The sequence below is a fragment of the Eulemur rufifrons genome, chromosome 18, assembly GCF_041146395.1.
Source record: "Eulemur rufifrons isolate Redbay chromosome 18, OSU_ERuf_1, whole genome shotgun sequence".
NCBI classification, from domain to species: Eukaryota; Metazoa; Chordata; class Mammalia; order Primates; family Lemuridae; genus Eulemur; species Eulemur rufifrons.
Genome location: NC_091000.1, coordinates 32510615 through 32798972, shown reverse-complemented (window position 1 = coordinate 32798972; position 288358 = coordinate 32510615). Strand labels below are relative to the sequence as shown.

Here is a 288358-nt window from a genome sequence, read left to right as displayed (position 1 = left end):
GGGAGAAAGACTAAAGAAAAAGAAAAAGAAAAAAAGAAAGAAGAGAGAGAGAGAGAAAGGATTCCTTAGGTGTGAACCAATTAAGTAAATGAAGTTTTACCACACATAAAAAAAGAGATTGATTCTAGCTGGTGATAGATGTTTAAGTGCAAGTTATAGTTTCCTTCCTTTTACGGGTGAAGTGTTATAAAATCTCTGGTGGTAAATTTATTTTAATTTTGCTCATATTCATTCTTCTGGCAACTTCAGTCTCTTGCCAAATAACTGTCCCTATCATTTTGCTGGGTTTTTCTGGCAACCGAAAAGAAAGAGGAAATCATTGGAGATGTTCTTTCTGAGACCAAACAGGTGGGTTGCAACAGTTGGCAGCTTTTGATTATTCTCCACTAACAAGAGTTTTCCAGGAGGTTTCAGAGGCAGCACATTTGTTCACTGAAGATTTCCCTATGAAGACATTTTCAGTAGGAAGACATCCAAATGCCTCTTTAATAAAAGAATTGCATGCATCCTCTGCCTTTTCTCATTCTCATCCCAACTGCTCTACACCCTTTTTCTTTTAGGGCCTTCCTGCTCCAGTCTCCTCAAAACTAGCTCTCAGGAAAGCTCTGACACATTCATTCATATTAAGGTATAATTGCCTTGCTGATGTATCAGGCAGGTATCAGGGGTCACCTTTTGTGATGGTTAATTTTATGTGTCAACTTGAATGGGCTAAGGGACGCCCAGACAGCTGGTACAACATTACTTCTGGGTGTGTCTGGGAGGGTGAAATTGGCACTTGAAAGGGGGGAAGTGAGTAAAGAAGATCATCTTCACCAAAGTGAGTGGGTATCATCCAATCTAGTTCGAAAATGTGGAGGAAGGATGAATTTTCCTTCTCTGTTGGAGCTGGGCACCCATTCTCTCCTACCTTTGGACAATGGGGCCCCTGGTTCTCCATCCTTGGCACTTGGACTGAAGTACACCAGTGGCTTTCCTGGTTCTCCAGCTTGCAGACAGCAGATCGTGGCACTTCTTGGCCTCCCGAATCATATGAGCTGGTTCATATTTTATATATATTCTGTTCCCCTGAATAGCCCTGGATAATACTCCTTTCCTGAGAAAGTTTCCATTTTAATAGACTTCCTCTAAGCAAATCTCTAGTTGTAGAATGTCCAGCATTGGTAGGGAAGACAATGATGAAGTGGCCCTGAAATCCTGCAATGCAAATTGCTGTTTATTCTACTACTGGTGAGGGTGCACATGACAAAGGCTACACTACTTAGGTTCACTTGGTAAAACAAAGGGAGGATTGACCTATTGTCAACTGAACTTTAACCATATGAACAGGTAGGCTTTAAAACTGAAGACAATTGTCTTCAATACTGCAACTTGCATACAAGTAAGTATCTACATGCATATAAGATTGGATGGGAGATAACGCATTTGCAAAAGGAAATATATATTTAATTCAGTCTGGTTTCTTATAATCTTAGTAGAAGCCATAATGGCTAACAAGCTAAAATTATTTGAAATTTTACTCATGTTGGCCTCATTACCTCATTGCATTGCTCTTTGCCATTTTTATAGCCCGAACAACATAGCTGAAGAAAAACATAGCTTTAAAATGGTGAAAAATATGAAGGATCCAGACGGAAATTCTTCCTTAAAGAAAGCTCTTTTTATACTTCAGCAATCTGAAATGGCAGCAATTAGTTTCGTAGCGGGACCTAATCATTTGCACAAAGAGAAAACATATCATTTTGGATATGAAATCAGCATTTGATTTGATCAGCAAATTCCTAATTTAAAGAAAGAAAAATAGCTTCAGGGCTTGGGTGGGCCAGAGGAGTGAACCCTGCATGTAAAACACTGGGCCTTTGATTAGAAATATAAATAATTATTAGCTTATACCACATGGAGTTTCTCCTTTTTTCTCTTTCATTCTCTGTATCTGCAGGGTATTTCATAAAATTTAACTGTGAGGAGGAGTGCAAGCTTGCCCAGGGGCCCCTGTCCTAGCTTACCCCTTGTTAATACAGAATTCTGAATGCCTTGGTTAAATGCAGATTCCAGTTGTCAGGGAGATAAGAAAAATTGCAGGTGGGAGCTATGGACAGCAGACCTAACATTTTAAAGACTCAAAGTCATTTGTGTCTGGTTCCTTTTTTTTTTTTTAAGAGACAGAGTCTTGCTCTGAGCCCACTCTGGAGTGCAGTGACATGATCCCACCTCACTGCAACCTTGAACTCCTGAGCTCAAGTGATCAATCCTCTTGCCTCAGCCTCCCAAGTAGCTAGGACTACAGGTGTGCACCAACAAGCCTGGCTAATTTTTAAAATTTTTTGTAGAGATGGATTCTCACTATGTTGCCCAGGCTAGTATCGAACTCCTGGCCTCAAGCAGTCCTCCTGCCTCAGCCTCTCAAAGTGCTGGGATTACAGATATGAGCCATCGTGTCCAGACCTGGTTCCTCTTTTCTAAAATGACAACTAATTGTATATTCGAAAACTAAATATAGGCAGGGCACAGTGGCTCACCTCTGTTTCCTTTCATGGGAGAGTTAGTCTAAATACCTCAGGTCCACAATTTACTGTGAGTGTCAATTTAAGGAATGAATCACCTAAACAGAAATCAAAGATTAGAAAGCCATTTTTCATTTGGGAGTCTCTTTCTTTCTGTTAAATACCCAAATGTCAGACCAAACCTCCCAGTTCACCTCATTAATAGCTAAAAGAATTGTGTTTATTCAGATCTTTATGGAGAGAACAAATAAATGAAATGAATGTAGCCCTATGGGTGAGCAGTTTATTTTCAGATAATCTAAATAAGAACTAAGCAATGATGAGCAGTGTTGATTTGTCATTTGCCTCCAAGGCCTCATCCTTAGGGTATGGTCATTTCTGAACCAGTGCTGGGGGACATCTTCTTGGCTCACTGTTCTAGCTCTGTGTCTCTGGCCCACCACTTATTCTTCACCTCACTCTGACCCACACTTGTCTGGCCACTTTCACATACTAATATTTATTTGGTAATTGCAGAGAACTTGAGTCACTTTGTCTACAACCATTCTCAGTTCTTTAGATTTATAGGCTTTCTGTTTCATGACTGGGTTCATTAATTATTGCTTTCTCTGTTTCTAATCTTATCATTGACTTCCATTGCTCAAATGTGTACAATGCAAGACACGCAAGAGGAAGATTCTCCTGGGTGACACCCTTTCTACATGAATTTTCACTCTTCTAGTATACTTCCTCAAACGTTGAGAGGTATTTTATAGTCTCCCATGGATATAGGCAGGAAAAAAAAACCTGGAGCTGTGTGGAAGACTTCCCATATTCAAAATTTTAGTTTCTTTGTATTCATTCTAAAGGTCTCTGCTGCTGAGGAGTATTTTCCATAATGGAGAAAATTTGGTGGGTATCTGGGTAGGAGTAATAATTAGTAACATGATCCATGTCTTTTACAAAAAAATGATTAATCTTATTTGGAATCTTTTATTTCAGAGGTAGAAAGCATAAATAGAAAGTTCAACTTTAGATGTGTGCTATAGAGGTTTTTGAAGTATAGGTGTGTTTAGAAATATTGAGAACAGATTTATGTTTTATAACATTTCCAGCTTGGCCTACACTAAAGGAAAATTGAAAAATGGAGGTTTAACATATTATATATTCTTCATACTAGTCAGTCAACAATACATGCTTTGTAAGACAAAAACTTTCAGTCATTCCCTCACTTGACAAAAATTTATTGAATACCCACCATGTTTCAGCATTTTAGTTGCTATGGAATCAACAGTGAAAAAGATAAACTCCAGAACTTATATTTTAGTGGGACAGGCAGATAATTAACAAATAGCAAAATAGATGTGTTAAATCAGTTTTAAAACACAATGAAAAAAAAAAAACAAAAGAAAATAAAAGAAGAAGAAAAAAAAGAACAATAAAAGTAAGAAAGAATACCAGGGTGCACTATTTTAGATAAGTGATTTTGGACGGCCTATCAAAGAAGGTGACATTTGAACCCTGCAGGAAGTAAGGAAGTCAGCCCTACAGCTTGATGGAGGAAATCAACATTCCAGGAGGATGGAAGAGTGAAGATGCAAGAGAGGATGTGATTCTTACAGAACAGCAAGGAACTAGTCTGACTAGAGCAGGGGACGGGGGCGGGGAACCTGCCGCCTTAAGGCCACATGTGGCCTTCCAGGTCCTTAAGTGTGGCCTTTGGACTGAATCCAAATTTTACAGAACAAATTCTTTTATTTTTATTAATACATTTTTGTTTGTCTTTTATATTTTTAAAATTAACGTATTTAAAATACCAAAGAATAAAACAAGTTTCAACAAAATAATTCTCCCAGATTGACCAGCACAATTAGAACATTAGCAAGCCATAAGGGCTAAATTGATGGCTACTATGCTCATGATTTAGTTCTAACTTCCCTGCCTGACTGGCACCACTATCCCGGGAGGCTGGTTGGTGAAAGTTTATGGGGGTTGAGTACACCAGTCTGTTATCAGCTTTTGACAAGTGGTGCACTATGTTTCTGTTTGAAGTGGAATTTGTGAATAGTTACACAGCTTGACAGTATTTTTTAATTCTGTCTGCTTAACAGCCCATCATGTCAGAGAAGACCAAGAGAACACTGAAGGAACAAAACAGATTTTTTAATGAGGAATGGGAATTGCAATATTATCTTGTTTCTGCTAAAGATAAGGTGATTTGCTTGCTTTGTGATTCTGCAATATCAACATTAAAGAAATTCAATGCACATCAGCATTATAACACTCATAAGGACCACAAATATTTTCAATTAGACAGAGAGGTGTGAAAGGTTGTATTGCAGAAATTAAAAGATGAAAAGCAAAGACAATTCTTTTGAGCAGCAATAAGGAAATAATGCCACTGAAGCAACTTATAAAGTAGCTTATATACTCTGGGTAAAGAGGGAAGCCATTCAGTGATGTAGTAATTGTGAAAGAATGCATTGTTGAAGCTGTAGGATACTTAGACTCCAATAACATTTCAAAGTACAAACTGCCTCTCTCAAGGAGAACCATAACTGATTGGCAGCATGAATTAGCCTTCAGCTTAACGGAACAACTTCATGCAATACTTCAAAAGAAAAATATATATTATTCAATTGCTTTGGATGAATCAACTGATACTATTGACTCAGTGTAGGTTTTATACTTCATTTGGATCATAACAGAAGATTTTCTTTGCTATGAAGAGTTATTCACTTTGTCCACTTTTGCAAACAGAATACAGGGAATAGATGTCTTCCACAACTTGTAAGATAAAGTTGGACTGAATTTGGTAAATTTAGTGAGTGTATGTACATACAGTGTACTTTCCACGACAGGAAACCATGAAGGATTTATTACATGGATTTAAGAAAGTATTAACAGATCCAGATGTTCTCATTTTTTTCATCATAACTTGCAAAATCTCTGTGCTAAAGCTACAATTTTAAGTGATATTTTGCAATAAGTTATAAATATTGTTAACAATATTCATGCAAATGCAATGCAGCATCATTGATTTCATAACATGCTAAAGTCGAACAATGAGGTATTCAGTGTGGATTTGCCATAGCATTCTAAAGTGTGTTGGCTTTCACAGGGACAAGTGTTTGCCAAAATTTTAGCTCTGAGAGAGTAGATAGTTAAATTTTATGAAGAACAGAATCAGCAATGTGAATTATTGAAAGAGGATTTCTACAGGAATGCAATATTTCTGTGTGATATCATGTCAAATCAAAATGACTTGAGTATTTCTTTGCAAGGTAAAACTAAGTCTATATATGATATGTGGCCAAGAAATCCAAGCATTTTGAAGAAAGCTATCTTTTTTCAAAACACTTATTTTTCAAAAGGAAATTTCAGATTAATATTTTCCTCAGTAAGCAAAGGTCATTGATGAGCACGATGATTTATGTGAATCATTTGAAGAATATGCAGCTGTTATAGACTTATTAATTGGAGAGGTTCACAATGAAAGGGTCACTGACTTTGAGAATCATGACATCATACTCAAATTAGCATTCCAGCCTCATCTAGTTCATATCACCAAGGCACCTAAAGAATTACAGATGGAATTGATTGAGCTCTCAGTAGATGACATTTTAAAGTTATTGTTTGATGCTAAAAAAGATCACTGAAATATGGAAAAATGCAGTACAATACCAATGCCTTCAGCAATATGCCAAAACAATGCTTTCTTGATTTTCAACTACTTATTGCTGCAAATCTGCATTCTCCTACCTAACCCAAATCAAGATGCCCTTAAGGTCACAAATGACTGATACCCACCTAGAGGATCAACTGAAATTGTAGACCTCCATGCTGCAATCAAACACTCAAATTGTTTCCCAACAAAAAGCAGACACAACAAAGTCATTAAAAGGTTAGTTAAGTTTAAAATTAATAAATAGTTTTCACTTTTGAAATTATTAAGTACATAGTAGTTAGATTTTTACAAAATAATGTACACTTTTTAAGTATATCTAACTGAAGTTTCTTGAATGTGGCCTTATTTGATTACAGCTAAATTAATGCCCCCTTCCAACGTGAAAAGGTTTCCCACCCCTGAACTAGAGCATAGGGGAAGGCTAGGAGGTGGAAGAGACACGTGTTGGGCATGAGCTCAGAGAGGTTGCCAAGGGATAGAATATGCAGAATCTTGCAAACCATGGTAATGAATGGATTTGATCCTAATGTGACAGGATGCCATTAGAGGAGTGACAGCAGGGAAGTGAAAGTGTTAAAGTTTTGGTTCTAAAAGATCAGTCTGGTCATTGTGTTGAGAATGGCCTATAGAAGATAGAGCTGGAAATAGGGAAACTATTTGAAAGTCTAACAGCTATATTCAAGACAAGAGATGAAGAAAGCTTGGATTAGGATATTATCAATGCAGGTAGTGAGAAATGGTCACTTTCAGCACATATTTAGAAAGTAGAAGCTCTAGGATTTGCTAATAGAAGAGAGGTCTAAATGATGACTGCATGATTTTGACCCAAGCAGTGGAATATATGAACATCCCGTTTATTGAAAGGGAAAACACCCCAAGGAGAAAGAAGCTTAGGGGACTAAATTAAAGGTTCAAATGCAAACAGTTTAAGTGAGAAAAATAATTAGAAATTAATCTTTATATGCTGCAATATGTCTCATTTTTTCATTACAAAGACATTTTATTATGAAATAAAACATTTACACAGTAAAGAACATGAACAAGAACATAAAATAATATCTGTATAAGTAACACCCAAGGTATTGGTATTTTAAAAAGTTTTTCAGGTGATTTTATATGTACCCAGAGTTCAGAATGACAATTTGAAAATCATTGTGAATTCAACAAGCAATTATGGTCTCTAAGATAACTTCAGAGCAAACTTTCTTGACACCAGAGGTTTGAACTACATGAATGCATATAATCCTTTTGAATCCGTGATCAAGTGCAACAAAAACTTAATTAATTAGGATATTCTATCATGGGATGTAGTAATTAATTGTTTTTTCTGGCCAAGATTTCTTTTGATTTTTACTGTTAAAGGTGCTTTTGGAAGATATCCCAACTTCTGGCGATTGTAATGAAGGCAGAGTAGCTCCACATGCCTCTTTTTTTCTAGTGTTGAAGACTGTCTCTATACTGCATTCTACTCAGTTATGGTGGTTTGCAGTCCTACCAGCAGTGTATGAGTACCGTCTGGGAGATGGACACGCTTGAAACTCTGACTTGGATGGGGCAAGGGCAATATATGTAACCTAAACATTTGTACCCCCGTAATATGCTGCAATAAAAAAAATTTAAAAATTTTTTTTAACAGAATTATTAATGTCCATAAATTTTGTTAAAATTTGACATCTAAAAGTAGCATAAACAGTATTAAGAATAAATTTTTGATTAATTGGGACTTACAATTGGTTAGGTTTAGGTAATTGATACTTACAAACAAAAAGTTCTTCACCACTCAGGTTAACTATTCCTTCTTTTCTTTCCCTGCTCTGGTCTTCTTCCTTTTTAAATGCCTCATATTTAATAATCATCTTAATAATGTAGACATATAGTTCACATGTATGAAACAAAAAGTCTAGAATACCTAACATCATTTGATCATGCGTTCCTTCCATATAAAAGTTTATGAGAAAGAAAAGACTATGCCTTGAAACTTCTTGGCTCTAAAAAGAAAAGCAAAAAAGAAAAAGACTATATATTCTAAAGTAACAAATGTCTTCAAATTCTAAAATAATCTGTTAAATTTTTCTCCAAAAGGAAAAATAAATCATCTTTTCAAAATAATCGCTTTACAAAAATAATGTTTTCTTTAAAATTAAAAAACTCATATGTTTAACATTTCAAGCAACAGAATTATCTTAAAAATATACCTTTTCAGCAGAAGTACCATGAACCATATCAGCATAATAATAATAAAGTGGGCTATACAAAAATTGTTTTTAAGGGTTATCCATAACCATTTCTGGCAATGTCTGGAAAAAAGAGAAAACCTATCAATCAAGAGATACTGCATCACATGCAATGCCAGAAGCACCTTCAGAAGGTGTTGGGAAAGTCCATAAATCATGTAAGATAATTCTCAGAGGATTAGAATGGAAAAGGTCTCCTGGCATTTGTAGCTCATCTTGGTGCACTAATTGTAGACTCAGTATAGTCCTTCTGAGTCCTGAAGTGTTTAGCTGCTGTAGCCATTTGATGTTGGCCTTGTAGCTGTCTCTTCTTGTAATTTTTAACTTCATGAGCAGCCAATGATAAAGGAGTCTTGTGTAGGAGAAGTTTAGACCGATTTTGGGATTCATACGTTAGTATGTGTTTATTAAATAAAGCTTTTTAATTGTGTTCTTCAAATCTTATTTATCTTTACTAACTACTCATCATTTTACCTATCAATCATTTAGAGAGAGATGTTGAAATCTCCCATTTTAATTGTGCAATTATTAGTGTCTCCTATAGCCACATATATTTTTCTTTATATGGGTTGAAGCAAATCTATTATTAGAGGTGTGTGATTTAAAAATTGTTAGATCTTCCTTTCATTTATTATGAAGCAACTCATTTCCATTATATAATGATATTCCTTATCTTTAATAATGATTTTTAGAATAAAGTCTACTTTTTTCCTGGTATTAATATAGGAACACAAGCTTTCTTTTGGTTAGTTTTTTTGACTTTTAAAAAATTGGTTTTAATGGTTTTTTTCTGTTTCTTTGTTTCCTCATTTCATTACTTACTTTGTTTCTATTCTTCTAAAGGTAATCCTTGAAATTTTATCATGGATACTCAGTAACTTAGAAAAGTTTAAAGTTCATATATTTACCCTTCTTCCAAAAAGTAGAAGCATCTTAGAGTAATTTTATTTCAATTGCCCCCTTCCAAAATTATATTATTTTTAACAGGATCACTTTGGCTTCTGTGTAGAGGATGAAGGGTAGGAAGGGCAAGGATGAGGAAGCCAGCAGGAGACATTGGCACTGGTCCAGGCAAGCACTGATAGTGGCTTAGATTGATGGAGTGGATGCAGTAAGACAATTAGGAACAATTGCTTCCCAGCATAGGGTGGAATCAAAGTACTATCTCATACAATGTAGCTAGTTCCAGTGTGTGTTACAATAAATAATACCTAATGTGTTTTGAGGGTGTCTATGGGCCAAGTACTGCAGTAGCACTTAAAATGTATTTCTCCTTTAATCCTCACAATAGTCCTGTAAAATAGATTTTTTGCTTCACCCAGTGATATGGTTTGGATGTTTGGCCCCTCTAAATCTCATGTTGAAATTTGAGCCCCAGTACTGGAGGTGGTGCCTGGTGGGAGGTGTTTGGGTCATAGGGGAAGATCCCTCATGAATGGCTTGATGATGAGTGAGTTCTCACTTTACCAGCTCAGAGAGCTGGTTGTTTAAAGGAGCCTGGCACCACCGCTCTCTCTTGCTCCTTCTCTTGTAACACGCCTGCTCCCCTTTGCCTTCTGCCTTGATTGGAAGCTCCCTGAAGTGCTCACCAGAAGCAGATGCTGGTGCCATGCTTGTATACCCTACAGAACCGTGAGCCAAATAAACCTCTTTTCTTTATAGATTACCCAGCCTCAAGTATTTCTTTATAATAATGCAAAGCAAACTAACACACCCGGAGAGAAACCCAAGGTTGCAGGCTAAGTGTGTGGCTACCCTAACGGCATAAGGAAGAAAGAAGCCAGGCCACAGCTTGGATGGGGGAGTTAAGGGGCTGAGTCAGCATAGGAAGAAAATCATCCCCTTGAGAACCAGCAGTTTAAAATCACCTTGCTGTGTTTGCTTGTGTTATATTTCAAAGTAAGGTTAAATACCCTTATTTTCCTATACTAGAAACTATAAAATATGTTACTGAATCAGAGTAATTGTGAAAATAGAGACTGTCTTTTTTTTTTTTTTTTTTTTTGCTATCTTAGGTCAGAGAAATAAATATTCAATTTCTCTGGGAATATTCTCCACTGTTGCATAATTATATGTATAGTATCTATTTTGCATTTTAAGATTATCTCTAAATTAATAGTCATTGAAAACTACCCTTTGTTTAAAAGGCTAAAAGATTTGAGAACTCTTTACTGTCCCACATTAAACAGCTTTTTGGTCAATAAATATTGTTTAAGAATATAAGAAAATTTTTAGTGAGGTACTGATTATGAATAGTCCTCAATTTATAAATAGGCAGTGTTTTCAAAATTTGAAATTTCATGTGTATTATATGTACTGTATATAATAATCATTATAGTCAGCATTTATAAAGTGCCTACTATGTATTGAATGCTTTAAAAATATGACTTTTTAGTCTCCCACAAAATACTATGAAAGTAGGTAAATCATTCTCATTTCACAGATAAGGCAACTAAAGCTCAAAGAGGATAGTTAACTTGCACGTCACGCAGCTTATAGATGGCAGAATTGGGATTTTAATCCATGTCAACTTCAAGTGTTGCCCTCATTCCCAGTGATCTCAAAAAAGTCTACTGAAGTCCTAAATGCAGCACCAATAATATTCCTCAAGAAATCAGAGGTTACCTACTCCCCTTGAGTTTTTCCAGACCCTGAGTGCTCACTGACCTTTGAATCTTTCTCAGCCCAGAACCCAATGCCCCATAAGTTTAAACAGCCCCCAAACTAGAATTTTTCTAAACCGTCCTCTAATGACTTACAGCCTTTGTTGAATAACAGGTGTTCAATAAACAAATGACGAAGAGCATTGAATTGAATTCTTGATGACTAATATAATAAAATCAGAAATACATTTTCCTAAACAAAAAAAAGAATACATCTTCTTAATAGATTGCATTGAAAATGTTTTAAAAAGACAGGATCACAAAGGTAGACAGTGTTGTAGCACATTAGCATGTATTACTACATCTGCTAGGTTTTTTAGTTTAAGCAAAATAGTTTTAACTACTTTTTAAAATTATTAATCATGTTACCATTTTTCTGAAGAAACATGGATCACCATTGCCTAAAGAATAAAGTCTAAACTGTTCATCATGGCCCACTGGGCTCACTAAAGTCTGGCCTGTTTGTGAATTAACTCTTCAATCTTCTGTCTCATTGTGATGGCTACACCAACCTTCAACAGACTTCCATGCCTGTATTCCTGCCCTTCCCTCAGCTGGGAAAAAGGCTTTCACTTGTCTTTCAAGATGGTTGAGGGCCATTTCCCTCAGGTTGAAATCCTGTGTTCCCTCGGTGCCTTCCTCCATCAACTTCAATAGCACATTTTACTGAACTTGTTTATAAGCTTTTTTCTCCGCCCTAGGTGAAGAACTTCTTAAGGACAAGGATCACATCTTATTGAGTTTTGTATTCTCAATACCCAGCATATACTAGGTTTTCAACAAATGTTTATTATTGAATTATATGTCAGCAGCATGTTAGGCAAAAGAGAAAATTATGTCAGCACTGGGAATTAAAAGAACCAGTTGTTTATTGTTATTGCTGTCTCAGAAGCAGGCTAGATGTGGAAAGGTTTAGTAATAAAAACTGAAACAGTTTGAATACTTTCTTAACATGATATAAAGTATTCTAAGGCAATCCAATGGCTGTATCATATCCCATTCATTCATTCAGAAAAAGGGGCTTTATGGAGCATCTGTGCTAGGTGTTAGTATCTTTGAATGAGAGAGACAAGATTCCTGCCCACATGGGCCTCACTATCTTGCAAAAGAAACAGGCATAAGAGAAATGATTACACGGATTATTATGTCGACAATTAGGTTGCATGTTAAGAAGTGGAGGATGTTCTGAAAACTTGTAACAGGAGGACCTAACCTAGTCTGGGGACCAGGCAAGACTTCTCTGAGGGATGCTTAAGAGGAGGCCTGAAAGTCCGGAGAAAATAGACATATCCTGGGCAGAAGGAAGAGCACATCTGAAGGCTACAAGGTCAAATGATCCAAGTGTATTCTATGACCAGAGAGAGGAGGCCAGTATGTCCTCTCAGCCTCACTAATAAAGAAAAGTTGCTCAAAAATTTTAAAAGACTGATAAACCACATTGGATAAAGTGTTGGGAAAGGGGGAAAACCCACAATGTTGGTAGAGGTGTACCAATTTCTCCAAGGGCAGCTTAGCAATATGTGTCAAAATTTCAGATGTATATCACTTTGACTCTGAAATGCCATGGTCAGGAATTGAACTAGACAGGAGCCAGTCAAATGCACATAGATCTATATTTCCAAGGCTGTTCACTGTAATGTTTTTTTTATCAGCAAATACTTAGAAACAATTTAAATATTCATCAATAGAAGTTGATTGAATTAAATTATGGAACTAAATGGGTTTTAGAAATAAAACCTGGGGAGCTATATGTAGCATTAAACAAAAACAGCAAGTTTTAACACTGCATTTATAAGATAGTAAAAAATATAGTTTGGATTTCCAGTCAAAAAATCCACAGAAACTGAAACTTCAGGCTTATTTGAAATAACTGCAAAAGGGAGTAATTCAGCAAGAAAAAAATAAGATCCAACAGTGAACACATAAATCAATAAAATTAATAATAAAAGCAATGTGTATTGATAAATTGAAATTATATTCCAGACAACAATAACATGAAAGATGCAGAAGGGTTTTCAGTGTGCAGTTAAAGCAGGCCAGGGTGTTTGTCTTGCTGAAGAGTACAGAGATAGTGAATGGCTGGATGACTGGAAAAACTTTTAGCTGAGTATGCATATTAAAACATTAAATGCAAGCACAACCCCACATAGCTACATAAGTAAGTCTAGGAAACTTAATATTGAGTAACAACCAAACAAGTTGTAGAATAATATAAAGAGAATACTATTAATCTAAAGCTTAAAAATTTACAAAACCACATTATATTGTTTATATATGTTTGTTTACTATATACAAACATATATAGTAAAAATATAAAAACATGGGGGAAAACAATAAGTATTAACTTCAGTTCATGAAACTTCCAGAAAGGAAGAAGGGTGGCAGGAGCAGGGATCATGGAAGGTTACAAAGGTCACTACCAAAAAAATGTCACTTGCCTGAGCTGTGGTTTATGCCTGTAATGCTAACACCTTGGGAGGCCTAGGCCAGAGGAGTGCTTGAAGTCAGGAGTTCAAGACCAGCCTAAGTAATCCCATAGTAGTAATAATCTCTTTGGTAGTAGTAATCTCTACCAAAAAAAAAGAAAGAAAGAAAGAAAAATTAACCAGGCATGGTGGCACATGCCTGTAGTCCCAGCTACCCAGGAGGCTGAGGCAGGAGGATCTCTTGAGCCCAGCAGTTTGAGGTTGCAGTGAGCTATGACCATGCCACTGCCCTCATGCCCCGTCAACAAAGTGAGACCATCTCAAAGAAAAAAAAAAAAAAAAAGTCGCTATAGCACACTTTATTTTGTAAAGGAAAAAAATTTATATCTGAACCAAATATAGTAAGATGTTAACATGTATTAAATCCTAAGGTGGGTACATGGATTTTTGCCAATGTGAATGGTGGCCTTCGACTTGAGCAATGGGGTGGCCTTGAGTTGAATGCTGTCCTTCATTGAGCAGTGCGTGTCTTCAACATTCTGCTTAAGTACTTGTAGTTAGAGTGAAATAAAAAAAGAAATGTGATTTAGGGCCCCTCAGGGTACTTATCTTGGTGGGGTCAGCGTACTTCAAGTCCTGTGCTTGCCTCTAAAGGCTCAGAAACATGATTTTTGTCAGCTTACCCCAAGGAAATAATCAGGTTTAGGGTCCTCGAATCACTCTAATCAAGCAGGGAAGAGCCAACACATTCATTTAAGAAATGTATAACTATCAGAAAGGCCAGAAAGTTCATGAGGGGGAGGGACTTCTCTCCCTCTGAGAATTATCCACATGGAAAACCAGATTATATCAAAAGGCTATGTAGTGAGTGTAAAGCCAGGACTGGTTAATGTTATTGATTTGTGATAGGCTAATGTTATCTATTTCAAATAGAATTAATTTAGTTTGACAATTGTCTGTTGAGCATCATCCAAAGCCCTGCCAAGAGGACCCAGCAACTGTGATGGTTGGTTTGTGCAGCCTCTTCCCCAACTGTCCTGGAGACAAAATAACAAACACTTAATCTCTGACTCTCTGCTCTCTGAGCTTCCCGCTGCCACACCCCAGATGGTAGCACCACCTTTGCTCAGACCAGCCAGGGTGCATTACGTGAGGTTTCCACTTTCCAGATGCTGTGGCTTTCCAGCCATGCCTTTGTGTGACTTCCACTCACATCACCCAAATTGGATTTGTATTCCCAAATCTCCTGAGCCACACTTTACAGACAGTTGCTTACATTACTACGACAGTTGGTAATTTTATTCATTATACTGGTGCTTAATGGATTTACTCCTTTAAAAATGGAATATTTTTTCTTTTTAGAAATTATGTTTTGTGTAGTAATACACACACATAGCATGAAATTAAACAATAGAAAAAAATGTACAGTAAAATCTCAGCTTCTCTTCCACCTCTGTCATCAACTTTTTTTATCTCTAGGCAACATTTTTTTTTATCTTTTTACTGTTTAAATTTTTTAATTTTTTTAAAATTTGTATTTATTTATTTTTTTGCTGCTGTTGCAATGAAAGCTACTGGCACCTGGGGAGGGTAACATGGAAAACATGTGCTGGGTTAGCTTCCTCTCACGTGTGTTCTCCCAGCACCCCATTCTTTCCCTATCCTTAGTGAAATTTTTTGCATACTTGCTTGTATCCATATACATTGTCAGCTTCTTGAGGGATAGGCTTGTCTCTGTCTTGTTATTCCCAGCATCTAGCACAACGAATGTACCATTGCACATAGTACAATAGACATTTGTTGAGTGAATAAATATGGTTGGTAACGAACATTTACTGTTTGCTATAGAATGAAATAAGATATATCGTACTAAGATCATTTATTGTAGCAGATGCTGTCAGTGACCCACCCGTCTCCCCCTTGCCTTTACAATTTTGGTGCACGCAAGACCAACTTCCAAATGCATTTCTTTGCCTGAGGGCTTTCCCTGACCACCTGAGCCCGAAATTCAAGGGAATTAATGACCTCACCACCGCCATGACCACCACCACCAGTAACACTCAGTCAATGACTGATGGAGTCAGGGTATAACTCCCCAGTTCCCTTGCCCTAAGGGTGGGATAACTCTGAGGCGAGCGTCCTACATTTGCTCCCAGGATTTCAAAGCTAGATTAAGCCCCAGTTACCTACAATGATAACTCATTTTAAAAAGGACTGGCTGACACCAATGTCCTGAAGCTAAAATCTCCTTGTCTCTAATTGGTCTTACATGGGTCATGTGCCTATCCTTGAACCAATCACTATCCCTACCGGGGGGCAGTGTTTTGATTGGCCAGACTTAGGTCACATGTCCACCCTTGGAGTCAGGAGTGGTATAAAATCCAGCAGAACCACAACAATGAGAATAAGAAAGAAAAGAAAATCAGAGGTCAGTTCCAGAAAGTGATTAGATGTGAAACAGCCAAAGAACAACTATATTCCATTACAGAGGACTGAGACTGAAAAAGAACGAAGTTTTTTTATCATTGAGATTTATAGCTGGTCTGAATTATTTATTCGAATTTCTAAGGAAAATAATATTTCTCTATTTTGAACTTTTCCAGAGAGCCTAAAATGAAAGATTCCTTTTCTAAGTAAGATGGATATTTTTCTTTGGTTGGACATGAGAACATCCACCTCCAGTGAGGCCATAGGCCGAGCATTTGGCTTTTATAAATGTATTGAAATATTATTCACCTCTGCAAATATACCTGAATGGACAGGATTTTTCAAAATAATACTTCAAGGAGTTTTCATAAAGAGATAAATATTTTGAGGCACTGGTCCCGGAAAGTTTGAGGTGTCAATAATTCAACACATTTGAAGTTTCTCACATTAAAAGGTATAAAACTTCTGATCTTTCCTCCCTAAAGTATCCCTTTTTGCTGTCAGTAAATTCCTCAAAATTCAAAGATGAACCTTCTCACTGAACATTCCTATTGTTGGTGGGTTTTTTTAGTTTTGTTTTTGTTTTTGTTTTTTGAGACAGGACCTCACTGTGTCCCCTGGGCTACAGTGTAGTGGCATCATCATAGCTCACTGCAACCTTAAACTCCTGGGCTCAAGCAACCCTTCTGCCTCAGCCTCCCAAGTAGCTGGACCTACAGGCCAGTGCCACCATGCCCAGCTAATTTTTCTATTTTTTTGTAGAGACGGGGTCTCACTTTTGCTCAGGCTTATCTCAAACTCCTGGCCTCAAGCAATCCTCTCACCTTAGCCTCCCAAAGTGCTAGGATTACAGGCGTGATCCACTGCGCCCACCAACATTCCTATTTTTTTTTACTCTCCAGCCTTCTACTGTGCTAGGGGCGTTACATTTCTTATCAATTCAGCATTTTCAAATATAATAATAATGGTAATATTAATATCCCCCATCTTCAATTGAGAGTTTAATTAGTTAGTGAATCTCTGGCTCTTTAGCATGGATGTAGCTCAATCTCATTTTGAAACTACATATTTGGTTAAGTCATCTCTTCAATAATGATGCCCCATGGAGGCTTATCCTCTGAACACGTATTCTTTCTTTCTCCTGAGTGGAACAAATTGGAAATGCATGTATACTTCCCCTAAAAAGTTCAGAGAGTAGAAAATCACTTACATTTTTACTGATCTATTTTTAGTAATAGTATCTCATGTAGTATGTAAAATATAGGTTAGGAAATTAGAGAATTGGTTGAGTGGCACTTTTCTGCCTTTAGAGAACAGATTCAAGGTAGGGCCAAGCAAATGATAATAACTTAAAGACTAAGTCTCCTTGAGTCTATGGAGATCAAGAGGATGATCAGAAAGAGATGACCAGAAAGAAAGGTCACAACATTCCTCCAAACTTGGTGTGACATAAGAAATAAACTGCAAAAACTCCAAAACCAAGGGGAATTGATAGGGGACCCTTTAGTGAAATATTTCAGGGCTTAGAAGACTAGGGTGGGAAAAGACTAGGAGAAAAGATAAAATTTATGTAAAAGTCAGTATGTGCAAAATAGCAACATTTTGCATTTTCCTTAGGTACACATAGACAGAAATCCTGCCTTTCCCCTCCAATGCTGGCTGGGACATTTGTGTCCCCGTGATAATCACTGGAGCACAATTGAGGCCTGCTTAACTTCAGTTATATCAATGTAAAGGAGAGTAGGCGAGAAAGCTTTTTAACAGAAATAAAAGACTTGGTGAAGATAGTAATTGCTGGAATGAAATTCCAGCTTGACATCTGTTCCAGATTCACCTGCAGCTGTTGCTTACCTACTTAGAGGCAGCTGGTGACATGGCAAAGCACAAGATGTGTAAGAGAAGGTGCTAAAAGAACTGAATCTCTCCATGCCATCTCCAGATCATAAATGTGAAGTCTGGAAAAAAATTAATGCTTAACCAAAGTTGCACTATTAAGTGCCAATGTCAATACTTCAACTCAGGTCTTCTGACTCTAAATGTGTGCACTTTTGCTACATTTGTTATGGATACCATACTTTCGTTAATGAATCTAAGATATCATTAGTTGATTTTTTCCAGTTTTTTAATAATAGTTTTATTGAGATAATTGACACACCATAAAATGTACATTTGTAAAGTGTACAATTCAGTGGGTTTTAGTATATTCACAGAGTTTTTCAACTGTCACAACAATCTATTTTTAGAACATTTTCATCACTCGATAAAGAAAACTCATATCCATTAGCAGTCAGCGGTCCCTCTCCCTTAGATCCTTTCTCCAGCCCCTGGAAAATGTGGTTTATCTGTACAATGGAATATTCCAGACTTAGAAAGGAAGGAAATTCTGACACATACAATGACATGAATGAATCTTGAAAACATCATGGTAAGCCAAAGAAGCCAGTCACCAAAGACTACATATTGTATAATTTCATTTATATAAAATGCCTAGAATAGCTAAATCCATAGAGCCATTAGCTGTTATTAAAAATTGTGGTAAAATAGACATAACAAAATTTGCCATCTTTAACCTTTTTAAATGTACATTCATATTGTTGTTCAACCATCACCACTCTCTCCAGACCTTTTTCATCGTCCCAAACTGAAATGCTATTCCCATGAAATACTAACTTCCCATTTCCCCTCCCCTCACCCTCCAGAAGCCACCATTCTACTTTCTATCTCTATGAATTTGGCTACTCTAGGTACCTCATATAAGTGGCATAATACAGTATTTGTTGTTTTGTGACTGGCTTATTTCAGTTAGCCTAACGTCATTAAAGTTGATCCATATTGTAGCACATGTCAGAATTTCATTCCTTTTTAAAGCTAAATAATATTTCATTATATGTATATACCACATTTTGCTTATCTATTCACTCGTTGATGGATACTTGGGTTGATTCCACCTTTTGACTATTGTGAATAGTACTTCTAGGAACATGGGTGTACAAATATCACAAATATCTCTGAGACCCTTCTTCCAATTCTCTCGAATATATACCCAGGAATGGAATTGCTGGATGTTATGGTAATTTTAGTTTTTTTGAGGAACTGTCATACCATTGCCAATGGCTTTTTAAAGCAATAATGAGAACTTACAGTGAACAAATGCCTCAATCCTGCCCATCAAGTGAATGCAGGCAGGAAAAATCTGCCTAAGAATAGTATAAGTCCTGGCTCCAGTACAATGAGGTTAGAAATAAGTGATCTACTCTCCACCACCAGCACGGCTTTTCATAAACTATCAAGTTAATGCAATGTCTCATTTTTTTAAAATTCAGTGACTAAAACTGATTTCAATTTTGGTTTATTACCTGTTAACTTAAGGAAAACTTTTAAAGTATTACTTTATTTTTTTTTTATTTTTTTTTATTTTTTATTTTTTTTTTCAATTTAATTTTACAGAATCAAAGAGTCTAACAGTATATCTTGTTAGATACAGTATGTCCTCATAATGTATACATTATTTCTTGTACAATGATATGAAATAATATGGGAAATATTCATGATAAATTATTAAGTGAACAGTGCAAGTTAAAAACAATAGATTCATATTTTTTTCCCCACCCCCCCCTTTCCCGAGTCAGCACCTTCAAGTGTAACCACTCCCCAAACGGTGCGCAATGCACTCATTGTGTAGGCATACCCCCATCCCCTCCCCCACCCCCCACCTCAGTCTGATGTCCAATTGGTGTCATTCCCAGATTTGTATTTAGGTGATGATCAGGGAAACCAATTTTCTGGTGAGTACATGTGATGCTTGTTTTTCCATTCTTGGGATACTTCACTTAATATAATGGGTTCCAACTCTCTCCAGGAGAACCATAGAGATGTCGTATCTTCATCATTCCTTATAGCTGAGTAATATTCCATGGTATACATATACCACAGTTTACTAATCCAATCATGTATTGATGGGCATTTGGGTTGTTTCCACATCTTTGCTATTGTGAATTGTGCTGCTATAAACATTTGGGTACACGTGCCTTTGTTACAGAATGACCTTTTTTCCTTTGGGTATATGCCCAGTAATGGGATTGCTGGGTCAAATGGCAGGTCTACTTGAATCTGTTTAAGATACCTCCATAATGCTTTCCACAGGGGTTGCACTAGTTTGCAGTCCCACCAGCAGTGTATTAGTGTTCCTGTCTCTCCACACCCACGCCAACATGTGTTGTTTTGGGTTTTTTTGATAAAGGCCATTCTCACTGGGGTTAAGTGATATCTCATTGTGGTTTTGATTTGCATTTCCCTGATGATTAGAGATGTTGAACACTTTTTCATATGTTTGTTAGCCATTTTTATATCTTCTTTTGAAAAATTTCTATTCATGTCCTTTGCCCACTTTTTGATAGGGTTGCTTGATTTTTTCTTGCTGATTTTCCTAAGTTCTAAATAGATTCTTGTTATCAGTCCTTTATCTGATGTGTAGTATGCAAAAATTTTTTCCCATTCTGTAGGTGGTCTGTTTATTCTCTGGACTGTTTCTTTGGCTGTGCAGAAGCTTTTTAATTTAATCATGTCCCATTCATTTATTTTTGTTGCTGCTGTGATTGCCTTGGGGGTCTTCTTCATAAATTCTTTGCCTAGGCCAATGTCTGTAAGAGTCTTTCCTACATTTTCTTCTAGAATTCTGATTGTATAGTACTTTATTTTTAATAGCCCTGGAAGTCAAACTTCCCTCCGTGCTTGAGCAGAGAGACTGCCCACCAACGTGCAGAGGAAAAGGCCCCTTGTGAATGGGTGGCTTTTGCATGTGGCCCGAACAGTGTGCTATACACTGAATTTTAGTCAGAGAGGATTCAATTTGCATCCCCTAATGGTTTAGTTGCAGTCATGCCTCAAGGCATAGGAATAGACTGGATTTTGTATCGCTTTATTTTTCTGAGTCATGAGGGAAAAGGAAGATTGAAGCAATTTCTGATTTGGAAAGAGGGAGAGAAGTACTACTCATTGTCCTTTTACCCTCAAATGCTTTCCTTTTCTTCTCCCCCTCCTAGATGTCACTCTCCCTGAGAAAAAGATGTTCACAGCCTTACATCCCTCAATTTATTGCTAACATTTTCTTTGCAGAAGCAATGGAAAGAAAACCACCAGATGATTCTATCAGCATCCATGCCCTGTGGGGAGGGCATTCAGCAACACAATCTCCCTGTGTTAGGAGACATACTTCAAGGCCAGCCCCTGGGAGGGACTCTATTTTAATAAGCCACGTGAACCAGCACGGTGGTGCACGTCTGTGGTCCCAGCTACTCAGGAGGCTGAGGTGGGAGTATTCCTTGAGGCCAGGAGTTCAAGGCTAGAGTGTGCTGTAATTGTGCCTGTGAATAGCCACTGCACTCCAGCCAGGGCAACATAGCAAGACCCTGTCTCTTAAAAAAATTTTTTTTCACTAAACCAGGTGAATGTTTTCCATGAAAAGCGATCTCCCTTGCAGTGAAACTGTTACTAAGCCACCTCAGAACTACTGGTCTCTCAGATTCCAAGCCAACACAACCAAGGATCTTAAGTATATTTTTAAAATTTAAAGTTAACCTTAATTACTGTGTGGGCCAGTCATTTTCTTATTAAAGAGAAATCAATCTGATCCTCCCTTCCAGTTATGTAGAGTGATAAGTGTGTTCTTGTGAGTGACGAATTAAAGAACACCAAAGAAAACATTTATCTTACCCTTTTAGATGAAGGAAACTAATTTTTCTGTGCTAGTGGAAAGCCATAAAGAACTTCCATCTGCCCATTACTACTGAGGTGCCATTGTATAAAGTGACTGTGTGATAGTCCCTCTGGGCTGGGACCCTGGTCCCACCACATTTGCACTAGGCTCAAAGCCACCATCAGAATGACTGAACCACGAGCCCACAGAGCTCTGCCTGCCATAGGCATGAGCCCTGACTTCCCTCTTCAGTGACTCACAGCCTCCTTGCCTCTGTCAGCCCCAGAATCCACCAGAAATAATCCCAGCATTTTCTCCATCCCTGTGTTCTTCAGTAACCTCAAGAAAGCTGACCATGCGTCCTTACCCCAATACTCATCTCCATGTGGCTCTGTTATTCCCATAATAACCTTCCCTGTTATTAGAGACCAGGGCCTCTTCCCTCTGTTCCCTCTGGACTCGCATCTGTAATCAACAAGATCTTCTATGTGCTCAATCTCTTCTTGCTGGAACTCTAACCTGGCTCTCCCCTGGAACACTGCTTCTCCTATAGTCCCCTCAGGGGGTGACTGCTGTTGGCTCCTACAATTGGGTTCGGAAGTGGTAGCTGTTCTCTGTGCCTGTCCTTGCCACTTCCAGGCCATGCTTCTTCTCTTCCCTAAAACTCCCAACTCCTTTGAAGCTCATGCCTTTATCAGTGCCACCCACTGTCCCTCCTTGTTGCAGTCCCCGTCAGCTTTCCAGATCACTCTCCGTCAGTCCTTGGAGGTGTTTGCTCTTGGCTCACTGTCAGCCTCTCCAGGCATCTCGATATCAGCACAATGTTCCTTCCATGAATGCGAGTCTTCAGTCCCCTGAATACTGCTTTGAGATCTTTTCAGATATGTTCTCCCTTATATTCACTCTCTGGAAACTTTCTCCAACCCCGTGGCTTTCAGTACTATCTATTGAGACCTCCCAAGTTTCTATCTTTGGCTCTAGTCTCTCCTCTGGACTCCAGATTCATGTAACCAACTACATACTGTAACTCTTCACTTGGACATATAACAGACTCTCAAACTTAACATCTAAAAAAAATAATAACTTCTTGATTTGAGCTATTCCCCTCCCACCAAAACCTGACCCTTCTTTACAAAGTGGCAACTCCAGTCTCCTGGCTAGTGAGGCCCCAAATACTAGAGTAGTCATTCTTTCTATCACATTCCACATCTAATCTCAAATTCTGTTGGTGCTACCTTCAAAATATTTCTAAAACCTGGCTGGGTGCTGTGGCTCACACCTGTAATCCCAGCACTGTGGGAGGCTGAAGCAGGAGGACTGATTGAGCTCAGCAGTGCGAGACCAGCCTGAGCAACATAGCAAGACCCCATCTCTACCAAAAATAGAAACATTTGCCAGGTATGGTGGCATGCACATGTAGTCTCAGCTTCTTGGGAGGCTGAGGCAGGAGGATCGCTTGGGCTCGGGAGTTTGAGGATACAGTGAGTTATGATGGTGTCACTGCACTCTAGCCCAGATAACAGAATGAGACCCTGTACCCCCCCATATACATATATATTCTCTTTCTATATAATATATATTTCTAAAATCTTACTACTTTTTACACTTCTTCTGATACCCTCAGCTCCTGCTTGATGACGGCCTTTGGCTTCCTAACTGGCCTCACTGCTGCTGCTGCCGGACTCCCCCAGCCTATTGTCTACCTAGAAGCATGCGTGATCCTTCTAAAATGCAAGTCAGACCATGACTCTCCCCTGCTCAGAGCCCTCCAGTGGCTCCCCAGCTCACTCCAAGTATACTCCGAAAGCTTTAGTCTATAAGAACTCAACTGACCTGAGCCCTGGATGCCTTTGGTCTCCCCTTGACTCCTCCCCCCTGCACCCCAGGCTCACTGCACCTTCCATCCTAGCCCCCCAGCCCTGTCATGGTTGTCCCCACACCCAGGCACAGCCTTGCCTCAAGGCCTTTGCACATGAGGTTTTCTCTGTCTGGAACATTTCCCCCTGCAAACATCCACTTGGCTCCTCTCACTCTGCTTAGGTCTCTCTGTTCAAATGTCACTTCCTCTGAGAGGCCTTCCCTGGTCTTCAATTTAAAATTGCGCATCCACACCATGACTGGTTTTTCCTTTATCCACTGTTTTCTTTTTCACAGCACTTACCCTCATGCGATGCATTATATTTTGTCTTTATTTACTTATCATTAGCTCTTCCAAACAGAACAAGATCCTCATGGATCTTCTAGAAGGGGAGACTGAATAAACACGCAAGTGAGTAAAATATATGGCATGTGAATAATGTTCAGGGCCAAAAAGAAAAAGTAAGCAAGGGAGATATAAAATATTAGGCATTGAAATTTTAAACAAAGTGGCAGGGATATTACAATTTTTGAAGGAAATGAAGGGCGCCAGCAAAGTGAGGAAACAAATGCAACAATTTTAACATAACATAAATTGTACGTTCCAGGACTAGTAAGGAAGCCATGAGGCTGGTGTAGAGAGAATAAGGGAGAGAGAAGAAGGTGATGAAGGTTGGAGAGGTGAAGACACCAGCTCATACATACTCTTAGAGGTAAGAGGAAGCAGCTGTCTTTTACTGTGCATGAGATGGGAAGCCAATGGAAGGTTTTGGGCAGATAAACGACATGACTTTCCTTAATTTTTTCAGGATAACTCTGGCTCCTGTGCTGAGAACAGACTGCAGAGGGTATAGGCAGAAGAGAGTGAGACTGTTAAAATAATCCAGATGAGAGCTGAGTGGCTTGGGCCAGAGAGGAGGTAAAGCAGGTGGTGAGAAGTGATCTTCTAGATATATTTCAAAGGCAGAGATACCAGGTTTTGCAAATTTCATGGATGTGGATTGTCAGAAAAATAAAAGAGTCAAGATGACACCAAAGTGATTGGCCTGAGCTACTGGAGAAAAGGGATGTCTGAAACTGAGGTGGTGAAGGCTGCATGAGCAGGTGACTTGCAAAGGAAGATCAGGAGCTTGATTTTGAATATTGTTAGACTGAGATTGCTTGAGTATGAAAGAGGAAAAGTCTTATTATAAAAAAATGCTGAAGATAATCTGTCCTCCCTTATTCTAGACTGAATCACCCTTAAGGAATAATAGTAGGTTAGGGCTCACTGTCTACCTAGTAGTTGAAAAAGTAGAGATTTCTGATCTTTTGTTGTCATTCTCAATGAGGAGAAGAAATAGCAATTCTCCCTAGAAAATTTCCCAGATTAAGCTCATATGAAATTTTAAATAATAGCCTGGTACTCAGATCCCTAGCCAGGGTGATGTATCCAAGAGAAAATTTAAAAACATTAATTTTTCCCAGGGCTAGTATTAACTTTCTACTATATTTGGCCAAATAGAAGATGTGGGCAGAAATAATTATGTGGTACTTTCAATGTTCAAATAAGTACCAAGCAAATCAACTTCATGTGATAGTTGTAGATTTTTTTTTCTTAATACAGCTGATTTCATTATAAAGGAGATATTTTTTCCCCTAGAGGATTGCTTAACCAAGGTGTAACTGTACTAACATTAAAGAAAAGTTTCAACCATTTAAATAAAACCAGTATGTTGGAATACGCTTGGTATATTTTCCTAAAAAATTAAAAATTTCTGCTTATTACTAGCAACTACTTAACAACCCATACCATTCAGCTCAATCAATTAAATTAATCCCATGAAATAAAGTGTGAGATAGAGATATCTGAAATCATTTTTATTCATGGCTAGAGACTATGCAGATTCTTTGGACAAGCTCTTAAAAATCTTGTGGGTGATGTTAAAAACTTCAATGTACAAGTGCTGATTCAATTTGGGGGTAGGAGTGGGGACCTCCTGATTTGATGCAGTCAACTCAGAACATGACAAGAGAAAACCCCCAAGCCATCCAGAGGCTGCTGGAGTTTTCACATGCTCATTACCTGAATTTTCTAATGCTGAACAACTAAGGGATATGAATATGCAAAACTCATAGACTCTGATCAGCATTTGCCTCTTTCAGCCTGTCTTCCTTCTGAAAAGGAAGTCACTGTGCCTCTGGCTTTCTAAGCTCTGTGTTCTGAATCCCCAAAGCAAGCAGGAGACGAGAAAAGAGAGAGAGTGGATTTTTATTTGTTCATTTGTTTGTTTTTTAGCAAGCACTGATTTTGCGCTTCCACAATACGTGCTTTCAGATAAATATCAGAATTTAGTTAGTGATTTCTCATGCATATATAATAATTGTACATTTTATGGGGTGCATGTTATATTTTGATACATGCATACAATGTAATGTGTAATGATCAATTTGGGGCAATTAAGATACCATCACCTCAAACGTATATCATCTCTTTATGTTGGGAACCTTCCAAATCTTTTCTTCTAGTTATTTTGAAATATGCAATAAATTATTGTTAACTATAATCACACTACTGTGCTATTGAAGACTAGAAATTAATCCTTCCAACTGCATTTTTGTACCCATTAACCAATGTCTCTTCATCTCCCCAACCCCCACCTTCCCTTCCCTATCTCTGGTGACCACTATTCTACTCTCTACCTACATGAGATCTACTTTCTAAGCTCCCACATATGAGTGAGAACCTGTGGTAGTGTCTTTCTGTACCTGGATTATTTCACTTAACATAATGTCCTCCAGGCTCATCCATGTTGCTGTAGATGACACGCTTTCATTCATTCTTTTTTATGGCTGAATAATATTCCATTGTGTATACATATCACAGTTTCTTTACCCATTCATCCATTATTTAGGTTCATTCCATATCTTGGCTATTATGAATAGCACTACAATAAGCATGGGGTACAGATTTCTCTTTGACATACTGATTTCTTTTCTTCTGGATATATCTGTGTGGGTTTTTTTTTTTAATCCAAAAGAAAAAAAAGTAAAAGCACCAGCATTTGTACTTTATGTATTTCCATAATGATCTCTATGCTCAAGATTTCAAAAAAGTCCCTGTTCTTTCTGAGAATTAGTGCTTGTTTTTCTATCCTACCAAACATTCATTTTGTATAATAATACCTGATTCAGAAAGGGACATCTCCTAAATCTACCAGCATCCTTTACATTTTACCAAGTGGAAGACACACTCCCTTTTCCTCATCATACCCCATCTGTGATAGCCTTCTCTTCCCTTCTCCACCCTGTACTTAATAGCAAACCGCAACTAAACTATCTTGAGCCAACACCACCACCTACTGATCACGGTGGTAAATTACTAAAACTACTTTAGCATATGCATGAGCCATGTTCTCCCATTTATTCTATGCTCAAAATTCAGTAAATTGCCTTGGAAATTTTTCATCAGTTGGAAACTACACCATGCTATCTTAGTTACCAAAAGAAGCCCCAGTCAATGCTCATCATTGTAAATCACGTCCTGATACAGCTCTGTCCTTCCCCTGGTATGACCCAATCTCATACCCTTCCCCACAATACAGACTCTTCCACTGTCCTCTGGAACTCACTGCCTGTCATCAGCAAAATGTCCTATATCCTCGAGGTCTGCTCTACGTTACCTTCACCTCTTTATTCTGTATGAAACCTGATCTTCCTGCCGCCATGAATACTCACTGCCAGTTCCAGATCATCCTCCCTTCCCTCTCCCTAAACATCCTTGCTTCCTCTGAAGGTCAGCCATGGGTCACCCCATGTCCCCTCCATGTATCAATCATCTACAGACTCCATAGTCATCTTTCATCATTTCTTGAAGATTCTCATGCCCAACCCACTGTCACTTTCTCCAACAGTACTGTTCTAAGACTTGGTGATTTCAATATCATTGAGAAGATTCTTACAATACTCTAACCTCTCAGTCTCTTGACATCTCTCCTTCCATGATCCTGTCCTCCATATCACTCCAGCTTCCTGTTCCTATGGCCACATGCAAAACCTTATTATTATCAACAACTGCACCCTCTTCATAATGTCAATTTTAGACACTACACCTCCTGTTTCCCCACCTCACTCTGATCATTTTCTAGCCCCAGGAGGAACACCTATCTACTGACCAAAGCATTTAGCCCTCACCTCCTCATGTCCTAATTTACCTCTTTCCCCAATTAAAACTTAACAGCTCAACATGATAATCATTACCTTGTGTATGTCCCAATTTCCTTTTCCTTTTCTTCTATCATCAAATTTACTTGTTTTAGTTAAATCCAAACTTCCACCTACTCCTTCCTGTCCCTGAACCGTTGAAGGTGGCTGGCAGAGTACACACTTACTGACAGACCTTACTGCAATTCCTGACTATCAACCTCAAGTGAGTCCTTACTGTTGCCAGAGAATTTTACTGCCTTTGACTAGTCACTTTCCTCTGTTATTCTCCTAGATGACCATTTTGCTTCTTTCTTTTTTCTTCAAACCTACAGCACTGGCTCCTTTATTTTTTCTCTCTCTCTCTCTCTCTCTCTCTTTATTTTCATTTTAATGACGTTGCTCTTTATTTTACGAAGAAAAGTGAGGCAATTAAAAGGAATTTCCTCATGCTTCCACCACCAAATACACAAATTTTCCTCCCTCTCTGCCCCCCATTCTGCCTTCCCTTCTGTTACACTGAATAGATCATCTCTGTCGCTATCTAAGGAGAATCCCACATATAAAATAGATCTCCTCTTCTACTCAAGAGCATCCTTCCTGGTGTGTCATCTCTGTATCATTGATATTTCCCTTTCTAACTGGATCAATTTTGTGTTTAAAAATAAGATCTTAACCTTGACCATGCATGGCCCTCTAGGTACTACCTGATTACTCCTTTTAAAGCAAAAAGCCTCAAAATAGTGGGCTGCAATTTCTGTATTTCTCCTCCTAATATTTCCTGAGTGAATTCCAGTTAGGCTTGTGTGCCCTCCCAGTCAAAGATTAACAGAGGTTTCCATGTTGCCGACTAATGGTTATTTCTCAGTTCTCACCTCCCTCCATTAGCAGCAGCATTCAGGTCAGTTGATCACTCCTGCCTTCTTAAAATGCTTTCTGTGCTTGGCTCTTTTCTGTCTTCCTATTTCCTGGTTGTTCCCTTGTCATACCCTTGCTGGTTCCTCTTCATAGCCCAGACTTCTACCCCTGAGAGTGCCAAAGTGTTCAATTCTCAGATCAGCCCTTCATTATTCACTTTTCAGGGGATCTCACTCAATCCTCTGACTTTAAATGCCACCTACATGCAGATAATTCCAAATTTCTATCTGTAGCCAAGGCCTCTTCTTTGAACTCCAAAATCATAATCAACTTCCTACTTGGTACCACCATATGGAGAACCGACAGGCATCTCAAATGTAACATATCCAAAACTGAATTCCTGGTCCCACCTCTCACATGTGTTCCTTTTCCTGTTTTTGCTCTTAATAAGTGGCACCATTCTCCCAATGTCTTGAGCACAACTCTTTTTATTTGCAGTCAGAGTCTTGCTCTGTCACCCTGGCTAGAGTGCAGTGGCATCATCATAGCTCACTGCAACCTCAAACTCCTGAGCTCAGGTGATTTTCCTGCCTCAGCCTCCAGAGTAGGAAGGACTATAGGTGCGTGCCACCATGTCCAGCTAATTTTTCTTTTTTTGTGTAGAGACAGGGTCTTGCTCTTGTTCAGGCAGGTCTTGAACGCCTGACCTCAAGCAATCCTCCTGCCTCAACCTCCCACAGTGCTGGGATAACAGGCATGAGCCACAGCGCCCAGCCTCCTGGTTCTCTTTCATTGCTTTTCTTAACATTTCTGAGTCCTGAAGGAAGTAGTATAATCCAGGGCCAAAAATAAACACCTTCAGGCCCAAATGGGCAAGAGATGTGTGAAGCAGCAAGGTATAAAGCCACAGTGTGAGGTGCAGTATGTCTGTCTTACTAGAAATTGTTCAAATTTTTGAAAGTTAAACAATACATCTCTACATCAGGCTTTGGTCTGCAGGCCATGGGTTTTCTGTCCTTGTCCTAATCATAGCAAAGAAGCCCAAGAATGGTGGTAAAACTACACAGTTCTTACATGGAGGAGAATTTCATAAATCTTTGAATTAAATTTGACAAACTGTAAATATACAGTAGTCATTTTCAGAATTTCCTCAAGTTTCCCTTCAATGATTCATCCATATTAAATTAAACCCACTTCCCTCAAGTTCTAGTATTTGAGGTGCTTTCTTTAAGTGTTCACTATTTTCTTTGCATTTTGACTAATATAAAATTACCTACTATTTTTCATAGTGAATTTTTCATTTTAGTATTTAATACATGTTATTTTATAGACCCTTTATAAGTCCTCAGACCCCCCCTAACACAATCATCTAGTGAGTCCTATTATAGGAAGCAAATGGGATTAATGAACAGCAAAAGTGTCTGTTTTTCCTGAGCAAGATGGGCCAAATCTGTGTGCTACTTTCTAAAAGATAGGCCACAAGGCAAAAAAAAAAACCATGTCTAAAAATCATCTGCTTAAAGCTCCTTTATTTCAAAACCTTACTTATTTCTTTCTATGTTTCTATAAAAGGATAAGGAAACAATTGCCCCTCAATTGTGGCCCCAGACAAGGTAAGAGGGTTGTGTCAGATGTTCACACAGGGCCACAATTTCTACCCTAATTAAGTACTAAAAGGAATCAGAACCCAATCCTGACTGCACCTTTTTACACCTCTTATCTGAATCAGCACCCAGTTATGCAAGCAAGTTATGAGCCACCTTTATCCTGCCAGGGGCTAAATCCTCTAAGGCCATGGACCATTCCAACAGGAAAAGAATTCCATCATCAGGCCAAAAGCAGATGCAGTGTGAGTACTGTCTTTTTATTTGCAGGCATTGCATTTGATAAGGAATAAAGATGAGGGCACTTGTCCAGTAATCTCTATTTCACTGCAATTTTAAAAAATCATGCATAATAGTACTTGCCAACTCCAAATATCTGTGCTTGCATTTGGCCTCTGATATTTAACAGTTTTCATTGGAAAATGAGTTCCAGGCAGCTAGCTAATGACTGTCTCTTTGAAATGTGATTGAAGTGTAAATGGGAATATCACTTCTTCACAAACAAGACCTAACTCAACAGTAGAATTTCCTGTTCAGCCTGGGTCACTACAAATGAAGGACAGGGGAGTTGAGCATCTGTCTGGATATTATCAGTGCAGGCAGCCCCCCCCCCCCCCCCCCCCCGAGATAACCAAGGCTTCTGAAACACATGGTTTTTTTTTCCTTCAATAGCATGATTTAATGTTGGGGACAAAAACATTTTACAGAATTACATAGATAATACTCAGACTGGGTCATGGAGAGAAATGCATAAGCAAGGCACTCCACAATGGACCCTAAAAAATAGAATTTAGATGCTAAGTCCTGCATAAGGAAAGTGGCCCAGTTGTGAAAGATGTCAGAAACAAAACTTCACTTCATATTGGCTCCGGCTCCTGAGCTCAGCTGTAAGACTTTCTACTTCTGAGCAGAGTTCTAATATGCAAACAGAAAAGTCACTCTATAAGGCTAACAGGAAATTGTATCTTCACAGAGGTCAAATTTGCTGAAACTTTTGAATAAGGTACAAAAGGGCAAGAGGACCAAAGACCCTGGTGAAATCAGGACCCTATCCCCTGAAGCCAATGACTGAGTGGGAAAATAATTTCATATCCTCATGCCTGGATTTTAAGTGCAGAAAGCAATATAGTGTGGCAAAAATATGGAACATAAATTTAATAAAATGAGTTTTATGAGATGGGGCACCGCAGAGCCTCCCTCCCTAATTAAACTTTATCCTCACGTTAGGGCAATTTTCTTCTTTTTGAGACCAGCCCATCCTTTATTTCTTAACTTCCTGTCACTCTTTTTATTGGTAAAGCAATTATTTTTGCTAAAACCAGAGGACAGAGCTCATAAAGTGACATTGTTTGCCCACACTCTGCATTGTTGAAGGATATAAAGCATCAATATATACTTTTGGAAGGGAAATAAACCAGCCAACTATTGACCGTCATAGTATATCGTGCCCATTGTTATAGCTTTAAACTAGGATTTCTGGATGAAGATTCAAAAAATGTCCTTTTTTAATGTAGGAAAACAATGTTCACTTTTGGAGACGTTATATATCAAATAGGTTTTAAATTAAACTATTAACTCATAGGACCAAGGGAAGATGTTCCTCAGAGGTCTTTAAATACATTCTCTTATGTCAGAGAACTGTACCTAAACCAGTCACAGTTGCTACAACTATCTCATGAAAGCATCTCAAAGTGATTTGCCAGCATTCACAGCTAATGTGAATGTCTGTAACTATGTCTGCAGAGAAAATAAACTTGCGATACCAGTTACTACAAACTTCTACTATAAAAAATCTATATCAAGTTTCATCATTAAATAACCTTTTCAACTATTGAAAAGTCAACCAGTTACATACTCAGCACTATACAATGGCTAAAGTACCAGTGCCAAATAGTGCTTTCATAATTTAGACAAAATCCACATGAAAAGATCTTAGTGATAAATGTTTATTCACAAATCACTTGCTTTATTAAATTGATTTAACTTTTGATAGATGATAGGTGATAGATAGATAGATAGATAGGAGAAAGTTAAGGATAATAAACTCTAGTCCCTCTTGTCATTTGTAGGCGGGGATGGGACAGATAATATCATTAGGTATAGTTTTGCTATTTCTTTAAGGTAAAAGACCCTAAACTATGAGTGTAGTGATACAGCATACTGCATTTTTGAAGTCGATATTTCTCAAGATATTGTTGTACTCTACCTGCTAAAGTTTTATGAAGAAATGCCTAACAGTGCTGACAGCATCCCCAGACCATTTTCTTTGAAAAAATAATGATTCTTATCTATGGCCCACTGGACACCAGGCTGTATACAATTGTTGCAGGGAGACCACAAGAACTTCAAAGATGCTTGTTCAGGACACATTGTGAAACAGACTCTATAACATTAATTTGCTTCCATTGATTATTTTCATGAAAATAAAATGCTTTCATGGATTCTATCATCCTGAAAGGTGTGGAGAGCTGGGTAGGAAGAGAGGGAAGGTAAAAGTGGGCAGTAAATTGAAAAAAAGAACCTGAAGAGAGAGACTCCATTCATTACCATTATGGTTTTTCTCCAAGAAATAAAAATTTTTGAATGCAAATATAAGTAGATTATTTGCTTAGGGCTAACTAGAACCTAAATAAAATGAGGCCAAGTCTTGATTCAATCAGTATCTTTTAGCCTCACAATATAGGCTTTCTTAATATCCAAAAGCAGAATAGGAAAATTTGAAAGGCGATCCAGTGTTCAGGAATATTTTACTTACTATTTTAATAAACCTTTGTTTATGCCTAGAGGTGCCATTAAATTTCAAGCCAGACATTAATATACAGCTCACTGGGGACTGGTGTATAGGCTGTGATTATTGCTGGGTGTTTCACTTGGGGCTCACTCACTACTCTGTTTATACACAGCTACTGGACAGAAGATTTAAAAAAAGTTAGTGCTTCATTTATATCCTGAGATTGTTCTTCTACCATACATGGAGATGAATAGCTTTTTCTGATGTGGATCAAATAACCACAATAGCAAGCTTTTAAAAATATTTAGTGCATCTTTAGAAAGACTTTCTGGATTATGGCAGAGAATAATTTAATTTTTTTTAATTTGAAGAAGTGACTGAAAATAGAATGATTAATGTTGAATAGTATGTTTTGCTCTATGACAGTCTGTGGCTCAGTGCTTGGCATACAGTCCAAGGGTAAGAGATTGGGTATACCTGAGAAGATAACCAAGGAGGCACCAATTTCTACCTGTGCAAATATATGCCAATTATTATGTACTTCAGAAGATCAATCCAAGCATTGCCATGAAACCAGAGCCTGAATGGGTTTGTTACATTAACTCTAATTATAATAATTAGATTATAAATAATTCATCCTGTATCAGTACGGTGGGTTAATGGCATTACATTTTTTTGATGGGTGATCTTGATTTTTTCTTCGGCATTTAAAAAATAAGAATGCTGCCAAGAAGCTGAGATTCGTAGCTCTAAATCTGTTTTTTAGGTTTATAACACAAATCAGAGCATGGAAATTCTACTCAATGATTTAAAATGCATTTTTATACTGCTCTCAGGTGCTGGAAGCAAATATCACAGCAGTATGATGAAAATCAGAAAGCAATGCTGGCAAAATGGGGCCATTTTTCTCTGCTAAATGGGATGCAGGGAGCATTCTTAACTCTAAGAACTGGTGGAACAAAGTGAGTAGCCTCCCACTGTGGCTTTCAGGAGCTACTGATGACAGTTCTAGCTATGTGGCTGCCTGGCATAGCTTTGGAAACATGGTTATCCAAGACCTGTTTCACTCACTTTTAAAATACAGGTGATGAGAGCAATGAGCCAGGTAAAACTTGAGTAATAACTGAATTTTTCAAGCATCACTAATAATATAATACATCTGTCGTAATTGTCCCCAATTATGTGTGTGGGTATAAACACTAACAATAAATATTGGATAAAATGCAAAGGAGACATGTAAACTGCTAACATCTTTTAAGAATGCAATTCTGGCCATATGAATTAATACTACAAGTACACACACCCCTTCCCCTAGCAATCCCATAAAAATGAAACTATCAGCACATAGCATGCATGTGCAAGGATGTTTACTGTAGCTTTGTTCTAGTGACAAAAACAAGACACTGAGGAAATGCTCCTCACTAGGGATATAGATAAGTCAACTGGGATTCATCCAATGTTTAGCATCCACTAAAAAGAATGTGTTACATCTCCATATGTTGATGTGGAGGGATTTTTACACTAGGTATTCAAGTGAGCAAAACAGTTTTCTAATATTTTTTTACAGTTGTGGTGAAGGGAAATGGATAAGAGAGGGAGAGGAAAGGGATAAACAATTTAATGAAATGGTTTAAAAAGTATTCTCAATAAAATGTATGTAAAACATGATTCCATTTATGAGAAATTTTATACATAAGTCTGCATATGTAAATCTGAAGAAATGTATTAAAGGATAGTTACCAAGGTGCTAGTAGTGGTTATCTTGGGTGATTTTTAGTTTCTTATACATTTTTTGTTTTGGTTGACTACTTTACAATAGCATATTTTATTTGTATAACGAGATAAGAGAAGTTTAAAGAATTATTAGTAAAACATCAGTTTCAATGATATAAACATTTAAGAAAAAACTTTAAAAAATCTGTAAAATACAGACTATATAACCAACTTTTGAAAGGTCAAAAAGTAATGTTATATTTTCAACTATAAGGCTTAGCATATACTCCAGACAACTAGTAAAAAATTTTTAATTTGGCAGATTCAAAAAATTGCATAAAGGATTTCATATATGCTGATATATAACGGCCCAAATTAAAAAAAATGGATACTTTGTGAACCCTAATCCTGTTCAAGGACCCTTAAAACCAACTAGAATGTCTGTCAGAATTGGACATTCAGGCTTTGAAATGTGGGACTTTAATAGAAAGTCACATAATGTCCAGCAGAACCTGTTACCTCCTAGGGCAGGAATTGGTATCTCCTGCTCCTTCCAAAGACTCCAAGCATGCAACCCTAAGATTTCCAATATGCCCAAGAAGGAATAGATGAGGGTACAACTAATTCTTTGTTTTGGCCATCTAAACATCTGTATGCATCACCATACTGTGGATTTGTCCCAGTTTTGAATATGGAGAAATGAATACCTTGGTTGCCATTTATAGAAGTGACAATAACATCTACCATTTACTAATTGTTGAGGGTGTGCCAGGCACTGAGGGAAGCACTTTCTATGCATCATCTAATTTAATGCTTTAACAAGTAGATAATATTATCTTTGCTTGGCTTGCTCTCTCACTTTATTCAGATTCCAAATGGGAGCTCTTCAGAGAGGCCTTCCCTAGTCACCCAGTCTAAATTAGAACACCTCACCCCAGGGCAGTATCAGGAGCTTGGAGGTTCTATTCCAGAGCCTCTAGAACTCTGTCTAGAATCTCTTAGGCACCCAAGAAATATTTGTTGAATAAATGAATTATTCTTACCTCTCAAACAGCTTAAAGTCATTGTGATGATTAATTTGACTGGGTTAAGGGATACCCAGATACTTGGTAAAACATTTTCTGGGTATGTCTGTGAGGGTGTTTCCAGGAGAGATTAGTATTTGAGTCAGTACACTGAGAAAAGAAGATCCAATATGCGGGCATCATCCAATATGTTGACAGGCTGGACAAGACAAAAAAGTGGAGGAAGAGGGAACTCGCTGTCTCTTCTTGAGCTGGGATACAGACACTGCAGCTCCTTGTTTTCAGGCCTTCAGGCTCAGACCAGATGACACCACAAGCTTCCTGGTTCTCCAGCTTGCAGATGGCGGACTGTGGGACTTCTCGGCCTCCATAATAATGTGAGCTGATTTCCATAATACATCCCCTCTCATATATGTATATGTATGTATGTATACATGTATACATGCTATGTATACATCCTTTTAGTTCTGTTTCTCTGAAGAACACTGACTAATGCAGGTATGAGCCTCAATTTCCTCATCTGTTTCCTTTATTCTTTCATTTACTCATTCAACAAATATTTATTAAGTACCAAGTATATTCCAGGCCTGTTCTAGCTTTCAGAATGTGCCAGTGAAGAAAGAGACAAAGTTCCTGTGTCCTTGGAGCTTACATTTTGGTCACTAAAATATTTTTTTCCACATAGTTTTCACTGGTTGTCAGGAAAGTAATGACAAATGTAAATACTGTCTTAATTTCCTTCTATGGTACTTAAAAATGTAGATATGCTCCTGTCAGAATTATAGAAATCAGGCAAATCCTTTACCTTTCATATGTGTAAATATTTAATTCTTTATTTGAGTAAACTTAGATAGCTGTAAAGGTGAAATAGACATTATAAACTAATGACAGAAATGACTAATAAAACCATTGTTCTCCTATAAAGTCATCCGAAAGAAATCAAGGCATCATTAATTTTGAACCTGTTTTTTTTTTTTCCTGTTCTTTACTGGTTATATCAGTAAATTTTGACACATGAAAAATGGTTTTACCAAGCTTAAAACAGTTTCCCTTCTTAGGAGAAAAGGAATTCTCCACGACTGCCTATGTATAAGCCCTCATTAGGAATTAGAAAACTTGATTTATTTGTTTGTTTGTTTTTTAACTCAGTGCTAACCCTGGCCAGAGTTCTCAAACCATCCTGAGTTTCCTTATCACTAAAATGGTGATAATAATACTTGCTCTGTCAAGAGTTCAAAACCAGCCTGAGTAACAGTGAGACCCCATCTCTACTGAAAATAGAAAAATTAGCCAGGCGTCGTGGTGTGCTTCTGTAGTCCCAGCTACTCGGGAGACTGAGGCAGTGGAATTGCTTGAGCCCACGAGTTTGAGGTTGTTACGAGCTAGACTGATGCCACAGCACTCTACTCAGGGCAATAGAGTGAGACTTTGTCTCAAAAAAAAAAAAAAAAAAAACCAAACAAAACTTGCTCTGTCTATATCATAGCATTACAAGAAGCAAATGAATCCATGTGAGTTTTTATAAGTAAAGTGCTACTTATACTCTATATAAAATATAATTTTTACTTGGTATAATTTTAAAAATAGAAAAACAAAGTCTCTTAACAATATCTGATATATATGTAAATAGTTTTAGAATGGGAAAATTTTAACAGTGATAATTCCCAAATATGCACCACCTTAATGAAATGAATGTGAAACTCTAAGAACAACCAATTTCAAGTCTATATTAATCTTAAAGATAGTGTGAGAATAAGGATAACTCAAGAATTTAATTCATTGCCAGATCAAATTTATACTTCTTATAAAAAGCCAAAAGGAAAGCTCAAACTTGGAAAATTATAATTCTTTTCGCATTTTCCCTTCATAATTTAATCAGGCAGATTAATATAAATATAAAAACTTAAGGTGTTATTCCATATAGATAAAGAGGAGATTTTGATACAACAGCACAAGATTAAAACTAAAGGTTGGTATTTATGGGATAGCTCCGTATAAAGAATAGCTCAGACAGGGAGGACTGACCCCACAACAAGGCTTCTGCCTATTTCCCATCCAAGGGCTCGCCTTAGAGTCCACAGCTGTCCTAGACACTGCTGCAGCACACCTGGGCCCCCGGGGGCACAGCAGCCTTTGGTCTTCTCCACTGAAGTGTTGGATTCTCCTTGACTTCTTGCTACCAAGTGTTTGGCTTTCCAAACACTAGGTGGTGCTGGGGCTGGAGACGTGACAGCAGGTGCAACCTCACCTACTTGCCTGGGGTGGCAGTGGGACTTCTGAGAGGAGGAGATGCCTAACCCTGAGTCCTAAAGAATGAGTAGAAATTGTCTAGAAGAGTAAAACTACTGGGGAAAGGGAAGATGAGCCACAAGGGGAAGAGGTCCAGGTTACAGAGGGCTTCATATTTTATGCCAAGGAATTGGATTCAGTCTGATAGGCCAAGAGAATCTTGACTGGTTTTAGGTAGAGCAGTTAGCAACTGAGATTTGGATTCTAGATAAATAAGCGAACTGAGCTGAAGATCTGCTACAGGAAAGGGTGGTAGTAGTGGTGGATGGTTAACGAAGGAGACCTATCGAGAGCCTGTGTAATAGTTCTAGGTTGTGCCACTGGCCTCAGTAGCCGCAGGCAGGACAGCAAATGAATTTCAACAACACATATCGGGAAGCATTTTAACTTTGAAAACGTCTCACTATCATATAGCATACATGACAGAGAGTGAGAGAGATGATCAGTCCTTTTTCTGACTCCATCAGAATCCCACAAAATAAAACGATGTTGTGCAGGGGCAGAGAGGTGGGCGAGTGCGGATTTGGTACCTGCTCGTCTGCTCAATCTCTCCCGTTCACCGAGATAAAGGGCACATATGGAAACAGAGGTGGAATTCAAGGGATTTGGAGATTGGATGTGGGGGAAGTGAGAGGGAGGAAGAGCCTTGAACAACTCTCTGGCCTGTGACTTTGGGTGACCAGGAAAGCAGCATGATTGTTGAGACTATTTAGTGGAGAAGGTTGGCCTTTCTTAAAATAAAGCTTTCATTAGGAAGTGAAGGCAAACAAAAACAACGGCACAAAAGCACAGAAACAGATCATTTATATAGTATGGGCTTCTAATTTAACATGAATTAAGATTTATCTATTAATTGACCAGTTTATTGGTTACTCAATTTTTATATTTATCTCAATTCTGTTTGAGAACCCATCCTTGGATATTTTCCCTTCCTATCATCTTCAGTTCTTCTCTTTGCTCAAAGGGAGAGTTAGGCTCATGTGTGAATTTATCTCAGATTGGTAGAAATATATGTTATATAATTAATCAGCTGATAGGATTCCCAGATTAGAGAACGAAAGCTTTATAGAAGATATCTTATTCAAAACTTTAATTCAGTTGGCTAGTTAACTGAAAAAAGCAATTAAAGCAGGAAAACATGTAAAATATCTTTTTTATAGTTTAAATTTATATATACCTTATATATATTCTCTCTATATTATATATGTATATGTGTGTATATATATTTTTATATATAATATATATATATTTTCAGTTGTCTGTTACCTTAAATTAACATCTAAATCGATAACATATCTTCTATAATTATAATATGGAAATGCCTATGAAAATAGATAAATTTTTTGGCAAATGACTAGGGAAGATGTATACATATGTATATACATATATACATATACCAAAATATCAATGTCTATTCTTTTTTTCAAATTTTGATGTAAGGCTAAGGCCTTTTTTTTTATTTTTGCATCATCTTTCTTAAATAAACACAGCCATATGCCTCATCTATCATTTTTAGTTTCCATTTCTTTAAGGTGCAATAAGAATTATGAAGCAATCTCAATGTAGAATCCTAGATTTTTATGAATTTACTCCAATAATTTTCAGGTGTGTCAGCCACATATATATGAAAGCAATTTATAAGCAGTATTTCAAAACATTCTAGTTAGTCCTCATCGAAACAATAGACTTTCTTCTGTATTCATATTTCATTAATCTGGGCAACATTTAACTAAATGATATAATCCAAATAACAAGCATAAAAGACATAAACTGGTTTGATAATAAATATAATTGACTTTTCCTCCCCTTTTATTTTTAGTTGACACATAATTGTACATATTTATGAGATACAGAGTGATATTTTGATACATTTATACAATGTGTAATGATCAAATCGGGGTAATTAGCATATCCAAACATGTATTGTTTCTTTGTATTGTGAACATTCAAAACCCTTTCTTCTAGCTTTTTGAAAATATACAATAAATTATAGTTAACCACATTCACCGTACAGTGCTGCAGAACACCAGAACTCCTTCCTCCTATCAAGCTGTAACAATTGACTCCTGGTAAGAGAATCTGCTGTATTCTTGAGTAGCTTCACATTAGCATATGAGAATAACCCCAAAGCAACTCTTAGCTGGAGTTAAGGAGAAAGGTCTGTGTTGAATCCAGACCCTTAGTTTACTGTGTGACCTTTGGTAAATTGTTTATTTTTTCTGAGTCTTGGTTTCTTGAAAGGGAGCATGAGAAGCATAATTCCCAAAATTCAGTGTTCGGTGAATTGCACAGATGAGGTCAGCTAGAAGAGCTCTTGGTCCACCGTATCAGGGGTTGATACTCCATAAATACTCATTTTCTTACTTCTTGATGAAAGAAAGAGATAAATTTCCATCCATCACTACCCCTCCCCAACTCTTTTTGCCATTATTATATACGGTTATCAAAGATACCACTGAAAAAAATAGTTGAATCAAATTGATTTAATCCTAGGAAATAAAGGTTCTTGGGATATGCTTAATGGATTACCTTAATCACTTGAAAGTGCTATACAATAAAAAATTCAGTTGGTTTCTGGTCTAGAACACAGGTAACTATTTCAAAAGCAAGTAACAGCATCAGCAATTCATGGGCTCACATGCCAGTTTGCTCCATGCCTCCCCTCCACGTCCTTTCTCAGTGATGGGAATAACCGATAACTAGAGAACTGGAGAAAGAAGAAGGCAGAGAGCAAGGGTCTTCAACACAATGGGCTCATCTAGGAGCGTTCTCTTCCCAAGCCCCATTCTTCCGCCCTTTGGGAAGTGTTATTCTCTTGGTGTATAGAACTATTCCCCCAACTCCTTGCTGGTGCCTCAACCTTCCTATGCAACCCTGACAGGCCTATTGGGCCCAGTGTGAGTTCTGGTCTGGTTCTCTAGAAACCCTCCGTGTTGGGCCTTTGTGCCTTTGTGTGCTTTTGTTTGAACACAGGGTATAGTGATGATGGGGGAGGCAGTATGGACTTCTTTCCCTCACGGAGATGTTATGAGGATAAATGAAATGATATTCATACAGCACTTTAGGATCTTCTTATAAAATGCACCTTTGTAAATAGGAAGTATTCTAAAAGGCCAGTGACTGCAACTTCTATTTAAAATGAAAATTGCTGACAACAAGTTCAACCCTGGAAAGTAAACACATCAGCTTGAAATTGAAGTGCACTTTGTCAGGTAGCAGCAGGCAGATGGCATATCTTGGTCCTTACCGCAAATAAGGCTAAATGTTAGCGAGGACCACTGTGCAGTTTCATTCGCCCATCTGTCTCTGATATTTAAAGACATCTAAAGGCAATGGCCTCTTCTGTGTTCTTTGTGACTGAGGAAAATCGAACAGTGTGGTTCAGTCTTAGAACCTCCAACAGCTTGCAGTCTCTTGAGAAAGCTAAGTTTAGACCATCTTAAGCCTCCTGAACTGCAGCAGAATCCAAAAAGCCTGCTCCTGTGATTGACTGTAGTCCCTTGGGATGCACCAAAACCATCCCAATAGGGCTAATGTGAAATCAGATCAAAGCGATTCTCTGGGAAATCTTCAACGAAGAGACAGGAGCAAAACTTTTATCCCCCAGTTCTGGGAATGAGGCCATATTAAACCTTCTCCTTGACTATTCTATTCTGTCAATGAAGAAACAGACCTGTAACTGTGGTTAGGTAATTTACTCAAATGGTAGAAGTGGAGCTTGAAGCCTCTAGGTTTTCACTCTCTCTTGCGTTCTTAAATGTTTTAAAGTAAGGCATTTCACATTGGTTTTAGAAGTGCATTTATCTGTAATCACCACTTAGCCTTCAAAATAAATCTTTAGGTAGATGACTAAAGTGATCATGAGAAAGTCATAAAGCATGAAAATGGAATCATTTAAAACATGTTTATTCTTTTCCTCCTTATTGCTTTTAGGAAATTCAACAAGTGGGAATAATATTATGACATGTGATAAACTCCAGCTGTTTGCAATGTGGTACCAAGTGAGGGATCATTATTTTAGGAAAAAGGGGGAGGGAAGCAGACTGCTTACAAAAGTACTTTCTTATTGCTTTTCCCTACGTTCTTTTAAAAAGCAATACAAAATAAACTGATCTTGTTTGGGAGTTAGTTATTAATATTTCTTAATGTCTGAATGTTTATACTTTGCTTTCTTAGATCAGATAGTTGGTGGGTGTAGGCGTGCTTCCTATAACATATACTACAAGTACAGAGACCCAAGTTGTGAAGAGATTAAAATATTTGTCAGCTATTTCCTGCTCTTCTTCAAGTCAACCCAATGACACATAACACATTCAGAGGAAATGAAGATCTTATTCTTTCAGAAAATCCCAGCCTTCTTACAAGTCCATCAAAGCAGAGAACCAGAAATAGCTTTTGAAAAAGATATTTCAGTTTAAAACACAGTAGATGGCAAATCCAGTCCTAACGCCCTCTGGGGATTTAGCTACCAAAAACCAATATATCGCAGAAACATTTATTTTGTAAGTAATGTTAATGATATTCTCAGTGCTCCGTGTTTATTGTTTTAACACTGCTATCATTTATTGATGACTAATGGCCAATAAACAGAGCCTCTTGCCTTTACTCTGGCTTCTAGTCAGTATTTATGGATTAGGTCCATTAGTCTCCTTTTGAAAACCATTGGAACAATGCAGCTGGTACCCAGCTGAAGAAGAGATGCAAAAATCATTATCTACCACTCAGGTAAACACAAAGAAGTGAACTTGTAAGGAAGATGTGCTACTGCAACCACAAGGAAGCACTAAAATATAAGTACTATAATGACCTAATTAATATTTCTGTAGTAGTATGGCTAACCTTTTTATTCTAGCTTCTAGGACACTAATCTCTAATAGATGCCATATTCTATATGGTGGTTCCATAACAGACTATGGGAGTACAGTGGTTGAGACCACTTTATGGAAAAAAAAAAAAAATGCTCCGGCATTGAAGAAAGTAGAAGACAGGTAGATGTCAAAAGAATCATAAAGTTTAATTACTGGAAATAGATGATAAAGGGAAGATGGTACACAATTTCTAGAGATTTCTCAAAGATATAATAACTAAAACACTCAAAAATGTTATTAATTTTCCACACAAAGAAGGAGAAAAATATTAGTGGAGTTCTTCCCTCTTTTAATTTTAATCTGAAAATATATTTGAGTTACCAAAGTACTGTTACATTTCATTCAGTTTGCAACTAGCATGTATACACTTTAGAATTGACTTCGTCTTTCAAATGAACTCCTAAAGGCTGATCTCCCAATTAAGAAACTAAATCATAAAGGCTTTACATTTTCTTTCCTAAAACTTAGTTTTGTGTCTAATAGTCTTCGCCATCGAAACAGGTTGCCTGGGAGGGCATGTCCCTGTGTATTGAACATGCAAGAAAGGACAGTGATTAGGAACTGTGACTGTCACAGCTATACCACTACACAGCTTATGATTTCTAGGAGGAGCACAACTGGTTCGGGTTGGTATAATGGATATTTGGACTAGAATTATTTTAAAATTTACCTCCAGTTTTGAATTTCTAAAATTTCAGGAAAATGGTGGCAAACTCAAATAGAATTGATTCTATAACAATTGTTTTGTTGTTATTAAGCACTCAGGAAAAACTTATGCATAATTTTCAATCAGAATAACTAACTCTTTACCTCATCTGGTTACTTCTGCCTACCTCAGTATACTTTGTTGCATTACTTTCCCTCAATGTTATCTTAAATTGTCCTAATTCTTCTTAACTTTACTTATTTCCCTTATCTGCTGAATCTTTCTTCTATGTTTGTGTCCTTGATCTTTTGCTGTTACCCTGCATTTTTTCTACATTCCAGAAAGGAACAAAAATTATGTCATGACATCCTCTGGCTACCCAAGGACATAACTTTCTAGATGCAGGCTCTAAGTTCCACTGATACATTTTTTTTAGCTTCGGATCTTCAGATTGCATTTTCAGGAAAGTGTTGCTTGTTTGGGTTGATGTGGGAAAATTCACCAGTGGGATTTTAATAATAAAGCTCCACCATGCCCTAGCAAGCCACGCAAGCTGCACCCAGGAGTAAACAGATTTGGTGGGGTATCTAGAGGTAGAAAGGACTGAAAAGCTAAAAATAAAGTTTAAGAACCTTAACTTTTTCTTACCTAAAATGGTATAGCATAGGAAGGGAGGGAGCAGCAAACTTCCTTTACAAAGGCTAACCTCTGTAATGGGCCAGATAGTAAATATTTTGACATTGCTGGATGACAAGGTCTCTGTTGCAACTACTCAACTCTACTGTTGTAACAAAACAGCCATAGATGATACTAAATAAATGGACATGGCTGTAGCTACATTTCAGTAAAACTTTATTTACAAAAATAGGATTTGGGCCGGGCGCAGTGGCTCACGCCTGTAATCCTAGCACTCTGGGAGGCCGAGGCGGGTGGATTGCTCAAGGTCAGGAGTTCGAGACCAGCCTGAGCGAGACCCCGTCTCTACTAAAAATAGAAAGACATTATATGGACAACTAAAAAAATCTATATAGAAAAAATTAGCCGGGCATAGTGGCACATGCCTGTAGTCCCAGCTACTCGGGAGGCTGAGGCAGTAGGATCGCTTAAGCCGAGGAGTCTGAGGTTGCTGTGAGCTAAGCTGACGCCACGGCACTCACTCTAGCCTGGGCAACAAAGTGAGACTCTGTCTCAACAAAAAAAAAAAAAAAAAAACAAAAAAAAAAAAAAAAAAAATAGGATTTGACTCATGGGCTCTAGTTTGTCCACCCCTGGCATAGGACAAAAAATACTACACTAGTAATTAGGAGATGTGAATTTAAGAGCTCTGCTTAAATAAGCTGTACAGATTGGGAAATGTTTCGGTCCAGTTATTCAAACCCTTGTTTCTAGGGAAGCACAACTGTGATAGTCCTTGAAGTCAGGGGAGAATAAAGTGATACTTCCCTTGGAGAATGATAGTGGCACTTGTTTTCTCCCTCATTGTTCATGAGTCTCAATCCCAGTACCCAGAGTCATTCTGAAGTCAAGATCCAGTCTCAGAATTGGTGCTAAGAGACCTAGTGTATTCAGAAACAATATTTAAAGATGTCTGGTCTGATATGACTCTAAGGTGTCTTCAGATACAGCTTCTGGAATTTTCTTCCTCCAAATATGCACAAATTTGATTTACCAAGATAGGTAGGCCAATCACAACAGCAAATTCTAGCCTTAGTTTTCTATTTAAATAATTAATCACCAATGATTCTGTTTCTACTGTGTAAGTTCAAAAGATTGTATGAGTTGAAAGTAATTAATTAGGCATTAGTCAGGGTTACAATTCACTGGTTTTTTTTTTTTTTTAGCATCCTTTAGATAAAGAGATAACTGCTTACTTTTCTACTTTTCAGAAATGCACAATTTGTTGTTTTAAGATTAGGCTTGTCTGCAAGTAACAGAAAACCAATGTAATGATAAGCAAGATAGAAGTTTGTTCCTCTCTTATATACATACAATCTGGAGGTAGACAGGCTAGAGCCAGTATGGCAACTCCAAGAAGTTCCCATCTTGCTGCTCTGTCAGTCTTGGGGATTTCAGCCTTTACATCTGTATTCCAGCCAACAAGAAGGAAGGAATAGTGGTGAATGTCCTTTTTCTTTAAGGAACTTCCCAGAAATCAGGCACTTCCGGTTACATTTTATTGCTAGAATTTAGTCACATGTCATTTACTAGCTTCAAAGGAAGCTATAATCTTTGTTTAGCATCCATGTGCCCAGCTAGAATCAGGGGGTCTAGCACCAAGGAAAAAGGAGAGAATATATAATGGGAGACTGCCAGCAACCTCTGCCACCCATTCTAATTAGACAGCCCTTATATCAGTCAATATCAGTCTATTCTTTGAAATGTGCAGCCTTTGGGAGCTCTGTGAACCTAGGATGTATACAGATCTCCAAATCACAGAGACATAAGTCTCTCCAAGTTTCTTTTATATCTTTATTAAATTGGACTTATAACTCCAGTTGATGTCCCACCTTAGAGGAGACTCAAAAATATAGTAACTGTATATAATTTTCCAGGAGGAGATAAAAATACCCTCTGGAGAATTTTAATATATTTGGCATTTCTCTCAGGAATATGAAGTGGGAAACCACTCTATAAATAACCTTGATCTGCCCTAAAGGAATGCAGGCAGCTATTTTTTTCCCTGAAAATCAATATTTAAAAAAAATTATACCAGTAATTATTATACATTAATTTTTTCCAATAATGTAAAATAAAGCTATATATTTATTTGAAACGATAAAACTTCTATTATTCCTGCTGTTTTCCACACAAACATGCTTTTGAATTTTTTCTTTTTATCCCAGTCATCCTTCATCAATGGTGCCAAGTTATGCCTTTGTTTTTAGCTTAGCTAGTTTTTCCAAGTGCTTCTGTGATATTGTTATGCACAGTGCTGGCTTTATTTCTTTTACTCTTTCTATCCTTCATCATTTATTAATGACACAGATTGTGTGATGAAGAGTTGTCAACATTATCATTTTTCTATATTTACAGGTATAATAACTGCATTGAGTGGATTTGTCATCTAATAGCCTTAAATGATCCCTCTCTTTCGAGCTGCATTTCCCTCCATTATTTACTGTGCCTCCCAATAGCTTATCATCCACGACTGTCTACTCTCCTCTTTCCCCTTAATTTCCCGAGATAGATTTCCACTTAGGAGATGGAGAAACTATTAGATGGAGAGTTTCTACAAACCACCAGAGCATAAGGTCTTCTGCAGAGAGACATATTCACCTACTATGGGTTAAAGAAAGAAAGTAGCATTACATCTTCCAGGCTGACAAACCCAGTCACTCTCAATGTGCAGAGGGCATAATCACATTTGAATTGAACAAATCTACATGCATAACTCTCATTAATACAAATACAATGGAAACTAAGTGCCTAAATTTCTGTGCAGAGAAAAGAAAAGTGGTTATTCTCCTTGTCTAATGTAAAACATGATTTCCTGTATTTGAGTTGGAATTTTCATAACTGTTTAATATTAGTCTGTCAGTTGTTCTAGGCAGAGGCAATATCAAAGAAGAAAATAATACTCTATCTCTGTAAAGCATTTTAGCAATGCTCAGAGAAGTGGACTACAAGACATTTATTTTGAAAATTATCTAGCTAGCTCCAATATGTTTTCAAATTATGTATGTATTGGTGGTATTCTGTTGTAATTGGCATGACCACTATATATCTTTATCTTTGCTATATTTGAAATACAGAAAAAGAAGTCAGCATTTCCTTTCATGGTCACATTTAGGAGCTAACACTATAAAATATAAAAAGCATTCCCTGACCAAAACACTTGTTCTTAAATATGTTTGCTTGAAGATTACGTATGTCCTTATGAATCTGTCACATAATTTTTAATTACTTCAAATGATTAAAAAAAATACCAATAACTTATATAATTTCTTAAAAGAAAAATATAAAACAATATAACAATGCATATATAATTTTCACAAATGATCTACCAATGATAAATAAATTACAGGGGTTAATTTTGAACCAAATACATCCATCTAAATTATGTTTCTATACATTGCCAGGTGACTGTGTATTTAACTTGTGTGAATGGAGCTCTACACTTCAGTGCCCTTATAAGCCTATACTGAGACTTTGAGAAATTCTTGATTGAGGGTGTGGCAGTGGCTTGAGTAAAAGAATCATGAGGGCATGAAAGTGTTGGTAAAGTCTTGGCAAATTATTACAGCATAGGCAGTTAACTTGAAACATATGGAAGCAACTAGGTGTTTGACTTTGAAACTAAGAATTAATAGAGACTAAATTTTAAACTTTTCACTTATTTTTATCACTCACTTTATCTTATTAGATATTTATTAGATTCACAGACACACTTGCCTGATATGTAATTTGTTACCTGAGCCCATACTTATCTCATTGCTATAGTCTGGATGTTTGTGTCCCAAAATCTAATCCCCAATGTGATAGTATTAAGAGGTGGGGTCTTTGGGAAGCGATTAGATCGTGAGGGCAGAATCCTCATGAATGGGATTAGTGACCCTATAAAAGAGGCTCAAGGGAGCTCATTGGCCCTTTCCACAAGTAAGGATGGCAGCAAGAAGGTGGCATCTATGAACTACAGAGAAAGCCCTCACCAGATGCTGAACCTCCTGGCCCCTTGACTGTGGACATCCAAACCTCTAGAACTGTAAGAAATAAATTTCTGTTGTTAGTAAGCTACCCAGTCTATGGTAATTTATTATAGCAGCCCAAATGAACTAAGACACTCACTCATCAAGGGAGACATTTACACTGTGTCTACATTACACGGTCATGCATATGTGACCCAAAACATGTGGTTTGGCTGTGTCTACACTAAACACTCAGGATATGTGCTACCAAACAAATGAATTGATAAGTCGATATAGAACTGAAACAAACAAATTTATCCAGGAAAATTTTAATTTCTGACACATGATATAATAACAACAAAAACAACTACACATATGTATCCAGAAATAATTCCCATTGCCACCACTCATTTTTATGCATGTATTCCTTGACAGGCTATATATTTCACATAAGTTTTTGGAAGCACAACACCATGAGGCACGTTTTTTATCAATGAAGAAACTGAGTTACAGAGATGTTAAGTTACTTGCCAAAAGTGAATGGCTGCTAAATGACACAGCCACATTTGAAAGCAGTTTCATTTATGCTGAATTACTTGAATAAATAAATAAATAAATGTAAAGCCCACATTTCTTCGCCACTCACATAACACCATAATTCTGAGTTTACCAATCAGGTCCTGATTAGGTAGAAAGGAGAAACCTGAATGAAAAAAAATACATTAGGTTTATTTATTTTATAAATCCTTTTTAATTGGTTAAAAAAAGTTAATTGGCTCCTTAGGATACTTTTTAAACATCTAGACCTTGGGAGCAGTTAAAGAATCAAAAAATACATCTTCTTTATCACCCACCAAAACCTAAGATAAATCTTGTGTTGGTTTTTTTTTTTTCTTTCTACATTGTACCCTCTGATTCTACCCCAATTGTTCAAGTCAGTCAGGTACTTACTATATCTCATAGTACTATGCTAGCTGGTATGGATGACTGTAGGATGAAAAAAAACACCCAATCCTTCTTCTTGAGAAGATTTTAATCTAGTTGTAGAAAGTATATACACAAAAAACTTTATGGTAACTGCAAGAAAGATGGAAACACACAAGAGGGAAAGATTACTTCTGGCATAAGAGAGCACGAAAGCTGTACCAGGTCTTCTTCGTAGTTCTGGTAAAATTCAGCTCTGAACCTACCTGGTCCACAGCTTTTTTGTTGTTGTTGGAAGATTTTTTATCATTGCTTCAATCTCGTTGCTTGTTATTGGCCCGTTCAGAAGTTCTGTTTCTTCCTGATTGAGTCTTGGGAGGTTGTGTGTTTCCAGGAATTTGTCCATTTCCTCTACATTGTTGAGTTCATGTGCATAGAGATTTTCATAGTATTCACAAATGATATTTTGTATTTCTGTGGTATCAATTGTAATATCTCCTTTTTCATTTCTGATTGAGTTTATTTGGGTCCTTTCTCTTCCATTTCTGGTTAACCTAGCAAGAAGTCTATCGACTTTGTTTATCTTTTCAAAGAACCAACCTTTTGTTTCATTGATCCTTTGTATTGTTTTTTGTTTTCAATTTCATTTAGTTCCACTCTGACCTTTGTGATTACTTTTCTTCTGCTGCCTTTGTGTTTCGTTTGCTGTTCCTTTTCTAGTTCCTTAAGATGTGTCATTAGATTGTTAATTTGTGATCTTTCTGTCTTTTTGATGTAGGCATTTAAGGGTATCAATTTTCCCTCTTAGAACTGCTTTTGCTGAATCCCATGAAAGTTGATAGATTGCGTCCCCTTTGCCATTCAGTTCAAGGAGTCTTTTGATTTCCATCTTATTGACCTAATAATTGTTCAGCAGCAGGTTGTTTAATTTCCATGACTTTGTGTAGAATTGAGTGTTTCTCTTGGAGTTGATTTCTAGTTTTATTCCTCTGTGGTCTGAGAAGATACATGTATGATTTCTATTTTTTTGAATTTGTTGAGACATATTTTGTGGCCTATAACATGCTCAATCTTGGAGAGTGTTCTATGTACTGATGAGAAAGTATATTCAGTAGTTTTGGGGTAAAATGTTCTGTAAATGTTGGTTAGGCCCATCTGTTCCAGAGTTTCATTTATGTCCAGTGTTTCTTTGTTTATTTTCTGCTTGGATGGTCTGTCCAGTTCTGCCAGTGGGGTGTTGAAATTCCTGGTAATTATGATGCTGCTGTTTATCCCTTTATAATCAACAGAACAAATAGCCTACAGAATGGGAGAAAATATTCACAAGGTATACATACAATAAAGGGCTAATGACCAGAATCTACAAAGAACTCAAGTAAATCAGCAAGAAGAAAACAAATAACCCTATTAAAAAGTGGGCAAAAGACATAAACAGATGATTCAAAAGAAGATAGACAAACAGCCAATAACATATGAAAAAATGCTCAATGTCATTAATCATCAGGGAAATGCAAATTAAAACCATAATGAGATATCACCTTACTCCAGTTAGAATGGATTTTATTAAAAAGTCTAAAAACAATAGATGATGGCATAGATGCAGAGAGAAAAGAAGGCTTATACACTGCTGGTGGGACTGCAAATTAGTCAACTTTTATGGAAAACAGTATGGAAATTCATCAAAGAACTAAAAGTAGACCTATCATTTGATCCAGCAATCCCACTACTGGGTATTTACCCAAAGGAAAAGAAGTCATTTTATCAAAAAGACACTGCACTCGAATGGTTATTGCAGCAAAATTCACAATTGCAAAGATGTGGAATCAACCAAAGTGCTCATAAATTCATGAGTGGATTAACAAAATATGATATATGTAAATCATGGAATACTACTCAGCCACAAAAAAGGATGAATTAAAGTCTTTTGCAACAATGTGCACAGAATGAAGTAAAACAGTGGAAAACAAGCAGGGGTGAGGTGAGAGGAGGGGATAGGCAAAAACCTACCTAATGGGTACAATGAACACTATCTGGGTGATGGGTACACTTATAGCCCTGACTCAAGTATTAGGAAAGTGCTCCTGGTAACCAAAAACATTTGTACCCCCATAATATTTTGAAATAAAAAAAAAATCACACAAACTAATTGTTTTTTCCTACCACACTCACAGTTAACAGCTATGATCAGCTATGTGGTTTATTTCCCCACACCAACCAGTTCTCTGACACCAGCAAGATATTCTATAATTCAATTTAATTTTAACACTATCTACTGGACTTAGAGTCAGATCCCACAGGTTAAAGGCAAATTCACAAAAGGCTGTCCCACAAGACTGTCCCACACTTCAGATGCCCCTCAAAAGTTTTCAGTCTACAGCGCTTCTGATCAACTGACCAGCTAAAAATCAGAGGTTCTCATGACTTCCTCATTGGGTTCAATTATTTGCTAGAATGGCTCAGGGAACTCAGGGAAACACTTTACTTACTATTTCTAATTGATCACAAGGGATATTTTAAAGAATACAGATGAACAGCCAGATCAAGAGATACATAGGGTGAGGTTCAGAAATGTCCTCTGTCCATGAAGGAGCTACTATCCTCATGGAGTTGGGGTGTAGCACCCTCCTGGCACATGAATGTATTCAGCAACCCAGAAGCTCTCTTCATGATTTTGGGCTTTTATGGAGGCTTTATTGCATAGGCATGATTGATTAAATCATTCACTGGCCATGAGTGATCAATTTAACCTTCAGTTCCTTCCCCCACCCCCAGGTTAGGGGGCTGGGACTGAAAGTTCCAATCCTCTAATCATGTAGTTGGTTCCCTTAGCAAGCAGCCTCATCCCTGAGCCTATCCCAGAGCCCCCAGCCCCCAGCCATCTCATTAGCATACAAGAAGATACTCATCATTTTAGACATTCGAGGGGTTTTAGGAGCTGTGTGCTAGAAAATGGGGCACAGACCAATATATATGTATACTTTATTATATCACAATATCACATAACCCCTATTCTTCCATCATTAAGGTTGCCCTTTCTAATTAACCATTTTCATCAGCATATGAAAATGCTCTATCACCCATCTTCAAAAGAAGAAAACCCTCTGATCCTCATCCCTCTACACTTACCATGTAATTCCCCTGCTCATCAGAATAGTGAAATTTCTTGACTAAGTTTATGCTCACTGCAGGCACTTTTCAACTCTTTCCAATTTGGCATAGGTCCCAGTTATCTATTGCTGTGTAATGAATTACCCCCAAATTTAGCAACTTATAGCAACAAACATGTATCATCTCACAGTTTCTGTGGGTAGGAAATCTTGGCTTGGCTTAGTTGGATGCCTCTGGCTACAATCAAGGTGTAGGATGGAGCTGCAGACGTCTTAAGATTTCACTGAGGGAGGACTTATTCCAAGCCTCAGGTCCTGGCTGGCTGTTGCAGGGAGATATCATTTTCTTGCCACATGGGCTTCTGTGTAGAGCAGCTCATATCATGGCAGCTGGCTTCCTTTAGCAAAGGAGCAAGGCTACAGATAAAAACCAGACAGAACTCATAGTCTTTTTGTAGCCTAATGGAAGTGACATCTGATCACTTCTGTCATATTCATTATTATAAGCAAGTCAGGAAGCTCATCTACACTCAAAGGGATACACAAGGGTGTGGAGGTAGAAACCCCTTAGAAGCTGCCAACCACAGCCTCTATGCCCACCTTTCAAACTAAAATTGCTCTTGCTGAGGACACTTACAACCTGTATGTAATCAAATCCTCTCAGTAGCATTCACCCCAGATGGTTGCCCCCTCCTTCATGAAACTCTCTCCCTCTTCTCTTCTGTGATTCCACACTCTCCTGATTTTCTTCTACCTTTCTGGCTGTTTCTTTTTCATCTTCTTAACAGCATCCTGATCCTGTATCCAATTTCTTTCCTTTTTTATCAACATTCACTGCTTAGATCATTCAATCCCACGGCTTTAAGTACTATCTATATGCTGATGGCTACTAATGTATGCCTCTAGCCTAAACTCCTCATCTGATCTCTGCACTCACACATTAGCTGCCTTCTTGATGTTCCCAGGCAGATGTAGAATAGGTATCTCAAACTATGCAAGTACAAAACAGAGCTCATGGTTTTCCTCAAAACCTGGTGTTCTGATTTTTAAAAAATTCCAGTTTGATGATGTTAGAACAACAATACAACACAAGCCCCAAAACCAAAATAAGCAACCAACCAACCAAACAAACAAACTAAAATCCCAAGGAATCAAGAGAGTTTAAACATATCTTTTAAAACACAGTGTATAAATGTGAAAAGATTTATTCAGTGGTATCATAACTTATGTAATAAGGATTTTTTTTAACAACAGAATCATTTGAGGCATATTGAAAATTTTGCATACATGAGATCTATGCTTAAAGAAAAGCTAAGCCATGTTATATGTTCAAGTAGTTTTTTTATTTCATGGGTTCTTTTTTCTTTTTTTTCTTTTGCTGTGGATATATGGAGTATCACAGTGGGATCAAAAGATGAATCAGATGTGGAGCCTTCCTTTAATGAGTTTACACTGTCCAGAAGGGATAGAGATAAACTGCTAGGGAGTTAGAGAACAGAATGATTCTTTCATAACTGGGAATGATCAGGAAAAGCTTCATGGTGAAGAAGACATTTGTGCAGGGGCTTAAAGGCCTGGTGCAATTAGATTTGGACTTATAGAAATAGCACGAGCATTCCTGGGGAATCACACATCACTTAGAAAAATTACAGAAGCAGGAAATCTCACTTTAGATTGCTAGAAGCGGGTAACCGAAGATCAAATTGGATATGTAGATCAGGATATGTTAGAATACAGAGTCAAAGCCTATGGTTTTCATAATCCGTTGTTGAAGAATCCCAGAGCTACAGCTTGAGTTAACTCCATTCTTATGAGATCAAACCCCTATTTTACCTGCATTCTGAACAGCTCTATTTACATGTTCCAGTGGCCCTTGAACTCAAGATGTATAAAACTGAATTTAAGATTTCTTCCCCAAATCTTCTTTGTAAAGATTTGCTGGTGAAGGGAATGGCACCAGCATCTGTCAAACAAATTCTTGGGAGTTATCTGCAACTTTCTCTCTGTTCCCCTATGATAACTGATAGTTTACTTTTGATTCTTTCTGTTTAACAGTTCTTATACTAATTGCCTTTTCCAGCTCCATTGGCTTAGTCACTTCTTCCTGAACAATTTTTTCCAGAGACTGCTTCTAAAATAATCCCTTCAGCAAAACTGAAGACACCACTTGCTAGCTTAAAATCCTTCAGTGGCTTTTTTACACTATTTAATAAAATCTAAATCCTTTACCACAACATGAGTGTTCTCATGTGATTTGAACTCTACCCAGCTCTCCACCTTTGTAACAGCACTGGGCCCTCACTGACTGGTGTTGTCACACTGGTCTTTCAATTGTATGAAGTGTCAAATTCTTCCTTGCCTGAGCAATAGTTTCTCTCACATGTCTATTCATCCTTCAGATCTCAGAGATGCCTGTCTTCCCCAATCTAGATTATTCTAACATCCTGTTTTTTTCCTTCCACAAATCACAAGTTGTTTGTATCTGTTTTCTCCACTAGACTATAAGCTATTTATTTTCTAGGTTTAGATAGACAAATACCATTTTGTTACAACTGCCTACAGTATTCAGTACAGTAACATGCTGTACAGGTTTGTAGCCTGGGAGCAATAGTCTATGCCAAAGAGCCTAGGTGTGTAGCAGGCTATCGCATCTAGGTTTGTGTAAGCACACTCTATGATGTTTGGACAATGATGAAATTGCCTAACAAAGCATTTCTCAGAACATATCCCAGTCATTAAGTGGCACCTGACTGTATTTGTTGTTGTTGATCTCTTACTATGCCTAATATATAAATTGAAATTTATCATAGGTAGGTATATACAGGAAAAACCATAGTATATATAGGGTTCAGTACAATTGGCAGTTTCAGGCATTCACTGGAGGTCTTGGAAGGTATCCCCTGAGGATAAGGGGGACTGCTGGAATTAAGTTAAGGATCTTGAGAGATCATTTAGGATTATCAGGTTGGGCCCTAAATCCAAAGACAAGTGACTTTATAAAAGATACAGAGGAGGATGGATGCAGAGAATGGAGTGATGTGTGTCTAGAAAGACACAGAGAAGAGAATGTGATATGAAGACAGAGGCAGAGATTGGAGCACTGTAGCCACAAGCCAAGGAATGTACCACCGGAAACTGTCAGAGGTAGGAAAGAGTCTCCCCTAGAGCCTCCAGAGGGAGTATGGCCCTGCCAACATCTTGATTTTGGACTTCTGTCCTCCAGAACTATGAAAGAATAAGTTTCTGTTGTTTGAAGGAATCCAGTTTTGGGTTATTTGTTACAGTAGCCACAGTATTAATAAACTAACATAGGCCTTAACAGAATAGAATTCAGAGTGCCTTATATTCTTTTTCTTTAAGTACTATTAAAAACAAAACAAAAAATCTTTCTATGGGTTGGATTCTGCTCTAAACATATCAAAGAGTTCTTAGTAAAGAAGAATTTTTGAAGTTTTAACTTTATAAGTTAAACCAGCTCAGTTTCAGTAAATATGTTTAATAATCTTTTAATACAAAAGTATCCCTTCAATGACTCTTTAACTTACTAGGAACTATCATAAGAAAATAATTGTGTTGTAAACTCTCTTTCATGTATCTCCACTTATCCTGTGACTGCCTGATAATTAACATCAAATTTTATCACACCTCATTTGCTTCTCTCTTTTCAGGATAAATTGTTTAATGTCATCTGTGTCTCCCTATCAAGTTCTTTTTATCTTGAGATTAACTTTTCTTTAAGGTGCTGGATGAATAATTAGATGACACTTGGTACTGTGTAACTTACAACTGGTAGCACAACTGCTTAAAGTGCCTTGGTTTTTGGATAGCAAGTCACGTCATCAAGATAAAGTTAAATTACACAGAGGAAATTACATGACAAGTCTCTTCAAGCTTTGAATAAATTCAGAATTAAAGTCTGGTATCGCTAAATAATCCCTTCCAAACCTTAAGTTCCACATTTAACCATTTAAATGGCAGATACGAGGCTACTTCAGAATGTCACATACTATTTTATTTCTTTCCTTATTTTGTGCATAATAAGGAGAAGTTGATGCTACTTCAGGGTCTACCGGTAAGAAGTCCATTTATGAAACTTATCAATGTCACTGGTCGACACAAAACATTTCAAGGGGGAAACTGGAGGACGGATAAAATTTAGCACGTGGGGCAAGGAAAGGCAGGACTCCCCTACATGTCAGACTCGGTCCCTCACCACTTTTGCTTTGGAACCCCTGACGCCCTTCGCAGAGCTTTCCTGTCGAATTGGGTGGGTCAGCTCTGGGGGTCAAGCGAGACTGGGCGCCCGCGCGCTCTCGGGACTCGCCAGCACAGACCTCACTCCGACCACGGGTAGCTCCGTTGGTGGGAAGGGGACTTGAGCACTCACTCACTGCCCCCAAAGGAAGACCTGCCCCCACGCTAGCAGTTCCCCCAACTCCCAGCGGCAAGTGTTGACCCGGGAGCGGAGGGGATCTGGGCAGAGCGCTCATCTCAGGTCACCGACCTGGCGAGGTCCGGCCCGCCCTCCTAGGGGTCAGAGGACGCTGGAAAGCGGCGGTCCTGCAAACTTGGGCGTCTGCCCGGGACCGATTTTGCAACCCATTCCCGGGCTAAAGCTACCCCGAAGAGGCAGCCGCTTTCCCGCGCCGACGGCCGAGCGCGTCTAACTCCGGCCGCTGGGGCTGGGAACCCGGAGACTGAGAGCGGCCTCCCCTTCCCCCTGCGCACACGTCAACGGCGTCGTCGGGGAAACGCCGTAATGGCCCGAAGAAGCGCGCCTCAATAAAAACCTGCGCCGCGCCGCTGCAGCTCCAACAGAGAAATCCCTGCCCCAGGCGCTCGCCAGCCCTTCCCGCGGGCTCAGGGAAGAGCAAAAGAGAGGCTCTCCTTGGTGATATACTCCAGAGGCTCTGGCGGCTGTGCTATAAAGGTTCGGTGGGGCAGGAGCCTGGATGAAGCCCAGTGGCTGGGTCGTCTTATGACTCTTTCCCGCACTTGTCATTCAGAAGGTTCTGCAAGTCTCGGCGGCGGTGGCTCTACCAGCCCCAGCCAGCGGCTTCCCTTCCCCGATCGCCTGCGCTTGCCAGCCTGGTCTAAGTCTCTGTTTCAGAGTATCTGCCCTTGCGAGCCCGCGGCCAGAGGTGCTGGGGGCGTTGGTGCGCGTCTATTAGGAGTCGCGTGGTAGTGATGGCGGCGCTCAGTGAGACTTTCCTGTCACTGGATACTACTACTCCCAGCCCTTCTCAAAGCCGCCGGAGCAACCCCCAGGTCTGTAGTTTACTAGTGGCAATTTGACTTGCTCCGCTGCATGTCTGGAGGGACTGAGGAAAGTGTGGAGACGCCCCGGGGATTGCGCGATCGCAGTTTGAAAAGAAAAAAAGCCAAACAAATAAACAAAACCCACCCACCCTAACAAACATGAGGCTGCTGGAGAGAATGAGGAAAGAATGGTTCATGGTCGGAATAGTGCTGGCGATCGCCGGAGCTAAGCTGGAGCCGTCCATAGGGGTGAACGGGGGTAAGTGTTGCACCTCTCCGGCTCCACCGCGGTTCCCACTTCAGAACTAGCATGTGAATCTTGGAAAGGAGGGGCAACCGTAATTGCCAAGCGCTTGCCGATCTCAGGGGCACTGACCAGCCTTTGGCCCTTTTGCTGATTTTCTAATTTGCCAACCCCAGAGGGAACTTGTAATGAGGAAAGGGGCAAAGGGATTTAAGCGCAGGTAGCCTTTTCCGCGAACAATGACTCTTGTCAGTGTCAAGGAGTGAGGTTACAGAGAATGAAACTTATTCCTCTTGCCTTCAAAGTAGCATCCTATCCCAAGGGACTCTAGCTTGCCAGGAGTTCCTTATCTATCTTGGAGTGGACTTCATTATCTAGTCTACTTCCGACTCCTCCTCACCCCTACATTAAAAAAACGTGGCGGAAAAAAAGAAACAACGGCACCCCCGCCCCCAACTCAGATTTTGTGGCCCACATGTTGGAGAGTGATGATTTGCTGCAGTTGCTGGCACTCCAGAAACTCCCAAGCCGACTGACAAACTCCCAAGCCGACTGACACGTTGCACTTTTTCATTACAGGACACTACTTCCGTGTGCTGCCGGGATTCAGTTGCTACACTGGCAGTCTAACAGATACAGCCTGTGTTAGACTGCGTGGTGTGTATTTTGGCAAGGAAACGTAGATGGGCTAAAAACATACTAAAATTTCTGAATAGCAGGAGCTTTGTATTGGAGTGATGGGCACTGGTAGGAACACTAAGAAATAGTAGCTTTTTATTCTCCCCCCACACCTTTGGACATTGTTGTCCTACTTTTCAAAAACATTAATTGAATTTCTTCAATTCATTCGTCTTTTGACCTTGTTTGTCAGTTTTCAAGCTTATTGACAGGTTTAATACATGTCATACAGTGGGGCAAATAAGGACAGAGGTGAACACACAGTCTTTTTACGGTAGAAAGTGCTCATGAGGATACTAGAAGTTATTTGTACCTTTTTGTTAAAACATGATGGAAGTGAATGATCTCTCAGGAGAATGGTAATGGTTCCTTCTCTTGACTGCCACCCTGTTCCTCTATTTAGAAGTAGCTTTTGGGAACATTTTAAAAGGAATTACTTAAACAAAGATTGTGGAGATTAAAGCTTTTTTGTTTTAAAATTTTGTTCTTCTGTATACAACTTACTACACAATGTGTTGAGTATATGCTCTGTGGGAAGAAAGATTGTTGAATGCTGAATCATTTCTCTAGGGCTTTCCTGCTGAGGCATGTATGAGATAGATTCTGCAATCTTACTTGTTCCCTTGGACTCTGCTTATTGAAGTTTTGGTACATTATTGTATCTTAGAAATATTGTTTCCTATTTCACTAGTCCTTATGTCATTAATATAGGATAATTCATTCCTTTCTTTAATTATAAAAGAGTAGAATGTTATGAGCTGGAAGGGACTTTGAAAGTATTTGAAGCTAATATGCGTCTTTTACAGCTGACAATCCTGAGTGAAGCCCGAGGCCAGGTGAGTTAGGTTAAGTTAGCTAGCTTATGGAAGAGGAACCACTGGAGACCAGGACTCCCCCTTATTTCCTGCCAGTTGCAAAATCTATATTAATGGTTCTGGCAAAAAAAAATTATTACAAATGAATAACCATTATCAGAAAGGGCTCTATGTAATAAAGATATTTTCCACACCCTGATTTTTAGCCCAAAGGAGCAGAGCAAAATCAGCTAGTATTAGACACAATGTACTCATACGATTTCTTTGATAGTTGTCTATGTGTAAAAGTTAGATTTTCTGAAACCTAAAGTTAAATGAGCAATTGTTTGTATTTCCTTTATAGGCTATGAGGCTAAGTTACTGATACTTTGTTGCACTTTGAGTTGACCGTCCCACCTGTAAAACCTCTTAATAAAAACAAACCTCCAAATAGTACCAAATCACACTTTCACTTGTGAACAAGAGTTCTCTGACAAGGAATTTGGAGACGAGAGACTTTATTCCAGTGAACAATTTACAAACCAGGGAGACACACCCTTTGGTATCAAAGAAGGTGTTCTATAAAACAAGGAGAAGGGCCAGGTTTTATAGCAAAAGTTCTCACCCAAGGTACCCAATCAGATCTGTTTATGAAAATACAGGATTGAAACTTGCTTAGTTCTGATTGATCAATATAGCTAAGTCCTGATTAGTTGAGGTGGGTGAACAGCTCTGAAAGTCCCAAAGATAAAAAGGTGTGAGTTTTTAGGGAACTCATGGTATGTGTGTGGTCCTTAGTCAGCAAATGGCCGCTTGGCTCTGTTTTAAATTTAGGCCCAGTTAGCCCTTAGGATCCATCTTGAAGGATTGGCTCTTTCAGGTTCACATTTGTTCACACTCCACCTTAAAACAACAAAAATCTAGGAACAAGGAGAGGCTGTTGAAAGTATTACTGTCATATCCTGCTCTTAGGAGTAGTCTAAAGCGCCTGTTTGGCTTGTAACTTTTAGTCAAAAGGTTCCATTTATGGGCTTTGTACACTGGTAATGTGATTTGTAATGCATTCACATTGACTGGACAATTTTCAATTGAACAATTTTTTAAACATTCTTTTAAATAGGAAAAGTTTTGGTAGTTTTCAGTTTGTTGTTAAGATGCTCCCTTCACCTTTACCTGGATTAATACCTTAATGACTACACTATTTTTAAGTATAAGACTTGTATGTTTAAAGTATCACACATACATGTGGTCTGACCTCCCTTTTAAAAAAATCGTTACAGCCAATTGGTGAGTTAATATGGCCGGAAGTTTATAGATAAGGGAACTCTAAATTAGAGATGTTGAATGACTGTCCAAATGGGCAAAAGTATAACAGCTTAGATAATTTAATTCTTAGTTCACTGTTCTTTTTAATAAATTAAATTTCATTGTTAAAATATATAAAAGAAGGTTGAAATTAAAAAGCTATAGTAGATGTAAATATGATAGTCTGTTCCAATGTGACCTACGGAAGCCCTGAGCTATTGTACACTTTAGAGTTTAAGAGAACTGAATACCGTGCTATTCTTTCTTGGGAAGAGAAAGGTTTACTTCTTTGGAAGTAGAGAGTAAGTTTTTCATTTCCACCTGCATCTTAACTTAAATTATTGTTGTTAATAAAACATTAATCCTAAAAAGAAAACTGCTTTGTTTTTCCATTAAAAAAACATAACCAGAAACATGCTGTAACCTTAAGTATATTAGCATGAATATCTTAGAATACCTTAGATTAGGTTTGGAAGTGAAATTTGCTTTGGTGATGAGTGGCTTTTGTGAAATGGTAATAGTTCCTTGCATTCTTAAGTATTCCAAAAACGTTTTCGTTTTTTCCTCCCATTAAAAAGCATGGGTTTTGGAGCGCAAAAATTGTTTCATTTTTTATGGCCAATTTTTCTTTTGATTGTGCTAGCCCATTCCATTTTGTTGATAAACCTTTTTTTCTTTTATGTTTAATGGAAAAGTAAAAACATATTTCCAGTTTGAGTTTTATAGCCACCTTAAAATCTGAATCTGGTTATTTTAGTGACTTGGTGGATATAGTTATTAGCTTGGGGAGGGGACACATCATTTTTATATCTTATAATAGTTTCAATGCTCACTGCTGTGCAAATATTTACCAGGTTTTTATTTTAGCCCTAGGTGACTTCTTATCTACATTTCCAACTTGGGGTGATCTGTTAGCCTTTCAGTTGATTATGTCTCAGAGGGGACTTGGGTTTCTCTAAATCAAAATTAATTACTCTTTCCTCCTAAAAGGTGCATTGTAGGTAGCCCTGGAATATCCTTACCCATCTCCTTTCATGGATTAGAGTTATTTTGATGTGCATCTAATACAGAAGATGGTATTCTCTCAAGAATTTAATACATTAAAAGTCATGAATTCTTCCATTGAATTAATGCCAATTAGTTAATAGTTATGCATATTTATGTATGTGTGTGTGGAGTGTGGGTGGAGTTAGCTTCTTAAAAAGGCAAGTTGGCCAAATAAGGTAGATGCATTAGCTACCTCAAAGAAACATGCAATCCAAGTACGTGCCATATGTTTGCTGTGGAGAAGCATCTTTGGATATGTCCCTGAGCTCTCATTTGCTACCATATTGCTAACTCTAACCCCTCATATTGCACCCTTGTGGGTGGAACTACAATGAACAAGAATAAGGTCTCATAAAAAGCAAGGGATTGGAGGAAAATACAAAATGATATGAGTTTTAAAAAACAGGTCTTTTAAAATTCCTGGGAAATATCTTCTTCCCAAAGGAGCTAGATGCCTTGACTTTAAAATCTGCTCCTGAATCACTCTTGTCAGCTGTTGAAGAAATACTTCTAAGTGTGAGCTGCTGAGACAGATTCACTCATGAGTATAATGTATCTCTTTATAACAGCTTTTGAATACCTTCACTGCTCCCAAATGTAATGCCTTTTGCACTTGCCTTCTCCCTTTTGCTCCCTTTTTTCAGACCTCAGCAAAATGATTTGCGTAAATGCCATGCATATTAAAGAATTTATTACAGTGTTTGAGGACATCTTTGTTTCTTTTAGTCACTGTTGTACCTCAAATGCCTAAGACATAGTAGGTCCTCAATAAATACTTGTTGAATGAATAAATGGTGATTTTTCTTGAGCTTGGTCTTCTGTCCATTTACTGGGTAAGTGGAGGGTTTTGGGTTGTGTGGGAGTTGTGATTGTGGTCTTGTTGTTTTGCTTAGAGGATGTATTAGTTTCTTAGGGCTGCTGCATTAAATTACCACAAACCAAGTGGCTTAATGCGACAGAAATTTATTCTCTCACAGTTCTGGAAGAAGTCTGAAGTCAAGATGTCTTGCAAAGGCTCTGGGGAAGACTTCTCCCTTGCCTCTTCTAGCTTGTGGTGGTTGCCAGGTACCCTTGGCATTCCATGGCTTGTGGCAGTGTAACTCCAGTCTCTGCCTGTCTTCATGTGGTCATCTTCCCTGTGTGTGTGTCTGTGTCCAAATTCCCTCCTTCTTGTAAAAGTACCGGGATCATTGAGTTAGCAACCATCCTAATTCTAGAAGATGTTATCTTAACTTGATTACATCTGTAAAGACCCTATTTCCAAATAAGGTAACATTCACAGGTTCTGGGTGGACATTAATTTTGGAGGAAGACACTACTCAATCTAGTATAAGAGGGCTGAATAGAATGTCAGGGATGAGTCTCTTCTTTGGGTTCAGGGGTATTTTGATTGTTATATAAGCACTGATACCATGATAGATACAATTAGGACCTGTGTTGAAGGATGTTACCTGCATGCTCTCCTGTGTGCTGCTTCTTCTGGTCTGAGGATACTGTGCTAAACCAGACAGCTATGATCCTTGCCCTTTGGAAAGTCCTCTCTCGAGTTAGGCTGCATCACACGAAAGCTTACCTCTGTCAGGAGAGTAGAACACTAGGGGCAACCCTAAAACATAAAGGACCATTTGTTGTCTTGCCATAGATTCTTCTTTTATACCAACGTATCTACTGGAATTTTTTTTCTAACAGAAACTCATTTTTCTCTTTTTAGGACCACTGAAGCCAGAAATAACTGTATCCTACATTGCTGTTGCAACAATATTCTTTAACAGTGGACTATCATTAAAAACGGAGGTACTATCACCTATGGGGCACATGAAAAGCAGGGAGAAAAATTTAATTGATACTTACTTGAAATTTCAGGGTCCTTTTGTAAAGCCATTTATAGCTATAATTTGAAGGCTTCACTATAACAGAAGATAACTTGGACTTCAAGTTATCTTAAAGAACGTGTGTCCTTGTGTGCAAAGTACTTGTGTTTCGTTTCTACATATGCATATTATGAAAACTTTATAGTTGAGCAGTATGGACCCTAAGGATGTGGTTATAATGAGTATGTTTTTAATACGGCAATGGAACATGAAGCATCTTCATGTCTTCTTCAACTTATGGTGGTAACTACAGTGGTGCCTGCTATGCTTGGGCACAGTTGAGCTGTTGATGTTTAGTTTTGGTTTCTGTAACTTCTGCGGATCATCCTTTTTTCCCAGGACTCATGCTGTTCAGTATTGCTTATTTTGTTATAACTTTTAACTAATTTTTATTTTTAAAAAACATATTCTTCCTTAATATATCTATTAAATATTAATAATTAATAATATTAACTAATAGAATATTGGTATTTTTCATGCAAATAACAATTTTATACAGACAATATGAATAATGCTATTTACTGATGCAGGTTTCACTAAACATGGGATTCTCTTTGAAGTAAAGAAATCCAGACATTTTTACAGGGGGGGGAGGAATAAGTAGGACTTATGATTCTCTTTTGACTTACAATGGAAGAAAAAAAGAGGAAAAATACCCATTTACTTTTGAAGAAATTACGTAAAGTTATTCTAACATGCTCATTCTTATGTAGACAGGAAACTCTTACTATAAGAAGGATTTTTTTTTTTTGGAAATGGCTTTAAAAGTTAAAATTCTGGTTCAGTGTTATTTCTTGCCTTTATTTATTTTACTTTCATTTTCTTTTAAGTGTGATTTGAACGAAGACCAAATTTAGTTGACTCTTTCTTAGCTCACCCTCGTAGCAACATGGAAAAATATTATTTTACTAAATTTATGTCTTCTGTAGCTATCAGGTTGGTATAAATGTTTTTGTGGGTATTTTTTGATGCATGTAGGATTAGTATGTAGTGTCTACAATAAATTGTATCTCAAGAATTCTAAATATTCTTGCTAATTACCTGCTCTTCTGGAAAAAACTGGCATAGGATAGGATTTCCTAAATATGTCAAATTCCAGTTTTTGTAAACAATATTGATATGAAAGGACCATGATTAGTGCTTACAGGGCACAGGCTTTTACTGTCAACCCCTGAGTTCTAATATTGGTTCTTAAATGTGGGACAGAGTAATACAGAAAGATAGTTACCTGTAGGTCTTCCTGCTGGCCTTGGCTAATGCTCTTTGTGGAGCAGCTGCCTTACTCAAGTCCTCTACTTGGGACATTGCTCTAACTACGTCCCCTGGTGGCTGCTTAATGGCTACAGCTGTTACTTATGACATGGGAAAGCTGGCAAGAGACTTGCTTTCTCTCACTCCTTAGCTTCTTACTTAATGCTATTCTGTAAAGCGGCCAACTTTGTGGGATGCAGGAATTAAAGAAGGAAGAATGTCACAGCTATCAGCATTTCTCTAAGGACCAACTTCTTTTGTAAGCACCTAAGAAACATTCAGAGTCATTCAGCTAATTTGGATGTAATGATGAAGTGCCTTGATCTCATGGTTTATCATGGTATCTAAGTAACCATTAAAGCCATTTCCTCCATCAAAGGCCCTTTTCAAACTAATACATTAAGTCATTTTCAAAAGCCATTTAACTTAAGATGTTCTAGATTGCATCATTGTGTACTATTAAATCATCTCTAAGCCCTGCTAGTTTCCTGGGTAACCTAACTTACTAATTAGGAAGTAGCAGTCTTGTTATTTGTTTTCTAGTTAATAATCCTAAATTAATTTCAGCTGGGACTATGATTTATATATCTTACGGGTCCTAGGATAGTGCATTTTTGCACACAGAAGACAGTAAGTTATTGAATTGAGTTTATTTGGAAGCATTTGTGTTGATCCCATTCAAGTTTGATTTATATGGAACATTTCTTATGGTATTACGATACATTGATTTAATGATGTGTATTCTAAAATTTGTTTTACTAATTTATAGAAATTATAAAGGACACTGTGCTAATGCAATGCCACGTCTTCAGTTTTATGACATTTGATAACTCATTTTTGAAATACCTGTTGAAATTATGTTATATTGAAGTGAAATATGGTCACATTTAAAATTTATTTTATATTTAGCTAACTTCAAACCTACAGTTTCAGAGTATTTGTCACTTAACAGACTGTGGCAGGGTCAATTCACTTAAACAAATACCAATTAAGTGCCATGGCTACAAGGCACTGTACTTGGCCTGGGGTTGGAAACAAAGATGAGCAGGAGACTCAAGGCCTGAAAAAGGGTCCTGAGTAGGGCAGAATATACAGATTTTTCTTTATTTTTCTAAACAGTTTATTGTTTTTTAATCTCATTAGCTGAAAAGTAAATATAGCACATTCTTAACTTTAGGCATATGCTGCTTGTTTCAAGCCCAGAGCTATGAGACTGACTCTCAGAAAGTGAATCAGATAAAGGTCAAATAAGGGTTAGAAGGGAAATTGGTATGTAATGAAAATATTTCTACGTCCCAGTCAGAGCCCTGGCTTTAAGCAATTCTTGATGCTGTCAGTGAGACTCTGGTATAATCAGTACATTATGTGGAGTGTCTCCTTAAGTTTATTTTAATGGAATTTGACCTGTATTACATGTGAATAAACAAAATGTTATGCAGAGGCAACTTTTCAATTATTCATGATGGCATTTATTTGAATATGTGGCCCTAAATTCTACACAGGTATATATAGAATAATACTATTTTGGATTTTATAGGGTTTACTTGCTTCTTTTCTATTGTTAATTTATTTCATCTTTATGGTTGTATGAAGAAGATGTGGAAAATAGATGACCCTGGGTTTTTTGTGACAATCTTGAGAAATCTTTATTAGAAACACTTCCCCTTTGTTAAGGAGCCCCTCATGGCCCAACATGGTAGGTTGTTGTGACTCATTTTGCTGGGTTCTTACTGTACCACATTCTGATGCAATGTCAATTTCTAATTATCATTTATTAAGTCAGCTAGCATTTTCTATCTACATCTTAGTTTTTATAATTTTGTCTGATTATAAAAATGGTATTTACTCATTATAGAAAGATTAGAAAGAATAAAAACAACTTATTAACATTCATGTGTTTTTAGTCCTTTTTTAAAACATATTTTATATATAGAATATTTTAAAAACAAAATATTTATTTTTAAAAATAAAATTGTATATGTATGTATTTGTAAACACTACTTGCAGACATACACACATAACATATATAATCTTACGCTATTTTTCCATGTAACATTGGATAATAATTTTTCATGTAATTTAATATTCAATTTTTTCTTTACTTATATTTTATAATAAAAATAAATTGTTTACTTTTATGAACATATGATTTATTTACATAGTTCAGAATCAAAAGGTACAAAAGTATATGTATGATAAGTCTTCCTTTTACCCCTCCACCAGATATCTCGTTCTCTTCTCTGGAGATAACCCATGTTAGCAGTTTCTGTGTACCTTTCCAGAGATACTGTATGCAAAACATACAGATGTGTATCCCATCCCTCTACAAAGTGTAGTATTTTATAATGTTTGGACCCTTGCCTTATTTTATTGAAAAAACATCTTGTAGATTGTTTCATATCAACACATAAAGAACCCTGTTTCTTTTTGTACACCAAATAGTATTCTATTGTATAGATGTGTTGTGATGTGTTTTACTTGTCCTTTATTGATGGACATTCAGGTAATTTACAAGGTTTTGCTATTACAAACATGTTGCAAAGGATAACCTAAAAGTATGGCATTTCCCACATTTGGGAACATATGTGAGGGATAAATTCCTGGAAGTGGAATTGTTAGGTCAAATGATATATGTAGTTTAAGTTGTGATAGATATTCCAAGTACCTAGAATGGTGCCAGGTGCTCAGTAAGTATTTTTTGAATGAAGGAATGAGTTTCCAGATTGCTCTCCGTAGGTTATGCCAATTACACTCCTATGGATAAAGTAGAGCAGAGATCCTGTACTCCCACAGCCTCATCAACATAGTTTTTCATAGCTCATAACATTCTGGTTATACTTATCTAATTCTCCCTTATTTGGACATTTAAGTTGTTTCCAGATTTTGCTTTAATAGATAATGCTGTGACTGTGATGATCAATTCTGTGTCTAAATGTTTGTAACCACCTTTTATATCCTTGGGATAAATGCCTAGACATAAAATTTGGGGGTCCAAGAATGTGAATTATATTATAGTCCTTGTCATACATTCCCAAATTGTTTTTCAAAAAAATTATGCTGTTTTCTATTCCTATCAGAATTATATGCAAATGGCTTAGTTACAGCATTCTGGCTAATCATTTTATTATGATTTTTTTTTAAACTAAAAAATACTAATATTTATTTGGTATTTATCAAAACCTTTGAGTATATATAAATGAGATTTGGTTTCAAGACTGTCAAAAATGCTCTGAATTTCTGTTGCTCAAGTTTTATCTGGGGTGGAACTTTAAGAATTCTGATTCATTGTAAGGATGGCTTGTTTTTTTCTTAGGTCTAATCCAAGGGCCTAATGTGGCTTCTGGTCGACCCAGTGTCTCCCAGGAGTCTTAAATTAGACCCAGATTGCCAGAAATTCTTTAGGTATCATTAGGGATATCTTGTGACCAAAAAAAAAAAATAACTGGTATGTCTCCACACAGAGATAGTGGGACCCAGTGAGGCAGATCTCAGAACGTTGCCATTAGCAAATGAATCTGGGTTAACCTGCTGTCTATTAAACTGAAAAACTTTGGCTAATGTCTTTGAGGCTGAGGATCTCTTGAACCTCTTACTTGAACTAGGGGGGCCGTTACAGTCCAATGTTTATAATCAGAGAATCTCTGGCATCTTTGAATATGTTTTAATGATTACTTGCCTTTTTTAAAGGACTATACTTTTTTCTACTGCTCTCTGAATTTGTTTTATTTCAACTGAATAACCACATAACACAGATTCAAATACAAATGTTTTAAAATTTATATATAGTTGAACCCCGGAGGTTAACTAATTATCCTTTTTTAGCTGTAAGATTCATAACATGTGCCTGGTTTGTCATGTTTAATGTACATTTTTTCCCCTCTTGGGGCAGCAGTGTCATACAGTGGGAAGAAGCAGGCATGGGTTTGCTAGCATGCTGGAAATGAGTTTAATTCTGATGCGCACAGTATAGTAGCTCTTAACTTCAATTTCCTCATCAGTAAAATGGGGACAATATTATCTACCTAATGGGTTTATTATGAGAATTAGATGAGATACCAATTTCCTCATCAGTAAAATGGGGACAATATTATCTACTTAATGGGGTCATTATGGGGATTAGATGAGATAACACATGTAAAACGACAAGCTCAGATCATGGCATATAGCTGGTATTCAGCTAATGTTAACAAAGAATCTAGTGAATAGATTGTAGGTGAAGAAGCCATTTTGAAGTAGAGACTATCATGGAAGAAAACATTTTAAAAATTATTATTTGTAAATTCAGTAATATCTTGTGACACTGAGGCCTTATAGGTTTGATATAATGAATAGTGATTATTTAATTAAAATGTGATAGGTACTGTTAAAATTTTTTTAAAAGATTTTTTTTTTATGTAGGTAAACATACATGTGTGCTTATAGTGTCAACAATCCTCAAATCTATACCATTGTAAAGGTTAGTCATGGTCCATAATCTTATAAATCTGAATTGTTAGGGCATATTATGTATTTGAAAGAAATTAGAATATTTCATCAAAAATTTTATGTGAAAATATAATCATCATGACATTCTGTCTCATATGCATATATAAAAAGTTCAGCTATGAAAAAGAACCTCAAAATTAAAAGCTAACTCATGTGATGTTTATTTTAGCAGCGATCTCTTTTCCAAAATAGCTTTCTTACCTTTGTTTATTTTGTGTCCTTCATTTTTCTAGGAGCTGACCAGTGCTTTGGTGCATATAAAACTGCATCTGTTTATTCAGATCTTTACACTTGCGTTCTTCCCGACAGCAATATGGCTTTTTCTTCAGCTTTTATCAATCACACCCATCAATGAATGGCTTTTAAAAGGGTATGTTTAAATCTTTTGAAGTGTCTACTTTTAATGGGGTGTCTCTAGTGATATTATTGCTTCTATGGCAACTATATACAAAAGTATGCTTTGGCATACTACCTGATAAAGAAATAAAAACACTTCTAACATTATTATTTTCCTTTAAAATAATAGTGTTTCGTCAAGGAGGTTCTTCAAACAATTAACAGAATCTTAAAATACACCTTCATGTTTCATCTTAAAGTTCTGGGATGGATACTTTTCTGGAAATTTAAAAGAGTTGTTTTGGGAGAAATATAAAAAGGACTAGAGGATGTAAGATCTGTATGCATGTGTATAATATAGGCTGTTATTAGATGCTTTGCCTTTGCATTTTAAATCTTACCAAATGTAAACATGTGATGGCTGAGTATAATATGTATTTTTAAAATGTATAAGAAAGAAAAAATATTTACTTTTTCACTTGTTCTAAGTTTGATATAATAGTTGAATTAACAGTAGATTTTTATTAGAGTTTTTTCATTAAAATGTTGTCATGTATATTAAAAGGATTTAACAATTTAAAAAAATTATTTGAAGTGGTTTAAAACTAACCACATTTTAGCATTATAGTATAATAGTTAAAACACTGAACTTAGAGCCTGAAGAGTGAATTCTGACCCCATCCCTCACATACTATGTAACTTTGAGCAAAATTATTTAATAGTTTTGAACCTCAGTTTCTCCATCTATAAAATGGATAATCATGTTTTTACTGCCTACTTACTAATGATGTTGGGGATATCAATTGAGTTCACTTATTCGTTTATTCAAGTCATTTATTTATATCCTACTATGTGCCAAGAATTATTATAGGAATTGGAGAAAAATAGTGAAATGCCAGTTAGTTCTGCATGTTGGGGAGACTCAGGGCGTGTGATTATCGATAGACAAGTAAATAGATGAGCAAGATAGAGAAAAGTGATGTGAACAAAGAAGTACGGTGTGATATGGTTGAAAGTGTTTGGGTGGGCAGGCTGGTGATTAATTTAGATTGCAGAGTTCTGGAGACAGAATGTTCTAGGCAAAGGAAACAGAATGTACAAAGGCTCTAAGGCAGAATCAAGCCTGGTGTTTTGCCAGGTCAGCAAAGCAACCACAATGGCCAGGCCTGGTGATATAGAGGAAGAATAATATGACTTGGAGGTGGACAGGTAGGCAGGAGCCTGGTATGCAGAGATAGGCCATTCAGATTTTATTCTGAGTGCTACAGGAAAACTGTGGGAGGAATTGAAAGGAGGGAGTGATGTGGTCTGATTTATATTTGCAGATAATTCCCCTGGCTGCTGTGTGGAGAGTAGGTGGTAGAGAATAGAGAGGAAGCTAGGAAATCAATGTGGGACTAGCACGGTCAGGTAGCAGGGCAAGGGAGAGAAATGAACGTGTGCCAGATAGATCTCAGAGTTAGAGCTTCCAGAACCCATGGGTGGGGGATGTAGAATGAGAAGGACAGAGAGGAACCAAGGGTGACTTTTGGGTTTAGATATGAACGACTGGGTAATTGGTGGCATCATTATTTAATAGGGGAGAAATAGGAAGAGGGGGGAAAGGGTGCTGTTTTGGCCAGATTGAGTTTGAGAGAATAAACATCAAATTTCACCAAAAAGCATAAAAATGCCACATAAATATAACATCATTTTACTTCAACTATGTATTATGCTTATCAAGAACCAATAGTTACTGTGTATCTGCCATGTGTAGGGCACTCAAGGATTAGGAAGATAGCTACTCATTTTTGTGTCTCCCGGGAACTTCAACCTAGTTGGGTATGCAGGATATATATGGAAGATAGTAATTAACCAAGATGGAGAAGCATATGATTTGTCAGCTGAGTGGTGTAATCAGTTAAAGAATAAGCAGTTCAGCAAAGGCTGGGTACCCCTACAGTGGAGAGTGCAAAAATGAGGCATTAGTGGGAGTTAGAGATAAAACATTTCCTTAGAACCAACTTTCAGAAGACCTGAACCACTGGGTTGAGCAGTTTGCATTTGAAGATATAGGTGATGGAGAGAGACCTCCTAAAATTACTAAACAAGAGAACAACATGTTAAAAAATGGTCGTTAAGGAAGACTAATCTGATAGCATTATCCTGGGTTTATCATTAGAGGAGTAATACTTGGAATCTCAGTATGCTACATAAAACAAGCATACAATTCTCATCTTAAGATTTTAAACCTAAAGGAGTATACACTTGCCCAAACTCACTGAGAGAAAGCTCTTCCTGGCTGTTTTTTCTCCCTCCTCCTCCCCGATTTGAAAGTACCCACTTAGTATGTTAACTTGAGGGAGATGCGTGCTCCTGGCTCAGAATCATGTTTAAGCCATTGAAATAAAGATATTCTGAGCACATGCTCGTTCCTTGCCTTGCTATGTTCGGGGGACAGAGTGGAGGTAGAGCGAACATTTGTAGGCATTTGTAGGTGTCCAGACTTGGGTGAAAAGCATCTAAACAGGGATGGTGGCAACAGTTACAGGGAAGAATGGATAATTGGTTGTGCTGTTGTGTTGATTTTTGAAGAGCAAGTGGAGTCACATGTAACTTCAAAGTTTCAAACTGGATCATTAGGAAAAAAACTGATCCATTGACAGAAATAGGTAAAGTCAGAGGGAAAACTGATTTTTTAGAAATTATATAATTTCATTCTGGAGATCTATTGTACAGCATGGTGACTACATCTAATAGTAGTGTATTGTATACTTGAAAATTGCAAAGAGAGCAGATCTTATATGTTCTCACCACAAAAAGAAAACAAAGCAAAACACCTGTGAGGTGATGGGTATATTCATTAGCTTGACTGTGGTAGTCATTTCACAATGTATACATATATCAAAACATCATTGTGGTATACCATAAATATATACAATATTTATGTGTCAATCATACCTCAATAAAGCTGGAAAAAAATATATGCAATATTAGACATGCTTAGTTTGAGGTGGCAGTCATAGGCAGTTACAAATTTGGGAATGGTAGTCAGGGCTAAAAATGTAAATTTGAAAGTATTCCTACATATATTGAAAATAAGATTTGAAAGAAAGCAGGAGAGCCAGCAAAAAAAAAAAAAAAACAACCCAGAATGGGCTGGTTGAAAAGATAGAAGATAAATTGGAACGAGGAAGTATGAAGGAAACCAAGAAAATAGAGTGCTCTGAGAAGCAAGAATGTATACAAAATGAATATGGGAAAAGGGTTTTAGATTTGGTGATTTGGAGATCACTGTTTATGTTACCGGTGCAGGCCCTCGGGCTCGCTGTGTAATAGAAATTATTAATAGTAAGAGGCCAAATGGGAATCACAGGCAAGGCTTTATCGAGGCTCATGTTCCAACACAAGGAAGACAGCACAAAGGAAAAATCCCCAGTCTGGCTCCTGGAGGGGAGAGTTTTAAAGAGGCTTAGGCGGGAAAAGGGTGCCGTGTAAGCACGTGGAGGTTGAGTAGTCTTGTGCCTGCGTAGTCCTGTTACCTGCTTCTTCATGTGTTCTGTGTCTCATTAGCATGTTAAATCTCTCCCCCAGGCGTGATTTTTAGCATTAAAATGAGATTATAATGAGGGAAAAGTCAGGATAAGGTCAGCGTGGGGGTCCTTGTTGGCATGAGGTGGTTAGACCCATACAGGTCTGGTTTCTTTGCAGCCAGGTTCCTTATCAGCTAGTGTCAGCATCTTGCTTCAGCGGTCTTGGAAAACATTACTCAAGAGACGGATGGCTTGGCCCTGTCCTTTTATGGGTATGGGCTGAATTCCAGTGGGTAGGAGGTAATTTTCTTTTCTTTTTTTTTTTCTACTTTTAAAGTTAATTAGGCTGGGTCATGCTGTCCAATGTTGCCTCCCTTGGTCAGAAGTAAGGACGGAGTCCTGTCCCTGTACTGTCTCAGTTACTTTTAAGGTTACAGTTTTTACTAGTAGAGGGGGCACAAGGCCCATTTTAGAGTAGTAAAGGGAGAATGATCTGTGGGGTCATGCGGGTAGAGCACTCTTCAAAAAAGGTCAACAGTGAGTCACAATGAAAAAAAGCAGGATTGTATCCTCAGGAGACAATAGTAATAATTTTGTTGTTAGTTATCTATATTCGTGCATTGAATCTTGTGCCTCCTTGAAGGCAGGAATGATGTCTTATGCTGGTTTTTTTTTTTTTTTTTTTATACCCTGGTATAGGATCCTACCCATGGAAGGCATATGTATTCAATATATAGTTTAGGGATGTTTTTAAAGATAGGAAGAATTCTCTTTTTTGTACATAGAAGGGAAGTGGTCAGAAGTGAGAGAAAGATTGGAGAAGCTAGAAATATCAAAAGTACTGAGAATACCTGTCCCCCGTGTTGGTGGTAGGGGGACTAGAAGGCACAGAGGCTGCAGAGGGAGATCTAGGTAAGTCTTTGACCCTGGATGCCAGAATAAAAGTTTAACCCTCGGTAGCTGGCTTTGTGAGCTTGGGAAAGTTACTTAACTCCTCTCTTCACTTCAGTTTTCAGTAAAATAAGAATAATAATGGTATTTATCTTAAATAATTTTGAGGACTAAATGAGATAGTGCATGTAAAAGATCTAGAATAGTATCTACTACAAATGGTAAAACTTAGTAAGTATTAGCGTTGATAATAGTGGACCACAAAGAAGGCTCAGAGATTATGAATTCATGATAGCACAGACTACTTTAGCATCACTTGGGAAAATAGACCTTAAAAGAAGATCATATCATATTGAACTGAATTGAGATGGAAATTTCATAAAGCATATTTTCTTATGTTTCAATCAAAATGCATTAAGCCATTTTTATTTTTTTCTTATTTCAGAGTTCATGTAAATTCCTTGCATAAAGTTTAGATAATACATTCTCACAAAAATGAATAAAAATACAATTTACCCTTCAACAACTCGGGGGTTAGGGCTGCTGGCCCCTGTGCAGTTGAAAATTCACATATAAGTTTTGATTCTGCCAAAGCTTAACTTCTAATAGCCTACTGTTGACCAGAAGCCTTACCTATAACATAAACAGTTGGTTAACACAGATTTTATGTACTACATGTATTGCATACTGTATTCTTATAATAAAGGGAGCTAGAGAATAGAAAATGTTTTTAAGAAAATCATAAGGAAGAGAAAATATATTTACTATTCATTAAGTGGAAGTGGATCATTATATAGGTCTTCATTCTCATCATCTTCATGTTGAATAGGCTGAGGAGGAGGAGGAAGAGGAGGGATTGGTCTTGCTGTTTTGGGGATGGCAGAGGAGGAAGAAAGCCCATGTATAACTGTGCCCTCGCAGTTCAATTCTGTGTTGCTAAAGGGTCCACTGTAATCTGTACTCATACCCATTCAAAATCTAAATCAGATACTCTGTGTCCTCTATGCCCCGTGGGAACTTTCCTCTTAGGTCAGCTCCTCGCTCTCCCCAGCAGGTAGGTATATTCTGTATGCATTCTGAGTAATGTTTTATTTTTTATTTTTAGCACTTATATTTACTACTCATAGTTTCATTTGCTTGTCATGAAGTTTATTTTCTGTCTTAAACTGAGAGAATAGACCTGTGATCTTGGGAGTGTGCACATAATTTAATAAAAACCAAATTGAGAATAGATACTAGAATTTACTACAGAGTCTGAATGCGAGAAGTATAGGATTGTGTCATGCCTTTTTCTATAATGATATTATAGCATGAAAATGTCTTTTATGAGATGAAAGTTTGAGAACTGCTGTTTTATAGAAAGAAATCAGAAAATGTAAGGTTGTGTTTTATTATATATTTTTGAACTTTGGAAGTGGTTTTAAAGCTTTAATTTTACCAAAAGAGTTCTATAAAAAGTATAAGGAAAAGATTTTTCCTTTTCTTGAAAATAACGTAAGCTTATATACACTTACCAAATGATTAAACATTTTGGTTATCTTTTAATGACTGTACTCAGAATAACTCAACTGCTTTTCCAGTTGTGTAATAAGAGCTTAAGTAACTTAAAAAATAAAACCACCCAAGACTGTGGCATAGAATGAGAGCTTAGAACTCATACATTTGCAGCATCTTCCAAGCCATGTTGCCTCACATAGAATTGTCTAAATCCAACAGGGCATGTACATCAATAAATACTTTCCTATTTTCATTTGTTCAGCTCTGCTATTTTGAAATAAATGTAGTGAAATCTATTTATAATTGAAAACTATTTATACTTGGATTTTATTTTATTTTCCAGTTTACAGACAGTAGGTTGCATGCCTCCTCCTGTGTCTTCTGCAGTGATTTTAACCAAGGCAGTTGGTGGAAATGAGGTGAGTCATGAAGACTAACTTTACTTAAACATAAGTGCATGCTGAGCTTTTATTTTGTTCAAAACTATGTTTTGAACATGAAGGAATCATGTCACAAAAAACTCATAACCACAGCAGCTTATGAAAGAAGCAGGTGTATTCACTTAGGAGGATGTTGTTAAAATTGATCATGATGAGTGGAATTTAGGATTTCAAAGAGAAGAGCAAGGGAGATGAATGAAATAGAGATGGTGACTTTTTTCCACCTCAGTAGGAAAGTGGAAGACAAAGAATATAGGCGTCCTAGGAAAGGGACTTTTCATCTAAGACTCACAGACTGAGGATACCCACTATTGGCCAGTCCTTAGTTGCTAAAAAATTTGTAATAAACTAAATTAGTGGGAAAAGGGTCAGTATGTTTAACGGCAAGTGAAAAATGATATAGAAAGGAGAAATTAGGGCAGGTTTCTAAGATGAGATCAAAGAAATCATTCAACTGCTAGGGGACTGGCAAAAGAATTGTATTTGTTTATTGAGGTAGCAGTTGTCCATTTCAGAAGCTGTTTATAGGTGGTTCTTCCTTGGTTCAAAGGCCCTACAACTTCATACTGAGGGACTTTTTGTGATAGCTTATTTCTTCTTTTCTACCTATATTCTCTCATTCAGAAAAGGATACTATTGAATGAGGGAAGACATAATGGGTTCCCATTTCAGTGCATGCTTAGGATTTTGTGTTCTTAACCTCTATTTTCATTTTCATCCACTTTATGCTTTCCAAAAGTATTTCCTGAGTACCTGCTATATTCTTTTTTAAACAGGTTTATTGAAGTATCATTGACATATAATAAACTGTATGAATTTAAACAGTTTAATGTTTTGACATATGTGTACACTTGTGAAATCATCACCACAATCAAGACAGTGAACATACCTGTCTACCTTAGTGATTTTGCATTGCTATAGAAGAATACGTGAAGCTGGGTAATTTATAAAGACAGGTTTATTTGGCTCACAGTTCTGGAGGCTGTACAAGATGCATGCTGCCAGCATCTGCTTCTGGTGGGGACTTCAGGAAGCTTCCAATCATGGTGGAGGGCAAAGGGGGAGCACGAATGTCACATGGCAAGAGAGCAAGCAAGAGATAAAGGAGGGGGCAAGAGAGAGGGAAGGAGGTGCCAGGCTCTTTTTAACATCCTGGTCTCATGGGAACTAATAGAATGAGAACTCACTCAATACTGGGAGGAGGGCACCAAGCCTTTCATGAGGGATCCACTCCCATGACTCAAACACCTCCTGTCAGGCCCCACCTCCAAAATTAGAGATCAAATTTCAACACGAGATTTAGAGGACACAAAGATCCCAACTATATTACCATCACCCTCAAAAGCTTCTTGTGTCCCTTTGGCATCTCATCATCTGCCCTTCTTAGCACTCCTCTTCCCCAGGCAACCACTGACCTGCTTTTTGTCACTATAGATTAGTTTGTGTTTTCTAGAGTTTTATATAATGGAGTCATACAGTATATGTTCCTTCAGGATTTTGTGTTATTAACTTTTTTTACATTTCATTTGTGCTCTTGTATATTTACATATACTTTATATAATATATACATGTTTAGTATATGCTGTCATGTATTAAAGAAAATGTGTGGTTGTGTACTGTGTATTTGTTTTTAAAGATTTGCGAATGTATACAGATATAATAGTGTCATTTGAAATGATTCTTTTATTTTTAGTTTACAAAGTTATTATGTAACTTGGGAGGACTTTCTTTGTTACTTATATACCTTTCATTTTAAATGATTTTTAGTAAAATTATTGGTTACTAAATAATTCCATTTTATCATGGAATGAAAGAGTTATTGCATGCCTTTAAACTCACAGCCTGTACTTTGGCAAGAAGTAACTTTATTACTTTTTGTTAAAGTTAAACAATGATTTCTGTTTTTTGTAACTTAGGTTATTTTTGTTCCAGTGAGCCCACTAGAATTCATAATGATTTTTAGCAGCAGAAGGAACTCAATGTATGTGCATAACAATGTATATAGACTGGAATGCCAGTATATACTTTAGGTATTTAAATGAGACTGTTTAGGGATATAGCTGACTGACAGCCTTATTTTGTGGCTTTTAAATTTTAAACTATTTTTATTTAAATACTGGAAACATGGTTAGGTTCTCTTCTGTGGTTGTTATTTATTCATTCCAGTATTTTAAACACAATTTTTCAAAACTGCAAAATTACAGGGTGTGCTGCTGATGTGGTCCAACTGGTGGTGATGGTGTGTGTGTGTGTGTGTGCACACGCGTGTGTGTGCACATGTGCTTGTAGTTCCTTTTTTTAAATAATAGAAAAAGTAATAAGACTTGGAGAATCCTAGTTTCATTGCCAAATATAAGAAGATACATCAGAATGTTTTATATTTTATTCTGACATGAGAGGCACAGAATAAACACTTTTTCGTTGTTTAAAACCATGTACATTAATTTAGTTGAAGTTTCTGTTTGAAATACAAAGTTCTGTGGTAAAAAATTTGGTTTTTTCCCTCCAAAATGCTGCAAAGGTTTTAAACCTTATGAGACTTGCTAAGAGAATCATTCTATTTAAAGTCAAGTTACATCTGCCTTACAGCACCTACCACAGGGATTCCTGTTATAAAAGAACTTTTTTTTTAAGATACTAGAAAATTATTCCCCCATGTTTGGAGAGATTATGTGATTTTCATATTGTTGTTATAGAGATACTTTATTTGTCTACCATTTATGCTGGTGTTTAGTGAAAAAGCAAGAAAGGTAGGGTTTAGGAAAAGATGCACTCTCTTCTTTTACCTCAGTATTTCTTCTTGTAAGGATTCAGCTAAAAGCCAATATCTAAAATCTGAAGTGAATATGAGGCTTTAACGTGCAAGTAAAGTTACAAAGCTATAGAACTTTGAAGAATTTTGGGAGCCTATGTGTTAAGACAAGTAGAAGAGAAATATAATTAAGGGTTTCTGCCATCAGATCTCCAAAGGAAAAAAGAAAAATACAAGAAAAGCATTAAGAATCATTAAAGTCAGGGCAAGTTAGGAAGGAGTTTCCAATCAGATCTGGGAGTAATAAGTTTCCAATCAGATCTGGGAGTAATATTTATGCTAAACTCCAGGTTATCTGTGTTTAAGGCTAAGCTTGATCATTTGAACCAAGATAATAGGCACCTTTACCCTAATAGCAGTGTACTGATTATAGACATGTTATTTATATTTACTTGTTTATTTTTTTGTTTCCCAAAATGAATTTCACAGACCACTTACACTGGTATTACCTGGGTGATCAGAAAAATAAACTTTTCTTTATATCCACCTTAGGCCTGTTGAATTAGAATGTCTGGTAAATGGACCTCAGGAATCTCCTTCTTTTTAAAATTACAAAATAGATTATAGCTACAAAAGGTGTGTAAAACACATATATATAGTTTAAAGCATAATAAACACCTCTATGTCCACCATCCAGCTTTAAAAATAGAATGCAGTAGTCAACCCGTAGTTAAGCATCCACTTAACTTGTCTTAAGTACTGTTTTCCACCGTAAAGAATAATAACGACAGTAAGATTTTGCAGGGAGAAAAAGTAATCTTTTGCTTACCCATCGCAAGGGTCATAGCTGATACCCCTATAACAAAAGACAGATAAGACAAAAGCGTAACAAATTTATATAACCCAAGTTTTATGTGACCCAGGAGGCTTCAGAAATGAAGACCCAAAGACCCAGGGAAAATAGTTTTTATGCTAAGTCTGATGAAAGAAGTGGATAGTTGTGGAAAAACATGATTGGACAAAAAGGTATATGATCTAATGATAATGAACTAGAGGCAATTTAGCCAGGCCTGTTTTTTCAGATTCTTTTCTGTGTCTCTATAAGACATGCCTCTCCCCTAACCCTGGGTATGGGGTGGAACATCTGACACATGAGGGTCTTTCCCATCTCCTCTTTCAGGAGAGAAGGGAAGAAGTCAGAGGGTGGCCTTTCTAGTTTCTATAACTTTCCTTGGGGGAGAGTAATTCTAGTTTCTATGATCCTCTCAGATGCAAGAGAAAGGACAAAGGACAGGTGGATAAAGGTCAGAGAGTTTCTAGCTTTTGAGGCCCTCCTGTTTCCTTTAGCTTAAAAATACTCAGCATGCCAAGCACCATACCTTAGGGTATTGTGTTCTGAGCCCTGACAATCTGGTGTCTGCCTTTTAGAAGCTTACATTTAGTGTGATATTACAGTATTCAAAAAATCTCTATTTCTGTAAACCTCACAGAAATAGGCAAAACAGAGTGGGATAGTTTTAGATTGACCCTTATCATTGAATTATTGTTTTCCTAGTTCAGTGTAGAAAAACCTAAAATCACCCCAAGTGAGTCTGTCCCCACCTGGCTGTATATGACAGCCAGAACTTCAGTTTCGGGATCTGGACCTCATTTGCTGCTTGTAGACATTAGACCTTTGTCTTGCTTAGTCTAATGTTAAGATAATGTACCTCTTTTAATGTAAACATATTTAGCTGGCATTTTCATTATATTGTATTTAGCAGGTTGAAGGATTTTAGAACCCTTTCATAGTCATGTTAAATTCCAAATACACTTTAAAGAAACATTTTGATTTTGGATGTAGAAGCAAGGCAATAAGTGAAAATAGGTGAGTGCATGTGTGTGCATGCGTGTGTGTGTGTGTGTGTGTGTGTGTGGTTTCATCAATGGAGTCAGTGCTCAAATCTCTTCAAAGAAAATTTGAGAATGTCTCCTGAGCAAAGAAAATTATTACATGTGGTGAACCCTTTAAGTCATAGACGAAGGTCATGGCCATCTAAGTGTATTTAAAATAGGGTTTCTATCTGCTTGGAAAGCAAATGAAGCACTCATTACTAACTTTAAAAGTATAGCTATGAGATTTTTGCTAGAGGTGAAAGATCAAGATCATCACAGTCCAAATGGAGACTGAAAGTTCAATTTCAGTGAGGCATGAAACATTTCAGGGTTATTTTGCATTATCAATGGGGAGTTGGTCTTGCTAATCCAATGCATGAAGATAAGATTCATTGAAACATTTATAAAGGCAGTTAGGGTAGATCTTGTCAGCAGAGAGGGAGGACTTGGAGTGAGAAAGAAATCTGATCTGTCAGTCACTGTTGCTGCTTCAGCAATCACTTGGCCTTTCTCTTCCTTGCCTTTCTCCTCTGCTAAATGGGGTTTCTATTCTGGCTTGTAGTGGAAGGCTAACGGCATCCTGGAGGAATCTATGTCTGAAAAAGGCTGTCAGTGTTAAGCCTTCTTGCAAGCTGGCTGATGTATTAATATATTTTTTATCCCCCAGCCTGGGAAATGGTAACACTTTTCCCTCTTTGACAAATGAAAGAAGTAACAGCAGCAGCAACAAGACCCTACTCTTCTACCATACCTATCCTTTAGCTTCCGTCTTATCTTCTGGGTGGGGTGAGAATTCTCAGGAGGTAGAAAGAGTTGTCTGTGTTTTAAGCTGCTGTAAAACTTGTTGAAATGTACCTAGATTTTCCCGAATTTTTTTGTATAACTTAGAATTTTCTCATCTTGCTTCTCAAATTGTCTTCTATTTCTACTACTCTAACCAGAAGGGTGCTCTTAATGGCTAGCAGTGATATCTAATCACCAAATTCAGTGGCCAATTCTCAGTTCTCATCTTCTATGACTTAACTGTAGCCCTTGACACCAGGGTCACTCACATCCAGCTTCCTTCTGCTTTCCTCACACTAATCTCTCCTAATTTTCTTCCTGCATCTCTCATCACTTCTTTTTTTCTTGTCTGGTTCCTTTCCCATCCTAATGGGAGTATCTTTAAGAAAATTGGTTTTAAAACACTTTGTTTAGCCTTGCCAGATTCCTGTTTCTGAGTTCCTGTCTCTATAACTAAAGCCATATGCCTTTTGCATCACATATCTGACTCTGCCTGAGACATTGGTACCAGTCCTAAGCTTGGGTGAGAAGTATTTAAACAACTGCAGCTTAACGTGCTATGGGTCAGCATCACCTCCGTTGCTGCTAGGCCACCTGACCTTGAGCAAAGGAACACCCCTGCCTTCTACTCAAAACAGGTGCTTGATTCCTGTTTTTACCATTACTCACCTAGTGGCCTCAGTACGCTCTGCACCTCTCTGAGCTTTGGCTTCCTCATCTGAGGAGCTATAATATTTACCTACTTATTTCATAGGATTGCTTACAAGGATATCATGAATTTGTATGTGGACATACTTGTAAATTGTGAGGGAACACGTCAAGCAAGCATCAGCATTGTCATCGTTGCAGAGGTTTGTCACTGATCACATCACTTGGTTTTCTGAGTCATTACCATTGCTATCTCAAGAATTTGATCTTTCAAGTTCACTTATTCACTCCCTTCATTCATTTATTCAGAACTATATGTTGAGCTGGGTGTGGTGATGAACACCTGTAGTCCTAGCTATTTGGGAGGCTGAGGCAGGAGGATCGCTTGAGCCCAGGAGTTCAAGGCTGCAGTGAGTTATGAGCAAGCTACTGCACTCCAGCCTGGGTGACAGAGCGAGACCTTATCTCTTAAAAAAAAATAATGTGTGTGTGTGTGTGTATAAATACATATTATAGAGAGAGAGTACGCACTTGCTATAGCTTCCTGTATACACATAGTACATTTATAGAATTTTCAGTTTAGTAAATGACATAAAACAGATGCAGTATAAGATAGTTAGTATTTAAATAAATTTGATAAATTGGGTAATTCACATTTATTAATTTGCATTATAAGTCCTCAATATTTTTATATAAATATTTCCTGTCATAATCTGGAATGCTCATGTCAGATAGCCAAGATAACCCTTTTGGGAATTAAAGGGCATAGGAAGCCAAATGAGTAATTGAAAGATTGCTCTGAGAATTCAGAACTAGATAAAAGGAATTGAGTATATTTACAGGATATTTCCTCTAAACTGTAAAGCTTGGAAAACCATCCCAGCTCCACTCTAACAAATAAGAAAACAAGCCACAAAAGCAATCAGGTACCATGTCTCTCTTAAACAGTTCTACAGAGACATTGAAAATTTGTTATTAATCTCATTCTTCTTTGTCAGTATTAGAAGGTCTGCATATATTATGACTAGGAAAAATTTTTTGATAATTTGGCTTATTTCAATTAGTTACATTTTAAATATCAGACTTCCTTTTTAGGGAGGCACTAATCTAAACAATATACTTATAACTTCTTGTAGCTAATCTTATCTGATTAATGTTCACATTTTTTATATCTTATAGAAAATTTGATTATTTTTATCTTTATTTCCAAATTCTGGGGATATGCCTTTTTTTGGTTCTGTAGCTTATCTGTGCACTGACTGCATGACAGTTGTATGTGTACTTGTGTATATTTATGGAGTTGTTACTCTTGCAAATAGGAGACTTATTCTCAGTAATCTACTAAAGTATGGAATTATGGATATGTCAATAAATTAAATCTCAGAAGACTTAGCTTCTTCTCTTGGCCCCATCCTTACCTAGTTCTGAGATCTTTGGTATTCTCTTTTTCACCTTTTTAATCAATTGAGTGTAGGCAGGGTTGTTTTTAGATGAAAATATTTGTGGAAAAAAAATAACGACCTATGTATTATAAATCTGTCATTTTAAACTATTTGCTTCTTGGTGAAATATGATCTACTTTATTACATTAATTGTAGATCTTCATGCTTTCTCAATTTATTCTCTTTTTGATATTATATGTTTCCTAAATGAATGTTACATTATACATGTATGTTTCATAAGAGAGTGTTTGGCATTTATCAGACTATGTATTAAGAACATGGAAATTGTGGAGATAGGCTAAAGGAGTTGGCTTAATCTTTACTGCGTTGCTGCAAACTTTGGAAATGACCCCTTTAAACATCACTTGCTTTGTGAAGACATCAGACTGTCTTCTAAGCATCTAATGAGAACATCCTGCTTAGTGCAGTAAGATTTTCAAGCAGATTATGCATGTCCAAGAACATTTGGATCCAAACTAATGGTCTGAATATACTGGTGGACTGAGCTGCTTTCTAATCAAGTGCTGAGATATTAGACTTATGGGACCTCTAAATGACTGATTTTCTTTTTTTAAAAAAAATACAACTGATAAGTAGAAACTGAAATGTTTTCCAAAGCTACTCATGTGTAATTCACCTTCTTCTCTCCTTTCTTCCATTCTCCCTTTCTCCCCTCCTTATCCATGTTCTTTTCTTCTCTACCTTTTATTTCCCTCCCTTCCATTTTGAAAAAAAAAATGCCAATCAGTATTCAAATTAATTTAGTGAACATAGCTTGAAAAACAGTACTCTAAACTCTAGTGGAAACCTGCCATGCATATTTCCTCCTGAGTCAGCTCCTTTGTTCATCTGGACAAGCTTCTTGGCTTTCAGCCTATACTTGGGAATTCATGGCCTCCTATTACAACAGTTCTTTTAGTTTTGGCTCTCAAGCCACTTTGAGAACATTGTTTTCCTAGTGAATACTTCTGCTGCTTGTAGTCAGTGCAACTGAGCTGTCTGCACCTATAATAGCTCCTCATGCACTCATATCTACACATTTTGTGGCCTAAAATATGATCAGTCTTGGAGACTGTCCTATGTACTGATGAGAAGAATGTATATTCAGTAGTTTTGGGGTAAAATTTTTTGTAAATGTCTCTTAGGTCTATTTGTCCTAGTGTCCTGTTTAAGTCTAGTGTTTCTTTATTGATTTTTTGCTTTGATGATCTGTCCAGCTCTTTCAGTGGGGTATTGAAGTCCCTGGCAATCATGATATTACTGTTTATTCTTTGCTTGTAGGATTTGCTTTATATATCTTGTAGAATTTGCTTTATGTATCTGGGAGCTCCTATGTTAGGTGCATATGTATTTGAGATTGTTATGTCTTCTTTTTGAACTGCTTTCTTTACCATTTCATAATGACCATCTTTGTCTTTTTTTAACCATTGTTGATTTAAAGTCTATTTTACATGATATAAGAATAGCTACACCTATTTGATTTTGGTTTCTGTTTGTAAGGAATATTTTTTCCATCCCTTTACCTTGAATCTGTATAAGTCCTTGCAAGTTAGATCTGTTTCTTGGAGACAGCATATACTTGGGATGTGTTCTTTCATCTATTCAGCCAGTCTATGTCTTTTAAGTCATACTTTAAGACTGTTCACGTTCAGTATTATTATGAATATATTAATATGTGGTATACTGTTCTGTTCACCATGTTGGATGTTACCTTGTTGTGTGTTCCTCTTGTGCTATTGCTTTATAAGATCTGTGAGCTTTAACTTTCCAGTGTTTTTAAACTAGTAGTTACCAATTGTACTGTTCCATGTATAATGCAGTTTTGAGTATTTCCTATAGGACAGGCTATGCTCCCAGGAAAAACTGGGTCCCTTTGGCAGGGGTCGTTGCAAAGGATAAGGAAATAATAGAAATAGAAAATAGAGAATATAGAAATAAAAGAAGACACAGAGATGAAAGTACAGTTTTTATAAAGATGGGGAGCCAGGGGACCTCCAGTGTTCCTGTGAGCTGTGAGGCCATGAGTGAAGTCCCGCATCACTATTTATTGGTACAGCGATCGGTTGCCAGGGGTACCAGATTTACATAATAACAGGTAGTTCATTTAGGTTAAAAGTTTCCCAAAGAGCTTCTAGAGATCTCTTAATTTATCTACGTGAGCAAACAGTTACAAAATCTTTCTAAGACAAACTTCTAAGTCCTAAGATAAAATTATCATTTAGCAGAAAGGCTAAACAGAAATGTAGTGGCTCTATATTTCTTTATCTAGTTTTTTTGTTGATTGAGACAGGTAGTCAGGAGTGAAGCAGGAACTGTCCCTCAGGCTAATTGCTTTTAGCTGCAGGTGTCTGTCTGGCGGGCGGGCACTCTGATCAGTTCTCATTCTGTGGTCCCATACTTCAGCTTTGTCGTACAGAAGCTTCAGGCACAAACTAACAGGTCTGAGATAGCATTGCCATGGAAAGTGCTACTGATCAGTGAGATGCCCTCCTGAGGTGAGGCAGCTTTTGATATGTGAACTAACATGTTCACATATTCCTTCAGGGCAAAGCCCTGCAAAACTCCTGAAATCTTATGTCTCTTATGATAGGGCAACATCTCTATAGGGCAACAAATTCCCTTAGTGTTTGCTTGTCTGGAAAAGTCTTTATTATGCCATCAGTTATGAAACTTAGTTTTGCAGGATATAAAATTCTTGGCTGACAGTTGTTTGTTTAAGAAGACTAGAAATGGGGTCCTAATCTTTTCTGGTTTGTAAGGTCTCCACTGAGAAGTTTGCTGTTGGCCTGATAGCGTTTCCTTTGTAGGTTAATTGTTGCTTTTATCTTGCAGCTTGTACAATTTTCTTCCTCATTTTGACTTTGGCCAAGTTGATTACTATGTATTTTGAAGATATCCTTTTTGCTATGAATCTGCCTGGTGTTTGATGACCATCTTGTATCTGGATATTTGAATTTCTTGGTGATATTAGGGAAGTTTTCTCAGTAATTCCCTTGAATAGGTTTTCTACGCTTTTTGCTTTTTCTTCTTCTCTGTCAGGGATATCTGTAGTTTGTATATTGGTTCACTTCACATAGTCCCTTATTTTTCTGAGTGATTATTCACTCTTCTTTATTCTATTTTCTGCATCTTTGACAATGTTAGTTCGAGAGCCTTGTCTTCAAGCTCTGAGATTCTTCTGCTTGGATTAGCCTGTTATTGAACCTTTCTGCTACATTTTGAAATTCCCTAACTGACTCTTTCATTTCTTTAAGTTCTATTATATCTTTTCTTATATTGTCTAGCTCTTCAGCAATACTTTCATTTTTTTCGATGATGTCCTGAAATATTTTTTTGGCTTCTTTGTGTTGGTTTTTAATTTTCTCTTCAATCCTATTCATCTTAATTGCCATCCATATTCTGTGTTCCACTTCTGACATTTTGACAGTTTCCTTTTGCTTTGGATCCACTGTTATAGACCCATTGTGATTTCTTGAGGGTGTTGAACTAGCTTGTTTTTTTATGTTGCCAAGGTTCTTTTGCTGGTTTATTCTCATCTGAAACCTCTCAGCTTAGGGCAGATAGGTTTGCAGTGTACCTGTTCTCCTTTGCTGGGAACTCTCTTATTTAGTGAGAAGAAGATGAAATCCCTAGATGGTGCTTTTGTGTACTACTCTGGAAGATTGACCCAGCAGGGAAGGGGTGGATGTACTGAGAGCCTGTAATGCAGCTGTTCTCTGTTGTCCTGTTCCCCTGTGATTGTCACAGTCCAGGCCAGTGCTGGATGATCTTCATGTGGAGTGGTAGTTTATTCCCCCGGCTGCTGTTGGAAGCTCAGGTTGGGGGCTGGGCAAGACCCTCTCCCTAGAGGCTGGCATTGTGGGAGATCCCTTTGCCTGGATCTTCCCACAGAAGTGATAGTGGCAGCTGGGCAAGGCTGTGTAGGTAGTGGTCATGGGTGTCCAGTTTGTGGGTGTTTGCTACAACTGTGTCCAGGTGCAATGGCAGCTCAAGGCTAGGGGGTTCTTGGTGGAGCATTGTACCAGGGGGCCAGTTCCTGCTAGGGATCCAGTGGGAGCCTGGAAGATGGGAGTATGGGGTTCAATGAAGAGCCTCAGAGCAGGGTCCATGGGACCTGTTGGCAGTGATGAAGCCTCAGGGGTAGAGCCATTGAACCCTGCAGCAGTGGTGGAGCCTTGTGGCAGAGCCATAGAGCCCTGCCATTGTGCTGGAGCCTCAAAGGCGCAGCTGTGGGCCTTGCAGTAGTGGTGGAATTTCAGGCATGGAGCTGAGGCAGCAGAGTAGCTGCATGGGCAGGGCTACCGTGTCAGACAGCAGTGTGGGAACCTTGGAGATGGAGCTACAGTCCGAGGGCAGTACAGGAACCTTGGGAGCAGTGCTCTGAGGCCAGGTAGCAGCATGGATGTCACAGGGCCGTGGGGCTAGGTTGCCTTTGCCTACAGAGGCAGTCACCACCGGACTTCTCAGGCAGTGTCTGTGGCCCCTGTTCTGCTCAAATTCCCTGTGGGGAGAGGAGTGCTCAACTCCCAGTCATGGGCATGCAAGAGCATCTGCTCTGTCTGCTCCCTCCCCAGCCCAGTAGGGTTGATGCAGGGGTGGCTGCTACAAAGCTGAGCACCATGTATACCTGGCACTTTGGACCTCAAAGCTCAGAATGGCATCAGTTGCAGCAACCCAGAACAGAAGCCACCAGGTCTCTGCTGTGCCTATTCTCTGGTGCAGTATCACTGCACAGACTCTAAGCAGCACCCTGATCAGTCCAGAGGTTGTGGTGTCATTGGGGGCCACCTCATAGCTTGGGCCACAGTACTCACTGGGCAGTGGGTGGGGAGGTTTGGAGCCCCAGGTTTCCCTCCTCCTGTTCTTCCCCATGTATGGATGCCTCCCCCAGGTACCTTCTGATCTTGCCAAGTGGATCAACCCATTACCTCCTCCTTCACTCGGAATGTCCCCTATCCTTTTCCGGTGATTCACAATGCTCTTTTCAAAAAGGCCCATCTATAGGTGGGCATCCACCTGCAGCTTTTGATCCTCTCGTTGAGAGCGGTGCATGCGGGTTGCTTCTCATCTGCCATCTTGCCCCTCCCCTTTGATACTCACTCTTAAGCAGATATTCTTGCATTTATTTGGCTCTCCAACCAGTTTTTGAATTATTTTTGCAGAAACTACTTTTCTTTGTATCCTTTTCATGCAATACAGGAATATTCATAATAATGATAGCTAAGGAGGGTTTGGGAAGCTGATGATCTAGTTTCCTTCTAGTCGTATCATAGTTGAAGTAAGTTCCAAAACTATATGCTCTCCACCTCTCTTTCAGGATCTTTTTGCATATTTATTGTGCCAGGATAAAGTGGAGATAAAATTGAACAATGTCCTCGATTATACATATCTTCTCCTTGTTGCAAGTTCATTTTAGTTCCTGTTAAGAGAGCCTATTGTTGGAATTGTTCAGAATTTACGCTCAATAGTGTTTCTCATTTAGTGATCCTTCAGATACAGATCCAGAGACAATGTTATCACAACCTTCAGTCAAATTACAGTTATATTAAGTTCACACCTGTTTGAAAATGGTATACTTTCTCAAATAGTCAGACCATGAGTTTGAGTCAGGCCCACGGGTCCTGGTTGAAGAATTGATTCTTAGAAGTAATAGGTTTTCAGGTTCTCTCCCATGGTGAGGTTGATTTTTGAAAGGCCTCCCCTGTGGAGTTAAGATAACAAACTGGCTTTAAGATTCAAGAGAAGAGGTCTGGCAGAGGGGTTGCTGCTCACAAATCCTGTCCCAGGGCCTGGTCAATGGAACAGACTTACCTGCTGTGGGATCAGGAGATCAGGCTGGCTGATGAAGCAATTGCAGTTTGGCTGACAATTTGGCTGGAAAGTTGCTTCCTCATGGTGACTTGGTAGGAGAGTTTTTGCTTTCTAGTGCCCACCCCTATAGATAGAAAATATAAATGAATAACCAAACGCTTGGGTGGTATAAGTGAGCCAGGATCACAGACCAAGCCTGGGTGTCCTGCATCATGGCAGTTGTAGAGTTCAAAGAAAAGACTGTTACTTAGACACAGGGACATTTTCCATGTCCACTTCTGGCACTTCCATTCCTTGTAGGATGAGAAGGTGAAAGCAAAGCTAAGGTTTCCTTCTACATCTCAAACGTGAGAGGACCTTTGTCCTGAATTTGTTGTGATGTCACTAATTCAATCTCTACCAGGAAGCCACTCCCACCCATGAAAACAGCCATAGCTATATCCCATTCTAACAAATGTTATAAGTGGTATCTGAAACTGTAAGATACCAGGCACACATTTTTTTCTTTAAAAGTTATTTGTTCAAATAAAGGGAAAGAATTAACTGTAATGCTAGAAGACTTATTAGTATATACCCACTCCCCCACCCCATAATCCACCATTGATTAGGTTATATAAAATATTTCCTGGCCATAGATATCTGTTGCTTAGTGTTAGCTTGTTAAATGATTAAATTAATGAGTGTGAACCAGCTCTATATATTACAAAACATTATACAATTATGCTATTGCTATTACAAGACTGGCTTCTTAAAAATTTGTAATTGGAAAGTCTATTGGATGTAGTTAATTGGTGATAAATTAATCATTGTTCTCTCAATAGTTTATTTGAATGAACTACAGTTTCTAGATGAGTATTGAATTGTCTTATTGAATGTTGTGTTATTACTTTTGGGGTTAGGAGTTAAATGTCGTATTTTCCACCTTGGTTTAGGAAACCATAGTTTTATTATGATACCTGAAGAAAGATTTACTATTTTCTCTCTTTCATGCTTAAGTTGCTTCACCTTCTCAAAATTTTTATGTTTTGGTTATTATAACAGACATTAACAGAGTAGGTAGTGTTATGATAAAATAGGGTAATAGAAATGTTAACCTATGAAATATATTACAAAGTAGAAGTCATTATATAGTTATATTATTCCAAAGACAATTGAAACATAAAATGAGTAATCTCTCTTAACGGTAGACCTGGGATGAGTGCATTGGGTATTTTAGCAATCTGTGAGTTTTCCATCACCCTGTAGAACAATATAAATATCATATTGCAATGTAACATTTGATTTTATATATTACTTAAATTTATAATCATGCATTAGAAATAGGTAAAAATGAGATTTTAGGATAAAATATCAAAGTTTGCAAATTTAGCAGTTTTCCCATTTGGCTTATATTCTATTTGTGTAAATGGTAAATTATATTTTCTTTCTCAGACTCTATAGATTTTTGAGATCGAACAATAGTACCTAAAAAGGTATTAAGATGTCGATGATTATTCATTCCCCTGGGGAAAACATTTATGATATTTTCACTACAAAACTAACATTTTGTCCTTGACCTTAACTATTTTTTTTTAAAAAGCTTGTATCATTTCTTGTTGCTTTTTCTTGGTTTCCTCAGAGGCACTTTGCAGAAGCTCACTTTAATAAAACCTTTCTGGTAGATTGGTAGCTAAGGTTCTTTCAAAAAATCCCAGTTATAAGAAACAGGATAGGGAGTTGGCATAATGGGAGGCATGTGACTGTATTTGCAAATCTTAGACATTGTCCCACAATTTTGGTGTAACCCTTCAGCTGACAATTAAAATCTTTGTTTTATCAGTCATCACCCAACCCTAACAGATGGGTGAAGAATTAATCTGATTTGTATTTTTCCCCACAACTTTCTCCTACATATTGTAATATTCTATGATTAATATTCAGTGAATTCTTAAAGATGATTGATGGGACTTAAAGATATAATATACACATCCTATTTAAATTATGCCAGAGTAAAACCACAGAATAGAAGAGCTCCTAAGACCTCTGTAGAAATTTGAAGACAATTTTGATACTTCCATCTACTCAAAAAGAAATCTGCTAATACTGTAATGTTTTTTCCCTTGCCAGGACCCTCCTTGCCTGGTGTCATTTCTTTAGCTCTCCTGGGAGGAGATTAGTCTAAAACAACAAAGTAGCCAGATGTCTGGTTTTGAGAGAGTCCCAGAGGCCAGGCTACGGTAGGCAACAGAAACCGCGTGGGGCTGAAGATCAAAGATACCTGAGAATTACTTATGGGCACATAGTATGTGTCATTCCCATTATTAACAGTCTGAGAAAATTTGTTTCCCTAATTAACCCTTTTGTTGGAGTAACCTTAAATTTTAGTGAGTATATTTCTGTTTTGATATGTTTTCTTTTGTATATTTTAAGAAGTGCACACACCAAAATAGAGCAATGAAAAGGAACTCACGTGCTTGATTGAAATCTCTAAGCCGTTATTCTTATCCCAAATAGATATGCTATCAAGTGTGTTATCATTTGTCATGCATTATGGTTGTAAGTTAAAATTATAAATCAATAGCTAGGATCTACAAGGTTTACATGTACTGAGAGCTGTTCATAGATTCCTAATCCTTCCTTTTTTAGCACTATGATTTCAACTTCTAACTGTTTTAGAGATTTTTAGATCACAGCTTCCTGGTCTTAAAATGAATTCAGAATAAATCCCAGTGGTGGGAAATCTGTCCCTTATTAATAGTTGACTTCTTTCTTTTCACATTGATGTTACTAATGAAATGCTAATTAAAAATTCTCATTATGCTTTACCTGTTTGCTTCATAGGTACAATTTTACATAGTTTAGACATACTTATGTGGAAAATATGAATACATTGGTTATTTTAGGTTATTCTTAATTCTAGAGCCTCTAAAAGCTTTTAGCTGAATTTATTCCAAGGGATGGGTAAAAATCCAATTATAACTTTTGATTTCTTGGCCTCTAGATGAGAGTAGCACAGAAGAAAAAGCAAAAGATTTTTGGTTGGCCTTGCTACTTGTTTTTGTTTCTGTTCAATATTATCATGTAACAACAAAAGCGTGTAAAAGCCTCATTCCTTCTTTTCCTGAGGTATAATCATAAAGCATTGTTATCAACAGCATGATTAGTCAGCTTTAGTGCTTTTAAGTGCTACAACACATTCTTTAGCATCTAGTAATAGAAACTTGGCATAAAAGCTATAAAAATGTCTTTAAATCTAATTGGAGATATGTGTTAGCAATTTAGTGCAGAGATTTCATATTCTTTGTGTAGTGGTCAAGGTTTCTTTTAACTCCTTGAGGAAAAGAAGCTCCTAGAAACAGTTTATAAGGATTAATTGATTTATCTCTTTGTTTCTAGATTTAAGTATTGAAGCAAGAATAAAATCAGCTTCTTGCACAAAGAAGTGGAAAAGCAACCGTGTGTGTGTGTTTTTTTTTTAGAGCAGAATTTGTTGTTACTTCATTGACAAAGGCGGAGCTGTGTTTTTACTCTTTACACCTGTGTTCTGTTGCTGCTGTCCCCATTGTCAACATTATTTGCTATCGCTAAATGTGTCTGGTTATGTTTTCCTGTTTTGAATGCAAGTTGAGTCAGTGATAGCCACTGTCCTGTAAATATTCCTGAGCCCCAGTTAATGGATTATTTTGAGCAAGTAGTATTCGTGGTGTCAATTCCTTGGAGTTGATTAAAGCAAGATTTGATCTGAGGGAATGAGAGTCATAGGTCTAGGACTATGGTTGGAAAGTTGATGCCGCATCCAACTCTATTGTGGTTCAGTGAGCTGTTCTTGTTTCTTCTCTTCTGGGAATTCCACACGTGCCTCCCCTTTAGTCCGTACCCCCAATACACGGTGCACGTGCACGCACATATGGGCACGCGCACGCACACTTTCAGTGGGCATTTGCTAAGGAGGAGACTAGAAGGTACCTCCTCTTTTTGTCTTCCAGAAGTTGCCACTATTAGTGGCCACTTACCTCTTAATGTATTTATCGTGACTTGCTTCATTGTCCATTGGCACTTTCTTGCTCCCTCATTCCCCACCCTACTTACTTTACCCACCACCATTGCTGCTGCTGGGTCTGTTGTCTCCCTGTGTGGCATATCGACACCCTGTACAGAGAAGTGCTTAACTGTGCTCTAAATGCAGATATTATCAAATTTAAGGAGGTGGAATGTTAGTTTCCTAGTTCCTGCTCTATTTACTCCTCTACCTTCCTCATTCATAGATTTCTTTTTACATCGCCTCCTCCTCTACCCTCTCATTTTTTTTTTCTCCTTTTCTTCATCTTTCAGTTCTTAATTCTGTTTCTTCATTCTATGTGTAGTTTTTCAGGAAGGATTCTGATGTGAAATGAGAGCTAAATTGTAAGAGCAGGCAATTGAGAGTTCTTTCTAAAACTCTTTTAGTGACTTAAGCATGATTTATTACTTGAGTGGATATTGAGGTAGTGATATAAACTTTTTGTGATAGAATTATGTCCTAAATAAAAACACTTACTATAGAAATCCAATTTGCTTTATTAGAATGTGATGATTTAATATGCATTTTAATTTCTCTTAATTTTAAAAGCTTCCAGGTTAAGTGTACAATCTTAAAATTTTCTTTTTAATCTGTGACAGTCTGAAAGGTTTATTTATTTACTTTTTTACTCGTTTGATGAATTTCTCTAGTTTTAATTTGAAGTTATATTTATCTTCACCTGATAAATACAGGTTTGGAGTAATAGCTTTGGAACATCTGTTACTGTTTGGAATGGTGGTCTTTGACACTTAAGTTGCCTGAAAGGCTGAAGTTGCAAAGTGATAGGATTAGATTTTGACAGATGGGAGGGTCCTTTCCTCGGTGCCAAATGTGTGGTAGCATGCTGCTGCAGAGGGCAGCCCTGGAAGGAAAGTTATGTTTTGGGGACAAAAATGATCAGTTCTCGAATCCTTATGACTTCTAACTCTGTTTCTAAAATAAGGATCACATTTTAAAAAGAAATAATATAAAATTAAGTAATGTCATCGATTATATCCAATATAAGCAGTTGACAGATAAATGTTTTAAGTGGATTACTTTTTTTTGAATAAGATTTACATGATTAAATATGAAATGAAACTACAGCTGATAGATAAGCAGATACCTAAGAATAATGTTTGGGAAGCTGGGTTTCCTGACGATGTGAGGCTCAGTTATTTTAGCCTGGGGATTTTGCCTGGGGAAAAATGTATGTGCCTCAACAGCTGAAGGGCTATTCAGGAAGCAACAAAGTAAAATAGCATCTATTTTAACGTGTAATTTCGATATTTCATTCTTAATCTTATCCTTGGCAGAAATGTCAAAATATACTAGCTGCAAACCCTCTCTGAAGCCATATCTACACTACCAAATTAACTTGGGTAAAGTCCTTAGGAATCAAATGGTTTTCACTGGGGAGAGGAGGGTCCTTTCTAGGTAATTCTCCAGAGGGAAGGGAATGCTCTAGTAGAATCAAAATGAAGACATGGCTTGTTTCAAATATAGGAATGTACAGCTTAAAGAAACTGCTGGCAGGAGAGGTGGGGGCAGATTTTAAAATTAGTATATCACACTTAAAGATAAATATGATTTCTTTCACATGACTTTCTGTTTATATTTACTCCCACTTAAAATTTTAAATAACACCTTCATTTATCTTCATTTTTTGTGTTTTTAAACTTTTGAGCGCATTCCAAGTTGAATTGCTAATGTTGGAAATAATACAATTCTTTCCTTATTGCCTTTTCTACCCTCCTTTAGAGACCAAATTATTCTAGCTGCATAAGTTGCTATTTAAATTAAAATCAAGTTCTTACGAATGGGATAGCTGGATTTCTATTTCGTACACATGATTTTCTTTGTTTACCGTAGAGTGGAAGCATACCCCTTTAAGGAATTAAAATGGTAAAGTCTGGCCACTATTTATCCTGTCACCACATGGCTGTTGTTTATTGTTTTTTAATCAGAAATCAAGTTTCTGTATTTAATGACTCGGAAGATGCATTACATTTTGTCAAAATTTGAGAATTTTTGAAGAATAAAGAACTCCTAGAATCCCCAAAAGATCAAGAAGGGTATGTGTATAATTTTTGTTTAACACATATATAAGCATTAATATTTATAATGGGGTTCAGTATTTTGTCTTTATACTTCGATCAACATATAGTATATTAAATAGCCCGGGATTTACTCACAGAAGAAAAAATTCTTTTTTTTCTCCTCTTGTATTTGAATTTTCCCCAGGTTGTTTGGTAAAGAGCAAACAAATTTCTTCATGATGAGAGTATTTACCTTCTATAAAATCCTGTCTAGTATGTAAGGAAGTAATCCAAAGAACTGACAAGTTGCTGAATTGTCACCGTCATCCGTTAATGTATTGCAAAAACTGTAAATGCTAAGGTAACAGATAATTGTGCTGGTAAAAATCAGTGCCATGTGTAAATATGGCCCTTGATACTTAATTTTTGCTTAATTATTAGAAAGTACATAAAATATATCATGTTGGTTGCCTTAAATAATAGTATTAGTTCCCTAACATTTAAAATTCATAGAAATGTTCGATAAATGTACTTTTGTTTGACTGGAAGATTCATTTTTTATTAAGATACCCATAAAAAACTAAATGTAACATTTCTAGAAAGTCATGTTTTTTTAGAAATACTTGAATAGTGGAAAATGTTTCCCTAGCCAAATTGGTAGTCTTATGCTCTTTTAAATAGCATTATTTAGAATACTCCTAAAAGCACATCATTTTCCCACATTAACTGTCAAATTATGCACCTTCTTTGTAACCTTTTTAAGGGAAAATTTCAAGGTAGGAAACTACTGTGTTTAATTCACTGAAGTGAATTATGATTTCAAACATCTATTAAGGTGTTTTAAAGATGATATTATGTAATGTGTAGTAAATATACCTTTTTAGTGGAATATACCCCTTAGCTTTTCCTTATTTGATACGTATTGCAGCATGGAAAGCAAATCACACATAGATCAGAGATTCCAGGAACTGAGCAGCAATGAAATAAAACATGCATGTCATACATGCAAACAGTAAAAAGCATGCCAATGGGCCAGCTTTTTTTTTTTTTTTAAGGAGTCTCCAATAATAATTTGAGATTTAAAGAATAATTTTGTAATATCTTTTGTGATTCTTTGTATTTTCGGCCGATTGTAGTGATCCATCCATACTCTTTCCACATCAGGATCAGTGTGCACAAAGGCTTATGCTTTAAGGATATGCTTGGATTAGAATAAATAAGTACATTTAAGGAAGACGTTGATGTAGGATTCCTCTTAGTTTTGTCCCCATGAGGAAACAGTGATGGCTGCCCTTCAGGTCTTCCTCACACCTCTGGTCCCCTGTATTGATTGAAGAATCTGTAGACAGTTGGTGACCAAGCGATCAGTTTTTTAACCATCTTGGGCTTTTGTATTTGAAATTCACATTTCTGTCTCATTCCTGCCTACTGCAGCAGAATGGCCTTTAGACAACTAGACTTTAAAAAGTTAAAAGGCAATAAGTCACTCCCCTGGAAACGATGCAGAAACGTAGATTCAAATCATAAATAAGGAAATGCATTGAGTACATTAAACAGACATAGAAAAATGGATTTCTGCCTTTTGTAGTAAGGTAATTGGGCACCACTGCTTGGCAGGAGCTGGTGCTATTGAGCCCGCTATAGCTGCCACAGGTTGATAGGCAGGTGATAAGGCAGCTTCCACCAGGGTCTGCACAGGAGGCCTACCTAATATGCTGTCTGCCCTTAGGGCCTATGGGAACACAGTTGGATTATTATGTTAATGCATGAGCCCGCTGCCCTCTTCCTATCCCAGCTGGGTTCCCTGTTGTTAGGAACTGCTTTGCACTGACAGTGGAGTAATATGCTTCATGATTGAAAGGGCAAAGGGGCTTGAAAGAAAAAAAAAAAAAAAGAATAGGCCTGCACAGATATGTAAATGAGGGAAGGAAATCTGTAGGAAGATTTCCCTCTAAGTATAGAGAGAAAGTTTATTAGAAAGTTCTTCTCATAGCTCTCTGTAAAACTACTCATTTCTTAATTAATTTCTGGGCTTGCTTTCCGTCCTAACACTGGTGTGTATACAAGACACGGAAGTGTTTTCCAAAACAGGCACTTACGTTGATTTGTTTTAAACTAAGATGCTCTAACAATTGGTACCCAGGTATCATACTGACAGCTGTGCATTTTTTTTGCACCATCATTATTCTTTAATATTTGTACCTCAGTCTTTATTCCACCATATTTTATAGAAAAGTTATTTTTTTAAGATGATGAAGAATGCATATTTTGTGTTGACATCACTTTTATTTCCCTTTATTTTGCTATAAGCTTAGAAAACTGCATGAACCTGCCTTTTGGGGGTAGGTGGGGATGGAGGACAGGAAAGGGTTGCATGAGTCAGAGGGATATTTTCTTGGGTTTATTAATTTGTTATAAGTGGTGGTTCGAACATTTTGTGTTTAGTTGGGGTTTTTAATATTGACACCTTAACATAGTGCAAAGTGTGGGCAGACCTGTTCAAATCCTGGCTCTACTAATTTAATTACTATCTGATTTTTAGATAAATTGTTTTACTTCTCATTTATTTCCACTGTAAAATGGGTATAATATAAATTTTAAATGGTAGGATATTGAATATAAATCAGTTATTCTGACATAGAATGAGTGCTCATTAAATGCTAGCTATAGTGATATTTTATTTCATTGTTGTGAGATAGGGTCTCACTCTGTCATCTGGATCCTTACTTTATAATAAAGCCTAACAGTGATTGATAAGATGGCCAACTAAGCCTGGCTTTCAGCAAGGTCTTGGTCTTTGCAGAAAAGTCTCGAGAGCCTCCAGAATGAAACGTGTAGAAGCGTTCTGTCCAAGCTTACCACAAGAGATGAAGATGTCTTCTGGGGCCACCAAAATCCCAACAGTCTGTTTGAGAGGATTAGAGTTAAACTGAAAATTGAAAATAGGTGCTCGGTCATAGGCTTTCCTCCTACGGTCCCACCTTTGCAGAAATGATATTATCCTTTTACCCGACAAGAGCATGGGTTTAGGAGTCAAGTCATTTAATTTATTTCTCTCAACCACTTAACTTCTCTGAGTCCTATTTTTTTTACATCTATAAAATGGAATAATCCTTACCTTATAGGGTTATTTTGAGGATTACGTAAAATAACACTTATTGTCTGTCACATAGAAGATACTCAATACGTGTCAGCTTTCTTCTTCTGCTTATGAAATGCTATTTTGAAGGAAAAGTCAAGTAAGTTAATTATTCCATTATAAATTCCTGGGTCAGAAAAACAGATTTTGTCTTCTGCCCTTACAGAATTTTATGCATCATCTCTCATTTAGGACTCTGTGAGCTACTGATCTAGGGGGAAAAGAATGAAATTCAGTTTGGTTAATAAAACATCTTGGAAGGCAGTTTTTAAACTATGATGAAGCTAGGTTAAATGGGAGCCAAGTGGGGCCATTTCCAGGGGTTTTGGAGGTGAAGCAATTTGTTTTTATACTTGTATCAGTGCTTTTACTCGTTTAAATCTCATGGCTAGTCCCTTAGGTTCCATAATAAAGTCTTCAATACTATACATTTTTATTAAACATCTTTTTTTTGGACTCCAATTTGCATTTCAGATAATATAACAAAATGTATGTGTTTCAGATATTCACTGCATAATTGTGATTAGAACATGTAATCCCTCAAAAGATGTTAATTGCAATTTAAATTCACACTGAATTTAATTAAGTGAGTTGGGGATTAGAAAATAGATGTAAGGAGTAGTTAAGGGAATACGTATTAAAAAAGCATCCACTTTTTTTTTTCTAAAAAATGTAAACCTCTTTCAACTTTAAGATTAGAAAGATGAAGGAAATATAGAAGACAAGAGGAGGAAGCAGGTTTAAAGGATATCTTAGAAAAATCTCAAACTATGTTCACAATTTTGATCTTGAACTTAAGCTAATTGTCGTTAGGAAGGAGGGCTGGTTTAAGTAACCTTCTCATTTGTATTCTTGAAGAGTCTTTCAGTACATGTTAACTCAGTTGGTGTCTGATAAAGACTTCAGTGAAACTGAGATCTTTAAGAACTGCAGAGAATGATTGGGTGGGAAGTGGCAACAGAGATCTTTTGGTTCAACTGTTATCTGATGCTTCAATCTTCCTTACAATCTCCTTGCCAAGGGGATGTTTTCTGAATAATTCGATGTAATATGAACTATGTGCATGGACAATTTATATTTAAGCAGTGCTTTTCCAGGAGGGCATCACTGTTTTAATGGAAATAAAGAGTAGGCTTGCAAGAAACACTTATGTCTTATTTTTTCCTAATATAATAGTTAAGAATACTAAAACTTGAGATTTAAGGTTTTAAAAAGTGTTAGGCAGTCATATCTTCCAGTGACTGTGAAAATGAAGTGTTTAAATTAATAATTTGGTGTTGAGTCAAAATGCAATTATTCAAAAGCCTTCCAAAATAGATTGTACCTATAAGCCTCATTTTATTTATAAGTTTTCCTAAGAATGAGTTTTAATCAGGAATCAGTTTTAAATAGTCTAAATATAATTTTAAAAGCAAAAGTGTTGCTTTTACTTTTAAGTCATTTCTTTATTTTTCATGTGTGTCTAGAAGAGGAAAATATTAATTAACTTCATAAACCTGTTTTGAATGAGTCATACCCTAAATGTGCTACACAAATTTCTTGCAGGAAAAAAAAAAAGAGAGAGAGAGAGAGGGAAAGAGAGAGGGAGAGAGAGAGAGAGAATATGTGTTAGTTACATACACTAGCTGCCTAATACTTTGTTGGACTCCATAGAACAGATAACTTTTTAAGAAACAAATTTCAAAGTCTTTTAAAATGTTGCTCTTAGTGGAAATATTTCATGTGAAAATTTGTGCAGGAAGCTCTTTGTTTCATAAGAAATTGAGTATCCTTAAAAAAAGAATCATGAATCTGAGCTTTATATATGAAACATAGTTCTTTGATTTTATTTTTTCTGTTGTGGGGAGTAAGGAAATACATTTTTAATATTAGTAAATAATAATCTATTTAAAAGGTTATAAAAACTCTATATTTCTCTAAGATACTATCTACAGCTTTAAGTATTTAAACCCTCATCTATCTTGTTTGCAACCTAAAATTATTCCACATAAATGTCCTTATTTTTTTGCAATTTATTTTCCCCAGAAATGACTACTTTGATAATGACTGTCATGGATTCTGTTTTCTAATAACATAAAATTACTGTTATTCCCAATGAAATGACTTTTTTTTCTTTTGGGTTAGGTTCACATATCACATGAATGTAATTTTTGACCAATGGTGTTATCAAGGGAAAGGCTTACCATTCATTCCCTGGCTTGAAGCACACTGCAATGTGACTTCTTCTAGTCACATACAAAATTCCACACTCACTCTGTAATAAAATTTTATGTTCTTATATGGTTTAAAAATTTTTAATAACTTTGTTATCTTATTACAAAAGCATTATGTATTCCTAGTGGATAGTCTAGAAAATATAGATAAATAAAACACAGAAATACCATAACCTTATTGATATTTTTATATATATCTTTCCAAACCTTTTTATCTGCAGATATGTTTAATATAATGAAATCATACGTTGCATACTGTTTTGTAGTCCTATTTGTCCACTTAACAACATATTGTGAACATCTCGCCGTGGTGCTTTACAAACACTCTTTTTGTAGCCTGTTTGTTATTCTCAGGTATGGATGTGCAAGGATTCATTTTAGCCCTGGATATTTCTAACTCTTTTTGCTATTAAAAAATAATGGGGTGATGAAATTCCTTTTAGCTAAATCTTTTCTTAGGTCTGTATTATTTTCACAGATAAATTGTTAGAAGTGAAATTGCTGGGTCAAGGGGCATATATGAACATTTTTAAAGTGTTGATGCTTACCACACTTCCAGCAAGCTTATCAGGAGTGTAAAGTTACCTTTTCCTTGAATTCTCATTGATCATATGCATTATTATTTTAAAAAATCTTTGTTCATTTGATATTTTTCTCCTCATGCTACTTTTGTTTTCTCCTCTCAAAGCAAGTTGATCCATGTTGTAAAGATGAGGAATCCACGTGATATTTTTTAGAAATGTGTATTAAATAAATATTTTCATCTTACATCCTGTCCCCAATATTTATCACTCCTATTTTAGAGTAAAATTTAGAGGGAAACATTTAAGAAGTTATTCTATTTATTTATTTTACTTCAACCAAAAAAAATACACGTTGTAGTTGCTGAATGTGTTGTTTAACTAGATCTCTAACCATGTTATGGATGGTGCCTGTGGAAGGATCAGGGGACAAGACCTTTAAGCTTTTTTTCTTCTTAATCACATCTTAAGATCTTGGAGAATCTGAACTTATATAAGAATGTTTGGGCTACTGTTATTACAGTGAAACCTTCTGAGAATATCTTCTCGGGTAATTTTTTTTTAGAGACAGTCACTTACAGATATAAAACGTTTGACCAGAAGAAAGCCTCAGGTTGTCAGAGTTACTTATACACTGTTGTTCAGCTGGGCCTCTTTATTAAATCATCTCTTGGCAGTCCATTAGTTGTGGTGCTACAGCTATTGCATGGCCCACTAAGCTAATATACCTTCAATCACTAACAGAAAGATAACCTTAATAAAAATTTGAAGTCGATTTAGTGCTTCACTGCTTGCTGACTAGTGTTTTACTTTTTAGCGTGTCTATACAATTTCCATGCCGTGTATTTTTGATATTCATGTTTATCTTATCTACATAGTATATTAGAGTCAAATAAAGATTAATGGCCTAGAGGAGGTAGACTGTTTGGGAGCTCCTCCTTGTTGTCCTGACTCAGCCACTGTCAGACATTGTGTGATCTTAAGCAAGTCACTTCCCACACACCGGGCTGCTGTCCAACCCTTATATGTGAAATTAAGAAATTGGGAAAAGGTTTTCTAATATTTATTTCTGTATTTATTGTAGAAAATTTAAATTATGTTCTGTTGAATGTAACACTTGGAAGCTTTGTTTAAACCTCAGCTATTCCTAGTTCTATTTTATAGAACATAAAAAGAATTTCCATATTTTAACCCCTACAAAAATGTGAGTAAATAGAATGAAAAAAAAAGGACATGATTATTCAATGGTAAATGATATAGGAGAAAGCTCACTTAAAATCACCTAACTTTTTTAAAAAAATCAACATTTTTTAGTAATTACTGAAAAGTATAGTCTTTATTTTAAAAAGTAAAACTGCAAATTGTGAAAATAAGTTTATTTTATCATTCACTTAACAAAATTCAGATTATAACTATTCACTAATTCTCTTTAGAGAATGAATGAAGAAAAAAATCAAGTGTTGCTTTTGGGGAGCAGGCCCTGATGTAATTTTCCAAAGAAATTGTATGATGAATTGATGACATGTCTTTTGCTCCTGTTTATTTTTGCAACACAGTCATAAAGATATGAATTTGCAAAATGAATTGAGTCTTCATCAGTTTTCATAGGTGCTCCCATTTAAAAAAAATTCTGATTGCTCTTCTTTTAAGCACTTAGCATGTCTTTTTTCCCCTCATTTCTTATTGACTTTGTTCTGATTACATTGACTTAATTAAATTCTACATCTTCTGTAGGACTGGCAGTTCTGTTTAGCAACCTATTTGCATTTTATTTGTGATGTATTACAAGGTGTTTAAAATACTTTACAATTATTGAGAGTAAGCCAACCAAATGTAAAGTGCAGAGATAGGTATTATTGTGAAGGAGTTGGGGTGTGGGCACAGGAAAGGAAAAGGTTTTCTTGGGGATCATTTTAGAGTTGGTCAGTTCATTAGTGAACCCTTTCCCACTGTGATATCTCTTGTTTCCTTGTACAACCTAAGTTCCTCAGGGATTTGGAGAATGAATTCTTATATAATGAAGGCTTGCTGGGCCTTACTTTACATGATATTTTGTAGAATACCCAATGGTTTTACTTTTTTTTTTTTTTTTTTTTGAGACACAGTCTCATTAGGTTGCCCCAAGCAGAGTACAGTGGCAACCTCAAACTCCTGGGCTCCAGGGATCCTTCTACCTCAGCCTCCTGAGTAGCTGGGACTATGTGCCACCATGCCTGGCCAATTTTTCTATTTTTAGTAGAGATGAGGTCTTGCTCTTGCTCAGGCTGGTCTTGAACTCCTGAGTTCAAGCAGTCCTCCGACCTTGGCCTCCCAGAGTGCTAGGATTACAGGTGTGAACCACTGGGCGCAGCCCCCAGTCGTTTTACATTTGCCCTCTCATTTAATCCTCACAAAAATTTTATGAAGTTGATGTTGTTATTCCCATTAATGAAATGAATAAAATGAGATGTAATGAGTTTTCATATTAAGTATGCGACCAAGTTGTTTTGAAATCAAGTCTTCTGACTCCATCATCAGTGCTTGTTCTAGTATTTCATGAATGTCTCTGTGATGATTTTAAATCAAAACAGTTTATTTTACATGAAGTCCTTATCTTTAAATAAGTGAAAAACAGGGTATCTTTCTGAATGTCAGATAAAGTCATAGAGTCTTTAAGTATTCACATTATGTTACTGTTGAAAGTAATGACTTGAAAAGACGTTTTTTCAAATCACAGGCTAAGTCCTGAGGCTTAATATTTCTAAGATAGGAAGTAGTAACTGCATATAATTCTGCAGTTTTGATTCATTTCTATTTTTATTAATTGGTATTATTTATTGAAATTTTCTGTGTAAACCTCAAAACCAAGTAAATATGAAAAAGGTAAACCTTAATGTCAGTTATGTTTTTCTACTTTTTGTTGACTTTTAAAATTTTTTGTGGATTTCAAAAATCTTATTTTTAAATGTATAATTTACAGATAGTAAAATTCAACTTTTAAAAGTATATGGTACAATATCTTGGAAAAGTTAAAGTTGTGTAAAGACTGACACAGTGAAGATTTAGGTCATTGCTCTCTTGACAAAAAATTGTTTTATGCCTCTTTCCCCTTCTCCTACATGTAGTCCCTGACAGTCAGTGATCTGGTTTCTGTCTGTACGGTTTTACCTTTTCCAGAATATTCTATCAATAGAATCATATGCTACATAGCCTTTTGTGTTTGGCTGCTTTTAGTTACCATAATGCTTTTGAGATTCATCCATGTTGTTGCATGAATCAGTAGTTCATTTTTTTTTATTGCTGAGAATATTCCTTTGTGTAGATGTATCACAATTTCTTTATCCATCCATTCACCAGTTGATGAACATTTGGGCAGTTTCTGGTTTTGAGCTATTACAAAGTAAGCTGAACATTTGAATGTAAGTCTTTGTGTGAACATATGGATATCTATCTCTTTGGTAAACACCTAGTGGTAGGATGACCAAGTTATATAGTAAGTATATGTGTAATTTTAAAAGAAACTGCCAAACTATTTTCCATAGTGGCTGTATCATTTTGAATCAAAGCAAATGAGGGTTCTAGTTGGTCCACATCCTCACCAACACTGAAGTGTCAGTGTCTGAGTTTTAGCCCTTCAAGTAGATACACAGTAGTATCTCACTGTGATTTTAATTTACATTTCTCTAATATCTAATGATGTTTAGCATTTTTTCATGTGTTGATTTGCCATCCATAGCTGTTCTTTAGTGAAATATCTGTTCAAATCTTTTGCCCCTTTTGTTCCCATTGGGTCTTCTTATTTAGTTGAAGATTTTATTTTTAAATACATTCTGCATACAAGTCCTTTATCAGATATGTATTTTATTAATATTAAATACAAACACATTCTCCCAGCTTGTGGCTTGTGTTTTCATTTTCTCTACACTGTCTATGAAGGCAATTAGAAATATCTTAATACAAAGTCACGAAGATTTTCTGTGTGTGTTCTTCTAAAACTTTTATAGATTTAGCTCTTATGTTGAGGTCTATAAGCCATTCTGACTTACTTTTTGTATATAGTGAGGTGAGCATCAAGGATTTTTTTTTTAATTTATGTTTTGTGGGATTTTTTGAATATGTATGTCCAATTACCACATATTGAAAAGATGTCCTTTCCCCATTGAATGACTCCAGCATTCTTGTCAAAAATCAATTTACTCTTTCTGTGCTGGTCTGTTTCTGAACTTTCTATTCTGTTCCTTTCATTGATCTTGTATCTGTCTTTAAGCCAATACCACACTGTCTTGATTAGTATAGTTTTTATTAAGACTTGAAATCAAGTACTGTGAGTCTTCCCACTTTTTTCCCCCAATAAAAAATTTCTTGAATAATAAGTAAACAAACAAATGAAATTTATTTCAAAAATAAATTTTAGTCTTCTTTTCAATTTCTACTAAAAAGCCTGTGGAGGATTTGATTAAGATTACATTGAGTCTACAAATCAATATGGAGAGATTTGACATCTTAATATAGAGGATTCTAATCCATCTCTATTTAGGACTTTGAAAATTTCTCTCATCAATGTTTCATAGCTTTTAGCACATATTCTGTACATATTTTGTTAGCTTTATTCTGTGTTTCATATTTATGATACTATTTGTAAATGGTATTTTTATTTTAATTTTAAAGTATTCCTCACTAGTGTATAGAAATGTATTGATTTTTATATATAGACCTTGTATTCTGCAACCTTGATAAACTCACTCATTGTTTTTGTAGTTTTTTGTTTGGGAGGAGGGGGATTTTCTAGGATGATATAATTTGCAAATAAAGATAAGACTTATCTCTTATAATCTGTATGCCTTTTATTTCTTGCATTATGGGTAGGACTTTCAGGCTGTCAAAATAAAAGTTAAATCAGATTAGTAAAGCAAATTTTAGTTTATTGTCAAATAAAAGAGTAAATACAGATTGCCCGATCCAGGAGACTTCAAAATCGAAAGTAGTTAGAAGCTCAAAGGGGGATTGTTACAGATTGGGTTATATAGCAAAAATGGGAGAGTTGTTTAACCTTTGCAATGATTGACTACAGCATTGAGGATTTCCAGATAGCAGGGGATTGTCCAATAACAGTTATTTTTACCATTTTTGGAGATGACTTAGTTTCATTGCTGATTATCAGAGGCATGTACAAGAAATAGCACAAGTCAAGTTTTGCTTACATTTGCAAATCAAGTAAGGTTAAGGTCTCTTTCTTGGTGTGTCTGGGGAATTTTCAGTCCTGGTCTTCATTTTATTTTACTTCGACAAGGCAAAGGTTGGATAGAAATAGCAGTGAGAGTAGATATCTTCATTTTGTTCCTGATTTTAGGAACATTCTCTTTTTTTTTCGCCATTAAGTATAACGTTAGCTGTTTAGTTTTTGATAAAGATGCTCTTTATCAGGGGAAGGAAATTTTTATCAATTCTAGTTTTCTGAGTTTTTATCATGAATATCTGTTGCATTTTGTCAAATACTTTTTTTGTATCTATTGGAATGATTATATGTTTTTTCTTTTAAAATCTGTTGATAAGGTGAATTGCTTTGATTGATTTTCCAATCTTAAGCCAACTTTATATTCCTGGAATAAATCCCACTTGGTCATGATGTATCATCCTTTTCATACATTACTAGGTTCAATTAGTTCAAATTTTGTAAGGAGTGTTATGTATATCTATGTGCATGATGATTATTGCTTTGCAGTTTTCTTATGATGTTTTAATCTAGTTTTGGTATCAGGCTAGTGCTTATCTCATGAAATGATTTGACAGATTTTGATTTTATTGATTTTGTGTATTGTTTTTCTGTTTTTTTTTTCATTATTTTCTGGTCATATCTTCATTATTTCTTTCCTGTGCTTATTTTGTGTATAATTTGCCCTTCTTTTTCTCATTTAGTATGCTTTGGGAATTATGCCATTTTCCCCATCTTCCTGTTCAGCGCCATCATGTTTGCAACTTGGAATTGACCATGGTGGGAGTATTTACAGCATAAAAATCAGCAAATATTACAAATTGGCATTCCTCCCCTTATCCTTAGAGTCAGTTGTTAAGCATTTGCCAGACCACTACTTGTAATGACAAAAACAGCTCTTTTAAAATCTTCTCAGGGGATCTAACATGAAAAAATGATCTCCAATAAAAACAGAGTTCAGAAACAGAAAGCATTTGCTAATAAAAATGTGGTTTAATGCATAGATTTTAAATCTAAAACTCAAAAAGAGATTGTGCTTTGATCCTGAAGACGTGAAGAATAGCATAGGTAGGCACCGTTTGTTAGTGATTTCAGTGGAGTCCTTTTTGAGGAAAAGTGCCTTGATTAGATGATGTACAGAAGTCCATTGCAGTTCTGTGAATCTATGGTAAGTTATTTCCCAGAAGGTGGTAGGAAAGCTATTTTATTGCTAATGAAAAGCTGATGAGAGAGTTATTGCTGAGGGATTGATCCATTGCCCTCTTAAGAAGCTCTGAGATTCCCAGACCTAATGGATGGAAAAGAGCAGAAATAACAGAGTTAAGTTAGCTAGAGTCTAAAATTTGTAAGAAGCATGAGATGCTTTGACATAGGCTGTCACTTATGTTTTGTGGATGCCCTTCTAAACAAAGTGTTAGGGGAATTCTTGGCTAATTCCTCTCTTGGTGTGCTGAGAGCTTAGTTCATGTTTTGGCATTAAATAGAGCTTCCATTAATTGATCAGAAAAGTGCCTGTTGTGTATCACTAGGAGATATTGAAAAAGCCCATTTTTAAAGTTAATTTCTGTGCTACCATAACTCCTTAATACCATTGATCTTCTTGTATTGTAGCTATTATGATGTCCATCTTCTAGTACTAGACTGTGAGTTCATACTCTCTGGTATTTATTTTTGTGTTCTGAGTGCCTAGCTTAATAAATTGCTTAATAAATTGCTTAATAAATTTGTGTTGAATGAATGAATAATTAGAGGAGCATTTGTTTTGTTCCTTTTTGGCAGATAGGAAACCCAAATGCTTAAGAACAATTAAACTTTCAGGAATGTTGAGAAATTGGCTTTTTAAAAAGATGTCATGTCAGACAGTATGTAACATTTTAAGTAAGCTTCATTCAGCTCAATCTTAGATATTTGGAAGTACTTAATAAGTATGAATAGATAAATAGGATCCATTTTCAATTCAAGAGTTGGTCTTCTGGCTTACACCCACAGTTTGTTCCTCTTAATATTCAGTGTTACTATAGCAAAGAAGACTATTTCAGTAGTTTCTTCTTAATATTATTCTCAATTCCTTCAATTTTTAGTCAGACATTGATTGAGCACCTAATATGTATGTGCACAGCATTGTTCAAGGTTTGCCTGAAGATTAAAGAGAGAGCCTCTAAAATTCTAATTGTACTTAATATATAACTTTTATTATATGATTGTTTTTCTAATAAATACCTAATCTGTACACAAACCTTGAAAGTCAAGGAAAAGTATAAAGGAAAAAATATCCATAATCTCATTACCTCAGCATAACCACTATTAGTGTTTTGGCATATGTCCTTTTTCTATCATATAGCTACAATGTCTGTTTAAAATATTGTATAAAATAGGCAGTATGGGTGTAATAGACAGGGTACAGGGAATGTCTGCAGATGAGTTCTATTCTGGCTTTGCTACTGTCCAGTGTGACCTTGGGAGAGATCCTTTGCCTCTGGAGTTCTGTTTCTTGTTTTATAAAAGGATTGCCATAGTATTTAAGAGCCCTTCCCACTTGAAAATGCTGACTTCATTGAAAGTGAGCACCTTCGAAGACTGATATTTCAGGAGGATGCAATCAAAAGTGTTGGATTAAGTCTGTATTCATCTCAGTTAATTATAAGGCAATTTAAAAATCTTGAATTAGTATAAATATTTCCTGCTAATATTAGGTTTTGTTGTCGTGAACCAGTTACATTTAAAGTAACAAACTCCTTCCAGAACCAGAACCAAAAAGTGAATTGATGAGTTTATTTGAGCTTATAAATATATTTTTAGGAAAATGTTAAAACAATTGTTTTAAGCTTTTTAAAATTATGCTACTTGGAATAAGAAATACAGAATCACTACTATTTTAAGTACATGGTGTTTTATCAAAAACCATACCAAAGAGAAAATCAAAGCAGCTGTGTTTCTTGATTCTTTTTGCACCTCAAGAAAATTGATTTTGCCCTCTCTCTCCTGCTCTATGCATATTGTGAAAATGTAGATTGGCACGTAAGAACTATTGCATATTTTGCACCAAGGCTTTAAAAGTGTTAAAAGGTGTCTGGTTTGTCTTAGAAGAGTCAGTTTGCACTTTAAATGATTTTTGTTGAACAGTTAAGATATCCTTTTACCATTTTGTACTAGGCTTTTTGTATGCATTTTAACGGTTATTTAAGAGTCCCCATGTGCTTAGAAAGGAATCTGAATATATGTGCCTTTTTGTTTTTTAAAGCCTCAGCACAATGTAGGTTATTCCATCAATACCATGAAATGACTGGGAGCTGTAGTTGGAACAATATGTAAAAATACAGCTTGTGAAAGATTTCCTTTATTAACTGTCATCATCCGCAGAATATATGTTCAAATAAACGTTGTGTAATAACTAAATTTGAGATTAATAGGCCCCTTAAGAAACAGCGAAGTCATTCAGAATAGTCAGTGAAAAATAGGCTGTAAGACTGTAACATGCACATATTGTCCTGCTTACGTGCTCTCTCTGGTGTCATTCCAATTTATCACTGTCGGCCGGCTCTGTTCTCATTAAAACACTCTTGCACAAAAGCAACTTAATTTTCTTAAGAGGAGAGGACACCTGATTCAATTTAGCACCCAGAAACAGTAACTTGAATATATTTTTTTCCTTGCCTGATTTGAGATGAATAGTTACAAACAAGAATAGCAATCCCCCATTCACCTCAAGATTTAGAATATTAAATGATTTTTTTCCACCAGTATCAAGAAATGGACCTGTAGAAACAGGCAAGAAATGTAGCTTACTCTTGGAAAAGCAGCTGGATGTCAAACATTTACCATTAACGTCTGTGTGTGTGTGTGTGTGTGTGTGTGTCTGTGTATAAACTTCTGTTTTCTTTAAATTGGTGAATGCCTTGTAGCAGTACTGTAGTCTCCATTGAGATTTCTTTGTGGAGAAGAACTATTAAGTAATGCTTTCAAAATGATATTCTCCGTTTTAGCCAGGACTGCTTAAAAAATACAATGATACATACATACGGAACCCAATGAAAAGTGCCCCTTTAATGTTGAGCATGAACTGTAAATTCACATTTTAATTGATATCCTATATATGTTTATTTGTGGTATGGTTTAATAATAATTATGATATAGAAATGTATAAATCAAATTTTACTTGTTATGACATTTATACAGTGAAAATAGTGGTAATAATAGTAAAAGTAGCAACTAAGTTGCATACGAGCAAGCCAATTATTAATATACAAATAATTGGCTTTGAAAACAGAATAACTTTTCTTAATTTTTTTTGCTTTTGTATAGCACTTTACAAAATGTATTACAAGTACAAAGAAAGTATTTTGTGTTTCCATATTTAATCAAAGGCCAAGGATTGGAATTCAGCATTTGATATCTTAGTCTTCATATGTTTTTCAAACTGAACCTGTGTTTAGAAAGGAAATAAATATGAAGCCCAGTTTTCCTTCCAGTGAATCAGAGGCTGGTGTGATACAAATTCACATAGTTGAGAGACTTTCCCAGGGTAAAGCAATTCAGCTTTGATCTCCAACAATTGTGAGCAATAGTCAATTTTCCTTATTTTTGATGATGCCATATGCAATGGAGACAAGAGATTGTTTTAAGTAAAACTTAATATGCCCACTCAAATTCATATCTTAGAGGAAGTACTTTTTGATTTATCCAACCTGCCTGACTAGCCCTTTATTATTTTCTCCCTTGTTTAGGAACATGATTGTGCCAGCTAGGCTTCTAGTAATAAAAAATCAGACTAAAAGTGGCTTAAACAAGCCAGGACTTATTTTTTCTCATATACCAAGATGCATGGAGGTAGGAGCTGCTGGCATTTATCCTGAGGCTCAATGGTATTAGAGTGGCTGCCTCTGCAATACGCTTATGAATGCAAGAGAGCTTTCACTGCTCTGGACAGGAAGAAGGGGCAGTGCCAGAAACCTCCCTAAGCCCCCACAATCAAGTGTGTATCAGTTTTTATCTCATCAGCCAGAACTTTGTTGCATGGCAACCCCTAGCTTTTCCTTTTTCTTGTGCTGAGGTATGTACCTGTATACCTAATTTGTTGAGAGTTTTTGTCATGAAGAATATTGAATTTTATTGAATGCTTTTTGTCTATCCATTGAGGTGATCATATGGTTTTTGTCTTTCATTCTGTTGATGTGGTGTATCACTTTTATTGATTTGCATATGTTGAACCATCCTTGCATCTCTAGGATAAATGCCACTTGATTATTGTACATTATCATTTTGATGTACTGTTGGATTTAGTTTGCTGGTATTTTGTTGAGGATTTTTGCATCAGCGTTCATCAGGGATATTGCTCTGTAGTTTTTTTGTTTTTTTTTTCTATAGTGTCCTTATCTGGTTTTGGTATCAGGGTAATGGCTGACCTCTTAGAATTAATTAGGAAGAATTCTCTCCTCCTTGATTTTTTGGAATAGTTTGAGAAAAATTGGTGTTAGTTCTTCTTTATAAGTTTGGTAGAATTCAGCAGTGAAGCCATCCAGTCCTGACTTTTCCTTATTGGGAGACTTTTTATTAGTGATTCAATCTTATTTGTTATTTGTCTGTTGAGGTTTTCTATTTTAGCTTTTCCTTTTTCATGTGTAATTTTTGTATCTTGTTTAAAAAACTCTTTCCTTTTCTGAAGGCATAAAGATAGTTTCATATTTCTTCTAAAAGTTTTAAAGTTTTTCCTTCCACATCTAGGTCTTTATCTACTATTTTTTTCTTTAGTATATTGTGAAAAAGAAGCCAGTTGCTTCTCCCTTCCTCACTCTTTTGTGATGGTATACTCTTCTTATACAGCTTTCTCACGTTGCTTATAGTTTTTATTGTTTCTTCAGTAGGGGTTGTTTTATGTAACCTCAAAGAAAAGTTTGCATTTGTTTCTTTCAGGGCCTCAGGAGTTCCACTGTCCCTTAATCAATTCTATCTTTTGTTGTTGTTTAAATTAATCCTTAGTTTGAAATTGTTGAATCACATGGGTAATGTAAATTCTGTCCCTACACCCATCCTTGATGTGGGCCTTCTGTTACTTTCTTGAATTTGTAAGTAGAGTTTTCTAGTTGCTCTTAATACAGTGGGACAGTCCTTCCAGACTTCCACTCTACTTTATACAGGTATTCCAGTTCCAGTTCTCCACCTTTTGCAGGCAAAAGCCTATACATCTTATTTCTTCGTGGACACGAGTGTAGCATCAACTCTTGTGCTTTACCCCTCTGGCTTTGACTAACTTCTATATATTTAGTGCAGTTGTCTTTCAGTATCCTGGGGGATTGGTTCCAGGAAGGCCCGTGGATACCAAAATCTGAGAGTGATCAAGTCCCTTATATAAAATGGCCTCATATTTGCATAGAACCTATGCACATCCTCCCTTATGCTTTAAATCATCTCTAGATTACTTATAATAACCTACTGTGATGTAAACGCTATGTAAATAGTCATTTTACTATATTGTTTAGGGAATATTGAAAAAGAAAAAAAATCTGTACATGTTCAGTAAAGATGCAACCATTCCTTATTTTTTTCTTGAATATAGCATTTTCAATCTGTGGGTATTTGAATCCACAGATGTGGAACCCACAGATACTGAGGGCCAGCTCTACCTGTTTTTTTGTTTTGTTTTGTGTTAGCCCCGCTGTATATTTACAATGTTGTGTTGTTATTAGAATCCTTTTACTGAGTGATGTGAATTTAAGGATTATATACCTGAAATGCTTTTTCACATATTCTTCTCCCCTACCCTCACCAGTCATTTGACAACATCTCTGTCAGATCTCATGGTTTTCTAGTCACTCTGTTACAAAAATAGTTGTATATTTTGTAATTAGAATTAAATTTGAGCTATTAAAAATCCAGGACAGTCTAGCTTAAAGCTTCAAATGTCCCTCTTTTCCAATTTAGGCCTAACTTATGTTTACAAAACGTAGAAAATTATGCCTTTTAATTAGTGAATATATATATATATATGAGATAAAAATTTTTAAATGAGACCATTGGAGAAGAGGGGATGATCTGTTTCACTATTTTTTTTAAACCTTCTCACCTTTCCTACTTTTGGCCTCTTCAGAGTCAGGGTGGAGGCCGAACAAGTGCATCAGAGGGAGTGGGACATGGTATTATCTTATTTATGGTGCTGTGGTAATGTGGCCCTCAATGCCCTCAGTCAGAGCAGGCCTCCATATGCTGTCTTTTTGCTGGACAGGTTAGAGGAGGGGGCTCCTCAGAGTACACCTCCAGCCCCTGCTGCTTGTCATATCCCTGCAGCTCTTATTGCTGGAGTCTCTTCTTGGGTGTGGTCTGTCAAAATGAATCAAGTTAGAAGGCAATCCTCTGAAGCATCTGCTTGGATCCTATGGAATTGGAGAACCTTGCCCCATCATAGAATTGAAGTATACTTTGTCCAGTTGTTTGCCCTTCTCTCCTTGCCCTACACCTTTGCTACTTCTAGTCGGGAAGCAAGTACCTGTTTCTGGTTCACTTATACATTCTCCCCATCCCTTCCATCCAATAGGGCATGCACCATGATTCCCCAGAATTCTCACAGAGCATACCCTCTGCTCCTGTGGCAGCCCAGCATGGAATTTATCCCCTCGGGAAACATCTAGCATCGGACAGCAATGCTATTCTGGCTTCTTTGCAATTTCTTCTATTTCCACCATTGGTTCTTTTGTAGATGTCACCCCAACTTAGGAGGTGTGGTGAAAATATCAGCTTTCTCTCCTAGAGGAGGAGACAAAGGCAAAACACTCACTCTTCCTGGGAGTGTCTTTTTATCAATCTCCCCTGGAATTTCTAGCTTTCACCTATACAGCTTACCTGTGAATTGGTCCCTGACCTACTTTTGGTTTCTTTTTATAAGTACTGAGGTATATGTCTGATATCTTACTTTTGAATATTAGGGCACTTGCCACACATTATCCTAAGCTTGGAACATTATTAGAAATTCTGAAATCACCATAAATGTCCCATTTTAATATTTCCATAAACATTTCTGTGTACTTTGACTGGGAATCAGGGTATTTATTCAAAAGCAAAAGCCAGAAGTTTCATACATTAACTTGCCATAAATCATTCATACTCAATGTAAATAATGGATTTTATTTTTTAATCATGAGGGCAGGAAGAAGAGGGGTGTTGGACGAGAATTATGAAAATTTTTGATATAATGTCATAAGAGAAGACTTGGGAAGGGCCCAGCAGTGTTCACATGTTTGAAATGCATTTTAAAAAGGGACTAGACATACTTATGTAACTGTCATGCATGGAACATGGTCAGTGCACGGAGTTACAGGTGGTTATAGGTTTCAGGCTTACTGTAAGGTAGAACTTCATGATGTTTAGAGCCATTCAGCAATAAAAGAGCTTGCTTTTATGAATTAGAGAACTCTTTTCCCCATTTCCTTTAGTTTTTTAAAATTTACCTTTATTTTAAATAATTCCAAGTAGGTTATGAAGAAATTAATTCATTATTGAACTTGCTCAGTTTTCCAAATAATTTAATAAAGACATGGTGTACAATATATGATGAAACATTAGTAAAATACCTTATATTGGATAAAATCGGGTTGATACCAAAAGCAATATATTATGTACAAATATATAATATAGAGGAAGCCAATCTATTCCATATTAAAAACCTACCTCAATATGAACTTTTTTCAGTTAGCATTGATGTAATTATTCATCAAATATGATTACTCCAAGGTATACACTGTGCAGATGGAATTCATGAGTTAATAATAAACACACGAGTGTACAGGGCATTCGGTGAGCACAAGAAGTATTTGTTCATTCATTCATTCATTTGACAAATAAGGCAAAATTCTTGTTGTGATGAAGTATTCTAGAAGGGGAATGGGTTTTGAAATTGTTTCTAGCCAAGGAATATTAACAAGAGAAGTGCTGTATTTAAAAATCAGTGGACTATCCCAGGTGTGGCTTTCAGAAGGCAGAGAAGAGAAAACTCAAATCCCAAGAGTGTCTGTTAGTATAACCCGAAGGGTCCTATTTTCACAACAAATTATCTTTGGTGGCTCATATTTGATCTCAGTTCATGAAGACTGTGTTCTCTATAGCCATGTTTGTGCTAATGTAAAAATAATAGTTGATTTTTTGTTTGTTTTTAAAATCAAATATTCACATGCTGTAGATGCTCCCAAAAGATGTCTTCTCTTCATCCTGTGGCTTCTTATGCCCCCCAGCACAATGATGTGTGCTCCAGAGTGTGCTCAGCCTCCAGCCTGTGAGCAACCAGCAAGACAGATCACTGACATCCTCTTTGTACTACAGTGGGGCTGCTAATGTCCATGATGATTAATTTAATTCTGCCCTGGATCTGCAGGAGATGTAAATAGATTTCCTCTACTCCTTTTACTATTTTTTTTCCTCTTATTTTCTTTCATCAAACAGGACATTATGCAAGTTTTTCTCCTTTTTGGAGAAAACATGCAACTAGCATGCATAGTAGGAATTGAAATCTTAATTTATTTTTAAATAAAATATTATATTTTTAATACAAAGGGGGTTCAAAAAGCAAACAATAAATGGCATAACATTTCACTACCCTCATAATCCTTATTGAAATTAAAAAAGTAATGTGTTAAAAAAATTAAAAAGCCAAACATGACAAACAGAACAAAATGAAAAATAAAAATGACCCCCTTTTAATCCCGTTCAACAAATTTTACCATAGTTAGGAATTTTTTTGGTGATCCCTTTCAGAAAAAATGGTGTGTTTTTATACTTTATCTGTGTTTGTGTGTGTATGTGTGTGTGTGTGTATGTACACAATAGGAATTATACATACTTTTAAAACTTGCTTTTTCGTTTAAAATATCTGAGCTGGCTTTCATTTATATCAGTGTATGTAGATCATCCTTTTTTAATGGTTGCAAGGTTTTCCTTGATAATTCTAGATTTTACTTAACTATTGCTGTATTGCGGTGGTAAGTTTTAAAACATTATTTATGTTAAATATAATTTATATAACTATCATAATAGGAAAGTTCAAACACTTTAAAGGAAGTAAAACAAGATGCTGTGGAAGAGGTTCTTAAATTAGATGAGAGTCAGAAATCTAGATCGCCTGTCATTGCTAGTGCTTGGTTGTGGTACCAGGTGTCAGATCGAGTCTTCTGTGTCTGCCAATCCTTGGATTCTGCCAAACACACACATAGAATAACTTTGTCCGAATGAAAGACTTCGGACATTTCAGGGAATCCTACTTAATTCATCAGTTCAGTTAATGAGGTGGTTAGGATGAGTTTTATTAGATTCCTTCCTTAGAAGACCTTAAACTATAGGTCATTTCAATACAGTGTGACAAGTGCCATGGCAGAAAGAGATAGGCTCGGGATGTTCTGGCAGCAGGCATGGGGACATTCAGTCTACCTGTAAGTGTAGATGTGTGTGTTTGCTAAGTTGTGTGTGTGTGTGTGTGTGTGTGTGTGGAGAGAACATCTTGGAAGGATGATGCCCACGCTGAATCAATAACTTAAGTGAAAGTCACACAGGTAGAGGAGGAAGGAAGAGTATTTCTGGCCAGGGAGCAAAGAGGTAAGAAGTGGCATGATGAATTTGGGAAATTGCAAGTAGTTTAATGTTGTCAGAATACTAAATTTGAGGCAGGGAATGAGATGGACAGAGACCTGTGCATGGAGGGCCTTGTACATCATTCTAAGGAGCTGGCGATTCCTCCTTAAATCAAAAGACATGTATGTTTTTTATGTATCAATAAAATACTCTCTAAATATTTATCATTACTCTTCGGAACTCTGGAAATTATGATTTCCAGAGTTGTATGCTGCAACTGCAGAATTAAGCCAACTATTAGCTTAGTTATCTGTTGCTGTTGGGCCCAAGATCCTTGGTTCGGTGTCTGATTTCACATGGTCTTCAAAATACCCGGAACCTTACTTATTCAACCGCTTCACAGAAGATTGCCAGAGCTCACTGCATGGGAGAACATTGTAGGTGAGTGAGTTCAAATCAATCACCACTGTCAGGGAAACAACTAAGAATGAGTTGGCCTGTGGCATCTTCAAGTACCTAAAATATCCCATCACTAGTGTCACTGTTATTTTACAAAATGCAAGAACACAGCCAATTCACATTAAATATATTGCTTGTGTTTGGGTTAGAAAAGAGAACAGGTGGGAATGGGAGTATGGCAGTTTGATCTGATGAGTAGTAGTTGGTACTTATTTTACTTTGACTTTGGAGTCTTTCCATGTTTCGTTAACTGCTAGGCAAAACTGCTAGTTACCTAGTATAAGGTTAGTGAAAGGCAGTGGAAAAAAATGAATTTGGAAGAGAGGAGCTCAAAGGGGAAGACCTCATTCCTTTACTAAAAAGAGAGATAAATCCATTTTAGGTACAAAGTAGGGTCTAGATGTAAAAATGGTTTGTGGGCAGTGTTCCCTGTTGATCTCACCACAACTTGTTTATTTATACTCTTTTACTTACTTTTCTCCATATATAAAACTTGTTCCTGGAATCATCCATAATGTAATTCCAGGAAGATGTGTTAAATATGTTGCTATAGTTTACAGTTGTCATCTGTAATGTTTTATTTAGCTAACTTTTTTTTTTGCACTGCTCCCTGTACAACACAAAACACCATATGCCATTGTCCCTGTCAGGAAGCAAAGGTTTCCCTAGTCTGTGCCTGTGCCTATGTTTATGCCACAGAGGAGCTGTGGTCCAGTGCCATCTTTTATTGATAGGGCCAGCAAAGGAGAAATCTAATGAAATTATCAAAGCTTTGAATTAATTATGAACTGGAATAGGAGAGCTAAGCTCTCTGGAGCCAGGGATCTCATTACCCATTCACTCTCATTGCATCCTCTTCTGGAGCAGAAGGCATTTTCAGCTACGGCTCTTAGCCTGGCTTTGGACTTTATTCAAACTTACTTAACTGACATCCTCTTTTTACTACAGTGTGGCTGCTAATGTCCATGATGATTAATTTAATTCTGCTCTGGATCTGCAGGAGATGTAAATAGGTTTCCTCTACTCCTTTTACTATTTTTTTTCCCTCTTATTTTCTTTCATCAAATTGGATGTTATACAAGTTTTTCTCCTTTTTGGATAATGTGGAAAGGTTTCAGGACTCTTGGTGTAGCTTCATTGAATATAGTGATTAATTTAAAGTTAAGAGCTATATTAACATCTGCTGTGTATCCATGGATATTTAGGTAAGCACAAAGTCAAATATTTCTTCTTTGAATTTTGAACACCAGCTTGAAGTTTTTCTTGCTTGTTTTTACCTTAGAATTAATGGTAGAGCAATGACTTTCCTGGTCTTAACAGCATTATTCGTGTTCCTAGTGTGTGTTGTGTGGGAAGAACAGATCTCACCTTGTGGTTGTAGTTCACAAGACTGTGCTCACTGACAGGGAGCAGTTAATGTTTGCCTTACAATTCTGTTTTTCCTTCTCCCCGTAATATGAATTTTTTGGTGAATAAATCAACCTCTGATTGTTTTAAATCCTAGTAGCAAAATCAATAACAACAAGGTTTCGATTTAGTATTGGTGATGATTCTTTTGGTGCTGTCATAGAGGTTCAAGGCATGACAAGTCTTTTCTGCCTGCTTTTGAGACCCATTATTTACGAATTCCTAAGCTGCAGCTCATCTATCTTAGTAAACTACAGGCCACTGGCAATTTTTGTAAGCAGTGACTAACTTTGCTTTATAGAATCAATGTTTTAAGGTTTTGAATAGTGGGGGAAGGGAGAATGATCATCTGTGCTTTTCCTATTTTCTATTTATTTTCAATGAGTTTTTCCCCCCATTTATTTTCTCTAGGCAGCTGCGATATTTAATTCAGCCTTTGGAAGTTTTTTGGTAAGTAAATGTGGTTTAATTTGTCTATTATAACTTTTGCTGTGATATCATTTGTATGAAAGATTTAGCGAAAACTGGACTTCTTTTAATCTTTGGCTAAATATAAGAGTTCTTGAATCTTTTCATCTGCCATTATCCATACTCTGAAGAAAATTAGTTAATAAATAAAGCAAATATTCTTTTACAATATATTTTGGAGGCTTGGGTTTTAATATTCCAGTTAATGGATTCAAGGAATCAATTAAAATACTATGTGTCTCCTTATAGAGGTTATGTCAATATATTGATCATTTAATGAGGTCTTTTAGATTATTATTATTTTGTATCATGGGACTGAGGATTTTGAAAAGGAAACATGACCCAGCTGGTCAGAAAGGGAATGCTAATTTACTTGTTGACATGTCATTTGTTTTGTACATTTCACTGTCAAAGAAGCTACTGTCTTGGATACTTCTGAGAAATCTATATAAAAAAATTTTGAAAGGAAAATATGAATAATAAGTAATTTGCAAGAAAATGTGATTTTTTTTGAGATTAGAACTATTAATATATGTAAAAAGAGTCAAAAGTGGTTCAACTTTCATAAGTAGAACAAATATAAGGATGTTATTTTAGCATTTTAATCATTATTTTTAAAAAACATGATATAACAAAGACAATTTGTGTTATGAAAGAATGAGAAGGAAATTAAGTTTTCTGTTAACTTAATATTTTTATTTATACCCTGAAACTTTGCTACATTCATAAAAATAAATTAGAATATTATGTTTTTAGGTGCCTAACTCATTAGCAGATAGGTAATACAGTGATTTACAAATAATTGAGAATAAAATCAGAGGGGTACAAACTGGCTCTTGAGTCTAGGTAAAATATCAATTACCTCTGTTTAAAATACTCTGTATGTCAATTATTATTACATGTATTTAAATGTAGTTAAAGCTTTTAAACATTGTTACATAGTATTAATTCTACATACATAGTGCTGCACAGTTTTTAACATCCCATAGCCTCACAGAACTTTTATGATGTAGTTTTTACAAAATATATATTTAGAATATATACTGTTTTTAAAGAGGTAGTAACATTTTTTTGTGATGCTGTATTATTACTGGGTTTTAGAAGAGAGATAATAAAGTCTATTTAACAAAAATGATCTCTTGGGCTACTTAGTTTAGACTCAGTAATATTTTGTTAAGTCATTATTTCACTTGTCCAAGTATTATTCAGTATGTTGTCACAAGTGTTTGACAGAATAATATCTATACAACATGATTTTGCTTGAAGCCAGTTTTTGTATATGTTTTGGAATCCTATGCATTCACTACCAAAATATGGATTCTTAAATTGGGTTTCTTTCTCTTTACAATGTCCAGGCTATCTGAGAAAATAAACTTGACACAATTGTCTGAATAACTGAAGCAAAATACACTGTTTGCTTGCTGGGGAGCAAGCTTACTAAGTATGGTTTTGAGCTTTGCACTGACTATATGAACCTACCATATTTGTTCTACCAGGTGCAATTGTTTGATAAGGTCCTTTGAAATAAAACTTGGTCTGGTGGTTTTTTGGGATTTTTATTATGTTCTTTCTCTTCTAAGAAGTTGTGCATTCTCACTCCATAGTCTTCCGCTCTTTTTCCTTTATTCACTTTTTTCCTTACCTTAATTCAGTTAATCAATCAAAGGTTTATTGATCTCCTGCCACACGGAGGCAGTTTTCCAGTATCTGTAGAAGGTGCAAAGAAATATGAGGTGGGTCCCACTAGATTGTGGAGATGACACATAGAAAAAGAAATACAATGTAAAAGTTAACAAGCTGAACAAAAGATGTTACTGGAGATATGACTGTCAAATAAATGGCATGGGTGATGTGCAGTCTGAATTCAAAGATCTGACAGAAGTGATTTCTTTGAGCTGGGCCTTGAAGCATGAGTAGGACTTAGCTGGTAGAGAAGAAAGAAGAGGAAATAGCATGAACAATGGCAGAGACAAGTGCGTTTTCCATTTTTCCCTCCTCTTGTTTTCTCTCCTTTTTCCTAAAGTTGAAAATTATCACAGAGAGTTTGAGAATGAAAATTATGATTGGGCACGTTTTATATTAGTGTTATAAGAGAAACAATTTTTTTTCTCTTTTTTCCCCCGTCTCTTCACCATAGTTACAACAAAATTTAGCTTATTACACATGGATCTGAACTGCATCAGTTAGAATTAGGTTCAACTTATTTAACAGAAAAAAATAATAATGGTGACTTAGATAAAGGTTTACTTCTTTATTACATAAAACCTGAAAAGAGGCTGTCTAAGCATGGTGTAGTGGCGTCATAGTCTCATGATGGGTCAAGACGTCATCTGTCTTTCTCTTCCACCATCCACAGCATGCGGTTTCCTTCCTCAAGGTTGCCTCATCGTCCAAAATAGCTGCTCCACAAACATAGCTCCAGCCCAAACAAGATTTTGGATAGCAAGGTAAAATAGTGAGAAAGGACAAAAGCTAAAGTCTGCTTTCTTTAAACAGCATTCCTGGAATTCCAACACCATACTTATTGCAGAACTGAGTCACAGGATCATACCTAGCTACTGGAGAGATTGGGGAAATATGGCAATTTGTCAAGAGCTAAAAATTAGATTTCTGTTACTAAGGAAGAAGAGGAGGATAGATATTAAGAGACAGCTAACACTTTCTGCATATAAGTAATATACAGCAGTTGTTAAAGTTTTGAGGAAAGAAATTAATCTCAGTTGAATGATAGGAGAAAGTTTCAGGAAGAAGTTGTTGCTTGAGTTGGGATTGGGAAGAGAACTTATTTTAGAGGAGGGAAATTCTAAATTAGAACCTTTATATTTTATTTTATTATTCTTAAAGGGTGGCATTTATTACAGTTATCTGGAAATTTTCTTTATAAATGGAAACTATCCACCTATCCTTAAAATCTAGGATTATGGTCAGCAGTATGGTTTCTGGAGTCAGACTCTCTGGGTTTGAATCCTTACTGACAGAATACTAACTCAACCATATATAACCTTCCCTACATATAAAATGGGGCAATGATAGTACCTAAACTGTAGAGTTGTGGCAAGGACTAATTGGAATAATCTATATAAAATGCTTGTATGATATGATAGAAATCCCTCTGAGCAAAAATTTACGTCTAAGTTTTTGTCCAGGCTCTGCCATGAATTTTTTTGTACATGACTATGGACATACATAAAATGAAGAAATTTATTATCTCTGACTAAGCCATATGAGCTCCAAAATATACCGATTCAATGATTATTCTCTGATTATGAGTGGTCATTCCTTTTGTATGTAGGTAATGGACTCTGAAAAGGGTATATATTTCTTAAAACTTTGAATGGAAAGCCTTTATTAGAAGAATTTTTGAAGAATGAACTCTCAGGGCATTCTTGTTGATTTTCAGACATCTGGGTATACCAAATAAAATACTGTACATATTTATAGCTAGTTTAATAATGTCCCTGGTCTAATTTAAACACAGTGTTTTTAAGAACTAATTGTTACAGAAAACTGTTGTTGTGTTTTAATGTAGCTAGACTGGTAATAACTAATGATAGATGAATTCAATTTACATAAATTTCAGACCAAGAGAATATTTTAAAATCATGCCACAGAGGATTGCTTTAAGTTAAGAAGTTAATGTCATTATCTCCTCCTCTCATTTAAATTGTTCCATTTACAATAATTGTGGAGCATAATAAGTGATTTGAGATTTCCCTCTTAATGAGGTTTTAATAAAATTTGATAGTCAAGCACCCTGAATAACTAAAATGCTATCAAAATTTATACACATATATATTTTTTTCTATGTAAAACCATGTATTTCAAGTTCAAGCATCTCACATGTTGCTTCTTCATCAGAAGAAGGTTTATTTTGGCTTTTTTTTTTTTAAATAGATATTGGCAACTTTTAGAAAAAATTCCATTTGCAAAATTCTCTCTTTAATTTCAAAAGATTCAATTGTGTTGAAAAAAAATTCTGAAACTAAATTTAGATCACATGATTTGTTAGAACTTTAGCATTTTTGGTTTAGAGGCTGAATTCAATGTTTCCATATCTCCAAGAATTACAGGTCAAAGTTTAAAAGGAAAAGATAGAACTTTTATTAGTTTTGGTAACTCCTGATCTTGAAAGGAAACCCTAGTGAATGACAAAGGTGATCATGCCAAATTGAGTTTTTAGTAACTATGTTATCCCAATGTTAGAGCAATTCATAGCAACATAAACGTCAGAATTTCAGAAACCATATCAAGGAGTTACAAATTTAAATTATCTTTGTGAATCTAAAAATCTAGTCTAAAAAAAATCTATGAGTCACTGTTTGCTTTCTAAATCTCTTCATTTAAAGTGTCAAGAAGTGGGTTTCTGTCACATAGTTCTTCTTTAAAATACTCATTACTGGAACTAGCAGAAGATATTCTAAGATGAACAGTTTTCTTTTCATGCCAGATCATAGGTTAAAAGGAACTTCTTGCCCTGGGCTCAAGAACTAGCCAGCACATATTTTTCTTCTCTTACCCAATTGCTCTGTCTTCCCTCCTTGCTTTGGCTGTCCCTGCCCCTTACTGCCTTACTTTGTAGAAAGATTTGAATAGTTAACTAATGTTATTGTAGTTGCTAAAAGAAAAGAAATCCCAAACACAAATGCCATGTTTTATTTAATAGCTTGTGGTATATATTTATCACCTTCTTTAATTCTTCTTTCTTCTGCAAAACTACAAGGCTACTTTATTATTTTTGGTAACTGCTGAGCTTGACGGGAAATCCTAGTGAATGAAAAAGATGATCATGCCAAACTGAGTTTCTAATAACTATGTTACACAGCATTAGAACAATGCATGGCAACACAGACATAAGAATTTCCGAAACATTTAGAATGATCAGAGAGGAAGCACATTAACTTTGTTGCGCGTTGATTGGTGTGGGACACTGCTTTTTAAAAATTAGGGCAAGAATCTCAAATGTTAACAAAGAAGCTTAAGAGTGGTACTAGACAAGACTCCATTGTTAATTTTGTTTTGCTTTACCTAAGTCTAGGATGTACTCTAGGATGGAGTATCTCATTTTGTACCAAATTGAAGATTATGCTGATTTTTTTTTTTTTTTGCACTTAATTTTCTTAAAATCTCAACAAACCCAAATTATTCACTCAGGATCTTGGTCTTTCCCCCAAAAGTTCATGACTTCTTTATAATACAGATTTTTTATTAAACTTAAATGTCAGAACAAACAACTTAATTTTTAAGCAGTATTCAGTACCATCTTATAGGATGCTATTTCAAGTTCATCCTTTTACTGCTAAGAACTTGATAAAACCAGCTTTCTACATGGCCCATCCTGGGCTTTAAAACTTGTCTTATAAACTGTGTTCAGATAAATGGAAACTGGTTTCCACCTTTACAAAATGGAACCTATCATCATGCTATATATTTCATCTGATCAACTCTTTGGGCAAATGAACATTGTAAAAGCTGGATTTCTGAGAACAGACTACTTTCCCTTTAAAAAATACCATTAGTTCAATTAGCAGTGTTGCATAAAATATGAAAATAGGATAGAAAATTAACACACATATATTCTGAGTCCATTAGATTCAAGGCACTTTTCTAGATACTGAAGCAAATACACAAAACATAAATATGTGAAAACATAAGTAACAATACAAGATTTAAGAAAGAGGGAAGACAAAAAGTGCCTTCAATGCAGTGCTTTCTGGCATTCAGGCACCGTTGTGGTTTTTACCGTATCAGCATACTGTTTATTAAATAAGACTAAAGTTAAATAAGGCTCACTTTTTAAATCAAAAAATTTTTTCAAGCCAAAACTTTACGTAAATAAAAAATTATTTTGTCATGAATAGAAGGTAACAAATTAAATCAAATGGAAAAAAGCTACTAGTAATTTGTAGCTAACCTCTGCTTCCTACATAAGGCTCTGTGTTTGATGACTGCCTTTCTTTTGATAAAAGGTGAAATTAACACCAGTACTAAACCAAGAACTTTCCCTTTCTGCAATCCAAAGGACTGAAAAAGCTTTGAAAAGAGACCAAGTTTAATCACTAATTCTCTGTCCATGCCTCCTTCAAGCCATCTTGATTTGAATTACACTCTGGGAAATGCTGTTCTCTGAAGTCATTTCTCAATCACTTTATCAAAGAGGTCAATTAAAACTGTTTGGGGAGGTCAAATGAGGAAACCTGCAGAATCAGGGACTCTGACAAGCTGAACATGTTTGTGTTGCTTTCACTAGATAGAGTATTTTCTACATAACACCTGTCCAGAAAAGCAGTATGCATGTGTATACCAAAGAGCCAAACATGTTTATAGAGATAAAAATATGCTGTAATGCTATAAATAGCTGTATTCGGATTTGTTTTTAAAACAAGCTCTTATCTGAAGTGTGATCATTGTAAATAAAAAATGGTCTTTGTTACTTAATAAAAATGTATAGAATCTTTACCTACTCCATTTTAGTAGTGTAATGCTCTGTGCTGTCTGACAGGACTTGTGTAGCAAGTAAATGCATTAGTCACAGTGACCATTTTTCTTGCAAATTTGTGACACAGATTTAATTATAGGAATGACCAGCAACTTACAAATCTAATTTTGGCAGAGGCTGAGGCAACTTTTTTTTTATTTTAATAATGATGGATTTTTTTAAAGCAATGATTTCATTACTATTTAAAGAAATCTACTGGTGTAGAACTAGCCAATTGACTGGAGTTATTTTATTACCCTTTAACAAATGCCATGTACTTTCATTTTTATTTTTATTAATTTTTAAAATGTCATCATTCCCAAACTGGAAAAGTATTTGCTTCTATACCCATTTGGATAAAAATAAATAAATATAAATTATTCTGGGCCAGGATGTTTCTAAAGGAGCTCCTAAGAAGCACGATCCTAGCAGTTGGTTAAAACCAAAATTAAATTTTCTTAATTTGAATCTAGCCTGCTACGGAACTGCTTAATTTATAGCCTTTAGTATGAGATGCCTACTAATTACTAATTGATAATATTATAATTTGGCAAACAGTTCCCATTTATCTGTTTCTGTTTCTCCGAACTAAAAACTTAGTGTGATTAATCTATTTATTGAGCTAATATTTTGAGGTTTGGTGTATTAGTATGATGAGCCAAACAGTTAAGGCTCCTGTCTTCATCTGCATTACAGATTGTTAAAGTGAGAATATCATCTCCTAACTGGATGTGTGTGGTGGTAGTGGTGGTGATTAGTGTTAAATATTTTCTTACAATTTCTTGAAAGCTTTTTCCATTATTAGTATACCTCATTGACTCAGATCCCACTGCCATTCCAAAATAAATCCAGGCATGTGGAGCAAAGCAGGAATATATGCATAAACCATATAAACTTGTAGGTTCTACAAGCTAAAGAGAACCTTGCCTTTAATTGTTGGTTCTTGTAATGAAAGCAGTGTCAGACATCCAAACTCCATCATGGACTCAAGATTTCAAGTAAACATTTGGCATTTCTCGAAAAACCACAGTCTGTGTTATTGAAAACAGCAGATTGTAGTTTAAAATAAAAAATAAAATCATTTTCTTTAGCTTGGACTTACTGCATATTGCTGTTTGATCTTATAATAATTTTTTTTTAATGAAAGATTTGTGGACTTCCTACTATGTGATAGGCTCTTGGATACCTTCTAGAACTGAAAAAATAATAAAAAAACATGATTCTTGCCCTTAAGGATCTTAAAATTCCTAGATTTAAATGATATTTTTTATAGTGTGATTTCCATAGACATCCTAATTCTGAATTGCCCCCAGGTGATTTGGAACCACAGAGTTTGAGGACCACTTACTTTAACTATAAAACTTCAAGTAAAGTAGGTGATTTTCATGTCAGTTATTTTAAAAAACTGGTATTTTTGTTGCAACTTTGAAGAAAACCGGATTGGCAGGTTTGTGTGCCTGCCAATTTAGATGTTTCCAAAAAGCAGTTTATCAGGCACCAGATTCAGTTTTTAAGTATATCAAAAGCTGACTTAGAAAGGTGCCTTACCATATATAACCTACTCTGTGGGAACAATGTGTTAAAAATTAACATTTTAAAAAATATTCTAATTGTAATGTGGGTTTATTATATTAATAAGACTTTTAAAAAATTTTTGATAGAATCACCTAGCTATAACTACTATTAGCATTTTGGTCTGTGTCCTGTATATTATATAGATATAGTTACAAAAGTGGTAATACATGATATAGACAATTTTATTTTCTTCTTTTTCCCTTTAACTATATATGAGCATTTCCCTATGTTCTTGTTTCTACCTTGACAGTTTGATTTTGTTTTATATAATCATGATATAATATGTAATTTTTTTGGATGGAATGTTTTTCACTATTATAAAAAAAGCTGCCACAACATTTTTGTACATAAATATTTGTGTTTCTCCCTTTTAATTATCCTCTTTAGGATAAAGTAAATGGGTAAAATGCTATATACTTTTAAAAAATTTTTGATATTGCTAAATTACTCCCAGAAATATTGAACCAATTTATCATTTTACCAAGAGTGTACAGAAATATTTATTTTCTTTTACCTTCACTAACTCTGGTTATTGGTTTTTTTCTAAAAAAGTTTTAACAACCTTATATTTTATCTTAATTGTAATTTTTTTGAGTTGATCTTTTATCTGTTTATTATTTAAAATTCTTCTATTATAAATTATTTGCTCATATCCTTTGCTCATTTTTCTTATTGAGATGCTTATTATTTGACCTCAAAAGCTCTTTGTATATTGAGGATTTGAATACTCTATTGTATACTTTACAAATATTTTTCTCTGTCTTTAGCCTTCTAATTTTTCTTTTGTAGGTGAGGGGGGTAATATTTGATTGACAGAAGTTTAAAACTTATTTAAGTCAGATTTACTGAGGTAGAATTTTTATACAGAAAAATTTACCCATTTCAGGTGTACAGTTCTATGAGTTTTGACAAATGTGCGTAGTCATGTAGTGAACACCTCAATCAAGACGAAGAGTATTCCCATCACCTCAGAAAGTTCCTTCTTGCCGTTTTGTAGTCAATCCCCTCCACTATCTGTAGCCCCTGGCAGCCAGTGAATTTTTTCCCTGTCCCTATACTTTTACTTTTCCAGAAAGTCATATTAAGTGGAATCACACAGTATATACCTTTTGGGTGGTTTTTTTTTTCACTTAGCATATATACTGTTGTGGTTCATCTATGTTGTTACATACATGTGTATTAATAGCTCATTCCTTTTTATTGCTAAGTACTATCACACTGTTTATCAATTTAACAGTTGATGAACTTTGGGTTCTTTACTATATTTGGTGATTATGACTAAAGTTGCTATGCATATTTGTATACAGGTTCTTGTGTAGACATATGTTTCCATTTCTCTTAGGGAAATACCTATGCTGAATTATATGGTGAGTATATGTTTAACATTATAAGAAATCACCAAACTGTTTTCCAAAGTGGTTGTACCATTTCACATTCCCAGCAGGAATGTATAAGGACACCAGTTGCTCCACATCCTCGCCAGCCCTTGGTATTAGCAATATTTTTTATTTTAGTCATTCTGATAAGTGTGTAGTGGTATGTCGTCATAGCTTTAAATTTGTATTTCTCTAATAACTAATGATTATTAGAGTCTGACTTTTTAATGTGCTTATTTGCCATCTATATATCTTCTTTGGTGGAATGTCTGTTCAAATCTCTTACCCATTTTTTATTGCATTGTTTGTTTTCGTATAATTGGGTGTGAGTTTTTAAATGTGTTTTTGGACACTGGTCATTTATCAGGTATGTATTTTGAATGTAGTTTTTCCCAATCTGTAGCTTGTCTTTTCATTTTCTTAACAGTGACTTTCAAAAAGCAGAAGTTTTAAATTATTAAATCCAATTTATCTATTTTTTCCTTGTATGGCTCATGCTTTTTATATCCCTTCTAAGAAGTCCTTGCTTAACTCAAAGTCATAAAGATTTTTCTCCTATGTTTTCTTCTATAAGCTTTAGTTTTTGTTTTTACATTTAGGTTTATGATCCATTTTGAATTAATGTCTGTATATGGTGCCATATATGGGTTGGGGTTCATTAATTTGCTTATGGTTGTAGAATTTTAAAGTTCTTACATCTGGTAAATTTATCCATTTTTTCCTTTATGGAAAGGTTTTTCCTATCACAATGTCAGATAAAAATTCTTAACATGTAATTTCCTTTAGTTTTATAGTGAAAATGCAGATTTAATACTGTATACGTTGAAAAGCAAGCCCATCATATAGGGGTTCAATAAATACAAATAGTAGTTTGAAAGCGCTTCACATGGTTATGACATCATTGGTTAAAGAAGTCAATTTCTGTTTGTTGCTGCCTCTACTCTTTTTTTTTTTCCCCTGTGTAAGTCTAGTCTCGTAGTTTTATTTTCACATCTGCATAGTAATATATATGCTTTACTCTGAAAATAATTGGGTCAGTTTTCATGACTGTTAAAAATTATTTCTCTATCTTTGGATATCACACATGACATTAATACAATTACTTAAGATAAATTTTTTTGTTCAAAGTGTAAAATGGAGATGAACTTAGAAGATTTTCTAACATTTGGATTTCACTATTCAATAAAATTTCAAAAGAAATTTTGGGAAGAGCCTAATGTTTTCAATTCTCTATTTTGCTAAATAGAACTACTATCTGTTATTATTATCATTTCATTGAAGAATGGACATTTAATCCAAAAGGATGTATTTCAGAATAACTCAAATAAATTTAGCTTTATGACAGCTTTACTACATTTTGTCTTATTTTCCCAATTATTCCTTTAGGGCTACTGACTAGTCCCAAAGCTGAGCTCTTCACTGTTGAAATTACCAACCTTTGTTACTTGGATTTCTTTTTCTTCATTGATCTTTTTACCACCTCTGTTTTGTGTTTTGGATTATGATTTTGATTTAGATTTTATGCTATTAGTTAGGCAAAGACTGTCTGGATTCAAGGAAATCCTATAATATAATTGGGGAACATTTGACAAGTGATGGTGATTTATCAAAAAGTTATTCAACAGTTTTAACCATGCAGACTATTATCCTTGTTTTTATTTGTCTAACTATTCATACTCTGGGTTAAATTTATTCAAGTTATACTCTGTACAGGCTAAGTAGTAATTAGTATATACAGAAGTATTTAATACATGTAAAATATTAGCTAAAGTATGGGCAATTTGGAATACCTCCCAGAAGAGATGGCATGAGAAGAAGCTTTGTAGAATGGGTAGAATTTGGGAAAATAATGACATTGATTCCAGACTAAGAGGATCTTAGTATTACTGATTCTCTATGCAAAAATCTATCTAACAGACTTATCTTATGATGAGTTGTAATGTTAGTGCCTTGTAGACAAAGTGTAGTATAATCCAAAATAATCAAAAGAAACAATTAATACATACAAGGAAACCGGTCTAATATTTGTCATAGCCAAATTTCTGCAAGAAAGGTAGGTTTCACATGGAAAGCCTGCAAATTCATTTATTAGAATTTTTAGTTACAGTTTACACATGGTTAAACTATAGTTATGTCCTTTTTAGGTAAATGTAATGCACATACAGAATATTAATCTTTGCTTCTGTTGAAAATAGTTTTTCTTCTAAATAAGTAAAGACTTAATTTGCTCCTATCAATATTATTGACATCACAGCAGAGCCCTAATAAATTTGGCGTATGGTGTAGCCTCTAAATTATGTTCTACAAAATGTAAGAATTAAAGAAAAAGACTGATGTTTCATAGAACTTGTAAAATATTATACATTATTGGAGACGGTTATACCATACATGAGACATTTCTTTTTGTACCTTTCCTTTTTCCATTTGCATACCTATACCTTGCCTAGAGTAATTTTGTATCTCTTTTTTCAAAGATAAATTAGATTCTGGTCTGTAAGTATTTTGACTTAACTTTGTTAGTATTTTTAACTGTTTTCAATACCCAAAGCTATTTATTAACCACATGCTGTGTACCTATTGTCGAATTCTGTTGAGTTACATTTAGTTGGGTGATGAAGAAGAATATAAGATACAATTTCTGTTTAAGAGAGTGTAATTGAAGAAAGGAGACATGCATAAGTAAAACACTTGGAGAAAAAAGACACAGGACAAAATATAATGAAACACTCAAATGTGTGGTATTGTCAATCAAGAAAGGGAAAACACAACAGGGTAAAGTGATCCAGAAAGGATTCCTGGTGGGTGTTAAGTGTAAGTGCTTGAAAACCAAGAATAGCCCAAGTGGAGAAGGTCAGCCTGAGGGTGGATCATCCCTTAAGGGCAGGGACCACGTCTGTTATGCTTGGTGTTATATCTCCCTATACACAGATGTAATGGCAAATACAGTGCCTGATACATAGTAGACGCTCAATGTGTAATGAATAAATGAATGCATAGTCAGTAACAGGCAAGATTGGAAGAGGGACGTTTACTGGAATAAGCTCATTCTTGTTGGTGACCAGTGGAAATTAGGTGAGATAGTATTAGGGAGAACCTTGAATGGAAGCTCAACTTAGACTCGATACCATGTAAGACATTGCTGAGGAGTTTCCAAGGAGTATATCATGCCCAACTGGTATTAGGAGAAAAAGCCTGGCAGCAATGTGTTGGCAAGTTGGTAAGTGAAAGACTGATGTGTTAGAGTATTTTGAGCCCAGACAAACAATGAAGAACACCCCAGCCAGAGCCTTTGAATTGTCTTACAAAGGAAGAACCCCAAACAGACGCACAAAAGGAAGAAACTTTCTTAGTCATTTATTCAATTATTTAGACAGTTAATATTAACTTAGTACCTACTGTATGCAAGGCCCTGACACAAGAGGAGAAGTCTCTCTACTGAGTGTTGAACTAGGGATACCTACCTGCTAGTACTATTAAAGAAATTCAATAAAATCAAGTCTTTGAAATGCTTAGCAGAGTGTCTGGCTATTAGTGAGCATTCATACATGGTAGCTGGTGTTATTAGTATCCAGCTTATTTTAGAAATAGTGCTACCCTGCCCCTCTCCACCTTTATGGCCAAAACCTCAATAAACCTACGTGGAGACTTCTTATCTGGCTTCTGGATATGTTACAGCCCAACCAGAGTGTACTGCCTGCTGCACACAGAAGAGCCAATACACCGAGACAGTCAGGATTGCAGTGGAGAAAGATATCACAGAGCACCAAGTGAGGAGATGGGAGGAATTTCTCAATTCCGTCTCACTGAGAATTTGGGAGAAAGGGTTTTTAAAGATAGTTTAGTGAGCAAAGGGTTAGGCAATTGGGTCTGCTGGGTTTGGGGCAAAATCATAGGGGTGTAGAAATCATCTTCTCATGTTAAGTCAGTTTCTGGGTTGGGGTCGCAATACCAGTTGAGCCAGTTCCTTGGTATGGGCCACTGTTTGGGCGGGTTAGCCAGTCCACTGGAATGAAGCGCCTGGAAGAGATCTCAAAAACTAGCCGTGGGTTTCATGAGGGTGATGTTATCTATGGGGAAAGTTAAGAATGTTTATGACCATCAGCTGTGTACTCCTGAGTAGCAATAATAGGAAAGCAAACTAGGGGACAATGGCTGGTTATTATTTTTAAATATGCCTGTGTCTTTGCAGAGTTTCGACCCTTACCATAGTTCTCGCCTTGCACCCCTTTATTAATTTGTAAAGGGTGGTTTCAGATACAGTATTTTTGTAAATTTCTGGCTCCTTAAATAAACAACAGCAACATTTTTTAAATTAGAAGCTTTAAACATATGCAAAGTAGACCAAATAATATAAATGAGCCTTGTGTACCCATCCCTCAACTTCAACAGATGTGAACTCCACCCAGTCTCTTTTCCTCTACACTCCCATCCACTTTCTTCCTCTTGGGTATTACTTTGAAGCAAACATCAATCATCATATCATTTCAACATGAATCTCTAATAGGTATGGGCTCTCTCTATCTTTTTAAATGTCACCATAATGGTGTTTGCGTACTTCAATACTTATACTGGCCAAGTTTTTCATGAAAGTATCTATAATATTATATGGTAGGACAGGGGAGAAGGAAAACTTCCTCTTCACCCCTGGAAGGTTTGTTGAAAGATCAACTTACAATAAAGCAGATTAATGTGAAATTAAGAGAAACAGATTATGAATTTATTTACCTGGTACTTGGGGAGAATCACAGAGTGATTACCCAATATCCCAATGGGGTCCAGAAGTTTATGTACCCTCATTTTAGAGGGGAGAAGGAGAGGTGGAATATAGGTGATTCTGTTTAGGGGCAACAAGTGGTTACTAGGGAGGATGAATAGATACTTGGGAGAATGAATAGATGAAGGGAAACAGATTGACTTGTAAATGATTCTCTTTGGAAATTAAATTAACCTCAGAGACTGTTATTATCTTTAAAATGGGTTGGGCCAGGTCTGGTTGCATTCTTGATCTTCTTTTCTGCAACAGATTTCGATAACTGGGAGGGGAAGGGAAGACAATTATTCTTTTTGATGGGGTCAGTTTGGTTGTATGAAGATAGAGGGAAAGCCCCTTCCAATGCCTGTTGCTCTCCAAGGGACTTTAATTCAAAATACTGGTTATACCAAGGAGTTATATTTTGGGATAAATTTCCCTGAGTTCCTTCAGTAGAAAGGCCAGGAAATGCAAGGAACATAAAGAGACTAGGGACTCAAAGATTTTAGGATTAATTATTCTGGTGTCTTGAACAAAAACAGGGAATCTAGGTGACAAAATAATTTTGAGTGAGATAACTAAGCGTTTCATTTGATACCTTTTAGTTATGTGTGTCCGGGGTGGACATGGTTGATACCTGTTTTTTCTCCATGAATAAAGTACACATAAATATTAAACCCTTATAGTCTTTGTTAGGTTGATCATTAATTCCCCTACTCCCCTTTTTTCCTTAACTTCTGATCTCATCCTTTCTGTGTCCCAGCCTCTAGCTCCGTACTTGCACTCCCCTTCATTCCCATACATTTTTTTGGTATACTTTGTAACCTTATTTTTCTATTAATTATGTTTGTTGGAGTTCATTGTGTTAAAAAACTTATTTTCTTCCTGAAAATAATTTTGGCCCTTCTGACAGTACTTAGAAACAGTGATGATTAGGCAGTGATGAACATTGAAATACAATGGATAATAGCTTCAATTGTAATTTTATAGTGATTTTTAGCGTAAGATATTTTTCCAAGTAAAAGTATAAAATAGTATTATAGATAGAATTCCATTAATCAAAGGCACACGTAGATAAATGCCACTGATTCCTGAAATTAAATTATGTTAACTGTGATATTGTGAAATATATATTTCCTGGCAAACAGCTCCTAAAATCCTTGGAATCTCTATAATAATAAGTGTCCTTTGTATACTAATGTGGCCCCTAGGTAGTTTTAAGATGGGGGCTGATCACTAGATAGACCAAGGCATGATTAGAGGGTAGGGACTTTCAGTCCCATCCCCCAGCCTCCTGGGCTAAAGGTTGAGTTGATTACCAATGGCCAGTGATGCAATCAATCATACCTACATCATGAAGCCTCCGTAAAAACCCAGACAGGGTTTGGAGAGCTTTCTGATAGCTGAATGCATCGAGGTTCTTAGAGGGTGGTGTGCCCTGAGAGGGCATGGAAGCTCTGTGCCCCTTCCTACATGCCTTGCCCTATGCATCTATTATTCTATCTGGCTATTCGTCTGTATTCTTCATAATATAATTTATAATAATCTAGTAAGCATAAGTGTTTTTCCTGTGTTCTGTGAACTACTCTAGCAGATTAATTGAACCTGAGGAGAGGCTTGTGGGAACCCTGATTTATAGCCAGTTAATCAGAAGCACAGGCTACAACGGGGGCTTGCAGTTGGCATCTGAAGTGGGGGACAGTCTTGGGGACAGGGTCCTCAACGTTGGGATCTGATACTATCTCCAGGTAGGTAGTGTTAGAACTGAATTGAATTAGAGGACACCCAGTTGGTGTCTGCTGAAGAACTGGTTAGTGTGTGTGTGAAATATCCCTACACATCTGGTGTTGGAATTGTTGAATTGAGTGATGAGAGAGTAGGAAAAGCACTTTGCTTTGGTTTTTCCTGTCTTACAGATAAATTAAAAATTCTCACATATGCATAGCTTTAATATTTTTTAAAATCCTCAGCTTTCAAAATATATTTTCCTATTTCACTTTTGAAAATGGTATGAGCAATTTAGCTTTTAGGCTAAAACAGAGATTCTGTTATTCTTTTTGATGTATGGGTGTCATCATGATAATGCTAATTTCGGTTATATGTATTCATGAAGAGTAAAAATCAGGCTCATTTTACTGCCTGATTTAAGCCTGCAGCAGACTTTCACATCAGAATTGTAAACCCTCAAAATTAGAGGTTTATATAGACAGTGGAGCTGCATATGCCTAGGACTTCAGCTGTAGAACATGCTAGTAATTATTAGCAGTGGAATCCATGCTGTTAACATGAGACAATGTTGAATGTTTTGTGATAATTTATAGGGTTGATTACTCTGGCCTCAAGTGGAAGCTTAGGAAGAAGAGCCGCAAATGCTAAATCTTTGTGACAGTCCCTGGAGCAACGTTTAGGTTGGAGACTCTGAGTTATGTGGGTCTCAACCTCTTTTCCTCCCCTGTTCCTTTCTGTGGTTCATCATCATCATCATCATCATCATCTGTTCAGATAACGTCTGTTCAGAACTCACAGGTCCCTCGGGAGGAGAGAGAGAGGGAGAGTCCTGTTATAAGCACACTCGCTGCAAACCTTTCACCTTGCTGTCAAGGTGACAAATGTTTGTCCTTAAGGGAACACTGGAGGTTAAATCACCAGTGTTTTTCTCACTTATCTTCTTTCCCGTATTATCCAAGCTCTTAGCCAGATTTGCAGCTAAAAGAATCTCAGAAAATTAAGCTACTCTTAACCTTTATGGACCTTGTTCAGAGATAGTTTTTGTGCAATTCAAAATATTAACTATATTAATTGTTTTCTAAGTAATTAGAATTTGCTAAAAGGCATTTTATCAGTACATTTTCATTTCAGGGCTTTTTCAGAAGGAAAAGATTTGGGAAAAACGCACTTAAATTTTGAGAGACAGTATTGGGAATTTTGCAAATACACTTGTGATAAGGTTGCAGCAATAACTTATATTTACATGAGCATGTGTTAAGGCTGTGTACATCCTCACTTAGAGGCACCAACACTGAGATAACCCTGGAGATGAGGGTTGCTCTGGATTTTTCCTTCTCTTTTGGGGCCCATCGCATTCTATTCTTCATATGATAGTTGAAATTATTAATATTTTGGAAGATATAAATTGATTGTGTCATTTTTCTACTTAAAATCCTTCAATGGCTTTCTTGAGCTAAAGACCAAAATCCCTTATGTGGCTCACAAGGTTCCGCATGGTCTATCCCTTGCCTCCCTCTCCAGCTTCATCCCAAGCCACCTTCTTCTTCACCCACAAGGCATCTGACCTAAGGGCATCCTTATAGTTCCTCAGTCAACAAATACTTCTTTGAGCTCCTATTCTGTATTGAGGCTATGGAAATGTACAAAAACAATGAAAACTCATGGAGCTTACATTCTAGTGAGGGAATTTAACAACTAAAATATATAGTTTTACCAATAAAAATACATACATGTCATATGGAGAAAATAGAGAAAAATGAAGCATGAAAGGGAGAAAGCTAGAGGGGTTGCGATTCTTTAAAAGGTGGTAGGTGACAGCCTCACTTATAAAAGAACATTTGAGCAGAGACTTGAAGGAGATGAGGGAGCAAGCCACGGGGTTGTTTGCGTCAACCTTGTGGATTGTTATGTAGATCAAATGAAATATTTGGTGTTAAATGTAATAGAGGGTGTGGCACCTAAGTAAATAATAAATATTGGCTGTCGTTATTTTTGCCATTTAATAGATAATGAAATTGAGATTCAGAAAGGTCAAGTGGTTTGTCCAAGCTCATCCAGCTACTGATGAGAAGAACCAGAGCTAGAATCCAGTTCCTACGATTTTTTGACAGTCTATTTTCTATATTGTCAGGTAGCTGAAGGAGTTCCATTTTAAACCAGAGGTTAGTTCAAGTTACAGAATGTTGTACACGTTTCTTTCTCTTAAAATATTCTATATTTTGAACTTTTCAGAATATTTTCAGTATTCCATCCTGACTGACATTCTTTTTTTTTTCTGATGTTAATCCATATAAATGAGATTTTCCCATGTGTCTATATCTATTCATAAAGTTTAGCCTTTTATTTCCTTGAAGTAGTCTAAAAATTTGAATCTCCATTGAATTATTAAGCTAATCCTCCTCTTTGGAAATTGGTTAATTTCTTTCTAGTGTTTTCTCAATCATTCACTGTGTCCTATTTTCATTAGGAATGAGAGTACTGATTCTGAGACTATTACATTAAGATTATTAATGAGGTTTTTACTCCCACACCTGACTTTTGCATCTGTTTTGCCCAACCTCTGTCAGCTATTTTATTGATGAGTAATGTATGGGTTCCTGTAGAAGTCATAGCCAGATATCTACGTAGGCTCTTAGGCAGTTTTCTCAATGAGTTCTGAACACTAATAAACTTAATGTCAGCCCCTGGCAGAATCTTAGAATAGGCAAGAAGGGTTGTGAAAAAGCCTTATGATTGGTTCCGGGTTGCCATATTTTTCGAGTGTCCACTTGGTGTCTTCTTGCTGGGGCATGCAGACATGTTTGGATCACCCGCATAGGAGCTATATTTAATGTTTATTTAGTTAGAAACCTCTTTCGCCAGCATGATGCTATCATTTTCTAGTCATGTTGCGTAAGGCCCAATGTGAAAGGCATTTGCAGCTTCCCCAAGGCCATACCTGAGCAAACTGTTGCTTAGCCCCAGGGTTCTAAGTTCTGGGTATTTCTACTTTAACCATCCCTTTCAAGCAAGGACCATAGTATCTGACCGCTCCACCCTCCTCTTCCTTCATGTCTTTCTGAATTTCCCTTCCTGCAGTTCAGAAGCATAGTCTGCTTGCTCTGTGGGCCATTAAGAGTTCCCTTGCATCATACCCTCAGTTTTCTGTTTATGGAAAGATTGATATTCAACTTCACTGGATTTGACCTTTAATCTGTAAATAGGAATTTAAGGACTTTATAAAATCCTTTTTTTTTTTCCTCTCAAGAATACTGAGAATCTTTTTCAAGACTCTTTTCCCTCTAGAAACTAAAATACATCTCATTTGACTGTCAAAACTGAATAATTACCTTGATGCTATAGACCATGGTCACCCTACTCTGGGTGATATAAGCCTAATGGCTCATCTTGAATGGAAAGGCTGCAAGGGATAGTATTTACATTTGAACAAAAAAGGAAAAAAATACTGTAATATTTTCATGAAACTATATATTCTGTTCTAAATTACTGATTATATGACTAAGATTGCTTTAGCAACATTTAATTCATTTCGAGTAATAAGTTAGAACTTATTAGGTGAAGGGTAGAGGAACCTTTGAAGCAACAGCTAGAAGGTGAAATACTGAAAACTGAAAACAGGGGAGGAGACAACAAAATCATTAAATATAAGTCTATATTGATAGGTCCCTTTGGTTTAGGGACACATGGCCTTACCTATTTCACCAACATCTGAGGGGACCACAATATTGTACGGCAGAATATAAGAGAGTTTTTTTTATATAATTTTGGTTATAGGCCATCAGTAAATAATTAAATTATATGAAACCTTTTTAAAAATAAGGTGAAGAATGATTCATTTAAAAAACTTGGAATTAAAATGTCGTAGTATGTTAAAGCGGTCATCTTTGGCTGCCTGAGAAAATCAGTTTGTGTAGAAAATCAGCTTATATATTACTCTACAATGATCCTAGATGAATGAGGATTCTCCCTACGTGTGTGTGTGTGTGTGTGTGTGTGTGTGTGTATGTGTGTGTGTGTGTGTATAAAGGACTAAAGGAAGCTTTAAAGGAATAGAGAAGTTTAAATAGCCTTTCAGGATCCCTTCCAACATAGTTTGGATATTTGTCCTCTCCAAACCTCATGTTGAAATTTGATCCTCAGTGTTGAAGCCTCATGGGAGGTGTTTGGGTCATGGAGGCAGATCCCTCATGAATAGCTTGGTGCCCTCTTGATGGTAATGACTGAGTTCTCCATTAGTTCATGGGAGGGCTGGTTGTTTAAAAGAGCCTGGCACCACCTCCTTCCCCTCTTCCTCCTTCTCTCACCATGTGACACGCCTGCCTCCCCCTTCTGCTTTGATTGGAAGCTCCCTGAAGCCCTCAGCAGAAGCAGATGCTGGTGCCATGCTTGTACAGTCTGCAGAACTGTGAGCCAAATAAACCTCTTCTTTAGAAATTGCCCAGCTTAAGGTATTTCCTTTATAGCAATGAAAAACAAACTAACACACCTTTCAATCTGGTTGAAATTTTAAAAATTTGTTTGTATTAATATAAGAAATATTTAATGATTATTTACTGTGTGCCTGGAACTAAGCTACACATTGAGATGGAGTAATGAATAGCTAGATATGAGCCTTGCCCAGATGGAGGTTACATTCAAGCAGGGCAACAGATAACAAGTAAAATAATTACATTATAATTAGTGCTATAAAGAAAAGAAGCAGAGAGATGATAAGCCAACAATTGTTCAATTTTGTTCTAGTTCTTTCTCTACATACTTCCTTTTTTTTTTCGTTTTCTCCTAAGATAATTTTGGTATCACCACCTCAGCCTTTAAATGTTTTGCTTAGATCCTCCATATAAAGTTATGTAATACAGGTCAAATAATGTGAGTCTTCAACAATAGGCTGACTTACAGCCAACATCTGGCTGATGTTAATGTCGAGATACATGAAATTTTAACTTAGGTCACGTTAGGTAGGCTCAGCTAAAGAGCATCATTTTAATAAAAACAGTATAATAATAATGAGCTTAGAGACATTTGTGTGCTTTATAAGGTATCAGTCATTATGTTAATTTTTTTCTTCCCTTTGCACTTAAAACAGATACATTGCAGAGGAAGTATATGCTGTTATTTTTGCTATAAACAATTAATATTAATGTTTGAAGGAGAGTATATTATAAAGAATGACAGCATTAATTAGCAACTTGTTTTAAAATTACCTTTTGATAAGATAAAGGAAAATACTTTTCAGAAGAGCATGTGAATTACTCCCTATCTCTTTTAGGCCAAGTAATTATATTCTATAATGTAATTTTTTTTCGTTAGATGGACAGAGTGAAGATAAAAGAGGACTATAGAGATACCAGGGTACTTCACAGCCTGCTGAAGCAGGTGTTAGAAATGCAGATGAAGTGTACTGACTAAAGACTGTACAAATTTGAAGTGAAAATGCCACTGGTCGGCAGGCGGTGTTCTGCACATACGAAGTTTCGGTGGCTAAATTATTCATTTTATTGTGTGAACTAGTTCAGGAGTTAGGGAAAAGGTGCCTTTTACATTTAAACTGTTATTTCTCTTCTTCCTTTTATCTGTACTTGACAAGCAAAACGAACTTCATTATGTAAGTTTTATTCCCGCAAGTGAATGACTTACATCTCTATATTTAAAAAAGTATGCCTAGAAACAGATAACCCATAGGCTTAAGTGGCAATATAAAACAGTAGAAACCAATACTTATTTTTCTCCCTCACTTTTGTTATAAAGAAAGCCATAAAGGCAAATAAATGTGAAAGTAGCTATCTAATCATCATTACCATCACCCTCCCCATGAAATATTTCTCAAGCATCCGTATGTATGTTATTCTGTGCTGGGTCAGAAGATTTATCCTTCTATCTTATAATTCTAAAGTCTTCAAGTTTTTTTTAAGACAAAACAGATACTTAAAAATATTTACTATGTAATTTTAAAGCCGAGTTATATTTTAAGGGAAATGTCACAATTCTTGGAATTATTTCTTATCTCATTTTGCTCATTTTGGTTCTCAGTCTCATGGGCTGGCTGACCATGCTAAAATGCACCAAACTAGTATATAGAGGTTGATACCTGTGTCAAAATACCTGCTTTTGGTGAACTCAGATAATTTCAAGACATCCAAAGAAGCTTGACACATGTCTGAGAGGAAAACATCAACACTTAATCCTCATTTTAAAGGTGAAAAAGCTATGCACAAGATATGACTTTAAAAAAATTTATTTAATCTCCTTTGAAATTTTAAGTTATGGAAATACTGAAATTTTGACTCAATCTGTACAAATGTGTAGGTTTGAAATATCTTTCTCTTGGCTCGTAAGACAAAGGGCTTCAGAGTGCAGCTGACCGGGCTTGGAATCCCATTTCCATCCTTGATAAAATGTGTAACTTTAGGCAACCTGGTTACTATCTCTTGATCCAAATTTTGCCAAATGTAAAATGAGGATAATAGTAATAGCTGCTCCTGGAGGTTGTTGTGAAACTAAATACAAAACAGTGGGCCTGGCACACTGTACAAACTCCATGTGTGTCTACTTTCCTTTTTATTAGAGCAGTAGCTTCCCTTGCAGAAAATGCTGCCTGTGCTATATTCTCATTTTATTTTTATAGAGCCATTTAAGAAGCTGAAGGGCTGCATTTGAGGGTTGACATAGCCTTTTTTCAGTTTTATTTGGCTTTGTAGTTAGAGATTTGGAGAAGAGTTTTAAGGTATATTGCCTTTAATTGGCAGCCTGATAACCTGAAGGAAAGCATTAGATTTGCAGTCAGAATATATGGGTTCATTTCCTGACTCTCTGTGTACTAATTTTAAAACTGTAGACAAGTCGTCTAACTTATTGGTCCTCTATTTTCTCATCTGTATAGTTGGAGAATAATAATTATTAATACTTTACCTATCTAACTTTGCTGGATTACTATGAGAATCACATGAGATAATATGTGTGAGATACTTTGTAACTATTAAATATTCTTAAAAGTTAAGTAAACTATTATCATCTGCAATTTATCATTATCAGATATATCATGCCTTCCCTCCTTCCCACTGGAGGGCACAATTATTCTATGAAACATTAAGATTAATTGCTTATTTCCACAGCAAAGGACATCACTTTCTGTGATCCCTTACTAGTAAATTAAGTCTAATAATATGATATCGAACTCAGATATGAAATTGACACCATTAAGAAGTCTTGAACACATATAACAGTATCCTGTAACACAGCACTATTTCTGCCATAGACATTTGTAGATTAAATATTTACATAACATGTGGGGCAATGGCCCTATTTCTCACATTCTTGACTAGTTTCCGCAGCATGGATTAATCTAGCATGGAATAGCTCTGGTTTCTTATTACTTCACAAATGCACTAAATGGCCCATTTTTAAATTAAGGTATAATTTACATTTAATAAAATTTACCCTTTTTTAGTATACAGTTCTGTAAGTTTTAATAGTTGCTTATTATATAACCACCACCGTAATCAAGATGTAGAACATTCCATCACCCTCCGAGTTTCCCTGTGCCCCCTTGTAGGCAATGCCTCTACTCCCCTCCCTCGCAGCACCTGGCACCCACTGATCTCTTTTCTGTCTCTTTAGTTTTGCCTTTTCCTGAACATTGTGTAAATTGAATCATATATTAACATGGTATTTTGAGTTTGACAAATGCAGCTTTTTTTTTTTTTTTTTTACTGTGCCGTTTTAAATACCATTTTTTTTCCTCTTTGGAAGCAAAAATGTTATTGCACTTATTTTTTTTCCAAAGTTGCCTTTTTTGGAGTGTGCTTTTTATTTACTGAGAAACACTGCTTGATGTTCTTGACTCCTATATTTATAAATAGCTTGATAGTACTCAAGCTTTTGCCTGCACATACCCATTTAAAAATTCCTCTCTCTGTGTGTCCTATATATTGAATGTTAAATTATCTTTCAGAATATGTGAAAATGTATTTGCTCCCTCCCACATTTTTAGTTCACAGTTTTTGTTTAATAACCAAGCCCTTGAATGTAAAAATTTACTATGGCTCTAGGAATTTCCATTTAGCTGCAGAATTAACACTCAGTACTACCATAACATATTCAAATTCTTAGGAAACTGAAGTTCTGAGCTATGAAGTATGCAATAGAAATGAATTGCATTAAATAGGAAAGGAGAGAAATTGAGCATCCATCAAAGGGAAAAGAATTTGGCTTAGTTTGCTTTCTGACCTTTTACCCTTTGTGGCACATGTAGGAAATGATAACACTGGTTGTGTATCCTGAGGGTAAACAAAGCCTGCTCCAAGCCCAGTCATTCTGCCCAGAGAGTAAGGGTAATCAGTATCTTGGCTATCTGTTGTGTATTTGAGGCACACCTTGCTCAGAAATGTGATTGGTTTAGAATAATGGTGAGTCATATCCTAGATTGTTGCTCCAAGGAAAATGAGGTTCTGTTAGCATATGAGAAGGTGGGAATGGCTATTAGGTAGGCAGTTATTAGAGTCTGGCATAGTAGCTGTTTGCTTAAAAAATTGTATTTGATTTTAGAATGTGCTATATTTGGATTTGAATAAATGGTCTGTTACTCTCAGAAGTCATTTTTTCTCCTTTAATAATGAAACTACTATAATGTGGGGGGATGGGGCATTAAATTTTAGTTATCTAGATGAGTAAGTTCTAGAGATCTGCTGTATAAAATAATGCCTATAGCTGACAATATAGTATTGTGCACCTCACAATTTGTAAAGAGAGTAGATCTCATGTTAAGTGTTCTTACCACAAAAACAAAGAGCAAAAAAAGAACACAAGGAAACATTGAGAGGTGTTGTATATGTGTATCACCTTGATTATAGTGATGGTATCACTGGTATTTTCATGTGTTCAAACTCATCAGTCTGCACACATTGATATATGCAGTTCTTTGTATATCAATTATACCTCAATAAAGCTGTTTAAAAATTAGTGAAACTATACTATGAAAGAGGATTGGAGCTGGGAAGTTGGCTTCTTTTCCCAGGTATACTTTTAGTCTCACTTGTCATAGTCTGTTCCCTACATACATTGAGGTATCCTGATGTTCTGAAAAGGGAACGCAAGAGGTAGGAAAGGCCCCATCACCAAAGTGGATTAGTAAACTCATAAGGAATGATCCTAGGAATCAGGCATTGAGCAGATAGCTGGTAGTTAGCTTCTTATGTCAAATTGCTGAGAGTGCCCTGGCAAATCATTATGTTTCCAGTGTAGTCAAACAGGACGCTCCAAGTGAGTTGTTCATGGCAGAGATTGCAGATCAGGTTTTGGGGCTTGATAAGGCTTTAACCCTGCAAAGTACCAATGAAGAACTCATGGATGAGGACACGGAACTTTAAGTCTTCTACGCTCTAAAATAGACAGGGTGTCTAAAGTAGAGACAGGAGATTAGTTCATAAAGCATTTAGTGATAGTCTTAAAAACAAAACAAACAAAAAACCCCAAAATTTTCTCTAAAGCAAGAGTTCCTTAGCCTAGAGTCCTGAAATCCTAGTAACTTCTGAAATTTTGTATTCAAAATTTACTCTATAATTGTATATGGATTTTTCTAGAGAGATAGGCTAGAATTTTTATCTAATTTTCAAAGAATAAGAAGTGAGAATGTACTGAATGCTTAATCCAGACTTGAAGCAATTTTCCAGGTCTTATAAGAGCTATTTTATAATAAATTAAAGTTATTTTAAGAGAACTGTAGTTCCCAGTTGTTCCATGACCTGAAAATCTGTTTTAACAGTAATCTTCCTTTGTTGTGCCAGGTGCTTTGCAATATGTACAGTACATATCACAAATGCCATTAGGGAAAAGATATGTTTTTTTCCAAAATATCTATCAGTCCTGAGTCCACAAATTCAGACTCTATCTTGATAAAATATGTTATATGAGATGTAAGTGGTATTGCAGTGGAGCCAAAAATCTCTTCTTTCTGCCTCCAAGATTGTGTATCACTAGGAGTAAGTTAGTTAAGATAATCAAATGCTTAATTATTTACTAGTCCTTCCAGAATTTGAATATCGAGGGTATTTGGATATCTGTCTGGTTAGGCTTTTAATCATAGCAAAATAGAGATGATAGTTAGAAAGACAGAGGAAAAAAAGAACTATTTTTTCTCTATTATAAAGCAATCTTCAGCTTTTCATTGCCTTCAAGTTACTCCTGTCCTTTAGATATGTGTGTTTAAATAATTCTTTCCTTCTAGATGAAACTGACAGCATTTTCCAAATTGATTTTCTATCTGTAATACTCCAACCATATTTCAAACCTCATTAAAGGTCTTTTCATCATTTCTCTGACTCCATTAGTTATGGCAGCATCTCAAAATCTGGTTTTCTCAGTAAATTTCATTATTGTGGTTGCCAATTCATTATAAAATGATCAGAGGAGTAGCAGGGAGGGAGGAGGAATTGACAGATGAGAACAAAGTGAAAGATTAGGACTGTTTGGCCTAGAGAGTGGAAATCTATCAAATCATGAACGGCATGGATAAAGTGAACATGGACCAACATGGTAGATCAGAAATAGAAAGTCGAAGGGACATTCTTGAAACTTTCTTACAAAATAAGTACAGCTACTAAACAGAGGCAGAAAACTAATTTTTAAAAGCTTTGGGTGAATTTATTTCAAAAGCAATGAGAAACTAAAATATAACAAGTCTTCCTGTAAACTCTGAATGAATCCTACTTAGTCGGAAGTATTATTATGCTAAATATGATTTCTTAATTTTTTTTTTTTTTTACCATATTCTCTGGGACATCCTTTAGTAATAGAATTTTGCACTGGTTAGGCAAGATAGGTTCTGACCTAGAAAGATAATCCCTATGCTGTTTTCACATGAAGTGGGCAAACAAGACGGGTAGTAACCCAAGCCACTTCAGTATACATCATTAAAGACTACATCTTCAGCTTATTCTTACACTGGGATGTCAGTGGATTCATCCTCTGTGAAAGAAGTGCTTTTATATCCAAAGTTCATGTAACAAAAAAAGCAACATATAGATGAGGATGTTTTTATCTTTAATATATAAACAAGTCTTACAGATCAAGAAGAAACATTTTATAAACCTGTAGAAAAATGAAGAGATCATAAACTGGCCATTCACGGAAAAACAACCAAGAATGAGGAGCAAACATATGAAAAGATGTACAATTACACCAATAATCATATCAGTGCAAACAAAAATAGTTTCCGTCTATAAAATTAACAAAGTTTAACAAGATTCGCAAGACCTATTGTCAGTGGAAAAGGAAAGACAGAAATACATACTATTGGTATATATGTAAATAGGTGTAGTCATTCTAATTAGTAGTTTAGCAATATGAATTAAAATTGAACATTTAGAATAATAACAGCAATAATAACATCTATGAAAGCTATCATGGATTTGGTGCTGGGCTAAAACATTTTGCATGTATTATATTTTTTCCTCACAATAGCTATTATTCTACATTGGAATTGAGAAAAGCAAGACTTTAGTTTTTTTTCCCCAGGGTGATATAGCCATTGGGTGGTAAATTCAAGATTTGAACTTACACCTTTCTAACTCCAGATATCATGATAACCGCTTTGCTGTTCAGCTTGCTCTTGGTGAATTATTTTTACTTCTAGAAATTTATGTCAAAAAGATAATTATCAAATGCTCGAGTTGTACTCGTAAGAATGTGATAGACTTTCATAGGTGCTAAGTATACATGCAGATATGTGAAATGCAGCCTTGGGCATGTTCAACGTAGTTAGCTGCAACTGAGACCACTGAATAAACCTGGGAACCTGAAAGGTACCCTCTCAGTAAAAGTCATTCTAGAAAACTTCTGCTCATTGGTCAAGGTAAGTGATGGTGTCATCTTAGTTTGGGACTTAGAATGGGACAAAATAAGTCTCTTGGGGGAAAATGGAAGCACCACACCTGTGCCACAGGTGTTTGTGAAGTATGAATTTATACTATTTTCATGCTACTGGAAACTCCAAGCCTAGAAATTAATGTTAAAACTAGTTCCAAACAGGAGTTCCAGAAAGAGTGGCTGAAAGTCTTTCAGAATTACTAAGACATGAATCCTTAGATTGAAGAAGTTCACAGATTCCAAGCAGGATACATTTAAAACCACACCTATATATATCTCATAATAAAACTTCAATACAACAAAGATTACTACTAAAACAACTACTGTTACTACTACTATTAATAATAATAGCAAGCACTTAGTGGTTACTTTGTGCCAGGTAATCTTCTAAAGCACTTTATAAATACTAAATCATTTATTTATGGACACTAACTCATTATAATGCCCATGATAAAGATAAAAATAAGATACAGAAAAGTTACAAAATTTTCCCAAGATCACACAGCTGGGCTGTGGCCAGCCTGGGATTTGAACCCAGACACTCTAGCATCTAAGCCTGTGTTCCTAACCACTACATACACTGTTCAAAGAGAAAAATCTTCAAAACAACCAGAGAAAAAAGACAACTTTTTAAAGATAGCAACAAAAAAAACCAACAATTAGTTTGGTAGCTGGCTTCTCTAAAGCAGTAATAGAAGCCAAAATAAAATGGAATCTCTAAGAGGGGGAATGAAATTGGAAAATGACTGCTAGCCTATAAGATTATTACCAAATAGATAATCATTCCAGAGTGGATGTGAGCTCTTCCTCTTCTTCTTCCTATTCTCTTGCCCCCTTTCTTTCCTTTCCTCTTCTTTTATTTTAAAAAATATTTTCGGTTCCTTGCTCTACCCTTGAGACAGCCAGGGCTGGGGTGGCCCCTGGGGTTAGGGCTGGGTTGGTGACTGGGACTACGTTTTGGGAGGTAGGTAAGACTGGCGAAGCAGTCGGGGCTGACAGGGCCATAGCATTGGTAACATACAAGGTATATGGAAATAAATAAATTAAGAGTAATGGGATCCTGGCCTCTGTTGCAGAAGGGAGTTACAAATATAGAAAAGGTGAAGACTAGAATAAGTCCTCTGGTGTTGGACTGAAATTGGATGTATCAGTATGGTCTCATGTTTTAAAAATACACATAGGTAGATATAAAACAAATAACATAGCTATCAGTGTGTGTGTATACATATATATATGTCTCTTTCTTACCTGTGTCCACTGAAAGGCCTAAAATCAGTTTCGCCCCAGTAGTAAGAAGCATACCTAGCCCACCAGATGTTGGTTTCTAGACGCTATTTTCCACCAATGGGATATCATGTCTACAACTCACTCCCGATTAGGTCTGAAGATAATTTTGTGTGTGTGTGTTTGTGTGTGTGTGTATACCTCTTAAGGTGGGTGTGTAGATGTAAATTTTTATTCCATTCTAAACAGATCTACATAATACCTAATTATCATCCTTTTACCTGGTTTTTAAAAAGTGTATCATAAAGTTTACTTTATCCAATTTTTAGCTTAGTTGACCTTTGTAAACTGAACAAAAAATGCTAATTCAAAGCACCCCAAATAATAAGTTACACTTGTATATTATATGATTTATTCTCACGTAATTTCTTCTCAATTTAATATATTTTAAGCATATGTAATCCGCAGTGTTTTATAATGGGAAGAAAATGGTAGTTAGAGGCACACAGGGTTGGCTTTACACTCCAGTTCTGTTTCTATGCAGTTGTGTGAATTTGGACAAAATTTTTAACTCTTTTTGGTCACAGTTTCCTCATCCAGAGGCAACTCAGGATTGTTCAGGAATAAATGTGGAAAAATATGAAAAACCTAAGCAGAATTATTGCCATGTAAGAGGCATGTGATAAACATAGCCTTCCCTAATTTTGTTCTTTCTTCATTCCGTCACCAAAAGTAGCCATGTAGGTCTCTTGGGCATAGGGAAATGCAAAACTTATTAATAAGGGACCATAGTAAGAGGGCCTTTCTTTGCCCTTTTGTTCATATTTGGCTTCTCTCCTTGTATCTCGTTCTTACCTTTGTTTCTATAATTAAGTCATCCATCATCATCCAGAAGATGAATCAAGCCACACAGTGACCATAATTTGAGGGGGTAAAATGGGGGTAGAGGGGATGGGGGGGGGATTGTGGAGCACTGAGGGTTACTAAGGGAACAGTGGCCAGTGTAAGTGAGGAGATTAGAACAGAGAGGGTATTTCCACCTGGAAGACTATTATCATCTGCTGTCAGAGTAGCTTATGATCTCTAAGGAAAATATTGATTGATCGTAGCCAAATGGCTCCGGCTGATTCTCCTCTCTGTTTCCTCACTCATCAAGCAAATTTTAGTTGTTCTGAGTCTTGGGACCATTCAATGTTTGCAAGTTTTTTTCTTTCATCAATACTTTCAGTGTTTTCTTTTGGGGGGGAGAGGGTGTGGGGAGTATTTTTCTTATTGCTAACTTTCTTTACACTTTTAATATATAAGTAGATATTCTAAATGTCAGCATACATTTTATGCAATTTTTTATTGTATGGTAGCTCATTTCTATTTCTTTTTTTCTTCTTCTTTTCATATCTGCAAGACCAGACAATTTGTGCTTTAAATAAACATTATGTGTGTGTGGAGGTAGGAGCCCTCATTGACAACCTGTCCTTTCATGTCTGTCATCAGATGTGAAGTACAGTAAGTACAGTGGGACCTGGGGCCTAGCTTACTTTTTTGGTTCCTTGAAACCAAAAACTTGTGGGAAAATTCCACCGGTCTAGGATTAGGGTTCTGCTCCCTAGTAAGAGCTCAAGTGCTGAAATTCTGAGCCCATATATCCTTAGTTCTAGTCTAATTCCTACCACAGGGCCTCATATCTAGTAGATCTTCAAAAAATGTTTCAGTAAGTATTTATTGTATCAGAGACTCAATAAATAACTCAAGAGCCTGCTTTCCATCCCAGATATTTGTACTAAAATCTAGAAACCAGAATAGCATTGACTGTGAACCTCTACTGGATCACGCTCTTGTAATACCTCCCAAGTTCGGCTCCAGCCACTATTCTATTTCACTCTTCTTCCAAGCAAAATTTGAAACTGCTGTCCAATCTCTACTTTTTTTTTTTTTTTTTTTTTTTAAAGAAACAGGGTTTTTTTCTGTCCTCCAGGCTGCAGTGCAGTGATGCCATCATAGCTCACTATAATCTTGAACTCCTGGGCTCAAGGGATCCTCCTGCCTCAAGCCTCCCAAGTAGCTGGGACTACAGGCGTGTACCACCATGCCTGACTAATTTTTATTTTTTATTTTTCATAGAGACAGAGTCTTGCTGTGTTGCCCAGGTTGGTCCCAAACTCCTGGCCTTAAGGGATCCTCCTGCCTCGGGCCTCCCAAAGTGCTGGGATTGCAGACATGAGCCACCATTCCTGGCCCCAATCTCCATTTCTAATGGTAGTGCGCCCTCCCCCACCCACCTCCACCTCCTGCTAATTTACTCTAATTGAGTCTCCCTAGCATTCTACTCAGCACTTGAGTCTGTTCTTGTCAAGGTCACTAGTGACTTCCATCTGCCAAATGCAGTGGTAGTTTCTCTGTCCACGTCTTACTCAAAACTATCAGCAGTATTAGACACAACTGATTACTCACTCCTTGTAACATGTCTTCTTTTCATTAACATGATACCTCCTTCTCCTGGGGTGTCTATCTACTTCACTGATTACTCCTTCTCAGTTTCCAACATGGGTTCTCTGCTCTGCATAACATCTAAATATTAGAGCATCGCAGTGCTTGGTTTTGGGTCCTGGCCTTTTCTTTGTTTACAGTATCTCCATAGGAAAATCCATCCATTCCCATGGTTTTATATAATGTCAAAATGTTTGTGCTACCAAGTTGATAATCTTTGGCTCTAACTTCTCTCCCAAATGCCTGAGTTATATATCAGAATGCCTAGTTGATGTTTCCTCTTGGATATCTAATAGGCATTTCAAGTTCGCCATGTGCAAAATGGAAGTCTTTATGTCCCCATCCTTAAACTGCTTCTCCCACGATATTTCTTATTTCAGAAAATGCCTCTACTCATTACTTGGATTTAAGAATGTTCCATCATCTCCCGCTCCCCATATCTAATTCATCAGAAAGCCCTATTGGATCTACCTTCAATATATATCTTGAGTTTATTAATTTCTCTTCATCTTCACTGTCACTATTCAAATCCAAGATGCCATTAACTCTTGCCTGTTGTGCTGCAATTTTTCCCTAACTGGTCCCCTGGCTTCTACTCTAATCCCCCTGAAGTTCTGAACTCACACATTGGCTAAAGTAGTCTTTTTAGAATATAAGCCTTATACTGTGTCATCATACTCTCTCCCAACTCTCTCCTGGTTTTAAAACCTCTGTTGTCTTCCTGTTGCCCTTAGGATAAAATGTAGACTCCTTATCCCAACCAGGAAGGCCCTATTGTCTAACCTGTTCTACCTCTGTGGCCCCATCTTATACCACATCTGTCCACTTAACACAGGGCAGCAACAAAGACTTTCTTTCTCTCCTGGAACGCTCCATGCCTGTTTTCTCCTCAGGACATTTGCACCAGCCATCACCTCTGTCTGGAACATTCTGTCCTCAGATCTTCACAAGATTGGCTCCTCTTGTCTCTCAGGTGTCAGCTCAAGTGGGCTTCCCTGAGTACTTTCCCAGTCCTTTCTGTCACATTCACCTGTTTTGTGTTCTTCACAGCCAAGTTACCGTTATCGAAAGTTAATCTTGCTCCTCTCTCTGTTGTGTGTCAGTCCCCACTAGAGTGTAAGCTCTGAGCGAGCAGGGACCTCGGCTGCCTTTTCCACTGCAGTCTCCCTGCTGCCTGCACAGTGCCGGGCACCTCGTATGTGCTCAGTAGCTGCAGAATAAAAAAACCGTTTTCCAGGACTCAGCTAGAACAAAACCCCTTCGACTTTGGGAGTCTTGCCAGTCACTGGTCTGTGATACCAAGTCACGTGCAAGGTTTTACTTTTCTTACTGTGGCTATTTTTTCCCTCCCTCCTTTTATCCTTCTTCAGGATGGACTGGTCTTTTGTTTCTGTCTCTAAACAACCTTTACAAAACATTTTATTCTTCTTGTCTTTTGACATCACCCAGAGATTCTTTTCCAGCATATTGTGATCCATAAGACCTTTTCTTATTATATCAAATTAAAGGACTTCCTGGTCACTAGTCCAAGGCTTTTCTGTTTTTTGTTTGTTGTTTGTTTGTTTTAATAACAAATGTTCCACTCTTGCTAAGATGTAGATCTAGCATAGATTCTCTTTTGGTGTTTCTGGTTTTCTTGATTTTAATTTTTCTTCTCTGACTTCTATTGTGATGAAGAATCTTTTTGATGCTACTTCTTTATGCCTTTAACCAGAAAGATAACTAAATGTTTAAGCCACAATGGACGGCACACATTCATTCTGTGTGTGTGCGTGCACACGTGTAAATGTATATAATTACTACCTTTTTCACATGGCTTTTCCTTATATCCTAATTGACATTGTATTGCTAAAAGAAATGTCACATTGTAGGGCACTGATTTATATAAAGAGATTTATCTATTTTTTTTAGTACAGAATAAAATCTTTTTTCTTCTAATTCACAGTCATTTCTTCATGCACATACATATCCACATATTTTCAGAAATCTCAAGATGCTCCTAAGGGTTATTGTGTTCTGATGACATGACGTTGCAGAAAATACCAATGCTCCATCAATAACACTTTGAACACTTAGGACATTATATACATCCAGGCTGCCTGAACAGCTAACTGTGCCTTACAACTCCATTTCTTAAACTTCTGGTCCCCAGAGTCTCTGCTCAAAATGAACAACTTCTTTTGTTATTGCTTTATCCAGTTTTTCTTTCAGCTTTAGTTTCCACTCTTGTTTTGTATTGTTAAATCATACTCCAGAGAATTCTTAAAGGTGTTTCTTCTGCTCTCCTGTTTTGAAGCCGCATCAGATTTATTCGTTGTAAAATGACTGCTTGGACATCCTGTTGTAATCTTTTATTTGCTCTTGAACAACCCACGGACTTACTGTTTCAACACTGCTTCAGCATGCATGGACTAGCCACAAAGAAGAACTTGTGTGTGGATGATCTCACTCTGTGACTTGAAGTTCAGGAGTGATATTAACGAGAAGCCCCATTAAGCAAGGTGGAAAGCTTCAAGCTCTCCAACTGCTGAAAATCCTGTGCAAACTCTCCCTAGTGCAGACTGGAACATAATTATGGTTTCTTCAAGCTAAAGGATTTGGTCCCCACAGCAAAGACTAGAAAAGTTACCTGAAATTAATTGTATATACTGTCGGGGGTATGTTTCTAAAGCAGACCTATCTTACCCTGAAATTTCTGGATAACTTTGGTATTGATAAGTTGTTCAGTTGAAAGGAATTCCTAGATGCCTGAAAATTTTTCTGACATTATATTAGTCGACAAATAGTGTGCAAGTGGCATTGCTTTAGAATGAGTATTATTTGATCCATAGTAAACCACCTTTTAGTCCTTACATCAGTCTTAACTTCATTAAAGTCAAAAGTAATGTTTAGGGAGGGTAAAATCATAAATATGATTCATAAATACTTCAAGAAACAACAACAGAGCTCCTAGTTGAATAGAAATCCCACTTAGAATTGTAGTTTATCTTTGAAAGAAAAACTTCTGGGATTGAGGGTAAACTGGTTTTAGAAAAGAAATCAAATGTTATGGAATTTGAAAATCTAATTTGGCATATATTAGATTAATCCCAAAGTCTGAATTCAGTTAACAGAGTGTTTGACTTAATTCTCATGTTTCTTTTCTCCTTTCCTTTTGTTATTTATGTTTAAATCTTGGTGACTTTTCCTTTTATGGGTTTAAACATTTAGTACTGAATTTCTAAAGGGACCAGTCCCTCCCTTCTTTTTTTTCAGTACACTTTTGAGGAAGTGGTGGTCCGGAATTTTTGTGTGTGTGAAATTACTCTTTTTATGAATATATACATAATTCCACAATTTTACTGATGTACATATTTTTTGCTTGCAAATAAGCAGGGATTTAAAAATCTGGTACATAAAGAGTATGGTTGAGGAAGGCCTTCTCATATATTTGTATCCTAATGTCTTTTTGTTTTTTTAAAATCTCCTGCAACTGATTGAACTAAATTTGATTTTGACTTGTGCCACACAACTGTAATTCCTTCAAAAACATGTCAATATGCAATAATATTTAAGGTGATGTCAGCAACAATTCCTTCTTTATTTACAGTAATGTAATCTAAAACTATCAACCTTTTCTACTTTCATGAGCCTTTGACTTTCGTACCATAATGCACAAAATAATTCATTTTATTTAGAGCTTTTGGTAAAATGTCTATCACTGGAGGCAGAATTTTTATTTAAATATCCTCCTTCCACTGAAATAGGCTTTTCTACCAGTATCTGTGTTTCTTTGCGTGTTCTGAGCCCTTTGAATTACTTTGGTTTAATTAGTTATCCATTTATGTAAAAATTAACGTAATGGGCCCTTTTTGTGGTCAAAGAGTTGGACTAAACAGAGTGATTCAGTTGGGGAACAAAATGTCAGATGATACCAGAATTTAGTTACCTTATTAATCCTCCTCAGATAGACATGATTGAGCAGTCTTTCAAAAAGTATGTCTGAGCCACAGAGAAGAAGGAATAACTAATGTTGGAAGGATGAGGGGGTGTATATATGGGAACCTTGTAAATTGTCTTATAATGAGAACAATGCATGATGCATACCTAACAAAAAGAAGAATGATCAGTGTCTCAAATTCGAAGGCTAGCTTTGCTCACTTTTATGAGGACATGTTATTGATTTTTATGAATGTTAAGTTCTATAAAGTCCAATTGAGCAAAGAAAAACAAATGATGTATATGTTTATCTGCAAGTGCAGGGCCGGGCCCGGTAGCTCACACCTGTAATCCTAGCATTCTGGGAGGCCGAGGTGGGAGGATTGCTTGAGCTCAGGAGTTAAGAGACCATCTGAGGCTCTGGCTGGTCTCTAAAGGGACTTTTGGGGGAAAATATTGGTGGATATTTTTGTTAATGTCACCTTCATGGGTGATGGTCCCTGAGACAACAGTGAGTGACATAAGTGGCATTGCTAATTTCTAATTTTTCAGTAAATCTGAGGGTAATAGGCATGTGAGTGTGTGTGTATATACATACACATCTGTATACATAAACATATATAAACATGAATATACATACACCTACACATATATGTACTCACGTACACATTTATAGACCCACACACATACACATACAGGGAGAGAGCCAAAGTGTTTTTCTTTCTTCTTTTCTGCCTCTGACCATTTAATCTCAGTGTTTTTTGAGTTACAGCATATATGTTTAAGAGATGAGGGAGATAAAATATATTTGCCAGTCCCCTTTATCTATAAGGTATAATGACATATCATGATGGGAGCATAGTAATGTGAGAATGGGAACATATTGTATTATGCATAATGACTTTATAATATAGATTCACCAATTGCAGAAATTGTAGAGATACAACAGAGTCCTGTGTTCTTCCGCATGTCATGATGAATGCAGCAGTTGCGCATGTATACAAGAATAGATCATACTGAGCATCCCCTGAACTCCGTTTGCAGACAAGTCGTATCTCCACCATGACAAAATTCCCACAAGATTTTGAATTATTAATGTCTTGGAATCTGTGGGATTCAGCAGATATGTTCAGTATTATTGATGGCAAACTTTATCTCTTTTATTTCTGAGACACATAATGAAATAGGCAGTCCCTCAAAAAGCCACAGTTGGTGTTTAGGCTAATTTTGTAGGGGCCAGTGGGCTTTTGCCTTAATGTGTATGAATATCATTCTTCTCCCTCACAGCAGATTGCATGGTAGGTAGAGGGCGAGGGAATTGGCACTAATTTATGAACCCTTCCCACCTTCTCGGTATGGTACACCCTGTGAGGGCAAGATGCTCTAATTGCACTTACTTCTCATAATGAGAGCTTTTAATGACAATTACTGATTAGAGTAAGGGATGTTTGGGGACCTTAGAGAAGACGTATCGATCCTGAGAAGACAAGACTTCATATGCCTTTTGTACGAACGAATCAGTCCCTAACAGTGGACCGGCCACTCAATGAAATACAGCTCTACAGACTTGCCCCCAATATTTGAGAGGACTGTGAATGAGGGGCTGAGGTACACTTTATTTCTCAACTCAAATTAGGTCAAAGAGTTCAAGAATTCTCTTTGCTTTTAGCAGGGTTTTTACTTTATTCTGTTTTTTTCTTTGGTGATAATAACAAAGACTTTTTTTGCTTGGTGCCAAGAATAATCCATAGTCTGGGCTGCTCTTTTTAGAGACATTGATTCGCAACATCATAAATGGATACCTAACATTGTTTTCCTCTTAACACGTTTGCAGTGTTCAAATTTAGGGAGCCAACATTTAAAAGCTTTGGTATACTTTATATGTGTAATGAAAATTATTATAAAGATTAACAAATTAGAGATAATTGCTAATTGTTGTACTAAGAACATGAGTTTATATAGTTTACTTTTTTTTTTTTTTTTGAGAGCCTCAGGTCTCTCAGCTGTAAAATGGGACACTAAGGGAACCTATCTCATAGGGAGTTGAGAGGAGTAAGTTTTATATGCAAAGCACTGCCTTGATCAAAACAAACATTATATAAGTATTTACTGTTATTATTATGGATCTGCTCCGTCTCTAAAATTCAGTTTGAACCACCTAATCTTGTCTAGTTGCTTCCAAATCCTTTAGATTGCAAGCACAATCTAAAGTAGTCACTGAAACAATAAACACGCTCACTTAGATTGTATGATGAGGCTGCAGAGCACAATAAATAAGGAGACAAATTGAGCTCCCAATGGTTTCAGAGGCCTACGTGCAAAAAGAAAATGTGGGAGCCACGCATGGGGAGGTGGTGCCAAGAGGAGGTTCCAGGTACTAAGGAAAGTTTCACCAATCTTGATTCTATTAACCCCCTCCTCCTGCCAATACTGATATAATTCTATCGCAAGGTATCCTGGGCTCATAATAGAGAAAAGTGTCATGAGTGAAGATTGAGTGTTGCATTTATCTCGTGTACAAAACTACAGATAGTATGAAGAGGAATGTCAGTACAAAAGGTAGTAATTTTATAAGAAATCTGAAATAAATAATTTGCTTTTAAATGCATTTGGAATATTTTTAATCTCTGGGTTCTGAAATGTTTTTCTAGAAGGGGACATTACTAAATATTAAAAATCACTCTATATTTAGGACTGCTTGGTCCATCCCAAGCATCTTCTGTGCCAGCTCTTCATAAAGGAGCTCCATTATTTGGTTTTCAATCTCCCGTGGTAACTCCTCAGATATTGGGCTTCTTGCCATTCCCATTTAAGTTGAAGGACACAATTCAAAGTTGGTTTTTAAAATACTTAGATCTCACCATTTAATATTATTCAGTAAATTCACTCAGCACTCTCCTCATCACTAAGGATACAAAAATGAAAACAGCCCCAGTGCAACCCCCTCCCCACAGCCCCTGGGAGTCTCTAGTCTATTGAGTGAAACAGTTACGAGAACCAGTCATGGCAGCATGATGTTAGTGCTGTGATGGTGTAAATCCACTGGTGGCACAAATGAAAAAATGACTTGATCACAAGTAGACCACTTTGCACAGGTTTTTTTTTTTTTTTTTTTTTTTTTTTTTTTTTTTTTAGCAAATTTAGTCCTTCTATGGGAGAAGAAACAATTACTAAAAATGTCAACATAACTAGAAATCTCTTTGCATTCATAGGTATTATTTTATACTATTGCTATAATTGCCCAACATGTATAATCTCCATATGATGATAACAGAACCCAGACTACTTAGAGTCTTTGCAAAGGTAAAAACACAAGCTTTGCAGCAAAGGCCTTTGTTGGATTAGAATTTTTCTTATCCCATGAATTGATAGAGCTTGAATGCCTTCTGTAAGGATGGGAGGCATTTCTCTTCCTAGGTTTAGAAATCATTATTTTCTGCATAGTCTTCTGTAAACTATTGACACCGCAAATGCTTCTTAAAAAGAGTCATTGAAATGTCTGCTTTTGTAGATTTTAGACTGTAGGGCTAAGCAATCTTCTTATGACAAGTAGAGAGCAGGCATAAAAAAAGGTATAAATGCTGTCTAGGTGATTGATAATGTGGCTGTCTGTCTCAGGGGCTAGCTTCTGGAAAGGGCCTTCCAAGGGTAGTTTTAAGAACAATTGCCTAGGGCTGTCTTGGGCTGAATGTGTGGTAGAAACAGAACTTGCTCCTTTGGGGGAAGGGAAGAGGAGGCCTTGCCTCCCTGAAGACTGATGGCTTCTCTTTGTCTGATGAAAGAGTGGCATTGACAGAGTGCAGAGTGGATGAGAGCAAATCTTGCTTGTCTCCAGTGAAGATTTTTCTTTGGCGGGGTGGAGGGATTCAAATTGTGAAGTCTATTTGGGATGAGTTATCTGCAGTCTCTCCCTATCCCTGGAGAGAACGAGAATGACTAATTGAAGCATCCCATAACAGTAATTGAGACAGATTGAAAGGGGAAATGAGTGATTAACCTTGAGCCTCCTCCTGACGCTGTGCCTGGTAACTTTAGAGTAGGTTTCTTAGGGGGAGAGGGTCTTTAGTAGTTCAATTTCACAAAAGTTCACATAGCTCCTATAATTAACTTTCAGAGAAATATGTTTCCGCCTCAACTTAAATTTCACATACTTGCTCTGTTTTACATCATTCCATTAACTAAAGTTTGTTATTGATGACTGACAACCAGAGACAGCTTTACTCAGAAGCTAATGAATTTTAAACTTTACAGCTGGCCCCTCATTTGCATGGGCCACTTCTGAGGCCCTGGAACTAATTTTGTGTTCCTTTCTTAAAGAAGAGCCCCCAATTATATAGGCTTCAGGTCTCACAAAACCTGGATCTGTCCCTGCTGATAAAATTCCAATCATAAATGAGCGATCTGGCATAAATCGAAAAGTTCTATAAAATGATGGCCAACATTTCTTCATTCTTTAGCAATTTTGGAACTGTTTAAATTTATATAAATGCTTAGGTCTGTATCTGTTTATCTAATTTTTTTTAAATTCTGGGAATGAAGATAAACATTATACTAGCTAATTACATGTTTTTGTAAGTATAATGATTACCCCTCGATATAGTGTGAGTAAAGATAAAAAGGAAAAGCAGAAGAAAAAACCCTATGACATAATAATATAAAGATGCCAGTTTATATATTTCTGTGTACTTGTACAATTATAAATAGAGATCAAATGGATTAATTTCCAAAGGTCGCAATGGATTTTCTGTATTTTGAATTGCGACGTGGTTCATTTTTGTGTCCTTTAGCAACACCTGATTCAGTGACCCATACGTAGTAGGTCCTCAAAAAGTATTTGTTGAATTGAAACTAAGCGTATGTGGTAAACTGAACTGTTTTTAAACCTAAAAAGAAATGTTGGCCAAATCTCTCTGGTTTGAAAAAAATAAAACACAAACGAAATATAGTGGTTTGTACATTAATGGCAACTAACTTTTTTACAGAGCAGTACTCTCTGCTTTTCCAGAAATTACATAATTATGTTTTGGCAAGTACAATTAATATAATATCACAAGTCTACTACCACGTTATTAGTTGATTAGTGAATGCATGGTTAATTCAGGCGGCCTACGTGCGTTGTCTGAAAATTCACATATGCTCAAAAGATGGTTTTTTTACCTTATTTTTTGTTGTTGTTGAGTTTGTCTTCCTGCTTTTGAGAAGATTGTAGATTGACCTGGAGAAATTAAAACTAATATATATCTGGTGTTAAACAAAATTTTATTTGACCAATAGTACTTGTTTTATACTTGCATTTGAAACCTCCTTTGGATAGTTTTCAGCTCCCTCTTGCTTGTTCACTCATATTCTTCCATGCATGTGCACACACACAAACACACACACACAGTTATTTGGCAAGCAGATATTTGTGTAGTATGAATGACTGAATGAACTCTGAACTGCAGAATTTGACAAGACCTGGGGCCATTCTTCAAGCTATCAGGAATTTTACGTCCCTCAGCTGGGAGTGCTATATTTGATTTAACATCAGTGGTGGGATGGTCTAGAAATACTCATTGAAAGAGTGCTTAATGTCATGCTCTTTGAGGAGAATACAAAGTATAGGAAGGAATACATTGATTTAGAACAAAATAATTAATTGCTAATTTCGACATTGCTCATTTAACATTTTTTCTTTCCATCTGAATAGCTCTCAAGATTAGAGCTTTTATCTTTGGAGAAACTTATTTCTCACTTTTCTGATCTTCTCAGTTATTCAGTCAGCTTGATAGGCAAATAAATGAGACAAAATATTTGTTTCATTTTAGATCAGCTGTCCTAGTTTTGAATGTTTGTCCTACCAGCAACAGCAATTACAATGTTAAGATAATTGGTAACTTTTTTATTGGAGGTCTTGTTTCTCAAAAACCTACTTATACTGATGATCTTACTGAAGCTTCTGATAAATATGCCTCAATAAAAGATGTTGTATTCATCAATTAAGTATAGCACAGAGGCTGCAAATACACGTATGTATGTGTTAAAGATTGTCACTTATGAGAGAAGTGAGGGATAAGTAATTGTTGACCACAACCTAGCCGTCAGTGAAACAGACTAATGTGAACTGTTTAAAGCTGTTGGACCAGCATATATATATGAACAAATAGAATCCTAATAGTTTTGTGAGCTGGAAGGTAGAATGAAAGTAATTTGGGCAGCATTCCTAAGTCTGCAATTCTGTTAGGCCAGCTCAGATACTCTCCACAGGAAGCGAACATTGAGGTCAGAAGTTGGGTCAAAGCCTTTTAATTGTGAGCTTCCATGATGCCTCTGGGCTTGGGTCAATAGCCTAAAAGGCTCTGTCTGTGAGCCTGGAAACGGTATATTACAGGGGCTCAGGTGGTCTACTGGACTGTTCTAATACTCAATTGTGAAAAGCAGATTATATGCTTTGCAGATTATCTGATCTTCTATCATCAGCCTTCCCATTGGGCTTTGAGTTGCCAACGAAGGGGCTAAAATGTGAAGTGCAGGAAGTTAGGCACAGCGGACTCTGTGTGCGATACCATACAACACCAAATATAAATCACTCAAGCACTGCTTTGTTAAATGACGTTAGTCTTATTTGGTTTGGCATTTTCTCCACGTTAATCTATATACTCTAGAGTCACCTAAACCTCCTTCATTTTATTTGTATCTCCTAAAAATCTTTAGACTAGGAAACAGACATATTATGAAATCTATGTAAAATGGAATGACTCAACACCTTTCCTTCTTTCATGCTTTCTGTAATGTAAGCATAGCATTATGATGTGATTTAATTTCTTCTCTGGAAATTCATGAAGTCATTCCAGCCTAGGCTGTCCTTGGTGCCCTGGTAATCTTGGTTGATTGTGCCCCTTCACACTGTGGTTTGGTCAAAAGAAAGATTTGTTATTTCTGTGAGTCACCGTTTCTATGGATTAGGAAATCAGGGCTGTATTATGGATTATGTTTTTTATTAAAGACCGGAACATAGGCCGGGCGTGGTGGCTCACGCCTGTAATCCTAGCACTCTAGGAGGCCGAGGTGGGCGGATCGTTTGAGCTCAGGAGTTCGAGACCAGCCTGAGCAAGAGCGAGACCCCACCTCTACTAAAAAATAGAAAGAAATTATATGGACAGCTAAAAATATATATAGAAAAAAAAAAAAATTAGCCGGGCATGGTGGCGCATGCCTGTAGTCCCAGCTACTCGGGAGGCTGAGACAGGAGGATCGCTTGAGCTCAGGAGTTTGAGGTTGCTGTGAGCTAGGCTAACGCCACGGCACTCACTCTAGCCTGGGCAACAGAGTGAGACTCTGTCTCAAAAAAAAAAAAAAAAAAAAAAAGACCGGAACATTATCATCATTCTCCTATGTTTTCTGAAACAAGGAGGGAGGGTGATAGAGGGGAGGTGAGAGAGATTATATAATCTTCTCTATCGCCAGGCAGGTGGTATCCCCAATACATTGTTGATGAGGAAGTGAATTCGTGCCCTTTTTGGGCATAAGAAAGCATCCCTATACACTTAAAAGCAAAACAGCAGATTCTTCAGTGCTGATCTTTGCTCTCATCACTGGATCATGCCTCCCTCCTAAAGTACTGCTTCCAAAGCCAGTCTTTACACTAAAACACATACTCTCTCCTGTGGCCCTGGCGTGGATGCCCTAAGAGTAAAGAAAGCATTGATTCGTACCAGTGAACAAGAATTTTTGGCTTCAGCAACCCATTCACCTATCTTTTTTTTTTTTTTTTCCTTCAGTAAATCAGTTTTGATGACTTGGTTCTTATTAGTAGAGTCCTTACTGAAATATAACCCTATAAATTTTGTTGGCAGTGTTACTTCCCCAACAGAGGTGTTCATTCACGTAGCAGATGTCAAGTCTATAGACATAGCCAAGTTGGTTATAGCAAGGGAGCTCTTGTTACTTAGCACAAGTGAGGAGCACACTGGGAATAGTTCCCAAAGCAGTGTGTCCCTGAATAAGAGGGCTGGGATGATTTTACAAGCATAGGTTAACGAGGTGTGGTCCGATTGGATCTTGTAATGAGGTGATGCTGGAGGCATGATCTGGCTGGATCCTGCCACGTGGTGTCCACTTCATTCAGTCCTCATTCCTCAGTCCAAACACTTAGGTTTTGTCCATAGAGGCACACTTGGTTCATCTGGGTTTGCTTAGGTTACATGGCCTTCAACCCGGGGGTCCAGGCAAAGGAAACAGCAAATGCAAAATTAAAACATGACGTTCTAACAAATTAGAACCACAAAGCTTTTCCTAAAATCAGTCTTCTTAATGTCCTGCATCTTCTGAAACATCTTTTTAAATGTCTTCCATCTTCTGAGATGTATAAATCATAGTGTTTGCTAAATACTGTGTTAAAATAATTTCATACGTTGAAACAAATTAAGTTCCTTTAGGAATCTGAATGAGTATATCTTACTTTTCATAGTGGCTGCATCTGGAGTAGCTTTGTTATAAGATGGAAGGGAAAAATATTTATCGAGCATTTATTATATAATAGCTATGGTGCTAGGTGCTTTATATATGTTATCTCATGTAATTTCTAAAATATCTCTGTAAGGTGAAGTGATATTGTCTCCATTTTGTATAGGGTTCAAAGAGATTAAATAATTACCCAAAGCCTCTAAATAGAAAAAGGAGAAGCCAGATCCAAACCCAGGTCCATTAGAATCCAAGGCTGATGAATAGTAAGCAGTTTGCCCATTTTCCTAGGAGGAACCTTGTGGTCATTTTTGCTTCATGTATTTTCCTACTGTCCACAGGTAACCAATCAGTAACATCCTGTTGATTTTAGCACCTGAATACCTGTCAACTTTATCCACATTTCTCCATCTCCGACACCAGAATTCTGTGTCAGCCATCATCTCTCATGGCCTTTGCTGAGCTCCTCATTTCCAGTCTGAGCAGTGGTTGTCAACCTTGGTTGTGTATTAAAATAACTTGGGTGGATTTTAAAAAAATTGCTGATGTGTGGGCCCCATTCCAGACCAATTAAATTAGGATCCTGGTGGAGGGGAGCTTGGACATTGATATTTTTAAAAACCTGCCTGATTGAATCTAATGTGTACTTAAGGTTGAGAACTACTGTATTAGACCCATTTACAATGTAAATTTCACTATTAAAACCCTTCATTAGCTTCCCATTCTCGCAGAATAAAGTCCAAACTTTTCCTACAGCATGTCTTGATCTGGTCCTTGTGCTTACCTTGTATCTTATATCTTATACCTTGTATCTTGTCCTGCCCTTGTATTTATTTGTAAATCACATAAAATAGTTTTTATATTATGACTTCAGAGATGTTTATTTGTATTTCTAATCAGTCTTTTGCTTAAAATGTTCTTCCTTTAGGCCTTTCTGTCAAACAATGATCAATAAACTCTTAGGTGCACTAAGACGCTATAAGATTTTAATGAAATAAATCGTTAAATTTTGTGAAGCAAATAGAGCTCTCTGATATGACTGATAGATACTTTTTAAGACAGATCTACAGCAAGAACAAATGGATGCTGGCCAATCAAAATTTAGATCTTCCTAGTAATAATGTTGAAACCTGGATGAATTACTTGGATTTCTCATTTCTTAATTTACTTTGCTAAATGTAACTGAGAAGAAGTAATGGCTAAACAACTTATTTTGGCAGTGTTGCGATATTTAATCCAAAAAATGGTATTTTCTTTTTTAATGTTTGATGAAACATTATATTAACTTGCCTCTCTGCCATTCCCTGCTGTTATGCCATCTTGCTTGCAAAATATTTCAGTAACTAATTAAGAAAGAAGACATAATCTTATTAATGCCTTCTGTAAATGAATCAGTTTTTTTAAGATTAAAAATAAGGAGGCTAGTGATTTTATGAATCTGTTATTAGATAAGCTAGATATTATTTTATTCAGTGGGCAATAAGGGTAAGACATTGATTCCTGAGTAGACTAGAATGAAGGCCTCCAAATTTGGCTGTTCATTAGAATCACCTGTTTTTAAAAAAAAAACAACAACACAGGTTTCTCAGCTCCACCTTAAATTTATTGACTAAGAGTCTCTGGGTTTAGGCCCAAGAGGCCCAGTTTTTTTATCAGATTCCCCAGGAGATTCAGATGCTCAGCCAAGTTTAGGTAACCACTGTACCAAAAGATATTTAGCAATAGGAGGAAACAAAGAATATACTGATAGAAGTAATCCATTCACCCATTTGAGATAAAATATTGCTTCCTGGGTACTACATTATAAGATGCCTCGGAGTCAAATAGCAGAAAGAGAAACACTGCTCTGATAACCCCCACTTACTCCATTTTCCTTATGCCCCCGCCCCCAACCATTTGGACTTCTCTAATAATAATAATAGGTCTCTATTACTAATAGCTCTGATAATAGTAGCAATAACATTTATTATGTGTGAGACCCTGTGTGTGTATACATATATATATATATCTCAACCACTTTGCTCTGCCACCTGTAAACACATCATGTACTCTTTTTTTTCATAGTTCCAATTCTTTTCTCATGATGCTCCCTTTGCTAAGAATCCCTTATTTCTCATTCTTCTCTGCTAAAATCCTACTTGTTCTATTTTACAATGCCCAGCATGAGCTCTAGCCTTTCTTTGGCTCCTTCTTCTATCATCTTCACTGCCTATAGACCAGATAAATTCTTGACTTTGTGCACAAGGAGGAAAGCAAACTAATAGTTACTAACCATCTACCAAGGGCACCCTATAAGGTAAATAATATTGTCTATGTTATATGTGAGTGAAATGAAGTACAAGAAGGTGGTGGTTTTTCCTAGAGTCCCCAAATATATGGTGAAAGCAGATTTGAACCCTACTCTAACTCCCAGTTTTTTTAATCCACGACACATTGTTCTGTCCTGTGACATGTTATTCATGTCATAGCACAGCCCCATATCACTTTGTAAGATAATGAATTGTGAATTCCCTGAGGACAAGAAGCGTATCCATCATTGAAACCCTAGTTCCAGAAAAAGTGCTGTGCCTGTAAAACGTGCTCTGAAAAGTATTCGATGAACGAATTCTGAGGTTTTTCCATAAACCAGAACTGCGGAACTTTTATGGTGCTGCTAATCACACAGTTAGCAAATGTGGTTAACTTTACTTTCTCCTTCTTCGGAGTGTACAGATTACTTCTCAAATCATCAGGAAAATGCCAAATTAACTTCTGAGAGTAGTTGCTAGATCCTCTTTCTCTAGCCATGATGTGCTTTAGTGACTTTATTTGCCTTATGATTTCTCTTTTTTCGGAGTAAACATTTCGGAAAGATAAGTAAGAGACAACAGAGAGTTTTTTTATTTGTTTTTTTTTTATTTTCGGAGCCAAGTTTTCTTCCATGAAAAGTACCTCTGAGCTCCATGGGGGAAGATAAAAACAAAAAAGGTTGAATGCTGGTATTCGTTTTGCATGCTTGAGAATTCTGCATTCTTCTCTTTGTGTCCTGCAGTTTAACGTAGAAACACAGACAATTCTGATTTGACCTTAAGTGCTCACCAATCTGCTCAGGGGACTCCCTTTAGGAGTATAAGCTGACACCACCTTGCCTGGGCTTCTTTCAATCAATAACCTGGCAGAGTACACATGATACGAATAGGCAGACCGATAAGAAAGAAAAGCATAGCTGTTGATACAAATGGAGCGATAAATGGACTGGTTTCTATCCAAGGACTTTGAAGGAGAAATCAAGGAGGGAAACAATGGCCAAATGAGAATGTGTAGCAAATTAATTTTTTTCTGAGAGATGATTTCTTTTTCATTACTTTTGTTCAGAAGAGAACGGTCAAGTTTATTCAATGCCTGAAAGGCATTTGTTACTCTCATTCTTGGAGCAGCCTCTTGGGAGCATGCATTTTGTGACTGTAAATCTACAGTGGCAAAATCGTGTTAATTTGACTGACTAGAAATATTAACCATATTATATCAAATAACTGCCAGAAATAATTCTCTATCATACCCTGTGACTTTATTTTAATTGATTTTTTTTTACTTTCAGCTTCTGTGATTTTTGTTTATTCTGACACATATTTATTAAATGCATGAAGAAAATTGTTTTGCAAATTATTTTTAGTGTTTTTATCTTGTTTAAATTGGTGGATTAACTCTTTTTCTTCAGAATTCAACCTTTTTTATTTTCACACTCGATAGTGCTGATTTAGCTTTTTGGGCCTGCTAATGGCATCACTGTCCACATCAGCAGTCTATACAATTAAGTTGTATGCTTAGCAGTATCATTTGATATTTCACAAAGATTTGAAAGTCAAAATTGAATATGATTGATTGCTACAAGATATGTTAATATTAGGATTCCTGAGCTATGTTATGGAATAAATCATTCACTGCACTTACAAAGATAATACCCCTAACATTACTCTTTTTATGTTCTATCAGCAATCAGGCCTTAGGAGTAAGCCTCATTTGTCTGCTGTAGAGCTCTCATATTATGGGAATCACAAGGTGAAAGTTCATGGAAACATCATTTACGATAGTAGAATTTACCTGTCAATATTACCAGTGAAGATATATATTGAAAGGAAGAAAACCCTATTTCTTTTGTCAACCTATTTTCTTCCTATTATTTACCTTTATCTCTGATGTTTAAATATATTTGTGCAAAAAGATTAATAATAACAATGTTAACCAACATTTCTTGAATGTTTACTATGTGTCAGATACAGTACTATGCAATTAGCACATATAAATTTATTTAATCCTCACAATAACACTAAAATGTGGAGGTACTGTTGTTATCCCCATTTCACTGAGGACACTGAGGCCCAGAGAGGCTAGATAACTTGCCTAGGGTCACCAGACAGTAAGTGGTAGAGCCAGATTTGAACCCAGGATGCCCAGGGCCCTATCTTCTTATATGGCATACCTGCTGGAGGAATATGTGAAATGTGTGGTCCCCGTCCTCAGTGGCTTGTTTTCTCATTTTGGTGATGCTAATCGTGAATAGTTAAGTTATAATAGAAGACAGACTAACAAGTAGCAGAATAAGTGCCCCCTGATAGGTGCTGCTGCAGGTATTCTAGAGAAAACAAGCTTAGGCCGGGTAGCTCCCAAAATAACTTGTCATTATTTACTTAAAACTGAGATGCCTAAGAAAAGCTTTAAAATTCAAAACCACTGAATGTTAATAAATAATACTGGATGTGCTTTTGTAGACTGCAGTATCTGTATTTTTACATGTGACTCTAGATGCTGGTAGAACTTATCTCTTAATGATTCTAATTTACCCCAAAAGTTATTTTGAATATTTTACCTTTGGGGAAACTTTCTATTTGTAGAACTTTCACCTGTGACATAAATTGAATATACACTTGATAAAAAATATGTTACACAATGCGGATTTAGCATATAGTTGTATATCGTTTATGGTCTTTAAGTCTTACTTCTTCAAAGTTTTAGGCTGGACAAAATGATGCTTTGTTTTCTTCACTTAAGTCAGTGTAGGGTTACTACCTATGTAAAAATAATAACTTGCTAATTTAATGTCAAAGCCTAGAGTGAATTAATTTCAAGCGATTAGTTGTCAACAGCTTTGGAGGTTTTTGGCAGTTCTGGTTAAGCAAAGCTCTGTTAACAGTACCATTGACAGAACATTTGTACGGTTAAGCCTTCAAACTCTTACTCAGCTGTCAACACTGGGGCACTTTCTGGAGCCAGATACTCTCACGCTGTGCACTGCCTGCAGCTTGCCGGAAGCTCAACCTTGACTAAAAGGGTTGATTTCTCTGCTTTTACCCTTGTTCTCATTTAGTATTAAAACCTGCTTAGAGTCCCCCTTTTATTCTGTAAAGTACACACACGGTTGTGTCATCTCTTAAATCATTCTGATGTTTAGGTAAGGGGCTCCAAAGAAATGCTAAACATCTTAGCGAATAATTGATTACAAAGGAGTCTGGCAGTGTTAATTGCAAGCTGCAGGATAACAAACGCCAAAACAGAGCTTTCTGGGTTCTTCCAAAAATTCAGTAAAGTTTTTAGTTCTGAGCAAGAGAGTCAGTGTCCTGACGTGGAATTTAAAGGGTTTTTTTTTTTTTTTTTTTTTTGACTGATAGGTTTTTAAATTGCTTTTCTCACTTGCTGTGGTTCTTTGATTGAAGGCTTATTTGTTATTGACTATACATTGTTGTTTCTTTTGTTTTATTTTTAATGTTGTCAGCCTGAAGCCACTTTGTGGATATTTACTTATTAGACATAATTGATATGGTAGGATGTATAGAAGAGACTAAAGAACTGCTGAATAAAGGGAAGCACAAATGTTGGATAAAGCGATTAATTCTATAGTCAACTGCCCCAACAGACCAAAATAAAGCAGAAACTTTCATTTGTGATGGTTCTGACAATTTGCATTTTAAATGATCCTTTTCAAATAAAATTGTAGAAAGGAGCTCTCAAATTTTATTACATGGAAAACATTACAAATAGTTTTAAAATAGAACTGGCATTCAATGTCTCCATTGAAAAGGACTGCATAAGCACAGTTGGGGTTTTGTGGACCTGCACTATCGAATCTATTAGTATGTAGCCTCATGTGTCTAATTAAATTTAAATTTAAATTTATTAAAAGATTAAATAAAATTTAAAATTTAGTTACTTAGTTGCATTAGCCACCTTTCAAGTGCTTAATAGTTACTTGTGTCTAGTGGCTACTGTATTGAACACTGCAGAGTATAGAACATTTTCATTCGGGAAAGTTCTGTTGTCAGCACTGTTCTGGACAATAATAGGGAAGCCAACAGAAATTTTTCTTTGTCTTTTGTCATGTTCTGTTGTTTTTGGTTTGGGGTTTAGTTATAATATTAAAAACATTCCTTTATGGAAGCATAGACTATATAATTGATAGAAGAATGAATATGAGAATGTTTGTATTCATCTTGATATCTTACTGTTATGATTATCTCACAGTTCCCAGGTCTGTAAATGCATTGTCCCAGTAACCCAATAACTGAAGAAATGCCTTGTAGTTGAGCTAAACCATGTATGAGTAACAAAAAAAAAAAAAAAAAACCTTGTTTATACATTGGGCAGAAGAGAAAAAAAAAATCTGAAATGGAATTAAAATTTTCTTTGCCCCTAATGAATTTATAACCCAAGAACACTTTCAACACAGGAAACTCAGAAGAATTTTTGTTTCAGTGATAAAGGAAAAGGCAAAACCAAGAAAATCTGGAAATAAATTTTAAAAAGGCTTAAAGTAAATCCTTTCAAATGAAGGGAAAATAAATACTCTCTTAAGCATATGATAATCAAACTCTCGAAGATCAAGGATGAAACAAGGATCCTAAAACAGGAAGAGAAAAGAAGCAACTAACTTATAAAGGAGCCCCCGTATGTCTGGCCGTGGAATTCTCAGTGGAAACCTTACAGGCCAGGAGGGAGTGGGATGACATATTCAAAGTGCTAAAGGAAAAAAACTCCCAACATAGAATATTGCATCCAGCAAAATTATCCTTCAAACATTGTGAAAGAACTAAGCTTCAGTCACTCGACTATCAGAAAAATTATAAAGGATAAAGTGAGAGTCATGGAACATGTGAAAAGTAGTACTCCAGTGAAAACATCTATCATTACTAAGCAGCATAGTGGATTAATTATGGAAATGGAAAGGTTAGAAGATAAAAATAAGCATAACACTTCTATTAGCCTAGGGTTGATGCTACATTAGATGAGTGTTAACCTTTAATATTCTTTTTTGAAATTATTCCTATCTTCTATCTAAACTTTTTATATGAGTTTGTTTTTATGTTCTCTTTGTTTGAATTAAAAGAAAGAGCACAGTAATTTCTGTAACTTATTATTATAGTATTATGATTATTGCTACAGTGTTACACTGTATTATTATTACCATATGAGCCATTATAGTATTATTATTATTATTATTATTACTGCTACTACCATATATACACTGTTCATCAGGGCTACATACAAATCCGACCTAAACGTATTCTTAGGAACATATCTCATCCCTAACCTGGGGATCACTAGTAGTATTACTCGTGTTAGATTTGCTTGATGTTCTTTGACCTTATTGCACCTGGATAGTCACATCTTTCTCTAGGTTTGGAAAGTTCTCTGTTACTATTTCTTTAAATGAATTTTCTACCCTGATTTCTTTCTCTTGTACCCTCTTTTAGACCAATAACATTTAAATTCATCCTTTTGAGGTTATTTTCTAGATCTTGTAGGGGTAATTCATTCTTTTTCATCCTTTTTTCTTATTTCTGGTCTGACTGTATTTTCATGTAGCCTGTTTTCTTTGAGCTCACTAAGTCTTTCTTCTTTCTGCTTGATCAATTCTTCTATTGAGAGATTCCAATGCATTTTTCAGTTTGTCAATTGAATTTTTCAACTTTAGAATTTGTTTGATTTTTTAAAATTATTTCAATCTCTTATTGAATTTCTCTGATAGAATTCTCACTTTCTTCTCTGTCTTATTTTGAAGTTTGTTGAACTTCCTCAAGACAGCTATTTTGAATTCCCTATACGAGAAGTCACATATCTCTGTTACCCCAGGATGGGTCACTAGTGCCTTATTTAGTCTATTTGGTGAGGTGATGTTTTCCTGAATGTTCTTGATTCTTGTGAATGTTTGTCAATGTCTGGGCATTGAAGAGTGAGGTATTTATTCCAGTCTTCACAATCTGGGCTTGTTTGTACCTATCCTTAAGAGGGTTTGCCAAGAATTCAAAGGGGATTGAGTGTTGTGACCTAAGCCTGTGGTCACTGCAGCCATTTCAGCACTAGGGGGCACCCTAAGCCCAGGAAAACTGCAATTCTTGCAGGCTCCTAGATACACAGATTTGGTGGACTTGGAGAAGGTAAGGGAGAATTCCCTGGTTACCCAGCAAAGTCTTTCACTATCTTCCCTATCTTTTCCCCAATCAGAAGGAGTCTCTGTCCATGCTGGCCTGCCTGGAGTTGGGGGGATGGGTGGCATGGGCACTTCTGTGGATATCACAGCTGGCACTGCGCTGGGTCACACCTGAAGCCCACAGCCTTCCAGACCAGCACAGTAGTGGGGCTCTCCCAGGGCCCGTGGCCACTATTGCCTGGCTGCGTCTGTGTTTATTCAAGGCCCACGGCCACTTTGGTCAGCTGGTGGTGAATCCTGCTGTGACTAGGTCCATCCCACCAGGGCAGCAGATTCCCTTCTCCATCAAGGAGCACAGGCCTAGAATCTGGTGCTTCAGGAATCCGCCTGGTGCTTTATTTTGCTGTGGCTGATCTGGTACCCAGGTTGTAAGACAAAGTTCTCTGCACTCTTCCCTTTCCTTCTTCCAAGTGGAACAAGTCTCTCCCCAAGCTGCACTGCCCAGAGCTGAGGGAGGGGTGATGTAGGCACTCCCCTGTCTACCAAAGCTGATTTCACATTGGGTTGTACCCCAAGCCCAGTGCCTCTGAGACCAGTGTAGCACCAGGGCTTACATAAGAAGTGCAGTCACTGTGCCCTGTCAATCAAATTTTTCTGGGTCCCCAGTCCACTTTAGTCAGCTGATGGTGAAGCCAGCTTGGACTTGAGTTCTTCCCACTGATACAGAGGATTCCCCTCTGGCCTGGGATTGGTTTAAACGCTTTCTCCTTGGGCACTGATGGAATTTTGCCCAGTGCTGTGTTCCACTGTGACAGGGCTGCACGGAGTTTCAATGGAAAGTCCCCAACTCAGTTCACGCTCTCTCCCCCAAGCACACAGATTCTTCTCCACACGGTACTGCCTGGAGTTGGGGAAAGGGTGGTGTAGGCAATTCAAGACTGTCCTCCTTTCTTTCATGCTTCTTTCCTTGTTATTCTGTTAAAACCAGGTACTGTGACCACTCACCTCATTTTTTTCATTCTTATGAAGGTGCTTCCTTGCATGGATAATTGTTCAGTTTGGTGTTCTTGCCAGGAGATGATCGCTAGAGGGTTCTGTTTGGCCCTCTTGCTCCCTATCATATTGGCTCTTTTCTCCACTTAAGCTGTGCACTTGTTGAAATCTTAGAAAAACAAGCAAGAATCAGCAACCTAATTCTCTTTGGGTTTTTGCTTTGGCAACCACATTTTAATTGGTTCCATCAAAATAATTCTTCTAAAGCCTTCCAAATTTGTTCTTTCAACTTATCTACAAAACACAATTTGGCTTAGCTTGAATTAAATGGCGAGGCTTTCACTCACTTAAAAAATATCTTTGACTGTGTTACTCATTGACTCATTTCAGAAATGTAACCATCCCTCAATCTGCCCAATTAGTACTTATTATAGACCAACAATGTGTGGGTCATTATTGTACCTGACAATGTGGAGGAATATAAAAGGATAAGTAGCGCATTTGCTTTCAAGAATTTCAGAGAAGTGTTAGTTTCAGTGGCAGTAATAGTAGTAATAGCAGTAACAGCAGAAGCAACAGTATCATATTGTTTTCTTTGTGTCTAGTACTATTCTTATACTTTATATTAACTCATTTAATTAATTCTTGCATCAATCTTATGAGGTAGGTATGATTATCTCCATTTTACAGGTGAGGATAGTGAGGTACGTGAGGATTTAATCATTTGCCAGGGTCATGATTGGCAAATAAGTGATGGAGCTAGAATTTGGGCACAGGTACTATGGCTCCAAAATCCATACTAGTCTATATTTTTAAATGAAGGGAGCTATGAGCTATACCTTGAATGATAGATAAGGAAGATTATCCAAAGAGATGCATCATTGTAAGCAACTCTGCTCAAAAATCAGCTTAATAAATGCCTATAATGTGGTAGACAACTACACATTACTACAGAAATGAGTAGGATACAGACATTGCCCTCAAGAAACTTATAGCAGGTCTTTACAACCTTCTTAATGATCTATTTAGGTGCTATTTGATAAAAGAATATAATTTCTCTTTGATAGTTTATTTTGTCATTTGTTGATCTATTGTATTTCTCGTTGAACAATCAACAAATTGTAAAATATTTTATCAACATTTTTTCCTTTAATTAATACTTGTTGAGTGCCTGTTACAAGTCAAGCATTATATGGGTTCCACAGAACAATAATAAGCAACATAGATCACCCTGCTCCTTCGTGGAGTTTTCATGTAGTGGAGAAAACAGTTAAACAAGTATTAAAATAAAATGTGATAAATGCTATGATTGGAGATAATAGGGAACCATGGGAGTATATATTAGAGACTATAACCCATTCTGGGGTCCTCAGGAGAGCTGATGCCTGAAAGATGAGGAAGTACTTAGGAAAAGGGGGTGTAGGGAGTAGAGAGTAAAAAAGACATATTCCAGGCAGAGGGAACCACATGCACAAAGGCCCAGCACAGAGACTAAGTTTGATGAACTCAAGGGTAAAGCATGTGGGCGGCCTGATCAGATTTGTATAGTCGTAAGTCCTGAGCTCTGAAGACTGTCTACCAGGCTTTGAATCCTATTTTACTCCTTTCTTACTAAATGAACTTGGGAAAGTTACTCTTCCTCTTCAAGCTTTAGTGACTCCATTTAAAAAGAAAGAGTAATACAGTGCTTCCTTCTTAGGGTTGTGTGAATATTAAATGTGATCATGCTTATAAAGTATTAAGAACAGAGTAAGTTCTGTAGAAAACTTAGTGATTATTAATTTAGAGGGGCCACCCTGACTGCATGTGGAAAATGGATTGGAGCAGGGCTAGGCTGAAGGCATGGAGACTAATTGGGAAGCTGGTACAGTGATTTGAGGGGAAATGATTAATGGCTTAGTGTGAGGTAGTAGCAGTGGGAAGGAAGAGAAGCAAATGTATAGTGGAAAGTTATGTAAGAGGTAGAGAGTCCTTGGTGAGTGATTAGATGTAGCCGGTGAGAGGGAGAGGAGTTAAGGATGACTGCTAGGTTTCTAGTTTTAGACCGTTAGCTGGGTACAGAAAAACAGATTAGAACTCCAGATCCGACACTATAATGTATAATTGTGAAAAATCAGCTCTGTGAATATGGATGAGCCATTGCCAGGTAGTCGGTGACAGGATGGGACTGGAAACACTTCTAACTTCCTGACCAGCATCTTTTTACTAAGACACAAAAGTCCAATAGCAAATACCGTGTCTAAGAAAATCAAATTATAAGAGAAATACATCTTTGTGTGGATTGCCCTGTGGCTCTCAATGTCTATTCAATACTGGAAAGTCTCCTGATTTTATATAACTATGTCATATCTATAATAAATTTAGCTAATAAATCAGGAGTATCTCACGTATTCACTTAGGAGGACTACTCATTTTAAAAAAAGATTATTCTTTTCGAATGAATCTTCATAGTCAAGCCAAGTATAACTGATTTATTGAATGAGCTAGACTATTGGGCATGAGCAGAAAGCAATATTATTGCCACTCATTAGCACTACTGTACACTTGCTCTGTAAATTCATTTCTTCCTCTTTTTGGATAAAATTTTCAAATAAACTCACAGATTTTCCAGTCATTTTCAGGTATTAAAAAAATCCAGTCCACTAGAAAAAAACATAGTTGGACATCTTAAGTCACAAAAACATAGCCATATATGAAAAGATTGACCAACTGGATTTCATTAAAATCAAAAACATCTAGTTATCGAAAGCCACCATTAGGAGAATAAAAGGCAAGCCACAGAGTCTGAGAAGATATTTATAAGACACACATCCTTTGTAAGGTATCCAGCAAAAGACTTGTACCCAAACTATATAAACAACTCATACAAATAAATAAAAAAGTAAATAACTCATACAATAAAAATTTGGCAAAGATTTGAATGGACATTTCATAATAGATGATATCCAAATCTCCAATAAGCATATGAAAAAGGGTTCAGCATAAGTCATCAGGAAAATTCAAATTAAAGCCACAATGAGATACCACTGCACATTAATCAGAGTGACTAAAATTTTAAAAGAGTGTCAATAAAAAATATAGATGCAGATGTCTAGTAACTGGAATTCTAATACATTGCTGGTAAGAACGAGTGGAAAATGGTTCAAGTACTTTGGGAAACTGGCTGTATCTACTAATGTTAAACATATGCCTACCCTTAGCAATTCTACTCTGATGTGTATACCCAACAGAATGAATGCATATGCCCACCAAAAGACATGTTCAGGAACATTTATAGCAACTTTGTTTCATAAACCAAAATGGAAAAAAAATTCAAATGCCCATAATCAGGAGAATGGATAAATAAATTGTGGTATATTCATACAATAGGGCAAAAAATATGAATGAAAAAGATGAACTATTGCCCCCCACAAAGAGCGTGATTGGCTCTGACAAGCATAATACTAAGCCACAGAAGGGAGACATAAAAAGAGTTCATATGTATGATTTCATGTACATGAAGGTCAAGAAAAATTAACCTGTACTGATAAAAGTCTGAATGGAGGTAACTTTAGCAGAATGGGTATTGACTAGGAGGAGTTTTTCTGGAGTAGTACATAAAAAAATCAAACAACCCCATCAACAAATGGGCAAAGGAAATGAACAGAAACTTTTCAAAAGAAGACAGAATAATGGCCAGCAAACATATAAAAAAATGCTCAATATCTCTAATCATTAGAGAAATGCAAATCAAAACCACAATGAGATATCGCTTAACCCCAGTGAGATTGGCCTCTATCAAAAAAATCTCAAAACAACAAATGCTGGTGAGGATGTGGGGAGATGGGACACTCTTACACTGCTGGAGGGACTGCAAATTAGTGCAACCTCTGTGGAAAATCATTTGGAGATACCTCGAATAGCTAAAACTAGAAATACCATTCGATCCAGCAATAGCACTATTAGGCATCTACCCAAAAGAACAAAAGACATTCTATAATAAAAACATCTGCACCTGAATGTTTATGGCAGCACAATTCACTATTGCAAGGATGTGGAAACAACCCAAGTGCCCGTCGATTCATGAGTGGATTATTAAAATTTGGTATATGTATACAATGGAATATTACTCAATTATAAGAAACAACAGTGACCTAGCACCTCTTATATTTTCCTGGATAGAGCTTGAGCACATTATCCGAAGTGAGGTATCACAAGATCGGAAGAATAGGTTCCACATGTTCTCGCCATCAGATTGGCACTGACTGATCAACACTGTGGTGCTCACACGGTAGTAATATTCTTCAGGGATTAGGGAGTTGGGGGGGGTAAACTCACAACTAACGGACACAGTGAGCATTGTAGAGGGGAAGGGCATGCCTCTAATCCTTGCTTGGGTGAGGCAAAGGCATAAAATGTAACCAGAATGTTTGTACCCTCATAATATCCTGAAATTAAAAAAAAATGTCTTATATTTGGATCTGGGTGGTGGTTACCCAGGTATGTGTATATATGTATGAGATATATATGTCAAATTTCATACTATGTTCATTATACTTCAATAACCAAAAACCTAGTCTAGTCCAATGCCAAAAACTTCAGTTTCTTACCCAACTGAAAGCTTTTCCTCTTTCTTCCCCTCCCACATCAACTCACAATCAATAATCTGCAGTAGGGAAAGGAGAATTGTGGTAAGTGTGTTCTCTCCTCATTGGTCCGCCTCCTCCCCGGTCCGCCTCCTCCCCCAGTCTTGAACCACTGTGTTGTTCTCCCTGGGATTGGGCACATGGGGGGAGGATGGATCAGAGAACAGGCAAAATCACACGTGTCTTGAGTTGTAATCTGGCTTTGATGCCCTCTGAATGTGGCACATCTCCGAAGCCTAGCTCTGTTTCTTGTGGGATTCTTCTGTGGGTTTTTCAGTGACCCTGCTTCACGAGGAGCGTCCTAATATAGCATCAGGTGTGGGCTATGATCCTCTTAGAACTCCAGCCACAGCTCTTGGTTCCTAGTGATCTCCTCTCTAGGTGGAGTCCTGATCAGGGTGACTCAAGCCCAGTTCTCTTTTTTGGGTTACCTGACCCGTAGGAAAACTGACACATCTTTGCCTGGCCAATGGAGAACTCACAGCTTGCTACCATGTTCTAGCCTAGAACTAGCCTTTTTCCACTTCCAGCCTCTGAGCTTCAAACTTCTCCAGGAGGACACCATGCCTCACTTGCTGGTGTCCTCTTCTCTTCCCCAAAGTCCAGGGGACATGTCCTTCAAGCTCCCCTCATTTACCTTGGGTGGAAACCTCCTGGGCAAGGAGATTGAATTTCCATGGTCCAATGATAGCTCTCATCAAAGAAGTTGCTTCTATCAGTCTTACTTCTATCTTTTGTGTGTAGCTTGAAAGTGGATAATGGACTTAGGGTAGGGCACCGTTATTGTTTTACGCTAGATGACAAAAGTGGTTCCTGCCTAGAAAGAGAAGTGATCATTTTACCTGTTTCACCCTCTTTGCCAGTTACTTGAGGCTTTTCTAAATGAAAAGCAGCTTTCTGGAGTATTAGTACTATACAGTTGGTTTTGTTTTTTAAGTGTTCCACTTCAAAAATATTTCAGGAAGAAAACGAAGATAGGGAAATATAGGTTCTACCAGTACTCATATACACACACATTCCCATGCATAAAGATTATTGGGATTTCCTGGGTGACTGCAAGTAAGTCTGAGTTTCCATTTCCATATCTGAAAATAAGAAATAAATATTACCTGCTTTATATCATTGCCATGAGGACAAAATAGAAATGAATTATGCACATACAGAAATATACACATGTATACGTATGGTACGTATCTTACTCGGAACAAAGAAAATGTGCCATGAGTATTCTCTTCTTTTTTCTTCCTGGATAATGTGACCTGTCATTCCCTTTCTTTGAACAAAGCAGTTTTCTTTAGTTATAGGCTCTGCATAGGTGGAGAGGGAAGGACTATAGGATTTGCTGTGTAGATGTATTGTTTCCTTGCAAGTTTGCTATTTGGAAACTTCAATAAAAATGTGCTATAATTGAAATTAAACCAGGTGTGGTAAGCAAAGCTCAGGGCTAGGGTTAGAAAGATCTGGATTCAAACCCTAGCTCCACAACTTTAGCCATTTGTTCATTCAACAAATTTATTGAAGGTTTATTTTGTGCCAAGCACTGTTACAGACACTGAGAATGCAGGGGAAAGAGACAATCAAGATCCCTTTTGGAGCAGAGTTGAGGGCGTAGGGGTCGGGGGACAGTGGCGGAAATGGACAATATAAGCACATAACTAAATAGAATGTCAAGTGGTGCTAAGTTTTGTGAACAAAAATAAAGCAAGATAAGGCAATAGAAAGTGTTAGGGGAGAGAAGATAGGGGAGTTGGGCAGGGGGGTGCTGCTGTAGATTGGTGGTCAGAGGAGCCCTTACGAGAGACTTGAATAAAGTGAGAGAGGACTGTCTAGGGAAAAAGGTAAAAGAGGAAAGGGCAATATTCCAGAAGCCCAATGAACAAAGTGTTAAAGACGGAAGAAGTCAAATGCTATTGAGTGAAGAGTAACGTGAGGATCTCTCAGTAGCCGTACGACCCCTGGGCACGTTGTTTACCTTTTGGAGCAATAGTAAATAATATATTGGATTAAGTGAGATAATTTATGTAAAGCACCTTTCACCTGGCAGACAGGTAAGTGAAGATTTTTTTCCACATTTCATGTGTGTAATAAAATATGAATTTATAAATTTATAGTAACAGATTTTTAAAATGGTCTCAAGTCAGTTTCTCACTGAATTTTGCCAAATGTTTAATTAACCATGTATATTAGCCAAAATGAAAGTCAATAAATTAAACTGTAACAGTTGTAGAATTGTAGCTTTTGTCTTTTTTGATGTTCTGTATTAGTAACAAGTGGTTAATTTGATGTGTTATGGGTTTGTCATGTGTTTAAATATGCTGGAATTTTTTTTTTTTTTACATTCAAACTGGCAAAAATCATTTGTTAAAAGAAATAAGAGCTGAGCAAATATATTTCAGCATTCACTGGGGTCTCTTTTGCTAAATTATCTTTTTCTGTGAATGATCAGCAAATTATGCCCATTTTAAATCCAGGAAATAAGGGAATTGATTTGGTTCTCATCTGTTTCAGGCATTTCCTAATGTCTTGGCATTGATTTTTAAATATGCTTTCAATTTTACAGAATTTTGCTGAATAATATGGTGTGTGATCTAACCTGTATGGTAATGACAAAATGTGACTGTTATACAGTCTTTAAAGTAATGTAAAATTATGATATCTTTGGCTACCTCACAATATTTACATGTCAACTAAATTATTTTATAAAAATCAGGCATTAAAAATTCTACCCAGAAAGTGCTAAAGAATGAAGATATATGCTCAAGAATGTGTGGTTCAGGAAAATTTACATAAATTTAAATGATAGGTTTTTATGTACTATACTTTTCTCCAGAAGAAATCCGTATGCTTTTGAAAACATGACTCTTAGATGTTTAAAAGCTTGTCAAATACTTTGCAGGAAAGAAAATAAAGTCATTTTACTTAAAGTAAATCATGTTTCCAAATTTTCTCAAGCACATTTATGTAGGTACTAAGAGAGAACAAGAGTTCTTTTCCACATTTTAAATATACAACAAACCAGCTGCTACCCCAGCTAGCCACTAGAGAAAGGGAGAATAACTAAATTTCTTTGGCATTGTGTAGAACTAAATTTATTGAAATCCCAGTGAAAGCTTTTGCTGTGTTTGGTATAATAGGGAAAATTCCATAAGATATCTTAGATTACATTTTCTTCATGTTAATCTTCATAGTCCTTGTGTTCCCAGGTCAGTTTATAAACATGCTTCATTCGCTTAGAATGAAAACTCACACCTCAGAAGCCAGTCAGGTTTGGTAATTACAAGACATTTTATTTCAAATAACGTGACTACTCCTCGTTGTAAACACTGGATCCGTTCAATTTGGCTCAGAGAGGTTGGAGCTTGGTGACCCCCATTAGTTATTTTTTCCTCAAATATATAAGGAATGAATTTGTATTCTAAAGTATGTGGTTTTGATGAGCTAATGTCAGCCTTTCTTGTGTTTATTTCCAAGGATTTCCCCTAGTTATAGTTCTGATTTTATTTCAAGTGCTTCTTAAAAATGTATTTTTCATTTATTATAAGAAGTCAATTTATGTATGGAGGATGACTCGATTTTCTTTCACGGATCTTCCTCTTTCCACCTGGGCTGTGTTTTCTAAAAGTAGACACAACCAAATGTTTTTATTCCTCTTAAGAAATCCCTGACAGGCCCATGACACTGGCCAGTGCTGTGGCTGTACATTTCTATGCATAATTGATGACCTGGGGCCGGGCAGACAACACCGGAGCACAAACAATATAGATTGCCGTACAGCGACGGGTTGTAGGGCTTTGAATTTTCCATTTTTGAATAGAAATAACTTCTTGCTAAATAACAAAAATTTCAGGGGTAAGTTTACGATAGTAATAAATGTTCTTCGGAGAACAAAGCCTTGGCCAGCCAGAGAAGATTTGGACAGTCTTAAAATTCTAACTTTATCATCCTGTCCTCCACTCCAGCGGGTCTCAATTTAGCAACACTTGGTTTGCTGACATTTTGGTAGTAATATTTTAAAAATACAGAGTTTTCATACTGAGGAAAGTTAAATTCCAAATAGGACCTTTTGAGGAATTTCTCAATGTAATTGTCCTGTTTCTTTGATTTACTAGAAGATTCTGTGAGAGATTCGTGTGATGGTAGTGTTGTTTGTTATGTCCCATTCTCTATGCCTGCCTTTTCCTCTGCACACAGTGAGCACATGTTCTTGTCTATAGGGCTTTGTACCTGCTCTTTCTGCCCCCCACCCCCACCCTAGACCGTATTTAGGTATCTCCCACCTCTGCCTTTCTTCTCTTGGCCATTCCTACACATCACTTGGGTCTCAGTTTAGATGTCACCTCTTTCTAAATTCCTCGCTCAGTTAGACGGGAGGTAAGCAGCCCTTCCTTAACCCCATGACCCAGACTTTGCCTGTTACTTTGCCACAACTAGCCTGTAAGATCTTTTAGGGTACAAGCCAGAACACTTTTATCATTGTTTCCCCAATCTCTGTGCCTGACATAGAGGAGATGTTCAATAATTACTTGTTGAGTGAAATTACAAAGATCCTAATAATATAAAATTGAACTTTAAACATAAAAATGATGCAGACTGTTAGGTTTTACATAATAATTGTTAGAATTTACATAATAATTGTTAGAATTTATAGGCTTCCTAGATTTTTTCTTTTTCTTACAGTGATATGTATTCTTAAGAATGCTGTGATAACAGAAAAAAATGGATTTAAATTACAACTATGTTATACATTTTAATACTCATGAAACTATTTTTTTAATTTCAAGAACCAAGTTAATATAAATGAAACCTGTGTAGTTAAGAAATAAATATAGCTGAAAGGCTATAACTGAAATTAAACCCAAGTGGGGAGGGAGACATACCATTATTTAATTCTGAGAGTGTAGACTCATTGCTTTATTTTGATTCACTTTCTTTAGAATTTCTTAGAAGAACAAAGAATTTTTCTGAATCCTGATATATACGATTTAGTTCTAGATGTATGGAAGAGAACATAGTTTTGTCATTATTGTCTTTTATTGTTGTTGTTTTCTTAATACCGCTTAATTTCAGAACATATTCCACAGTTCCCTAATAGAATTAGTCATCAGTTTGCAGATTAGCCTCCTACTTTGTAAATCAGTCATTGATTTCTATAAGGAATGATTTTGAATTTCAACCTTATAAATGGAGATTAGGCCCATATATGCTTTTTCATCCATAAGAGAACTGAACTATAGTATAGTGATGTGGACTCAAGAACCAAACTGTCTGAGTTCAAAAACTGACCTCAAAAATTACTGTTTGTCTTTGGACAAATAAGCTAATCTCTGTGCACAATTGGTGTCTTCATCTGCAAATGGTGATAATAATTATACTTATCCATTAACTTGTTTTCAGAATTATATCATACTTGCAAAGTGTGTAGAACAGTGTCCGGCAGATATGCTCAATAAGTACTACCTATTATTATTATTATTAATAATCAGTCCTAGAAGCAAGAAATCATTTATTCCTTCATTCAAAATATTAATTGAGCCCCTACTATGTATGTCCTGGGCATTTTACTAAGTACAGGGAATACAAGATGGAGTAAAAACAAGCATGGTCTTTACCCTCATAAAGCTTACAGCCTAGTGGAGGAGATACAGACATTAATGAAAGAATCACACTAATAAATGTAAAATTACAACAGTGATGTGGGCCATAAATTAGATTATGGAGCCCTGAGAGCTCATATTCAAGGGGAATTGATACTGGCAGGGAGGCTTCCTTGATGACTGAAGGAAGCTTATATCTGCAGGTGGGAGGGAACGCAGCCCAGCCAAGGAAGGGACCAAGGGGGCCATGGCTGGAGTATGGAGAGCCAGGTGGAGAATGGGGAGAGATGGAGATGAAGAGGTAGGCAGGGGCAGATCATGCAGGATGTTGTAGACCATAATTAGAATACTGGTTTTTAAAGACTAGTGGGAAACTAATGAAGGATTGCATTTCAGTGTGGAGACAGGGTTGGAGTTTCCCAGAGTATAGGAGGTCAGAGAAGAAAGAATGACCCCTCCCTAGATGTAGCATTGATTCCAGGCTGAATTTTGAAATCTAAACATTTGCCATTGCATCCTCCTGGCTCCCTCTCTGTTTGTTGTTCTACCTGGGTTATTCCACCTAGGCCTGTAGTTTTCGTGCCATTGTTTACCCCTCTGCATCAAGCTAGTCAGGCCTGTCTTGCCTACAAAAGTGTCTGTTGCTCCAAAATGATCAACCTTTCCGGCTTCTAACCAAATCTCATTCTATAAAGAGGTTTTAGATTCGTGTACATATTGAGAGGAAAGAATACTGACTAAGATGTGAGAGCTTACCTCAAGAACAGTGTTCTCGAATTTTTGGACTCCTTTGCATGCTTCATATTTGTTGAGGACCACAAAGAGCTGCTGTTTATGTGGGTGATATCTATCTATATTTACCATATTTTAAATTAAAGCTGGAAAATTATTAATTCATTTAAAAAATAACCTCCCTGGTATGTAAATATGAATATTTTTAGGAAAAATAACTATATTTTCCCAAACAAAAAGAAAAACCCGTGAAAAAAGTACTATTGTTTTGCATTTTGCAAATTTCTTTAATGCCAGGCTTATTACAAGGCAGCCGAAGTCTCATATCTGCTTCTGTATTGAATCTGTTTCAGTATCACATGTCATGTAGCCTCTGGAAAACTCTACTATGCAATTGTGAGAGAATGTGAGTAAAAAGGAAAATAATCAGTTCATATTATTATGAAAGTAGTTTTCATCTCACTGATCCCCCAAAAAAGGTCTTAGGTACCCTTAGAGTCCCCGAACCACACCGTGAAAACTGCCTCTCCAGGAGAATTTTAAAACAAGATACTTATTAAACCAAAAGACTCTCATCTGAAATGGCATTTCAGGTAGTCTACGAGCGAACTGAAAGAATTTAGGCAATATGACGCTAATTTATTTCTGATTTTTACCACTTCTCCCATGTATCTATTTTTTAACCCATTAAATTTTCTAAAAATTCCAAATGATTTTTAGTGTTGGTAGAGACTCCTGTGAGTGTTTAGACAATATTTGAAATTCCTTAAACATGGTATTTGTTTGTGCTGGTTCCTGGTGTAAGACATATCCGTCATTCAAAGTAAACTGTGATTCCCACATAGCTTCCCGTGAACATGGGGTCCCTTAGCTTTCTGTGACACAGCCTTGCCTAGATATTGCAGCTTTGCCATATTTGTCTTTCAAGAAGAAATGATTTGTGAGGTGTAGCTAAAGTAACGAGAGGATTGTTAATCTCTGTGGTCTCTTCCAGGTCAGAAATGACATGATTTTTTATTATTTTCTTATGTGGCACACAAGTGCTTTCTGAAGGCAGCTAAAAATGTTTGAAATGATGTATCATTTAAAAATGAGTTTGGCTTCTCTCATTGACAAACTTGAAGAACAAAATTGCTTTACATGAGTTTTGTTACATTTGTTAGAAATTCATTTTTATTCCTTTTAATCATACCCTGAACCTATAATATTAAACTCCACCATCACTATTAGTGGGAATAGATGCTACTCCTTTTTTTATTTATATTAAACATTATTGCTATCCGTTCAATAATAAGTACTTCATTTTTTTTCCTTCACAATCACGAAAGTACCTGCAGGGTGAGGAAGACCATGCTGATGGAAAAGGACTGTTAAATCTGTCCTTCTCTTTGAACTAGTAGCTCATAATGGGCAGTTAATGCTCTTGACCACGACACTTCATCTACCGAATCATTAGTAATTTCTGTTCTTTAAGGAGGGACATACATAAGTGATAAAACATCCTAGAAGGACAGTTGAAAAGCATTTACACTCCTTCGTTTGAACTGAAATTCTTGGGTTATCTTTGAGATGTGTCACTCTTAAGTAAATGGTTAGGAACACGTTGGGCTTAGTCAGAGATCATGAATGAGTGGCCCGCAGCCCACATGTAGACCACAGATGTGCTTTTTTTGGCTTGCGTAGTGTGTGTGTGTGTGTGTGTGTGTGTGTGTGTATGTGTGTATGTTCATCTGAATTTCAGTGCATATACTCTGTGTTTCCTAGGTTGCTCCACTCCCTATAATCTTACTTATGGCCCAATTTGTGTATTTACCTTGCCAGTCTGGCTGCTGTCAGTGTTTGAATTAGCAGCTTTACAGCAAGCAGTCACATCCAGGAAGAATAGAAAAATAGAACCCAAGATTACAACATAAACTGATATATAAGGAATCATGTAATAGAAAATTATTTGATAAGAATGTATAATTACTCATTTTTTAAATTCTTGGACATACAAAAAATAATTTTAAAGGTAAATGAAAATAATAATTGAGAAACATGCCTCAAAAATGACATTTCTTAGAAATATGAAGATTTTCCAGTAGTTCAACATAGTAGGTAGGGTACATAATTATGGAGTAAGTCATGTCGTCCTGAAAGAGGTCATCTATCAAAACTTTGCTTTTGCATTATGATACTTTTCTTGCTTATGTGCATTGGTTTATCTATTAGATATACTTAATGTGCATTTAAATATGTGGAATCAACCACACAACTAATTTGTTCAGTGCAGAACTTTGTAGCATTGGTTTATCTGGAAGGTCCCACAGCACCACCTAGTGCCCTGTATTTTATTTTGCATATTTTTATAAATTCAAAAATTCTGATGACATTTTAATAAAAAATATGGCACTGAAATAAATACATGGTTTAAGTAGATTATAAATAGAATGATATAAAGTAATCCTTACGTGTCTAATTGAAAAATTTAGTAGAACTAAAAATGATTATACAACAGCACTATTATTATAATAAAATTTACTGGTAAAAAAAAAAGTCACCAGTGTTTCTAATTCACAACCAAAGACACTCTTTAGAAGACTGTTACATTGGGTGGGATCTAATGGAGCTATTGGTAAATTTTTATCCAAAGTAGATACTTATTCTTTTTATTTCTTATTTGTTGTTCTACAATAAGTTAAAGGTAATTTTTCCAGGCTTCTTGTTAAAGTCCATGAATCCTAAGTCTTCATAGATTACACTTTTAAAACCATATGCCACAGCTCATCTCAATTTCAGACAAAATTATATAACCACTTTATAAACTGGGAATGTGTGATATTGAGAGATAGATAAAATATTTCTACATTAAAAAAATAAAATGCGTCAAGTAAAAGAATGAGGTGCACTTAATATTCTTTTATGGAAAGAGCTTCAAAAAATACAATAAAGTGAAAAAAAAAGATATGTGCAGAATACTATGTATAATATGATTACCTTAAGAAAACTATATAAATTTGAATAAGAAAGCTGGATGGATGGTTTGGGGGATAGATGAATGGGTGGATACTGGTATATTTTTTTCTATTATATAAGGAGTTACAAGAAACTGCTAATATCTCTGAATTGAATGGCATGCTAGGAATTTTCAATTTTTGTACTTTTATAGAACTAAAAATTTTCTAATGAGATTCCTACATAACTTTGTTTAAAGTCAACAAGGGTTATTTGGGTATTAAGATTATAAATCATTTAATTTTTCCTTATACTATTTCTCTGTATTAAAAACAAAACCTAAAAACAAAGGCAAAATTTTAAACAGAAACTAGTGTTGTGAGACAAGGTAGGCATCCATCTCATAGGCTTATCTTTTTAGAAGGCTTTATGATACATTTTTTTTTTTTTAAAGAGACAGCGTATAAGCCCCAAGAAGGCAGAGCATTTTGTTGGATTTATCACACTGTATCTTTGACTTCTGGAATAGTATCTGGTACATAGTAAGTGCTCAGTAAATTAGTGTTGAATGAGTGAATGAATGAGGATATATTACATTGTGTCCAACTACTATATAGAATACTATATAGTGATGAGATGTATGATAATAGAATTTTACTCTATTTGTATATACATAAATATGTGTGTATGTACAGTTATATTCCTAATGTCTGACATCATTAAAACATGAACACTGATAAGAATTAGTTCAAAGCTTACACTATCAAAAGCACTCAATTATATCTTCAAATGTTTGTGTATGGCTAGTTTTGTTTTGTTTTGGTTTGGTTTTTGCCCATTCTTGATAAAAGACTTTATATATCACATTAGCTATATTTGCAACTTGGTCATAATGAAATTCAATTAAAATGGTTACTAAAGAATAGTACTCTGGGCAGGGAATGGGGGCTCACATCTGTAATCCCAGCACTTTGGGAGGCCGAGGTGAGAGGATCACTTGAGGCCAGGAGTTTGAGGCCAGCCTTGTCTCTACCAAAAATTTAAAACTTAGCCAGGCTTAATGGCATATGCCTGAAGTCCTAGCTATTTGGGAGGCTGAGACAGGAGGATCACATGAGCCCAGGTTACAGTGAGCTACGATCTAGCTGCTGCACTGTAGTCTGGGCGATAGAGTGAAACCCTGTCTCCAAAAAAAAAAAAAAAAATTAAAATTAAAATTAAAAACGAAGATAAAGAATAGTACCCTTTTATATTTCAGTTACTGATAATTCTATCATAGCAACCTATCAGTTACTAATTTTAAAGTTCCTGCAATTATATTAATCATAAAATGTTAATTGCTCATTAAATATATTCCATTCCTAATTACTTAAAGTTCCATGACATATTACAGTTACCTGTTAGTGAAAATCCATTCATAAGCATAAACTATATTGTTTTATTTTAAACATACAGTGTTTCTTGCTAATGTGGTGTGCATAGATTTTTTTTTTTTTTTAACTGTCAAAGTGTGTAGAAGTTGCCCTCTACTGGGGAACTAGAAAAATTAAGTTAACATAGATTTTCAATTTCCTTAAAGACTCTTAGTTAAATTCATTGATGTGATTTACCAGATGATCGCTTCTTGCTCCCTGGCACTTTTAAGTTCTAAAGATATTGAAATGTTTAGCCAAGTACACTTAAAAATAAATATCCGATATGAATATACCTACAGCCCTTTCTGATTGAAAATCTTGGCTGTTCGCTATTCCTTCTTAAAAATTCCTAAAGTAACAACACCCAATAGTTAAGGTGTAGAAGCAATTGTATTGGAATGAGTCTTTATCTAAACATTAAGGGGAATTAGCTGTGTATAATGATACAACCAAAAATGAGTCATTACTGTTTATAACAATTCACCACAGGAATTTTTCAGATAAAAGTCTAAGCACTCAATTTTATTTTTATTTTATTTATTTATTTATTTATTTTGCCAGTGCCTTTGCATTTTCCTGGGTCATAAGATGAAATTTGATTATGGTGAAGTGATTTACTTGTTCTATTAATTGTTGAACTTTTATACCAAAAAAATTACATTATTATAAAATGGCTAGGTCCTTTGATTAGTTCTTATAAACTGATAAAACAGTTTTCTTCCCTGTGCCATCATTGCTTTTCCTTCTGCCTCCAGGAGTTCTGGAAGGCTTTGGGTTGCACTGCCTTAAAGAGTTCAAAGTCTGGGATCTCTAGGTTTTTCACGTCCCAATCGTGTAGTGTATAATTTTCTTCTCCTGCCCACTGATGACATTGATGGTGAAGGGTAGGTAGGGAAAGAAGAAACTCCCAAAAGTCAGCCTAAATACCTGACTCCTACTGCCTCTGTGCCTTAGGGGTGGCAGGGGAAGATTTGTGGACCAATGACACTCGTATGAGGTGCAAATCTTTTTTAGGACCATTGGTTAATTCACCTCCTTCTCCTGACTGAAGCCTCTATGAGTCATAAAGTTCAGGGTCACTTTTCTAAGCTGTAGGAATGGCTCTGGCTAAGGAATATTATTAAAACACTAGAGTAAATCAGACCATTGATATATGAGACAAGGCAAGTGGAGTGCAGCTGTCTCCATTCATTTTGCCATCAATACTCAGTATTGATCACCCCAGCTAGATCTAACAGCACTGTGTGCTGTCATTTAGACACATCCAAAAGGAATGGCTGAGCTGTGCCAAACCCATTCATTTCACATGTGTAGACATGGTCTGGGTTTTTGTTTGTTTTTTATGTTAAAGATCTGTTATAAGCCTGAACATTAGTTTGGATTAAACTGTTATTTTGAATGCCTTATTTAAAAGAAAATCGATTTTTAATTATTCTAGAAGTTTATTTTAACGTTCAAAGGTCTGAATTAAAAAGCCCTTTTTCCAAATCGCCCACAAATCACTTCTCATTACCTTCTCTCTCTGTCCTCATTGACCATCATACTACCCCTCGCCTTCATCTTCCACATCTCTGCCTTGCTTTTGCAGACTTTTACAGAAATGTTCTTCTATAGCTTTTTTGGCAATTCACGGGCTTTTTGGCAGTGGGTGGGGGGGGGTGTGGAGAGGAGCTGTTTTAAGACTTTATTTTTTTCAAAACTTGTCTCTAATCTGTTCTAATTTTATTATCTATGTCTTTTTTGTCTTATATGTATGACAAATTATATAGCACTGAATAACAGCTTTCAGATCTTCCATATGTGAACTTTGCTCTACTCAACTAGTTTGTGGGAGGCAGGTGTGGTATCAGAAATAAAGAATTGGGCAGGGAATTTGAGATATTTAGGTGCTAATAATCTTTGTTTTTCCCTTGACTCTGAGCCTGTGAGTGACAGACACCACCTCCCTGAGGCTCAACTTTGCAATTTGTAAAGTGAGCTAGCAGATTATCCCCAATGTCTCTTTTAGCAAGAATTCTTTGATTTCTCTATATTCTCAAAGAACCTTTATCAGTATATAAACATAATGGCAGAGACCATGGATTCTGGAGAGAATGGCTTGTTTCCTACTCTGCCACTTAATGCTTGGAAATTCTGTAAAATTCTTCTGTCTGTGCACCTCAATTTTCTCTTCTTTACAATGGGGAATTATAATGGCACCTTTCCCATAGGTTTATTGTGAGGACTGAATGGGTTAGTACATACAAAGAGCACAGGACAGTTTCTGACACAGACACAGTAGGCATTTGATAAATGTCAGCTAGTCTCATTATCATAAATATGAGGGTTGTAAAGCATTTCAGAAAGTGTGTGTTTCTCACGAAATGGATATACTGCTCCCTGAGAGAAGAATTTGTGGACACACATTCATTTACTCATTTGTTCTTTCATTCAGCAAAAAAATTATTGAGTACCTAATATGTTACAGACATTAATGAGCAGATACACATTAAATCTTTTAAACCAGTGGGAATAAATATCCAGTGTTACTCTAGTGACCCACAGAGTTACTTGGTGCATATTTCTATACCATTGGCAGGTTATATTTGTAGTCTTTGATCCTGTTTTATATTATATATTTTGTATTGATTTCCTACAATTCATTTCCTGAACATCTTTTTCTTATAATTTTCTACTTCCTCATTTGCATGTTTTTTTTTTTCTTTTTAACAACTTTGCTTCCCTTTGGACCATCTCCTGACCTCTTAACTTTTGTTTTTATTCCTTTTGCTGAGTTCTGTCTCCTGACACTTCCTATAGCTTAGCCATAGTCTCTATAAGCCTCTTTTTTCTCACCTATAAAATTGGGATAATCAATTTACTTATTGGAATTTTGAATTGAATAATGTTTATAAAGCACTTAGCACAGTTCCTAGTCCATAATACACCTCAATAAATGTTGCCTATTGTTATGATGGTGGTATTTGGTATCAACTGAAGTGGTGATTCTAAAGCAAGAAATACCACAAGCTCCTATGTATAAGATTCAGACCATTGGAACTTTGGCTGACCACTGGGTAATGTGGAACCATCCTCTTGACATTTTAAGAGAGCCGTGCTTCTTGTGTATCATGTCTGCTGTGCTACTCATGATTGGCTTCCCCCAAGTATTCCAGGGAAAATAAAATCACAACACCTCACATTGCAGGTGTGTGCCTATGGTAGAGGCCCACAGGCCAAAATGAACCCGGGCAGTTCTTGTCTTAGCTATGAAAACTTAACATTTTTATACTCTAGTCTTCAAGCAATAAATTTTGATTTAATTTTTTTGCTGCCTTCTCTGTCTAATATGTACTCTACAGATAAGCATTTTTAAGAAGTTTCTTTGGAATGTTAAATCTATAAACTTAGAAGACATTTATGTGAAAATTTCTTAGCAATTAACAGAAAGTTCCCACATCCATATTACTTTGGGCTTTATTTAAATTGCTTATTGTTTTTGTCACCCAGTCTGGATAGAAAAAGCCAAGTTAATAGCCAATAGTTTTAATACAGGTCTCTGAGTTTACATAGCCTGAGCGAAAATTCACTCTTTCAGTTAATAAGTAAAAAGGGAAATCATGAGTTTGAATGATATTTTTTCATCTTTAACATTTATCACTGTAATAGTTCTAATTAGCAATGTACATTTATTCTTCCCTTGTGTTCTTGTGTTTATTCATTACCTTTGCACAGCTCTGGACATTAGGACCCCCAAACTCCATGCATTCTGCCTGCTATTCAGCATCTTTAATTGTACCCTCCCTGGTGGTTCCCCTTGCTTTGCTTCCATCACCTTTGGCAAGGAGAACCATCTTCAGATTAGAAATGGTAACGTAAGTATTGGCAAAAGGAAAATAGATCCAAGATAAGCAGACTCTATCTGTTGGCCCAGACAGATTACTTTGTAGGGTCCTGAGAAAACTAACATTTGAGATTGCTGAATCACTATCTTTGATAAAAGAAAAGGAACAGAATCAACAGCTGGGGATGTGCAAATGTCACTGCAGATTTCAAAAAAGAAAAAAGGGAAGAAAATGGATGTTATACACTATTAACTAGTAATTTTGATAGTAGTCTAGCGAAAAACTAGACTGGGTAATTAAATAGTGGGTTATACGGAGTTACAAAGGAACATGCTGTGATGTTTCAAAGCCAGCATGGGTTCACTAAAAGCCAAGTTATTAAAAACAAAAGTTAGTTACACTTATTTCTTTTTGACATACAATTACTAATTCAAAGCAATACTTGGGAGCAGGGATCTGCAAACTATGACTCTTGGAACAAATCTTACCATGCCTGTTTGTTTACCTGTTGTCTTTGGCTGCCTTCCAGGTACAACAGCAGATTTGAGTAATTACAACAGTATGGCTTATAAAGCCTAAAATAGTTACTATTTGGCCAAATACAGAAAAGGCTTGCCAACCTCTGCCCTAGAATCTAAATTCATTCTTTCTTTTTGAATGTCTACAAATTACCTGGGGATCTTGCTAAAATGCGGATTGCGATATAGTAGTTGTGGGGTGGAGCTGAAGATTTGGCAAGACCAATGTGGCTTGTTCTCAGACCACATTTCAATCTAGTGAGGATCAAGATTTCTAAAAGACATTTGGCAGATTCCCCCACTTTAAATAAAGAAAGAGGGTAAACTATGAATTGAAAGTCAATTCAGTTGGTTAGAATCTTACATATTTGAATGATAGTATCCATGAAATGTTAAAAAGTCAATGTCGTTTTGGAAAGAAGTTTTTCCTGGTCATTTCGAAATGATTATATGATTATCATTTCCTTGTATGAACTTAGTGATAATATTTGAAGTTAGCAATAATGAGTTGATAACTCATGTGTTTAAATGACTAGTATTAACTGTGTTGGTCTGCTGGACAGTTCCTCTGTTAGAAGACAATTCTTTGTGTGTCTCCTATTTCTGTATATCTTGTGAAGAGAAGCACTGACTTCCCTTTGTTCTCGACTCTGGAACAAAGGGCAGGTTTGCTTTCTGCCCGTTATAAAAGATTCAGGTTCCCTAAACTCAGTATTCCTCTCCTGTAATGCAGTCTGCTGCACATGCAGGCATCCCTCTCAGCCCATCTGCATCACCCTGCTTGACTTGCGGGTAAGGGGAATGATGCCAACATCATGCTTAAGCTGCTAGCTGTGCTGTGAGTGATAAAAATCCTTTGGCTCTGACCCAGAGTCTTGTGTCTTCTGCCAGCATACTTGAAAATGTAGCAGGCCAACTTGTTATCTTCAAAGTATGGTAATCTCTGACCCTTCACAATTTTAGACACTCTCTCCCAGTAGTCATAACACAGGTTTTCTATTACTGACTTTCCTGTTCCTCTGCACCCATGTTCCCATTATTTTAGTGAAATTCTTGATGTTCCACTTAATAGAGAAAAGAGAAGCTCTCAAATGAAAATTCCTTCAACTTTCTAACATCAAGCATACCAAGCTATCTTCATTTGTACCTACTCTGTCCTTTTCTTTTACAATGAAGGGGTATCTGTCCTACGTCCTTTCTACGGGTAACCCTCCAGCTGTGTGCTGGAACTCCTTCACTGATGTGTCTTTAGGTACAGGAGCTATAGTTTCTTCTCTTTACTCAATCTCCATTCCTCTGATCCCCTTTTGTTTCTTTTCTGTGAATTTTGAGAATCTTCAAGGTTCTCCTTTCCAAACAACAGAACAAGAAACAACAAACTTCCTTTAGCTCACCTTCATTCCACTCAAGTTATTGCTCTATCTCTCTCCTCCTTTTTGTAGCTAGACTTTTATTCATTTTAATAGAATTGGGAAGTACAAATTGAATTCTATTATATGTATATAGTGTGTAGTTATGAAGTTCAGCTTTTGTACCCATCACCTGAATAGTATACATTGTACCTACATTATACCTCAGAGGTAATTTTTCATTCTCACCTCCTCCCACAGCTAGACTTCTTAAAAGTGTTGCCCAAACTGTCTCTCATTTCCCTTTTAGCTTCTCAGCCCTCAGACTACTCCAATTTAATGTTCACATTAGCCATTTCATTGAAATTGTTTTCTTCTATAAGCTTCAATCTGTATTTTATATTCTTTAACTGCTTGTATTTTTGTAGCAATAAACCACCAAACTACACGCTGAGGATTTACTCAACTATATCCACTGTCCAGACTGTATTCTGAGCTTCAGCCCCATATATCCCACTACTTATAGCATGTTTAATTACAGCCACCTCAAACTCATCATCTTCCCCAAGAAAAATGAATCTGTTCATCCCCAATTCTACCCTGGCTCAGTAATTGGCCCTATGAACTACTATTTGGTCAAGAATCAATTCAGAAAGCTAAGAAACCATCCTCCCTTCCATTCAACACCTGCACCACATACTTAGTTGGACAGTCTACCAGTGTACGTTTCAAATAGTTTTTGAATCCATTATGTCTCCCTATCTTGATCACTAAATTCCATCACCATATCCCAAATCGGCTTCTGCCTAGACTACTGAACAACTTTCTAACTAGTTTGCTTCCCTCTAATCCTCCTCTGCTTTAATCTCTTCTCTACACTGCACCCAGAGTGATTTTTACCTAACCACAAATAGCATCATGCCATTGCCAAGGCCCCTCTTCCACACCCATGGCTGCATAAACGCTGTCGGTGGCTTCCCCTGGCTTTGAAGTGAAGCCCAAACCCCTTGCCATGGATTACTAGGCCTTTTTGCCTTATCTGGCTTCTAACTTCATCTCTCACAACTGTACCTCTCACACTCTTCTCTTTCAGTTTCTCTATGTTCTTCCTGCTTCCAAAGCCTTTCTTCAATCTCTTCTCCTTGCCTGTATTTTCTGTCCTTCACCTCCTTCTGCTCTGTAACTCCATTGCCTGGTTAACTCCTATTGTTCTTTCAGTTCTCATACTGCGTGCTCTGACCTCCCTATTAAGCACTCTCATAGCTCGTTGAGATTTCCATTTGAAATACTATCATTTTATTGTAATTGCTTATCTGTCTTCTCTAAAAGAAAACAATTCAGGCATTGATAGTGCATGTGTCTGTGTGATTCACCACTGTGCCTAATAGGGCCTGGTGTAATAATCACTAAGTAGGTATTTGTTGAACGTATCAATGACAGATCAAGATCTAGAAAGATAATAGGCCGAATCTAATAAACTAATGTTTAATATGAATATATATAAGACCCTTAATTTTGGCCTGGAAAAAGTCTCAATCTTTTGAGAATTAGATGATAGAAGTGTTTCTTAACCACAATGTTGAAGTTAGAGAGGAACAAGGTACAACTGCTTTCTAGGATGGGAACTCTGTATGGATATAAACCATATATTCACCCTCTCCCTCAGCACCAGTGATGTCCGATCCATAGTTAGTACTCAGTAAGCGTTTGTTTCATTAAACACAGTGTCACTGAGACAAGCCAGCTGCCATTCCCTTAAGGTCTCACAGGGCGACATTGCTGTAATGGGGTCACCACAATTTTATTAAAAGTTTTCACAAAAACTATTATTGCACAAAAACTACCACAAAATTATTATTAAAAGTTTTCTTGGCAAGCATGGTCTCAGACTAGAGAGCATTAACCGGAGGGTGTCAGGGGCTAGTATATCCATCTCAAATAGTCTGATGCAGCTATCTTCACTGTAGTGCAGTGCGCCTGATGAACAAACCAGCACGCTCGTGTCAGCTGCTAGAACACCTCTTCCTTTGACAGAGCTATGAACAGCCTCTGAATGTGTCATCTGGGCACGCTAAGGTGCTTAGCCTGTGAAGGTCCAGTTGTAAAGAGGAAAGTGTAGGTGGAGGAGGGGAAAGAGGCCCCTGACTCGCCAATCAGCCACCACTTTCTTCCCAGCTACCCTTCCTAGGCTCCTAATGCCTCTTTCTTTCTTTATAAAGTTTACTCAGCTATATATTTTGACATTCGTCTTATTATATCATAGTCTTTGCAGATCATATACCCTGACCATTTTGTTTAAATTTAGATGTATGCAAAATGCCCCATACCACCCCTTTATAATTTATTGCTTAGGATTTATTGGCCAGTCTCATTCATTCATTGGTTTGACATCATTTCATTCTTGAAGAATAAACTTTTTTTTCTAACTTTTCAAGCTCTCACTATATACTGACCGCAGGACAAAAGGTAAAGATAGCTTGGGGGTTTAGGGTGGCATTATCTTTTTTTTTTTTTTTTTAAGGGATCTTTCCACTAATACAAGATTCAGAGGAAAGGAGTTGTCAAAGTATAATTTTCAAAAAGTTAAAAACATGGTTCTCTTGCACATATGGAATACACACATCAAACACTAATTTAACTGAATAATGATGAAACCAACAGGATGGTAAAGTTGGTTCCGAGAAGATTATAGAAATGGGGTTTATATAGACCATCAGAAAAGCATACTGAAATAAGTTTGCTAAATTAGAAACAAAACTGGCCAATGCCCACATGGCAATAAAACCATAATCATTGTAGTTATTTTTTCTATAACCAGGAATCATTTCCATTTCTACTGGGGAAAAAAACTCTGTAAATAAACATATGATCTTATAGTCTGGGCCCTAACAAATATAAATAGAAGTCAAACAAAGGTATCCCTCTAGGTAGTTAAATGAACTTTAGATTGGCCTGTTGGTGCTCCAGGATGACATCAAAAAGACATGCACTCCTCTTTTTGCATCATTTCCAAGTTTCGGTCAATTTTTATTAAGTGAGTACTGTGGACCCTTAAATTCATCTGGGTGTGTGTCTAAGAGAAGGCTCAGAACTATACCCTAAGAGGAAGTGTGGAGGAACTGAGGACTTTTATCCTGAAGAAGGCTGAGTGTGGGGACCAAAATGCTAACTTCACCATTACTCTTCAAATATAACCCTGAGGAAACAGCTGAAGAGGGCAAAGATTTTACTTACACCATTCAAGAGCATCAGTTAAAAGGCCATCACCAGGAAAGAGGGTGAGACTTGCCCTAAATTGCTTCAAGGGGAAGAAGGGCAGTAATGGTCGTGGTTTGGGATCAGTATAAGAAAGAGCTTCTCCCTTGCGAGAAACCTTCAGCCAGGCCGATGTTTGCCTTGAGAGCAAGGGTGTTTTCTCTCTGGGAGGTTCCCTGGCACAGGTGCACCAGGCCCAGTTCACATCACTGGTGAGGACGTGAGGGAGGCAATGGAGGGGTTAACGCTTCAGATGAGGACCAGACAGGGGTATCTCGAAGATTCCTGCAAAATTGATATTCTGTCATTCTGTGAAAACTGAGCTAATGCAATATCCTGGAGACAGAAACCTAAGAAGTCAGTTTGGGTATCTATGTGATCACTGTAGTTGTTGCAGCTAAACTTTTTGGTAGCATTTTCTACTAAAAAATATCATAAGTTCACATCACTTCTGCCTTTTGTATAAGTCCTATTGCTGAGAGAAGCACACTCACAGTTTTGTTGTTGTTTTTGTTGTTATTTGGGATTTTTTGTTTGTGTATTTCAGTGCAACTAACACTTTTTTTTCCCTTTCCACTAATGTCATTGAAATATATTCACCCAGTCATTCACATTGAGGTATAAATGGATTTTCTGAAAGTTTTTCAGGAGACAATGAAAGCCAGTCACTTTGTGTGACTTGACGTCTTCAGGTGTTGCCATCAGAAAGCTTCATACACCATCCCAGTTGCAAGGATGCTAAAACTATGTCTTGACCTTGAATCTGCAATGAGGGGATAACATCTTTTGCCAGAAGTGCTCATCCACCACCTGTTTAGTTTTACCCATTTGCATAGAATTTACTTAGGAAAGAGAAAGGCAAGGAATTAAATTGAGGCTTTATGTACCCAAAAGAAAATAACATGTTTGACTTTCCAGCTTTCAATGATTTTTGCTGACACAGTTTAAATTTTTAGTTCAACCTTTTTACCATTGATACTTGCAAAAACTTGACTTTAAAAAACATGTATCAGCCATGTGACATGAAGGCTTGCTTCTCAATTTGTTTCATGTCATCAAAAAGACATACTGAGCCTGAAGCTCCTCTCAGATTTACTCTTAAAATAAAACCCTGAGAAAATAGCTTAATATTGCAAAGATTTTGTTTACACCATTCAAGAGCACAGGTTCTGGAGTCAAGGAGAGATTCAATTCCTGTCACTGCCTCTTCCTACTTTAGTCAGCTTCCTTACCCAACAGATGGGGATAATAATAGTACCCACTTCGTAGAGTTGTTGTAAGGATTACATAAAATAATGTATATAATGTCCTTACCACAGTATCCCATATAAGTACTACATAAGTGTTAGCTATTATTATTTTAATAATATTTGATGACTTCACCAAAGCTTAATTGTGGCACTCTTGTCAAAGAATATATCATGGCTAACTTATTTCCCAGTACAACTGAAAAGTAAGTTTCAGCATTATAAAATAATTCAGTCTTAGTTAATAAACTTGAACAGCTATTCTGAGGAAAATAAGGAGGAATACTGAATACAGAATTAGAAAATACTTCCTGTTCACCAGGAAACTTTTAGTATTTTAGGAATAAATATTGTAAGTCCTTGGAAAAGCTGGAAAGAAACTGTTGTGTGTTGGTGACTACACATTCAGGCAGAAACCCCATAGATAAAAGTGCTCTGGCTTCCAGAATGAGTATCCCTAAGAATCAGTTGTCAACTTGAGACAAAGATCATACAGCAACTAATTGCTACATATATTTCATAAACAGAATTCTGTAGAAAACGACACTTGTTCTGGAAATCTGCTCCCTGGTATGGTGGAGTCAGTTCTGGATTTAGAATTGGATGAAGCAGGCTCAAGTCCAGACTGTGCCATTTATTTGCTGTGTGACTTTGGGTTTGGTTGACCTGTAATATCTCTGCTGAGAAGTCTGTTGTTAGTCTGAGGAAGATTCCTTTTATATGACTTGATACTTTTGTCTTGCTATTTTTAAAATTCTGTGTCTTTGACTTTTGACAGTTTGACAATAATGTGCCTTGGAGAAGACCTTTTGGGGCTGAAATTACATGGGGATTGTTGAGCTTCCTGTATCTTTATGTCTTTATATCTTGCAAGACTTGGGAAGTTTTCAGCAATTGTTTTATTAAATAGCTTTTCTATGCCTTTGCCTATCTTTTCTTCTTCTGAAAATCCAAAACTTTGAATATTTGGGCACTTTATTGTATTCCATATGTCATGTCATCTTTCTTCTTTTTTATTGTTTTTTCTTTTTTTTTTTTCTTTTTGGTCTGACTGGGTTATTTCAAAAGACCTGCCATCAAGTTAAAAAATTACTTCTTCTGCTTGATCTAATCTATAGTTGTAGCTCTTGATTGTATTTTTTATTTTATTAATTGAATTCTTCAGTTTCATGATTTCTGTTTATTTCTTTTTTTATGATGTCTTTTTGTTTAATTTCTCATTCAGATCATGAATTGTTTTCCTGATTTCTTGGTGTCATTTATCTTTGTTCTCTTGTATCTCACTGAGTTTCTTTGCTTTCACTATTTTGAATTCTTTTTCAGACATTTAATAAATTTCCTTTTCTTTAGGATCTGTTGTCAGAGAATTATTGTGTTCCTTTGGAAGGGTAATCTTTCCTTGCTTTTTCATGTTTCTTGTTTCCTTATGTTGATATATGTGCATCTGGTGTAACAGTTGCTTCTTTCAATTTTATAGATTGACTTTCATAGGGAAAGACTTTTTCCTATAGATTTATCTGTGTCAGTTAGGTAGGGTGCTTTGGCTTCAATTCTGTGTAGGCACAGTAGTATAATCTCCATATGATTTCTTTGGCTATAATCAGCATCAGTGGAGTGTGATTTTTAGTGGAGGCTGTGGTGAGGCGTTGCTGGGGACAGTGACACCAGATGGGCTGATCCTTGGGCACCATTTGCAGTGGTGGAGGGCAGTGTGGGCCTGTCCTCAGGCCCCCAGATGGTACACGTAGGCACCAGCAGTGGTGGGTATAGCAGATCCAGACAACGTGCACGGGCACCAGCAGTTGCAGCAGTGGAGGTGGGTGGGTCTTTCTTAAGGCCCACCACTGATATGCAAGGGTGAAAGTGGTAGGGGGTAGAGCAGAGCAATTCCCAGGCCCCTAGATGATGTGCATAGGTGCCAGCAGCTGCAGTGGCAGGTGGAGCAGGGCTGTCTCCATGCCTCTGAGTGGTACATGTGGGTGCTAGTGGTGGCAGGTGAAGCAGGCCTCTACTCAGACCCTTCCATGGTGCATATGGGTGCCAGTGGTGGTGAGCAGGGGCAGGTCAATTCCTAGGCCCCCCCAAACAATGTGCATGGGCGCTGGTGTGGCAGTGGTAGGCAGGGCAGACCCGTCTTCAGGCCCCCAGATGGTGCATGTGGGTACTGGCAGGCAGGATAGATCGATCCCCAGACCCTCAGGTGATGTCTGCAGGTGCCAATAGTGGGTGGGGTGGGGCTGTTCTTAGTACCCTGGGTGGTGTTTGTGGGTGCTGGCAGTGGTAGCAGCAGATGCTGTGGACCTCTCTCAAGCTCCCTGGTAGTACGTGCAGGTACTGGTAGCAGAAAATAAGGTGGGTCAATCATCAGGCCCCCACAGGACGTGCATAGGTGCCAGTGGCAGTGGTAACGGGTAGGGCTGGCCTGTCATCTGTCCCCTGGATTGTGCGTGTGGGTGCTGGCAGGTGGGGTGTGTCAATCCCCAGGCCCTTAGACAATGTGCACGGGCACCAGAAGTGGGCAGGGTGAGCCTGTTTGCAGGCCTCCGATGGTGCACACGGGCACTGGCAGTGGTGGCAGTTGAGGGGCTGTCAATCCTCAGGCCCCTGGACAATGTATGTGCACAGGCGGTGGTGGTAGCAGTGGTGGTAGCAGCTCCTATTACTCTGTATTGAACTTTGTTCCTAAGTCAGTGTCCCTTACTGGGTTATAAGCTGTTTAAGTGTGGGATCATGTTGTATTTGCTCTTGAATCTTCAGTGATGAGCACAGTACCCGCAAAAAAGTGGATGTTCAATCAGTATTTAAGCAAATTGACTTGAAATTGGATGGCTCTCACATAGACTGAAACAGACAGATATATTCATTTCCATATAGCTCTATAAGGTTTGGAACTCCTCCTAAAGTCTGAACATGGTCCGTGTCATTGAAGGACAGTAGTCCTTCTAAGTTAAAAATTATTTTGGCATTTAGCACATGTAGCTCTCCTAAAGACACTAATGAGAACCTGTTTCATAGACACCAATGGAGTTGATAAGCCACAATACATGTTTTAATAAGTAGATTTGAAAGTTATTCTTAAATTAAATGTTGTATTCCCTTTTGCCAGTTGTAAAAGTTTGCACAATAAAGAGGCAGTTATTCTATTATTTAATAATAAAACAAATCTGCATTGTGGATATTCACATGTGTATATGCCCAAGAAAGTCCTGGTAGCAATGTTCATGTAAAGTAAGCCAGTCCCTCTTGAGCCACATCCAAAACAATTTAGTTACTGTAATGACAAAAGGACTTCCATATAAATACCAAACGGACTTTTTTCCAAAAGTAATGAAGTGGTCCCAGGCCTGGATCCTGGGTACTGTCTGGGTATAGTGCTTCTCTCTTTCTCCCTCCCTCCCTCCCTCTTCCTCCTTTCTCTCTCTCTCTCTTTTAAATACACACAAACACATCCTCAGACTCTCTGAAAATTTAAAATTCCAAGTAGAATTCATTAATAAAAATCTGAAATGCTTTTTCTTGTATAAATCATAACAAAGTGTTGAGAGATAAAGGAAGAACTAAGACCGGCAAATAATCAATCTGCTGCTCCAAAACTGAAATCTGTCATTTCAACTCCCAACTCAAACACTTAGTTTTAAAGATTTACCTTCAAGAAACCTTAAAAGCTGGTATCCGGCCTCATTGGCAACAGCCTCAAACTGTTCCCTGTCATCGAAGAAAACAAATCTTTTGCTCGTTTCTGCCTAGGGGAGGCAGAGGGACTGAGGTGGTCCTATGTGGCTGAATTAGATGAAAGACTTGCCTTCCACCATGGAGACATGGAGTCTAATCAAGTGAAATGAGTTTTGAGATCCCAGCCCATTTCCTAGGGGAGATCCGTTCACGTTACAAAATCACGGCATCTCATTCATCACAACTGACGTGGTCTTTGCTCAGGAGAGGACTCCAACTGGGACTAAACCACCTGTCTTCTCTCAAAAAGGGGCACTTTATCCAAGTTAGAGTTGAAAGCCTTGGAGTGGGAAAGCTTGCCAGCCACCAGCTTCTTATCCATGTGATACATGTGCAATGTGGAAGGGAACTTAGGTTTACTTTTAAAAGGAAAGACGAGTTTAAGGAAGATCAGTGGTTGTACTTTTACTGATGCCAAATACAAATAACTGTAATAGAGATGTTAAGGCATGATGGGAGGGAAAGCCAAGACTGGGGCTCCCTCTTCTTTATCTCCTAGATTTTATTAAACTAAAGTGAGAAGGATGAGCATTTCCATGCCTCAGAGTTTAAAATGGCAAAGAAAATATCCTGATTTCCAGGCTGATAAATGATCATCATCTCTTTTATTTCTTTCAGGGCATCATTATAACACCCCTGCTACTGCTGCTTTTTGTGAGTATTTTGATGTTGTCTTTAATATTCTTTATTAAAAGCTATCTACACCCCTTAAAGGGGTCATTAGAATAAAATTGAAATATGAATTTTTTTGCACCACATTTTGAACTGTTGTCTTCGAGCTCTGCCAAGTAATAACACTCAGACACACACAAAACAGCTTCACAGTCTTGTGATCCAAGAACAGCATCAAGACCCAGTTATTAGGCCTCAAACTCCTGGCTAAATCATTAGCTATTATAAATTAATAACCTGTGACACAGGTCACAAATGTACTGCTCTTGATTTTCTCATTAGTGAAACTAAAGTGATTGATAGTGACCCAGTGTTTGATAGTGTTTGACAGAAAGAGCCTTGGAGCAGGGAGCAGGGGAGGTTTGGGTTCCAAGGCTGATACTGATAGTAGCCCGTTTCTCACCTTGTGGAAGACTGCCTCGATTTGTTCATCTGTAGGATGGGAATCAGTTAACACCTATTCCATTCTGTCTCCATGGGATAATGAAATGTGCTTTAGAAATAAAGCTTACAAGTAGATACAAGCTCCTGGTTAACTAAACAAAAATTGTTCTGAAAACAAGAAATGCTAATTAACTGTCTTATTTCTTTTGGCACTAAGCATGTGAGAAATTAGATGAAAGACTATAATAGAAATTAATGTTATCTCATGCTGAGCAAAGCATATGTAATCATGAATGATACCTAAAATATTTTATGAACTGTGCATTTTTTCATACACAAATCTTCCAAATATAAATCACTCTACTTATCACTGAAATGTAGTGGGGATGTGTTTCTGGGAGTATAATGTAGCTGTTTGACTAGTACCATTTATCAGTGAATTAAAACTATGGGGAAAATTTATTTAATTATAGTATAATTACCCAAGTTGGAATTCAATTAGAGTAATAGAGTGAGGGACTTCATTTCTTACCAGCTGTGTAGGAAATAGAAAGGAATAGATATACTACTAAACAGTTGGATTCTGCATCTTTCATGAAAGACATTATCTTCAAGTAATAAACCTCAGCCTTACCCTCCCTTCTGAAATGCTGGCTCCATTATGGCAAGGTAAGAAGAGTCAAATAATCAGATCACTTTCCTCAACATGAAACAACCTCATGAATTTGGACTTTACCGATTCAGAATTTGCACTGAGTTAAATTGAAACTGAAGTGAATATTTGCATTGATTTGGAAGAAAAGAATTCTTATATACCTACCTGCAAACTAAATGTGAGATTCTGGAATCATCCATCAGTGCTTTTCTCCAAATCCTGGGATTACAAGGGCAGTTACCCCAGAGCAGTCCTCGGTGGCCATAGTGTGCCGCCAGTCCGAGGTCCCCGCTTGCAGTGGGTCAAGAAACTAGTATAGAGCTTGGCATCTAGTAAGTGCCCAGCAAATGGCTGCATAGCCCACCTGTTCTCCATCGCAGGAGAGGACAACTCTTACTCCTGTAACTCATTTAAGAAGAGCAGGAGATAAGTTATAGCTGCAACAAGGGGCCTGAGACCTGGGGTAACACTTTTGAGTATCTCAGAGGCTGAAATCTCTGGGACCCTGTTTCAGCTCATGATTGAAGAACCAAATAAATATTTTTTATCCCTCTCCTTCCCATCTACGTGCCATAACAGTAAATTTTCTCAGTTGATAAAAATTATGGCATCTCTTTCTCCCATTCACAGACTCATAGGCTTGTGAGCATTAGTTGGTTCAACATTTTAAACGAATAGAGCGGTAAGAATAGTGAAAGAGATGTCAAGACCCTCAACTTAAAAGTTTAATGCTTCCCTTCTGAGCCAACTGGGCTGTCCCAATAGGTTCAGTGGCATCATCACACTCATCAATAGATCCTTCTATATTATATGACTTTAAATCACGTGCATAGTGTGTTTGCACTTTTTTGTCTGTTTAGGTTGTGATGCATTTTATAAACAATGGGAATTTCTTAAACACAGGGGTTACTAAGCCTCATTTACTGAGCAGGACAAAACCTGAATGACTTAAAATATGAACACATTCCATAAAAGATGTATTATTTTTTTTCTCAATACCTTTGTTATGAGTTCAATTATTTCCCCCCAAAAGATAGGTTGAAGTCCTAACCCTCAGTACATCAGAAAATAAGGTCTTATTTGAAAATAGGGTCATTGCAAATGTAATTAGTTAGATGAGGACATAGTGGAGTAGGATGGGCCTTTAACATAGTTGGTGTCCTTGTAAGAAGAGGAGGCAGAGACACACAGGAGGACCTCCACATGACAATGGAGGCAGAGATTAGAGTGATGCATGTACAAGCCAAGGAACACCAAGGATTACTGGCAAACATCAGAATCTGAAAGAGATGAGGAAGGATTCTCCCCTGCAGATTTCAGAGGGAGCATAGCTCTGCTTGATGGCAGACATATAGCTTCCAGAACTGTGAAACAATACATCCCTGTTGTTTTAAGCTGCCACAGTTTGTGGGCTGTGTTATAGAAGCCTAAGAAACAAACATGACCCCTGGAAATTGTATTGTCTTATTTTCTCACACCATGAAAATGGAAATTTTGCAGTATTCAGGCACAGTAGCTAATTAAGGCCATTTCTGCTGATGGAATATTAGTACCCTGTATTTTTAACCTCTTCTAAGACTGTCCCCTTTACTTTCTTGCTCCAACTGAAACCTGTCCTCTGATTCATGTTTCTGCTGCAGGCATCTTTCATGTCACTGAGCCTTGAAATGGGGTAAGGTGTCTTCCTAGTGCCTCATTACCAATTCCAGATCATCTCCCATGTCCTCTCCATAAAATCCTCTGGTTCCTTTGAAGGTTATGACAACACAACTATACCACCTGCTACTCCTCTTTGTTGTAATTATCGATAGAACCCCAGGTCACTATGATCCAAAAAATGTTAGCATCTTCACATTGTTTTCTTTTTCACAGCACATATTTCTAGTTCTTGGTATTTTCAAAATTCAGGTAGAGGATCCTTCCAATATCCTGCCCTCTGAATTCTTTTTTTTTTTTTTTATTTCAGAGTATTATGGGGGTACAAAAATTTTGGTTACCTATAATACCTTTGCCCCACCCAAGCCAGTGCTACAAGCATGCCTCTCCCCCATACAGTGCACTCCACCCATTAGTTGTGAGTTTACCCACCCCCACCACCCCCTCCCACCTGACCAGCACCTGATGAATATTACTTGGGAGAAAATATTTGCATTCTACATTGACTGGAGTGAGTTCAAGAAAGAATGGAGGAAGAAGAGTTAAAGACAGTGATAATTAATAACTCTTTTGGGGAACTTTACTGTAAAGGATGCAGAAAGTGAGGCAGTCATAAAGCTAATAAAAAAATCAAGAGAAAATTCTTTTTTTTAAGTTTGGAAAATTAGTAGCATATTCATACCAATAGAATTAATGCAGTTATAGAGGGGAAAATTTGTGAACACACGTCATTGAGTAAGCTCCAGTGCATAAAGGGAAAGTGTGGCCTCCTAAACACAGAGAGTAACAGGAGGGAAGTCCTGGTATATGGGGAGAGATGCAAGTAAATTGGTTGACGGGACCATAGGAGCTTGCATAAGTTCTCTTCTGATTATTTTTTCTCAGTGAAATGGGAAGTAAACTTAGTGATGGAGGACAAGAAAGGCAAGGAGGTGTTGGAGATTTGACAAGTGAGAAGAGGTGAAGTAGTCGGGAGAGTGAAGAGGGAGTAGAATGAGCAAACGTAGTGGGATAATCAACAGCACCAAGGGCCGTCCTCAGAGTCTTTACATGTGCTGTTGGCTCAGCCTGGATTTTTCCCCTGAATGTCTGCATGGCTCCCTTCTTCTCTCTCATCATGTCTCTGGTCAAATGTCATTTTAGGAGAGACATCTTTCCTGACTACTTCATATGAAATAATATATTCTATCACTCTCTCCAACCTACCATGCTTAATCGTTCTATCTTAGGGTACTCCAGAAAAAAGAACCATGAGGAGATAGATATAGATATAGATATATAGATACAGATATATGAGAGTTTTTTATGGGAATTGGCTCACACAATTATGGAGGCCTAGAAGTGCCACCATCTGCCATCTGCAAGCTGGAGAAACAGGAAAGCCAATGATATAATTCAGTCCAAGTTCGAAGGCCTGAGAATTAGAGAAGCCACGGGTATAGCTCTCAGTCCCAGTCCAAGTCCAAAGGCCCAAGAACCAAGAGCCCCAGTGTTCAAAAGCATGAGAAGGTGGATGTCCCAGATCAAGAAGAGAGAGCAAATTTGCCTTTCTTCTTGTTTATTCTGGCCCTCAGTGGATTAGACAATGCCTTTCCCCATTGGCAAGGGCAGGTCGTCTTTACTCAGTCTGCCAATTCAAATGCTAATCTCTTCAAGAAACACCCTAAAAATGATGTTTTACCAGCTATCTGGGCATTCCTTAGCCCAATGAATGTGTAAAATTAACCATCACACGTTCCTCTCAGCATTTATCACATGACATCTTAATCTTTTGTTAATTTGTTTATCTATCTTCCTCAACTAGAATGTAAGCATCACAAGAGAGCAGGGACTTTATCTGTTTGAGTCACTGTTTTAATCCGAATATCCCAAATAGCATCTGGCCATGGAAGCCACTCAAAAACATTTTTTGAATGCATGATTGGACAAATGAATGGATATATCTGTCCACAAAGCTGTGTTGGAGCTACAAATACTGGTGTTTACTTGTTACATGCTCTACCTTCAGGGACACCTTCTTTATTATGAAGACACTTTGAAGGGACTGAGTTCATTTTCCCCTCACGCTCTATTTGTAGAGAGGTAGCATGGTATAGTGAAAAGGCATGAAATCTTGGTTTAATTTGCAGCCAGTACCGGTTGTATAACAGTAGATTTTCTTTAACGCTTCTCAGCCTCAGTTTTTACCTCTGTAAAAGGAGGATTATGGTAAGATGAAATTAATTAATGGATGTGGAAGCATGCTGTAAACTGTAAAGAACCATGCAAATGTTAGTTATTTAAATTTGACACTTCATTAGAGAAAAATAGAAAATAATCCCAGGAAGCACAAGTTTTTGCGAAAGCACTCATCTGAAATGCAGCAACAGTCTAGCTGGTTCAGATCTTAATAATGATGAATTGAGTCTTAATACTTAAAACTTTAGGATTCTATAATCATATATAACCTATAATTTTATAACCTTGCGTGTAAGGGAATCCAGTGCTTACCACAGCTTACAGTGAGAACAGTGAAACTGTTCCTAAAATATCACCTTTTGCTCCTAAGACCCTATCTTAGTTTGCTGAGGCTGCTGTAACAAAATACTATAAGCTCGGTGGCTTATAAGCAACAGAAATTATTTCTCACAGTTTTGGAGGCTGAGAAGTCCAAGATCAAGGTAGATTCAGTGAGTGGTGAGGGCCCACTTTCTGGCTCACAGACGCTCCTTTTTGCTGTGTCCTTGCGTGGTGGAAGGGGCAAGCTAACTCTCTAGGGCCTCTTTTCTAAGGGGACTAATTCACAAGGGCTCCACCCTCATGACCTAATCACCTCCCAAAGTCTTCACCTCCTAATACGAGCACCTGTGGGGTTGGGATTTCAACATACGAATTTTGGTGGGACAAAAACATTCAGATCATAGCAGACCCAAAGTACTTTTATGTATATTACCTCAACTATCTTGATAACATACCTCTTATTTTGGCAAGGGCAGGAATTATTGGTTTTTGGTTTTTTGTTTGTCAGTGTATATACCTCAGTCCATGGAGTTTCTATCTGTGAGGATAAATTAAGGCCTTGTCTAGCTTTAAAAACTGTACTTGTAAATTCGTACTAATTTTCCTTATGAAACAATGTTACAAGTGGTAACTATCTGCTAGATTTTAACTTCTACTAAGCCAGGAGTCATACATGTCTTATTTGTTACCTTTTCTCCAATGCCAAGTGTTCAATAAATATTTGTTGGAAGCAGGGCAACAGAAAGGTGGATGAGCAGTGAATAATTAGAATGGTTCAAATGATAAATGAATGGTTAGAAGGTTAGGAACTCAACCTGACTCATAAAATCTTACCTTTTATTTGCTGTGAAAAATAAGTGACAGTTTTTTCAATAATATTAAATAAAATATCCATTTTTTATTCAATGTTTGAGTACCTACTGTACACTGTGAATATTACATAGATTAGTCTGACATTGAGCCTTCCCTTAAAGAGCTTATGGTTTAATAGAGAAAATCAGATACATGCACAGATAGTTAAAATTCAGGATAGAAATTTTAAGTATCACAAGTACCATAACACTTCAAAGGAGATTAGTAATAAAGAAAACATTTCATTAAATTGAAGTATTTTTTATAATAAATTGTATACTGAAAGAAAATTTTTAATTTGAGGAGAATGAGAAGGTAGATGGAAACTTCTCATGTTTCTCAAGGGATCTTCTGCTTACTTCAGATTTTTTCATTTGTACGGTTCCCATTCTCTGTTATGTCTAACATCACTTAAAAACTTGCATATCTTCCTTGTGATGTGGTTTATCACTAACGCTATGTTTAGAGCCATTATTATGATCTTTATTCAGCAGCATGTAATAGAGATGAGAGGTTTCGTAACTCAGTTGAGACTGCACAACTGGTAAAGAACACAAGGCACTTTCTGCCTGAGTCTGCCTCCCCTAGAATTTTCTTTCCAGATCATGCTTACAAAGCAGGCCTCTTTGGAGACACAGTTTAAGTTGTATTATCAGCATGCAATTACTTTTTCCTGAACATTTATACCCTAGGTAAGATATATAAGACAAAAATGACTAAGGCATGATAATTGCCTGGAAGAAACGTAAAACTTATTTGGGCAACAGGAATGGAGAATATGGAAGAAATTTAGAGGAAAAATCAACTGCTAAACTGTGTGATTCAAACTGAATTTAATAGGAGTTCATAGAAGAGAGATCTCCAGGTTAGAGAAAGAGATTGGGGGCAGCTTTCAAGGCAACAAGTTTCCCTAGTAATTGGCTGCCGGTGATAGAAAGTTCTTCGACTTTTTATCTCACTATAAACAAAAACAATGAATACAGCTATTAGTGTCATGTACAATACTCTACTTTTTATGATTTGTTTCCAATTATGGTTGCATAATTAATGGTCACACATGTGATATGTATAAAATGATAAAACATAAAGCACTTAAAAAGAAACTAGCCATTTGATCGCCAAAGTTGCTTCACACTGAGCCAATTTCTCCATCTTGTACACTGCAAGTGAAGACAAATCTCCTGAAGCTGAAAGTAGCTTATCTTCTGACTGAGGTAGAGGAAGCACCCTGGTAGGCAGTTTTCAAATACTCCAGAGGTGATGGAGGCAACGTTGATACACTCCCTCCACCATTAAGGACCACTGACCCAGAGAGGCCAATGCCACTGCTGGTCTGGGACTTCTCAGACTTAACTGAAGTGAGGTAGAGACACAAAGTGCACTTGGAGGGGGTCACTATCTTAGCTTGGCTTTCCCCTTGCCCTTTGGTTCCCTCTCCAGCACCCACGACTACAGTGCTCCCTGAGCAGGTGGGGTCCAGCCCAGTCAGAAAGACACTGATTCCTGGCCACACCCTTGCCTGTTGGTATGCAAGCTGGAGGAACTCGGCATTTGTTCTGCTGAAGAGAGTATTTCACAATAGCAAGCTCCTTGGTTCCTGAACCAAACCCCAGATTGACAAGACCAAATCCTTTGGTTAGAAAATAGGGAGCAAAGTTTGTTCCTAGATGCCTGAGTATCTCTGCCTCCAGCCCTGCATGTCCTAGAAGTTTCATCTCCCCACAGCTTTCCTCTTGGGTTAGGATAAGCCAATTTACAGTCCACAGTTCATTTTGTCACATTTCACTAAACAGTCTGAATGGTCTGAGTAACCAGAAACAACGATTGCACACATTAAGTTTCCATCAATATTATTAGAAGGTAACCTTTTCATCTTACGTTTTAAACTAGCACGTACCATGGATGAACCTGGAGGACATTATGTTAAATGAAATAAGCCAGACAGAGAAAGACAAATATTACATGGTCTCACTTATATTTGGAGTCTAAAAAGTCAAACTCAAACAGAGGGTAGAAGGGTGGCTACCAGGGGTTGGGAGGCTGGGAAAATGGAGAGATGTTGGTCAAAGGACACAAACTTGTAAGATGCATAAGTTCTAGACAACTAATGTATAGCATAGTGACTATACTTAATAATGATATATTGCATAATTAAAATTTACTAAGTGAGTAGATTTTAAGTATTCTTACCACCCCCACAAAAAGGTAACTATGTAAAGTGATGGATATGTTAAATAGCTTGATTGTGGTAATCATATCACAATGTATACACATATCAAAACCTCACATTGTATACCTTGAATAGATACAATTTTTATTTGTCAATTTTACCTCAATAAAACTGAAAAAGAAAGATAAACTAGCATATAAATAAAAAAGAAAGGTGAAGCCATGTTTCACATAATTTTTTGCCTTTAAAAGAATCTTTTAAAGCTTATTTTGTTTTTTCATTTCTCGGAGAAGGAAAAAGACCATGCATTTAGATATAAAAAGATCATTTCCTCTACTAATTATATACTTTCTATGCAGGAACACAATTTTAGTCTGATGCATGCAACTGAATGCGTATGGCTGTTCAACTAGCATCTTCCTAAGTTTGATAAAAATCAGTCATTTTTACATTGAGTCTGTCACCTGATATACATTTCATTTATAAATTTTGTGTAAGTAATCAGTTTAGTTTGCATATATCCCTGTGAGAGAAGGGGCAGCAGGGAATGAAAGAAAGGCTGAACTATAGTTTGTGGGGAAAGATAGAATTCTGGAAAAGTTTTAGGGATTGGGGTCTGGGGAGACTCTCCCTTCTGTATAAATGCTTGTCTTTGTGTCAGGAAAGATCTGTGGGTATTTATAAGTGTCTCTGTGTGGGTACAAGAAAGTTAGATGCAATAGTAAGAAAGTCCCTTCCTCCGTCTCCTTTCCCCCAGGGCTGGGCTCTGTGTAAGTTGGGCAGGAAGGGAGAAAATCTTCCTCTACCTCTGAAGCTGTTGCTTCCTGATTTTCTAGCAGAAAAAAAAAAAATGATTTAACATTTATCATCTACATATAAACTGTAAATATCTATTCTTATTTTTCCCTGAATGTAGTACTAATGAAATCAAGGACCAATCATCAAGGGTGAATTATTTAATACAATAATGTTTTAATAGCTGAGAAGAGACACAAATAGTGAAGATGCCTGTGGCTAATGGATTTCTCTGATAGGAGATAAAAGGCGGATTACACAGCAGAGCAAGTGAAGAACTGGTGCATTAATGACAATTTACAGGTCAGCTCACTTACAGGAGTGATTTAAAATGCACCATCTGTTTTCTAACTGTAGGTTGATAGCTATGATTCTACAGACAGCCAATGGCTCTTCGTCAAGAATTGTTACTTACTTGTCTTTCTGAGTCTAGTTAGTTTTTCCCCATGATATTTTACCAGCTGGACCCCCAGATTCTTTCCAAATGAAATAGTCTCTATGAATGGATTGATAGCAATCAATCCTGCTTCCACTCAGCCTTTCTCTGCCAGGATAGAGAGTTTAAGCCCTAATGTCCTTAATTCACATCCATTGTGTGAATTGAATTAACTTGACTCTAATGCATCTACTCTGGTACTAGTTCTGTACCATCCTTGAGAGAGTTGAGAAAATGGTCACCCAATAACTATCTATATCCTGTGGTTCAAATCCGGAACCCCAGCTGAGGAAGGCTGCACCTATCAACCATTCTTATCAAGCTCCCCACCCCACTTTTTCTCTCTTATTTTTCCTACCTCTTCTTGCTCCTGCCTGGCCCCCCAGTTCCTCATCTCCGTGCAGCCCCGTCCCCACACCCTTGCTTTCTGTCACAGAGGCAAAAAAGGGGAGCTTTGGAGCTGCCTTTCTTGGTTTAGATCCTGGCTCGGTTACTTTCTAGGCTCTGGCGACCTCTCTGTCCAAGTTATTTTACTGCCCTGTGCCACTGTTGCCTCATGTGAAAATGGGGGTAATGATAAGACCCACCTCAAGGGTTGCTGTGAGGATTCAGTTATGCACCAGGCATTCAGCGTGTGAAGCAGTGTCTGGCACGTAAACGCGCACAGTAAACATTGGTTGTAATCATAGGAGACAGTTGAGTGGGAGACCAGGCTAAGGATCCTTTCTTGGGTCTGTGAACTAAGTAGGGCTCTGTAACTTGCCTGAATGAAGTTAGAAGGATGGAAAGAAAACATTGACAAGCTTTTTCTACCCGTGTATTGTAGTCATTCACTAACTGACACACATTTGTTGAGCACCAATGATGTACTAGATTAATGGTTCTCAAAGTATGAACCCCAACTCAGCAGCAGCATCTGGGACCTGGTTAGAAATGCAAATTATTACCACCCTCTCCCACTGCCATCACCCTCCCAGGCATTCTGAATCAGAAACTCGGAGGGTGGGGCCAAGCAATCTATGTTTTAATAAGCCCTCTAGGTGTTTCTGATGGGCTAAAGTTGGAGAACCACTGCCCTAGATGCAGCACAGTCACTCTGCTGGGTACAGGGAATATAAACGTGAATAAGATGGTGTCCCAACCTTCAGGAGCACGCAGTCTCCTGGGAACAGCCTAGGATTCTGATAGGTACATCAGCGACACAGGGAACAGTGCTTCACACAGAGGGCGTGGCCAATATCGCAGTTGGGGAGGAGGGTTTGGAAAGAATTCCTGCAGAAGTAATGCTTGAACTGTGTCTTGGAAAAACACTAGAACTTTTCCAGTTTTAAGTGGGAGAAACGACACCCCAGAGACAGGAGTGATTACGTGTGTATTTGTGATGGGCAGGCAGGCACACAGACCTCAATTTTTAAAAAGCAGCTCCTGGAGAGGAGGGGTTTTGTGTTTTGTCCACTGTTGTAACCCCAGGGCCTAGAACATGCCCTGGTTCACAGGAAGCACTCAGTAACTACTTGGATAATTGAACACAAAGATCCTAAATTCATGCACACTGAATTTTTGTGAATCATTTCGCCTCAGCATAGGATGGTAAAACAAACAAGCCAACCTCATGGGGAGTTTTCTGCTTTAAAGTACTACATATTCTGGCAAGAAATTAGCCAATGACTGGATTGTTTGTTTAATGTGCTGTATCTTAAAGTGTGGGTTGGCAGTAGGAGACATATTAGTCTAAATCTGCCAGGGTAGCTCAGTGAAGCCCAGAGCACTTGCTTCATACAAGCTTATTCTGTACCTGCAGACTTTAGCTACAAATTATTGATGCTTTTATAAATACATTGGTCTTTACAATAGAAGCCAGAACAGTATTTTCTCCTTAAAATATGAAGAACCAAATATCCAAGGCAGCATACTCCCTTCTGCTTTAGTTAAATCAATTCCGCATACAAAATGATTGGGTCTGGTTCTTTCCTAGTCATGTTCTCATAAGCTGCCCTGTGCCAGATGCTTGCTGTTCTGTCTTATGGATGCCAGGGCATACTTCATAGCATCAGAAACTTCCCTAAGGGTCTGTTGCATCTTCACACTGACCACAGCAACAGGTCTAGTGGCCAATTCAAAGGAAAGGACTTATGCCAAATTAGACTCCAGTACTGAGGTTTCCTGCCTTTCAGGGCCACTTCTAAGGAGCCGTCCTGCAGGACTTCCTCCCCAGCATCTCTGCCATACCTCATCTGGCTTCTTGTACCCAGTTAATTACATCCCTGGTTAGATTGCTTCAGTCTCTGCTCTGACAGGGTCTCGGAGGAAGGCTGCTCTAACCTGTGTTCCCAATCAAGGGGACGAGAGATCATAGGCCTTCTAGAGGACAAAGGGACCTTGGAGATCACAGACAACCTCTTCTTCAACCCATGGCCTCATTTCACTGTCTTCTAGGAACATGAGTTTTCCAAATCTTGAACATGCCAATGGTCTGTTATGGGAAGGATGGAGGAATTAAAATTCATAGTATTTTTAAAAATCAAACTTGAAATGGATTTTTTTTTTCTTTATTTTGGGGGCCTTACAGAGGGAATATAGCTTGACATGGTTATTGATTTAAAATTTTTTAAAACACATTAATAAAGTGGAGATAGAAAGAGGAGCCAGGGATATATGAGATCACTCATGAGATTCCAAGCAGGATTTGTCACCTTTTACATGAAGATTGTAATTCTGAATCCTGCTGTCTGTCTCTAAACACTGTCAACCTTGCGAATAGAGTGTGGAGCTGGACATTTTTGAACTTGAAAACACTGTTTTTGAAAGTTTAGTTCTCTATTCATCTAGTACCTTGATTTCTCTGTAAAATGTGTTTTTTTCTTTATTTTAATCCTTGAACCGGGAACATCCATAGGGTTAATATTTGTGGAGAGAATATATTTGTTAAGTACCATGTGCTTCAAAGACATCGATGCTATAAAATAGGGTATAATTATTAGCGTTTAATACTTTTGCATAAAAAAGAAACATCTAACAGCCATGTGACATTTAACACACCAGAGATCCTGTCTCTGTTTTTCACCAATTTCACTTTTTCTGCCTGATTCTCTTCATTTAGTTTATATTGGTTATGGAGGAAAAGGGCTAGAGGCCACCAATTGTTATGGGTTAAAGTGACAGCCAGCAGTCAGTGTTGAAGCTAGTATTACATGGACACAGGGCCACTGACGGGAAAGACATACATTCTTGGCACTTTGATTGAATGTGGGTTGGGGCTAGGGAGGGGAGACAGAATATTAAAAAATACAGCACAATGGAGAAAAGATTTTGGTAAGCCATTCATCCAGAAATGAGTGAAAACAATGATCCCGTATCACTTCATTCAGAGCTATCGACTTAATTTATCTGAATATTTGTTTTATTTGACATTCTCTGCCCTCATTCATTACCTCCTCAATGTCCTTTCACAAAAATTATTTTCCAAAAGATATTTCCAAGTGTAACTAGACTTAGATAAACATGAAAGTTGAGGTTGCTCTTGTAGGGGCAAGGTGAAAAGTAAGTTCCAAGGGCCAGGGAGAGAATTATTGATGATTTGGGAGAATCTGGTTGCAAAAGGGACTCATGAAATACAGAAATATCTATGGAGCAGGGTATTGTTTGTCCAGAGAGGTTTGAAAACCAGAGGAGGTTTTGAGAAACGTTAGAAAATTAATGGGAAGTCTTAGCAATTCATGGTGATTGAGGCTAACGTGAATGTATTACTGTTCCTCTGATAAACACTCTTATGCTGCAGTAAATAAAATCTTTATGAGGCAGGGATTGCAATTGTTAGCAAAGAAAGAATCAAAAAATGGGAAGGAGAAAAATAGGAATTATGAACAGTGTTAAGTCTTATAAATTTAGGAAAGGAATATTGATATTTTAAGTTGAAAAATAAGTTATGTTTCAGGATTTCCCATTTGCTAGACCATGTGTAAGATTACATTCTAAAGGATCTGAGATTCACTGTCTTTGTTTTGAAGGAGTAGAAAGGTTAGAAACTAGTTCATTTGCGTAAATAAAAATGTTATCTTGATCAAAGAGTGAGACATGTTTATTTTAGATATATTCAGACAGGTGAAATAAAAATCATATAAACTATGATTGTAGGTGAAATATCATGCCATATGATTATAGACAGTATGAACACAGAATGACTTTACTATTCAGAAATGTATTTAATAATAAGCAGTTTAAATTGATTATAGTTTTTTTTAAATCTTAGTCTCCCCATAAAAATTATATATTAAAATACTTAGCAGGTTTTTTGTGTGTTGAATTTAGAAGATTAGAGGTAACTTCACTTGCTCTTTGTAGATAGCTACCAAATTTGAGAGAATGAATACATGTAAGAGAACTCATTTATGGAATTATTTAATTAACACCGATATTTGATAACTGATTCAAACTAATTCCAACTCCTATTTTCTTGTTTTGCAGCTTGGATCATCCTCTTCTGTGCCTTTTACATCTATTTTTTCTCAGCTTTTTATGACTGTTGTGGTTCCTCTCATTATTGGACAGGTAAGGTCTCCAATTCTATCTGATCTATTTATAGATCTAATTGTGAAATCTTATATAAAGTCAAGGCAATTGATAGAAAGGATATTCAGAGGGAGGAGACAATTAAATGAAAATATAAGACTGAAAGCACAAGGTTTCATAAATCACAATATTCTCATTTTTAATTTTTTAAATTAATATTAATCTATTTTGTGGTTATCTGTATATAGGGGCCCCTGCAGAGAATCTTGACTTTTAAAATCTATTCTCTCTTCTTTGTAGCTGTGTAGCTACCTTGAAAACATGTAGCAAATCATTACCTTATTCTGTAACTTCTGATAAGATCTGTGTTTGTGACCGTTTTGGGGAACAAGCATCTGTCTTTGGTTGGCTTCTTTGTAGACCCCTCCAACAACAGTTATAATTGTAATCATGTAATTGATGAAATAAACATTTAATCCAACTATCTCTTACAATTGGATCTTAGAAAATTTAGAGTTTCCTTTCTCATTCTTATTCAATTGTACTAATAGAAGTTCTTCTGTTTTAGCTTATAACAAGTTAATAGTAGCATATAATTTAATGATTAGCATACAAATTTTAAAACAAGAGTTTTTTGTTTTCTTTAAAATCATAGGATGCTACAGTAATGGAGTATAGAATTTAACATACAACTAAAAGGAGGGAGTCTTGGGAAAGCAGTATGTTAGGATAGCTAAGAGCACAGACTTTAGTTTAAGAGCAACTAGAACTTGGTTCTGCCTTTTATTAACTATGTGGCTATGGGCAAGTTATTTAATCTTCCTAGCTCCAGGTTGATAATTTATTAAATATTATGATAATGGTATCTATCTTAAAGAGTTGTTGTGAGGATTAAATGACATGCATGTACATAGAGCCTGACACTGGTAAGTGCTGTATACCTTCTATCAACATCATCATCATCATCATCATCAAATCCCCTGCAAATATAGAACTGGAAACAACTCTTTGAAATATTGACTATAAAAATTATATATGTATAGACCTGTACTATTTACATGCAGTCTTAAGTCAGATTCTCTGAGCAATAGACTCTGAGACAGAGGTTTTTATGCAGGAAATTTGTTGGGGAGTAACCTTGAGATCAACACCTTTGGGGGAGTGAAGAAGGTAGGATGGAGATGATGTAGTCCCAGCAAAGACCTCGGTAGATCCCTGGGGAGCTCTGGAGCTGGAGTGACCCCTTGGAGTTGTCCTGCCTTAAGGCAAGAGCATCTGGTCTCTATATTCCTGCACTGGCCAGTTGTTAGATGCTGGCTTCCCTCCTACCCACTGTGAGGGGTGTGACCTTGAGGGAGTCTGCCATCTTAGGCTGAGGGCAAGTCCCAAAGAGTAATTCAACTGAGCTCTTTGATTCAGCCAGCACTCCCATAGCTGTGCATATAAGCACCTCATTCCCGGAGAGATGGATCTGGGTGGCACACCACCACATCCACCACACATGCATTTATTTTTAAAATTTTTTCTTTTATACTTAGAAAAGGGACTAAATTTAACTTAAAAGGGGAGGATTGAAAAGCACTCAAAGAATAGCATTTAATTAAATATAAAGTGATACTGGAAAAAAACTTTTCCCACAATGCTGATCACATAACAGGGATTCTAATAAATATTACATCCCTGCCTCCCTCTCTAACCTCTGCCAGATTTTCTACCTCTAGCCTCTCTGGCTTTCCCTGTTCCCTGCTTGTTCTTTCTGTTTAGAATGTCTTGCTGCCCACTTGCCCGTATCAGCTCATTTCTCATTTGACTCTTTAATTCATACCTTCTTTGAACCGTATATCAGATGTACACGTCCCTGATGTATATGTCGTCATTACAACACCTTGCTTGACTCCTTTCTTGGCTTTTCTTACAATATGTACTCATGTTTTGTTTGCTTGTTAACTGGGTATCTCCACCGTTAGACTGTAAGCTTCATGAGTGTAGGAACCACAGTTGTTCTTTTTACAATCACATTCCCAGACCACAGATGCTCAATAAATATGTGTCAGATGAGTGAGTGAAAGAACAAATGAGTGAGAATTCTGTGATCACTAAGGGATATGGTTTGTCTTGTGGTATAACCAAATCTACCTGTTTTACTCATCACTACAGAGTTTAAGCTGTGGATAGCATTAGTTTAAATCTATACTTATTTTCTTGGTTCTGAAAATAATTTCTTATAACTTGTGGCTCATACATTCTCCTCTTAGTAGATAGATCTTGGAAATGTCCCTATTGGCTTAAAACATTTGGACAAAAAAAAATCTGTGTCTAAATGATTCAATTTTTTTATGTAGAAGTAAATGATTCATGTATTTAAAGAATACTTATCCAGACAGAATAATGATTTGTTAGATTGCTTACTCTTTGTGTGTACAGTAGTATTCAGTCAGTTATAAAGTGATAAAGGTAGTCAGAAAGTAGTATAGGTAGTTTTGTTGTTTTTTGTTTTCTTTTTTTTTTTTTAAGCACTCTAGGTACCACAGTCCTTTAATGGCTTTTTCTATGAGGGAGCCTGTCTGCTTGCATCTACCTGCCCCTCCTCTCGTACTCTGGTCTTAGGAATTAACAGTCTCCACATCTAGAAACCACCAATCAGCCTTGCCCCCTGCCTCTCCTTACATCCTTCCTCTCCTACATCCAGGCACTCACTAAATGCCACCGTTTCTGCCTCAGAAATCTTTCACGTCTGCACCTCCAGCCCCAGTCTCACTGCCGGAGAGGATGGCACACCTCCTTCATCTCTTGTCTAGATTATTGCGCCTCCTGACCCTGTCTCTCTGCTGCGAGTCTCTCCCACTTCCCCTCCAGTGCCTTTGCTGCCTCCAGGGTAGTCCTAAAAAGCAGATTGGATCATGTTATCACCCTCTGTGGCTCTCTGTTGGCAATTGCTTGCACAGCCCCAAAGCCCTTCGCAGCTTGGCCCAACCTGCTTCTCCAGTGTCCCCTCCTTATGGACTCCTCTTTTGCCACGCTGTGTACCCACCGCCCCTCGCCTGGCCACGCCCCTCCCTCTGCTGCTCTGTGCCTTTGCTCTTACTGCTGCCTTCTCTTCTGCCAGCAAACCTCATTCCTGAAGGCTCGGTACCAAGATCCCCTCTGATGAGACTTCCACCTGCTCCGACTCCCCTAACCAAGACTAAGTTCCACTTCTCCCGTGGGACTTGATTCATATTTGTCAGGAGAGATTATAATTTATCTGTGAGCTTCCTAAAAGCAGAGACTATATCTTCTTACTTCCCTATCTTCTTGCTTGTAGTAGACACTCAATACATATTTGTTTACTGAATCTCTTATTCTACCCTAAGTCGTGGTCTCCATAGGTTATTGTTTATAGGTGTATTTAATAGCACACTCAACAGTAGGGTGTAAACTGTAGGAAAAGATTGAAGAAAACTTTGAATTTACCCTCAGGGTGCCCCCAGCAGTCATTTTCCCTAGATCTCCATTTGTTAGGGTGTAATATTTTTAGGTCTGTATATAACAGATGCACAATAACAAGGACTTTTTTCTTTTTTAGCCATTACCTGAAAAACAAATAGGAAAAAAACATATATCTTTTTTTTTTTTTAAGATACTAGTTCAAGGAAAAATAAATGATTCACAATTTTATGTGAAAGAACAGCTGGAGCTGCGCCCTCTCTGGTCCACAGGCGCATTGACGGAAGGGGTGTAGCTGCTCACGTGGGTGGACCCTATGGTAGGGGCGCCGCTGCGTGGTTCTCAGGGACTCCAGTGTCGTGCAGGACGACACGCATCCCCACAGCAGGGGTTTCCAGGGCAGGCAGCGCTGCCCCAGCCACCGTTGCCCATGATCATGCCCTTTCGGGGGCGTCTTCACCCACGGTGGCATATATTGTGTAGTGCGCAAGCACGCAATGTTTCAAAGAAATGTACTCACCTTACAGGCACCACGGACTTGAATATCTATTATTAAAATGTTTTGGCAGGAGGAAATAAGGTATATTAAAGAAGAGATTCTTTTTTCTGGTGCACGCAAAAGTGCTATAGGGCTCGCAGCAGGCCGGCTTCTTAGCCACCACCTCCTCGCCTTCTAAGCTCACCTACTTTATTCAGTAATCTTCAGCCTCATCCAGAGCCCTGATCAGCCGGCCCTACTACTTTGTATCTGTCGCCATCATCATGACTTTACTGCCCTTCTTACCCAGCTTGGAGTCCATAGTGTATCATTATAATCCCTCATTTGCAAATATTCTCACTCCTTCACTCTTTCCTCCCTTTATTGTACTTGCTCAGAAAGGCCCAACCCCGGTCAGACCCTGCTCTGCCTACTCCATGCGAGTCCATCAACAGCCTCGCTTGCAGGCAAACTCTCAGCTTCTTTACTTCCCTCTCTCTCCACTTTTCTCACTTCACAAAGGCCCAATCATGCCTCTACAGGAGCAGCTGAGCTTTGCTTTTCAGAGAGCAATACACACTGATCTCCTCTTGTTTTAAATCCACGTCCCCAAATTTAAAATGTTGTTTAACACTTCCCAGAAATCCTACTCTACCTCTTTACGGTGTTTCCTTTTCTGCTCTTCAAAAGGATTGTTTCGCCTTATCCTCTATCTTCAAGCCTCTTGTAGTAATACTTCCCCAGCACTCTGCCACTTGCCCACTGCACTCGTGTCTCACTGACTTCGCTTCTATTTCTCAAACATGCCAGTCTCACTCCTGCCTTAGAACCTTTGCACGGGCCGTTCCTTCTGCTTGGAACACTTTGCCGCCTTTCGCCTCCTTCCAAAGACCTCTTCCCACCCCTCCTGCAACAGCTACTCAGTAGCCATGCAGCCACTGTCGTACCATCCAGTTTAAACTTCTGCTCAACGTATACCATTATTTTGCTTCTTGTTTATTTGTTCATTGTTTTGTTTTTATTTATCTCTCAAACTAGAATGTAAGCCCCATGAGAGCAGGGACCTCGTCTGCCTAGTTTATCTCTATATTTATTTTTAATCTGTTGATTCACCTAAACTGTGTGATGTGACCTTTGAGGACCTTGATGTTCACATGCACTAGTTCAGAGAAAACAGAGGCCAGGCCGGGCAGGCTGGTTTCTAAATTGTAACTAGGAGTACCAGATTATGAAAAGAAACATTTCTATAGATTGCTACATGCAAAAAAATGAGATTTTATTATTACCTATTAAACAGAGAATGGGAACTGGAGGAAGAAGAAAAAGACCAAGCAGTGTGAGCCGAATATATTTCCTTTAATCTTTTAGTAGATAAAACTTTATCATTCTGTTTTTGATTTATTTCTGAGAGTGAATTTTATTTTTATAAAATAAAATAGAATACTTCTTTTTGGTTAAAATCATTATTGACCAACTCAGATTTGCTGTGAGGTCTAGTTTGGTCTTCATCACTGGTTGGCAGCACACATGACTTCTAGGCCTCATTTTCCTCATTTGTAGAACAAGGGGTTTTATATCTTCTAGCCCAAAGGTGCTGTGACTCTGTGAGATAAGATTAGTCTTTCTGTAGATGGTTAGGAGATTGCTTCTTCTGTCAATTCTAGAAAGAAATAAAATTTGTGCCATTGTAGTATCTCCTCTCCTTTTCTGACAAACCCTTTCAATATATCTAAGTGCTTGTGACAAATACTTATGCATTCTATTTAAAAAGTGATTTACAAATAACATAGAATTTCTACCACCTTTCATTATTTTCTATCACCTTGAATATTTTTCAAAGCAGCACATTAAAACTCACTTTTTTCCTTATAAATTAAAAACAAAAAAGCATACCTATACATTATCATTTGTGCATTCTCTGGTCTTTCCATTAGTGATTCATTTCAGTTTCAGATTGGCCTTTTGTTTTAAATAGTCTTCTGCTAAAGTTGAAGGTAGTGTTATTAATACTAGCAAAATTTTGCACTTTTAAAATTATTTTAGATATGAATCAGTTTTTACTGTTTTCATTACTCACCTGAATTGCTTTGAGGAAGAAGTGTCTGTGACATGGTGCACTGGGATATAATGATAGTGATAGAAACATCATCAATCTGGGACCCAGAAGTGAGAGTAGTGATCGTTTACCAAGTACAGGCCCTGTTTCTAAAGCATTTTATATTTATTTAATGACTTAATCCTCACTACAACTGCTGTTATGTCCATTTTAAAAACGAGGCACAGGAAAGGTAAGGAATTTGCCCAAGATCACAAAGTAAGGAGTTGAGAGCCAGGATTCAAAGTCAGGCACACTGTGGCTTCAAAATCTGTGTCCTGAACCCGGAGGCCACGGTGCCCTGAGAAAGCAGTGGTTGTATTCCTGCTCATCCACCTGACTGGCTTCCTGACATTCTGTCTGAGTTGTCTAGGCTCTCTGTGCCTCCATTTTCCACTGTAAACTCAGCAGGGTGATATCTGTGCAACTTTTCTCATGAGAATGAAGTAAAGCAATAGTGGGAGTTTTCAAAAAGTGAAGTAGATTATAGGTATTTATTGTACCCATTTATTATTATTGTTTATACTTTTTGCAAAGTGTATCAATATTATTTTGAATTTACTCAATATTTAATAAAAATATTTTAAAGAAAAGTGTTATATAAGGTGGATTTAATTTCATATCTGACTATACATTTCAATAGGATATTAATGAAGAAATAAAACTCTTCATGAAAATATATGGATTCAGTGCAATCGAGGATAAAAATTAAAGAAACAATCTGAAATCATCTTGAAGAAAAATAAATTTTAAAATTCGGATTTACCATGAAAAATTATCCATCATATATCCTCACTCAAAAATCAATTTATAAATGTAAAGACAGGATAGAAAGAAAAAGCAAGGAAACACCTGGATGGAAAAAAATTAAGAAAATTAAAATGATGGATATTACATTTCACAGTTATCTCAGTGTGTCGACATTCTTCACCCAAGACATGTCATTTTTACAGGCTTCCAGCTTGGAAGTCACGCAGTAATTGATATGTGGCTCAGCTTATTAGAAGTACAGGGAATCAAATTTAAGTTTCCCTTTAACCTTTTCTGCTACTTAATTTAAAATAAATAAAACCAAAATGTTGAAAGTCAGACAATAAAATAAAAAGCTTCCTGGGGAAGATTTTTTTCCCCTTCCCTCTTTACAGGGAAAAGCAGACAATTAACGAGGTTCTGTCACTTAAGTTTGAATGCTTAAGTTTCTCAGCTATGAGGGCAGTGAATTAGCATAGATCTAAAGGAAGACAGAAGTGGCCACCTCACCAGAGTGCCTCTTCCCATCTCATCTCGATTTTTCTTTTTTCCCAAGAGAGATTTCGGAGGTGTCTCTATCAGGTTGTGTTGATCTATCTCTAGCAAAGTGTTGTTTCCCCAAGGTTATTACAGATTTCTGTAAGGCAAAGAAGTTTGGAGAATTTTAAAATGACGTGAATTCTTGACAAATGGAAAATGATTGCATCCGAAGTGTAAGTGTCTGAACTGAGAGAAGATGAGGTTTCCTGGAGTTTATGTCCAAAGCACATCTTTGAGGCATGTCAACACTACTTCACCCAGTTTTGTTTATGAACCATTTTAACACTTTTCTGCCTGCACAGTGCAAAAGCAGCTGCTTTGTGAATTTAATTTTAGAGGAAGATGGAAAAGCTCTGTGGAGCCAGGCAAGATAGAAAATGGTTTACTTAGAAAACACAGACAAATATCATACTAAGACTAGAAATAGTGAAAGACAATCTGTTTTCCCCTAGGGTTATGGTTTCACTTATAGACCCATCCACTTTCCAAGTTCTCGGTTATTTTCCTTATGGAGATTAGGTATCCAGCATTAACCTACTGGTGTATTTAAAAGAAAGACATTTTGGCTAAAAGGACTCTGGAGCCCCTGTTTCTTGCCATGTTGAGAGAGTCCTACTGTATTATGAGACTCTGAGTGCTTTGTAATCAGGAAATAGATTATTAGGTTAACTAAATCAAATTACAGTCGGTCCTTTGTATTCATGAGTTCTGCATCTGTGGGTCAACCAACCACCAGATAGAAAATGTTCAGGAAAACAACAACAACAACAACAACAAAAATTAGCAATACAATAAAAATAACATAAAAACCTAATATAATATAACTACTATTTACATATCATGTACATTTCACTGGGTATTGTAAGTAATCTTGAGATGATTGAAAGTATCCTGGAGGGTACGCATAGGTTATATGCAAATACTGTGTTATTTTATATCGGAGACTTGAGCGTCTGGGGCTCCTGGAACCAATCCTCTGTGGATACCAAGGGACATCTCTATTACTTATGAAGTTGATTAATTATTACAGATTTGTCTTGGTTTTTAAAATGGCTTTGACTTTCAAGTTACACTTCATTCATGTTTATTTCTTTATTTTCTTGGAAGGGGCAATGGTGGTGGGACAGGAAGACACTTTTATTTTTGGAATTGGAATCATACATTCTATAGCCTATTGCAGAGAGAGAACATTATTGTTTTCACCCATTGATTATTAAAACAAGATTGAAGGACAGTATCGATTTCAATAATTCCAGTAATTTCCATTTATTTTCTAAAGGAGTTGAATTGTATTTAATTTGGGCAGCTGCCAGTTTTACACTACCAAACACAATAGATTATAAAATGATCCTTTAAATGACATCCCTCTGTAGTTTTCTAATAACCAACTACCCCCTTGGTGACATATCTGAACCTGGAGCCATCTGGATAACCCATGATACCTCTAAGGCTGTTATCTGAAGTTTGCATTCTAATACTTCAGTCCATGATACTGTGTGGCAGAACTGTTCTTATTTCCCTATACTTCACTGCACTTTAATTTTAAAGAAAGAAATGAACACTGGATAAATAACTAAGGTTTGGAATCATTTCTACCCCCTACCCTGAAAACCATAATATTTTATAAATCCATCTGTACTTTTAATTACAAGTTCTACTCTTTGAAAAAAATCAACCACTATTTATCTGTATATAACACGCTTTCCCCTTCTTCCCCACCCCACCCAGTCTTCAGGGTTTTATACCTGCACCTTGTACCTGGTCAGCTTTCTGCCAGCACTCCCTCTATTCCCACTGCCATTTCACTGAGCGAGTCCCTGAAACAGTTGAAATTGATCCAACAGCCAGTTGTTCAAAGGTTCTGTGGAGAGTAGTTTATTTTGTTCTTAAGCATCTGTAAAGATATGCTCCATTGTGAATTAAGCCTTTTTAGTGACAGAGTAGATGATGACAGAACCCCACCAGCCTTATCAGGAGAAGTTCCCTGACCTCATTATTGATAATGGATCCATGGTAAGTCAGCCTGTTGTGAAACCTCGTGTTCAGTTATGCAGGATAATGAGTGACTCAAAACTTAACATGTCTCAGCTATCATCCTTGTGATAGAAATTGTACAGCTTCTTTCAAAACTGAAATAAGATTTTAAGTAGAGTGGTTCACTTTTATGTCCAAACGAAAGTTATCACCAGTATTCAGACTGACCTGATTTTAAATATCCGATTTTAAAATATGACAGGATTGCTCTTTAACTTTATATTTCACTGATCCTTTTGTAGGAAAGTTAGGACAGGTTTATTCATTTTTAAGTGTTAATTCTGGAATTCTAAAAGTATGCAAATGGCATTTGTCTTTGGATTCACAAAAACTCTAGATATTCAGAGTTTGAATTATTTAAACTCCCACAACACATGCACTTTTGCTTTTCAAGCATGAGTTATAATTTAATTAAAAACTTCTGGTGCATTGCTAGCATTTTAAATATTAATATGTTCCATGGATCACTTTCGATTATCTACCGTCTTGAAATTCTTGAAGATGTCAGATTTTTAAGATTCCCAAAGTTGCACTTGGAATTGTCTGTTGAGGCAAAGGGGACTGTGGTAATTACACACATCCATTAGGATCAGCAGAGGATATAAACTTTGGGGAGGCTTAATGGGCATGTCTCAGTGACAGCTAGCAAAGAGCATTTGGCATGATTAAGGATGGATTTGAATGCAGTTGAAAATATACTCTCATTATGGACGCCCAGTGGAAGTTGCACTACAAATGTTAAATTCCCCTGAAGAAGAGTGGTGTTTCAGGGAAGCTTTGAAATCCACTGTGGCCATCATCCAAATTATTCTCTTTTCTTTATGTCTTTCTGCTGTCAGAATCACTTTGTGATGCCCAATGCAACTCCCTACATCTCTGAAAAGAGGCAACCTGTTGATCTCTGTGTTTCAGATTGTCCGGAGATACATCAAGGATTGGCTTGAAAGAAAGAAGCCTCCTTTTGGTGCCGTCAGCAGCAGTGTGCTCCTCATGATCATCTACACAACGTTCTGTGACACCTTCTCTAACCCAAACATCGACCTGGACAAGTTTAGCCTTGTTCTCATACTGTTCATAAGTAAGTTGGATATGGGCTACCCTGGCCATCCCTCAGTCTCCTCAGTAGCTAAGTGTAGCAAGTTGTGCTCTCCAAATTCATTTCTAATGTTAATATGACTAGAAATGAATAGTTTCACGTTACATTTATCATATATATTTATTCTATAAAACAACATCAGTTATACACTTATGATCTTAACCGCCTTTGTTTTTGGGGTCTGATGCACTATTTTCTGATTTATAATGGTTGATGTCAGATGAGAGAAGCCTTCATATCTGTCAAATTCAAATGTTAGATTGAGCACTTTGTCATCAATTTAGTTTATTATAACTTTAAACTAATCTCAACCCTTATTGTGATTTAAAAACAGGATTTATGATATATGATACTACTATTTTATAATCATAATAATTTGGCTGCATTGGTTAAATTGTGAATATTTACAACATATTTCCTATAAAATATACCCAAAGTAATATCATTTCATTTTGAGAAGCCTCAGACTATCAACTGCAGGTAACTGCTAAGGCTCAAAAATCAACCTTTTTGTTCTATTTATCTTATAATACTAAAGACAACCTTTATTAATATTATAATATCAAAGAATCTTTTGTCATTAAAATCAAGATGAGTTATTTCAAAGTATATATCATATGCCCCTCCATTTGTGCTATTTGCTATAAATGCTCATAGTATAAACCAGCTTTTTCTAAATTGACCAAGTTAAATAACTATATCTTAAATCAAAAGGGTTTTAGATTTTTCCTGAGTAGTAGGTATCAAAGACAGTGTTTGGGGATATTATCAATAAGAACAGGTTGAGTCCCACTAATTTAAATGATTCTATCAGTTTAGCAATGTGTGTTTGGTTTATTCATTTGTTTGTTTTTCTTTTTGAATTCCCATAAGTTTCAGATAAAACTAAACATGCCAGTAAATATGCTACAGATAATGCTTTACAAGGGCTAATTTAGATTCAATCTTTTTTTCTTCAGTATTTTCTATTCAGCTGAGTTTTATGCTTTTAACCTTCATCTTTTCAACAAGGTAAGTGATTTGGTATCTCTTGTTGTTAGTTTCTGAAATGAGGAGTCATGCTCTTTACTTGGCTACTGTGCTACTATACTGTTCTATTTTTTCTCCTGACCATTCTGTCTCCCTGCCGCCACCTTCCAATTGTAGACATTACAAAGGATCTGTCCTTGGCCCTTGTCTGATCTGTCTGCATCATGCACTTGGACAGCCCCGTCCGTTCTGCTGGCTTGAACTGCTAGCATCATCTGATGATTTTCGAGTCTAGACCTTCCATTCCAATGTTTTGCCTGAGTTCCAGCCTTATTTTTCACCTATCATTTAAATATCTTCACCTGACTGTCATAACAAGACCTCAGACTCAAGATACTCAAAATGGATTAATCTTCCCCCTGCCCCAAACTTCCTCTTTCTCTCTTATTTCTTCACTTATTTTTACTGGAACCACCATCCTCAGAGTTACTCAAACTGGAATCCTTCACTTACTATTTTTTTAAATTTCTTGATTCTACCTCTATATTTTTTCTATTCCCAAAGCCACTTCCCTAATTCAAGCTCTTGTTGCTTCTTTTCTCCCTACAGTATTGCAGTAGATAACTTACTGGTAACTCCATTTCTAGGCCCAACTTTTCTTAGCCATTTCATCCTGCTTTCAATGACTAAAAGTTCAGATAATGACTCTCTTGTGCAGATATCTTCAGTGGTTATTCAGTGCCTGCTGAATGAAGTTCATTTGAGAGGGCAAGGCCCTCCAGTCTATTTTCCAGCCTCATGAACCACACTAGTATTCATGCTGTCTAAGCTTTAGACTGAGGTAAAATCTTTGCTGTTCCCTGGAAGAACCTCATGCTTTCTCATTTCTGTCCTTTGCTTAGGCTATCCCCATGTCCAAATTGGTCTCCATGTCTTAGTTCATCTTTCTTGTTCTCAAAGGCTCACCTCCAATATAAATTCTGCCAACTACATTATATATTCAGAAAGTATTACTTACATGTTTAGTGTGAAAAAATTATCATAGTGAATGCCACAAATAAGAGATGATTCTGATGCTGCAGGAGTTTATAGACTAGGTATATGCACTGATAACTAAGTGTTCTCTGAGTGGTACAGTAAGGCAACCTATAGTCAATTCAAAGAAGAAGAAAGCACTTTCCAAAGACAGTGGTAGAGCAAGGCTTCATGGATGAGATGGGGTTTGACATGAATCACAAAGAATGGCTAATTGTTTATCAATCAGAGATGCCAAGAGGTGGTTCTTGCTAGAACAAGAAGCAGTAATACAAATATAAACACACACATGGAAAAAACAAGACATGGTGGGACAGTGGGGGGAGAGGAAGATTGAAACTAATAATAATAAGCGGAAAGGTACTTGGGCCAGACTGCAAGGCCCTTGAACACCGGGTGATGGCAATGAGTGGCCACAAGGGAAAGGGCCCAGGCTGTTTATAAGGCTTGAAGTCAGAGCAGTCGATGGTTCAGGCCTCACATTAGGCACTTGGCTTTACCGCACTTGGTATAGCACTAGGTTGATTGTAAACAGTCAATAAACACTTATTGATTGATGTAATTTGAAGCATTTTCCCAAGCTTGAGATTGTGATTTATGAAGTAAGAGTAAAGCCTGGAGCCATTAAGTCACAGAGAAAATGTGACTTAATTGGGTAAGTCTGAGAGTAGGAGCTATTTTAAAGTTCTTTTTGTAAGTGGCTTGTTATGTCACCTTAGGAAAGATGTTTGCCTTTCAGTGGCTGTTTGTTTGCTGGTCCTTGTGGCAAAAGTAATAATCAGACCCCCTCATCCCATCAGACTAGGTAGGATGTGATACCCAGTTAGTGGCTGAAACATCCCCTCAACAGATAGAGCACAGAACAGCCACCGCTGGGACTGCTGCGGGAGGCACGGGGGATGGGGAGCAGGGCTGTCACAGCTAGTCGGACTACAATGAAGAATTTTCAGCATGGAGTAGACTGGACTCTCATAAGGACCTGTGGTTTTGAGATCCTTCTTTTCTGCTTTATTCTACCTTCACTAAAGTTCTGTTGCATTTTGAACTTCCTCAACCCGTGTCAGACATGCACATTCTTTGACAAATAACAACATATGGAACTGCTGCAATCAAGCTCCAGGTCAGAGGTTGTGAAGCCCCAAAATATTCCATTAAAATTTGGGAGTTTTTCAAATGAACAAAATTTATAAGATAGTCTTCATATTCTGTTTTCATGTTGAGAGACCTCATTGCTCTTGAGGATTTTATTGAAGGAATGAAAGATGCCAATATTTATTGAACCCTGCTCCACACCAGGCACTGTCATAGGAATTATGTGTATGTTATTTCAGGTAAGCATCAGAGACTATGATGCTTTGCATTTTTTTACTGCTATTTTGCAGATGAGGACCCATGCTTAGAGTAGTTTAGTTTAGTAATTTGCTTAAAATCAGAGTTTAGTAGTTTAGTAACTTAACCAAAATCAGATGGCAAGCAGTGCACCTAGAATTAAAATCCATTTCCATTTGACTTTTCCCAAAGCATTTGCCCATGCCTTTTCCACTGTACTAAACTATTGAAATTACTTTTTTGTTTTTTGGAGACAGAATCTTGCTCTGTCATGCAGGCTAGAGTGCAGTGGCATCATCATAGCTCACTGCAACCTCAAACTCTTGTGCTCAAGCGATCCTCCTGCCTCAGCCTCCTGAGTTTCTGGGACTATACGTGTGCATCACCATGCCTGGCTAATTTTTCTGTTTTTTTTGTAGAGATGGGGTCTTGCTCTTGCTCAGGCTGGTCTCCAATTCCTGGCCTTAAGTGATCCTCCCACCTTGGCCTCCCAAAGTGCTATAAAGGCATAAGCCACCTTGCCCGGCCTCAATTACTTTTAAAATTCATAATACTTTTTTTGGTTAGAGAATTTATAAAGAGTATTTGACTAAATTCTTCAAGTTTACATACAAATAAACAAATTAGCCAAGATATCAAGAGTTTGAACTAGGACCCGCTAGTTTATACTCTATTGAGTACCATTTTCTTTTCCTACTTTTTGTTCCTTCCTACTTAAAATTTGTGAAGTTGCCCTGGGTATATGCCTTTTTTCTTTTTTTCACTTTCTTCTTACGAATTCAGTAAATCTAAAACCAATTTGGATATCAAAGACAAAAATGTCAGCATGGAAATTGGTTTATCTTTTTTGTGTATGTATGTAGCATGATGAGAGTTTAGCATAAAGCCTGGAGAGACCCAGCCCAGAAAATTCAACTTTCCTACAGCACTCTGCTTAACTGGTTAGCATCTCTTAGGTTTACTTACCTAATGTGTTACCATGCTAGTGAGCATTTAAACTATATTTGAGAGTGATTATTCCATGTTCTCATTTGTCTACAGAATGGGGTCAGGGTTAAAAATTCCAACTCTGAAGTCAGACAGACTTGGGTTTCAGTCATATTTAATAACTTTGTAACCTTTGTCAATTTTCTTATGTACAAAATGATGGTAGTAGTAGTACCTATCTCACAGGCTCATTTGGAGAACTAAATAATATGCACTTAGCCTTCAGCATAACACCTAGCTTATAGTAAGTGTTCAATAAATGTTAGCTACTGTAGACTATTGATTATATCAAATTAGTTTATATTATATGAAAAACTAATGATAGAAGAAGGGGAATTAGCTTTGCTAGCTTTGTAATATATTATTTTTAACTTTTCTCTGTCACAGTTGCTAGGAAATGAAGGTTGATTCATCAAGCCAAGAGTCAGCTATCCATAGTGACCTAAGCTTTCTGAAACTTTGGAAAACTGTCAAACGTTTTTTAAAAAGTTGAAAAAGAGCTAATGCCACGTCACTCACTCTAGCCCGGGCAACAAAGTGAGACTCTGTCTCAAAAAAAAAAAAAAAAAGTTGAAAAAGAAAAAGAGCTGTAACTGGGAGTCTTAAAAGTGTATAAATTTATATAAAAGACAGTTTGGTAGTTTATTAACTAGAGTAACAGAAATCTAGATTGTCACTAGAGTGATACAAGAAACCGTTAAGAAAGGAAAAGGAAGAAAACAAAGATTCAAATATTTGTGTGAGTGTTTAAATTCTTATCAGTACATTTTCAGTCAGATGTCTCAGTCGGCCTCTCACCACAGCTCTGGGAGGAGGGTGGCTGACGAGTGGCAGAGGAGAAGGGAGGCGAGGAAGGCAGACAGGCGTTGTCAGGATGGTCTCCTTACCGTTGCAGAGGTGAGGCAACTAAGCCATGGAGCGCTGGGTGACTTGTTTAGTGCCACACAGCTAATGACGGAAGAGGTCTTCTCTAAAATTGTGCACAGACAAAACACAAATACAGCGGTTAACAAAGGAAAGTATTTCACATGGAAGTTTTCTCCTCTAAACACAGTAGGCTTAGACAGAACTATCTCAGAGGACCTTTTCTGCTCCACATTCTGTGATTCCACTAGTAAAGCCTGACATGTTTTCCTTTGTGGGTACTGTAAAGGAAGGCAAAATAAATATTATGTGGAAAACACTGATTGAAAGCTTTGTAAGAGAGAATAAAAAGACCAGTTGGGAAGAAAAGGAAATAAACATCTCAAGGGAAGGCCAAGTGATCAAAAGAATCATTAAAAACAGGATAAAAAGGAGATCAATATTAAAAAGAGATAAGGTAGAGTTAGAAAATAAATAGTAATGTGATTCCTTTCAAGAATGTGAGCAGACACAATAGCAATATTAATCACTGAAAACAATGATAGTCATTGCTACTTGAATATAATATACAGGACACTTCATTTTTCTGTGTGTCATCAGGACCTTGTGCCATGAAGCCTCCCGTGACAACGGGTGACTAAGGGTGGGTTACTTACCAAGATAGCTGCTCTCAGTCATTAAATTTTGTAGTGTTTTTTGTTTTTTATATTTTTTCATATTTTCTTTCTCAGAAGGCAAACTTTTGTGTAAGATTTGGGGCAGCCAACTTACTAGTTGTGTGACTTTGGGGACATTGTTTAACTTCTTTGTGCTCAAGTTCCCTTTGTGGAAAAAGCAGGACAAATAGTACTATCTCTCCTATAAGGCCATTCTGAGAAGGGAGTAATATTGGATGCAAAGTGCTCCAAAAAGTGCTCAGTAATGTTTACTGCTGTGGTACTTCGTCATCATCAAGAACGGAGGGTTAAATGAGCATCTGCTCTGTCCACTTGCCCTGAGATCTGTGAGGTGGAGCGTTCTGGTACTACATAGCTAAAGGACAAGTCCACCCTACTGAGGAGGAATATTGTTAATAACCTTAAACATTCCATCTTTATGCCTTAAGGTTCTAATCCTCCCTCCCCACTGATGGACTTTGTGTCAGTAGGGCTGTAAAGCAGTGTTCCAATTCAAACAAGCCAGAAACCTCCCAGCGTGGGCCTAGCTTCGGTGTCTCCACCTGAACCAGAGGACAAGCAAGCATATCTAGCAAATATCCTCTGTAGCCACATTATAAACGCTGCTGTAGTGAAAGGCAGCTGGTGCCAGATCACATCAGAGCCTCCCTGACCAGAGAGACTCAGACACACTGGAAATGTGCTACAACCTGAGAAAGAACAAGATAGCAAGCAGAACAGAGTTCACTAAAGGAGAAGTGTATTGTCAGACTCTCTAGGAAGAAAAGCAAACTGTATAAACCCAGATGCAGCCAACCACTGGTTATAAACAAGGGCAACAAAAGATTAAAAAGGTCTTGGCGTTGTTAGTAACACTACAAGCATTGCAGGAGAACATCCCAAAACTAAGCCAGCTGGTTACACTACATGTTCTACAGTCCCAGGCCAGCAGTCGCTCCTGCACGGATGTGTTTTACTCACTGTGAATGGACCGTACATCATATTCTCCAATCTGCCTATCTCAAGCTTTCCCAATTTCTTTGGTTCCTGGGCCTCGATATTACTTCCAACTATGTGTGGATGAGTGACATGCCTCACATTTTTCAAAGAAGTAAGATCTCTGACATAAGTTGCCTTTGCTTTCCCATTCTCTACCTGAAAAATTTCCATATTTTCACTCACCTTGTCTACTTTTGCTTCCAGCTCGGAGATGGTAGGAAAAGCCCGTCTACAGCTAATTCTTTCAGTCTTGTCCTCTCAGCCGTCTTTGGGAACCTGGGTTCATCAGTTCTTTCTGTCTGCTACATCTTCACTCTTTCTCTGTAATCATGTTTGACTAGTCCATGTCCCTTTTCTTCTCCTCACTAGATTTCTTAAAAACACAGTCCTTCTCGCTACTGCAAACCCAGTACACTTCGACATCAGCCCCTCAGCCTCCTCCACAAGCCCCCTTGGGCTTTCTCTTCCATTTTCTGTTCCATTAATGCCTCAGTGCTCCTATCAGTCCTATATGTTCCAAGTTTGTAATTCCTCCTCCTCTCTCAAAGCAATAACAATAATAATAATAAAAATATCAACTAGCATGTATTAATCACTTACACTGTGCCAATTTCTTAATAAGCAGTGGCATTTATCCTCACAATGTCACTAAGAGGCAGGCAGGATTATCCTCATTTTATATAGAAGCAAAAGGATGGTCTAGATTTGAAATCAGGTGTGTTTGTCCCCAAAGCTTTTGCCTTTAAGCTGCGTAGAGGTTAACAGTTGACAAGTTCATTCCTTCTCCATGTCTCTTGTTGCCATCTCTGGTCCTCACTCTGATTCTTCTTAGGCCCTTGCGGCTCGCTGCTTCCTGCCGAGCCTCACCATCTTCAATCTTATACTGTGCTGTGTGATTACCCCTCCTTAAGAATGGGTCTGATCGTGTCATTCTACGGTCCCAAACCCTTCAGCAGTTCCCCTCATCCCCTCTTATCAAATCCACACTCCTGGGCATAAGCCAGGGTCCCTGCACATAAATCAGCCTGAAGCTCTGCTCTTTGCCTACTGGCCCTCCACGCCCACACTGCAGGCTCACCGTCCCGTACCTAAAACACACATCTGCACGTGTCGAAACCTATTCTTGAAGGCCCAGCTCAATTGTGATTTCCTCCCAGAAGGTTCTTTCATGCTCCATCATCACCTCCTGCTCCTCCCACCAAGCTACAGATAATCCTTCGCTTTCAGTGGCAAATCACTTTACTCCTCTCTCTGCTGTCTCTCTTATGTGTATCTGTACTCCTTTCATCTCTCAGCCCATGTGTATGGAGCTCTTTCCCCTGGCGTAAGGAATAAAGGGATGAAGAAATATGTCAGCTGTGTAGCGCAGTGGTTAAGGCACAGAGTGGTATCACAATGTAAACATGAGAATCAAATGTGGAAAGAGTAAGGCAGTCTTATTATTCTCAAGTGATACACGTCTGGGGAGAATCATCCACTGAGGTGAGACACCAAAAATTCAGTTTGGAAAGTTGTTATCAAGAAAGAGCTAGAAATAAGACAAGTTAGGAGGCAGGAAGGTACATGCCTTTCAAACAAGAGAAGACCAAAGGGCCATTTAAATGTTCTTTTGACACAGGCACAGGGGATGAGAAGGAGAAGGCTCTTCCCCCTCCAGGGAGTACATAACAAAGAAAACAGGATGTGGGATCTATTTAGGGAAGATTTTTCTCCTGGCAAAATTATGCATGGAGATGAGGTTACTAAGGGAAATTGCAGGATCTCTTTCATTGGAGATCCTTTAAAATTGGGTAGATTGTTCTATCTGCAACGGTATACATGCAATTTCTGGAGCATTTCCATTTGCTGACTAAATCTTTTTTCAGAGTTCAGGGCAGGTAATGAATGGACTCACTCTACTGTCAAACCCTGATTCCTGAAGGAAGAAATAGTTTCTAAAATATAAGGGCACAGTAACAATAGTTACATTTCTAACCTTTTTGGCTCGTGGTTCTCTACATCTTTCTTATGTAAAATAGGAAATCTGATTATGATATCCACACCCAGTACTGACCCCTCAGAACATGTAATCAGCTTTGACTAAGCTAGATTTTCTTTATGCTTAACACGTTACATGACAATAGTAGAACATAGTAGTAGCCAGACTGTTTAAAGTCTTGGCTCTGTCACTTAGCCATGGGCCTCGAGTAAGTTACACACTTCTGTGTGCCTCAGTTTTCTCATCTGTAAATAGGGACAATGTATCCCTTACCTTGTGGGGGGGTTGTCTTTACATATAAAGACCCAAGAGAAGTAAGTGTCTGATACACAGTGACTGCTCAAAAAATGATAATTTATTGTTTTTACTAAAATATATGATGTTAAATCTTTTTTCATACTATGTATTTCTCAAAAATGTGTTTGCTGCCAAAAGGATATGTTGGTCCTTGAAATAAGCATTTTTGGAGATGCATTAATTCTTTCAAGCCTCTGGGTAGTATTAAGTGATGACCTAAAGACCTAGCTAAAAGGGGTCCTTACTGCGTTACTTTCGTAAATGCCTACACCACAGGCTGGTTGCATATGTGATCTTAGGAGACCTCCATCACACGGTTTTAAAACTGTTCTCCTTTTCATGGATAAATGACTCAGAAGTGATTCTCTAAAAAGAAATTCAGACACTTCTGTACATTTGGGTATAGAATTACTTCTGTCACCAGGACTGATCAAAGGATGTTAACATGAAGGTAGGTACTACATTTGATTTAGGATATGTTAAATAGGCTTTTTATAAAAGTATTTATAAAAAAAATTTTTTTTGCCCCTAGGAATAATTCGGGTTTCACACCAGCAGACACCGTGGCTATCATTTTCTGTTCTACACACAAATCCCTCACGTTGGGTAAGTGATTCACAGAGCTAAAAGCCATACATTAGCCTCATGTAGTTACAACTGATGATTTTGAAGTTCTAGGAACTCTTCAAATTAAATGGAATGAGGTGTTGTCCACTCTGTTAGATGAAGAACAATAGCAAAGTGAGAATGGGTCATTGCTTTCAAATGCTGATATTTGATCAAACCAATCTCCGAGGACTTAAATTTAATAGCATAGAATTTAGCATAATTTGTAATCATGTTTTCAATTCTCATGAAAGATTATCAATGTAGAATGTTAACATTAGAGGCTGGGGAGGGGTAGAGGTGGGAGAGGACACTGCTTCTGAAAAAGGAATTGGCAAAAACTTTGCTTTAGAAGGCTCTAGAGTTGTCCCTGGAAAATGTTAACTTCTTTCTTCAGAGCTCAAAGCAAGGTGCAAATAACGTTAGTACTCTAATTTGATATTGACATTAGTTTGAAGATCATTTCCGAATGTTATGTTATTTCTATAAAGAAACAATATAGTTATCATTAACTCAATAGGATTAGCACTACAAGCAGAAGTATTTATTTAATGGATAAAAATGGATTAAGCAGAAAAGTGCTATTTTCTACTTAGTTTTATACAATTTAGTGGCATTATCCCAAGAACCTGTTAGACATCTAGAATCTATGTTTTTAGTCATTAAAAGTCATTAAGTCATTAGAAGCTTTATTGAAATATACATCATTCACAAACTGCTTGAGGTGGTGAGCATGTTATGGCAAAATCTTAATATAAAAATTCCTCCACATTTTGGCATGCAACTCACTTAAGAGAGTGGAGAATTGTGACATTGCTCTAAGTCTGCTCATGTTAAAGAAATTTGCACTGTAAGCTAGAAACGAAGACATTTCATGTTTTAACAAATCCCAAACACATTTGTCTGACAGAGTCTACTATCTCAGTCTTCCCAAGTTCGGAAAATGATTTAGAAATTGGACAAACTCTTAAGGAGCTGTTGTTATCTAGGGCTTCAGCTTATTTGAATAAATTATATATCTACAATCCATGCAAGGCACTATTTTTGGGTTTCTCCAAAATCATCATCAAATTGAAGTTGAAACAGCCTTGGAAGATATATTCCAGTCCTGATTTTGTGACCCTGGACAAATCAGTTAACCTCCCTGAACCTTAGCTTTTTCGTCTGTAAAATGAGCAGAAAAACACTCGCTTTGTAAGGGCATTTGTTAAGCACCCAGCACAGCACTTGGTAGATCATAGGTAGTCAGTACGTGACAAAATATGTTCGGTAATTGTGCCATGAATAGATTATTATGGACTAAATGAGATAGCCCATCTAAGAGCTTGCTGTGCTACCCCGCACATAGTGGGTGCTCTACAAGCAGTAGCTATAATTATTCGTTATTAATAACTATATTAGTTATAACTGTTGCCACTTCCAGAGTTCCAGTCCCCTGACCCCTGTCTTGTAGGTTTTCCTGTAACAAATGTGGTTTAGTGGTTGATCTCAAAGAAGTCCTCATGCACTTCTTTCCTATGTGTTTTATTGTGGTGTGATATCTGGTCTTCTAAAAACTAAGGGACTTTTATAAAGTTAGGGAATCCAAGGGTGGGTGCAGCCAGACTCCTCCAATGTAGAGTGTAGGGGTCCAATGAGCCCATGTCCTTAGTGTCCATGCCGAACCACGGCTGCAACAAATTATTTTCTGCATTTCTGCATTGGGCTTTTAAACCTGATCCACTCCTAGGGATTCGCTTTTGTCTGAAAAGCCAAAATGGATTTTCTTTATTTCTCCACATAGTTTTTCTGTGCTAGAGCTAGCTGTGTTGAACAAAGAGCAAGAGGCATACTGCAATGTGATCAGTATTCTTTTCTTTTCCATGAGAAAAATACCTGCCCGTTCAATCATTTCTTATTTTGTCTTTTCATTTTTCTTAATCCCAAAGACACCTGTTTTTTATGCTTTCTGAAAGCTAATTTTCAGGCAAGCAGATACGTGCTCTGAAGTAGTAGTTTTGCTAAAAAGTATTGGGTTAACTTGGATTTTTGTTTGCTTCTGCAATGTTCACCCATGAAATAGATACTTAGATCCTCTAATAGGATACTGTACTAGTGTGGTATCTAAGTAACCATGTAGTATAAATCCTTAGTTACTTTCATAACAGCACACACCTAAGTTCTCTTGGAATTATAAGACCTAAATACTCAACCTGGCTCTTACACTGATACTTTCCCAGGCCTCGGTTTCCTTGGCTCTAAGATTAGGTAATTTTACTTCCAACTCGAATGTTCTATTGTACCCAGGTATGATTCCTGCAGTCTCCTAGGTAGCATTTATAAGAATCGCCTCTTTGCTGTTTCCCTCATCTCAGAGAGATCACCCTTATCTCCACAGATAGCAAGGGATGTTTGGATGCTGTTGCTAGAATGGCCTTGTTAAGCCCTATAAATTTACTGTATCCATTTTCACAAGAGCCAATATGTGTTTCCCTCTACTGGTGACCTGACCTCACTGGTACAGAGGATATGCCACGACAGTGACCTGAGCTACAGGCTGATAATGATCCTAATAGAAATTCTTATCTGCATCGAAATGAAAGAACATCACACAGAGTGTGAAGAATTCATATTCCAGAAAGCAGGGAGAAATTTCAGGTGATATCACTCAGAGTTATATTTTCTCTCACCTCTCACACAAAGATGAAATACAACATATCATAATGTACTATTTGGCACTTTAAAAAATATATCTTTCCCATTGCAGTCGCTGACATAATATTTCTTCTAAAGATTTTACACATATATATAACATCTTAAGTAGAATACATTAAGCGAAACTTATAAAATGCCGCTCATTATTGCATGCAATATTTGCATTTAAGAATAAATGATTGCAGGCCAAGTGATACCCATGTAACTAATGAACCACAGATAAAAATTCTTGCTAGAGAAGTTTTCGGAATATTCTCTTGCATATACAACTTCGATTTATTATATTGTTCCTGCTTTTGCCCTGTCTCAATCTCTTCCATGTACTTGCATCTACACACATGCTGAATTTGATTCATTGCTTTTATTAGTGCATTTGCCATTGATTGATTAGTTCTTCGTATTAGTACTTTTTCTATTGATTGATTGCAGATGAAGTGACTATTTGACCTTTAATTATGAGGCTTCCTATTGAAAATGACATTGAGCTATGGCTTCACATAATCCATCTGGAAAGCCTGACATGATGCCATTCCCTGGAGTTCGTTCAGGAAGAAAGAGGAGGCCTGAAGGAAGTGCAGAGCTATCACTGTGCTTCATCTAAAACAATACTACAGGGCTTGTTTGCTGCTCTCCTAGAGTTTCAGCTCAGGGTTGAGGTAATTTTATATTTTGTCAAGACAGCATCACTTGCTGTGGGTTGCCGTAAAAGCCATGAACTCTCCCAAATTATTCTCTAGTTTGATGGTGATTTTTGTGTAATAATGAGAAGATATTTCACATAGTGGAGACTGAAGAACAGCTTGTACCCTGGTAAATAATGGCTCAGTGCACAGTCAGTCAATAGATCTCATCAAGAAAGAAATTAGATCCAAGATATCCTGTGGAATTGGTGCTTTACTTTTATTTATCTTTTTCTCTTGAGTATTCAAATCACTTTACTTATCTAGAGTTCCAATGCATGTAGAAAACTTTCTCACTATACCTAGCAAGTGAATATTTCAGGATGTCTGAGGTCCTTAAGCATATGTTTATATTAGTTTTTAATGTCTTTAAATAGCAAAATGAAAGCACATAGTCTCAGAGCATGTCAAATGACTATTGGCAGTCAATGGTGAGACTCCTAATTTTTCTCTTATTTCCAAAAGCAGTTCTGAATTGAATGAGTGCTATTTAAATTTTAAATAGAGTGTCATGATCAATGCTTATTAAACGTCTACTATGTAGCCTGCCTTTTACAGACACATATGTACAAGGCAGCCATTCCTCACATTGTTTATATGCACTTCATTATGGGTCTAGTCACAGCTACACAGCTGAACTATAAAAAGAAACTATGCATTAAGCTAAAAGAATATAGCTTTTTGGTAGACGTAGAATTCTGGCAAGAGTGGAAAGAGCACATACCTGATTCTAGTCTGGATTCAAGTTCCAGTTCTCTCACCAAAAGCTGGAACAAATTGTTTAATTGCCGTAGGCCTCATTTCCTCATTTGTACAATGAGAAGATGGACAAAATGAGATTCCTTCCAGTTTTAAGTTTCTGTGAGTCTGTGACTGGTATTTCCACTCTATGAAATAATAACAGTTTCCCTATTATATGTGCAAAGGAAAAGCTTTCTTGAAAGTAGTTATGTAAATAATGTGATGGTATTACAGGAAAGGAAAGATAGCTGTTCCTTCTTCCTAAAGAGATTAAAAAATATATTCACACTCTCCAAAGATTGTCATAGGAGAAACAAACTCTTAGAAAGATCTTGTTTTTCATTTTAATTAGAAGCTTTTCCAAGAATGTTAAAGGATTACCTACAACTTGGGCTGAAAAGATCATTTAATAACCTGTGAGTCATTTTGTTAAGAGGAAATAGGATTGAAATACAGAAGTTTTCATTTCTGCTATTCTTTTCTTCCAAAGCATATTCTATTTGGCACCTAAAGAATATTATCTTAATAAAACTACCCTGCAACTGAACTAGGCAGCACTGTTTTAAAGCTCTTAACCCAGTAACTCATGTTACCCGAACAGCCTCAAATCTTAGCAAGTCAGCAATTATTGTCTTATTTTGCATACAAAGAAATGTAAGCATAGAAAAAAAATTTTAAAAACTTATTCCAAATCATATCCCAGAAATTATATTCCAGGCCTCCTAACTTCCAGAACTGCACCGAAGACCAAAAATTGCTATACTGGGGCAGAGTATTGTAAATGTTTGATCTTGGCATGGGTTTGAATTTTATTAATTGTTCAAAAAGAAAATTACTTCTGGTTGCTGGTTATAAGACCATTTTAAAATAGTTAACACCTGTAATTGTTCTGATAAACATGTATTTCCATGTGGCCCAATCATAAGGTGGTATTCATTCCTTACAGGATATAACTTTTTATTATTAATGAAAAGTTATATCCTATTTAAAGTAGATCTTACTGAGTCAGCCTTACCTTTCATCAGGCAACCCTGTCTGTGCTGTGTTCTTGCAAACTAAGAGCCATAGCGCTGTCTGACGATAAGCTATTAAAGTGGAAATAGGAACTCAGAGGAAAGACAGAAGATATTAATAGAAGACTATGTTTGGAGTCTAGCTGTAAATATGTGTCTGTCATCCAGTTTGCCTCTAGAGTTATAGTTCTGTACGGAAAGGCAGTTTGGGAGCCTCTGCCGTGTGACAGATTCTTAAAGATACCACTGAAATTATGGACCCAGCAGATTTTGCCATCATGCTAAAGAAAAGTGAAGGAGTGTCTGTCATTTTGTGCTATTTTCTGATCCATATAAAGAAAGGGAGAAATGTAAGTTCTCAAACAAAATGATGCACCAATGTTGCTCGGAGGTTGACGAACTATTTTGTTTGGATTTTTTATTCTGAATTGGGTATCTGAAAATCATTGCTAGGGTATCTTAGACTTTGTAATCAAAATTTAGGAAGTCCCAAGGGTTCTAGACAACAAGTACGAAATTAAAGATAATAAAACTTCTTTGAAGGATCCCAGCCTGACCCCCAAGTATCATTTATCTTAATGATGTGCCAGATGTTCACCTAGAAGACCAATGCCCTGCACCCCTGTGCTTCTCCTCCTCCTCCTCCTCCTCCTCCATGGTTTCTGACCAGGGACTGCCCAGTGCTTTTAGCCACAACCTACGTTTCAAAATATATTTTACAATGTGATCCAGAATTGATTTTGCAACTCACTAATGGGTCATAATCCAAGACCCAAAAATATTACTTTATACCTTGTTTGATGAAAAGGTTTTATCTCCTTTCTCAAATAGTTACCATGTACACTTTGACATCTGCAGTCCCTTTTTCACTGAACTTTTATCCAAATTTCTGATCCCATGTAGGAACCAGAGCTAAATTAAGACTTGGAGTAATTCTTGATTTGCATAATATAAGATTAATTTAGATTCTTATTTTATTCAGCTTAGATAAATAAGCTGATAAAATTTCTATGTCTTTTGATTTATTCAATACATTTTCAACAGTAATAATAATAATAGCAGCTAACATTAATTGGGTATTGAATAGGCAAACATTGTGCTAAGTGCTAGTTACATGAACTAATTTACTTTAAAATACTTCCATGTTGACAGTGTGGTAATTATCTACGTACTCCTTAGTTTAGACTTCAGTGCCAGGAACATCCAGTTGCTCTCCATGGAAAATTCTCACTATAGTGTTCAGCCGCTATTTTATGAGAAAGGAAATACTCCAGAGGGAGCTACAACAAATACTTTTGTTATCTCTCTATCAACCAGAGACTTTACTAATTAGCATAATGAATTCAGAAACATGTTTTGATTGGTGAAATTACTGACTTGTTAATTTGTATGATAAATGTAATAAATGGGTTCTCATTGATAATGTGGACTGCCTAAAACTATTAGAAACACTTCCCACTTGCTGTAAGAAACGAGCTGGTCCGGTAGCCTTCATATGAACCCCTCAGGGATGTGCTGGAGACTTGATTCCCACTTGGTTTTGTGTCCAGCTACTGTTAGGAGGATCTGTGGTTGCCTGAGGCTGACTGGAAGGGTCACCAAATCCTGGAATGTCGTTGTGTGGCTTTGAGAGATCCTCCCATGCAAGATGCTATGAGAACACCTGAAAGGTCAGAGCTGGGACTACCATTTTATGGGATACGTTGCATAAACTACTTTTGGGCTTGATTGCTAGTACGTGTTGAGTTAAAACATACCTAGATGGGAGGCAGTTTACTTTCATTAAAACCTGCTTGCAAGGTTGTAGGAGTGTAGCTAATCTTCACCTACCTTAAACTTTCTTTGACCACTACACATTATCTGCTGGAAAGAATCTGGAACTTTTGCATGGCCAGCTTGGTGTAGGTCACTTCCCAAAAGTACTTAGCATGCACCAGTCATGTGACTCCCACAGTCACCCCAGATAAAGAAAGTAAAATTCCCAAGTGATCAATAACTTGCCCAAGTCACATGATCCCAAGTGGCAGAGCTAGAAGTCAAACCCAGGTCTGACTGTTAGCTACTGTGCTGAACTGTAGTGAGAGTTTGCAGAAAGAGCCCTGTGCTGTGAAACCTCTCAATCCTATGATCCACCAGCTATGAAAAGATCAGATTAGATAATCTCTGGGGCCCTTCTAGTTCTAACATTCTGTAATTCTCTGATTTTGAAAGGCTTAAGTATTTAGCTGTAGAATCTTAAACCCTTTGGATGGATACCATAGATTAGCATCTGTAAAAGGGTGGCCCTCAAAATTATAACAAATCGCTTCTTAAAAGAAATAAAAATTTTTAAAAAACCAGATTAATGGGCCTTTGCTCAAGCCCACTGATTAAGAATTTTTAAGGATAAGACCGTGGTGTTGGACATTTGTAACACACTTCAGAAGAGGGTATTATGCTCATTAAAGTTTAAAAGCCACCCCATTACTTACATCCAGAATCACCTCTCAGCTTTGAAATGTGCTGGCTCATGCACCTAGGTTCTTAGGGAAGCTTTTGACCTAGCAAAATATTCAGTCAGGTTTTGTGCAAGTGCTTTTTGATGATGGTGGGAACCAGTCTGGGTCAACCTTGAGTGGCTGGTGATTGTTTTTTTACTTTAGCCTGGCCATGGTATATTTCACTTTTAAATACTTTATATCTTATCAGAGTCAAAAGGAGATACTTAGGACATAAATGCTCATGACACACTACTAGGTACTGTATTTAAAAAAAAACTCAAAAATTTTAACAAACAGTAGGCCCGGACCCTGATTTCTAGGAATCACCTTCTTCCTAACTGCATGGTTTCACCATATGATATTGTGGGCCTATATAAGAAGGATAAAATCTGGCTCTAGTTTTTCTAATCTGTAGCTGGAGTTCTCATATTCTTGCCTAACTTCAGATGTCCTTTTGAGTTTCCTTTGTATCAATCTGGTTAAACCACAGCATTTGGATGTGGAAGTATGCCAGTATTGCATCAAGTATTACCTGGACAAAAGAAAACCATCCATTTAGTGCCCATAATTCCTAACACTCACTCCTGAAGTGGGGCTCACTTTCTTTAAGACCATGTCTTCCTGGCAAGCTAAAGCATATTTAAAATAATTTCAGAATGCCTACTATTTGAAAATTATTCTTATATAAATCCCTTTATGAAAGGAAATAAATATATAATTCTCTAAAAACTCTCCCAACACAATTGATAGTGTGGGAAAAAAAAAAAAGGAGATGGAATGATAGAATCACTACTTTCCAGAAGTCAGTGCTCTGAAAGGGGAGAAGAACAAATACGATCATGGGCACTTGTCAAGAATACAGGACTTCAAGGACACAAAAAATGGAAAGATATTCTATTCTCATGGATTGGAAGAATCAATATTATTAAAATGTCCCTACTACCCAAAGCAATCTGCAGATTCAGTGCAATCCCCATCAAAACATCAGTGACATTATTCAGATAAATAGAAAATATAGTCCTAAAATTTATATGGAACAACAAAAGACCCAAAATAGCCAAAGCCATCCTGAGGAAAAAGAACAAAACTGGAGAAATCGTATTACCTTACTTCCAGTTATACTATGTAGCCATAGTAACCAAAACAGCAATGATACTGGCATAAAAACAGACACATAGACCAATGGAACAGAATAGAGAACCTAGAAATAAATCCACACATCTATAGTGAATTTATCTTGGACAAAGGTGCAAAGAACATACATTTGGGAAAGGACAGTCTCTTCAATAATTGGTGCTGGGAAAACTGGATATCCATATGTAGAAGAATGAAACTAGACTCTTACCTCTCACCATATACAAAAATCAAATCAAAATGGATTAAAGACTTAAATCTAAGACCTGAAACTATGGCACTACTAAAAGAAAACATTGGGGAAATGGTTCAAGACATTGATCTGGGCAATGATTTGAGTAATACCCCCAAAGACAGGTAACCAAAGCAAAATTGGACAAATAGGATCATATCAAGCTAAATAGCTTCTGTACAGCAAAAGAAACAATCAACAAAAGGAAGAGACAGTCCACAGATTGGGAAAAAATATTTGCAAACTACCCATCTGACAAGGGATTAATAACTAGACTATATAAGGAACTACAAACAACTCAATAGGAAAAAATCTAATTAAAAATGGGCAAAGGATCTGAATAGACATTTCTCAAAAGACATATAAATGGCCAACAGGTATATGAAGAAAATGCTCAATATCATTAGTCATCGGTGAAATGCGAATAAAAAATACAATGAAATATCATCTCACCCCATTTAAAATGGCTTTTATCAAAAGGACAGGCAATAACAAATGCTGGTGATGATGTGGAGAAAGGGGAACCATCATACACTGTTGACAGGAATGTAAATTAGTGCAACTGGTGTGGAGAACACTGTGGAGGTTCCTCAGAAAACTAAATAGAACTACCATATGACCCAGCAATCCCACTGGTGGGTATATATCCAAAGGAGGGGAAATCAGTATACGGACAAAATATCTTCACCCCCATGTTTATTTCAGCACTATTCACAATCCCCAAGATTTGGAATCAACCTAAGTGTCCATCAATGGATGAATAGATAAATCTTGGTACATATATACAATAGAATATTACATAGTCACAAAAACATGAAATTCTGCCATTTGTAACAATATGGATGGAACCGGAGAACATTATGTTAAGTGAAATGAGCCAAGCACAGAAAAACAAATGTCACGTGTTCTCACTCATATGTGGGAGCTAAATATTAAAGACCATTGTTTTGAAATTAGAGACTTGGGTTTGTTACTCTTGCCTGTATTAAGGGAACAGAGACAGAGTATAGAATGATGATTACCAGAGGATGGGAAGGATAGCAGGGAGGTGGGGGATAAAGTGGGAATGGTTAATGGGCATAAAAATATAGTTTGATAGAATGACCAATAAAGTGACTGTAATCAACAATAAGTTAGGGTATACTTTAAAATCACTAAAGAGTGGAATTGGAATGCTGCTAGCACAAAGAAATGATAACTGCCTGAAGTGATGAGTACCCCAATTTCCCTGATTTGATTTATTCACATTGTATGCCTGTATCAAAACACATGTACCCTATAAAGAAATACAACTATTATGTATCCATAATAATTCAAAAAATTTTTTAAAAGAATACAGGACTTGTCAGCAGATGAGGGCCAGTGAGGGTTTGGCAGCATCCACGGTTGGGAGCTTCTGTTCCCGTGGCAGTCCTCAGCAGTCACCATTCACAAATGTCTCTGAAGGGCTGCAGACCTCATCCTGAATGATTTCAGTGACAAGCCCCTTCCCTGGACAGTCCTGGAGACTACTAAGTTTGAGCTCCACAATACCATTTCATAATTCTACTTCTTATAACAACAATAGTCATCCTGATAGCTGTCATTTGGGGGTGCTCACTCCATGCCAGGCACTGTACTAGGTACTTCATATACACTATGTCACTTGAAACCTCCAACCACCCTTTGAGGTAGTTACTTTAACCTCGTTTTGAGCAGCTGTGGAAGCTGCGTGGGATCAGGGTAAGATCATCCACTCACGTAGCTGGTAGGTGATACAGTCAGGATTTAAACCCAAGCCTCTAATTTCAAAGCCCACGTCCTTTCCATCACACCACCTAACCCTCTAGAAATAGCTAAGCGTGGCATGTTAGCTGTCTGCTGCTTACTGAGTCTGAGTGATGGAGCAGGGACGAGAGGAGCCGAGTGTTTCCATGCGTCAGCCTCATTGTTGCTGAGCTCTGCCTGCAGTTGTCACCCTGCAGCTCAATGGCAAGGAGGCAGGAAAGACCCCACACATTGTACAGGGGCACCTCCCACTATATACCAAATCCTTCTCACTATATGCTCCTTAATGATGGCTCCTAGTGTTAGAAGCTTTTAATTCCATAGTTCCTTATTTGTTTCAAACTAAGAGACATCCTATCATAGAAGTAGCACTAAAGAGATTAATTAATTTTACACATTAATAATTAATTCACGTGCCCTCAGTCATGTACACCCTGTGCTTCTGAAAGGGAAATTCCGAAGAAGTGAGGGGAACACATTCTGTTGTTCTGGGGCTTGTCCTTTCTGATGAGGCCTTTGCCACGTCCAGGACAGCCACGGCAGCCCGCTGTACCTCCTGTTCTGTGCGCTCGCTGTCAGTTTGGTATTATTACTATCAATATTTAGAAAGTTTGCCTCTAGCAGTACTAAAATGTGCATCACAAAGTAACACTGGTTTACTGTGTTTGAAGTGAAGAATCTTACCCAGGAGATCCCGTTCACTTGAAGTTTCTATCTCTCAATCTCAACTTGCAAACAAAGATCGGTGAAAAACAATTGTCCTTTCAGATTTGCATCTCTCCAATTATTTATTTAGTCATGTCTCTTCTTGGAAGTTCCCTTAATTGAATGAGACACCATAAACCAGGTTGTGTGTATCTAATGACAGCCAGCTCGGTCCTTCTTTACAGTAAAGAATAAATGAACCTGCAGCTGCAAAGCACGGCTGTCACACACACCCTCTACGTTCCCATTTACGGCCCATCCAAGCAACTTGAGCCAGAAATTAAAGTTAGCTGCCCACTTTTTTAAAGCTGTGGGGTACCCAGTAGGTTTTTGACAAGTTACCCTGGGGGCAGAAGAAAAATCAAAATTGGACACAACTCAAAAGATTCCTGGGCCCCAGGAAGCCAGCTGATTTGGAATGTCACCTGTACTGAAGCTGAGCACGTTAATGAAATTGTAGCCCTGACACCTCCCAGAACTGCCTTTGATGCAAGTTTGTTGTACAAGGTGCCAATGAAAAGATGCTTTTAAAAATCAATATACTTCATTCATTCATTCATCCAAATGTTTGTTTGGTAGCTACAATATGCCCCCCTCTGGGCTAGGCCCTAGGGGTACAACAGTAAACAAAACACAAAAAAGTTCTTGCCCTTGTCTAGCTTCCTTTCTAGTAGGGATAAGTAGACATTTAAATATACTGCACATCAGATGGTAGTAAGTGATGGAGAAAAATAAAACCATAAAGAAGAATAAGAAATGCAGGGTGGAGGTGGGAAGCTTTCAGGCTTAAAGGGCACATTGAATCAAAGACCTGAAGGAAAGACAGAGCAAGCGTGTGGATATTTAGGGGGAGGAGATTCCAAGCAGATGGAACAGTGTGCCTGGCATGTTAGAGGAAGGAGGAGCAGAATGAGTGAGGAGGACAGTTACAGGAGACACCATAAAGGTAATGGGGGGGGGGACAGTAATGTTGTGTTAGGCCTTACCAGCCATTGTAGGGACTACTCAGAGAGGGGAAGTCACTGGAGGGCTCTGAATGGACAATGGACAAGATCCCACTTGCACTTTGAAAGGCTCCCTGTGGATGCTCTGTTAAAGTGCCTGGGGCTGGGCAGCTGAGAGGGGGCAGCAGAGAGAAATAGGAAACCAGTAAGAAGCTTTGATCCAGACCAGAGTTTAGGGTGGTAATAGCAGTGGAAGAGGTGAGACGCATTGGATTTTGGATCTGTTTGGAACACTAAACTAATAGGAATTGCTGGCAACTTGGATACGTATGGATGAGAAAGAGGAATTAAAGATGTTTGGCCTGAGGGGCTGTAAGGATGGAGCGGCCATTCACTGGACTGGTGCCTGCAGAGGAACAGGTGCTGGCGGTTGCAGAGTGACGTGGGAGCAGATCCCGAGTTCAGTTCTAAGCATGTGAAGTTTGAGATGTTTTTTTGACATCCAGTGGAGTCCTCGTTCTGATCCAGGCTGAAGTTTTCAGCCTGTAGAGCTTATTTTAAACTATCAGACTGGATGAGAGTCTAAGGGATAGCATAGATAGGTGGAGGAGAAAAGAGCTCCGAGGACTGAGAACCTGAGACTCTCCAGAGGATGGAGAAGATACAGCATCATCGTGATAACAAAATCATAATAAAGTCTACATCAGCCAGACCTATAGACATCCAAACTGGCAAGCCCGTATTTCTCTCCTACTTTACAAGGTTGAAGTGAACATTCAGTGAGAAAGTAGATGTGGAGACACTTTGAAACATTAAAGGAAGGGACTGGCTGTTATTTGGCACCTATTATGTGCTAGGTACTGTATTGGGGACTTAACTTGCCTTATTGTCTCATATAGTCTTTACAATAGCCCTGCACAATAGATAACATTGATCTCATTGTTCAAACTAGAAAACCTATGCCTCTGCCACATACCTGGCCAATCCATCCATCACAGAACGTTCTGGCTCCACCTCATTACTAGGCATGGCTCTTTGACCCGGCTCACGTTAGAATCACCTGGGAGCTGTCCGGTAACAGTGATGCCAGGCCCCTCCCCCAGGCATGATAGGTTTTTAAAGCCACCAGGTGATTCTAATGTGCAGCTGAGGCTGAGAACCACTGCATTAGACTAGTTTACTGTATTTGTATATATTATGTTCTACTGTATTCTAAAAAAATGCAAGGCAAAATTATACCTACTCATTCGTCATTTGTTAACAAAATTGACCGTTTACTTGTACTGATTTGTGAAAACCAAAATTATCTGTGTCATCATTAGACATGTTAAGTATTCAGAGGAGAAAACTGAGATTAGAAAAACATCATTATTTCCAGAAATGACTTCCAGAATTTTCTTAATTTCTTCCTCTGCCTAGAAGTCTTCTAAATGAAGTCTGAACTGCCAAATTTGTATATTATTGAGAATAAATAAAAGTCAAGAGTAGGTTATCAGGACATGATCTAGGTAAGAAAAACCACAGAAACCTAAGTCAACCTTTTTCAGAGAGATGGATCTAAGGATAAACGTTTGACTTTCAATCCCCAAATCAAAACTGCCTTGTACTTATTTTTATGTCAGAAGACATCTCTTGTGAGATTTTTTTGTTCATCATAAACACAGTACCGTCAAGAAGAAAATTACTGCCAGAAGATGATTAGCAGGTCATGTTGACACCACAAAACAAAATGTATATTAAAAATAGTTATTGTGCATTTGGGTCACAGCTTACTCACATTTACCTTTTAACTAATATTTGGAAGTTCCACTGTCTAAAGATGAGATTATCAATGCAACATTTTAGGGAAAACTAAGTTTAGGTGGTGGAGGCAGTGGCACAATCAGTGGAAGCTCACATCACACCATCAGCTTCTCTGCATCAGACTTAAAAGGTTCAACTGTTTTTCTTCATTTATATAAAACTACATCTAAAAAATTCTGTAAAATTAGACAAGGCTTTCCAGAGTCATACAAGGCCAGTTTTGTGCTGGTGACCATGTTAAATATATTCTTATGACCCTGTGTTATTTTCATCGTATGAAATTCTCATTCTATTTTTGATGTTTTCACATCCTGTGAGTGTGAACATTAGACAGATTGTCTCTTTAGAAGACTAAACAACTCTTCATTCACAGCCTAGAAAAGGAAAAAAGTAATCTCACTACTTCCTGCCAACTGATCTCCATAAACATGGTGGCCCCTCCTGGAAGACACAGCCAGTATTTGAACGAAGGCTTTATGGCTCCGTTCTTTAATTCATTCTTGAATTCCCTGTTTGCTAATTACTCCTACAATGCTGTCAGACAGGTGAAGGTGTACCTAATCTTCTGAGGCAGAAACCTTCAATTGGTAGAGTTAAATGTTTCATTGTCAGCATCTGGTGAGTCGGCTCAGGCCATTCATTAAACATCTTTTCCAATCAGAACATACCTGTTTCAAAACAGAAATAACACCAGCTGCTCATTTTGGTCTTTTCTTGCATCTTTATTTGCTTAAAACTTTCAGCAAAGCAATAGGATTAAAACCCACATAACTGAAGGCTGAAATCCAATTTTTGATTTTCTAAATGTGCTGAAAATGGTCATAAACCTTAATGCAAAGCAAATAAAAGCCTGCCCAGGCCATGAGCACCCTTGTTGAAAGAGGTACCTCTCTTCCTTTCAGACCTTTCTTGTATAAATATGATTTTCCCTAGGTTTTCACCCTCCATTATTCTATCTTAATATTATCAAACATCCCTTTTCTAGGGTTCCTAAGTATTCTGACATATTGCCCTTTCAGGCATTTCAGACATAGAGAATGGCAAAGAGCAGTTTTTGGAGCCAGTCTGTCTGTAGTCACATCTTAGCTATGTTCCCTTGCTACCTGTGTGTGGCCTTGGCCAAATTTTTACTTATCTGCTGCCTCAGTTTCTTAATCTGAAAAGTGGGGATAATAATGGTAGCTTTACTCACACGAGGATGTGAGTAGTGGATGAGTTAATGTTTGTGCATTCTCCAAACAGTGCCTTGCACATAGTAAGCACTGTGTAGGTATTTGCTACAATCAGTATTCGGCCTTACCAACAGCAAATGAAGACTAAAAACATCCATAAACTCTAGATGTGGCTTCTGGAGTCCTGCGTGAGGTGTGATTGCTGTAAGACTAAAACATGAATACCGCTTTATTTTTTTAAAGATTTGATTGCTGGAAAGTTTGTTCCTTTCTCTTGATAATGGCCTTAGACATCTAGTTTACAACCTCATATGTGTTAATTTTCTTCTTCTTGGCCTAATTCTTTTTGGATAAAGGAATATTTTTGAATTCTGTTTTTTAAATATGAAAGAAGGCTAAGACTTTTAGGAAGTTTTATTAATAGTTAGCGTAGCTAAATAACTCCTGACTACACCGGAAAAGAAATCTGAGCTTCAAACCTTTTTCACTGTAGAGGAGAGGAGGGGCCAGGAGAACAATACTGAGGCTCAATGGAAAAGCAGTTCCTTGGTGGACACAGAGAGAATGTTTGGTTGCAGTTTGTGTAGCATGTTTGGCTGGCATCTCCTGTGTGGATTTTATCGTGTCATGTGCTACCTACAGAGATAACCATATGACACTTTTCAGGCTTCAGAGTTTGGAAATTAAAAGTCCATTTGCACATATCTGTTAACCTGGTACGAGATTGTCTTATTTTTCTGCCAGACCCCTAGCAAAGGGGGTTTGTCAGACACCCCAGAGCTGCTGCTACTGGCTTTGTGTTCAGCAGTTTGGAAATGCTAAATCTACACAGATTCCATGCACCCACCCCTGGGATGCTGAGAAAACCACTAGAGAGCTCTAATTCACATGTATCATTTAGCTGTATCTCATTTTAGATGATTCTTTGTATAAATAGGATGAAAATATTTTTTTCTTTGTCTTCTGTAAAGCAACGGTAGAGGCTCTGATGCTGTGGTGGGGTGATACCAAAGATAAAATGGCAGGAGTTTTCAGTAAAAGATGGAATGACACAAAAGAACAAGGAAGCGAGTGAAATAGAAATCATTGCAAGTGCAAGGCAGTGCAATCTGCATATTAAAATTGCTCAGAGAATTTGAGCAGAAGACGCATCATTTAGATGGGGGGCAAGGAGAGCAGGTCACATGATCTGTGACATCCTGTCCCCCTTCCTGGGGGGACTCTACAGAAAGTTGACTTGCCAGCCTTTGGAATGTCGCAGAATGGGTTTGGAAGAAGACCTAGAACAGCCAGGCTTACAACCAGAATGGAATTCTGGGGGCTGTGCAGACTAAACACTGCCTGGCCCGAAAAGCCACACTGTCAGCTAGCGTGGGGCAGTGCCCACCGATCTAGCAGGCAAGCCGTACCCTTCAACCTGGAAGCAGGTGGCCTTTCTTTTGACACCTCTCTAAAAAGGAGAGAAAAATTAGAATAACTAAACTCACTGAATCCATTCTGCCTAACAACTTTTTTCCTACAGTAGTGCAACATTTTCCCACTACCCTGTGCCATGATTTTGTTACTGGGTGGAATTTGCTCTTTGCTTAGCTTTGGCACGGTGTTCTCTGTCTTGTCTCCCTAGTAAATGAGCAAGAATGTAAGCTCCATGAGGGCAGGGGGTTTTGTTGATGCACCTACAGAAGTGTCTGGCACAAAATGGATAGATACTTACTATATACCAAACATTGCATATTATTTTACCTAGTCTTTATTTAAAAAAAAAAAAACCAAAAACTTATAAAGTAGGTACATTTTATAGATAGGAAAACTGAGGTTAGATAACTGGGCCCAATCAAAATCACGCAGGTGGTGGCTGGTTGACAGGGCTTTCAGACCTGGGACTCTCTGACTCCTGAGCCAGGCTGCTTAACTGCTACACTGTGCAGCCTCCTGTCGGCTCCTGGATATAATAAATGATAAATCCCTGCATGAAACAACAGCCATTAGTACTGAAAATTAGCTTGCTTTAGGATAATCCTAACTGAAAGCCTTTTCTAACCAAATCCCGAAACCATTGTTGTACCTTATCATGGCTTCATTTTGTGCTCTAGAAACTGTATAATTGCCCCTTTGTTTTGTAATTCGAGATAAATCAGTGCCAGTGAGTTTGACTTTCTGTGACCAGTCTGTCTCTGAAGAGCAAGTCTGAAGAGAAAGCCGTGTGTGGTGGGTATGGGGCACAGAGATTGGCGTTAGTGGTGTCTGAATGGAGTGGCTGTCCTCCTCAGACAGCAACTGCCTTCCTGGGTTACATTGTGCCTGAGGAGACCGTCCATACCCATGAATTTCAAAGGCTAACATGAGCTTTTCTGAAAGATTCACTAAGGAGGAAGAGAGAGAATTCAAATAACAACTTCAGGACATTTGGATGGCAAACTTATGGATGTTTCTAACTAAGAACAAACTAAACAAAAGTGGGAAATCACCATGACAACTGAAGAGAGAAGCAACTGGATTCCAGGTTTGCCAGCAGCTCTCTCCAGAACTCAGTGAAAAGTCTGAGAAAGCATTTAAATGGAAAACAAGTCATGTGAATTCAGGCGAATGAATCTTTGAAAGACAGGAAATGATCCAGGTGATTGGAGTATACTATCTCTTAGCTAAGTGGGAAAGCGAATGTGATATTAGACTTTAAAAGACACAAAGGTGTTTTTCAATACATTTTCTCTCTTACTCCATACTTCAAGACTCATTTCAAAGTTTGTATTCCTTGGTTCGTCCAGTTTCTTTCCTTCCTGCCATATGGAATATATTTTTGCCTATGAAGTGTAACCGTCTCCCAGAGGGTATATAAATGCATCCTCTTTAAAGTCTAGTGAAGCAACTAGTATTTGTTCTAAATCCTATCTTTTTCAATACAGGAAACATTAGCACCTATTTTTACTTCAATAATCAATCATTTATGTATTGAGTGCCAGCCTTTGCATAAACATTGCAGGAGATTAAAAGAAAAATATAATACTTTGTGTTTAGGGGAAACCAAAACCTACACAAAGAAAATAAGGACAACATAATTAAATGCTAAATTGTATTGTACAACTAGGAAGTGTGCCTTCATTCTTCAAAAGACAGAAATGAGTAGGGAGGCCACCTTCATGGTGGAGGAAAATAGAAAACAGCCTTGGTGAACCCATCAGATTCAGGTACATGGTGAGAAAGGACAAGATCCAGGTGGGCCTCAGGTTTTACAAAAATAAGAAAGTGCTAGGCCTGAGCCAGTGACAGCAATTGGCAAGGGGCAGTTTGGTTTAATGGCATTAACCTAGCTTAGTGATTAAAAGTACATACACTGGAGTCCAATTCTGCCTCTACCACCTACCAGATGTGGGACGTTAAGCAAGTTACTTAACTGCCCTAAACCTCAGTGTCCTCAGCGTTAAATGGGCAAATTGCCACCTACTCATAGGGCTGTTGTAAGGATTAAATGAGATAATGCAGGCCAAGTGCTTAGCCTGCAGTAGCACATACAGAGTGGTGGTAGTAATTATTTTTTACCGAACTTAAATAGGTCAAGGATTTGATGAATGGGCACTGGAAAGTCATTGCAGTTCTTGAGCAGGGTATCGGCTTTAATTAATGTGGGTTTGGGAAAGATTAATCTGGCTGTGGTTTGTAGGATTGATGAGGGGAAGAGTGTGAAGACAGGGAGTGATGTCAGGAGGCTGAAAGCGTAACCTTGGCTTCATGTTATAAGAAACTGAATTAGGAAGATGGCAGTCAAAACCGAGGGGGAAAGGGAATGGTAAATGAGGAAGAATCTACAGAATTTGGTGACTTGATCTAGCTGTAGAGAGACAAATGGGATTTGTCAGAGATGATCCCAAGCCTTGAGTTATAGAAAGTGGGTAAGCTAGTGACGGTCGGGGCTGCTGGGACCACGAGGGCTGGCACTCAGCCACCAGACCGTGGGAAGCTGACGGGGTCCAGGCAAGAGCTACAGAAAGCAGCACCCACGAGTGCAAGGACCTTGTCTGGGTTATTCTCCAGCCACCTAGAACAGAAACTCACATATAGCAGAGGCCCGAAAAGTATTTTTGAATGAATGGTGGGAACACTGTGCTCCTGCACAAGGAAGTAAACTCCGACCAATGATGTAAAGTAGATGGTTTTATACTGCGAACAACAGAGCAGCCTTCAGTGGAAGTTAAATAGAAGTCCATATTTAATCGAAGAAGAAAAATGTCTGTTTCTTAAAAAAAAAAAATGAGAAAAATAAGAAACTGTTCGTCCAATAGATGTAGTAATTATTGAAACTTGAACACTGATACAAAGGGAATTTTTTAATTCAGAGAACATAAAATAAACATATTTAAAATAGGGGGAAAAACTCGTTCTTGTACATATTGTTTTATCCTTTCCATCCTGGGTATAGGATAAAAGAAAACCCTTACTTGCTTGTTAGAAGAAGAAAGCTCTTACTTGAAGTTCCTACTTGGCAGATGTCAGTTGAAAGCTCTGCTTAAGGAATGTGCTGCAGTGTCAAACTCTGTTGGATAATTTTAGACAAATGTGTCATGTGTGACATGGAAATATGGCATGCTGTACATTAGTGATTTCCCAAGTGTTTGGATCAGGTAGTAATGTGCTGAGAAAGTGCTCTTTATCTATCCACACAGTGTACTTGTAGAGCAATGGGGAAATGCTTTTGGTGGAAATTACTTTAGTCAGAAAAAGAATCCATTTACAATATGCGCCTTCTAACATCTTTCAGACAATGCATTGTATTAAAGAGGCATTTTTTGATTAATGTTTTATAAACATTTTTCAGCATGACAGCTTAAAGTCCCTGTAAAATTGTAAATGCGTGCATAGTGTTCACTTCCATAAAGTCAAATGCCATCTCATAAAGTCTAGTTGAATCCTGTCAACCATGGTGACACAGAATCAGTACCTGGGAGCATTAAAATTAATTTGCTTCATTTATATTACTGCAGTGATAGCAAGATGAAAAGAGTCCTATATTTAAATCTTACTTTAAAAAGAAAACTCTTTCTAGTAAGTTTGTTTGGGTTTTTAAATTATTACTATTTTTTTCCTAATTAAAGAACGTAGTAAAAATGGAGTGATAGTCTGCACGGTAACTTTATGATGGAATGTGGAAAAATACGAATTCATTCATTCAACACACTCCTTTTGAGCACTTACCGTCTGCTCAAAGATGAAGGGGAAACAGTCACCGACCCTAAGAGGCTTAGAGCTTGGTGGGGGAAACACACAAGAGTCAATGCTCAGGGAGCGAAGGTGAGGCTGGAATGCCCTGGCACAGGTCAGTATGGAGTAGAGAGGATCTGAAGGACAGCCTCGGGACTTTGGGGACAGCTCCCCAGAGGAGGCAGCCTAGGAACTGACAGGTGAAGCATACCAAGGAGTTGAGCAGATCAGGAAGTGGAAGGTGGGCGTTCCAGGCAGAAGGAGGTCAAGTGCGAAGGCCTAGACAGAGCGCGACGCATGGGCACGGAGGGGTGGGAGGAGCCACAAGGTGCCTGTTGTGGCTGGAGCACGGAGGTCCAAGGGCAGAGGAGTGATGAGATTTAGAGGGAGGAAGAGCATAAGCTGGGGGCCAAGTCATGAAGTCCTCATATGCCACACTTAGGAGTCTATCCCGTGTGATAAACTTCTGCAGGATTTGACATGATCACATTTGCACTTTAGAATGTTCACTCCGGTCACAGAATGGAAAATGGCTTGAACAGGACAAGCGTGAAGCCAGAGAGACCATGCGGGAAGTGTGACTGAGAGCTGACGGTGCCCTGGAGGATGGGGATGGGAATGGGGGTGTGAGCGGTCCCCCTTGTGCCCAGGAAGTTACGTAAAGGCAGTGTCCCCTCATGTACTGCCTCCGGGCATGCCTCACCCTTCGCAGAGTGGTTGATCAGTTCCAGGAGTGCTGATTGAAAGACTGAGTGGCTGGTGAAGTGAATTATTATGGAGTGAGGAAGACCAAAGAAAGAGTGGTGCATTACATAGGCTTCCAGAATAAGAGGTACAGCTGATTTTCTCTGACTACTTGAAGAGCAAATTTTGCCAAATTCATGCCCAGGTGACAGAAATCACAGTACGGTGAGTGCAGTGGCTTTTAAGCAGGTTTCCAACTTCTCTCTATTGAGTTTCCAGCTGTCATCCAGATAGTGCCGAATGGCACAGATGCCCTAGAACAGAGACGGTAAACTCCCCGCTCCCACGTGGTTACCGCCATAGCGTGGAACACAGCACTGGAACACGGAGGAGTTAACTCTCATCTGCTTATCCCAACTTCTGTTTCCACTCTGACCTTGGAGAAAATGAAAATGCACGGAGTGGAAGCTCTGCTGGGATTGCAGGGAGGGAAGGTGGGGAAGAGGGCGAAAGAAAGCAGGAAAAAAGAAAGGCTGCCATAACTGGGAGATTGTTAAGAAAGTCTGATAACTGAAAGGGAAAGTAGGTCATTGAATGATTGAAAAGTGAGGTAGATTTTAAGTCCAAGGGAATATAGGAGTTCCCCAAACAAATAACATGTGACTTGAGTCTCTGGAGTCCTCTTCTCCTGCTGAGTGATTGCTTTGTGCACCCCCCATGTGAGGGTGACACACGGTGGACACATGAAGGGGTCTCGGGTCTTGACCTTAATGACTACCAAGAAGGTATTGCAGGTACATAAGATGGCAGGGAGAAATTCCTATTTAATTTGACAAATGTTTGCAGCAGCTGCAAGTCATTGTGAATCCCCTCCCTTTTTCAAGTAAGGCGAATGACTGTCATAAAAGGCAAAGTGAGAAAAGGGCTGGTGCTGTGGCTCCGAGGGGCACGATGAGTTATGGGCTGGAGCAAAAAACTACCCCTGCCCGGTGAAGGTGCTATTGCCAGCAGGAAGCCCAAGCACCTGGAAAGAAATTCCTCCTCCTTCTCCAGCCTCCCTCTAGTGCCCCTGTTGGCAGAACCTTGGAGGGAGACGCTGACCAGGAGGGCTGATGTGTGCAGAGTCCCGCCCCCTCTGGAGAGCAGCGCACGGAGGGGCGTGTCTGAATATGAGAGCTAAGAACTGCAGAACCAGCACAGGCCAGAAGAGAGCTTCCTACCACTTGCTGTTAGGGTCCAAAGAAGGTAGAGGTCACTTGTACGCCAGAAACTTCTTGAGGGTCAAGACTTGGCTATGTCTTTGAATCCGTGGCTCCTTTGCCACTATTGTGGTAGCCCTAGCTGTCACTTAGCTTTTCACCCACCGGAAATCACAGGGGACATCCTGGTGTGGGGAGCGGGGGCAGGGGGGAGGTTGACGAGGTCTGCTGCCCTGGAAGTGCTTCAAAGGAAATGAATTCCAAAAGAACAGCTGGACTAAAAAGCTTTTTACAGGCCAGACCCCGTTCTTCTCTGGAGCTGCAGTGCCCGTAGCATCTTGAACTGACCTTACCTGATACAGAGTACCGGAAATTCAGGTGTCCTGAGTGGCAGATTGTAGTCTACTGTTGGGGAAAGTTTCCTGACCACTAGATGGTTCAGTTTCCTCACTGGTAAAATGGTGAAAAGGATAGTTTTCATCATCCTTACAGGGTTATTGTGAGGCGTATTTCACTTCCTATGGGAAAGCATTTGACAGATCAGGCCACATAGTAAGCACTCGGGACATACCTTTGGCATTGGTACTGCCGCTATCTTTGTGTACCTACTTTGTCACAGTGAGTTTGTGATGTTGCTTACATTTAGACATCTTGCATATTTTGCAATCGACTTTTCGTTTACTTATTGTGACATCAGCACCTGGGACTGTCTGTATGGCTCTGGCTTCCCTTCTGAGCCCACATGAGCTTGCTGAAGAATGACACAGAGCCCAGATTCTTAGCCAAGAAGGGATAGCTCAGGTGACTTAACCCAGCAGCCATAGTCCTTGAATTTTGGGTCAGAAAGTCCCACTTTGGTCACTTTTAGAGACAAAATATCTTCATACTTCTATCACTCCCTTTAGCCTCACTTTTACTCCCTTCCGTCCCCCAGTTTCTCAGCATCATCCCTGTGGGCCAAGGCATGGATAACCTTTCTTTGAAACAGGAGGAGTTGTGGCAGGTCTTAAAATTTTCTCATTGGAGTAACTTTCCAAAACTATAGAATCAGATGCTGCTTTTCAAGAACAAGTAAAGTTTTAAAGGTTATTATTTAAAAAAAAAAAAAAAGAAAGAAAGCTATTTTGGTTTTTTTATATTAGTGTGAAGACAGAAACTGCAAAAATCTAAACGTGTACTCTGGAAGCTCTAAGAGAGACTTGATGTTTGGGAAGGGTTAAGTGTTTTCAGTTTATGGCAATGATATGTGAGGCTGTGAAAAAGAAATCAGCCATGAAATACATTTTTGAATAAAGGTTTGAAATTTATTAGAAGGTAAAAATAATTGAAAAAGCCAAGCCTTCCCTGTTGTGTTACAATAAAAAGTTATTTATGCGCCATCATTGTGCATGTTTAGGAGCTCAGGTCCTTTATAGAGGCCGTTCTCAGAGAAACAAGAAGAAAGCTAAGCTATTAAAGCTATTCATTTGAAAAAGCTGATATATGTACAGAGCAATTCCGAAGACCATGGCTGTATTAAACAATCAGTAATAATAGTTAAACTGCTAGTATCTGAATTTTGTTAGTTATAGAAGCTCAAAAGGTATGCTCTGTAGGCAGCCACTTACAAAACATACACACCCTGCCCTTGGTATAAGAGAATGGTAGACTCACAAAGTAGTATTCATACATTTGAGTTCCAATAAGACATTGACTGTGAGGGTTAAACATTTAGCCGTAACTTTACAATTCATCTGCCGTATACAAAATTGCATGAGCCTTGTTTGGTGATTGTAAAGCACTTTGAGATCTCTGGCCAAAAGAGAACATGCAAAGCCTTTATCAATATTCAGTGGATTAAGTACCCTCCTGCTTGGAACAGCATATACCATATATTATCTGACCATATCCTTTCAACTCTCAAAAGTAAGTGCTGAGGCTTTGAACTGGTGCCAGGCAGACCTCCCTAAAGACCAACAGCCTATTTCTCTACTAAGCAAGAGAAGATCTATTTTTAACCTCTCTCTCACTAATATTTTTCAACCTTCTTAAGCCAATTTTGTCACATGCAATCTTCTCTCCTTTCCTTGTTAGACAGGCTGCTAATCCGCAGTGAGAGTTATTGGTACCCTTGAATACAGACCGCCTTTTCATTTTAATCTGTTCTAGTTAGAGCTTAGAGCTTTATATAGTGAAAGGAAGATTTGGTGAGTTCTTTCCACTTCAGTTCTGTGAATACACATAGGGAAATATGGTAATAAGCTATTCTGAAGTTCTGATTTTAATGGAGTGTGTCTTTAATTGGATGACAGACTGAATTTGCATCTAGGTTTTTCGTCTTCTTTGTTCATCAGGAATTCCAATGCTGAAGATAGTGTTCGCAGGCCATGAACATCTCTCTTTGATATCCGTACCCTTGCTTATCTACCACCCAGCTCAGATCCTTCTGGGGAGTGTGTTGGTGCCAACAATTAAGTCTTGGATGGTGTCAAGGCAGAAGGTGAGACTCTGGAAGGATCTTATTTGGATCCAAATTAGACTGAAATGCTATTCCTGAACCTGAACTGTTCATATGCTTTAGCTTTTGCTAGCATATCCACATTCTCAAGTACATATTTTCTTAAGTAAATATCATAATAGTGGTGCATTGATCCATTTCAATTTGAACAGGAGAGTTAAGGGTTAAAGGTTTTAAACTGTTATAAATGACAATTATACTTTAAATGCAGTTTTATAAAGCTCTTTTTAATTCACTCATATTGAAGGGCATATTGCATAGGGTAAAGGTTCAGTAAATATACTCAAAATATGTGCACACTCCACTCTGGTGCACATCACCTCTGTCCCTCCCAGTCTTTCATCTGTGTCCTGACTTCACATGCCTTTCTAAATGCAACAGTACCTGGTGTTATCTAGAATACCTAATTTATTTTTAATTTTCCAGACATAAAATAAGTTCTTTATATGGCAAAACTGTGTTCGGGCATTAAAAAATAAAATTCAAGTAGCAAAGGAGCCCACACAATGTTAATTTCACCAAACTTAGAGTCTTGTTACATATTAGGTATTTGTCCATTTGATTTCCTAAATTATCAACCAAAATAAACTGGGTGTTTTCCAAGAAGTTTAGACAATGCATAGAACATGGTATCGCTGATAGAGCTGGCTCCTTCCTGGTGGGTTAGAACCGCCAGGACTTATTGTTGCCTGTACATGAGGCAGCAGCTATTATCAGGAGATGTGTGGGAAGAAGAGACATCCAATGACAAAGTGCCCTGTGTCATGTCCTTAATATCCTGAAAATGGAATGGCCACAGTCCCACCTACTGAGCTCTGCTAAGCACCTACCATCCTTTAACTGATTCAGGGGATGGATCTGAGGCCAGCCCGCCGGGCACAGAGCTCAGGCTGCCGGCCCTACCACGCTCTCACCACGTGACCTTGGCATACTTTACTTCTCCGTATCTCAGTTTCTGCCACTATGAGACTAATGATAAGATGTACACTCTCAGTGTTGTAGAGGATTACTGGCAGGTGTTTGATGAAAGCTAGCTGCTATAATTATTGTCATCGTCATTGTCTACAATGATGTTCATTGCAAGCTCTGCTGTGCCCATTTTCCAGGTGAGGAAACAGGCCCAGGGAGTTAGGCAGCTAGCCCAAGGTAATGTGGTTATTTCAGTCAGTGCTGGAGTTTGGACTTGAATCCTGGTCTATTTGGCCCCCAGGATCCTTCCTCGACACCACAATGACACTCCAGATAGAAATATATATTATATCATCACTTTTAGAAGGCTGGCCCTAGGCCCCCAGGGCCCTCCTACCTGAGAAGTTTAGCCCATCCAACATGTTCACTAATTCAGTTACTTAACAAAATGTTAAATTTTGTTACATAAAATCCATTCGATACTGGGGACCACTCCAGGCTCTGAGCCTCCTACTCAGAGTTGGTAGAGAAGCAGTTTAGTACCTTTTTCTTTCTTTTGCTATTTATCCCCTTTGAAAACTTCCACTTATATTTATGCTTATGTTTACTCATATGTGTGTGCATTGTCAGAATTTGTACATATAAATTTTGACAAACAATGAAGAAAATTATTTGAAAATCCTAATACTCTTATCAGTAATAAGCAGTCATAGTGAACAACAAATTAATCATAGTAAATTTTTCTTCTAAATGTTTAGAAGCTCTGGGATTTGTTCTGCAGAGTAACAGAAGCATTTCCAAAAGGGAGAGTAAATTGGACAATGTTGTTCATTTTTCCTTTGCAAAGAAACCACTCCAAACCTATGGAGCCACTGGCTAATTTAGAATAATCAGTGGCTAATTTAGAATAACCCAGAAAAGCCCAGAATTTATCCATTGATTTTGACCACTAAAAGAAATACAAAAAGTCCGGCCTTGGGGTATCCGTGAACACCTCCTCTACTTAATCAGCGAACACTACTGATGAAGACCCAAGGCACCATCCACACAGGAGATCTGTGTGAGTAGCCAGCCAGGCCAGGGCAGATGACAAAGTGTGCTGGCCAGCAAGATGGGCTGGTAAATCTGTTTGTGTCCAAAAGTTTGAATTATCGATTATAGAATGCCATCTGGGCGGGCCGCCTCTTCCTTCTAGTAGCATAAATTATTGGGTGTTAATTGATACTTTCACTTTGCTCATAGATACTGTCCAACTCTGAACAACATGTTTTCTCTTTTCTTGCAGGGAGTGAAGTTGACGAGGCCAACAGTATAACAGGAGGCGCACTTTCTGTAGTGGTGTATATATGTACAGGATTGTACAGGCAAACCATTCTGAAGACTTGTACTTGTGAATGTTGCTTCGATGAATATTTTATTTTTTTACACAAAAATATGATATACCTGCTTAAGTGCCTTAAAATGTATTTGACAAGAGCGTTATTTCCAAAACATCCTTTGTTGGTTGCTGCCAGGGGTGGTATAATATTTTGGAGTTAATTTTTTTTTTCCTAATGCAGGAAACAGTCATAGTAAGTGACAAAAAGCAAACGTGCTTTCCCTGCACCACCTTTTGTGCAATACTATAATAGTTACTGTAATGTTTGAAATGAGGTCACACCATCAGGAAAATGCCCTTCTGATGACAGTGAACATTTCCAAAGTCTTATCCATGCACACTTTGATTTACTGTGTGATTCTTTTTTTCCTACAACTGTGACATGCCTCTTTCTTATCAACTCAGCAGGGGTCATAGAGCGAATAGATGCTAAAAAGAGTAAGTTCTCTGCATTCCTTGACATCATTTTTTAAGGCATTCTTTCAAATAGTTTCCACACAGAAATTCCTCATTCCCATTATAAGAGATTGTGATGCTATATGGCTTAAATATATTATAAGCTGCTTCAAAGAAAAAGCCCGATATTTGAATTATGAGTGAATTATGTGAAGTTTTCAAGTTAGATTATATAACTTGATTTTCAGGGTCCTTAAATTATATCTTAATATGATTTTCCTCTTCTATAATTTTTTCTTACCTGTTTTCCAATACACTTGAACACTTGTAACAGCCAAATACGAGACACAAAAATGTTACAATCAGTTTGAAAGCAGCAACAATTAATGATGGATTATATTCACATTCCACAACTGAGACCAATTTTTTTTTCCTATTACACAGATGTGCTGAGCACTTTCTGAATTGCCCCTTTTAGCCAGAAACAGCCTATTACATCCTGGAATTAAGCACACTCAAGGCATTTGAGACAATTAATTAATGAGAATTTCCTTGGCAGATCTGACAAATGTTTGCAACATTTTTTAAAAAGTTAAACCATATTGCTCTTATGAATAAATGAAAATATAAAGGTCGTAGATGCAAACAAATGTTACATATACACGTTCTGTCTAGCCAGATGGAAAGAAAATGCAACAGCATTCATTAACCAAAATAACAAGTAAAATTAGTTCCCAATTGGGTACCAGCTTTCAAAGGAGTATCCAATAATTGCTTCTACTGTGGCTGCAAGAACTTTAACTGGACCCAAATAGAGAATAAAGGAAGACACAGAACTAAGGGAACACTTTCTCTATTTCCTGCACACCATCCTGACATATCCTCTCTACACGTCCTCTCTTGATTTGACAGACAGTATTGGCATCCTGGTCTCACTGAGGCCACGCAATATCCTCCGCAGCTGTTTTTGCTATGTTGTGCCCACAACAACAAAAAATCATTCCTTAGAAACTTACCATGTTTATCAGTACTGTAAGTTTATATTATTGTTAATACCAGGTCTCATCTTTTGTCCATGTCATTGAACCTCAGAAATTTCGCAAGTTATTCTCAGTGTAAATTTTAAGGCTAGTACCAGACCCTACAAAAATCTATGCTAAACAGGCTGTAGTATACACAGTTATCGAGAATTTCACTTTTGTCTAAAACTGCAGTAATTTTGCGTGCTATTTTTGATGCATATAGAAAACACAAAAAGGCTTTCATGTTTTGTTTCTACAAGCTTCTTTGGATTTTATAGTAAGTGAAAATGTCTGCCTATCATCTGTCTCTCTGAGCTATCATAAAAATCTTTCTTCCTAGTATTAGAATACTGATTCTCCCCAACTTATCTACCTCTATTGTCTAACACCTATAGTAGGTGTGATTATGGGATAAAATTCAACTGAAAATGCTATGATAACATTTGATCTTTTGCTTTAAAAAATGTTTTGTTTTCAAATAATCTTTACATAGTGAACTTTGGTGGCTTTAGTGACATGTTTGTGCCTATTTCTTTTTTTACACAAATGCTGTGGCATATTTTTTCATAAAGAACAAAAAATAAAATCAAAATTTATTTTTAATTCATGCTTATTGGGATTTAATTATTCAGAGCTTAAAATATTTTGTTATGTTTATACACTGTCAAGCTGTCTGTTTTATGCATTTGTTTTGTCTAAGTGTATTTATGAAAGAAATATATTAGATTTTGTTTACTCACTTTTCCACCTGGCTTTTTTTTAATGGTTGTTATGAAATTGGATTTTTTTAATAGATAATAATATTGATCTTTTCATGTGTTTTTTTTCTAGGTTCTAAAATTTTTTGTGGGTTTTTAAAAATATTTCTTCCCTATTCTGTTTAAAAGTAACACACCTCTGGCTAATGTTCAGTGTTTGTTTATGCTAAATACCAAATTTTTTTCAAAAGGTTTGGTTAAGTAATGAAGTGGATTATTTATGATGAATGGAAGATGAAAATAATTCTATAATTAAACAAAGAAATGTTTCAGAAATCACAAGCAAAGCTGTGGCTTCTTTTTAACCTGATTTCAGATGCACTCATAATGCCTTCCGAGTGTCTCTAAATTTCTCTTGATTCATTTTAGCACTGTTATATCATTTATGGTTAAACAGATGTAAATTTCATAGTCTCCACAGGTATTCATATCAGTACCTCCACCACACCATGGTGTTAAAATCCAGAAGTAGCCCTTGCTTTGAATTAGACATATATTTTTCTCTGCATCAGGGTTGAGGATCAAAAAAGAAACGTGCAACAAATGGAAGGGACAAAATATAGGTGATCTGAATTTTGCCTACCTTGATCATATTTTTGAGGAACATCAAAGATGAAACCGTAGAATGACTTTCCCAAATCCGGTGTTTGTTTGATGAGCAAGTTACGTTCTGTAGAATTTCATGCCTCTGTCTTCTTGCCTTTGCTGGCTTCTTGTCTTAGAAATCCTCTTCTCCCTGGAAACCTGATAGAAATGTCACCTCCTCCATGAAGCTTTCCTGGTTTCCCAGCCAGTGCTAGACTTGCCCCCTTTGCCATGCCCTTAGAACTTATCCCTCAAGTCTTCTGAAACCTTTGTGTAGTCTAACCTTTAGTTTTTATTTCTGTCTTCTCCAGAGTGGTACCCATTTCTGTTTTCTACTGTGCCTTGCACATGCCTGACTCAGGGTAGTAGCACAAAAAATTGTGTGTTGACTTTCCAACTTGTGATCTTAATAGCACATGAACCTTCAAAATGATGAGAGCTCTTCACTACATTAGATCATTACTTACGTACAAGAAAAACTGACTTTTTCACTGCTATTCCTGTCTTGAATAAAACTGTGAAGCACTGCCTTGTGCTACTCATAGAAATGTATTACTTCATAGCTGGGTAAATATTAACTCTCCAAGGCAAGACTGCAGATATGCAAACAACTTTCATCTTGCTTTGACAGAACAATAGATAATTTAGGCTAAATCAGGTTGGGTCAATCTGAATTAGTGAATACTTTATAGACATGAAAAATAAAAGATTTCCTAGTAGAAATTCTGATGTACTTAGTTTGAAAACTAGATAAAAATTATCATCATCATTATATACAATATACAAAAGGTCTTATAAGACTTGATTCTCTTTAACAAGTCTTTATAGGACAGTGTTTCTCGAATGTGAGTAAAGTGCAAATCCCATTTAAAGGGCAAAAAAAATTCTCATAAACCCTGGAGAACTTCAGAGTTGATTATAAGCAACTCTGTATTAAACAGTAAATGCCGTCACTCTAACGATTGCTTGGGGCCAGTGCAGCTGTCCACATGAGTGGGGACACAGGCGCTGAAGTCGTATGGCCATCGCGAGCCATCAGGTGGTCACCCAGGTGATCACCCAGAGCTCCACCCTGTACCAAACCCTCCAGCAGCTCCAGCTCCACGGCTGCTCTGTGCCGCGCACGCCACCAACCCTGACGTGGAATTCAGCTCCAGTTACTTGATTTCTACAGAAGTCTGAACACACCAGATGTTTGGGGATATACAGGCTTAAAATTGGACAGTATACATCCTGTTCCTACCCATCTCCCAACCACTTTGCCACTGGGATTTCTCTTTGATGAGCAAGTTACCTTGTGTAGATTTTCATACCTCTGTGTTCTTGCCTTTGCTGTCTTCTTTTCCTAGAAATCTTCCCCCTGGAAACCACCCTTCTCCGGGGGCTCCATCTGCCTGCCCTATTACTAGCTCTTCCTGCTCCCCTCCTTTCTCTTCCCTTCTTTCCCCGATCCCCAAATTCACAGAAGCTTAGTTCTGTCTCATTCATTCTCTAACTTCCCAAATGTGCCCTAGGGCCTACCTGCAACAGCCATGGGAAGCTTTGAAAACCCACCTTCCCTCAGATGGCAACAAAACCCAATAGAAGCTTCAGGATCTCACCTTTCCTCCCATCTGGGCTAGGCTGCACTCCTGCATGGGGCCCTGGAATGAGGCGATGTAAGGATTCAGGTATGTCGTGGGCAAACTGCAGCCAGATGCCAGGGAGGAGGGGAGGGAGCATGTGACTCTGATAGATACACTAGAGAACCAGGCAGAGGATATAATTGGGTAATTCATAGAAGATGAAATAAAATGGATAATAGACTAAAATGTTCAAATTTATCATGGATCAGGGAAATATACATTTAAATGAGATACTGGTGTTCCCCCATGAAAAAGATTGACCAAAAGTTTAAAGTTTGATAACATCCAGATGCGGGTCAGGGTACAGGGAGAGGACACTAGTGTCCTGCGGTGGGAACGTAAGTGAAATGGACTCTGGGGGGCGCTGTTTAGCAGTTTAAATATATGCGCTTTTCAACCCGACTCTTTCATTTCTAGGAGTCTACTAGCGCACAAGGGTCTATTGACAGGGATGCTTTCAGAACTTTGATAATGCTAAAAGGCGTTACCTAAATTCCCCAAATGAGAAAAATGTTTAAATAATCAATGGTACATTCTCATTGCAGAACACTTTGGGCCATTAAAAGGAATGAGGATAGATTACCTGGGAACAACAGTGTATCATTAAGTAGGAGGAAAAAGGAAATTTCAGGAAAAAATATGCATTTTTGAATCCTATGTTTACAAATCCCATATTTTCATTAAATGAAATACAGGTTAACACATGTGTAGGAACACTACATGCATAAAAAATGTTTGGAAGGATAATTATAACTAACATTTATCAAGCTCTTTCTTTGAGCCTGGTGCTAGTCCAAATACTATACATTGTCTCATTTAACCCTCTCAACAACCCTCTGAAGTAGGTAGTATTATCCCCATTTTACAGATGAGAAAACTGAGTCACAGACTGAAGAGCTTGCCCAAGGTTGTGACATTATTAAATAGGAGCATTTTAACCACTATTAGACTATATTTAACAGTGGTTACTTCAAGGAATGAAGAGGAAGTGTTGAACTTTGCATTTTACTTCAATCTTCTCCACTTTGGAGGAGTTATAATAGGCAAGTAACACAACAAACTGGTGCTCCTCTGCATCGAGAGGGAATGGCGTAAGTTGTGTCTGGGCCGTGGCACATTTGTCAAGCAAAGCATCTTTCGGTTGAAAAAGATGAAGTCGCTAGGTACAACCTAGAGGGGTGAGGGCAGGAGCAGAGAATCAGATCGTTCTACAAGTTGAGGTAAGAGGGATTTGGGGTTGGAATAGACAGCGTGGGAAGGGGAGCTGAGAAGTCCAAGAACAGGGGGAAGAGAGAGAAGAGGGGAGAAAAAGAGAGGAAGGCAGCTAGAGGCTGAGGAGAAAAGACAGGCAGTGAGAAATGTCAGGTGGCAGAATGGCCAGGGCCTTCTGGAGACAGTGGCTTAGTAGTTAATACGTTCAGGAGAGAGCCTCACACATACTCACTGCCCTGTATCGGTGGTGGTGGTGGTGGTGGTGGTGGTGGCCGTGGCTATGATTATCAGAAGCAGTTTTTAACTTATTTGTACTTTTGGCAGTTCTAAGATACCTGCGCCCCCCCACCACCACCAAAAGAAAAAAAACGCTTTAGTAAAAAGCTGCTTTACATCAGAGCTTTTTGTTCATTTGGGAGAAAATGAAGTAAAAGTTTACATCCGCTAGGAGGTGATATGGGGAGAGGAAGTAGAACATTCCAGTCATAAAGACAGCAAGTCATAGGCAGGAATTCTCTGCATGAGATGATCAGAGGAATGGAAGCTTCTGGAAATCTTGAGGAGAGACTATTTCCCGCAGAACGTGGAATTCATTCTCAAACCATCATATCCAGATATAAGTTAATATGTATTCAGATGGATGTGGCGGCGGGGGGGAACATGGTAACAAGAGCCGATAATATTCAGTGCTCTGGTTTGCAGCACTTGCCAATTTCTGCAGTGTAAACACTCCTACCCTGGCTGATTTCAAGCTACCAACATGCTGCTCCTGAAGGCAGAGTTAGAAAAGATGTGCGTGATTGGCTCTGAAGGGCTCCAGCACACCTCTGTACTACGGGCCAGTACTCAATGTTGTACTCAGATTTCTCATTTAATTCTTTCAACGCTCCCAGGAGTATTGTTATCTGCATTGTACAGGTAAGGAAATGAAGGCCAAAAAAGTAAGTGAGTTCAAGCCTCTCAACTCTTAAAGTGGCAGAGCTGCGATTCAAACTCGGATTTTCCTGACTTCAAGAGCCCACGTGTCTAACCACTAAGTAGACTCCATTACAGCCCCAAAACCGCATGGTCCTTGGAAGATCTTATTTTCTCATACTCTAAAATTCTGGAACCTAGCAATGATTCTGACCTCTTCCTGAGCTCTGCAATCAAGGCTTGGTGAAGGATGTTGTTCTTTCTTCATGTGCAGTGAGTCAAAAGCCCCACAACTCAGAAATTCCAGACAGTTGGAAGGAAAGAGCATAGGGTGTCTGACATCTACACTAGGTCTCAGAGTCCCCTGGTAGGAAAAGGCAAAATGCTGAGGAAATAGATCCTGGCCTCCACCCTAGAAATTAATCATTCCCTTGTTATTGGCTATTCCAAACTGGAAATCCTTGCAACCACGTTGATTTGTGCTCACTGCTGGAAGTTCTAGATGCTTATTCTGTATGTTCAGAGAGAGCACTGTTGTCAGTGTGGTCTCTTGGACTGGTTTTGCCAACATGGCTAGAATTTATTCTGTAAAATAGCTTTACCATCAATAAATGTTCACCATGACTTCCAGCCCTGGGACTCACGGCTGTTACTGTCTCATGTATGGTGCATTCTGACAATGTCTCCACCCCTTAGCAGCTGCTCTGTGTCTATACCTGAGATGTCCTGTGCATGTTGAAAAAGAAGCAAAAGGCCATTTGTAGAGTTCACTTCTCTGCTCATGAAGCCAAAGTGAGAATTGTGTAATATCCTAGAGTTGTTATCAGAATCGAATGAGATAATCCCTGCAAACAGCTTGTCACCGTGCCTGCCACTTGGTAAAAACTCAAATAAGTGGCAGCTATGGTTATTATTCAACAATGATGGGATCCAGGCAAACCAGATTGGATGTGTGGAGTCAGAAGTGTGTTGGCAGGTGTCAGGCTCTATTCTGTATGACTTCTAATCTGTGCAAAAGATCTATTACTGAGTCCATTAATTGTTACTAATCAGGTCAGGAAGTGACCAGGACATGAGTCTCTGATGAATCAGTTAATGAAGACATTGGGTTCTGAATTTTAAGACAGCTGCAGCAATCCCTGGCTTCCAACAAGCCTCCTCCAGAGCACCGAGGGGCAAGTGCATGTGGAAAGGCCCTCCAGGCCTCCCACTGCAGCCTAGGCCTTGCCTTTTTCTACTTGCTCCAAAGAATTCCAACCATAAATTTTGCCCAATTCCCCCCAAAACCCTGAGGCTGGCTAAGAACCACCTGGCAGTGTGGGTGGCAGACAGAGCAGCCCTCACCGAGTCCGATTGTCTAGCGCCTGTCAGAGATGAGTCCCAACTGCAGGGCTGTTCATAGAGCAGTTGCTTTGTGGTCACTGCCCTCCCAGAGGGCTGCGCCTGGCACTCTGGGTCCACTCCTCCCGCTCTGGCAGGTGCCACCATAGCCCAGGAGTGGCTGGCTGTGTCCTTCCCAGGCCCCCTTTTCCACTCACCCCTTTAATGTTACCATTTCCAGGAATTCTGGTCTCATCTTTCTTCTCATCCCAAGTGCTCTGCAATGGGAACTTCTGGGCCATTTGTATCATGTCAGCCACCTTCTGTAAACCAGCAAGACCCCCCCCCCATCTGTTGCCTTGAGCTCCTATTTCCAATTGCATTCCTGACATTGCCACCTCTAACCCCACATGCCCACGATGAAAACTCAGTCACCTCTTTCCCTACACTCCGTCCTCCCCACCAGCTTCCTGTGTAGGCATAGCAACCGCTTGGCTCTACTCCTCCTCAACCTTCACATCTCACTTTTCAAACGCAGTTAGTCACCAGATTCTATTGATTCCATTTGCAAAACCTCTCCTTCATCTCTACCCTCCTCTGCATCCCACTGCCACTGTCTTAAAATACCTTTTCTCGCTGATTTTTCTTCCTGCAGTAACGCCTCTCCCCAACCCGTGAACCCTTTTGCTGACATTAGTCAATCACCTACCAGGTGCGGTGCTCTGCTGAATGCCTTACTTGTAGTATCCCATTTAATCCTTACAAGGGTTTTTGCCATTGTTGTAATCAGTCCCACTTCATAGATTAGAAAGTGGGAGTTTCATGAGACTAAGTTCCAAGTCCCATAGCTTAGAAGAGGCAAAGCCTAGATTCCACCGGGATCTCTGATATGGCCAACACCTGTGCTTCCCTCCACCTCTGCGCTAATTCCCAGCTCTCCCTGCACCCAACACTGCTGGGAGACATAGTCCTTGGTTCTCAATTGTCTACTAAATTTCTTCACTTGCTATTATGTCACTTATCAGGTTGTACCAAGCAAGTCGTCTTTGTTCACATGTCTCTCCCCCTCTAAATGATGAATTTGTTCAATGGGGACCTTATTTTGTTCATGTCTATAACCCTGATACAATGCCTCTCTGATAGTAGGAAACCCAATAAACGTTTACTGAGTAACAGATTAACCCTTAAGGCCCTCCAACTTGCTTTTCTGATTCTGGAAGACAGACGTTTTCAGATTGTGAAACACTATTTTTGGAGAGTGGCATGTGACTCACAATTACCATTCAGTGAATGAGAGTGTCAATCAATCTACAGATGCTCCCAAAAGGACTTTTTTTTTTTTTCATGAAAACAATCAGTACAAATAATGACAATTCCAACCCCAGAATGGTTGAGACCCAGAGACTCCAGACCTCAATATCCCTCCAGACCCCCATTCCTTGTGGCCTTCTCGTGGAGGGGGCTTCTGGCTGGCCCTATGGGTGGGCAAAGAGCCTGCGGAGGGTGGGGCCCCCGCTCTGGAGGAGCACACAGCTTTGGCCCCAGGCTAATCAAACAGGCCCCCCCTTTCCCACTCCTGAGATGCAAAGGGCACCCCCCGATGGCCAGGGACGTCAGTCACTCGGGCCCCAAGGCTCAGTCAGGATCTAACCAAACTTCCACTGGATGAGAAAGCACGGGCAGATGTGAGAGGGAGATGGGGCCAGGAGTAACGAGGCACAGGCAGCCAGTTATTGTAAAGGGCGCCCTCCATCAGGCCCCTTTACCTCTGGGTCATGGGTTCAAATCCAGCCAGGCCTCGCCTGACAGAAAATCATTACCAGCTCTGTGTCAGGCTGCCTGACAGATGGGAAATGAGTTTCTGTCTCCATCCAGCAGGCGAGTGTCCACATCACACTTGGCACTAACCAGCCCTCGACTCTGTGGAGACAGAGAAGTCGTGCAAAAGTCGCCCAGTGTCAGGCGGGTCTCTGAGGTCAGGCCAAGCCTGCCTTTCGGCGTCTCTGCGTGGGGGTCTGACAGCTCCCTCGTCTCACTCCTTTCGTGAGCACTTTATTAATCAGTTGATTTTTTTTTCCCCCTCCCGCTGAAGACATTGTTTAACAAGCAGTTTGAAGTAATGGAACATCTGAGAAAATCGGGTTCTGCAGTGTTGAAATAAGGTCAGCCAACATCACAACAGAAAAATATGGCAAGAGAACATTTTTATCCTTGGCCCTAAATTGGGTTCAATCGCTTAAGTGCTTCAGATTTTTCAACATTTTAATAATGAACGAAAACTATTACCAGACGAACCTGGGGGGCAGCGTCCACCTTGCCGTCTCCCTCTTCTTCCGCCCGGCACCCCACTCTTCTCTCAGTCCTTCCCGGAGAGCCCAGAGGGCTGGCACAGGGCGCGCAGACTGCGGACTGCGTGGAGCGGGGGCTCGCTGGGGATCTGGCTCCCCAACAATCTTCCTCCCTCAAGGCCGCAGCGCGCAGCAAGGCGAGGATGGCCTGGCTTGGACCGCGGATCCCATAGCGCTGCTGGGAGCACCGTTGTGGGGTGGGCTGATCTGCGCACGCCAGCTGCCACCTGGCCCAGGAGTGCTCCTCTCGGACTCCACGTTAACCCCGACCCAGCTCACTCCTTTATGGCCCGGAGGAGCCGCAGCTGGGAGGGCTGGGCTGGGCAGGGCTTGTGGCTAAGTAGGGCCACATGGAAGGCTCGGGGCTGCCGAGCGGGAGGGGCAGGGCGGGCAGAATGGCCCGCACCACTAAGCTCTCTGGGTGAGGGGCACTGGGGACAATTCCCGCTAGGATGTGTTATTTTCACCTCTCTTCTTCCCTCTTGGAACAATCGAAGCAACCGATCTGAAGCTATTTCAAATTTAGAAATACCCTTCTTCGCTTCCTGTGCACAGACAGGCCTTCCCAAACCCTCAGAAAAGTAGCCACCAAACACTGGCAGCCTGCACTTCCTACCCTGGTGGGAGGGACTCGCCCACCCCTGGATCATTCTGGCAAAGGCGGAGTGTGGTCTTACTTAGTGACACGCTTCCAAACTCCCTCCCCTTCCCCAGGGCCCTGGGAGACTGCATCATCGAAGGTGTCCTGCGTAACTCTTCCCGGGATTGCCACAGACTGGCTACATCCTGGGTCATTCCGGAAACACTCAATCCTCCCAAGATTCTCTGGCTCTCAGCAGACAAGCCCATTCAGCTGTTTGGGTGCATCCCCAGGGAATTTGCTAGCTAGGGGGTCCCTTGACCAGCAGGGGGCAGACTGCGTCTTCCCTCCTGTTGAGGGCATTCAGCGGATCACAGTGGACCAGCCCCCACCAGGTGTAGTGATGGTTCCCACAACTCTTGTGTTCACCTGGCTTCTGGGAACCTGGCTGACGTGTGTGGTGGGGCCTTCTGAGCAATCGCCAGGAACCCTACTGCCACATTTCTGTCCCAGGGAGACCCATTTCTCCTCCTCTCTGTCCCTGCACTCTGCTGGTTAGGACGGGAGCTAGTGGTCCCCTGACCTTGTTTGGAGGAAGTGGAGAGAAGAGATCAGAGCCCAGGAGAGGCACAGAAGTGGCCCCAAGGCCTTTGCTCCTGCCGCTCTCACCTCCCCGATCTTCCTACCGCCCTCCTCAGAGTCTTCCAAAGCAATCTGGCAAAAGAAGGCCCCAAATGCCCAGTGTGCATCTTTTATTCAGTTTCCATCCTCTGGCAAACACACTGGTATTATTAAACAGAGACAAGCTCTAGTGTATCTGTTGCTGTTCACATCCACTAGAAGTTTAGAATACAGATTCCCTGCGGAATCCGAACTTCTATGGACGAGGCTGAGCCCCATAAGCACAGCCGCCGTTCCCGCATAGGGCGTTACTGTCCCTGACAAACAGGGCAGGAGCTGGTACCACGCTCGCAGACAGCAATTCAAAACGGCGTCCGGAGAAAGCAGGCTTCGCAGGAACACCGGCCCAGAGCCCCCCTCTGCGGGTCACCTCTCCCCCATCCTAAGCTGCTGCTCCCTTTGGGCCACAGAGGAGCTCTTTAGGGGTCACCTGCAGCCCGCCTTGCCTCTTCCCAGAGCCCTCAGTGGATTTCAAATGCAGCCTTTATGCTCTCCCCATGCAGATGAAATAGATAGAGGACAAGCCTCTGGTGCAAATTTTCCGGACAAAGAGAAGCTTTTTGAGAATCAGTCCTCTGTTCACACCTGAGGGCCCACAGAGGGGGCAGAAGGTTGGCAGAGGGAACGGCCCCAAGAAGGGCGGGACCATGAAGAAGGCTGTGATCTGGGGCACCTGAGACAGCCCTGATCCTCCAGAAGGTGGTACAGCTCCGAGGCCCAGCAGAGCAAAGCTCTTGCTACCTGGGAGAGGCCTGGGTGGACAAAAGGCAGCAGCTGCCTTGGCGCTCTCTGGCTTCCTCCGCTAGCTGCGCTTCTGGAAGAATGAGGAGTCATTCCAAGTGAAGTCAGAGGGCTTGCCTTGACATTTAGAGCGCCTGTCTCTGAGGAAAGGCAGGAAGCAGCATCCCATTCACACGGAGCTCCGAGCCTGGCACACCACAGATGTTCAGACATTGCCTGGGAGAGGGGAACTGATTCCAGCCCGGCCCTGCCGCCGCTGCGGGGCCCTGCTGCGTCGCCTTGTCCTCCCCGGGCTTGGGTGTGCTTCCCTAACACCGCACCCGGCTGTTTCCAGGACGAAAGGAAAAACTCACATGAGTGACAGAAATATCAGGGATGGGAGAGTTGAGTGCTGTGTATCAAATATGCTCCAGAAATAAGGATCTCGTGGCTGGCTAAAAACCAGCTCTAATTCATCCACTCATATTCTCCTATTCACTGAATAAGAAATCTAAGTTGTAGGAATAATCTCCTTCCCAGCCCCAACAATGGAACTCAGTGAAGCTATTTTCTTTTTGGGTGGAAAAAATATATATGTATATATTTTTCTAAATTGGGCTGTGTGCAAAAAAAAAAAAAAAAAAAAAAACGGTGCTCGCCACTGCCCCAGACAGCCCTGGCTGCACAAAATGTGCCCAGCGACCTTCCAGCGCCAAGACTGGGCCTCACTGACCCTTATTTACATATCGAGCGAGATCTCCATGGCTGCCTGCCTGGAAGCCCTATTTTTAATTGTTTGACTCCCCAGCTGCCCCTGTGACCCTTCCTGGCTCTTTGCTGAGGATTTCCGGCCACTGCTAACTCCGGAGGGAAGGGCAGAGTCCGAGACGCCACGGAGAGGATCTTGGCCAAGGCCGAAGTCAAACCAAAGGCCCCCAAATGAGCACCTCGCAGCCCCTGCCCAGGCGGGTCTCCCTGCCCACCGGGGCGCCCGGCAGGGGTGCGGGCAGCAGGCGTCTGGGCGCCGGGCAGCTGCACCCCACGTGGACAAAAGCACCAGGAGAGGGAAGCAGCTGCCTGCATGCTCCCAGCTTCCTTCCCTAGCTGCGCTTCTGGAAGAATGAGGAATAGTTCCAAGTGAAGCCAAAGAGCCTGCCCTGAAATTTAGATGGGCTGGGTTTTTTGTTTTTGTTGTTGTTTGTTTTTGTTTCCTTTTAGAAACAGCAGCATTTCCTAGACAGAGCAAGAAAATAGATACGTATAAATATTTTCCAAGACTGCCCTCTAGTGGAAATCTGGAGGCAGTAGCACATCTTACAAACAAACGCCTTGGATTCCAAACTTGTGAATAAACTAAGCACATTCGAGTGAGACCTTCACACGTGATCTGGAAGCATATCGCATTTCTTCCACGAGTCTGTAAAATGTCACATGCCTTGACTGGAAATAAAGGCTGTTATAAGCCTTTAAAAAGAAATCATGCCTTAATTTTAAAACTGGAAATCATGATGTCCTATGTACGGTATTTTGAAACTTTAAGTGCAGGGAAGTGTGTGGAACCAGACCATGGTGGAGAGCCGGGGCGTGTATTCCTAGGCTGTGCGTGTGTTACTGGCCGAGTGTTTTATTTTGGCTGAGGAAGGAGCCAAGGCTGCAATAACATCCAGCCCTAAAGGCCACACACACTGCTGGGTTTTTACCTTGGAGGATGTGGGACAATGAGTCATTTGTGCCTCTTCCTGGTTCTTCCTGGCCAAGGTCAGCTTTCCCACTGGAACCAGGCTGCTTGGCCCAGGGGCCGAGCTGTCTGGAGGCTGTCAGTGGTGCAGAGTCCCGGGAGAGGGTGTGGCCCCAGCCCAGGCTCCGAGGCAGCCCTTGTCCACGTCATGAAACCGCATTCACCCTGCTCCGCTTGGCATGACGGCCTCCTGGTGGAGGCTGGACAAAGTCCACCATTCTTAATAAAGGTTCCCAGGCAGAGTGCTGTGAGGAGGAAGCTCGAATGGCTTCTGACCATTCTCATCCTTTCTGGTCAGCTTTCCAAAGATGACTGATTTTTATCTATTTGTGTTTGTTCTGATACTTTGAAAACCACTGCTACTTCTAGTGGTAACACAATAGCTGCCATTCACGTGTGGGTCCTTTCAACAAATATGGTTTGAGCACCGACTCTGGTACCAGGCACAGTTCTAGACTCTGACCACCAAGCCAGGTCCCTTATCTCATGGAAATTACGGTCTAGTGAGGAGAGAGATGATATGCAAACATATCCTTTCAAGGGCTGTAATGGAAACTATCAGAGTGTAATGAATAACAAGGGAATATCTATCTACTTAGATGAAGTATTTGAGCAGACTTCTATGAGAAGGTTACATTTAAGCACCTACTGTGTGCCAGATATTTACTATATAAGGCTGTGGTCCCCAGCCCCCTGGCCACAACCTGGTACCGTCCGTGGCCTGTTAGGAAATGGGCGTATCGGGATCTGAGCTCCGCACCACACTCCCACCCCCACACAACACCCCCTCCCCTACCCCTGGTCCATGGAAAAATTATCTTCCATGAAAAAATTGTCTTCCATGAAACTGGTTCCTGGTGCCAAAAAGGTTGGGGACCACTGATATAAGGATTTTAGTATACAAAGATAAAGAAAATACGGTCTGTCTCTTTAAGAGTTCAGAGGCCAATGGTGAAATAATAATTTCACAGGATTTCAAGCAGCTGAGCTTCTAAGTCTACTGCTCACAATAAATCTGCCAAGTAAATCATGTCATCCCCATTTCATAGATGTGAAAACTGAGTTTCAGTGATATAAAAGTACTTGCCAAAAGTTATTGAGTTCATCAGTAGCACTGTCAGGTTTAAATTAAGGCCTGTCTTACTCCTAGATATTTTCTTTTTTCTTTTCCTGTGCCATGTTGCTTGAGAAACAGGGAGACAAATTCAGTGAAATCCCAATCTCTCTCATCTCAAAGGTTTCATGGAGACATGCTGACTGTCTCAGGTGGGTTAGCAGTAAACTGCCCCACCTGTCACTTAGCATGGCTGAAGGGCTCTGGGTAGAATACAGAGAAAGGACCAAGGTTACACAATGGGTATGGCTCCAACAAAATGTGTTGTTTTTCTAGTTCTTGACAGTGGAACACAGATGGCAGTTTGTTTCAGACTCCCTCAGCCTATGTCCTGATGAGATGCTGAGGTCTCCTCCATCAGACTAACTCAGATCTAAGTCTCCACCCAGGGAGACCACTTCATGAGACCACTTGCATCCAGTAGCCAAAGGGCCAGGTGTCCTGACTCTAGGAGAAGGATATTCTTCACTTATACAAAACTTGTCCCTGACTGGACTCTGAGCAAGAACAAGAAGGGAGAAAGGAAAGGCCACCAGAAGTGACCCCTGACTGTTCCTCAGCCACTGGTAGAGAAAGACAACCCACAGCTGGCTATGTGCAGATAGCAGTGTGGTGATTTGAGCGTCCTCTCCTCCAAAAGCCATATTGTCACACCACCTCACCCAGGAAAGCAGAGGAAAACAGTTGGATCAACTCATTGGGTGAATAGGGCTGTCGGTTTGGTGTCAACACAACCACCTGGATCAAGAGAAAATGGGTTATTCAGAGCAATGGCACCTGGCCTGGGTTCTCAGCCCCCAAGGACTTAAAGAAAGCATTTTCTAGGAGGGGTGGTGGAGTAAAGGAGAAGTGACAGAGCAGGACTTCCCTCCAACCCAGAGTAGCTGTGCTTAGATCTGACTTAATGTACTGAGCTTCCATTAAGAGCAGATTCCTTTTGGAAAAGGGACTTCTGTTGCTTGGAAGGAGGAAAAGAGATGAATTGAGCGGGGGCTGAATGTGTCACAACCGTTAGCTCAGTGTCAGCTCTAAGGCCTGGCCTTGAAAACGGACAATGTCCCCACCCTGCCATCAGCCCACTCCTTAAGGCAGGGCCCACACCTTACTTCCCTTTGCAACCTCAACTTCCAACACAAATCCCATGACACGGTAGGTGACCGATCAGTGTGTGCCTAAGTGATCCCAATTAATGTGGGCTCCAGTTCAGTCTCCAGCTCAGGATGTGTTTTGCTTGGTCCTTTCAGCCTAAGCCCTCCGTTTTTACCCCTTTATTCATTGCTGTTCGACCTCTCGAAGTCTGAAGCCGGTGTTGCCCAGTCCCAGAGAAGGATGGAGACAGGGCAAAAGGGTTTCTCTGGGACACAAAGGAGGCCCTCAGGAAGCGCCGCTCACGGAAAGGGATCCGTGCTGCTCCCCGGGGATGTTCTCTATAGACAATTGCTGGTTCCACAAGTGTCACTTCTCCTTTACACCCAAGAAGAACTGGGAACATGGGTGTGTCTACTCATGCTGTGACAATGAGGGACAAATGTGTGCCTGACAGCATGGCTCTGGGAGGCTCTGGGAGACCGCCCCCTCCGCAGATGCCTTGAATGGCCTAATGACGTAGACTTGTGTCTATTACAGGAAAGCCTTGTTTCATCCATCATCCTTTCATTTAGCAAATCTATATTCAATTTCTACTACATGCCAGAGACTGTGCTAGGTGCAGGGATATAGCAGAAAATAAACATTTGAGAATCCCTGCCCTCATGGGGTTTATATTCATCAGCGTCCACAGCAGCAGTGGCAGCCCTGGCGGCACATTAAAATCCCCTAGAAAGCTTTGACAGCTGTGGGTGCGGACTCCCCTCCTAACAAGTCTGATTTCCCTGGATTGGATCCTGATGTCAGTGTTTATACGGGGAGGACTTGGGGCTAGATGAGAGGGGCTCTGAGGGTCTTTGCAGAAGCTTCTAGTCTTTCCAGTGGTGCAACTGACCCATCTCTCTCCTGGGTAACTTCTTAAAGTTGGACCTTTCCCCTCGTTCCAGGCTGAGGGAGGAAAAGGGAAATTGTACTACTTACACAGCTTGCTTTCTGTTTCCTCTAGAATTGCACTACAGCTTAATGTTTCACTTTGTTTTAACTTTGCCTTTCTTTTTTTTTTTTTTTTTTTTTTTTTTACTTCATTTCCCACATTAGGGACTTTTTCTTCAAAAAGTCAGACCCTGCCAATTGAGGTCAAGCGATCTGGATTTCAAAGATGCTCAGCCTTTGCCTTTAGCCAGCCCAGGCCACATATCGACTGGCCTTGACTTTTCCCCTTCTCGTTTATTCCTTCTCTTTGCTGGCTGATCTGTGCCTCTCCATCCTCTCTATGGCTCTGGGAGAGCAATGCCCATGAAGGGGAATGAAGCGCCCTTCACCGTTGGAGCCCATGCAGTCCTCTTTGCAATCCTCCTCCTTGTTTTCCGTCCCCAGATCTACCCTTTTTCCTGCCCCAGCTCCATTCTCTAAGCTTCCTCTGGACACGTCTGGGGGTGGGGGGAGTGCAAAGCCCTGGAGGAGACAGAAGGCAGCCTGTCATTAAGCCTCGGGGGTGGGCATGGGACTTCATGAAACTCTCCCCATATTCACCCATATTTGGCAGACAACCAGATCTGCAAACTGGTCCATCAATGAGCATTAAAAAGAGGGAAAAAATATGTTGGATGTTTCAAAAGAAGTTGATGTTCAACCTCAGAGGGTCTGGGCAAGTAGGACTCCCCTTAATCAGAGGGCTCAGGCAGGCGTACATATGCCCTCCAAATAATAATAATAATAACAACATAATAGTACTAATGCTCATGCTACATTTGGAGCTTGAAATGATCAGTGACATTTCCCCTGATGAGGTTAAACAGCCTGGCTCACGGGGCCGAGCATTTGCATAATAAAGATCAGAAGTCACTGCTGCCTACATCTCTCCCAGCACCAGCGCCTGTGTCCTTGATTCAGGGACACCACTTCCTAATGCACTTCCATGTGCGGTCCTGTGCAGTGATTCTAATCTTTGGCTTGCATGTGAAATGTCAGCTTTTTCCTTTTTTTTTCTTTTTTTTCTTTTTTTTTGTCTGGGAGGACAACAAATTATGTTTCTAAATGAGAAGGTGCCGTCTGTAATGGATAATATAATCTGTAAGTGCAGAGGCAGCATCTGTGACCTGTGGTGCTAACTAGCAAGCGCCAGTCTATTTTCCCGCCTATCAGTTGATAGGAAAACATCACTTTCAATATAATAATTAATCATTAGTCAAAATGGATATCCCCATTGGTTCCTTGTCTCTCAGACAGCCCTGCCTAGCTTGACTATAAATCAGGGAAATACATTCTTTAGTATCCAATGGAATATATTTCCAGGCAGCCTCTTCCCTCTATAAAGTAACAAAACACTTTGCAGAAACCATCTATCATCAGCTGAGGCGGGGGAAGATGCTCCCAAGGTGCCATTTGGAGGAGGTAAAATGCAGAGCTCAGAGAAAGGGAGGCAGTGAGTTCCAGGCGGTGGCTGTAAACCAATGAGGAGCATCTCCTTGCAGTGGTGGGCTCTCGGCTGGGACAGTGACAGTCACTACCTTCCTTCCCTGGGCCCACTGGCCCCCTCCCCTTGGTTCTCTCTCCCCGCATCAGCCCACTGCTGGGCCCTGTCACAGCCCGGCAGGTCATGCCCTGGCCTGGCCTGCCACAAGTGCCAGTCCCCAGAGTCTCATCGTCCTCCTGGTTCTAATGGCAGCTGGAATCATTCCAGGCCACTCTTCTTCTTCGTTCCAGGCTCTCCTTGGATCCGTTGAAATGTTTACAGCACCCAAGATGCTCCAAGAAGATAAATGAGCTGCCAAGCATGGTGGCAGGAAAAGTAGACCTGGAAGTCGGGATGGGATGAAGGAATCTGAGGACTCTCTTAGACTAACTTGTTGTTTGACTATGACCTTTCAGTGGCCTTGTGCTCCTCATCTGAAAAGGAAGGGGTTGTTAACGACTGTCAGTCCATGCACGTTGGAGCCCCCTAAGTTTCCCAGGCAGTGCCTCAGTGTGGGGTGGAAGGACGACACAGTGGGAAAGAGCAGGGAAGCTTTCCCCTAACTTCATCTAGAGCCTTGAGCTTTTATGGTTTTACCGACTTGGTCTTTGCAAATTCAAAAACCACTGAGTCAAATGATCTTTAAAGCCACTCTGATTTTTAAATCCTACAGTTCTCCATCTCAATATTGCCCACTCCATCTCTGAGTGTGGAAATCATAGGAAAAGCTGCTTCTGCTTGGGCCCTGTAATCGAATTTCTTAGTTACTAGACCCCTGTTTCCCTACCAGGGGTGGTTTTGCCCTGAGGGGCCATTAGGCAACCTCTGGAGACATTTTTGGTTGTTACAGCTGGGGAGGAGGAAGCTATTGGCACCTAGTGGGTAGAGGCCTGGGATACTGCTAAACACCCTACAATGCACAGGACAGGACCCCCCACACACACACCCAATAAACAATATCCAGCTCCAAATGTCGGTGGCATGGAGGTTGAGAATCTATGTAACCTGAAGAAAATATGCTCGCATATCAGCTTTTGCATTGGAAAGACTTCATTCAGCTTTTCCTCTGCCCCAGCTCAGACTGAGGGGTTAAGTCTGAGAATAGACTTAACCTGCCCAGAACTCCCTGGAGCCTTAGATCTGAGACATAAGAACACTTCCTGCCCTGAGGACAGTTGCCCACAGAACTCTTTAGTTCCCCTCTAGGAGAGGAACTTCCATTGCCTGATTCCCAAGCACCCTGGAGCTGTCCAAGCTGCTACACACTCAACTTCAATCTATACCAAGAGCCAATGATAGTAACACAAATCCTGGACTTCTCATTCACTCCTCTACTGACTACTTACTGTGTACTAGGAACTATGTCCTGGGGCTACTAGCAGGGAATAAGAGGTTGCAGTGGTTGGGAGAAGACTCTCTGATGAGACAACACTGGAAGAAAGTTCTGAAGGCTTGTGTGTGTTCAGGGGAGCAGGATTCTAGACAACCAGAACAGCGATGGCCAGTGAGCTGAGTGGAGCTGTACGTGTTCTTGGCAGCGCGGTAGCCATGCAGGAGCCGGGAAAAGGGTGATGTTGGAGGGGCAGGTCTCGCAGGACCTGGCCAGCCCAATCAGAGGTTCAAATTTTATTCGGAGAGAGATGGAAAGCCATTAGAGAATTCAGAGACAGTGTGTCATAAGCTGACTTATGTTTTAAAAGTGAAAAACACCAAAAGACATTTGACAGGCTACAGTTGTCCTGGCTGCTCCAACTATCATTGTCAATGAAGCAGGAGTCCCAAAATGCTCACATTTTCTTTTTGCATTTAAAGAACAGAATACACAAACAAAGGAAATGTTAGACTTCCTTTCATCATAAAGGCCCTCCTGATATTCTAAACCAGAGGTTACTGCGGCTGGTTTTGCAACACCCCAGGGCTGAATAGAGCAGGGTGCTCAGAATATCTTAAGAAGTGTGGAGAAGTTCTCAAGTTTAATAAAACAAATTAATGCAAATTCCTTTCACTTGAATAAAAGAAATTCCTTGCCCTGTACTACTTTCAGAAGAGGGGTAGGTTGGAGTGAAATGAAATCAAAACAGAGTCTGCATTCCCGAAAGGCTTAGAATCACTGATTAATACTGGAAGTCCAGGCAGGGAGAGGGTGTGGCCATCATCTGTAATTTATTCATAAATTGCCAGCTCTTCCCAGATAACTTTCAAAATAAAACGTGACACATGTTTAAATATTTACTGGCCTGCTGACCTATTTTTTTTTTTTTTTTTTTTGGTTAATTAGAATTTTTTTAAAGAAAACAAACATTGTGACATCAAACTAATGCAGACAGCCTCCACAGTGAGATAACTCAGGCAGATTATAGTCAAGTAATGAGTTGGGATTTACCAAAATTGTATCCAAGGGAGAAAATTAATTGGAAATATTAGAAATAGCCTCTAAATGTAAAAAGATTGAGGCTACCCCTAACTCTCCCCACCTGTGTTTATTAAATTATCACAATAGATGTAAAAACATTTGTTCAAAATATAACGAGTTTTCAGCCATTGTTTTTCTGTTATTTTCCCTTAAATGTGTGTTTAGCCCCAAACCTCCTTTCCTCCAAGAAGAGGTTGACTGAGCAATTCTGTAGCTGTTCCTACAAAACAAAAAAAGCTATTTTAAGATGTTGCGTTTGACTCCTTTCCCTCTTTTAACTTTTAATGGCTTTGTGCTTTAGGAAGAGGAATCAGGTTAACACTTCCTACTCACTCCCCTCTGGAGCTTCTGTGGAGCCAGGCTTAGAGGACCTTTAAGATCAGAGTAACAGAGGGGGTTTATGTCGCTTGACTACAGGCCTATGGACTCCGGCTGCCCTTGCCAAAGAAGAGTTTAGTCAGAATGTTGCAGTAAAAAATATCTGATACATGGCAGGAATTGTAGCCAATGGCTGCCATGACAACTAGTGTGGCGTTCAAGTTGCTGGGCTAGGGAGATGAGGGGGCCACCCGGGGGGGTTGCCGGAGGAGAAGTTGTCATGGAAAGAGAATGACGTTTTTGGGTGGTCACAGAATTTCTCTCAATGGGCTAGATTTAAAGACAGTGTTGCAGCTGCAGGGTAAGATAACAACGGCATGTCAGTTTAGTTAGTTATGGATAGCTGCATATTGCACCTGCACTTAATCTTTGCAATAGCCAAAAGAGGTCAATAATTTTGTGATCCACTTTTCCCTGATGAGGAAGCTGAGGCTCAGAGGTCTGGCTAACCCTTCTGCATCGTTTCACTATTTTGTCCGAGCTGGAAGCCCAGCTGGAGAAGAGGAAACCCTAACTCTGAAATCTGGAGATTTCCCTCACCTGCTTTTATGCTCTGCAGGGCAGGTAACCCAGGGCATCTCCTCGGGATGAATGGCCTTTCCTCCTACTCTCACGTAAGCCCCCATGGCGGGTCAGCAGTCTAAACAGAAGGTGTAGTGAATTATAGATAGCTGCAAATGCTTTACCATTTCTCTCATCAAAAAGTGAAATCTACTGCGCTTCCTTTGGAATAATGTGGGTTGGTCCTATGACTTGCTGTGACTACTAGACAGTAGTACCAGTAAGACCATGAAACTTCCAAGATTAGGCCTTAAAAGATCTACAGCCTCTGGTTTTGTGTGCTTGGAACACTCCCTCTCGGAACTCAGCCACCATGGTATGATAAGCCACAAAGAGGAGAACCAAATTGCTTCCCACATTCTTCAACAGCCCCATTCGAGCCCCCAGCTGACAGCCAACACCAACCGCCAGCCATGTGAGTGAGTCATCGTGGCTGTTCCAGCCCTTTCAACAACACCTGGAGCAGAAGAATTGTCCAGCGGAGCCCAGGCAATCCTAGCATCATCACAGATAATAAATGGTGGTAGAAGTGGTTGTTCTAAAGCACTAAATTTGGGGGATAATTTGTTTCACATTAATAGATAACCAAAACAGTCCGTTTACCCAGGAAAATTCCCTCTTGGACAGAAAAGATCTTGAAGATGTAATATACATGGTGCACCAGGCTCTGATATAATGTGGCCTGATGAGAACCCACCACTCCCAGGATCCCTCATTTGCTTCCTGGGGAGGACATCTTTTAAGAAGGTTGGGTAAGCAGGAAGGAGATCTGTGGCCCCACTGGAGTACAATATATTTGTTTCTTTCCACGGCATTTCTGGAACACTCTCACTTGTGAACACACAGATTACCTAGGTCTCCATGTGTCTCATAATTGAAGCCAGGGAACAGAGCCACCCAGCCCAGAATTCAGGAGGAAAGAGTCTTAGAAGTGATGCCCAATGAGCTAAAGGGAGCCTGGGAAAGAGCAGAACCTATCTCTTTCCTACACACCTAATTAAAAAGATGTTTTTGCTGCTGAATTGCTCTCCTTGCAAAGTTACCGAACTTATATTCCTCAGTTCGGTGTTAAAAGTGAGAATATATGCAAAGTTCTTAGCACAGTACCTGTATGAGTTGGGTGCTCAGTAAATAAATATCCTTTCCTAATTTGTAGTGGTTTTTGTTTCCACGTTAAAATGGATCATGACTCTATAGCAGGTTTACCTCTAAAAACGAAGCTAATTCCAATGTGTTATGTTAGGTGAGCATACTTAACAGTTATATCCAAACCTATTGTTTTGACCCCATAAGATGTCTATGGAACCATTGCTAAATCAAAGCAATCTGCATAGGGTTATGAGAACAGGCAGATGGTCTTCGTCCATGAAACTTTCTTCCTGACATTCCCTGAAAAGATAAGTAAAAGACTATTCTTCAAACTGTGCTAGGAAAATAATTTTCTTCAGCCTGACCTTTGGCAAAAGGCAGTGTGTCCGCTAGCTGTTGGGAGACACAAGTCTTCCCACCGAGTGTAAATGGATAGGAGGCCTCAGATCTGTTCACACCTGATGAAGAGGCTTGCTTACCCCACCTTGCTATTTATGGCCTTGTGCCATATGTTTATGTTTTCCCAAAGATGTGTTCAGTCGAGCTCTCTAAAACTTTCCATACTTTGGATCAATTTCCATGGCGGATTTTGCCAGGCTGCTAAGTTTCCAAGAAGACTGAATATCCTTGCACTCACCTAGTCAACTCAGTCAGAACTCCAGCTAGTTTTGCATTCTAGTTTTGAAAAGAAAACTTCTTTTGGGGTTGTTTAGGGAGGCAAAGTGAAGGCTGCAGTTCTTGTTCTTTCAAGAGGCACAAACTCAACATTTCTTTTTTTTTTTTTTTTTTTTTTCCTTTCAAAGAGTTAGAGGAGATGAGGCTGAGACACTGAGGAGGGGCAGAATTTCTATTTCTGCGGGTTCCTTAAGGCAACAGAGGAAGCTTGGCGGCCACAGGAGTCTAGTTAATGAGCGGGTTATACAATATTCATTGTGCTGAGTTTAACTCTTCAAACAGAACGTCTAATTGCAAAAAGAAAAAAAAAGAAGCTAAATTACAGATGTTAAGACAACAAAGCCGGGGAAGAACTCCCTCTGTTGATCAAACTGTCCTTTCGCAGCTTCCTCCACCAACTGCACGCTGACGCTGAGGGAAGGCACAGCGGATCCCTGTCCTCATCAGGTATTCTCATTAGCTCTGTTCCGACTGAGACACTCTACAGGGTCCAAGGAGGGCCCCTGAGATGCCTGGTCTGACGGTCTTCTCAGCGGACTGTTTTCTTGCCGCCCACAGAAGGAGCGATCCAACTGTATTCAGCTTGCACCAAAACAAAACTGTTCTCCCCAATCTTCCTGACGTGCACAGTCTCACCACTGTCCCTCCTGGCGACAGCATCTGCAGCAGGCTCACTGAAGGACACTTCCGTCCGCAGGCGGCAATACTGGGTGTGCAGGTAGCGCAGGCCAGCAGCCAGGGCCATGCCCAGCACGGCTGACAGGCCAAGCAGGACTCCCAGCTGGGCAGTCTTGAGCTGCATCCCTGAAGGGGCCCTGGCTCCCTCCAGCCCCACTTCAGGCCTTGGGTTGGTCTTCCTAGGGTATCCCAGTCCACCCTCTCCATCCCTCTCCCCTACTCTAGGCTCCCTGTGCTTTGATTGAGGCAAGAAGCTGGCAGAGGGCCTTGATGCCTCTGACTGGTCACCAGCAGCAGGTGGCATGGAAGTGCCAGATGTTTGGGAGACAGGGGTCGGGTTGGCTGCCCCAGCCCCATTCCCTGTGAAAGTTTCAGAGGACCGGAGGTGCTGGGGAGAGGTAAACTGGACAGTGTACAAAGGGTGCCTTGTCACAGTCCTGTTAGAGGCCTCTGCTTTATCCTAAAAAAACAAAGGGAATAAAAGGTCAAAGGGACTGGTCTTTCCCCTAAGCAGCCACTGAACTTTGCAACTAACTTGTGCTCCTTAAAGATTCCCAGGCAGCAGCTGAAAACCCAACCTCTTCCTGCTCCTAAAAGA

The 288358-nt window shown here is 38.0% G+C and overlaps 2 protein-coding genes across 5 annotated transcripts in view; one reads left to right on the top strand and one right to left on the bottom strand.

Moving 5' to 3' along the window:
- The first annotated feature begins 57157 nt into the window (after nucleotides 1–57157).
- On the top strand, nucleotides 57158–265869 carry SLC10A7 (solute carrier family 10 member 7). 4 transcript variants are annotated; one of them, XM_069492940.1, is made up of 12 exons: nucleotides 57158–57563; nucleotides 63084–63166; nucleotides 69213–69349; nucleotides 75559–75634; nucleotides 118913–118951; nucleotides 202038–202073; nucleotides 216003–216086; nucleotides 226283–226448; nucleotides 227426–227477; nucleotides 236113–236186; nucleotides 260961–261106; nucleotides 263319–265869. In XM_069492940.1, exons 1-12 carry the CDS (start codon nucleotides 57464–57466, stop codon nucleotides 263346–263348), a joined length of 1023 nt encoding a protein of 340 aa, XP_069349041.1. In that variant the 5' UTR covers nucleotides 57158–57463; the 3' UTR covers nucleotides 263349–265869. The 4 variants fall into 4 exon arrangements, with proteins under 4 accessions (XP_069349041.1, XP_069349042.1, XP_069349043.1 ...); XM_069492941.1 differs by lacking the exon at nucleotides 118913–118951; XM_069492942.1 differs by lacking the exons at nucleotides 69213–69349; nucleotides 202038–202073; nucleotides 216003–216086; ... (3 more) ...; nucleotides 260961–261106; nucleotides 263319–265869 and having other exon boundaries at nucleotides 118913–120101.
- A 21742-nt stretch (nucleotides 265870–287611) lies between these two features.
- The window catches only part of REELD1 (reeler domain containing 1), an 8643-nt gene continuing 7896 nt past the window's right edge, over nucleotides 287612–288358 (bottom strand). Inside the window, exon 6 of the mRNA XM_069493254.1 lies at nucleotides 287612–288220. Coding sequence (XP_069349355.1) covers nucleotides 287612–288220 — 609 coding nt within the window. The remainder of the gene's footprint in view (nucleotides 288221–288358) is intronic.

What these genes read in the sequence shown, in the direction of transcription:
- SLC10A7 (XM_069492940.1), top strand. Translation starts at nt 57,464, where the DNA reads ATGAGGCTGCTGGAGAGAATGAGGAAAGAATGGTTCATGGTCGGAATA. An exon ending in AGGCAGTTGGTGGAAATGAG is followed by an intron (nt 75,635 to 118,912) that starts GTGAGTCATGAA and finishes TATTTTCTCTAG; the next exon opens with GCAGCTGCGATATTTAATTC. An exon ending in CCCTGCTACTGCTGCTTTTT is followed by an intron (nt 202,074 to 216,002) that starts GTGAGTATTTTG and finishes CTTGTTTTGCAG; the next exon opens with CTTGGATCATCCTCTTCTGT.